This window comes from Oncorhynchus keta, chromosome 21 (genome assembly GCF_023373465.1).
Source record: "Oncorhynchus keta strain PuntledgeMale-10-30-2019 chromosome 21, Oket_V2, whole genome shotgun sequence".
In the NCBI taxonomy this organism is placed as follows: Eukaryota; Metazoa; Chordata; class Actinopteri; order Salmoniformes; family Salmonidae; genus Oncorhynchus; species Oncorhynchus keta.
In genome coordinates this window covers 38,763,834-38,976,205 of record NC_068441.1, presented here as the reverse complement: position 1 = coordinate 38,976,205, position 212,372 = coordinate 38,763,834, and the positions used below count along the sequence as shown (strand labels likewise).

The following is a 212,372-nucleotide window of genomic DNA, read 5'->3' as shown; positions in this document are numbered from 1 at the left end:
ACTGGACAGTATGAGTGATTATACTATACATGTTGATGAGAACTAGAACCCTCACAGTTCTGTACAGTATGAGTGATTATACTATACATGTTGATGAGAACTAGAACCCTCACGGTACTGGACAGTATGAGTGATTATACTATACATGTTGATGATTATTTTTTGTTGTTGTAATTATTACTGCAGCCCTGGAATTTCAGGAAATTGTTTTTGTTTCAACTTTTTATTTTTCACCAATAAATTACTATATGCAAAGATAGAGAAAACAATAAAGGCTTTTGAAGCAAATTGCTGCATTTCTGATTCATTATTGTTATATACTTTAGTACAGTCAATAAAGTGAAAAGAGGTTATTCTTATTTTTATAATGAACTACTGATTTATGTGAAATCATTCAAAATTCAAAGAGAAGTTCATAATGTATGTAATGCTCCCTGTTAGTGTTTTTTAGGTCAGTGTGTTATGAGTGACAATGTATGCTTTCTGAGTGAGAATTGTTGCCAGGAGGTGAGATTAACTGTTTGGCCAAGATGCATGTTGGTAATGCAGACTGAAGAGTTTTAAAAAAGTGGTTTCAGTATTGACCGATGCTTGTTAGCGATTGAAAAAAACTGTAATATGTTGTTTTTTTATCACGTTTTGGTCATTGTTGTGTGTCCTGTCCTTGTAAATCATTGATGCATGCTGTGATAAAACAATTTCCCAAATTGGGATTAATAAAGTAAAACTCTAATTTACTCTATTCAACTCGCTCTCTCTCTTATCCTACAACCACCTTGGCCATTGAAGCAGATGACCAGCTTGTCTCTGGAGGCCTTTTGGTTTATCATCAGTGGATCCTATTTTGACAAACTCGCACACACAGTCAGGGCCTACAGGGATAATGAGGGGGAACAGCATGTAAGTTGGTCTAACACTCTGAATCTGAAAGTGTAACCAGCCGCCCCAGTGATTTATTTTGACTGTGTGCGTCCGTGCGTGCATCATGCGTGTCGGTCTGGACTATAATTAACTTAACTATATTGACTGATTTGTGAGTATATGTGTTAAAGAGAGAGACAGCTAGCGAGAGAGACAGCTAATTGGATTTAGATACAGAGTGGAAGACCGAGACAACGTGTCTCGGGACTATCAAGCTGCTCAGGATCCAATTAGCAAACTAATTTGTGTATTTTAATTGGGTTCTGCAATAAATGAAGAAGGACGAATGCCAAAGCAGTCCTTTTGAGCTCAGAACCTGGAGTTATGAACAACTGCTCAGAATTCATGGGTGGCAGTATCCACTCACACTTGATGTGTTAAAATTCTGTAAAACATACAGGTTCATTTGGATTATTTCCAAATTAATTAGATTATGACTGTAAACCTTAGTTACCCTATTCTTGAACCCTCTATGATAAGGCCTACAGTGGCTTGCAAAAGTATTCACCCCTTTTGGCATTTTTCCTATTTTGTTGCCTTACAACCTGGAATTAAAATAGATTTTTGGGGGGGGTTTGTATCGTTTGATTTACACAACATGACTACCACTTTGAAGATGCAAAATATTTTTTCTTGTGAAACAAACAAGAAATAAGACCAACAAAAAAAAAACTTGAGCGTGCATAGCTATTTACCCCCCATAGTCAATACTTTGTAGAGCCACCTTTTGCAGCAATTACAGCTGCAAGTCTCGTGGGGTATGTCTCTATAAGCTTGACACATCTAGCCTCTGGGATTCTTGCCCATTCTTCAAGGCATAACTGATCCAGCTCCTTCAAGTTGGATGGGTTCCGCTGGTGTACAGCAATCTTTAAGTCATACCACAGATTCTCAATTGGATTAAAGTCTGGGCTTTGACTAGGCCATTCCAAGACATTTAAATGTTTCCCCTTAAACCACTCAAGTGTTGCTTTAGCAGTATGCTTAGGGTCATTGTCCTGCTGGAAGGTGAACCTCCGTCCCAGTCTCAAATCTCTGGAAGACTGAAACAGGTTTCCTTCAAGAATTTCCCTGTATTTAGAGCCATTCCTTCAATTCTGACCAGTTTCCCAGTCCCTGCCGATGAAAAACATCCCCACAGCATGATGCTGCCATGGGATAGTGTTCTCGGGGTGATGAGAGGTGTTGTGTTTGCGTCAGACATAGTGTTTTCCTTAAAGGCCAAAAAGTTCAATTGTAGTCTCATCTGACCAGAGTACCTTTATCTAATTGTTTGGGCAGGTCTCCCACCTGCCTTTTGGCGAACACCAAACGTGTTTGCTTTTTTGTTGTTGTTGAGCAATAGCTTTTTTCTGGCCACTCTTCCATAAAGCCCAGCTCTGTGGCGTGTATGGCTTAAACTGGTCATATGGACAGATACGCCAATCTTCGCTTTGTTGCCTCTCTGATTGATGCCCTCCTTGCCTGGTCTGTGAGTTTTGGTGGGCGGCATTCTCTTGACAGGTTTATTGTGATGCCATATTATTTTAATTTTTTCCATCTTCGGGATAGGTGTCCCTTCCACGGGACGGTTGAGCTAAGAACATTTCCGAGGACATAGACATATCTGATGTTGGCAGAAAGCCTAAATTCTTGTTAATCTAACTGCACTGTCCAATTTACAGTAGCTATTACAGTGAAATAATACCTTGTTTAAGGAGAGTGCACATTTTTGAACATGAAAAGTTATTAATGATCAAATTAGGAACATTTGGGCATTCTTAATACAACATTTTGAACAGAAATGGAATGGTTCACTGGATCTGTAAAACTTTGCACATACACTGATGACATCTAGTGGCCAAAATCTAAATTGCAACTGGGCTGTAATAATACATTATGGCCTTTCTCTTGCATTTCAAAGATGATGGTACAAAATAAATACAAAATAACATTTTTTTTCTTTTTACTATCTTTTAACAGATCTATTGTGTTATATTCTACTACATTCCTTTCACATTTCCATAAACATCAAAGTATTTCCTTTCAAATGGTACTGAGGATATGCATATCCTTGCTTCAGGGCCTGAGCTACAGGCAGTTAGATTTGGGTATGTCATTTTAGGCAAAAACTTTTTAAAAAGGGGGTGGAGGTTTTTAATAATTGGTTTAATCGTGCTCCGTGGGATGTTCAAAGTTTCAGATATTTTTTTATAACCCAACCCTGATCTGTACTTCTCCACAACTTTGTCCCTGACCTGTTTGGAGAGCTCCTTGGTCTTCATGGTGCCACTTGCTTGGTGGTGCCTCTTCCTTAGTGGTGCTCCAGACTCTGAGGACTTTCAGAACAGGTGCATACATACTGAGATCATGTGACAGATCATGTGACACTTTGATTGCACACAGGTGGACTTTATTTAACTAATTATGTGACTTCTGAAGGTAATTGGTTGCACCAGATCTTATTTAGGTGCTTCACAGCAAAGCGGGTGAATACATATGCACTCACCACTTTTCCATTTGTTTATTTTTATTTTTTATTTTTTGAAACATGTTATTATTATTTTTTCACTTCACCAATTTTGACTATTTTGTGTATGTTCAAATAAAAATCGATTTAAATTACAGGTTGTAATGTAACAAAATAGGAAAAAATGCCAAGGGGGATGAATACTTTTGGAAGGTACTGTATAGTACAGGACAGTCATTATAATGCTGCTATGATATTGACATAGTACTAGTAGGTCAGTGTCATAAGCCATACTGTATACAGCTGAAATTAGTTTTAGCGACTGATTTTACATTGTCAAGACACAAAAAGAGGGTGTGCTTACGACGTATTTGGTAGAGAGAAGGAAGTTAACAAAGCCAGACAACATAAAAAGTTCAGACTTTGCTTCTGCCATTTACTACTTTGTTGTGTATGTCATTTACTTCCCTCTATGATACAAGCCTGTAATCAAGGCTGACACTCTGATCTTTGGTTTTCTCAGCTTGTCCACAATAGGGCCAATTATCAGAGGAACCCCACTGTTCTGGGACAATCAGGAGGTGCCTCTTGGGCTTTCTTTCATACTCCAGTCTAATTACTCTATGATCTTTCCTGTTATCAAGGAAATCAAAAGGCATGTTTGCAACACTGTATCTAAATTAGCAGAGGGAAGCTGTTAAAAGTGGTAAACACAGCGAATTACATAATGGTCTTTACAAGTTCCTCTCTAGGTTTAGTCACTGGCCCTTTATTGTGAAACCAATTATAAGGGTATGTGAATCATTAGAAATTGCCTAGAAATAGGCCTGAGTGACACAGCAGTCTAACGCACTGAATCTCAGCGCTAGAGGCTTTCCTACAGACCCTGGTTCGATCCTGGGCTGTATCACAACCGGCCGTGATCGAGAGTCCCATAGGGTGGCACACAATTGGCCCAGTGTCGTCCGAGTTAGGAGAGGGTTTAGCCGGGGTAATCCATCATTTTAAAATAAGATATATATTATTATTATATATATTTTTTTTTTCATTGAATATCTGAAACATACAACATATTTGCAGTGAAGCTGCTCAACAACAACATTATACCAGTCATCCAACAGACTCCCATTCAGAACGACACACAGAAAGAAGCATGTCAATGCCCTGCTCAAGGGCATGTTGACAGATCTCCCACCAGGCCAAAAAATGTGAACCCAAACCCTCCAAGATCCCTCCACAGTTCCCTAATAGCTGTCCCTCAACCATTCGAGACCCCTCCCACACACACCCCCCTCCCAAGAAGAAAAATAAAAATACAATTCATTCCATTCCCCACCCACAAGAACCCCCAATGCACCAACAACCAAGACAATTAACGAAATAGAAAATAAAAGACAGAAGAAAACAGCAAACAATGCAATTGTTGTTATTTTCTAACCTAAATAAATAAATACAGTGGGGAGAACAAGTATTTGATACACTGCCAATTTTGCAGGTTTTCCTACTTACAAAGCATGTAGAGGTCTGTATTTTTTTAATCATAGGTACACTTCAACTGTGAGAGACGGAATCTAAAAAAAATAATCCTGAAAATCACATTGTATAATTTTTAAGTAATTAATTTGCATTTTATTGCATGACATAAGTATTTGATACATCAGAAAAGCAGAACCTAATATTTGGTACAGAAACCTTTGTTTTCAAAAACAGAGATCATACGTTTCTTGTAGTTCTTGACCAGGTTTGCACACACTGCAGCAGGGATTTTGGCCCACTCCTCCATACAGACCTTTTCCAGATCCTTCAGGTTTCGGGGCTGTCGCTGGGCAATACGGACTTTTGGCTGCCTCCAAAGATTTTCTATTGGGTTCAGGTCTGGAGACTGGCTAGGCCACTCCAGGACCTTGAGATGCTTCTTACGGAGCCACTCCTTAGTTGCCCTGGCTGTGTGTTTCGGGTCGTTGTCATTCGGGAAGACCCAGCCACGACCCATCTTCAATACTCTTACTGACGGAAGGAGGTTGTTGGCCAAGATCTCGCGATACATGACCCCATCTATCCTCCACTCAATACGGCGCAGTCGTCCTGTCCCCTTTGCAGAAAAGCATCCCCAAATAATGATGTTTCCAACTCCATGCTTTACGGTTGGGATGGTGTTCTTGGGGTTGTACTCATCCTTCTTCTTCCTCCAAACACGGCGAGTGGAGTTCAGACCAAAAAGCTCTATTTTTGTCTCGTCAGACCACATGACCTTCTCCCATTCCTCCTCTGGATCATCCAGATGGTCATTGGCAAATTTCAGACGGGCCTGGACATGCGCTGGCTTGAGCAGGGGGACTTTGCGTGAGCTGCAGGATTTTAATCCATTATGGAGTAGTGTGTTACTAATGGTTTTCTTTGAGACTGTGGTCCCAGATCTCTTCAGGTCATTGACCAGGTCCTGTCGTGTAGTTCTGGGCTGATCCCTAACCTTCCTCATGATCATTGATGCCCCACTGGGTGAGATCTTGCATGGAGCCCCAGACCGAGGTTGATTGACCGTCATCTTGAACTTCTTCCATTTTCCAATAATTGCGCCAACAATTGTTGCCTTCTCACCAAGCTGCTTGCCTATTGTCCTGTAGCCCATCACAGCCTTGTGCAGATCTACAATTTGATCCCTGATGTCCTTACACAGCTCTCTGGTCTTGACCATTGTGGAGTGGTTGGAGTCTGTTTGATTGAGTGTGTGGACAGGGGGCTTTTATACAGGTAACGAGTTCAAACAGGTGTAGTTAATATAGGTAATGAGTGGAGAACAGGAGGACTTCTTAAAGAAAAACTAACAGGTCTGTGAGAGTCGGAATTCTTACCGATTGGTAGGTGTTCAAATACTTATGTCATGCAATAAAATGCAAATTAATTACTTAAAAATCATACAATGTGATTTTCTGGATTTAGATTCCATCTCTCACAGTTGAAGTGGACCTATGATAAAAATTACAGACCTTTACATGCTTTGTAAGTAGGAAAACTTGCAACATCGGCAGTGTATTGTTCTCCCCACTGTATATACAGTGGGGCAAAAAAGTATTTAGTCAGCCACCAATTGTGCAAGTTCTCCCACTTAAAAAGATGAGAGAGGCCTGTAATTTTCATCATAGGTACACTTCAACTATGACAGACAAAATGAGAAGAAAAAATCCAGAAAATCACATTGTAGGATTTTTTATGAATTTATTTGCAAATTATGATGGAAAATAAGTATTTGGTCAATAACAAAAGTTTATCTCAGTACTTTGTTATATACCCTTAGTTGGCAATGACAGAGGTCAAACGTTTTCTGTAAGTCTTCACAAGGTTTTCACACACTGTTGCTGGTATTTTGGCCCATTCCTCCATGCAGATCTCCTCTAGAGCAGTGATGTTTTGGGGCTGTTGCTGGGCAACACGGACTTTCAACTCCCTCCAAAGATTTTCTATGGGGTTGAGATCTGGAGCCTGGCTAGGCCACTCCAGGAATTTGAAATGCTTCTTACGAACCACTCCTTCATTGCCCGGGCGGTGTGTTTGAGATCATTGTCATGCTGAAAGACCCAGCCACATTTCATCTTCAATGCCCTTGCTGATGGTAGGCTTTGTTACTTTGGTCCCAGCTCTCTGCAGGTCATTCACTAGGTCCCCCCGTGTGGTTCTGGGATTTTTGCTCTTGAGCACCGAGCCTACCCAACCTTACCTGGTTGAATGCTCCCCGTAGCCAGGCCAGTGCGGCGAGGTGGAATAGCCCACACTGGGCTGTGCTGGCGAACCGGGGACACCATGTACGCCGGCCCGAGGAGATGCACTGGAGACCAGATGCATAGAGCCGGCTTCATGGCACCTGGCTCGATGCCCACTCTAGCCCGGCCAATACGAGGAGCTGGAATGTACCACACCGGGCTATGCACACGCACCAGAGACACCTTGCGCTCCACCGCATAACGCGGTGCCTACCCGGTCCCTCTCGCTCTCCGGTAAGCACGGGGAGTTGGCTCAGGTCTCCTACCTGACTTAGCCACACTCCCTGGGTGCTCCCCCCAATACATTTTTGGGGCTGCCTCTCGGGCTTCAAGCCGCGCTGCCGTGCTGCCTCCTCATATTGGCGCCTCTCCGCTTTCGCTGCCTCCATCTCTGCTTTAGGGCGGCGATATTCCCCTGCTTGTGCCCAAGGTCCCTTGCCGTCCAAAATCTCCTCCCAAGTCCAGGAGTCTTGTGTTTTCGGTCGCTGCTGCTGCCCGTTACCACGCTGCTTGGTCCAGGCTACCTAAGTATGATTCTCAATCATAGACAACTAACGACACCTGCCTCTGATTGAGAACCATACTAGGCCAAACACAAAAACCAACATAGAAAAACAAACAGACTACCCACCCCAACTCACGCCCTGACCATACTAAAACAAAGAATAAAATAACAGAACTATGGCCAGAACGTGACAGAAAGTCTGTTTAAAGTAGCCTCACTTCCCAGCCTTATGTCAACACTATGAAACTATTTTTCTGTGGTTTGGTTCCATTTAGAATACATGGTTAAATCTCTGATACAGGCTGTCTTGGAGGAAAAGTGATGTTGCAGAACTATACCTTGGTGATGTAAAAAACTTAAACACAGTTAGGATAACTTCAACCCAAGCTAGGCTAGACAATAGATCATCTCAGTTAACTCAAAACAAAAATCTCACGTAATTTGGTCAGATGCTCAATTATGTTTTTTCTGTGGCTCAGTTGGTAGAGCATGGCGCTTGTAACGCCAGGGTAGTGGGTTCGATTCCCGGGACCACCCATACGTAGAATGTATGCACACATGACTGTAAGTCGCTTTGGATAAAAGCGTCAGCTAAATGGCATATATTATTATTATTATTTATTATTATAGGTTTATTAAAAAGCTGATGTGTTTCGAACTAATTCGGTCTTTGCCAAACTTGCCTTTTTCACTTGCTTCAGTCTGCTAAATTCTAACTATTTCTTAAACCTCAAAAGAGCTCCCAATGGACAGGGAGATTATTTTCTCAACTTTCCTTCTGTAGATTAGATTTCATTAGAAGAAATCAAGAAACGTGGAAGAAACCTTCCAAAGGAACATTTGTGGGAATCGTGAACATTAAAAACCCACATGAAAGGACATTACGTTCAACAATAAAGTGCATGTAGCTATTAGACACTATTAGCATTCATGAAAGGAAATGAAAGGAGCTCAAGAGGGGTGCCTAACAGGACAGGGGTAACAAATTGCCAATCCTCATTAATTACCACATCATATTAATGTGGGTACAAACCCAGAAGCCCACCGATAAGCCCATTTGGTTATCATGGACAGAGATTATATAATGCACGTTGATGGTATAAGGGTGGGTATATCATGAGTTGATTAATCGGGTGAGTGTCAAAAGATAAGATATTATCCTTGCCCTTTTTGTGGCCAAATAAAAAACTATGCATGGGGCTCATGGTTTATAGATTTTTGAAGAGTGCCAACAAGGTTTCACAGGTGATAAATCAATGTTAGATGGCACCTTTAGCTACAGGACTACATCCGAATTGATACAATAAATCTCACTGGTGCAGGAGCGTTGACAGCAGACAGGTTGTAACCATAGAGATAAGTGGTTTCCTTTTTGTTTCAATGGAACTGATTGTCAAGGAGTACAGCAATCCATTACCTTAGTGTGTGTGTGTGTGTGTGTGTGTGTGTGTGTGTGTGTGTGTGTGTGTGTGTGTGTGTGTGTGTGTGTGTGTGTGTGTGTGTGTGTGTGTGTGTGTGTGTGTGTGTGTGTGTGTGTGTGTGTGTGTGTGTGTACGTTTGGAGAGAAGTGGCAGCCCCAATAAACCAAAAAAATGTGATGATTACTGAGCTTTGTCCAATTACTTTTTTGAAGTGGATGGACAATCGAATCTGGTCTAATCCCAAATGGTGGGATTCCCTTTAGATTTCAGTGTAAAGCTGAAAGTTTTACACCTGTACAGTAATGGGCTAAAAGTTGAGCCATTAAAGTACAGCTTGTCTTCATGGTTTATAGGTTTTCGAAGAGTGCCAACAAGGTTTCACAAGGGAGTACATCCGAGGTGACACAATAAATTGACTCACCAGTGCAGGAGTGTTGACAAAAGACAGGTCGTAACGATAGAGATAAAATGAGCCAAGGGCACCGAAGAAGGCTACATTCACCAGACAGGCTGTGATGCGCTGTGGCTAAAAATAAAGACACACACAAACCACATGAAGCCACTTCAGAGGTCATGTCATTGCACAGTTACATTTCATGTGCATGTACAATCCAATCAAGGTCAGGGTGAGACGCAGGGTTATTCTGGCAATGACAATCCATGTATATATTTGGGCCACAAGTCCAGGGCCTCCCCCATATGTCCTAGAGCAGGGTTTCCAAAACTGTCCTGGGTGCATGTTTTCGTTTTTTTGCCATAGCACTACACAGATGATTCAAATAATCAAAGCTTGATGATGAGTTGGTTATTTGAATCAGCTGCATAGTGCTAGGGCAAAAACCAAAATGTGTGTGGGGGGGGGGGGGCAGCTTTTAAAAACTTAACCAGTTATAGCTAAATAGAGTACAGTTATAGCTATTCATTATTTTGTTTTCTCAATTTAATCAGTCAACCATTACATCACAACCTTTTGGTTGTGTCACGGTTTTCATGTGGTGAAGGAGAGTCGGACCAAACTGCAGCGTGTATATTGTGATCCATGTTTAATCACACAACGTAACACGAATCCAAAACACAAACTCTACAAAACAATAAATGTAGTGAAAACCGAAACAGCCTTAACTGGTGCACACTAACACAGACTAAGGACATCAAGACACTCAGGACAATCACCCACGACAAACTCAAAGAATATGGCTGCCTAAATATGGTTCCCAATCAGAGACAACGATAAGCACCTGCCTCTGATTGAGAACCACTCCAGACAGCCATAGACTTTGCTAGATAACCCCACTAGCTACAATCCCAAATACATACACACCAAAACCCCAAGACAAAACACACCACAATACAAAAACTCCATGCCACACCCTGGCCTGACCCAATACATGAAGAAAAACACAAAATACTTAGACCAGGGCGTGACAGGTTGCGTATTCATTTGGGTAATCCACTCCTCACAGCCATATTAGAAATCCCCATAGAGATTAAACAACTAAAAACTATACATAACAATGCATGTGGATAAATCACTCTTTTGATTATAGCACAGGTCAAACAAATTACAAGGTTCCTCACAGTTATCTGATCAAAAAGTGAAACCCCAGAGAAATCTTAACAGGAAAGCAAATCATTGCCCCTCTGTGTTTGGCTGAATGCATTTCCGACACCTTCTTCAACTCCAAGACCAACACCCATCTAGTGTATGTGCAGAAATGTATCTGAATCTCAGGGGGATGAAATGAGGAATTACATCCGAGGTAAAAATGCAATGTACTATTCCCCAGGCAACCGGCCTCTACTGTGGGTGACTCAACAAGACCGAGCCACAGTACAGTACAAAGAGCCTTTGTCAGCATCACACTACACCTGGGGAAAAAGGGAGGAAGCGAAGAAAAGGGAGAAGAGGGGTTGGCCATGAAGAGGGGATAAAGGAGGACCACAAACAAGTACGCTTGGGCTAATCTTTCAATTGGATCTGACAGAGACTTTGTAGGAGTGTATGGAATATGGAATCCAATTACATTCTAATAGTTGGTTTAGAATCTGTTCATGTGTTTTTCCACATTACAGTGAATTAATTTCTTGTGAAAATGTTGCTTAGTGTTTGTGGTTACAACTGAGTTAAGCTTAGGGAAATTGTTTCACTGCAACATGGGAATACATTTTTCAAATAAAAATAAATAAACTGCTTGCTGAGGGAGAGAAATTAAAATACACTATATATACAAAATATGTGGACATACCGTACCAGTCAAACGTTTGGACACACCTACTCATCCAAGGGTTTTTCTTTATTTTTACTATTTTCTACATTGTACAATAATAGTGAAGACATTGAAACTATGAAATAACACATATGGAATCATGTAGTAACCAAAAAAAGTGTTAAACAAATCAAAATAGATTTATATTTGAGATGTTTCAAAGTAGCCACCCTTAGCCTTGATGACAGCTTTGCCCACTCTTAGCATTCTCTCAACCAGCTTCATGATGTAGTCACCTGCAATGCATTTCAATTAACAGGCGTGCCTTGTTAAAAGTTAATTTGTGGACTTTTAATGTGATTGTGCCAATCAGTTGTGTTGTGACAAGGTAGGGGTGGTATACAGAAGATAGCCCTATTTGGTAAAAGACCAAGTCCATATTATGGCAAGAACAGCTCAAATAAGCAAAAAGTAATGACATTACATCATTACTTTATGAAAGGAAGGTCAGTCAATCCAGAAAATGTCAAGAACTTTAAAAGTGTCTTCAAGTACAGTCGCAAAAACCATCAAGCACTATGATGAAACTGGCTCTCATGAGTACCGCCACAGGAAATAATACCCAGAGTTACCTCTGCTGCAGAGGATAAGTTAATTAGATTAACCAGCCTCAGAAATTGTAGCCCAAATAAATGCTTCAGAGTTCAAGTAACAGATACATCTCAACATCAACTGTTCAGAGGATACTAAGTGAATCAGGCCTTCAGGGTCAAATTGCAGCAAAGAAACCACTACTAATAATAATAAATAATAATAATAATATGCCATTTAGCAGACGCTTTTATCCAAAGCGACTTACAGTCATGTGTGCATACATTCTATGTATGGGTGGTCGCGGGAATCGAACCCACTACCCTGGCGTTACAAGCGCCATGCTCTACCAACTGAGCTACAGAAGGACACCAAAGGACACCAATCAGAAAAAGAGACTTGTTTGGGCCAAAAAACATGATCAATGGACATTAGACCAGTGGAAATCTGTCCTTTGGTCTGATTTTTGGTTACAACTGCTGTGTCTTTGTAAGACGTGGAGTAGGTGAATGGATGATCTCCGCATGTATGGTTCCCAACGTGAAGCATGGAGGAGGAGGTGTGATGGTGTGATGGTGTGGGGGTAGTTTGCAGGTGACACTGTCAGTGATTTATTTAGAATTCAAGGCACACTTAACCAGCATGTCTACCCCAGAATTCTGCAGCAAAACGCCACCCCATCTGGTTTACGCTTAGTAGGACTATCATTTGTTTTTACCAGGATAATGACCCAACACACCTCCAGGCTGTGTAAGGGCTATTTGACCAAGAAGGAGAGTGATGGAGTGCTGCATCAGATGACCTCACAGCCAACAAGTGCTCAGCATATGTGGGAACTCCTTCAAGACTGTTGGAAAAGCATTCCAGATGAAGCTGGTTGAGAGAATTCTAAGAGTGTTCAAATCTGTCATCAGGGCAAAGGGTGGCTACTTTGTAGAATCTAATATATAAAATATATTTTTATTTGTTTAACACTTTTTTTGGTCACTTCATGATTCCATATGTTATTTCATAGTTTTAATGTCTTCACTTTTATAATACAATGTAGAAAATATTTTTTTTTAAATAAAGAATAACACTTGAATGAGTAGGTGTGTCCAATCTTTTGACTGGTGCTGTACCTTCAAATTAGTAGATTCGGCTATTTCAGCTACACCCGTTGATGACAGGTGTATAAAATTTCCCACACAGCCATGCAGTCTCCATAGACTCTGTGTTGTTGTTTTTGTCACACTGCTTTGCTTTATCTTGGCCAGGTCACAGTGATAAATGAGAACTTGTTCTCAACTAGCCTACCTGGTTAAATAAAGGTGAAATAAAACAATAAAAATAGACAAACATTGGCAGTAGAATGGCCTTACTGAAGAGCTCAGTGACTTTCAACATGGCACCGTAATAGGATGCCACCTTTCCAACAAGTCAGTTCATCAAATTTCTTCCCTGCTAAAGCATCCCTGGTCAACTGTAAGGGATGTTATTGTAAAGTGGAAACATCTAGGAGCAACAACGGTTCAGCCCGCAAATTGATAGGCCACACAAGAGAATAGGAACGCAGAGTGCTGAAGCAGGTAGCGCTTAAAAATCGTCTGTCCTTGGTTGCAACACTCACTACCCAATTCCAAACTGCCTCTGGAAGCAACGTCAGCACAATAACTGTTAATCACGAGCTTCGTATAGCTTCACCATCTGGGTTTGGCGGATGCCAGGAGAACTCTACCTGTCCCAATGCATAGTGCCTGCTAACTGTGAAGTTGGGGGGAGGAGGAATAATGGTCTGGGGCTGATTTTATGGTTTGGGCTAAACAGTAGCTACTACTAACAAAGGAGCTAAAGAATAATATAGTATAATGCTTCTAGAAAGAAATGGAAAAATGCATAATGGAAATAGGGCCTAATTAAGAGTGGGAATAAATCCACATCGTTACAGTCACAGATTAACATTTTTTATAGCCTTTGTTCTTAACTTTTTAGCCACAGATTATAGAAACAAACTGTTTTCACACATGTAGACACTGGTTTGGTGCTGGAGATAATGAATACATTTTGTTGTTTTACAGCCTGAATTCAAATATTTTTTCACCCATCTACACACAATACCTCATAATGACAAAGTGAAAACATGTTTTTACTTGAAAATGAAAATTAAAAGCTGAAATATCTCATTTACAAAAGTTATTCACACACACCTGAGTCAGTACAAGTTAGAATCACCTTTGGCAGCGATTACAGCTAAGTGTCTAAGAGCTTTGCACACCTGGAATGTAAAATATTTGCACATTATACTTTTTCAAATTCTTTAAGCTCTGTCAAGTTGGTTTTTGATCATTGCTAGACAGCCATTTTCATGTCTTGCCATAGATAATTCAAAACTGTAACTAGACCACTCTTGTCTTGTTAATCAACTCCAGTGTATATTTGGCCTTGTGTTTTAGGGTATCGTCGTGCTGAAAGGTGAATTTGTCTCAGTGTTTGTTGGAAAGCAGACTGAACCAAGTTTTTCTCTAGGATTTAGCCTGTGCTAAGCTTTATTATGTTTTTACTCTAAGAAACTCCCTAGTACTTGCCAATGACAAGCACACACATAACGTGACGCAGCCACCACCATGCTTGAAAATATGGAGAGTGGTACTCAGTGATGTGTCATGCTGTATTTTCCCAAACATAATGGTTTGTATTCAGTACATAAAGTTAATTTCTTTGCCACATTTTTTGCAATTTTACTTTAGTGCCTTATTGCAAACAGGATGTACGTTTTGGAATATTTTTTATTCTGTACAGGCTTCCTTCTTTTCACTCTGTCATTTAGATTAGTATTGTGAAGTAACTACTAGAGGTCGACCGATTAATCGGAATGGCCGATTAATTAGGGCCGATTTCAAGTTTTCATAACAATCGGAAATCTGTATTTTTGGGCGCCGATTTGCCGATCTTTTTTAAATATTTTTTTTAATTTAAATTATACCTTTATTTAACTAGGCAAGTCAGTTAAGAACACATTCTTATTTTCAATGACGGCCTAGGAACGGTGGGTTAACTGCCTCGTTCAGGGCAGAACGACAGATTTTCACCTTGTCCAATCTTGCAACCTTACAGTTAACTAGTCCAACGCAATAACGACCTGCCCCTCTCTCATTGCACTCCGCAAGGAGACTGCCTGTTACGTGAATGCAGTAATGCAAGGTAAGTTGCGAGCTAGCATTGAACTTGTCTTACAAAAAACAATCAATCATAATCACTAGTTAACTACACATGGTTGATGATATTACTAGATATTATCTAGCATGTCCTGCTTTGCATATAATCTGACTGAGCATACAAACATCCAAGTATCTAAGTATCTGACTGAACGGTGGTAGGCAGAAGCAGGCGCGTAAACATTCATTCAAACAGCACTTTCGTGCGTTTTGCCAGCAGCTCTTCGTTGTGCGTCAAGCACTGCACTGTTTATGACTTCAAGCCTATCAACTCCCGAGATGAGGCTGGTGTAACCGAAGTGAAATGGCTAGCTAGTTAGCTAATAGCATTTCAAACATCACTCGCTCTGAGCCTTCAAGTAGTTGTTCCCCTTGCTCTTCATGGGTAACGCTGCTTCGATGGTGGCTGTTGTCGTTATGTTGCTGGTTCGAGCCCATGGAGGAGCGAGGAGAGGGACGGAAGCTATACTGTTACACTGGCAATACTAAAGTGCCTATAAGAACATCTAATAGTCAAAGGTTAATGAAATACAAATGGTATAGAGGGAAATAGTCCTATAATTCCTATAATAACTACAACATAAAACTTCTTACCTGGGAATATTGAAGACTCATGTTAAAAGGAACCACCAGCTTTCATATGTTCTCATGTTCGGAGCAAGGAACTGAAACGTTAGCTTTCTTACTTAGCACATATTGCACTTTTACTTTCTTCTCCAACACTTTGTTTTAGCATTATTGAAACCAAATTGAACATGTTTCATTATTTACTTGAGGCTAAATTGATTTTATTGATGTATTATATTAAGTTAAAATAAGTGTTCATTCAGTATTGTTGTAGTTGTCATTATTACAAATAAATAAATACAAATCGGCCGATTAATCAGCTTTTTTGGTCCTCCAATAATCGGTATCGGTATCGGCGTTGAAAAATCATAATCAGTCGACCTCTAGTAACTACTATGTTGTTGATCCATCCTCCATTTTCTCCTATCACAGCTATTAAACTCTGTAACTGTTTTAAAGTCACCATTGACCTCATGGTGAAATCCCTGTGCGGTTTCCTTCCTCTCTGGCAACTGAGTTAAGAATGCCTGTATCTTTGTAGTGACTGGGTGCATTGATTACACCATCCAAAGTGTAATTAATAACTTCACCATGCCCAAAGGCATATTCAATGTCTGCTTCTTTTTTTTCCATCTACCAATAGGTGCCCTTCTTTGCGAGGCATTGGAAAACCGCCCTGGTCTTTGTGATTAAATCTGTGTTTGAAATTCACTGCTCGACTGAAGTACCTTACAGATAATTGTATGTGTGGGGTACAGAGATGAGGTAGTCAGTCAAACATGTTGAACACTATTATTGCACACAGAGTGAGTCCCTGCAACTTATTATGTGACTTGTTAAGAACATTTTTACTCCTGAATTTAGGCTTGCGATAACAAAGGGGTTGAATACTTACTGAGTCAAGACATTTCAGCTTTTTTTTTTTTTATTCATTTGTAAATATTTCAGAAAACATAATTGAGATGACATGTAAACATATGAAACCATGACCCACATTGGTGTCAGGATCACCCATAAACTCACACATGAATGATTGACAAAAATGTATTGTGATAAGCCACCATGTGACAAGCCATAAAAACATATATGACTTATGGGGCGGCAGCGTAGCCTAGTGGTTAGAGCGTTGGACTAGTAACCGGAAGGTTGCGAGCTGACAAGGTACAAATCTGTCGTTCTGCCCCTGAACAGGCAGTTAACCCACTGTTCCCAGGCCGTCATTGAAAATAAGAATATGTTCTTAACTGACTTGCCTGGTTAAATAAAGGTAAAAAAATTCTGAAAAGATCCTGAAATTACCCACTAACCTTTTCTGGGTGAGAGTCTAATGACTCTGCCATTTTGATCTTGTGGTTCAACATTTTCAATGTTAGGTTCCATTTCTTACTTATAAGACATTGTAATGAAAATGAAAAAGTCACATTACGGTACTCTCACAGTAGGACATCCATTCAGGTCCAAAATGATTAACATCCGTGATAAAGATCAGCAAAAATGACTGTATAAAATAGAGTTAATGAAATACAAATGGTATAGAGAGAAATAATCCTATAAATACTATATTAACTACAACCTAAAACCTCTTACCTTAGAATATTGAAGTCTCATGTTAAAAGGAACCACCAACTTTCATATGTTCTCATGTTCTGAGCAAGGAACTTAAACGTTAGCTTTTTTACATGGCACATATTTTACATGGCACATATTTTACATGGCACGCATTTTTACATGGCATATATTGCATATTGGCACATATTACTTTCTTCTCCAACACTTTGTTTTAGCATTATTGAAACCAAATTGAACATGTTTCATTATTTATTTGAGGCTAAATTGATTTTATTGATGTATTATATTAAGTTAAAATAAGTGTTAATTCAGTATTGTTGTAATTGTCATTATTACAAATAAATAAATACAAATCAGCCGATTAATCGGTATCGGCTTTTATGGTCCTCCAATAATCGGTATCGGCATTGAAAAATCATAATTGGTATAAAATAAATCATTAAAATACTGAGCTATAGTAATGTAATTGCTCAGGGGGAAAAAATGTGTGTTAACAAGGCTGTATCACATCCAGCCGTGATTGGGAGTCCCATAGGGCAGTGCACAATTGGCCCAGCGTCATCAGGGTTCGGCCAAGGGTTCAGCCGTCATTGTAAATAAGAATTTGTTCTTAGTTAAATTTGTTCTTAGTTAAATAAAGGTTCCATTTAAAAAAAAATAAAACAAGTAATAAACTCAGCAACAAACTTAACATGTGTAAATATTTGTATGAACATAATAAGATTCAACAACTGAGACATGAACACGTTCCACGGACATGTGACTAACAGAAATGTAATAATGTGTCCCTGAACAAATTGGGGGTCAGAATCAAAAGTAACAGTGGCCACCAGCTGCATTAAGTACTGCAGTGCATCTCTTCCTCATGGACTGCACCAGATTTGCCAGTTCTTGCTGTGAGATGTTACCCCACTCTTCCGCCAAGGCACCTGCCTTAGCCCTCACCCTCCGATCCAACAGGTCCCAGACGTGCTCAATGGGATTGAGATCTACCATGGCTTTTCGCTGGCCATGGCAGAACACTGGCTCATTCCTGTCCTGCAGGTGTAACAGTATAACTTTACGTCCGTCCCCTCGCCCATACCCGGGCGCGAACCAGGGACCTTCTGCACACATCAACAACAGTCACCCACGAAGCACCCATCGCTCCACAAAAGCCGCGGCCTTTGCAGAGCAAGGGGAACTACTACTTCAAGGTCTCAGAGCAAGTGACGTAACCGATTGAAACGCTATTTAGCGCGCACCGCTAACTAAGCTAGCCGTTTCACATCCGTTACACTCACCCCCCTTTTGACCTTCCTCCTTTTTCCGCAGCAACCAGTAATCCGGGTCAACAGCATCAATGTAACAGAATAATTTTAAACCGTCCCCTCGCCCATACCCGGGCGCGAACCAGGGACCTTCTGCACACATCAACAACAGTCACCCACGAAGCATCGTTACCCATCGCTCAACAAAAGCCGCGGCTCTTGCATAGCAAGGGGAACTACTACTTCAAGGTCTCAGAGCAAGTGACGTAACCGATTGAAACGCTATTTAGCGCGCACCGCTAACTAAGCTAGCCGTTTCACATCCGTTACACAGGAAATCACGGCCAGAACGAGCAGTATGGAGGCTGGTGGCATTGTTATGCTGGAGGGTCAGGATGAGCCTGCAGGAAGGGTACCACATTTTTTATTTATTTTTTACCTTTATTTAACTAGGCAAGTCAGTTAAGAACAAATTCTTATTCTCAATGACAGCCTAGGAACAGTGGGTTAACTGCCTGGTCAGGGGCAGAACGACATATTTGTACTTTGTCAGTTTGAACTTACAACATTCCGGTTACTAGTCCAACGCTCTAACCACTAGGCTACTCTGCCGCCCCATGAGGGAGGAGGGAGGAGGATGATGTCTTCCCTGTAACACACAGCATTGACATTGCCTGCAATGATAACAAGCTCAGTCAGATGATGCTGTGACACCGCCCCAGACCATGACAGACCCTCCACCTCCAAAATCAACGTTTAAACCCTTTACAATGCAGATCTGTGAAGTTATTTGGATTTTCTACAAATTATCTTAGAAAGACAAGAGTCGGTTTTTTTTGCTGCTGAGTTTACTTTTTTTCTCAAAAAGGTAGAGGTCAAAATTATTGGCACCCCTATTTTTAATACTTCACCTTGTGAGGATAACACCACTGAGCCTTTTTCTAAAATGTTTTATGAGTTGGAGAACACCTTGGGAGGGATCTTAGACAATTCCTCCAGACTTAATCCTTCCAGATCCTTGATATCCTTCGTCTGATATCTTTTGTTTTCATTTCATCTGACCAAAGCACCGGTTCCAATCCAAGTGCCAATGGCGTTTAGCAAACTCCAGACTTGTTGGATGAAATTAAAATAGAGCTCTTTGGCCACTCACACCAGTGGTGGGTTTGGTGTTGAAATGAGAATGCATGAGCAGAAAAGAACCCTACTGTAAAATATGGTGTTGGATATTTGATATTATAGGGCTATTTTGCTTCCCCTGGTCCTGGGGGCTCTTGTTAATTTCAACAGCATCATGAACTTTACCCAGTACAATGATATTTTAACCAAAAACCAGGTTGTCTCTGCCAGGAGGCTAAAACTTAGCCGCAAGTGGATCTTCCAGCAAGAAAATAACCCAAGCACACATCAAAATCCACAAAGAAAGGGTTAATTGGCCACCAAATCAACATTTTGCAATGGTCATCTCAGTCTCTGAACATTGAAAACCTGTGGTTTGAATTGAAGAGTGCAGTCTATAACCACATACAAAGGATATCAAGGATCTGGAAGGATTCTGTATGGAGGAATGGTATAGATCCCTCCCAATATGTTCTCCAACTCTTTTTTTAAAATCGTTTTTTAAAGGCTCAGTGCCGTAATTCTCGCAAGGTGGGGAATTGAAAGGTAATATATAAATATATATATTACATGTTAAACTAAATCTCTTTCTCTGAGCAATTGTGTTAGTTCACAATTTTATAATTTACCCCAAAACTGTTTTACATACAATATTGCTCAGTATTTAAATTGTTTATTTTACACAGTCAATTTTTGCTCATTTTTATCAATGCTGTCAATAATTTCAGACCCTACTGTATGTAATGGAGACAAGCAGTATGGTAAGGAAAATTATTTTAGGGAAACTAAACATGGGAGCTTAAATGTGGTGGATGAATGCAATATTAGGTGCAAAAATGTTCTATTCAATCAAAGCTGGAAGTTTCCAGGTGAAGATAAGCTCCAAGCATGCACAATTTAATCAATGGTCTTCTAAAATAAATTATTAGTATGTGCAAGAGGAACAAAAATAAACTCAACTGGATACTAACACAAACATGATCGATCACAGCATGGGCTGAATAGATAATATTTAGCTTCCCTCATCCTGGAAACGTCAAGAAGCCATTTTTGATTTAACATGATCTGTAGTAGTGGACTGATGATGATCCATATCATACTACCTAAACTGCATTACACAGTTCTAAAAATAGCCAACTGAACCACACTGTCCTCTGTTACTCAGTGGTTGACAAGGAAAGGATGAAGAAACAGAGGTAAAGTAAGTCTGCCATCTGGTGGTTGACATTATATTTCACTTCTCACAGTTCTTTACTTTCTGATAGACTATGGGTGGAATTTATTCATGATATTGGGAGGTATAATATGACACACCTCCAACCCTGCTTCCTATGAATTAATAATGGAAAAATTGATGTAATAAGTGTATCCCTAGCCACTTTAAACAATGCCACCTCATATAATGATTACATACCTACATGACTCATCTCATATGTATATACTGTACTCTATACCATCTACTGCATCTTGCCATCTTGATGTAATCTATCACTAGCCACTTTAAACAATGCCACTTTTATATGTTTACATACCCTACATTACTCATCTCATATGTATATACTGTACTTCTATACCATCTACTGCATCTTGCCTGTGCCGTTCTATACCATCACTCATTCATATATATTTTTATGTACATATTCTTATTCATTCCTTTACACTTGTGTGTATAAGGTAGTTGTGAAATTGTTAGGTTAGATTACTCGTTGAATACTACTGCATTGTCCATAGTTCCCAGACCTGAATCCAATTGAGCACATCTGGGACATCATGTCTCGCTCCAACTTCACGTTGCACCACAGACTGTCCAGGAGTTGGCGGATGCTTTAGTCCAGGTCTGGGAGGAGATCCCTCAGGAGACCTTCCCCCACCTCATCAAGAGCATGCCCACGTTGTAGGGAGGTCATACAGGCACGTGGAGGCCACACACACTACTGAGCCTCATTTTGACTTAAGGACATTACATAAAAGTTGGATCATCCTGTAGTGTGGTTTTCCACTTTAATTGTGAGTGTGACTCCAAATCCAGACCTCCATGGGTTGATGAATTTGATTTCCATTGATAATTGTGATTTTGTTGTCAGCACATTCAACTATGTAAAGAAAATAATATTTCATTCAGATCTAGGATGTGTTATTTTGGTGTTCCCGTTTCAGAGGATTATATATTTAAACTTTAACTATGCAAGTCAGTTAAGAACCAATTCTTATTTAAAATGGACAGCCTAGGAACAGTGGATTAACTGCCTTGTTCAGGGACAGATTTTTACCTCGTCAGCTCGGGCATTCGATCTAGCAACCTTTCGGTTACTGGCCCAATGCTCTAACCACTAGGCTACCTGCCACCCCAGGGATGCACGACTCGACCTTCGCCTCCATACGGGAGTTGCAGTGATAGGACCAGACAAACTACCAATTGGACACCACAAAATTGGGGAGGAAAATTAAATACAAATCCTAAATATTCAGTCAGCTGCAATAACGCACAAAAGTAAAAATATATATATTTTTAAATGTAGCAAAGAAAATGAAAACAAAGCCTTGTGTGGTGTTGGATTTGCCCGAAACGAGTTCAACTTCATATTGTGTCAGCTGCATCATGTAATGAGTATACTTGTCATCAGCAAGGACTAGGGAGTTATGTAGGATAAACTGAACTAAGCACAGGCGAAAATTCTAGAGGAAAACATGGTTAGTTTGTTTTCCAACCGACACTGGGAGAAAAATTCACATTTCAGCAGCAATAACCTAAAGCAAGGCCAAATCGTCAATGGAGTTGCTTACCAATACGTCATTGAATGTTGCAGAGTTGCCTAGTTACAGTTTGGGCTTTATTTATAAAAATTAAAAAGCCATGAAATTTTATGGCAAGAAAATAGTTGTCTAGCAATGATGAATATTCAACTTGACAGAGCTTGAATAATTTTAAGTATAATGCACAAATATTGTACAATCCAGGTGTGCAAAGTTCTTAGAGACTTACCCAGAAAGAGTCACAGCTGTAATTACTGCCAAAGATGCTAACATGTATTGACTCAGGGGGTTAAATACTTATCTAAATCAAGATAAATGGAGGTTCTTTTTTTAAACAAAACATTAAGGATTTTCCTTTACACTTTGACATGAGCATTGTGTGTAGATCATAAACAAAAATTGTAACCCATTTTTAGATTTACATTTTAAGGCAGCATAATGTGAGAAGTTCAAGGGGGTGTAGACTTTCTATAGGCATTGTATGTGAAAGTAATTGAGATATTTGAAATAGTATCTGAACCCAGGTCTGGGAATCAACAGGTACCAGTCATTCCACATAAGCTAGTTGGCATTAGCTAGCGAAACTAACTTCCTTCATACTGCACGCAGAGACATAGAAATGGTATGAACAATTGACAGAAACTTGCAGTATTAATTTAAACATTAGTAGCACGAAATGGACATGAGTTGCTAGAAATTAGTAACTTTTGTTTTATTGTCATTAATATCCACCCTTAGGAAAAAGTGGAAGCATCACAAAAAGAAAAAAATTATAATAAAGTAAAAAGTGTGAGACGGGAACATCGTGAGCCAAAAAGAAAAAAAATGGCAACAGTACAGGAGCTTCATTGAATAGACAGCATTTTGATTGTACACATGATTCATTTCTTTCTTGTTTTAAGTTCCTACTACTGCTCCCCCAATCACATGTGTTCCAACTACAAATCATTCTGAAAGACATTGACATTATAGAGTCAAAGAAGAGGCAAAAAAAGCTAAATACCCACTCCCATACAAATGGTAACATCAACCTCGGCTGAAAACATGAACTAACAGACAAGCACAATCGGAGGGCCATTCATTCGCAACTCAATCCCATTCAGGAATGTAACTGAAATATACCTCCATTGTCAATAAGGATCATTTTTCCCCCATAAATGTTGTCATTCCGAGTTAACAGAGTTCAGATGAAACAACTCTCCAACCACACAGGCATTTCAGTTTGAACCGACATAAGGCTGTTGCCTCTGGAATGTTGAGTTTACAATTTGTTTCCTTGACCAAAAAAGCTTGATATCAATGCACCTATTTGGGTTATTTTTCTTTGTTCGTGCATTAGTGAACCGTTTAAAAGAATCAAAGAAAAAGACTTCGTTGGGATTCTTGCTTTAGATAAGCTTTTCCCTGCAGTGACCGACACTTTCAGGGGTTGCTGACAAGAGACCAATTAGATAAATACAATATTATATGAGTAAGAGAGCGGTCTACAGTAGTCCTTGTCCCTAATGATCCGTTCTTGTACAGATCAGAATTTAAGAGTCCACTGCTTGATGCTGGCGTCATGAGAGGTGGTCACTAGCGTGTGTTCATCTATCCAGGCCAGGCCACTGACATGGTGCAACCTGTGGGCATCTGTGGAAAGGGATGCGAGAACATAAGTGATGTCATATGGCTAACATTTAAAACATTGGGAGTGAATATACAGTATGTGTTGCTGCTAAAAACTTGAGCATGTAGTTTTCCACTGGAAAGTGTGAGCATTTTAATGTATCCCTAGAACAGGGGTTCTTAACCCAAATTAGAAATTCTGTGTTTTCCTGGGACCCAAGATTAGGAAAATATGCAACTATAAATAAAAGTCTGTACATTTCATTGCCCTTATGCCTAAAACAAATGGAATATAGACAAAAATAACAATTAAATTAAACAAACAAACATGAATAGATATTTACATCGGTATTAAAAACACTCTTACACATTGTCTAGGTTGAAACTTTTGCTGTTAAAATACAATACATACTTCTATTCTGAACTGGAATAAACTGATTTATCACAGCACACAGATGTGGACAACAGAGTCCTAATAAGAGGTGTGGCTCGTTGAAGTTTTCAAAAAGCATGTATATTCTGGACTCTGTTTTTGCAAGTGCAACACTGAGGTCATACTCTTCCTGTACTGGTTTTTAAGTATGTCAGAGTTGTGAACCCTGACTCACATAGGTATGTGGTGCCAAACTGGACCAGAACATCTACTGCTTTCTCAGTCAGGCAGGCGACTGCTTCCTGCTGTAGATGAACAATCCACAATTGGGTGTTTGCCTCAAAAAGCATCTTGCCTCAGTTTATTCCAGTTAAGAATACAATTTATTGTATTGTAACAGCAACAATTACAACCCAGACAAGTTTAAAATCATTTCTACAGTAAGCTGTACAGTAGGCCTGATCATTTTCTTCCGTACTGTTACTAGGGTTGCACTATCAGTAACTAGCTTGCTTGGTGAATGTTAGCTACTACCTGTGTACAAGGCAAGGGGATTGTCTGAAAAGAGAAACGCACAGCTACGATGAGTTAGTACTGCCTTATTTCTGCTCATCATCACCTGTTATAAAATTACAACAATGCCTTGCTAGCAGACTTAAATATTCCACTGTCGAAGCACTGTTTCCTGAAGCATTCTGCCCTGTTCTCAAAGAACTCCCTGGGTTTATCATCATGCTGTGGATGTTTGGTCAGGACGTGTCATTTTATTAATTTGTTCGTTTTGAGAGCCATTACTAAGCACTTCACCGCTCAAAACACATTGTGGGCGCTCCTCGTTATAAGTTCGTATGAAAGGGAGAGAAACTCATCGCTGTATATCCGATTCATAACTATTGAGCTCAGTCAGAACTTGTGGCTAGCATGAGTCCATTTGATAACAGCGGAGAGTGATGGCGGGTGGGAATGACAAGTCATGGCTGACAGCGCTGCAGTGTGTGTCACGGAGTGATCAAGAAAACTGCAGGGAAAAAATGTGGTAAACTGCAAAGCACACGGGCATCCCCCTCTCACACAGCTGCCAAACTGACACAGTCATCCCCCTCTCACACTCGCACAGCTGCCACAGACATCCCCCTCTCACACTCGCACAGCTGCCAAACTGACGGGCATCCCCCTCTCACACTCTCACAGCTGCCAAACTGACACGGGCATCCCCCTCTCACAACTGCCAAACTGACACGGGCATCCCCCTCTCACAACTGCCAAACTGACACGGGCATCCCCCTCTCACAACTGCCAAACTGACACGGGCATCCCCCTCTCACAACTGCCAAACTGACACGGGCATCCCCCTCTCACAACTGCCAAACTGACACGGGCATCCCCCTCTCACAGCTGCCAAACTGACACGGGCATCCCCCTCTCACAGCTGCCAAACTGACACGGGCATCCCCTCTCACAGCACACACGGGCATCCCCCCTCTCACAGCTGCCAAACTGACACGGGCATCCCCTCTCACACTCACAGCTGCCAAACTGACACGGGCATCCCCCTCTCACAGCTCTGACACGGGCATCCCCCTCTCACAGCTGCCAAACTGACACGGGCATCCCCCTCTCACACTCACACAGCTGCCAAACTGACACGGGCATCCCCCGCTCACAGCTGCCAAACTGACACGGGCATCCCCCTCTCACACTCACACAGCTGCCAAACTGAGCAGAGACCGTAGATGCACTTGGCCAAATCAATTCCAATAATTAATTAAATAGTTATAAATTTACTCTGACACATCACGACCCACCATTAACAGGTACATACTTTAAGGCTGCCCTAGAATGATGGTGTCTAAGGAAGATACTACCATCTAGCGGTGGTGAAAATAATTACATTTGGGAACATTGGGGAAATTCTGCAGCAATGGTACTACAAGATACCTCCCTCGCCAGTTAGCACACACTGAAAATGTGATTTTTTTTTTCTATTATCCCAACACCCCCCCCGTACTTTTTGTAATGTTAACATTTGTTGTCCTGACAAATTAAACTACCAGCTCAAAATGGTTGCTACAGAAAGATCAGCAGTTTAAAACCCCAACCCTGTCGAGAGTGGCGACACATTATCCGAGCAACATCTTCAGTTTCCATGACTTCAAATATCTGAATACGATAACAAAGAGAGGATTTAAATAACTTCAGACACTTCTCTCTGTGGGTGTTTGCTCTCTGACAGCTATTTTGGCCCTCACCTGGGATCTTCAGCCTCTTGTCTGCATCATTCACTGTCCAAACGTAGACCATCATGTCCATTCCACCGCTGGCAAAGTGCTCATTGTCGGGGGACCAGGCCAAGGTAACTACTTTAGCGTGGTGTCCATAAAAATCATTTTTGACCTGTAGGAGGGGGATAAACAGAAATGGATACAGAATCCAACATTAAGTCTCCACTCATACTCAAATTGATGGGATGATTGTATGCATTACACTACCCCCGACTGATATTCACAAACCCAAATGGCATTTACTGTTCATTGGGCTTTAGGAATATATTTATTGTACATAATTTGAGCATTCAGGAAAATCAATATGGGACATGTTAATAGGTTATTTTTGCAAATTTTGATTGAGATGGATGCGTGGGAGACTGCATACCGAGTAATCATCCGCCACGGTGAAAACTGTGACGACCTTCTTCTCATCAGTGACGGCCAGGTAGGCTCCGTCTTTGGAGTAGGCCATGTCTGTGACTGGCCCTTTGGCCTCCATGCTCTTCCCCTCATCCTTCAGAGTGTTGCCTTGGACAGAATACAAGTGGACCTTCCCATCCTGCCGGGAGGAGGGAGAGAGGTGTCAAAGAAATACTATGGACAAGGGGAGGAATTTTGAGTAGTTAGATCCAACCCGCACCTAAATAAAATCAGCAATCAGTTGAACAACAGTGTCATTCCCTCAGAGTTTCATAGCACTGGTTAATAGTGCAGAGTGGCTGTGGATCCAACTTCTTGGGATCTTTAGTCAGCAGCACCAAAAGATCTGGAGCTTCTGCGTATCGCAAAGTGCATGTGTATAGTCAGGCTATTCAGGGAAACTGTCATTGATCCCACACTAAGATGGATCAGAAGTAGTATGATCTAACACTAAGCTATAATAGTTCCAGTTCAAATGAAGTTCCTATATGTAGACTTACTGCGCCGCCCACTGCCGCAGTGCTGCCTCCTGGGTGGATGGCTCCTGCTTCAGGCTCGTAGTCCAGACTGTCCAGCATAAACACCTTCTTCTGGTCCTTCAGCAACACCACCTGACAACCACACATTCAGTCAATATTAACACAATCCAGAACAGACAATTTAATGGTGTCACCCATATATGAATGACACAAAATACTTATTTGTGTTGACAACACTGTCTACCATACTATGATGCCGAAGTGAGATCAGTTGGCACACATTAGGAGAGGATTTTGTTACCTGTCCAATGCACACTGCCAATGTGAGCCCCCCCGTTGCTACGGAAACATGTTTAGGCTGGACGTCCATCTTTACCAGGTTGGAAGCACTGCAAAAACAAACTGTTAGTAACCACATTTCCAGCCACACCAATGGCTGGTTCTACCCTAAAAAAACAAAAAAGAGACATGAAGTTACGGTGCAATTTTATAAATGCCAACAATTTGTTAGTTCGACATGGTCAGAACTTTGTGTTGGCAATTACACGTGAAATGGCGGTGGACGCCGTTATGTGCAAACATTGATATAATAACCATTATATCAACGCTAACTTGGAGTCATACGATATGGTGTGGTCCTCCCACTACGACTCAGGAAACCAGTTTTAGGCTACAGCTGAAATAAGTTATGAACTTCACAGGGTGCTGAAAGTGAATGGTAATGAGCTTGATGCAGCTGTCCAAAAAATATCTAGGGTCTTATTTTGTTGCCATTATGATCAATGCTCGACTGACGTTGGACAAAATAAAATATTGAATTTATCCATAATCTCATGTAGACTAGCCCATCAGCAGTCTACCTGCAAACTGTTGGCTAGAGTGCACAATGCAAGAGCAGAGTGGGAACATTAGCTATTTAATGCAATAGTAGAGTTGAAAATTTGACAGAAACACACACTTCAGATTTTTATTCAGTACATGAAAACTTAAGGGAAAAAGTATATTGTGTGCACTACGTCATCACGCAGTTTTTTCTTTGCAACAACTCAGTTTGGTGGGGGGGGATCAACATGTCAATAGATTCACTATTAACTGAACATACCCTTTCCCAGAGGTGTTTTCTATTTTTTTTTACTAGGCAAGTCAGTTAAGAACAAATTCTTATTTTCAATGACGGCCTAGGAACAGTGGGCTTGAGTCACAAATATGTTGACTTGCAACTAGACTTTAACACCAATGACTTGGTCCCACCTCTGCCCTTTCCAATATCATTAATAGTGTTCAATCAAATAGATTTATGAAGCACTTTTTATATCAGCAGAAGTCAAAAAGTGCTATACAGCAACCCAGTCTAAAACCCCAAAGAGCAAGTAACGCAGCTGAAGCATTTATACCTAGAAAGGCAGGAACCTAGGAAGAAAACACACTCTTCTGGCTGTGCCAGGTAGAGATAAGAGTACATAACCATTAAGGCCAGATCGTTAAAGACATTCAAACGGTCATAGATGATCAGCAAGCTCAAATAATCAGTGTTTATAGAGCGTGCAACACGTCAGCACCTCCAGAGTAAATGTTAGTTGGCTTTTCATAGGCGAGCATTCAGAGGTCAGGTGAGAGCAGGAGGGTTGAAACAGCAGGTCCAGGACAAGGTAGCATGTCCAGTGAACAGGTGTCAAATATACATGTCACTATTGGTTTACGAATGAACACACCGAAAGTACGACATCACAACAGCTATCTTGTCCAATGACAAAAAGTGAATCTCATAAGGAAGCAGTATAATTACAAAGCTACCCTCACTAGAGATAAGAGAACTGATAAATATTTCAGTGATATCTGTATTTTAATCTCATCTACTACCTTCAGTATAGAACACTTCTGGACCCACCTGTATTCTTTCTTTGTCATGCTGGTGAAGCGGACAGTGTCATCCATGCTGCAAGTCACCAGCTGGTCGGCCTCGTCCACCGCCATCTTTGTGACAAGGTTGCTGTGGCCCTTCCCTGAGAAGCAGTTGTTCTCCCCGGTCTCGGCATCCCAGTAATGTGGAAGCCACAGTTAAGGATCGTCTGACTGACACCAGGAGAGGGCAGCAGAGCAGATCTTAACTAACACAAGGGACCATAACATTGGTGGTGTGGGCCTCTTGTTAGACTAACAGATGGATACAAGGACATCCGCAACAGTTATGTGCAGTACATTTATGTAATGGAATATAAGCAGACATGTCCATTACATTTTATGTGAGTCTTCATTAGGTGCCAATGTTGCTACTGGGTTATGAATACACAAGGCTTTGACTATTAACACTTGAGGGAATTTATTAGGCTCATTGTGTTCCAAATGCCAACTACCTAGATAAGCCCCATTCATTCAGGGGAATTGGACTGTGCAGAAAGCAGTTCATCATTAATATGCCTCAGTGTTGACACAGCATGCCTTCATTTTCCCAGTGAAAGGATATTGATGTGCCCGTCATGGCTGCCAGAGTAGATGTAAGCCCTTCCCTTGTTTTTGTGAACTGTCAAGGACTGAATGGATTTGCTGTGACCCTGTAAGGCACATAATGTGAGAGAATTGTTTAGCACAGTCAGTTAAGAACATTCATTCATTCTATTTGACTCAAGTGTCGCAGTTGTGATACTTTCAGTTTTGGCACCAATTCAGCATTTTCCATCATTGTGCAATTTCATGGGACTCTAGCAAACTGTCAAAATTAACCATTTCATTTTGAGGAATGCTGACAACCACTTGTATGCCATCTCCTTTCCTGTTACTGAACTATGTGCTTGTGTTTAGTAACGAGTGACTTGAAGACAACTTTAAAGGAAGATTATGTGATCAGGATAAAGATAATGTTTGTAGACAAGCTAAGTCAGCTAGGGACCGTTTCTGGGCAGAGCATCAATATCAGGAGATTAAGCCTGCCAGTTGTGTTCAAATTGTAAAAAATATTTAAATATTAAACACCCTCAAGCCCTGATCCTCATTCCCCAACTCTAAGATGTGTTCACACTACACCATATTGCATTCTGAAAACCCTGTCATGAGAAAGAAGGTTTAGGCTTACCTTGATGGTGCGGAGCGGCTTGTCGGGGTTGCTCTTATCCAGGTAGTTGATGTAGCCCGACAGGGATATGCTGAGCAGGTGGTCCTTCTGCCACAGGCAGCCCAGCTGCTGGTCCATGACGTCGGCGCCCATGTTGAAGGTGGTGAGGGCCATGCTGGTGCCCACATCCCACAGCTTCACAGTCTTGTCACCCGAGGCAGAGATGAGCTGGGAGCTGTCAGGGCTCCAGCTCACCTGAAGGAGAACAGGAGGAAGGAGTGGACCCAGGGTGACAAATAGGCATCACATCACTGTCGGTTATCACAATGCTTTCAGATTAAACCTGTGCCGCTATATAGTTTTTCTTTGGTAATGCAAAATGTACAGTCCCAAGCATTTTATTAAGCAGATGGCTAAGTTAATCACTACGGTCTTCCTGAGACCTGAAGTAGTCACACTGGAACTAGACATTCCAATGCTGCATTGCAGTGCATGTCCTGTTGTGGGTTAGAATCCCAGTTCAGATATGCCAGTGATGGAATACATTAGATACAGTCTAATTATCTTGTTACACTCAATCACCAATTCAAATTCCTAGAAATCAAATATTGTTGGGGGCATGCAAAGTGAAATAGTGTTTTAAAATGCAGTGGGTACAAGAAAGTTTGACTTTGTTTTCACAGGAACACATTGCACTTCTAATTTGAAAAGGAAAGCATTTAATTTAGTTTGTTTACGTTCAAGTCCCTCTAGCAACTGCATGGCAGCTTTAATCTTGACTGGGTGTTCACCCCTCAGCAGTGAAGCCTGACAAGTTATGCTGAAGAGGAAAAAGACTGATGTTTCCATTCTCAGCAGGCTAAAGTAAAAACCCAATGCCTACATATCTCAAACCACCAGGCAAAGTTGAACAATAAGAGAAACTCTGTCGAGATACTTACGGCATAGACTCCTCCTTCGTGGGCCTTTGCTCCGCCCAGAGCCCCAAGCTTCTCGCCAGTCTTTCCGTCGTATAGGAAGATCTAGGAAAACAGGGCAATTTGACAATTCTAGTAAGAACCAGTACTGTAGAGTAAAATTGAATTTCAACAGCCACGTAGAAACACCCATCTGTCTACTACTGCCCTCCAGTCAGCAATTCTTGTCAGTTCACTGGAAAGTATCTGACATAATGTGCTGAGTTACAGCTCTTTTCTACTGTACTTCTAATCCCCCGCCACCACACACATTCACTAAAATATACTGAACAAAAATATAAAACACAACATTCAACAATTTTGAGTTAGTTTATATAAGGAACTCAATTGAAATAAATTAATTAGGCCCTAATCTATGGATTTCATGACTGGACAGGGGCGCAGCCATGGGTGGGCATAGGCACACCCAATCAGAATTTGTTTTCCCCACAAAAGGGCTTAATTACAGACAAAAGTACTCCTCAGTTTCACCAGCTGTCCGGGTGGCTGTTCTCAGACGATCCCGCAGGTGAAGAAGACAGATGTGGAGGTCCCTGGGCTTGCGTGGTTACACGTGGTCTGCGGTTGAGGCCGGTCGGGTGTACTGCCATTATCTCTAAAATGACGTTGGAGACTGCTTATGGTAGAGAAATGAACATTAAATTCTGGCAACAGCTCTGGTGGACATTCCTGCAGTCAGCATGCCAAATTGCACACTCCCTCAACTTGAGACATCTGTGGCATTGTGTGACAACCTTGGAGTGGCCTTTTGTCCCCAGCACAAGGTGCACCTGTGTAATGATAATGCTTATTGATATGCCACACCTGTCAGGTGTATGGATTATCTTGGCAAAATAAGAAATGCGCACCAAATTTGATCGAATAAGCTTTTTGACCGTATGGAAAATGTCTGAAATCTTTTATTTCAGCTCATGAAACATGGGACCAACACTTTACATGTTGCGTGTATATTTTTGTTCAGTATAAAATACAATTCTCGGAGAATTAAGACAGGCTGTCAATGTTCTACCAACTGTGGTGGGTTCTGAGACCACCTTAGTGGTGCTGGGTCCCTGACCATGGAGCAGCTCTGGTAGCTAGCGGACTCACCTGACCGTCAGCGCCAGCAGTACAGAAGCGGTTCCCGTCTGGAGAGAAACGCACGCAGTTGACAAACCGGCTGTGGTCCTAGGATGGGGTAGGGGATTGTTAGAGACTTGAGCTTTTCCAAAACAAAGGACTATTATTGATTTTCTGGTTAATTTAAGAAAGCAACATTTGTATATTAGTTGTTGTCTATCAATTATACTGTCAAGTTTAAGTCTCTTAAATATTGCAAGTAATTTGACAGTTACCTGACTAACTCATTGTGCCAGCTTTCTAAAAAAAAAAAAAAAATAAAAAAAAAAAAAAGCAATAATATACAGAACTATGCCCCATTCAAAAGAAAATGAAGAACAGATATAACCCTTGGTTCACTCCAGACCAGACTGCCCTTGACCAGCACAAAAACTTGCTGTGGCGGACTGCAATAGCATCGAATAGTCCCCACGATATGCAACTGTTCAGGGAAGTCAGGAACCAATACACGCAGGTCAGTCAGGAAAGCAAAGGCCAGTATTTTCAAGCAGAAATTCGCATCTGGAAGCTATAACTCTAAAAGGTTTTGGGACACTAAAGTCCATGAAGAACAAGAGCACCTCCTCCCAGCTGCCCACTGCACTGAGTCTAGGTAACACGGTCACCACTGATAAATCCATGATAATCGAACATTTCAATAAGCATTTCTCAACAGCTGGCCATGCCTTCCTCCTGGCTACTCCAACCCCGGCCAACAGCTCCGCCTCACCCGCAGCTACTCGCCCAAGCCTCCCAGCTTCTCCTTCACCCAAATCCAGACAGCAGATGTCCTGAAAGAGCTGCAACCTGGACCCGTACAAATCAGCTGGGCAAGACAATCTGGACCCTCTCTTTCTAAAACTATCCACCGCCATTGTTCCAACCCCTATTACCAGCCTGTTGAACCTCTTTCATATCGTCCAAGATCCATAAAGATTGGAAAGCTGCTGTGGTCATCACTCTCTTCAAAGGGGGTGATACCCTAGACCCAAACTGTTACAGACCTATATCCATCATGCCCTGCCTATCCAAAGTCTTCGAAAGCCAAGTTAATAAAACAGATCACTGACCACTTCGAATCCCACCGTACCTTCTACGCTGTGCAATCCGGCTTCTGAGCCGGTCACGGATGCACCTCAACCCCGCTCAAGGTACTAAACGATATCATAACCGCCATCGATAAAGGACAGTACTGTACAGCAGTCTTCATCAACCTGGCCAAGGCTTTTGACTCTCAATCACCATATTCTTATCGGCAGACTCAATAGCCTTGGTTTTTCTAATGACTGCCTCGCCTGGTTCACCAACTACTTTGCAAACAGAGTTCAGGGAGTCAAGTCGGAGGGCATGTTGTCCAGACAACAAGTAGTAGCTCTACTTGCACATCATAATCTGCTCATTTATCACTCCAGTGTTAATCTGCTAAATTGTAGTTATTCCCTCCTACGGCCTATTTATTGCCTACCTTCTCGTGCCTTTTGGACACACTGTATATAGACTTTATTTTTTCTACTGTGTCATTGACTGGTTTATTGTTTACACCATGTGTAACTGTGTCACACTGCTTTGCTTTAACCTACCTTTAGATTTGAATTCTGTAATGTATTGATTGTTGTTTCTCCACCCCCACCCAATATTTCTTTGCTAAATTTGCCTAATGGGACTAAAATGTGGATTTATAAGCTCTAAATGTGTATGGACTTGGCCCAAGACCACAAACAGTGACTGGTGGCAGCCTGTAGCAAACCCTAATCCAGACACATCATCCCAAAACTGCAAAAAAGCTGACTGCTCCAAGGCAGGTAGTGTTTGCTAAGCATAATGCACCAAAAAAACTTTTTTAAAGGATACTTATTGAAAAAGTTGAGGTCAGTCTGTACGAACCTCAACTTGCAGTTGACACCATGTGAAAGTACATAAAACACTGATCCTGAGAAACACTCAAAAAAAGTAGTCAAGAATGTACCGTGCGTTTGGAAAGTATTCAAACCCCTCAACGCATTGTTACATTAGACTTACTAAAATAGATTGCAATCTACATACAATGACAAAGCAAAAACTGATTTATCAAATGTACGCAAATTTAAAAATGAACTGAAATATTACATTTACATAACTATTTAGACCTTTTACTCAGTACTTTGTTGAAGCACCTTGGCAGCGAGTCTTCTTTGGCATGACGCAACAAGCTTGGCAAACCTGTATTTGGAGAGTTCCTCCCATTCTTATCTGCAGATCCTCTCAAGCTGTGTCAGGTTGGATGGGGAGCGCCACTGCACAGCTATTTTCAGGTCTCTCAAGAGCTGTTCCATCAAGTTCAAGTCCGGGCTCTGGCTTGGCCACTCAAGGACATTCGAGACTTGGCCCGAAGCCACTCCTGCATTGTCTTGGCTGTGTGAGTAATTGTCCTGTTGGAAGGTGAACCTCACCCCAGTCTGATGTCCTGAGCATTCTGGAGCAGGTTCAGCAAGGATCTCCCTGAACTTTGCTCTGTTCATCTTACCCTCAATCCTGACTAGTCTCCCAGTCTCTGAAAAACATCCCCACAGCATGATGCTGCCACCACCATGCTTCACCACAGGGATGGTGCAAGGTTTCCTCCAGGCGTGATGGTTGGCATTCAGACCAAAGAGATCAATCTTGGTTTCATCAGACCAGAGAATCTTGTTTCTCATGGTCGGAGAGAACTTTAGGTGCTTTTTGGCAAAATCCAAGCGGGCTGCAATGTGCCTTTTACTGAAGAGTGGCTTCCGTCTAGCCACTACCATAAAGGCCTGATTGGTGGAGTGCGGCAGAGATGGTTGTCCTTCTGGACAGTTCTCCCATCTCCACAGAGGAACTCTGGAGCCCTGTCAAAGTGACCATCCGGTTCTTGGGCACCTCCCTCACCAAGGCCGTTCTCCCCTGAACTGCTCAGTTTAGCCGGGCAGCTAGCTCTAGGAAGAGTCTTGGTGGTTCCGAACTGCTCACATTTAAGAATGATGGAGGTCACAGTGTTCTTGACGACTGTCAATGCTGCACACATTTTTTGGTACCCTTCCCCAGATCTGTGCCTTGACACAATCCTGTCTCTGAGCTCTACCATGGCTTGTTTTTTTCTCTGACATGCACTGTCAACTGTGGAGCTTATATAGAGACTTACCAAACCATGTCCAATCAATTGAATTTACCAGAGGTGGACTCCAGTCAAGTTGTAGATGATCAATGGAAACAGGATGCACCAGAGCTCAATTTCAAGTGTCATAGCAAAGTGTCAGTTTTATTTATTTTTTGCAAAAAATGTATACAAATAAATTTAAAAAAAGTTGTCATTGTGTGTAGATTTATGAGGAAGAAATCCATTGAATCCTTTTTAGAATAAGGTTAGAAGATACAACATTGAAAAGGTCAAGTGGTCCAAATAAACTGTAAATGCATAGGCCCAAGAGCAGAGTGTAGTTCACCTTGACTACAATATTGTCAATATGTTCACTAGAGTGTTCTTTGCTGTTCTGGAACCCTCTTTAAATTAGAAATGGGGGATACAGTAGAATATTAATCGGATGTACCCGCACCAAAATTCCGACGCACACTGATACGTTCCATGGTCAACAAATGTATGGCTTCCCAGTGGTTTAAATTACTACTTAAGTCAATTTTGGGGGTCTGTACTTTACTATAAAAAAAATATATATATATTTTTACTACATACATTTACTTTTTACTACAGGTACTTTTTACTACATACATTTTCCATGACACTCTAAAGTACTCATTATATTTTGAAAGCTTAGCAAGACATGAAAATGGTCCAATTCAGACTCATCAAGACAACATCTTTGGTCATCCCTACTGCCTTTGATCTGGCGGACTCACTAAACAAAAATGCTTAATTTGTAAAGGTGTTGGGGTGTGCCCCTGGCTATCCGTAAATAGAAATGGTGCCGTATGGTTTGTTTATATAGTGAATTTGAAATGGTTTATATACTTAAGTATATTATAAACCAAATACCTTGACTTACCCAGTAAATAACTACTTGAGTGACTCACTTTTACTTTAGTAACCTTTTATTAAGTTCTCTTTCATCTTTTACTCAAGTATGACAATTGAGTATTTTTCCCACCGTGACTTCCGTCCGTGCTCACGACAGGGCTAACCGAGTGAAAAGGTCTGTAGTACCAAAAGGAAATATTATTTTTTTTTGTTGTAAAAATCAAGAATCAATTCCCAAATGTCTTCAGAAATGGCAGTCACATTGGCCTTTTCTAATTTGGGGGAAATTCTGTACTCTGACCTCTCTCTGTAACTCACAAACCGATAAGTGGTCAAGTGGAGTGTCAATTAGTTAGTAGGCAAATGGAAAACTGTCCTCCCCAATAGCCTCCTTTTGGCAAGGAACAAGTATATCCGACCAGAGTCCTTTTACCGAAGAGTTATGAAATCTCCCACCCCCCTTGAATCAGCTAATTGCTTTCTTGTAGGAGAAAAGCTTGCAAACATTTAAAAACGATATGCTATGTATCCTTTTATCTACAAAATGTCTTGCACAACTAGCAAAATTTGATATCACTTCATACATTTTGGGATTACACCCTGTAAACGTTATTTGCCTGATGCACAATTGGAGTAGTAATTTCATACAAGCACATTTGTCCACTTCCCCTCGCCACCTCTGCTCGATTACCTTTTTCTAAAAAAGGGAGGCCAGAGACGAGTTGAGACTCATTGAGAAAAGGTCACTCACTGTGCTTGAGAACTTGAACTTGAAAGGGGGTCCCTCAAAGAAGGCCCCACAGTTGTCATCACTACCGGTGATGAGGCGGTAGGGGCGAGTCTGCTTGATGTCCACGCTGTTGATGATTTTGGAGTGGCCCGAGATCTCACCCACTGAGGAGCCAGTGTCCCACAGGAACACAGCCCCAAACCTGTAAGGAAGAACACACACATTCAAAGTGGGACAGGACATGATGCAATGCAAAATGTGCAGCGATTCACTAGATAGAAGCAAATCATTCATAATTCATAAGTGCATAGATGAAAGAGACAACCTTATCTAAGTTTTAGGAGAGTTATGAAAGTCTTGGGTGAAGGGTGTTTTTGAATTAATCTTCTGACGTCCGGAAACTCATTTTAAAGGGGTTCAAGCAATGTCTAGTAATTGAATATTCAATTCATGTCAGATACTGGAATGTTTACAACAGGGTTAGTCACTAGAGTTGAGAGCTGCTGCCCCAACATACTGGGGACATGTTCAGAAGACAAAACGGGACGAAGCAATTGAACAAAAGGAGGCATCATCTGAACATACCCACTAAGGATGTTAATTTTAGTTTCAAAAGAGTTTGGCATATGCCTATTTGAACACAACCCTGATTCGGCTGATCATGATTCTATAATTCATGGACATGTTATTGCTGATGTGGAACAAAAACCTGCACACCCCATAACGCGTTGACAGCAGACATAAAGCTTATGCAATCCTCTAGGACGTACAACCATTGTTCACCAAAGTGTAAATGCTGCACTGTTAGCAGGACCCGAGCTCTTATTTGGAAGATAACGGTTCAGGCACCATGTCCCTGTCCTGCATTTGGTCTGAACTAGGCCCTACAGACTTACTTCTCACGTCCCTCTCCCACACAAGCAATCCTTTTGCTGTCCTCAGTCCAGGCGATGTCCTTGATTTTGCCCCCAAAAGGCTGGTACTCGTACTTCAGAAGGTGCTCTTTCTGGGTAGTGTCCCAGATACGGATCTTACCAGACACATCTGTAGGAAACATATTTGAACGTTGTAGATATGGCATCACTACCATAAAAATGATCTCTGCCCATTTGGCTTTGTGCAAATAAGATGTTCTCCACAGAAACCACATGCATGAGAAGACCAGGTACAGGTCTTGTCACTATTCACAATTAAGACAAATCCATTGACAGACGAGAGCCGAGTGAATTTGAAAAAGCATTCACGTTTCTTGGCATGTTTTATGATAAGACATGATTTATTAGGATCCCATTAGCCAACGCCAATAGCTAGTCTTACTGGAGTCCGACAACAAAAAAGTCAGGACAAAAAAACAAAAATACTACAATTAAAATACATTAACATGTAGTGTCTGTGTGTGTGCATCTATCAGTTACACATACATGTTAGTACATACACACAAGTAGGTCATAAATATCTAGCTACCTCCAGACGCAATGTAGAAGCCACTGGGAGCATACTTGGCAACAGTAACTTGATGAGGGTGCTCGGTGTAGATGTCAGCTATGGCAGGGTTCTGTCAGAAATGAAGGCAAAGCTTGAACATTAGTACAGGTTCTCACACACAATATAGACTCGGGAAGAGGTTAAATACTTTAATAAAATCTGACCAGCCCAGTTCACACGTTTTACTGTACATGAACACACCCAAATATAGGCCTGTGAGTTTCAGGTTATCAGATGCCAACAATGTCAAGTGATATGTCCATTAGATTTAAGGAATTACATCTATGTTCCTGATGATGACACTCTTCCCATTGGTGTAGAGGAAGTTGTTGCCTTTGGGATCTCCACCAAGGACTTTGGCAACTCCTCGTTCCATCTGCGGGAGGCTGGCAAATACATGCTCTGTGTGAACGGCAAGGAAATGTGTATTATTAATAATAACAACATCATCTAAGTTAGTCTAGGCATTGACCTATTTGGTTGGTTAAAAAAAACACACATTAAGATCAGCCTACAGCAGCTGTAAAAACTAACAAATCAAAACTACACTTCAATCAATTAATACAAACTAAATGACACTGCTTCTATTATGTATGATGCCAGGCCTCTGAAATGCATAGCAGACGACCTGTAATAGCAGTCTGTCACAAAGACAATAAATAGGTCTTCATGTACCTCTGCTTTTAGCTGATACATTAACTACACGTTAGCAGATAAGTGTAAAATATGCATACGACTGTGTAGTGTTACTAAAATCACCCACACTCAGTGACATGTCAACACTGCGTTGCATATTTCGTGCAGAAATCGAGTGCCATATTTCCTTCAAACAATTTCAAAACAGTGTAGGTTCCCTTTCAAGCTCCATCCAATGAGAGGAAACTCTTATGAATACGTGGCTATTTACCTAGTTACAGAAGAACTTTGGCAGGGGTGTGATGTCTCAAGACAAGAAATGTGATTGAAAATGCAGAAGAATGGGCGAGGTTAGTGCTTACACACGTAGTTACAGTAGCTAGCTAACGTTAGCTGTTTCTCTGTGGTGAAGCACTCATTGTACTAAGGGAACGATTAAAGGTCCATCTTTAATGTATATTATTTAAAAAATGAAACTAATAAAACTACTTACTCAAATCATAGGTCATATTCGCAGATTTTGTATTAATTCCTCCGATGAATGAAACGCCAAACCTCCCTTATCCACCGGCAGTTCTGGACTCTGCTAATCGCACAAACACGGAAGCTTACGGCACTCTCCGTATGCCTGGCTTTGCCCATATATAGTAAACTCAGCTTCGACGCGAGCAGCTGTCGCCCGCTAGACTTGCGCTTACTTGCCTGTCGAGGAAATGACGTTACCTTGAATAGTCAAGTAATTCAAGAAGATACCCAACAAGGTAAATAAATGACACTTTTCCCTAGAGGTTATGGAATCGATGTGATGACAAATAGGTAAAAATAACTATTTTAAGACCTAACACACTTATACAGCTATGCAAGCATCAGCACTGGGTGTGGGGATGGGGGATCCCCAGCACAGGCGGCTGGTGGCACCTTAATTGGGTAGGACAGGCTCATTGTAATGACTGGAACGGAATTCATGAAACGTATCAAACACATGGTTTCTATGTTTTACATTTGAACAATTTAGCACAGGGTTTCCCAAACTCAGTCCTGGGCCGCGAGTCCTGTTTCTAAATGTAACGGGTGTGAAACGGCTAGCATAGTTATCGGTGGTGCGCGCTGAATAGCGTTTCGATCGGTGACGTCACTTGCTCTGAGACCTTGAAGTAGTGGTTCCCCTTGCACCGCAAGAGCCGTGGCTTTTGTGGAGCGATGGGTAACGATGCTTCGTGGGTGACTGTTGTTGATGTGTGCAGAGGGTCCCTGGATCGCGCCCGGGTATGGGCGAGGGGACGGTCTAAAGTTATACTGTTACATAAACACTACCTCATTGTTGTGGATGCTACCATGATTACGGATAGTCCTGAATGAATCGTGAATAATGATGAGTGAGAAAGTTACAGACGCATACCCCAAAAAAATGCTAACCTTGCACCATTACAATAACACGGGAGTTTAGTTTGACGCAATCATTGCGTGTTAGGAATATTTTATTTTTAATTTATTTTTACTAGGCAAGTCAGTTAAGAACAAATTCTTATTTTCAACGACGGCCTAGGAACAGTGGGTTAACTGCCTGTTCAGGGGCAGAACGACAAATTTGTACCTTGTCAGCTCAGGGATTCGAACTTGCAACCTTTCGGTTACTAGTCCAACGCTCTAACCACTAGGCACCTATGGAACTAAATAATATGGAACTAAATACTAAACTTTTGACCTACTTCAAATACGTGAATTTGTCCCCCTAAAATGTGGGGGGTTATGTACAAAGCGTGCTTTAATTTCTAAACGGTTCACCTGATATGGACGAAAATACCCTCAAATTACAGCTTTAAACTCATAGTCATTGTATCATTTCAAATCCAAAGTGCTGGAGTGCAGAGCGGTCACGTGTGTTTGCAAGGCAGCTGTCCCGAGTTCGAGCCAGGTATGATGAGCCGGATTTGGGGGAAGTGGTACTCGCTAAGCAAGCAGTGTGATGTCCCTGGCAATTGTTCTGTGACCCGGATCTGCAGTTGCGTTCAGATCAACCGCGAGTTTGGGGGATGAATGTAGCCGATGGAGATTTTTTAAACTCATTCCTCAGCCTGAAATGTTGCCCCTTTGCACCTTTGACGAAGGCTTTGTTCGGTGGCGCAATGTGTTGTAATGCTTTAGGAGGGCGGTCACATGTGTTTGCCAGGCAGATGTCGGAAGTTCGAGCTAGGTATGAGATGGATTGGATCGGGGGGAAGTGGTTCTAGCCAAACAAGCAGCGTGACTTTCTTTACACGCATACCGATACAAACAGATTCCTGCTTGTTAGCTTTCTTGGAGTACATCAGGCTCTGTTGGACCCTAGCGTGGCAGGTTCAAATCACGCCTCCCGTCTCAGAATCTTACACGGGTACTACATCATGCATTATTGCAACCCTCCGGGATTAGTGACAGGGTTTCTGAAACTACATCCACCTTGGTCTCAAATTTCTGTGAAAAATGACAAATATTTGCCCCTTATAAAGAGGTCTCCTTGGCCCTACTAATTTGACTGAACTGTCTACTCTGCTGAAGTTGAAAATATTAGGACGAACTGCAACTCCAATCCACTAGGTGGCGTCTGTATCTCGCTCACATGGTTGCTCAGTCCAACTATTCCACCAAAGAATAATCAACGTTTCTAGCCTGTCAAGACAAAGCTAATTTCCTCCACATTCTCTTTGGTTTGGTGATGGCGATGGATGCTGCCTTAAGTCGGTAGATAATGTTTACAGCCATCAAGTTGTGGACAAATTGTTTCGTGTAAAACCCTTCGTTGTTGCTATTGGGGACAGCCGTTTTATTAGAAACTGCTTGACATAAATTCATTTAATCACCAATGCGATAGGAGGATGATGATAGCTGGTGTTAGCTAACTTGGCTAGCTAGTAGCTACTGATAGAACAATACCAATCTTTGACACTAACGTTATCTGTGATTGTGTGTTATCAGCTTCAGAAATACACAGTGTCAGCTAGCCTAAACCTAATTTTTGCAGCCTGATAAACCAATTGGGCTGTCTTCTGATACGAGAGTAAAGTTAGCTCAAATGGATTATTATAGCCTGTCGCTTCATAGTGTAAAACGTTCTGAATTATGTCCCCCTTATCCTATCATCAAGGTACATGACACTTATTCAGAATTGTCTTCATGCCTGAACACGGTCCAGTTTTATAGTGTAATTGGTGGGGGGACCATGCCTCTGGTCTAAGCAACCCCCATTGTCTTTAAGTTGTATTGACACGGTGATGCCATCAGATGAGACATTCAGATAATGCATACTTTCTATGGTAGGCCTAATTTACTATTGTGTCCTGTTCTAGGGCCTGACTGGCACTGGCCCGCGGTGGCAGCAGCTGGATGCCTGGCCCCACAGTATGACCGCCTGTCTGGGTGTGCCCAAGGTGCCGATGCCACCTTCACGGTCACCGTGGTGCCCAGGGATGGAGTGGGACCTGAGCTGATGACTGCTGTCAGGGAGGTTTTCAAGGTATGTATATTATGGTGGCTCCTTTTCTCAAGTCTGATCAGGAGAGGTGATGTGTTTTTCAAATATGAAATTTGGTTTCCTGCAGCATTAGTGACAATGCATATTCTACATGGCATTAGCAAGCTAGCTTGTTTTACAATGGGCAAAAAGTTTCCATGTGACTTGCGCTGCTGTGTCACAATACCTGGTACTCTGGTCCTGGACCTTGAACCCGCTACTCACCAGGTCAATTATTTGTTTCAGCCAGGGTTTGTTTGTGTTTCACACGTGCTTTATAGCATGTATTAAGGTACCAGAATCCAGATCACACAGAGATATGTGAAAGTGCCTTAAGAGTGCATTGGTGTGGGTGTCTGGTCCCTCTGTTGACATTTACCTAACTAACTCCTCTCCTTGGCACATTCCACTCCAAATATCCTATTACTTTGCTTTCACCACACCTACCCCCAAGCTCATGAACCTCTCTTGGTGCCCCCCACCCAAACACTCAAGACCGGATTGTCACTTTTCCGCACATGGTAAACACACACAGCATGTTGCCCATGTGGGAACGGAGCTCACTGTCTTGATATTGCCTGCACCGTGCTTCAAGCATGCTCTGAGCTCAATCCAATATTTTCTGTGTTCAATGATTCAATGATATTCAGTTATTTTAGCCCATTTGCTCACTCCTTTATTCATTCATCTGCAATATATCCATCCTGTTTCTCATCCCTGTCTTATCTCCTTGTTTCTAGCCTTAAACCTGCCTTTCCATCCCCCTCCAGGCGGCTGACCTCCCAGTGGAGTTTGAGGAGTTTCACCTGAGTGAGGAGCAGCACATGGACAGCAACGAGAAGCTGCAGCAGGTGTTAGCCTCCATGAAGACCAACAGGGTGGCCATGAAAGGTAACCGACTTGTCTCCTCTCATTTCCTATGCAGGAGATTTGCTTCCACTTGAATGCTTTTATCAGATCAGTGTGTTCTGACTGGGTTTTATTTTCTGTCTGTGTAGGAAAGATTAACACCCCCGTGGAGTTTAAAGGGGAGCTGGCTGGCTTTGAGATGAAAATCAGGTAAGGCAATATTAGATCTAACGCCACCACAATTCTTACTGGAGCAAGCCAACACAATCAATCAATGAATATTGTAAGGTTATGGGAACTAGTGCATGGGGTCCTCAACCACTATATGAGAAAGTCCAGTCACACAAATTTCCTCGGTGGCAAAGGTCCGGATTGATATTATCTTTATTGACAGAGCAACAAACCCCCCTTTCCCTACCCCAAATTGTTCACACACCCTTTTGTTGGAATGAAACATTTGCAGTTCAAAGCTAATTTCCTGCAATTCTACACATTTTGCCATGTCTTGTGTGTTATAAGATACCTGAGTACACAAAATCAATGTGGGCACATAATCTGGGTGTGATAACTACAAGATAGGCCACCTTGCATACCTAGGTAACATGGGATTCGTTTATCAACTGGGAGTTTCTGACAGGATATAGCTCTAAGGTCTGTCAGTTCAAATCAAAGTTTATTTGTCACGTGCACCGAATTCAACAGTGAAATGCTTACTTACAGGCTCTAATCAAGTGCAAAAAGGTGTTAGGTGAACAATAGGTAAGTAAAGAAATAAAAACAACAGTGAAAAACAGTTGCGAGGCTACATACTGACACCGGTTAGTCAGGCTGATTGAGGTAGTATGTAGATATGGTTAAATTGACTATGCATATATGATGAACAGAGAATAGCAGTAGTGTAAAAGAGGTGTTGGGGGGGGGGGCACACAATGCAAATAGCCCGGTTAGCCAATGTGCGGGAGCACTGGTTGGTCGGGCCAATTGAGGTAGTATGTACATGAATGTATAGTTAAAGGGACTATGCATATATGTTAAACAGAGTAGCAGCATAAGTGTAAAGGGGGGGGGGGCACACAATGCAAATAGTCCAGGTAGCCATTTGATTTACCTAGTCAGGAGTCTTATGGCTTGGGGGTAAAAACTGTTGATAAGCCTCTTTGTCCTAGACTTGGCACTCCGGTACCGCTTGCCAGTCTATGGCTGGGGTCTTTGACAATTTTTAGGGCCTTCCTCTGACACTTCCTGGTATAGAGGTTCTAGATGGCAGGCAGCTTAGCCCCAGTGATGTACTGGGCTGTACGCACTACCCTCTGTAGTGCCTTGCGGTCGGAGGCCGAGTAATTACCAGCCAGTGATGCAACCAGTCAGGCAGGATGCTCTCAATGTTGCAGCTGTAGAACCTTTTGAGGATCTGAGGACCCATGCCAAATATTTTTTGTTTCCTGAAGGGGAATAGGCTTTGTCGTGCCCTCTTCATGACTGTCTTGGTGTGTTTGGACCATTCTAGTTTGTTGGTGATGTGGACACCAAGGATCTTGAAGCTCTCAACCTGTTCCAATACAGCCCCGTTGATGAGAATGGGGGTGTGCTTGGTCCTCCTTTTCCTGTAGTCCACAATCATCTCCTTTAATCTTAGTTACGTTGAAGGACAGGTTATTATTCTGGCACCACCCGGCCAGGTCTCTGTTAATAACACGAGGAAAACTGCCCATGCACTAACCAATTTTGAAATTGCATCTTGTGCATTCTATTACAACTTTCAACCATATTCATTTGAAGCCTGACTTGAATTCCCTTAGATTTCTTTCTTGGTATTGACCCTGTTCTGGTTCTGGGCCATGGTTCACATGTTGTATGGCTGTTCTAGTGTGTGCGTGTGGCTGGCTGGTTGGCTGATCTCATTAATGAAGCTCTCCTCAGGCGTAGACTGGACCTGTTTGCCAACGTGGTCCATGTGAACAGCCTGCCTGGCTATAGCACCCGCCACAGCAACCTTGTCATTATCCGAGAGCAGACCGAGGGAGAGTACAGCTATCTGGATCACGAGATACATCACATTTTGCCATGCAACCAAACAATGGGTGTGTTTTTATTTTAGCTCACCTAGGGTGCCAGTTAGGTGGATTTTTTTTTTCTCTCCAATTTTAGGACATTTCATTGGTAGTGCTGAGCAATTAACTGAATTTAAAAAAAATATATATATAAATAAATAAATAAATAATAATTGTGAGCTCAATGTGCACATTGCACAGTTTCTTTAGAGATAAATCAGATCAAGCGCAAAACAGAGTTGTAGTTTCCAACAGGCCAATATTTGACATAGATTAGTACAGAAAACATGGTCATTAACTGCAATGACCATAATCCATTGCGCTCCTACTTGTCCAGTCTGTTTCTTTTACGCCTGCTATGTTAGGTTAGTGTGGGACAGATGCAGAGAGGAGACCGAAGAATGCACGATTAAGAGGGATGGAGAGCAGTTGCTTAGATCATGTATTTTCAGGTAGATACCTCCAAGTGATTTGATAGTCGGTATTCAGCAGTCATAAAAGTATGCCTTATTTACTTTGAAGAACTACTAAAATAGTGATTTTGTCAGACAGCATAGGCAGCAGCACTATAGAGGGGAGATGATGACATGGAATGAAATAAGTCATCAAATAAAACATGTAATAGACACAACTGATATTTTATTAAAGTTATGTGAGTAAATGGTTAATAAGTGATAAGCAGTAATGGGCAGTCACTACCATCATTGTACTTTTATTCATTGTTTTATTCAGCAGTCAACCAACATAATGCATACTGATATATATTTTTTAATTATTTAACCGAAACCAAACCGACTTCAAAAAGCATTAATTGGTCAGCACTTCGAGGGAAATCTCCACTCACCCTGTGGGGTCTGGCTAGCTAAAGTCGATTGACTCGGTCCTGATGGAAATCTTACCATGTTTTTGATTAGTTTGTTGTATGACTAATACACATTGAAATCATGCATGAGGCATTGTACACTGGAAAGAACACGATGACCACATATGTAAGCGCTTTAACAACATGGTCAAACCACGGTCTGATGGAAGTTTGTCCTGATCTGAACTTTGTGCTTTCTGTCTCTCAGAGTGTGCCTGGAGTGATCGAATGTCTGAAGATTATCACCAGGGAGTTTGCCTTCGACTATGCCACCAAGAAGGGTCACGGCAGTCCACAAGGCCAACATCATGTGAGTCTTGGTGCCAGAAACAACCTTTTTTTAAAGGCTTCTACACATCTATCCAACTACAGCCAAGGATTTAGTCTCCTTCTGCCTTTCTACAGAAATCGTGCAGATGGCCTGTTCCTACAGTGCTGTGCCGAGGTGGCAGAGCTGTATCCCAAGATCAAATACGACAACCTTATTATAGACAACTGTTGCATGCAGGTACGCCCCACCTCTCTCTCACACTCTTACTTACTGCTTCTCTCTCTCTCTAGCTGGTCCAGAACCCATACCAGTTTGACGTGCTGGTGATGCCCAACCTCTATGGCAACATCATTGACAACCTGGCAGCTGGGCTGGTCGACGGGGCAGGAGTGGTCCCAGGAGAGAGCTATAGTGCAGAGTACGCCTTGTTTGAGACTGTGAGTGTCCAGGAGTCTGCCTGAGATCCAACTTAACCAGTCCGCTGCAATCATACACTAGTTACATTGCAGACCCAAGCATAGATAAAATGGCCTGAGAAATGTAATGGCCTCCGTCTCAGGGAGCGTGACACCCCTTTGCCCTGGCTGTGGGCAGGAACATCGGCAACCCCACGGCCATGCTGCTCAGCACTGCCAACATGCTCCATCATCTCAAGTGAGTGGGCACTGCTTCCAATGGGATTTGTGCTCGGGTGTGTGTGGACTAACCTCAAATGACTGTTTTGTGATAGCTTGGAATACAAACTGCAACATGTTGTCAGACGCTGTCCGGAGGGTCATCAAACAGGGAAGGTAATTGTGTGTGACGATATTGTACAGTGCCTTGCGAAGGTATTCGGCCCCCTTGAACTTTGACCTTTTGCCACATTTCAGGCTTTAAACATAAAGATATAAAACTGTATTTTTTTGTGAAGAATCAACAACAACACAATCATGAAGTGGAACGACATTTATTGGATATTTCAAACTTTTTTAACAAATCAAAAACTGAAAAATTGGGCGTGCAAAATTATTCAGCCCCCTTAAGTTAATACTTTGTAGCGCCACCTTTTGCTGCGATTACAGCTGTAAGTCGCTTGGGGTATGTCTCTATCAGTTTTGCACATCGAGAGACTGAATTTTTTCCCCATTCCTCCTTGCAAAACAGCTCGAGCTCAGTGAGGTTTGGTGGAGAGCATTTGTGAACAGCAGTTTTCAGTTCTTTCCACAGATTCTCTATTGGATTCAGGTCTGGACTTTGACTTGGCCATTCTAACACCTGGATATGTTTATTTTTGAACCATTCCATTGTAGATTTTGCTTTATGTTTTGGATCATTGTCTTGTTGGAAGACAAAGCTCCTTCCCGGTCTCAGGTCTTTTGCAGACTCCATCAGGTTTTCTTCCAGAATGGTCCTGTATTTGGCTCCATCCATCTTCCCATCAATTTTAACCATCTCCCCTGTCCCTGCTGAAGAAAAGCAGGCCCAAACCATGATGCTGCCACCACCATGTTTGACAGTGGGGATGATGTGTTCAGGGTGATGAGCTGTGTTGCTTTTACGCCAAACATAACGTTTTGCATTGTTGCCAAAAAGTTCAATTTTGGTTTCATCTGACCAGAGCACCTTCTTCCACATGTTTGGTGTGTCTCCCAGGTGGCTTGTGGCAAACTTTAAACAACACTTTTTATGGATATCTTTAAGAAATGTCTTTCTTCTTGCCACTCTTCCATAAAGGCCAGATTTGTGCAATATACGACTGATTGTTGTCCTATGGACAAAGTCTCCCACCTCAGCTGTAGATCTCTGCAGTTCATCCAGAGTGATCATGGGCCTCTTGGCTGCATCTCTGATCATTCTTCTCCTTGTATGAGCTGAAAGTTTAGAGGGACGGCCAGGTCTTGGTAGATTTGCAGTGGTCTGATACTCCTTCCATTTCAATATTATCGCTTGCACAGTGCTCCTTGGGATGTTTAAAGCTTGGGAAATATTTTTGTATCCAAATCCGGCTTTAAACTTCTTCACAACAGTATATTGGACCTGCCTGGTGTGTTCCTTGTTCTTCATGATGCTCTCTGCGCTTTTAACGGACCTCTGAGACTATCACAGTGCAGGTGCGTTTATACGGAGACTTTATTACACACAGGTGGATTGTATTTATCATCATTAGTCATTTAGGTCAACATTGGATCATTCAGAGATCCTCACTGAACTTCTGGAGAGAGTTTGCTGCACTGAAAGTAAAGGGGCTGAATAATTTTGCACGCCCAATTTTTCAGTTTTTGATTTGTTAAAAAAGTTTGAAATATCCAATAAATGTCGTTCCACTTCAAGATTTTGTCCCACTTGTTGTTGATTCTTCACAAAAAAATACAGTTTTATATCTTTGTTTGAAGCCTGAACTGTGGCAAAAGGTCGCAAAGTTCAAGGGGGCCGAATACTTTCTCAAGGCACTGTATCAACACTATTAAATCCTGTTGGTTTGTGTGCATGTATTAATTCTACAGTTGGATGGGAGAGCACACGGTTGGGTCTTTGCAATATGTATATGCATTTTGTACGTCAAATCATGGATGAAAAGTGGAAAAACAAACACTCTGATCCAAACAATTTAATGACCCTCAAATTGCATTTGTCAATGAAAATACACTTAAAAAGCAAAACCCATATCCTGGTGTGTGAGAGAGCCTTTTGATTGTGCATGTTAACGTGGGTGGAATCCTGTACACCACTCTATGTCCTGCTGTACATTGTTCTTGTAACTGTAGAAACTGACTGGTAGCAAAGATGGACTAACTGTTGTCTGCGCTCCAGCCCGTATTAGGACTATTAGCAGCAGCTCTAACCCTAACTGATACCATGGTTCCTAGACAGGTGCATGGTCAACACAGAATCTATGTTTTTGCAGAGTGAATGTGGGAGAATGGTTTCTGTTCACTGAAATAGTGTAGGTATTATGGTCTGATAATTTAGAGAAATGGTGGTAGCTTGACTGAAAGTGGAAGGATGTGTGATCTGAATTTGAAGTATAGTGTTTGTCAATTCAATAGAGCAGGGGTGGGAAACTCCAGTCCTCAGCAGCCAAAGGGGTGTCATACTTTCCCCTGTCCCTAGCAAACGCATGTGATTTTAAACTAATTGCATTCTAAACTGAAGATCATGATTAGTCGATTATTAGAGTGCGGTGTCTTAGCTGGGGCCAAAGTGTTACACCAATCAGGCCTTGAGAACTGGAGTTTCCTATCCCTGCACCAGTCTGAAGTACCCTCCACTTTTTTCTCTCATCCTATTCCCTTGCACCGTGTGTGTGTGTGTGTGTGTGTGTGTGTGTGTGTGTGTGTGTGTGTGTGTGTGTGTGTGTGTGTGTGTGTGTCAGATGCGGACCTGGGTGGTTACAGCACAACCGGGGACTTTGTGCAAGCTGTTGTGGGGAACCTCCGCCACCGACCCGCGTACTAAAGAGGTGCTGGTCCCCTGAACAGCCTTTTGCCCTGAACTGGACGGCCAACCAAATATAATCTGGATATATTGAACCCCATAATCGCCATATATCTCCTAATAACTTAGCCACAACTGTTTTGCTCCCTGTCCCACTAAACTAATTCTCCTTACATCACTCTTGGCAGCTCTTGTTCCTCTTCTCCGCTTTTCACATTCCTCATAACACGCTCTGCATATCCTCTGAGGGTTTCTGTTTCTCGATTTGGACAAAGCAATTCATTTTCTGCATTAATCTTTTAAATGAATTGTTTTCGACCAAATTGTCCATTTATGCTGCTGTGACCTTCTATTTTCTCCCAGTCTTTTCCTCCCAGTCTTTTCCTTGCTGAACACTTTCTCCAACTCCATGTCAACCGGTTCTTTTTTACTTCCTCTGCTGTTGGATGCACTCTTCTATCAGCTCTACTACCTCTAGTGTTCTCTGTATCTGTCGGCTACCACCACCTCTCCTTCCCTTTACTCTCCTACTCTGCCTTCTCTCTACACTGTTTCCTTGTTTGTGCTGTGGACATGCGTGTGATTTTATATTAAATTGATCACTGCTAATCTAGCCTTGCAGTCCACACTGGTTGTGCTGGAGGTTGTTCAGCAGTATTGATCAAGCTGGTTTTTGTGCCACGATGACAATTTACCAACACCAAAGCAAGTGAAATCTTATCACTGCATAAGTGGACTTCGGGTCTTCCATTTCACAGCAATGAGTTGTGGCAGGCATTATAAAGTGCCTTGTGTCCATGGACAAAGGATAACTGGCCTTTTGCAATAACAGCCTTAGTCACGTCAAGAAAACCTGCTGTAGTTACTATATAAAAAAAACTAGACTGTTTCTCACAAACACCACTCGCCACTCGTAAAATCAGCGGGATGCGGAGGTCATTCCTGTGAAGGGAGACCTTTTTCAGTGTTTACAATCAATGTTGTCACATTGTTGCGTTAGCAGGGATGCTAACAAGCTGAACTGTGAAATGGGCTAGCTTCACTGAACCCTATTCAATCAATTCATAATCACGAGTTACTAAAAACTAAAATGTCTTAATATTCTGTCCACTGTGTATGCTGTAGTATGCTGTAAAATTCAGTGTATCGTAGAGGTCACTATCTTGGGAGCCCTTTGCTGGAGTTGTGACCTTGGGGATCCATTGTGTTTGTCTATTCAGTCAAAGCTAAGCTTTTTCATCCATTACATTTCACAAACGAACAAGCCATTGTTACCTGAGCCTATGACCAGCTTTGCCTGAGTTCACAAGGGAAATCATTTGATCATGTCAGACTAGTGACTTTTCTGTTTTTGTACTGTATGTGCTATGTGACCGTTCCATTATATATTGGTTATGATGATATCAGAGTGGTGGCATTGCTACTGGTGACTTCGACAGGCATATTGGTTTTTGGCAAGACACTACATGACCAAAAGTATATGTGGACATCTGCTTGTCGAACATCTCATTCCAAAATTGGGCATTAATATGGAGTTGGTCCCCCTTTGCTGGTATAACAGCCTCTACTCTGGATGTTGGAACATTTCTGCTGGGACTTTATTCCATTCAGCCACGAGCATGCTGAAACAGGAAAGGGATTTCCCCAAACTGTTGCCACAAAGTTGGAAGCACAGAATTGTCTAAATTGTATGCTGTAGCGTTTAATGCTGTAGCGTTTAGATTTCCCTTTACTGGAACTAAGGGGTCTAGCCCGAACCATGAAAAACAGCCCCAGACCATTACTCCTCCACCAAACTTTATGGTTGGTGCTATGCATTGGGGCAGGTAACATTTGCCGAACCCTGATTTGTCTGTCGGACTGCCAGATGTTGAAGCATGATTTATCACTCCTGAGAACACATTTCCGCTACTCCAGATTCCAATGGGGGCGAGCTTTACACCACTCCAACCAACGCTTGGCATTGCGCATGGTGACCGTAGGCCTGTGTGCGGCTGCTCGGCCATGGAAACCCATTTCATGGAGCTCCCAACTAAGTTTTTGTGCAGACGTTGCTTCCAGAGGCAGTCTTGGAACTCTGTGGTGAGTGTTACAACTGAGGACAGGCGATTTTTGCACGCTTTCAGCACTCGGCGGTCCCACTCTGTGAGCTTTTGTGGCCTACCACTTTGCGGCTGAGCTGTTTTTCCTCTTAGACGTTTCCACTTCACAATAACAGCACTTACAGTTGCCCGGGGCAGCTTTAGCAGGGCAGAAATTTGACGAACTGACTTGCTGGAAAGGTGGCATCCTATGATGGTGCCACATTGAAAGCCACTGAGCTCTTCAGTAAGGCTATTCTACTGTCAATGTTTGTCTATTGTGATTGCATGGCTGTGTGCTTGATTTTATAAACTTGCCAGCAACGGGTGTGGCTGAAATAGCCGAATCCACTAATTTGAAGGGGTGTCCACATACATACATACGTGTGTGTGTGTGTGTGTGTGTGTGTGTGTGTGTGTGTGTGTGTGTGTGTGTGTGTGTAAAAAAATATATATAATATATATATATATTATATATATATTATATATATATAATATATATATATATATATTATATATATATATGCGCTCTTCAAAGTGCTGTTTTGGGTACAGAAAAGTTTATGTATAACTTGTTATAATGGTTATGGCTACAGTACTGGCGTTATAATATTGGATCTTTGAACTAGCACTTGATAACACCAGGCTGTATCACTTCCGGCTGTGATTGGGAGTCCCATAGGGCGGCGCACAATTGGCCCAGCATTGGCCGGGATAGACAGTCATTGAAAATAATAATTTGTTCTTAACTTGCCATTGTTCCCTAACTGTTACAATGGCTGACGGACCTTTTGTTCTTTTTAAAGCGATCATCATGGTCAAATACTAAAGAAGAATAAAATATGGAAAAATTAATGTTGGCCTATGTTTCTCTAAAGGGTTAGACTGAATATGTATTTATGGCTTGATGAGTGGTGGCCCAGATGTAACGTTCTAAATCATACCGCAATTTCCTTATTTTAAAAGTTACATATCAAACTTGATTGTTGACAAGCAAAACATTTTTAGACTCAACAATGAATTTATGAAACAAGTACAAAAATATATTCTTGGTGTAATTTTCCTTTAAGTTGCTTCAAAATAACCTAATATTCACCGATATTGTGTTTGAGTTTGGTGAATAAGGCCCTCTTACACACTAGTCATGTTTGTATGTATTTGTGAGGACCATTTGCCTATGTGAATGGACCGTGTGTGTGTGACACTTCTTTTATTTGTGGCAGGTGCACACAGGAGACCTGGGAGGCTATGCTACAAGCGACGAGTTCACCAGAGCTGTCATTGCCAACCTAACCATCTGAGCTATCCTCATACTGGCTGCTTGTAAACACAGACTTTATTTAACTTCTGTCAAACTAATCTCACTGTATTGACTGACACCCACACTACAAATTACATTTTCCAGACCATGTGAAATGACAGCTTACACCCATGGGAGTTTACTCAAATATATGTAAAATACGCACAATTTAAATAGAGGAACTGCTACATAATTGAGAAACCAATATAGGGACTGCACATTCAGTCTTATAAGCAGTACCAAAATAAGAATGTTTTCCTATGTGATAGTAGTTCTATAACACTTGTAAATCACATTCCATAACACTTGTAAATCACATTCCATATTCTGTAGCAATGTTCTTTCTACTTAACTGTTCTTCAATGACTGGACCATGTACTTTATCAGTATTTATTTTTTAACGTATTCTCTACATGCATTATTGACTTGTTAATTCATTAACTGTAATAAACATATTACTATATCTGAAACTCTGCTGTATAGAAAATCGGTCTTAACATAAGTGTTGTATTTGAGTGATGTTAGTGTAGACAGTAATGTAATTTGTATTGCATAAATATTGAATTGCAACAGTGTGACGCTGGGTTTAAAATAGTTCTGAACCTCTAGTAAAATCAATATAAATCTTAAACATTTGAAGGTGATCTGGAAGTGAGTTCCAGAAATGACACCTTTTTAGAGAAAGGAAAAAAGCTGATTGGGACGTTGCTTTTTTTTAGATCTCAGAACTTGTAAATTTGGCAGATAAATATTTGTAACCTGGTGGCTTTGGTAAAGCCTCTTGCATCGTTTGGGCCTCCCGAGTCCTAGACCAGTGGTTCCTAACTCCAGTCCTCGAGTACCCCCAACAGCACAAGTGTTTTATTGTTGTAGCGCTGGACAAACAACTGACTCAACTCATTGAGGGCTGATGAGTAGGTGACAAGTTGAATCGGGTGTGCCTGTCTGGGACTGCAATAACAATGTGTAATGTGCCGGCTTTTGTTCTAGCACTATACCTGACCTGATTCAACTAATCAATAAAACATCAAGTCTCAACACTATCACAACCGGCGGTGATTTGGAGTCCAATAAGGCGGTGCGCAATTGGCCCAGCGTCGTCCGTGTTTGTCCGGTGTAGGCCATCGTTGTAAATAACAATTTGTTCTTAACTGACTTGACTCGTAAAATAAAAAATATATATACATTGATCAGTTGAATCAGGTTTGCTACTGCTGGGCTCAGTGGGCTGGAACAAAAGCCTGCAACCTTTAACCCAGGACCAGGGTTGGTGACCACCACTGGCCAATGTTGACAGAGGGCCAACTAAATGTGCCCCGGCAGCCTATGGGAAATTAATAAACCCGTCCAATATTCGACTTTGTGTATGTGACAGAAATGACCAGATGGTTGACTCGTGCTCTTCTGGATAGGGATGCTGTTTACTCGGTCTCGTGATGGTCCGCCAGATGTCGCAGTGGCACCGTGGAGGGAGGGGGAGGAGGGGCCTGGCTTGGCCTGGGAATTCTCTGCTTCCCATTCCTCCTATTGCAGACGCAACATGGCGGACTAGAAGAGGCGGCGACTCCCCTGGATGCAAGGAATAAACTGGGATTCACGTCCCCCTATGCCTCGAGTAAGACGGAGAGATACACATGTGTTATAGAGACCTTCGGTAACATTGAGGAATGTTTGGGACCGTTCTAGTCACTCGTTAGGATAAAACAGACTTGCGATCTTTTGCCTCCAAATTGTCTGTCCCAGATCGTTCCTATCACTGACACAGCCCCCACCCCCCACCCCCCTGCACACACTCTTGGTTACTGGAGTGTGGAGACGGGCCGGTGTTGAGAACGTGTGAAAAGGAAGAAAGGAATTTCACTACTGTAGATATTCAGGATTGTATTACACCAAACGGGAGTCGTGGTGAGTTTTGTTTTTATTCTGCTGTAAATTGTCACCAGGTACGGTGAAGCGTGTTTCATTAAGTTGTAATAATGTCTGGCTACTTATCACACAAATAAGCACTTTTGGATTGTCCCATATCATTATCACAGTTTAGTATTCCACGGCTAACATCGTTTCGGTGATGAGAGAGATACGGCGGAGAGGGAAGAGGTTGTTTTTGTATAACGTTGCATGGGTATCATGGGAGCGCACCCAATAATATGTTTGTAGCGACATGAACATTTACAGAATGAGCTTGTAAGGGAGGAAACATTTTGCGAAGGGGGAGAGAGAATATGCCACAACATACATTTTAGATTTCCAGAGTGTGAGCGTGTTCTGTGAACGCATAACGTTACATTGTTTCCATGTCGCATTGTTACAATCGGGGGGCCAGTGCGTTCTAACTGAAAAGTACATATTGATCAACGCTTTGTTGCTAAATGTTTAGAGATGGTGGGGGAGTAACCCGGGGCTGGGGTGGGGGGGATAGGGAGTTTAGTGGGAACACAGCCCAGGAATTAGGTCGCTTTATACAGACAGGCCTTCAAATCACAGCACACATTTACATTTTTGTATATCAAGTATACTGCTTTACTCTGCCTCGCTCTCCATTTCCTCTTCTGATACTAATTATTCTGGCTTGACTGGACCTTGAGGTTACTTAGTCTAGCCTAAATGTAGTTACGCAATATGAATCTTAACTAATTGTGCATTGGCGTCACAGCTGGTGACCCCCTTAACCCTGGTAATAACTATAATGTAATGTATAAACATGACTTGTGTCCCAGGCAGGCTGGTTTCAAAAAGTTTGTTTCAGTGCAAGCCCTTAGTGTTTACATGCCGCACACTGTATAGTTGGTGTGCTGTGACAACTCCCTCAATGATTCTAATCAATAAAAGTTCATGAGCATGAAAAATACATTTGGCAATGCAGGAGTCATCAAGGAATATGTTCCACGTTTTGTCTGCTGACCTTTTGAAACCATTGATTTCATGAAGGTGGAGGCCACTTTCATTTGATGCCGTTTTTGATGCATCATTAGGCATGACTGCAAAAAAGGCTTGAGGCCCTAGTGCAACTTGAGTGTATATTTAATTGTCTTGTCGTGCTGAGCGATGAGTGCTTTTTGAGCTCGGTTTTGGTTCCACATTTTTTATTACATTATTAAGTGCATTATGTGGGTTGAATGGTGTAACAACACAGAATAACACAATTAATTAAAGTCCCATGAGTTTTAATGGCATGTGTACAAGTACAGTGAATGCCTTTCTTGCAAGCTTTAAACCCAAGGATGCAGTAATCAATGTTTTACTAAAAATAACAAAAGGTAGAACAAAAACACAAGAAATAAGAACACGAGAAAGTAAGCTATGTACAGGGTCCGTTCCAATACCACTTTTACAATTTGCAGGGATACTGGAGTGATAGAGGTAGATATGAATTGGGGTAAGGTGACTAGGCATCATGATGTACGATAAACAGAGTAGCGTCAGCGCAAATGAAGATTGTGTGTGTAGAGTCAGTATAATTGTTTGTGTTGGGAGTGTGCGTGAGTTTGTAGAGTCCTGTGCGTGTGCATAGAGACCGTGCAAGGTCCTGGATGGCGAGGAGCTCGGCCCCAGTGATGTACTGGGCTGTCCGCACCCCCCTCTGTAGTGCCATGTGACGGTAGTGACTGCCCATTATGCTTATCACTTATTAACCATAATTTATTCACTTTAATATAATACACTGAGTGTATAAAACATTAAGGACACCTGCTCTTCCATGACAGACTGGCCAGGTGAAAGTGATGATCCCTTATTGATGTCACTTGTTAAATACACTTCAATCAGTGTAGATGAAGGGTATGAGACGTGTTAAAGAAGGATTTCTAAGCCTTGAGACAATTGAGACATGGATTGTGTATGTATGCCATACAAAAGGTGAATGGAAAAGACAAAAAATGCATGTGCCTTTAAACGTGTCACACCGGTTCATGTCAAGAACTGCAATGCAGCTGGGGTTTTATGCTCAACAGTTTCCCATGTGTATCAAGAATGGTCCACCACCCAAAGGACATTCAGCCAACTTGACACAACTGTGGGAAGCATTGGAGTTAACATGGACCAGCATCTTTGTGGAATGCTTTTGACACCTTATAGAGTCCTTGCCCCAACGAATTGAGGCTGTCCTGAGGGCAACTAAATATTAGGAAGGTTTTATTAATGTTTTGTTGTGTATATTACTTTTGTTGTATTTGTTAACTTTATTTAATTCCAAGTCATCATCTCATCCCTATAGAGCTGCTGCCTATGCTCTCTGACAAATCACTATTTTAGTAGTTCTTCAATGTAAATAAGGCATACTTTTATGACTGCTGAATACCAACTATCAGTCACTTAGATCATGTATTTTCAAGTAGAGGCACATTCTATGTATAGGCCTATGTCCGACACATAAAATATGGCCTGCTGCACATAGCCTAGCCTGGACCTTTTATTATCAAAGCTACATGTATGCTCGCTGTCAGCCTCAGCCGGGAACATGGATAACATTCTCAACAGCTTGCACAAGGGAAGAAACTAGTATTTGGGTCAAGATGGAAGTAGGCCTATGGCAGTGTTTGGCGTGCCTTCATAAGTGAACTGAGCTGTGTGCAGCTGTGTCCACCTGGAGCGTGACTCGTCATGTCTCTGGACTGCTTCAGGTTGCATTCCCCTGCTCAGAGGTTTCATCCATCAACCAATGGTTGCGTGCCACATCATCGACTGACAGTTTGCTATAACATGACGTGGTTAGCTGATCCTTAAAATACCTATCCAGACGTTGTAAGATCTGGCATGCATTATCAACACCTGGGCAGAGGAACGCACCCTCCAAAAACTATTTTCATCTACAAGGCCCATATTAGAAAAAATTCTCTGCACATTTATCCATATGCCAAATCAAACATTATTTGTCACATGTACTGAATACAACATGTGTAGACTACTGTAAAATGGTTACTTACTACAAGCCCTTAACCAACAGTGCAGTTCAAGAAGAGTTAAGAAAATATTTACCAAATAAACTAAAGTAAAAAATAATAAATTAACACAATAATGAGGCTATATACAGGGGGTGTGAAACAATGCCTAATTTATCTTAACCATTACAGATAACAAATCCAAATAGCTAAATTGCCCTTGTATATTCTGGCAATAAAAAAATAAGTTCAATTTTAAGATTTCATTTATTGAAATCGTAATATCAACTGGTTATATAATATTGTGGAACCTCAGCAGTGGTACTTTCTCGTAGAAGAAGCCTATGGCTCAGGGCTCTGCACTAACCTTTTCTACATGGAGCATGTGTGTGCCTAAGATAAACATTTTTCGTTGAACTCCTAGCTTTTTGAGGTGTTAGAGCCAGAATCCATCTTTTTCTAGGTGCCTCCCCCCCAAAAAATCCAGGTCGCACAGCTGAAAATATTTAGACACAAATTAGAGTAAAATGGTCGCACTGGAAAGCCCTACTATGGCTGTGCAATGGCATAGCCTTGTTTTGTTAATTTAATAGACAATATGCTGTTATTTACCGAGCCCTTATCACAGTCAAGACACCTATTTTAAAGTTTTAAAAAACATTCTATAATAGAACAGAATAAAATGTAACAGTGCGAAGTGAAGCGCATCTTGCGTCTGGAACAGTTATTCTCAGTGTTATCATTTGAAACTTGGGTCAATTTAGTGAGTTGAATTGCAATTTTTTTCAGGGTTATAAACCTATATCTGTCATGTTTTCAATATACAGATGTTTGATTTAGTTCATTCTGCCTGTTCTTTGGAATTTTCTAAATGGGTTAACAATTCCACATTGAACACATGCATGGGGATGAATTATATCCATGACACCCATTTGGTGAGTAGGACTAGGCTTAATGATTCTGAGGAAAATACGTTCTTTGTCTTTGTCAAAGTAATGTTTTTGTATATTTTCATTTTGAACTTGTCTGTTTCGGGGGTTATAACCAATGCTAACCAATTCTAAATGGCAGTTTGCAAAGTAGGGTCGTCACTAGTTTGCACAAAGTCATAAACCCTGCCTATTTCTACAATTTATCATCTTAAAATCTGATTTTAAACCTAACTCACACTAACCACACTGGCAATTTTGACTTTGTGCTTGTGGTAACTAGTTACAACAGTAAAGTAGCATAAGCTGAAAGTAAATGGACACAATTATTCCAAACGTGCAGCTCTTTGTTGGAATACATATTTCCCTACTTCAATCAACCAGTCCATTTTGAATTTGTGATAAAGCTGTCGTCATTTGGCAAAGAATGTCACTTATGTATCCGATCAGTTACAGTGCCTTCAGAAAGTATTCATACCCCTTGACTTATTCCACATTTTGTTGTTACAGCCTGAATTCAGAATTGATTAAAAAAAAAAATTCTCACCCATCTCCACACTATACCCCATAATGACAAAATGAAAACACATTTTTAGAAATGTTTGCAAACATAAAATATTTCATTTTCAATACAATCTCATTTACATAAGTATTCAAACCCCTGGGTCAATAAGGGTAAGTAACAACACATCCGTCACACTGATCATCAACATGGGGGCCCATCAGGGGTGTTTCCTCAGTCCCCTCCTGTACTGCCTGTTCACTCATGACTGCATGGCCAGGCACGAATCCAACACCATCATTAAGTTTGCCGATGACATAGCAGTGGTAGGCCTGATCACTGACAACAACGAGACAGTCTATAGGGAGCAGGTCAGAGACCCGGCCGGGCGGTGCAGGATAACAACCTCTCCATCAACGTGATGAAGACAAAGGTGATGATTGTGGACTACAGGAAAAGAGGACCGAGCACACCCCCATTCTCATCGACGGGGCTGTAGTGGAGCAGATCGAGAGCTTCAAGTTCCTTGGTGTCCACATCACCAACAAACTATCATGGTGAAGAGGCCACGACAAAGCCTATTCTCCCTCAGGAGACTGAAAAGATTTGGCATGGGTCCTCAGATCCTCAAAAAGTTCTAGAGCTGCACCATCGAGCATCCTAAATGCTTGCATCACTGCCTGGTATGGCAACTGCTGGGCCTCCGACCGCAAGGCACTACAGAGGGTAGTGTGTACGGCCCAGTACATCACTGGGGCCAAGCTTCCTGCCATCCATGACCTCTATACAAGGCGGTGTCAGAGGAAGGGCCTACAAATTGTCAGACTCCAGCCACCCTAGTCATAGACTGTTCTCTCTGCTACCGCACAGCAAGCGGTACTAGAGTGCCCAACCTAGGTCCATAAGACTTCTTAACAACTTCTACCCCCGAGCCATAAGACTCCTGAACAGCTAATCAAATGGCTACCCAGGCTATTTGCATTGCCCCACCCCTTTTTCTATGCTGCTGCTATTCTCTGTTTATTATCCATGCATAGTGACTTTAATAACTACCTACATATACATATTACCTAATTTACCTGGATTAGCCGTTGCCCCCAGACATTGACTCTGTACCGGTACCCCCTGTACATAGCCTTGCTATTGTTATTTTACTGCTGTTCTCAAATTATTTGTAACTTTTGAAGAAAATGTTACATGACTCTTATTTTAACTGCATTGTTGGTTAAGGGCTTGTAGGTAACCTGTTGTATTTGGCGCATGTGACAAATAAAATTTGATTTGAATTAATGTTAGAATCACCTTTGGCAGAGATTACAGATGTGAGTCTTTCTGACTAGGTCTCTAAGATCTTTCCACACCTGGATTGTACAATATTTGCACATTTATTCTTTTAAAAATTATTCAAGCTCTGTCAAGTTGGTTGTTGCTCACTGCTAGACAGCCATTTTCAAGGCAATTTAAATCTGCTATGTTGTTGTCTTTGTTCTCTCTTTATGTAGTTTTGTCTCTTGTCGTTATGTGTGTGTTGTCCTATATTTTTATTTAATTTATTTTTAATCCCAGCCCCCGTCCCCACATGAGGCCTTTTGGTAGGCCATCATTGTAAATAAATAAAAATTCCTTAACTGACTTGCCAAGATAAATAAAATTAAACTTTAACCAGACCACTCAGGAACATTTAATGTTGTCTTGGTAATCAACTCCAGTGTAGATTCGGCCTTGTGTTTTAGGGTATTGTCCTACTGAAAGGTGAATTTGTCTCAGTGTTTGTTGGAAAGCAGATTGAACCAAGTTTTTCTCTAGGATTTTGCCTGTGCTTAGCTCTATTCAGTTTCTTTTTATCAACAACAACAAAAAACTATTGCCGATGACAAGCATACCCATAACATGCAGCCACCACCATGCTTGAAAATATGAAGAGTGGTACTCAGTAATATGTTGTTGGATTTGCCCAAACATAACACTTTGTATTCAGAACAAAGTTAATTTCTCTGACACATTTTTTGCAGTTTGACTTTAGTGCCTTAATGAAACAATATTTTAATTATGTATGGGCTTCTTTCTTTTCACTCTGTCATTTAGGTAAGTATTGTGGAGTAACTACAATGTTGATTCATCCTTTGTTTTCTCCTATCAGAGCCATTGAACTCTTAACTGTTTTAAAGCCACATTTTACCTCATGGTGAAATCCCTGAGAGGTTTCCTTCCTCTCCGGTAACTGAATTAGGAAGGGGGCCTGTAGTGCCTGGTTGTATTGGTTCACCATCCAAAGTGTAATTCATAACGTCACCATGTTCAAAGGGATATTCAATATCTGTTTTAATTTTTTACCGCCCTTTGCGAGGCATTGGGAAATCTTTGTGGTTGAATCTGTGTTTTGAAATTCACTGCTCGACTGAGGGACCTTACAGATAATTTTATTTGTGAGATACAGAGATGAGGTAGTCATTCAAAACGTTAACGTTAACTTCTTATGGCTAGGGGGCAGCATTTTCACATTTGGATGAAAAGCGTGCCCAAAGTAAACTGCCTGCTACTCAGTCCCAGTTGCCAATATATGCATATCATTAGTAGATTTGGATAGAAAGCACTCTGAAATTTCTAAAACTATTTGAATTATGTCTGAGTATAACATAATTCATATGTCAGGCGAAAACCTGAGAAACATTCAACCAGGAAGTGGGAAATCTGAGGTTTGTAGTTTTTCAACTCTTGGCATATCGAATACACAGCGTCTATGGGGTCATTTTGCACTTCCTAAGGCTTACACTAGATGTCAACAGTCTTTAGAGCCTTGTTTGATGCGTCTACTATAAAGGAGGGGGGAATGAGAGGGGATTGAGTCAGAGGTCTGGCAGAGTGCCACGAGCTGGTCCTGCGCATTCACATGAGAGGTAGCTTGCGTTCCATTGCATTTCTGAAGACAAAGGAATTCTCCGGTTGGAACATTATTGAAGATTTATGTTAAAAACATCCTAAAGATTGATTGTATACTTCATTTGACATGTTTCTACGAACTGTAATATGACTTTTCGGCTGAACATTTGCCTGGACCTGCCCGCGCGTCGTGAGTTTAGATTGTGTACTGAACGCGCAAACCAAAAGGTGTTATTTGGACATAAATGATGGACTTTATGGAACAAATCAAACATTTATTGTGGAACTGGGATTCCTGGGAGTGTATTCGGATGAAGATCAAAGGTAAGTGAATATTTATAATGCTATTTCTGGCTTCTGTTGACTCCAACATGACGGATATCTTTTTGGGTTGTGTTGGTCTCTGAGCGCCGTACTCAGATTATTGCATGGTTTGCTTTTTCCGTAAATTGTTTTTGAGATGTGACACATCTGTTGCATTAAGGAGAAGTTTATGTTTTAATCTGTGAATAACACTTGTTTTATCAATGTTTATTATGAGTATTTCTGTAAATTGATGTGTCTCTGTGCAAATTCACGGGATGTTTTGGAGGCAAAGCCAAATGTAAACTGAGGTTTTTGGATATAAATATGAACTTGATCAAACAAAACATACATGTATTGTGTAACATGTTGTCCCGGGAGTGTCATCTGATGAAGAATATCAACGTTTAGTGATTAATTTTATCTCTTTCTGCTTTTTGTGACTCCTCTCTTTGGTTGGAAAATGGCTGTATGCTTTCTGTGACTAGTTGCTGACCTAACATAATGATATGTTCTGCTTTCCCCGAAAAGCTTTTTTGAAATCAGACACTGTGGTTGGATTAACAAGAATTTCATCTTTAAAATGGTGTCTAATACTTGTATGTTTGAGAAATTTGAATTGAGATTTCTGTTGATTGAATTTGGCGCCCTGTAATTTCATTGGCTGTTGGCGAGGGGTTCCGAGACAGGTTAAACACTTATTGCACACATTCAACTTATTATGAGACTTTTTACTCCGGAACTTATTTAGGCTTGCCATAACAAAGGGGTTGAATACTTTTTAACACAAGACATTTCAGCTTTTATTAATTAATTGGTAAAAATTTGGGAAAAATCATTCCACTTTGAATTTATGGGCTGTTGTGTGTAGGCCAGTGACACAAAATCAAAATTGAATCCATATTAAATGGCTGTAACACAATAAAATGTGGAAACGTCAAGGGGTGTGAATACTTTCTGAAGGCACTGTAGATACGTTTTTATAGGCGTTCATTTCTGTAGACTTTAACGGGAGCTCAGCAAGCATGTGTAGAGGAAGAAGTCGGAATGCAATTTGAGTGAGTGAGACATAGGGGAAAGGGAATTTATGGAGAAGAACTGTTTGATTGTTGGCTTGGTTTCCTTTTTGTTGTGCCCCACAAATACACATGTACAAATGGAACACTAGAATCAAAGCAAATTTGATTCTAGTGACCAAATAAAAAAAGATCTCTGGTTAAAGATTGAGTTTTGACGTCCGTTCGAGTACTTGATTACTCATGCCTATCCCTAGTGAGTGGTTGCACCGGTCTCACCTCTTCACCAAGTTCAGCTTGTCATGTTTTTGATTATTCAAGTGCAAAGCAGAAGCTGCTCTCTTCGCTCTGACATTGACTCGTCATACCTGGACTTCCCCTAGCGTGCCCTGACATCAGGTGGTCATGTCTGGGCTCGTCACTGCTCCTCACAAAGTGGTGTCTAGGTGTAAGAGCAACTGGGCCTCATCTAGCATCTTTGCAACAGTTGGGAGATTCATGTCAATATTTAGGGAAAGCAATTTGGTTCTACCATGTCTGAATATATTAGAGGTGGCTCTCGTAACTTTGTTAATTTAGCTTAGTATTTCCATGAGAACACTGAAGATGTAGGCTAGGCTACTTTAGAAAGGACAGCCTGTACAATGTTTTCTTTGGTGGGTGTTTGAAACTATCGGATATAGTATGCTGGGAAATTTCACAATCCTGACACAATACAGTAAAAAAAAAAGTACTTTAGGTTGGGGCGGGGTGGGAGGCAGACAGACCGATAATCTGTTTCCACCAATGTAACACATGGAATATAATTTCTCAGTGTTACTGCATTGCTGAATGCTGCAGCAAACGTGTTCAGAGATGTTTTAAAAAGTTGTGCTATACTGTCGATGTAGGCTAATGTATTATTTTTTAATGTTCTTTTGTCAGTGCAGTTGTGGCCTATATTTCAGTACTATAGTGATTGAAAGTGGTGGAAAGATGAAAACAATTGCCTACTTGGAGAAACAAGAGAATCTTTCTTGCCTCCCACTTTCCCCTAAATATGTGTAGGATAACACGGTATGCTGGCATAGGCCTAGCTAGGGAAGCAAATAATATCAGATCCTTCCGTAAATCTTTATCTAACAACTAGGGATTAGTGTTGTCTTTACAGTCCTAGGACTGTTTCTAGTGCCCCAGAGTGTAGACACAGGAGTAGGTTCATTTCCATGTGAAAGGACCCATGAGCACCAACACATGAAGAGGCTATATTTTGTAGAAACTCAATATTCGGAAAGTGTTCCTAATGTATACTCAGTGTATACATTATTCAACCATTTTCCATCCTAAGAATGAAGAATAAGCAAAGGCTTTGATTTAACGGATGGAGAAGGGGTCTTAGAAAACATCTAGCAGAAAAGTCTTGAAAGAAATGCATCAAAACACAATAATATGGAAATCTAAGACCTCTGCCGGCTAATACCAATACTTATATTTTGTTTGGAATAATGTTTTCTGCCTTCTGTAAGTTTAAGAAAACGTTGCCTTGAGCCTTGAAATTCCGTCACCAAAAATATTTAAGATATTTTCACATTTCTCTCCCTCATGAGGGAGGATAATACAAGTTCACAGAAGTAACAAGTAAAGGTAGACCTATCAATGAGTTTGTTTTTACTGATATACATTTTGTTTGAATTATTAATTGATTAAAGCCCAAAATTCTGTTTCCAAATCGGTAACAGAACTTCCCAAAAATCTGTAACTGAATTTCTGCAATTGAATTGGCTACAATGAGAAATCATAGTAGTCACAAACCACAGTTGGGTCACCAGCTACTGTCCTCCCTTCCACCTGCATACTGTTATGATCAGCTGATAACTGTTTTCTTTTTCTGTCATCTGGTGGTTTTAAGCGAGTGTGTAAAGTCTAGATACCCCCCCTCTCTCCAATTAATGTCACCTTTCCCAGCTCTAACTGACACCTACCAATGAACCACGTCTTTCCATTTACTGTAACCAGCATCCTCACCCACTAAGCACCGACCGACACCTGACAACCATGGACGTTGATAAAAAGTTTACATTTGGTCAGTCCTCCCTGGCCTAAATTTCAACGCCCATAGAGGTCGTTTTTTGTTCTGTCCGGACCAGCCGTGATTTCAACGACCACAGACGTCTGGCCTGACCTTCCTTTGGCCCAAACATAGACGTCCATGATTGGTTAAGATTTGTCCTGGAACGAACCAAATCTTAACCAGTCATAGACATCTATGTTTCACAAGTTTGGACAGCACAGTAGAGTACAGTAAATACAAGTAGAGTATAGTACATTGAGTTCAATACAATACACAGTAGAGCACATTAGAATACACTATAATGTACTGAACTATACTCTACTGTACTCTACTGTATTGAACTATACTCTACTGTTCTGTAATGTACTCTACTGTCATCCACTGAGCTCTACTGTGCTGTACGTTATGTTCAAACAACAGGGTTTGGCCGTGGGGGCTTTACTTTTCCTCATCGCGCTCTAGCGACTCCTTGTGGCGGGCCGGGAGCCTGCAGGCTGACTTCGGTCATCAGTTGAATAGTGTTTCCTCTGAAACGTTGGTGCAGCTGGCTTCCAGGTTAAGCGGGCGGGTGTTAAGAAGCACAGTTTGGCAGGTCATGTTTCGGAGTCATGACTCGACCTTCACCTCTCCGAGCCCGTTGGGGAGTTGCAGCAATGAGACGATCGTAATTGGATATCACGAAAAGGGGGGTAAAATAAAGTAAATTGTACCAGAATTTGCGAAGGAGCATATTGTATTTTCCTACCTTCTTGTGTACCTATTTAGGATACATAACCATGACGAGAATGACATTTATATCCATAATTATGCATTTCTGTGTAGTACAGATCAGGGACCCATGATGAAATTCCATTACAGCAATTCTGTTAGTGTGAATACAATTAACTTCATGTAGTTCAATAATCAAGCTCTTTTTTCCATGATTGAAACCTCATTCTTTCTGCAGACATCTTTTGAAGCAGATGTTCACACAAAAAAATGAGAGATTTTACAGAAATTCTATTACCATACTTTGCATCGACATAGTTCTTCCAGTAAATGTGTTTTTGTAAAATGTTCATTGTAAATTGTTAAAAGTAGTAATTGTGTATAGAGTGAGAAGTAGGGTTGGGCGATATCCAGATTTCCATACCTTCATACCGTGCCTGTGCCATCCCGGGTATATACGGTATTACTGGTAGTGCACAATTCTCATAGCGGCTATAGGTAAATGCTAACAAGTGCATGCTAACATTTACTACTAGGACAGACAACCCAGCTCATAAAGTTAGGCAACTATCTCAAAACGCAGTTTGCAGCACGCACAAAACAAATACTATCAAATACTATCCAGGAGGGAATTGTCTGCTGTTACCAATGAGTTTGATCTTGCAAGCTAAAGTTAGCAAAACATAGGTGGAAAGAGTCAGGGTAGACTTCTGCTGGGGTTGGAGTCATTCAAACTCGTTTTTCAACCACTCCACACATTTCTTGTTAAACCAACTATAGTTTTGGCAAGTCGGCTAGGTCATCTACTTTGTACATGACACAAGTATTTTTTCCGACAATTATTTACAGACAGATTATTTCACTTATAATTCACTGTATCACAATTCCAGTGGGTCAGAAGTGTACATACACTAAGTTGACTGTGCCTTTAACCAGCTTGGAAAAATCCAGAAAATTATGTTATGGCTTTAGGCTGTCAATGACAGCCTAGGAACAGTGGGTTAATTAACTGCCTGTTCAGAACAACAGATTTGTACCTTGTCAGCACAGGGGTTTGAACTTGCAACCTTGCGGTTGCTAGTCCAACGCTCTAACCACTAGGCTACCCTGACATCATTTGAGTCAATTGGAGGTGTACCTGTGGATGTATTTCAAGGCCTACCTTCAAACTCAGTGCCTCTGCTTGACATCATAGGAAAATCAAAAGAAATCAGCCATGACCTCAAAAAAAATGTAGGCCTCCACAAGTCTGGTTCATACTTGGGAGCAATTTCCAAACGTCTAAAGGTACCACGTTCATCTGTACAAACAATAGTACGCAGGTATAAATACTGACAAGGTACACATCTGTCGTTCTGCCCCTGAACAAGGCAGTTAACCCACTATTCCTAGGCCATCATTGTAAATAAGAATTTGTTCTTGACTGACTTGTTAAATAAAGATAAAACATATCTATTTTTTTAATACAGCCTCGCTACTATTATTTTACTGCTGCTCTTTAACTATTTGTTATTTAGATTTTTTACTTCTACTTTTTTCTTACCTGTGTTGTTGGTTAAGTAAACAAACATTTCACTGTAAGGTGTACCTGCTGCACGACAGTGAGTGAGTGATTCACAAGGCTCCTGTCATCTTTGTGTGCTTGTAAACAAACACCATGTGACTGGGGACCAACTTGTGCAATACATTAGGATATACATTTTCTTTATATCCTAATGTATTGCACAAGTTCACTGCAGGTATTTACTTAAATGTATAAATAAAACAAATGAAAATAAATTGTTTCAACGGTCCCATGGCTTTTTCCCAATACGGCAGTCTACGGTATACCTCCCAAGCCTAGTGAGAAGGAAATGCAAACCTTGCGAGGTGGAATTGAGGTACAGTATTGGTAGTACATGTGCAATGCTTAACTATGTGAAAGGGATGTACTATGACACCCAAACCGTTGCTTGCAGCGGCATTGTGAATTAATGTGGAATTTTATTAATTTCACTTGTCGTTTTAACGGACAACCAAAAAAAAAAATGTCCGTTTGTCAAATCCCTGTTCTTAGCAGAGTTCCGTTATCGTGGAATTGCCCGTAGCAGCTCATTAAAAAACTGCACCTTGAGTGACAGTTTGACACTACAGTGGAGCTATTTTCATTCATTAGGCCCATCTTCACTGCTCCAACATGCACTGTCAACTTGCATGTTTGCTCCAGAATTTAGGCCTATTTAAAGGTTATGAAATAGTGATGGTCTCATTGACAGTAGCACTTAGTAGACATGAACTCGCTTCTGGACTAAAGGTGTTCCCATGCTTCTCAGCCCAAACAGTTCGGAAGAGTTTGTGCATATATTATGATGACGTTTTTGTTTGTTTTGGACTTCGGTGAGGGTTTTTTTTCAACTGTTCGGGCACATAATTTGGTAAGCCGAAGTTCAGAGCCGAAGTCTACGCCCCTTTGTCGGTGATTGGTCAACAGTAGGTATTCTTCAATAAAGTCGTGTCATTCAACGAGAGATGACAATTTTTCATGCACATTTTTCGTAGAGAAACTGCCCCAAACATCTTAGTTACACAATTTTACATTTAACTAAGAACTCCTCTGCAAAAACACAAAAATTAATGACAGATTAATTCTGTCTGTTTTGAGGAAGTGTATACTGGCTATGGTGTCTCAAAATTGACAACTGATACTAATGATGTGAGCATGCTCGTTCGGCTAGCCGAGTTCAGCTAAGAGCAAGCCCGAACTGAAGCATGTTGAGTCTTAAGTCACACAACTGACTAGAGGGGGGGTTTCTAGTATGGTATGTAGGTTTATGTCTACAGTGTTCTTCAACCATTATTTATGGTGGGTCGCCCATCTCACCTAGGTCGGTTGACTGCCGCCAAATTAGACTAGGCCTCATGATTTCAGTGGAAATGTTATTTGGTGTCATCTCTTCAGTAAAAATACAAAAAACTGATGTCACAGAGAGGGTGTAGAGCAGCTCTGGTTCTTTAATGAGCCTGGGATGGGTTTCTTATCTTGCATAGCTAAGGGAGTGTCATGGTCTTAGCAGACGTTGGTCAGTTTTCCCAGTCACATAGGCCTGGAGCTTACGGTTGGGGCTAGTTCTTTGAAAATATAATGTATACTTGATTTGGCGCACTAGGTAGACAGGTGAAATATTTCAAAAATATTTCCAACTTGCTAACGGCACTCAGGTCGCTAATGCATTCAACTGAAATGTGTCTTCCGCATTTAACCCAACCCCTCTGAATCAGATGGGTGCGGAGGGCTGCCATAATCGACATCCACGTCTTCAGGGAACAGTGGATTTCTCATCTGAATGATGAGGATAACTGGGATATTTTTGAAATTGTTTTAAATGTCGGAAGTATCATACTTTTTAAAACTCACCGTTACATTGTTTTACGTCACTGTGATCAATCAATTTAAAGAAGTTCAACAACATGTTGACTATCAGGCTGTGCAGGCAGGCTGCTCCTTCTTTGTTGTGAGGCTTCTCACAGAGCTCACCAGGGGCCTCTAGTCTGCCCACATCACACAGGTTTAAACTGAGTGGAAAACATGGTTGTTGGAATCTTGTTTCAAAGCCAAACACAACAGCAGCCAAGTTCACTCTACTCTACTGAACCTTCTGTTATAGTTTTGTGTGCAGGGCAATGCATGGCAGCCCGCGGCCTCTACATTGGGCTGGTAGAGTGAGTGAGTGTGGGTTTTGCGGCCTTCAGCTCTCCTCTTGGCCCTACACAACGCTCACGGGTCACAGTGGCTTTGGAGGAAGGCCGCTGCCTAGTGCCACCACATCCTCTCCTCTGTGTGATGTGGGCAGACTGTGTTGGCCCCTGGTGAGCTCTGTGTGAAACCTCACAACAAAGAAGGAGCAGCCTGCCTACACAGCCTGACTGAGTCAACATGTTCATTCACTCACTGGGATGAGTTTGTGCTTGGTCCTTCGAACCGGACATGATCGAGCTCACGCAAGCTTCGGCTGACGGACACTAAGGTTGCTCTGCACATTTTGCCTTGGCGCTAGTCCTGGATCCTCCCCTCCATTTGGGCGATTTACTGTCTCATGTGAATGAGGTGAGTGAACACAGTCACAGAGCATACTAGGAGCCGTATTAGCCCTACAAAGGGAAATCCAGAGGATTGTGGGTGACGCATGTGGTGTTGAGGATGTATAATCCGTGGTCTGTGTTGGGGGTGAGGGAGAGTAGTCCTCTCAGCCCTTGGCATGGCCTACTTTAGCCACCATGAAGAGGGGCATTGAGTATTCTTGTCACAGCGGACTCCCTCAGGACACAGGCAGAGTATTAATATGCCATGAATGGGGACAGACAGACTGTCCTTATCTCTCCCCGCGATGACTCGTGAAGCAGTGCACCCTCAAGTGAGAGCGCAAACTTCTCCTTGCTCAATCTGTGGAATGGGAGAATACCCAGACATCCTCCTCACGTATTTGCTTGCCTTGCTGGTGTCATTCCATCAAGGACGTTGGGCTTCTTATCGCTGAGGCTCCTGGCAAGTTGTTCTGACAGTCTGAGCTACCCACCCTTGATGAAGTAGAGTTGATGGCATTTGGCGCGCATGTACCCTTATGAGCTGGTTTACTGGAGCTGTAGAGGGTGACTCAGTCAAATGTAATTGTAATTCGGTATCTTTTACAACTGCAGAGAATGAAACATGCCGTTAGAGAATTAGGTGAAATCCACTGAGAATGACAGCTCTGCTCAGATTGATGTTATAAGGTGCAAACGTAACAGGAAGAAGAGGATCGGCGATCAATGTGGGCCTGCTTGTTATGAGCATAGATTAAACCCAAAGCCGATGGGAACAAGTGGGAGGATCTAGCGTACCACTAAAATGTCTTGTGGTTTAGCTGTTTTAATTTTATGATGATATTTTGAGGGTGGATGGACAAATATGATACAAATTGTAAAATGGACTGTTGGCTAAAATTCGAATAGTTCAAAGAGTAAAAGACACAAAAACAAGACTTAATGTGAAGCGTAGAAATTACGCACATATAACAGATCTACCACTTTTTTTAAGGGGTGTGTCAGCTTTAATATTGCGGAAAGATTCTTGCTTCCATCAATGTAATTGTCTGCATCATTTCCAATCCCCTATATATTTTTGGGGTAAATATCTATATCCATATGCATACATTTCAAATATATATATATATATTTTACCTTTTATTTATACAGTTTTTTTCTCATTGAGATTTAATCTCTTTTCCAAGAGAGACCTGGTCCAATAGCCGCAAGGGGAACAACGTTTCAGACCAAACAACTTACATACATACACGCGTGTTAGTGTGTGTGTGTGTGTGTGTGTGTGTGTGTGTGTGTGTGTGTGTGTGTGTGTGTGTGTGTAAAAATAACTATTTTTTAATCTCTTAACACCATCCATTTTGGATTTCTAGATCTACCACTTCTTAGACTTGCTTTCAATGAGAATGACAGATCTATAACTCACATTTCTATAGGATTTTGTCAGGTCGTACCAAAAAGTTACATATTGCAGCTTTAAGTAGCCTAAATCTCTCACACTATGAATCAAATACCATGAGGAGGAACAGAGGCCGCTATAGAGGCCTGTGTGTGGGATATCCACCTAAAGAGACTACGTCGGAGAGTGGATAAATCTCTTTTACCCACCGTTCTATTGGCAAATGTACAATCACTGGAGAATAAACTGGATGAGTGCTGTTTGAGATTATCCTATCAAGCTTTTCTGAATAACTGTAATATCCTGTGTTATATTGGTAGATATAAATCTAGCTGGACTTTCTATACACCGACCGGCAGGACAAAACATCTGTGTCGTGGAAGCTGAGGGGGGGGTGGTTTCTCTTTGTTAACATCAACTGGTGAGTGATCTCTAATATTAAGGAAGTCTCAAGGTTCTGCTTGCCTGAGTTAGTGTGGTCTACAGTTTATCATGAGCTATTTTATTTACCAAGAGTTTTCATATTTTTCGTAGCTGTCTCTTTACCACCACAAACCACTGCTGGCTCTATCCAAGGCTCAGTCAGTCGTTCACAAAACAGAATGCAGCGCAGTACGCGACTGGGGAAAGAAGAGACAACCAATTTACTAGTTACAGCCTCAGCGCGTGCTCTGGAAAGGCAGCTTACCAGTTACAGCGGCACGTCCCTAAATGATAACGAAGATGTAACGTTAGGTGAGAAGCCTGACCATGGAGACAGGTGAGAAGGTGATGAACTGTACTTCATGAGTTGTAAACGAAAAACAACTGGCATTTGGAAAGTTTGAGGTGAGGGAGCAAGTGTGGTGGAACAAGAATTGTTAGCATTGTTAAGTATCTTGCTAGCTGGATAAAATTATCCGTTAGCTAGCTAGAGAAATGTTGAGCAACATTGACCAACTCATCTGATCAAATAATTGAGTTTATGGTGTGAAAATTAGCTTGCTAATAAAGTCAGACAGTCAATGTTAGCTAGCTAACGTTACAACATCAGATGAGCTGACATTAGCAACCTAACCAATTCACTATAATATTAACTGGTGTACAACTTGCCGTTCCTCAAGTTATAACTCGTTAGTTGCTTACTGGACCCTGGCAATCTGTGTGAAATGTTAACCTGTTACTCCTACCCCCTACTTTTTCGAACATTCTGTTAAAAATCGCGCAACATTTCAGCGCCCTGCTACTCATGCCAGGAATATAGTATATGCATATGATTAGTATGTGTGGATAGAAAACACTCAGACGTTGATAAAACTGGTTAAATCACGGCTGTGACTATAACAGAACGTGCGTTTCATCGAAAAGTGCAGGAAAATCTGATCACTGAAAATGGGAAAATATATCCATGCGCCACTTCAACCCATTGTTAAACGTGATCCACATTAAATGGGGCTGAGGTTGCAATACCTACAGCTTCCACACGATGTCAACAGTCTTGTCATTTGCCTACGATTTGTTTCTTGGTTAAACAGACACAAGGCAGCGCAGTTCTTCCGGTCTCCGACCGGATATTTTGGTTGAGATTTACCCGGACATTATTTCCAGACGTACAGCTATAGAATATACATCGCCTCGTGATCAATTTGATCGCTTATTAACGTTTACTAATACCTAAAGTTGCATTACAAAAGTATTTCGAAGTGTTTTGTGAAAGTTTATCGTCAACTTTTTTAATTAAAAAAAATGACGTTACGTTATAAAACGCTATTTTCTTCATAGATCGATATCTAGGCTATATATGGACCGATTTAATCGAGAAAAAAAAACAATAGTGATGTTCATGGGACATCTAGGAGTGCCAACAAAGAAGATGGTCAAAGGTAATGAATGTTTTATATTTTATTTGTGCGTTTTTTGTGTAGCGCCGACTATGCTAATTATTTTGTTTACGTCCCCTGCGGGTCTTTTGGGGTGTTACATGCTATCAGATAATAGCTTCTCATGCTTTTGCCGAAAAGCATTTTAAAAATCTGACTTGGTGCCTGGATTCACAACGAGTGTAGCTTTAATTCAGTACCCTGCATGTGTATTTTAATGAACGTTTGAGTTTTAACGAGTACTATTAGCATTTAGCGTAGTGCATTTGCATTTCCAGATGTCTAGATGGGACGCCTGCGTGTCAGGTAGGAGCAAGAGGTTAACTAGCTAACAAACTAACCACTATCTGTTAACTAATGTTATCCCTCTACAGTATGAGAATTAAGGGAAAATGAAACGTTGCTTCTTAAACAAGTGGATTCAGGGATCAAGTGTTGCTGGAGCTGGGCCTGCCTTAAGCTGGATGCCACTATAGAGGTGAAAGGAACACCACACGCTTTCCCTCTTTGTCACTTTTGCTGGCATATTGTAGAACAGATGTCCACAGGTAGAACATGTACAATGTAATAATGTGCAGTGTAGCCCAAATATTGTTTTTGTTTTTCATGTTTCGGTGCAACAAAAAAAAGTGTCACCTTTTTGGGCCCTCACCAGTTTGCATCCCTGTGCTAAAGCTGCAACAACATTTCAGCCATTTAGTTTCTTACTTTCTTCTGACTGAATAGTTCTGTTACCGAAATCCCTCATTTCTTAAGGAAAAAACATTCCCCTTTCCCTCAACCCTTGCTCTCTTTACGTGTAACACGTAAGCATAGCATGCATGTGACCAATAGGGCCTGATATACATCCCATCATAATCATATCAATAAATTGGTTATTGCAAACTCCGGACACAGTAACACGTGAAAGCAAAATGGATGCGGAGGATGTGAAAAAGAACCTTGAAACAGGCAAATGTTTACTGGTTGCTCAGGAGGGAAAGAGGGAAGTCAGATCTGTGGATAACATTTGACTTAGTTGTGGAAACTACTAAAGCTGAAGAAAAAAGAGGGTATAGGAGCAAGCATTGCGTAAGTATTATGTGTGTCAAACAGTTGCTGTTAGATTACAATATTTATTACTTTTTCTGACCATTTGGAACAGTGTAAACAACACTGAATAAATACGTTTACCAGACAGTCTGTTCTAACTATATACAGTACATGCATACATGCATGCATACATACATACATACATACATACATACATACATACATACATACATACATACATACATACATACATACATACATACATACATACATACAGTTGAAGTCGTAAGTTTTACATACACTTCGGTTGGAGTCATTCAAACTTGTTTTTCAACCACTCCACAAATGTCTTGTTAACAAACTATAATTTTGGCAAGTCTGTTGTGTCATGCACAAAGTAGATGTCCTAAGTAATTTTTCCAACAATTGTTTACAGACCGATTTTAATTAACTGTATCACAATTCCAGTGATTCAGAAGTTTACATACTCTAAGTTGACTGTGCCTTTAAACAGCTTGGAAAATTCCAGAAAGTGATGTTATGGCTTTAGAAGCTTCTTATAGGCTAATTGACGTATTTTTTGTCAAATGGAGGTGTACCTGTGAATGTATTTCAAGGCCTACCTTCAAACTCAGGGCCTCGTTGCTTGACATCATGGGAAAATCAAAAGGAATCAGTCATGACCCCAGAAAAGAAATTGTAGACCTCCACAAGTCTGGTTCATCCTTGGGAGCAATTTCCAAATGCCTGAAGGTAGCACGCTCATCTGTACAAACAATAGTACGCAAGTATAAATACCATAGGACCACGCTGCTGTCATACCGCGGCGCAGGTCCTAATCCAGGCACTTGTCATCTCCCGTCTTGATTACTGCAACTCGCTGTTGGCTGGGCTCCCTGCCTGTGCCATTAAACCCCTACAACTCATCCAGAACGCCGCAGCCCGTCTGGTGTTCAACCTTCCCAAGTTCTCTCACGTCACCCCGCTCCTCCGCTCTCTCCACTGGCTTCCAGTTGAAGCTCGCATCCGCTACAAGACCATGGTGCTTGCCTACGGCGCTGTGAGGGGAACGGCACCTCAGTACCTCCAGGCTCTGATCAGGCCCTACACCCAAACAAGGGCACTGCGTTCATCCACCTCTGGCCTGCTCGCCTCCCTACCACTGAGGAAGTACAGTTCCCGCTCAGCCCAGTCAAAACTGTTCGCTGCTCTGGCCCCCAATGGTGGAACAAACTCCTCACGACGCCAGGACAGCGGAGTCAATCACCACCTTCCGGAGACACCTGAAACCCCACCTCTTCAAGGAATACCTAGGACAGGGTAAGTAATCCTTCTCACCCCCCTAAAAGATTTAGATGCACTATTGTAAGTGGCTGTTCCACTGGATGTCATAAGGTGTCTGCACCAATTTGTAAGTCGCTCTGGATAAGAGCGTCTGCTAAATGACTTAAATGTAAATGTAATACCGCTCAGGAAAGAGACATGTTCTGTCTCCTAGAGATGAACATACTTTGGTGTGAAAAGTGCAAATCAATCCCAGAACAACAGCAAAGGACCTTGTGTAGTTGCTGGAGGAAACGGGTACAAAAGTAACTATATCCACAGTAAAACCAGTCCTATATCGACATAACCTGAAAGGCCGCTCAGCAAGGAAGAAGCCACTGCTTCAAAACCGCCATAAAAAAGCCAGACTATGGTTTGCAACTGCACATGGGGACAAAGATCGTACTTTTTGGAGACACGTCCTCTGGTCTGATGAAACAAAAATAGATCTGTTTGGCCAAAATGACCATTGTTATGTTTGTAGGGAAAAGGGGGAGGCTTGCAAGCCAAAGAACACCATCCCAACTGTGAAGAACGGGGGTGGCAGCATCATGTTGTGGGGGTGCTTTGCTGCATGAGAGACTGGTGCACTTCACAAATTAGATGGCATCATGAGGTGAGACAATTATGTGGATATGTTGAAGCAACATCTCAAGACATCAGTCAGGAAGTTAAAGCTTGGTCGCAAATAGGTCTTCCAAACGGACAACAACGTCAAGGTCTCGGAGTGGCCCTCACAAAGCCCTGACCTCAATCCTATAGAAAATGTGGGCAAAACTGAAAATGCATGTGTGAGCAAGGAGGCCTACAAACCTGACCCAGTTACACCAGCTCTGTCAGGAGGAATGGGCCAAAATTAACCCAACTTATTGTGGGAAGCATGTGGAAGGCTACCTGAAACATTTGACCCACGTTAAACTATATTAAATGCAATGCTACCAAATACTAATTGAGTATGTATTCTTCTGACCCACTGGGAATGTGATGAAAGAAATAAAAGCTGAAATAAATCATTCTCTCTACTATTAGTCTGGCATTTCACATCCTTACAATAAAGTGGTGATCCTAACTGACCTAAGACAGGGCATTTTTACTAGTATTAAATGTCAGGAATTATGAAAAACTGAGTTTAAATGTATTTGGCTAAGGTGTATGTAAACGTCTGACTTCAACTGTATATATATATATACACACTCAGTACCAGTCAAAAGTTTGGACACACCTACTCATTCAAGGGTTTTTTCTTTATTTTTACTATTAGAATAAGCGTGAAGTCATCAACTATGAAATTACACATATGGAATCATGTAGTAACCACAAAAGTGTTCAACACATCAAAATATATATTTGAGATTCTTCGACGTAGCCACCCTTTGCCTTAATGACAGTTTTGCACACTCTTGACATTCTCCCAACCAGCTTCATCAGGTAGTCACCTGGAATGCATTTCAAATAACAGGTGTGCCTTGTTAAAAGTGAATTTGTTTAACTGCTTTCCTTAATGTGTTTGAGCCAATCAGTTGTGTTGTGACAAGGTAGGGATGGTATCCAAAAGATAACCCTATTTGGTAAAAGAACAAGTCCATATAATGGCAAGAACAGCTCATATAAGCAAAGAGAAATGACATTACGTCATTACCTTAAGACATGAAGGTCAGTCAATGCGTAACATTTCAAGAACTTTGAAAGTTTCTTCAAGTGCAGTCACAAAAACCACCAAGCGCTATGATGAAACTGGCTCTCATGAAATCCGCCACCGGAAAGTAAGACCCAGAGTTACCTCTGCTGCAGAGGATAAGTTCATTAGAGTTACCAGCCTCAGAAATTGCAGCCCAAATAAATGCTTCGGAGTTCAAGTAACAGACACATCTCAATATCAGCAGACTGCGTGAATCAGTCCTTCATGGTCGAATTGCTGCAAAGAAACCACTACTAAATGACACCAATAAGAAGAAGAGACTTGCTTTGGCCAAGAAACACGAGCAATGGACATTAGACCAGTGAAATCTGTCCTTTGGTCTGATGAGTTCAAATTTGAGATTATTGGTTCCAACCGCCGAGTAGGTCAACGGCTGACCCCCGAATGTGTAGTTCCCATGTGAAGCATGGAGGAGGTGTGATGGTCTGTGATTTTTATTTTTAATTCAAGGCACACTTAACCAGCATGGCTACCACAGCATTCTGCAGTGATATGCCATCCCATCTGGTTTGCGCTTAGTCTGACTATAATTTGTTTTTCAACAGGACAATGACCCAAAACACACCTCCAGGCTGTGTAAGGGCTATTTGACGAAGAAGGAGAGTAATGGAGTGCTGCATCAGATGACCTGGCCTCCACAATCACCCGACCTAAACCCAATTGGGATGAGTTGGACCGCAGAGTGAAGGAAAAGCAGCCAACAAGTGCTCAGCATATCTGGCAACTCCTTCAAGATGGTTGGGAAAGCATTCCAGGTGACTACCTCATGAAGCTGGTTGAGAGAATGCCAAGAGTATGCAAAGCTGTCATCAAGGCAAAGGGTGGCTACTTTGAAGAATCTCAAATATATAGATATATTTTGATTTGTTTAACAAATTTGGTTACTACATGTCTTCATGTATATTACTACGTGTCTTCATGTAATATTGTACAAATATTATAAATATTTATTTATACAAATGGTAAAAAATAAAGGCAAAGCCTTGAATGAGTAGGTGTCCAAACTTTTGACTGGTTGTGTGTGTGTGTATAAGACTTAAGCAGTTGCATGCATTCGTGAATAGTGGTTTATTTATTTTTTGGGCCTAACTATTCAAAGCTCCCTTTTGTTATTTAATTTTAAAACTAAAATGCTTGTTTGCATTTCAGAGCATGCATGTCTCGTGTAATGGCATGAAGGAATGATGCAACTTAGCTCTATATTTCAATATACAGGCTAATGTAAGTTATGGTATTAAGACTAAACAGGATACACTCTTAGGCCTACAGCTCAATGGTGGTTATAGAAGGATACTATACAAAGCCTGATAATGATAATGACATTACTTTTTATAATGATCATAATAATAATTGTAATAACAATAAGAAGGAGATCAAGAAAAAAGGAGAGTATAGGAGCGAGACCTGAGGTCATATTATGTGTGACAAATTTGTTAAATTACCATTTTTTTCGGCCTGTTTGGAACAGTGTAAACTACACAAAAGACATTCTAAATGATTACCAGTCTGTTCTAGCGTTTATTAAAGCATTGCAAAGATTAAAAACAGCTGACTCTGTGAAATTGCTTTATCCAACATTTTTCTGTTGCATGAGGCTTGGTGCTCACGGAATCAGTATGCTGGTTAACTTTGCTATTATGCACATAGCAACGTAGGTAAAGTCACCAATTGACGGCGCACTGAAGATTGTTTCAGAACCATGGAGAGTGACCATATACAATGCGGGAGAAAGGGCCAGACTGATTACCGGAACGCGTACTCTGAGCATGCGCTGACCAGCTGACAAGTGTCTTTACAGAGGGTAGTGCGTACGGCCCAGTACATCACTGGGGCCGAGCTCCCTGCCATCCAGGACCTCTATACCAGGCGGTGTCAGAAAATTGTCAGACTCCAGCCACCCAAGTCATAGACTGTTCTCTCTGCTACCGCACGGCAAGCAGTACCAATGCACCAGGTCTAGAACAACAGGACCCTGGACATGTTCTTCCCCCAAGCTATAAGTTTGTCCAGGTAGCTATTTGTCAACTATATGCATTGACCCTTTTTGCACTAACTCTTTTGACTCATCACATACGCTGCTGTTATGATCTATCCCGTTGCCTAGTCACTGTATCCCTACTTATATGTACAGATCTACCTCAATTACCTCGTACTCCTGCACATCGAATCGGTACTGATACCCTGTGTATTTAGCCAAGTTATCGTTACTCATTGTGTATTTATTCCTCATATTTTTTAAATTGTTGGGAAGGGCCCAAAAGGAAGCAATTCACAGTTAGTCTACACCTGTTGTTTATGAAGCATGTTAATCGAGAGCTTGGGACTATAAGGTTCTATCTGATTCTGCATTTTTGTAAAAATTGAGTTATTGACATAGCCTTGTTCTGTTCAATGTTCTCTACCTAGCCTATATAGTACTCTAAATATCCCAATTCATGTTAAGTTCAAAAGAATACAATATCAAAATCGCTGACACCATTCAAACCAATGAGGGTTCTGAACTTTGAAGCCAATCATCTTTTTGCAGATAGAACCAAGTTTTAGTTCCAAGCTCTCGTACTGTCAGAGCATCTTACCGATCGATGGCTGTGTACAGGTACAGTGAATCTGTAAATGGCACACCCAACTACCTCATCCCTATATTGTTTTTTATCCTGTTGCTCTTTTGCACCCCAGTATCTCTACTTGCACATCATCTGCACATCTATCACTCCAGTGTTAATGCTAAATTTGAATTATTTTGCCTCTATGGCCTATTTATTGCCTTACCTCCCTACTCTTCTACATTTGCACACGCTGTACATAGATTTTTCTATTGTGTTATAGACTGCAAGTGTACAGTCAATCATAGTGCCATCCGTTTCGTCACCAAAGCCTCATATACCACTCACCACTGTGACATGTATGCTCTCGTTGGCTGGCCCTCGCTTCGTATTCGTCGCCAAACCCACTGGCTCGAGGTCATCTGTAAGTCTTTGCTTGGTAAATCCCCACCTTATCTCAGCTCTCTGGTCACCATAGCAGCACCGACTTGTAGCACGCGCTCCAGCAGGTATATTTCACTGGTCACCCCCAAAGCCAATTCCTCCTTTGGCCGCCTTTCCTTCCAGTTCTCTGCTGCTAGTAACTGCAACGAATTGCAAAAAATCACTGAAGCTGGAGAATCATATCTCCCTCACTAACTTTAAGCATCAGCTATAAGAGCAGCTTACAGATCATTGCACCTGTACATTGCCCATCTGTAAATAGCCCATCCAACTACCTCATCCCCATGTTATTTTTTTTATTTATTATCTTTCCTCTGAACCCCAGTATCTCTACTTGCACATTCATCTTCTGCACATCTATCACTCCAGTGTTAATGCTAAATTGTAATTATTTCGCCACTACAGCCTATTTATTGCCTTACCTCCCTAATCTTACTTCATTTGCACACACTGTATATAGACTTTTTCTATTGTGTTATTGACTGTACATTTTTTAATGCCATGTGTAACTCTGTGTTGTTGTTTTATAATAAGTATTAGCCTAGGCACAGTTGGTGCGAAAGAAAAGGATCAGAGGCTTGATAAACCACCAGCCACAGCTAAGGGGTCAGGTAGAAAACTCACTGTTTTGTGCAAAAAAAGCAGTGTAAGTGCAGTGGTTAACCTATGTTCTGTCACACTTCGTGCTTTTAAATATGAACGTTAACGCCACCACTGTTTTATATAGGTCTATGTGGTGCAGGGAATTATAAACCCAAAATGTAACGGATTATAAAATATCCATCACACACAATTACAATAGGCTAAACAACATGCAAAGGTAATCGTGTGTGAGGAATGTATCTTTTATAATGAACTGAACCACTGTCACACTTGGACAGGATCTTGTGTGCTTTTTGGGTCTTTGCTTATACGGTTAGGCCTAATGCACATTGGCATCTTTATCCTGCAGCGTCCTGATCTCAAGAAGCCTAAATCCAGCAAGACTTTTGCCGATTTGAGTTCAGGTTTGGAAGACATTTTCCCTGTAAGATTGAGCCTTGTTTTGGACAGGAGTGTATTGTTCATGAGGCAACAGTCAACACCAGTGACTCACATGCATGATGCTTTTGGAATATCTTGGCGATCAGATAGAATGCAGCGTTTGCACTGGATTCACTGTTCTGAATAGGTTGTGTATGTATGCACCACTGTTGCTGTTTATAAGGAGGCACATGAACATTATGACGTTTGGGCCCACGCCCTTCTGCACTTAAATACCTTACCTGTCTTACCGACAAATGCCGACGTTGAAATTAGGGGATTTCTTTTCAATTGTTCACCTATTTTGATCCATTTGAGATCAGATGGCAACTAAACAAAGCGTGAGGAAAAATACTGAAAAACAGGCCTTCGCAGTATCGAACTGAATGTGTGTTGTGGACTGCTGCATTATTCCAATTGTGAAGGGAAAAATGTAGGCGTACACAAAGAAATTTAGGAGCACAATGAGAAATATTTGAGATATTAAAGCTAGAATCCTTATTTATTTTTCTAGGGGCACTAGTGCTAAAAAAAGAGAACCCAGGTCACACAGCAAAATATTTGGGTGCATACGTGAGAATAATGGTCGCATGCAGAGCCCTGTGTGGCTATTAATGCAGTGACATGAAGGTTAGGCCAGTAATAAAACATTTCCTCCAATGTCGTCTGAGTCTACACTTATGTTTTATTTATTTCACCTTTATTTAACCAGGTAGGCTAGTTGAGAACAAGTTCTCATTCACAACTGCGACCTGGCCAAGATAAAGCATAGCAGTGTGAACAGACAACAACACAGAGTTACACATGGAGTAAACAATAAACAAGTCAATAACACACTAGAAAAAAGAGTGTATATACATTGTGTGTAAAAGGCATGAGGAGGTAGGTGAATAATTACAATTTAGCAGATTAACACTGGAGTGATAAATGATCAGATGGTCATGTGCATGTAGAGATACTGGTGTGCAAAAGAGCAGAAAAGTAAATAAATAAAAACAGTACTGGTGTGCAAAGAGCAGAAAAGTAAATAAATAAAAACAGTATGGGGATAAGGTAGGTAAATTGGGTGGGCTATTTACCGATGGACTATGTACAGCTGCAGCGATCGGTTAGCTGCTCAGATAGCAGATGTTTAAAGTTGGTGAGGGAGATAAAAGTCTCCAACTTCAGCGATTTTTGCAATTCGTTCCAGTCATGTTAGGGCCTGGATGATCCCAGTATCACTTTTATTTTCCCCCAAGGCAAAAATGAAAACACGATGTAGACTTGTCGGTCCGTTAACCTGATGTATGTCAAATATTGTGTGCTTGGAAAATAAATAGATGTGACTCGATGATAACATAATGATGTTTGTTTACGATATTAGGACTGTTATCCTAAAGAAGAGAAATCCTCTTTTATATTTTGTTTCCTTGCCACAATACTTACTATTACCGCGTTTGTGGTTCGTCCCTGATTTGTGGTTCGGAGTCAAAACAATAAAACAGTAACCCTGTTGAACACCTTATTAGTCAGTAGTAGACGAACAACATATCTCTGCCTGAATTGTTTATCTCCCTAGAAATAGGGCGTTTGATGAGACCGCTCATCTCAGGGGGTTGCTGTGATGAAAATGGAAGATAATGCAGCAAGATATCAAAACATAGGAAGTGAGAAATGGGTCACTTTTGGAAAAATTATGCACGTTCTGGGCCAAGCAGAACCAGGTGGACTAACATTGATAAAAACGTTTTTACTTCTGATGAGCTGGCTAGAACGTTATAGACATGGCCTTAATCAATTGGATTTGCCTGTTTGGAACTAAGCCTTAGATATCGGAAGATTGCGATCCGAAATGAAGCATTGATAGGAAGCCACTGTGGACCACGTCTTTCTTCTCTGGGGTAGCAGAATATCTTGATCGGGTATAGCTGTCAACAAAGCTTTCGCAACAGGGAACTGAGCAAGAGGAGAACATTGTACGATTGCTGTATAGTACAGAGTATCATGGCATACTAGGGTTAGAAGATGTTTGTGTTGTCAAACTTAGATTTTTTGGGGGTGCTAGGCTATATTTACCATAAGCTTTGAGTGATGAGGCTGAATATTCTCATATGGATGGATGTGCATGATTCCGAGTCCCTCACATTCTACTGCTACTACAACCAGAGATTGTTCAGTAAGCTTTCTCTACGGGCTCTGCTACAAATAGGCCTATAAGAGCCATCACTCCAAAGGGTGTTTTGTTCTCTTACTTGACTATAAAAGAGAGCAAAGAGAGCACTTTGTTGTTGTGTTGAGTGAGTGTAGCCTAGGTAGGCCTATGAAGTAGAAACACTTGACGAGTGCCTCTTGAATTAATAATTTCCTCTCTCCACTTAAGTCACTGGGACATGCCTCTCACAGCACCCACACCTCTCTGTGGACACACACACACACAGAGAAAGGGTTTGGGGACTGCTTAGGTGGGCAAACCACATCTATCTGGGTCCCCATAGACTAATGCACTCAGACCTATAGATAAGACTGGTAGGCTACACTTGTACTCTACACTCACTAACTTACTCAGTACTCTACACTCACTAACTTACTCAGTTACTATCAGTTACGGAGCTACTAGCTCCGGTTAGCATCGGAGGGCTTCACCTCACCACCATAAACACTCCGCCCAATCACATGGTGTCCAAAAAGGTCATTTAGGCTCTCAGTGTTGCAAGCGGATTTCAAGTGCAAAGGCTGATTCATACAAGACAGCTGATGCAACCATGCCAAATTTAAAGCGGATGCTGCTGTATCAATCGGTCTAACATTAATTTATAGTCGCTAATGTTAATGGGGATGGTGGTGTCATAGCTGAATCATTGGTTGTGAGGATGGTTGTTCTGTGGGTCAGGTGAGGGGAGGCTGGGGCATTCGACAGGAAGGGTTAAAGGGTCAGAGGCTGGTTTTGGATGAGCAAGGGGTTTAGGGGACTAGCAGGCAGACAGACTGCAGGGGAAGGAAGCAATGGTCTGGGCTCTTGCTGTTTTACGACTTTCCTGGAGTCTGAATCAGCAAGAGAGATGGTCTACCTGGGAGGGAGAAAAGCAGATAAAAGGCGATACATTTTGTCTGCTTTCCATGCTTTGTTTCTGCTCGTTAAGTTATTGTGGCAACTTTTAAATGAAGCGAAACGCCATTTTAAGAAGGAAGGAAATTTGCTCAATAAAATTTTAGTATGAAATGCATAATCTACTATATTAAGTGTGTTTAGTGTGTAGGCCTCTTTGTCGGTATGTTGGTTGTTTTCCTTTTAGTTCTATCCTGGATTCAGCTCTGCAGTGATTAGTCTGCTTTAAGAGCAAAGTCAAGTGAAACACTCGCAATGGACAAGGCCACTATTTAAATTTAGAAACACCTCTTCTAAATTTAGCACAGGGATGAACCCTCATTCTCTGTACTCGTTTAGGGATAGAAAACGGTAAAAGTCAAACATTTACGTTTACATTTTAGGAACGGTTAGGGTTAAGTGCCTTCCTTAAAACTTCTTAGGGCTGCAATCCCGTTAACGGGATTGATATGACAACAGCCAGTGAAAGTGCAGAGCGCCAAATTCAAACAACAGAAATCTCAGAATTAAGATTCCTCAAACATACATGTATCTTATACCATTTTAAAGGTAATATTGTTGTTAATCCCACCAAAGTGTCTGATTTCAAATAGGTTTTACAGCGAAAGTTCCACAAACGATTATGTTAGGTCAGAGCCAAGCCACAGGAAAAACTCTGCCAGTTTTCCAGCCAAAGAAAGGAGTCACAAAAAGCACAAATAGAGAAAATGAATCACTGACCTTTGTTGATCTTCATCAGATGACACTTGTAGGACTTCATGTTACACAATACAGTGGGGCAAAAAAATATTTAGTCAGCCACCAATTGTGCAAGTTCTCCCACTTAAAAGATGAGAGAGGCCTGTAATTTTCATCATAGGTACACTTCAACTATGACCTACAAAATGAGGAAAAAAATCCAGAAAATCACATTGTAGGATTTTTTATGAATTTATTTGCAAATTATGGTGGAAAATAAGTATTTGGTCAATAGCAAAAGTTTATCTCAACACTTTGTCATTGCCAACAAAGGGTATATAACAGAGGTCAAATGTTTTCTGTAAGTCTTCACAAGGTTTTCACACACTGTTGCTGGTATTTTGGTCCATTCCTCCATGCAGATCAGATCTCCTCTAGAGCAGTGATGTTTTGGGGCTGTTGCTGGGCAACACGGACTTTCAACTCCCACCAAAGATTTTCTATGGGGTTGAGATCTGGAGACTGGCTAGGCCACTCCAGGACCATGAAATGCTTCTTATGAAGCCACTCCTTTGTTGCCCGGGCGGTGTGTTTGGTATCAGTGTCATGCTGAAAGACCCAGTCACGTTTCATCTTCAATGCCCTTGCTGATGGAAGGAGGTTTTCACTCAAAATATCATGATACATGGCCCCATTCATTCTTTCCTTTACACGGATCAGTCGTCCTGGTCCCTTTGCAGAAAAACAGCCCCAAAGCATGATGTTTCCACCCCCATGCTTCACAGTAGGTATGGTGTTCTTTGGATGCAACTCAGCATTCTTTGTCCTCCAAACACGACAAGTTGAGTTTTTACCAAAAAGTTATATTTTGGTTTGATCTGACCATATGACATTCTCCCAATCTTCTTCTGGATCATCCAAATGCTCTCTAGCAAACTTCAGACGGGCCTGGACATGTACTGGCTTAAGCAGGGGGACACGTCTGGCACTGCAGGATTTGAGTCCCTGGCGGCGTAGTGTATTACTGATGGTAGGCTTTGTTACTTTGGTCCCAGCTCTCTGCAGGTCATTCACTAGGTGGTGTGGTTCTGGGATTTTTGCTCACCGTTCTTGTGATCATTTTGACCCCACGGGGTGAGATCTTGCGTGGAGCCCCAGATCGAGGGAGATTATCAGTGGTCTTGTATGTCTTCCATTTCCTAATAATTGCTCCCACAGTTGATTTCTTCAAACCAAGCTGCTTACCTATTGCAGATTCAGTCTTCCCAGCCTGGTGCAGGTCTAAAATGTTGTTTCTGGTGTCCTTTGACAGCTCTTTGGTCTTGGCCATAGTGGAGTTTGGAGTGTGACTGTTTGAGGTTGTGGACAGGTGTCTTTTATACTGATAACAAGTTCAAACAGGTGCCATTAATACAAGTAACGAGTGGAGGACAGAGGAACCTCTTAAAGGAGAAGTTACAGGTCTGTGAGAGCCAGAAATCTTGCTTGTTTGTAGGTGACCAAATACTTATTTTCCACCATAATTTGCAAATAAATTCCTTAAAAATCCTACCATGTGATTTTCTGGATTTTTTTTCTTCTCATTTTGTCTGTCATAGTTAAAGTGTACCTATGATGAAAATTACAGACCTCTCATCTTTTTAAGTCGGTAAGACAGTTGACATCTAGTGGAAGCCTTAGGAAGTGCAACATAACCAATATCACTGTGTATTCAATAGGGGCTGGGTTGAAAATCGACCAACCTCAGATTTCCCACTTCCTGTTTGGATTTCTTCTCAGGTTTTTGCCTGCCATATGAGTTCTGTTATATTTACAGCCATCATTCGAACAGTTTTAGAAACGTCAGAGTGTTTTCTATCCAATACTACTAATAATATGCATATATTAGCAACTGGGACTGAGGAGCAGGCAGTTTACTCTGGGCACCTTTCATCCAAGCTACTCAATACTGCCCCTGCAGCCATAAGAAGTTAAGGGCACATCCTCATATTATTCACCTAGTCGTCAGGGATTCGAACTAGCAACCTTTTGGTTACTGGCCCAACGCTCTTAACCGCTAGGCTACCTGCCGCCCAGGCGTGCCGCAAAGTCATAAAACCACCCATTCGAAAAAGATAGCAGTCAGAGTGCAGTATAACTACAGTATGCTGCAAATACTGAGTCCAAAATAGCAGTCGACTGCAGTTACTGCACATTTACTGCAGTTTCAAAACTGTCATATTTTTTGTAAGGGCAACTATTAATACATTTTCTCTTCTTAAGATCATATTTTAAACCTTATTGTCACCTTAACCTTAACCACACCGCTAGCCTTAGCCCTACCCTAACCTTTTAATTAAGACCAACAAGCTCATTTTTGTTCAATTTGTATGATATAGCCAATTTTGACTTTGTGGCTGTTTTTTATCTAGTGGAAATCCAAGTGTAGGCTACAGAGAAAAGCTGTTTGGCTCAGACGACTCACGAATAGGAAGACATTTGCAGCAGGTGTTTCTGATTAATAAACATCGCCTTGCTGGTGGCTGGTACCATTTTAAATAAAACCCACCCTGAAACAAAACGTAGGCTGAAATAAATGTGCTCGTCATCTCATAGGAAAAGACATTTAAGACTCATGGTTTCATCCAAAGTCACACATTCGGATTTGGCACTTCAAGCCCAAATATCATACTTTGACTTACTGATGATGACTTATTGACTTGTGTCGATGTGCAACATAATGGGTAAGCTCTGGCCGTCGTCTTTCAGCTCAAAAAAGTGCATTTCTACCAGTGTGGGCATTTAATATCATACATTTGATAGAGGATGAGTAGGCCAACAGGTCCCCATTTGGAAGTGTCCAACTGATTGAAGACCAGGGCTGGGAAATACTGGTCTAAACTGTAATAATCAAAGCCTTTCCCCCTAGATAGAAGTGGCACAGTAGCTGTTTTTTTGCACCCAATTTGGAGGTTCTAGCAGCAAATTCCTGATAACCAGGATTTGTGTGTCTGTCTGCAGTCATCCCTGTGCGTGTGTGTGTGTGTGTCTAGATTGCAATAAAGAGAGCCAGACGGACTGGATTATTCCTGGGTCAGAACCATGGGATTAGGCCAGGGATTATCACAGCTCAGTCAGTAAAACCGCACCCAGTGGACTGGTGGGATAACATCAGACAGTCAGCCCACCATGCCGGCGCTCTCTAGGCCCTTCCCTACACACACATTTCAACTGAATCCCCTTCATTGTTGTTTGAGGTGAGCCCCACTGCAGTCAATGCAGAAAGCTATTACACAATACAAGCAATTTTGCCATGTCCAAATTCAAAATCTGAAAAAATTGTCTCAATCCCAACTCGTGGGTCCTTCGCAGTCCCTAACTTCTCGATTTATTTCCAAAAGTAGGTTAACTTTGTCCCATCTTGCACATAGGGCTAGGCCCAAGCTGAAATGCATACATGCTTTTTCCCAGATTCCGTTTCCTTCACCGTGTCCCACTATGTGGTCGTTTATTATTCATGTTACGATGCACCACCTGGATACGAGACACATCCAGAACAAGAGGGAGAGAGTGATGGGGATTTAGCACACAGAATGGTGGGCTTCTACGTACATCTGATGGCTCAGTTGGTTGGAGCACGGAGCTGGCAAAAATGGGGTTGTGGGTTTGATGCCCGCATGGGTCATAGTAGGTTTGGGCGATATGGCCTAAAAAAAAAACATATTTTTAATGTGGTCCTTCTGTAGCTCAGTTGGTAGAGCATGGCGCTTGTAACGCCAGGGTAGTGGGTTCAATCCCCGGGACCACCCATACGTAGAATGTATGCACACATGACTGTAAGTCGCTTTGGATAAAAGCGTCTGCTAAATGGCATATATTATTATATTATATTATTAGTGTATTTATTTATTGATGGACTATTTACGATATATACACGACATGGCATAAGTTTGTGCTGCTCGTCGAACATCTCATTCCAAAATTAATATGGAGTTGGTCCCCCTTTTGCTGCTGTAACAGCCTCCACTCTCCTGGAAAAGGCTTTCCACTAGATGCTGGAACACAGCAGCGAGAACTTGCTTCCATTCAGCCACGAGCATTAGTGTTGTCGGGCACTGATGTTGGGCGATTAGGACTGGCTCGCAGTCGGCGTCCCTATTCATCCCAAAGGTGTTCCATAGGATTGAGGTCAGGGCTCTGCATGCCAGTCAACTTCTTCCACACCTATCCCAACAAACTATTTCTGTATGTACCTCACTTTGTGCACGGGGGCATTGTCATGCTGAAGCAGGGAAGGGGCTTCATCAAACTGTTGCCACAAAGTTGGAAGCACAGAATTGTCTAGAATGTCATTGTATGCTGTAGCATTAAGATTTCCCTTCACTGGAACTAAGGGGTCTAGCCCGAACAATGACAAACAGCCCCAGACCATTATTCCTCCTCCACCAAACTTCTCAGTTGGCACTATGCATTCAGGCAGGTAGCGTTCTCCTGACATCCGCCAAACCCAGATTCGTCCGTCGGACTGCCAGATGGTGAAGCATGATTTATCACTCCAGAAAACCCATTTCCACTGCTCCAGAGTCTAATGGCGGCGAGCTTTACGCCACTCGAGCCAACTCTTAGCATTGCGACTGGTGATCTCAGGCATGTGTGCGGCTGCGCGGCCATAGAAACACATTTCATGAAGCTCCCGACTAACAGTTCTTGTGCTGATGTTGCTTCCAGAGGCAGTTCGGAAGTCAGTAGTGAGTGTTGCAACCCAGGACAGACGATTTTTACATGCTTCAGCACTCGCCGGTCCCGTTCTGTGAGCTTGTATGTGTTAAACTAACTGTAAATCTCATTATTTAAAAGCTGCTGCTAAGTAAGCAGATTAAATAAATTATGCAGGCATTGTTTGATAACCTAACCGCAGAATATGTAGTACATTCAGTATTGGTTTTTTTTAAACTGAGGAGATGGTCAGATATTTTGGGGATAAATCACACCTAGCAAGTTTGGGATCAGTCAATCCTACTGGGAAAAATATTTGACCTTGACCATCCCTAATTCAAAAGGCAGAGGATGCGCACAGTGCAACAATGTGATGAAGTGTGAATATTTCTGCCACCCACATACAGGAAAACGGTTCCAAATAAATGACATTATTACGTGTTCCACCACCCATGTAATTTACATTATATCATGTCCATGTGGGCTGTGCTGTGTAGGTAAAACCTCTCGTTCTCTCAAACAGAGAATCAGGGAACATTAAAATTCATATCTGGAGAAATGACAGTGATTATCCAGTCACAGTACATTTTAATTACCTAAAGCATAACATTTCTACCTTTTTAGATTTTGTGGCATAGAGAAAGTTAAGATATCAGACATGCGAGGTGACATTAATAATACTCTGAGTAAAAGAGAATGTTTTGGGATTTTCACCCTCCAGACATTATTTCCTAAAGGTCTTAAGGTTGAAATGCCTATGTATGTTATGTTGTGAATTTGAACATGAATTATACCCCCATTTAAGATCACTCTGATGTTTTTCGAGCAATGTACCCGATGATTAATGATAACTTGCTCGGTAGGTCTATGTCCTCATTGTGGTTTTACAGGTGTGTTTAATATGTCTTATTTACACACTTTATTCTAATATTTATGAAATGCATATTGTTATATTTGGTAGCACTTATTTATTTTTCCTTTCCCTCCAACCCATTTCGATGCGTGGAACGGATGTGGGTGGGGCCAGGTCTACGTAAGGGTGCTAATTTTTTTAATTCATAAAAGCTCTGACGAAGGCCGCGAGGCCGATACGTATAAGCTTATTAAAGATCAGTGATACTATCGAGAGCCGTGTCGGTTCTAACAGTGTCTTCCTTTCTGTTTGGATCCAGGACCACACTGTGCGAATGAATGATTGATGCCAACTTCGCTTCTTAAGGTAAGAGGTCAACTCCTTGTTCCACTCAAATCATGATAATAAATGCATTTAAGAAGTTTTATATTCACTTGAAAATATATATATATATCACCCCCCATACCCCACCCCCCCAAAAAATGTTTATAAGTACCTACATTTAGTTGGATTATACTGTAAAAGTAATCACCCAGGATTAGCCTCCATTTACAACTACAACACATCTGGATTAATAATCCAATTATCTGTTTGCACTGTGAAAGGGTAATAAGGCATGTGCCCCGATTCTCCCAGGGCAGTATGGGTGTGTGTGTCCTGCTCCTGTTGCTCAGTGTGGCCCTCGGGGTCTCCATCTCGGCCCAGGTACCACCTCCCACCCCCACAGGTAAGAAGGACCCACATGACATCATCAGCTGAACAGCCGGATCCCACCGCTGACACCATTTGACATATTCAACGCTATTGTTTACTGCACCTCTCATGAAGCTGCAAATTGACTCAACAGAAATAGCCTAAATAAACTGAATATCTCGCTCTCTCTCGCTCCTCTCTGTCTTTCTTCTCTCTCCTCTCTCACACCTTACCTTTCATCCCTAGGAGGTCCAGACCCCACTGCCAAATCCAAGGACCCTCCCGCCACCACCCTCCCCAATGTTCCCTTGACAACAACCATCGCCCCACCTCCTCCCCCTCAAACAACCACAGCCCCGAAGGTTGCCGCGACAACAATGACAACTACCACAACCGTGGATGGTGTCATATTGACTGCAAGCCCCAGTGGTGCCACCCCTGCACCCGTCCCCCCTCCACCACCCCCTGGCCCAACTGAAGCGCCCAAAATCCCCACAGACGTGAACTCCACCCCGCAGCCACCCCCTGCTCCAACCACAATCAGTCAGGCTGAGAATGGGACCTCTTTTCCAGAGACTCAGTCACCAGACACAAAACCAACGGTGGAAGCCACGTCGGCCACTAGCAGTGCTACTGTTCCAGGTGTGTGTCTGTGTGTTAACTGTATGTTGGTTGCAGTACTTTGACATCTGCTGATGTAATAAGGGCTTTATAATTACATTTGATTGACATTTGATTGATAGTGGAGTGTGTGAGAGTGAAAGTCGAGAATTTAACTGCGGAGGGGGTTGTTGTATGTTTTTTTTAGGTTTGATAGTAATGACTCTTGTTTTATCCTCCTCAGGTGGTGGAGAAGAAGACACCGGTAAGACTGTGTGTGAGGTTTTGATGTCTCATTACAATGGCATGCCAAGCGGTCATGCAACCGCGCTGACAATTTATGACAGCATGACAGATGTCATAATTTAACTGGCCCGTCGAACACACGCAGTATTCAAGCCCTCCAGTATCTCTCCTCTGTCTGTGGTTTCTGTCCATCCTCTATGCCCATGGTATGAGACATTGAAATTAAATGGACCGAATAGTCCCTCTTCTCAGTTTCAATTATCTTCCTAACAACGTGGTGCAGCACCATTCAATGTGTACATTGTCCCTCAGAGAACACTGAAAATTCCACAGAATAATGAAAAATGAACAACAATTAGCTGAAATAGCCAAGATGGCAGTTTGAACCACATGAAATCAAATGTGGCTCAGTTGGTAAAAGTGGCTTCGTGCTAGCAATGCCAGGGTTTTGGGTTTGATTCCCACTGGGATCACTATCACTTACTGGTGATTTTATCCAACCTGCAAAACACCAGTCAACTTCAACAGTGAAGAGGTGACTCCGGGATGTTGGCCTTCTAGGCAGAATTGCAAAGAAAAAGCCATGTCTCAGACTGGCCAAAAAAAAAGATTAAGATGGGCAAAATAACACAGACACTGGACAGAGCCAGTTTGCGCTGTTCTGTGAAGGGAGTAGTCCAAAGCGTTGTACGAGATCTTCCATTTCTTGGCAATTTCTCACATGAAATAGCCTTAATTTCTCAGAACAGGAATAAACTGATGAGTTTCAGAAGAAAGTCCTTTGTTTCTGGCCATTTTGAGCCTGTAATCAAAGTCACAAATGCTGATGCTCCAGATACTCAACTAGTCTAAAGAAGGTCCGTTTTATTGCTTATTTAATCAGCACCACAGTTTTCAGCTGTGCTAACATAATTGCAAAAGGGTTTTCAAATGATCAATTAGCCTTTTTAAAATGATGAACTTGGATTAGCTAACACAACGTGCCATTGGAACACAGGACTGATGGTTGCTGATAATGGGCCTCTGTACGCTGATGTAGATATTCCATTAAAAATCAGCCGTTTCCAGCTACAATAGTCATTTACAACATTAGCAATATCTACACTGTATTTCTGATCAATTTGATGTTATTTTAATGGACAATAAAATGTAAATGTTGGTTGTTTTTTGCTCTAGGACACCCACAGACCTCACATGACTTGTCTTTTGGTAGTGAATCTGTTATTCTATGCGTTTGTATTGGCTAATAGCAGTAAGGCCAAAAATAATTTATTTAAATTATTATTTTAAAAATGTATCCTTCAAGGGGTCGTGAAATTCAAAATCAAATAGCTAAATGATCCTTAGTATGACCTTATTCATACAATTTAATATCTTAGTAGAACCCCCTTCCCCTGGCTTAGACTCTTAATAGTTAATAACGTCTCTATAACGACGGTTAATGACGTCTATATAACGACGGTTAATAACGTCTATATAACGACGGTTAATAACGTCTCTATAACGACGGTTAATAACGTCTCTATAACGACGGTTAATAACGTCTCTATAACGACGGTTAATAACGTCTCTATAACAACGGTTAATGACGTCTCTATAACAACGGTTAATGACGTCTCTATAACGACGGTTAATGACGTCTCTATAACGACGGTTAATGACGTCTCTATAACGACGGTTAATAACGTCTCTATAACGACGGTTAATGACGTCTCTATAACGACTGTTAATGACGTCTCTATAACGACGGTTAATGACGTGTCTGTAATGATGGTTAATAACGTCTCTATAACAACGGTTAATGACGTCTCTGTAATGACGGTTAATGACGTCTCTGTAATGACGGTTAATGACGTCTCTATAACGACGGTTAATGACGTCTCTATAACGACGGTTAATGACGTCTCTATAACGACGGTTAATGACGTCTCTGTAACGACGGTTAATGACGTCTCTGTAACGACGGTTAATGACGTCTCTGTAATGACGGTTAATGACGTCTCTGTAATGACGGTTAATGACGTCTCTGTAATGACGGTTAATGACGTCTCTGTAATGACGGTTAATGACGTCTCTGTAATGACGGTTAATGACGCCTCTGTAATGACGGTTAATGACGTCTCTGTAACCACGATTAATGACGTCTCTGTAAAGATGGTTAATGACGTCTCTGTAACGACGGTTAATGACGTCTCTGTAACGACGGTTAATGACGTTTCTGTAATGACGGTTAATGACGTCTCTATAACGACGGTTAATGACGTCTCTGTAACGACGGTTAATGACGTCTCTGTAACGACGGTTAATGACGTCTCTGTAACGACGGTTAATGACGTCTCTGTAACGACGGTTAATGACGTGTCTGTAACGACGGTTAATGACGTGTCTGTAACGACGGTTAGTGACGTGTCTGTAACGACGGTTAGTGACGTGTCTGTAACGACGGTTAGTGACGTGTCTGTAACGACGGTTAGTGACGTGTCTGTAACGACGGTTAGTGACGTGTCTGTAACGACGGTTAGTGACGTGTCTGTAACGACGGTTAGTGACGTGTCTGTAACGACGGTTAGTGACGTGTCTGTAACGACGGTTAGTGACGTGTCTGTAACGACGGTTAGTGACGTGTCTGTAACGACGGTTAGTGACGTGTCTGTAACGACGGTTAGTGACGTGTCTGTAACGACGGTTAGTGACGTGTCTGTAACGACGGTTAGTGACGTGTCTGTAACGACGGTTAGTGACGTGTCTGTAACGACGGTTAGTGACGTGTCTGTAACGACGGTTAGTGACGTGTCTGTAACGACGGTTATTGACGTGTCTGTAACGACGGTTATTGACGTCTCTGTAACGACGGTTATTGACGTCTCTGTAACAACGGTTAATGATGTCTCTGTAATGACGGTTAAGGACCTCTCATGTCACTGTGATGAAAATGTTATGTAAGACATAACGAAGCTGTCCAGTTTAACTGTCACCATGATTTTTACATTTACATTTAAGTCATTTAGCAGACGCTCTTATCCAGAGCGACTTACAAATTGGTGTCCTTAGTTAGGAGCTCCTGTAATCAGTGTAGAAGTCACAAAGCAGCCAGAGTTGCATATAGCCTGTCTAACATGTTTACCATTAACCATATTAAATATAATTGTTTTTATTTTCAAATACTTAATTTGTGCACTTGATCAAGCTGGCTTAGCGCAAAGTGCCAACCCAAACCCAATTTGTCACTCCAGACAGGCTCAATCAATTGTCAAATCAGTCAAATACAGTTTGAACACAAGCCTGACGCCAGCCTCCTGTTTTGTGTCATGTGAAAGGTTTACTCTGCCTGCCAATTAAATAGTGATGTATCTACACTCTCAAGGACAGTGTCCACGTGTACGCCGAGCACGGTTATTTTTCTTAGAGAGCAAACCAAATATTACCACACCAGCCACCTTCACCATCTTGCTTTTGTAGGTATTGGGAATGAAAGAAGTTGCCTTGCCAAAGGGAATCCCAGTGCTGACATGAAAATGTAGGCTAGTGAACCGGCAACCAGGGGGTTTCTGGTGTCTCTTGTGCCCAGCCGCCACCTACTACCGTTGTGTCTTTGTGCGAGGCCCTGTGCTGCTCCCAGCCTGTCGTGTGTTTGTGTGTTGAGTCTTGTAATGTGACCAACATAAGACAAGTAGTCATTGTACAATGGATAGATACACTTTTAAAATATGTTGTGAATTATCGCTCTCCTGTCTCTCTCAGATGACACACCCATCATTGCGGTGATGGTGGCTCTGTCGTCCCTGCTCGTCATTGTCTTCATCATCATCATCCTCTACATGCTCAGGTCAGTCACTCACTCAGGTAAAAACCACCCACGCCGCTAACCCTGACCCACACCGCTAACCCTGACCCACACCGCTAACTCGGACCCATACTGCTCACCTGGTTCCTGTTCATTAGAGCACACGGTAACAAAACAATTTTCAACAAAGTGAGTGAGAGTTCAGCTAGTACCTTGGCTGAGTTCAGCTAGTACCTTGGCTGAGTTCAGCTAGTACCTTGGCTGAGTTCAGCTAGTACCTTGGCTGAGTTCAGCTTGTACCTTGGCTGAGTTCAGCTTGTACCTGTCCTTTTCAAATGTTGTCTCCCTGATGGGTGTGAACACAACCATGGGGTGGGTTCCCTGAAAGCTTTGTGGCTAAAATGACGACCATGCCCCACAGCAGTGAGAGAGTCAGAATGGTTAAATCTTATGTTTGACAATCCATCTTCTTCGTTTGAAGCGAGCAAAGTTCTCAAAATTAAGCCTTTTGCTGTTCTGCAAGGGGCCTGGGTCTATACTCTACGTCAGGGTGAAAATAGTGCCACATTAGCTACGAAGCTTTAGGGGGACTCGCCCCTGGGTCCTGTTCATGAGGCACCAAAGAGAAAAAACGGACTGACACCAAGAGGGCTCCCTGAACTTGTCCAATAAAAAATGGTTGTTTTGTCCAAAAAGAAACAAGTACTATGTTTTGCTATGGTGCGTCATAATGAATACATCCCTGGTTTTCTGCCTGACAGAAGTGTCTTCAGCCTCATCTCAGCCTGGCATATTTAAACTGAAAAGAAAAGTGTGTAGAGCATTACAATATTGAGACATGTGACCCACGTAAAACGCTAACTGTCTTGTACACACAAACCTACTCACACAATTCATTACCGTTTTTAAAGGGCAGAGCAGGAAATGGCTTTCTTGTCACCTTTCATACACTCACTCACACCCTATTGAGGACTATTGATGAACTAAGTGTTACAGAAGTTACCATGGCAATGGCAGTGTGTGTCATTCTGGATATATCTATTCATGCATGTCGTGTGATTGACAGGTTTAAGAAGTACAAGCAGGCCGGCAGCCATTCCAACTCCTTCAGGCTGACCAACGGTAGATCAGACGATACAGGTAAAATCACTGTAGTTGTGTGAACACACGTTTTGCCTGTGGTAGCACACTTACAGGGACTTGTAATCTATATCATAGCCAACTTTCTGCATTGTTCTCTGTTTGGATAAGATCACATTGGTTTTGTAGTCATTTACAGGTTCTCGGCCTATGCTGTTGTTCCACTTGTGGTTCAGTAGCAGCGTTGGATTGGTTTACAGCGCCCCCTTGTGGGCTTTTGTTACAGAACAGACAGTCAGTTTGGAGACATTGCGTGTGCAGATTGGAATGTAATGTTTAGGACATGTAATATATAATATATTTTTCTACAGTGTATTGATTTAGTTTATAATCATTGTTTGGTGAATGTGTCACTATCTGGCTCTTACAACAGGTTTTTGTTATTGTATTTTACTGTAAAAATGATTGAAATAGTATGTATAGTGTATATAATTAATTGTATTTGTATAATTTATTGTTGGCAGTGTCACAACAAAGGGTTTATGTCTATCTTTCTGTCTCTGTCTATCTCCTGTGGAACTCTCTCAACCCATTTTTCTCCTCCCATTCCTTCCCTCCTCTCTTTCCTCTCCCTCTTCCCTCCCTTCCTGCTTCCTGCTCTCGCAGAGCTCCAGAGTGTGCCACTATTGGCCCGTTCACCCAGCACCAACAGGAAGTACCCTCCCCTTGTTGTCGACAAGCTGGAGGAGGAGATGAATCGTCGCATGGCTGACGACAACAAGCTCTTCCGGGAGGAGTTCAACGTATGAAGTCCTTATGCACGCACGCACATACATATATATATATATATGTTCTCATACTCTCACACGTACTCACACATTTACATTTATACACACACATTTTAGTCGTCTATGGGCCATATCAGGACAATGGGCAGATCGTACTTGCAACTAGAACCCTCTATGTTTGTGATTCTAGCTACTGACTCAGATTGGAGAGGTACTAACTTACACAGAGCCAATGGCTGTGTTCCAATACTTCCTAATTCCCTTTCCCGTTCTTCCCTTGTTTGCTTTATTTTCGTGTCCAGCAGGGCTGGTTTTGGGAATAAGAATATCACCCATAGAAACGCATCACTGGGAATTCAGCTAATATCACTGTTACCTGTCTGTGTGTCTAATGCGCTCTGTGTCCAGGCGCTGCCGGTGTGTCCCATTCAGGCGTCGTGCGACGCGGCCTCTAAAGAGGAGAACAAGGACAAAAACCGCTACGTCAACATCCTGCCATGTGAGTCCTCAACATGGCGCTAAAGCCTGATTCAACCTTTGGGAACGTACTGTGCTGGCTTGTATGTTTCCTTTACAGCACTGTTCCAGCATCTATGGCGGATGTGTAACTCCGCCAGTATAGCTTGGATCAGTTCGGCCCAATAGTCTGAATTGGGCACTAGTCTGTCATACTACTCTTCCTGGAACAGACTTTAAATGAGCTACATTTCATATTTTAGCCATAATTATTTTTTTAAGGACACTGCTTAATAATGCCTAACATCTCATGGTGGCTTCTTACCATTTGCAAAGACGTAATACTTTCAGAAGAAAGTTATTTGTTTCTGTCCATTTTGAGCCTGTAATCGAACCCACAAATGCTGATGCTCCAGATACTCAACTAGTCTAAAGAAGGCCAGTTTTATTTCTTCTTTAATCAGAACAACAGTTTTCAGCTAAGCTAACATAATTGCTAAAGGGTTTTCTAATGATCAATTAGCCTTTTTTTAAATTATAAACTTGGATTAGCTAACACAACGTGCCATTGGAACACAGGAGTGACGATTGCTGATAATGGGCTTCTAATGGACATTAGCAATGTCTACACTGTATTTCTGATCAATTTGATGTTATTTTAATGGACAAAAAATGTGCTTTTCTTTTTAAAAAACAAGGACATTTCTAAGTGACCCCAAACTTTTGAACGGTAGTGTAAATGTTACATGTAGCTCCTTTAAAACAGGCTGGCCATTCAGTTAATCAAGGTTCTGTTGTGTTTCAGATGATCACTCCAGGGTGCATTTGTCATCACTAGAGGGAGTTCCAGACTCCGACTTCATTAACGCATCCTTCATCAACGTGAGTGACGCCACAAGCCATTGGCATCAATGACAGGCTCTGAATTGGTTTTTTTTAGCTACTCCTTGGCCAGGTCTCCCTTCTGAAAGAGGTCTTTTGACCTTAATTGAACTTCCTGGTAAAATAAATAAATAAAAGGTTGCCTTAGAATAGTCTTTTTCATCACTCTCGCTCTCCGTCCCTCTCTCTCCTTTGTTCTTTCTCTCTTTTTTTACAAAATAAAATTATTCATTTGTAGAACGCAGGTCCCACGCTAAATGCACATCAAGTAGAAACAACATCAATACATCAAAAAGTAGAGTAACATCGATGATACAGCAGAACATTACCTAACAATGCAAGACCTGGTCATTAAACATCGATGATACATCAGAACATTACCTAACAATGCAAGACCTGGTCATTAAACATCGATGATACAGCAGAACATTACCTAACAATGCAAGACCTGGTCATTAAACATCGATGATACATCAGAACATTACCTAACAATGCAAGACCTGGTCATTAAACATCGATGATACAGCAGAACATTACCTAACAATGCAAGACCTGGTCATTAAACATCGATGATACAGCAGAACATTACCTAACAATGCAAGACCTGGTCATTAAACATCGATGATACATCAGAACATTACCTAACAATGCAAGACCTGGTCATTAAACATCGATGATACAGCAGAACATTACCTAACAATGCAAGACCTGGTCATTAAACATCGATGATACAGCAGAACATTACCTAACAATGCAAGACCTGGTCATTAAACATCGATGATACAGCAGAACATTACCTAACAATGCAAGACCTGGTCATTAAACATCGATGATACAGCAGAACATTACCTAACAATGCAAGACCTGGTCATTAAACATCGATGATACAGCAGAACATTACCTAACAATGCAAGACCTGGTCATTAAACATCGATGATACATCAGAACATTACCTAACAATGCAAGACCTGGTCATTAAACATCGATGATACAGCAGAACATTACCTAACAATGCAAGACCTGGTCATTAAACATCGATGATACAGCAGAACATTACCTAACAATGCAAGACCTGGTCATTAAACATCGATGATACAGCAGAACATTACCTAACAATGCAAGACCTGGTCATTAAACATCGATGATACAGCAGAACATTACCTAACAATGCAAGACCTGGTCATTAAACATCGATGATACAGCAGAACATTACCTAACAATGCAAGACCTGGTCATTAAACATCGATGATACATCAGAACATTACCTAACAATGCAAGACCTGGTCATTAAACATCGATGATACAGCAGAACATTACCTAACAATGCAAGACCTGGTCATTAAACATCGATGATACAGCAGAACATTACCTAACAATGCAAGACCTGGTCATTAAACATCGATGATACAGCAGAACATTACCTAACAATGCAAGACAAGGTCATTAAACATTGATGATACATCAGAACATTACCTAACAATGCAAGACAAGGTCATTAAACATCGATGATACATCAGAACATTACCTAACAATGCAAGACAAGGTCATTAAACATCGATGATACATCAGAACATTACCTAACAAAGCAAGACAAGGTCATTAAACATCGATGATACATCAGAACATTACCTAACAATGCAAGACAAGGTCATTAAACATCGATGATACAGCAGAACATTACCTAACAAAGCAAGACAAGGTCATTAAACATCGATGATACATCAGAACATTACCTAACAATGCAAGACAAGGTCATTAAACATTGATGATACAGCAGAACATTACCTAACAATGCAAGACCTGGTCATTAAACATCGATGATACAGCAGAACATTACCTAACAATGCAAGACAAGGTCATTAAACATCAATGATACATCAGAACATTACCTAACAATGCAAGACCTGGTCATTAAACATCGATGATACAGCAGAACATTACCTAACAATGCAAGACAAGGTCATTAAACATCGATGATACATCAGAACATTACCTAACAATGCAAGACCTGGTCATTAAACATCGATGATACAGCAGAACATTACCTAACAATGCAAGACAAGGTCATTAAACATCGATGATACATCAGAACATTACCTAACAATGCAAGACCTGGTCATTAAACATCGATGATACATCAGAACATTACCTAACAATGCAAGACCTGGTCATTAAACATCGATGATACAGCAGAACATTACCTAACAATGCAAGACCTGGTCATTAAACATCGATGATACAGCAGAACATTACCTAACAATGCAAGACAAGGTCATTAAACATCGATGATACATCAGAACATTACCTAACAATGCAAGACCTGGTCATTAAACATCGATGATACAGCAGAACATTACCTAACAATGCAAGACAAGGTCATTAAACATCGATGATACATCAGAACATTACCTAACAATGCAAGACCTGGTCATTAAACATCGATGATACAGCAGAACATTACCTAACAATGCAAGACAAGGTCATTAAACATCGATGATACATCAGAACATTACCTAACAATGCAAGACCTGGTCATTAAACATCGATGATACAGCAGAACATTACCTAACAATGCAAGACAAGGTCATTAAACATCGATGATACATCAGAACATTACCTAACAATGCAAGACCTGGTCATTAAACATCGATGATACATCAGAACATTACCTAACAATGCAAGACCTGGTCATTAAACATCGATGATACATCAGAACATTACCTAACAATGCAAGACCTGGTCATTAAACATCGATGATACAGCAGAACATTACCTAACAATGCAAGACAAGGTCATTAAACATCGATGATACATCAGAACATTACCTAACAATGCAAGACCTGGTCATTAAACATCGATGATACAGCAGAACATTACCTAACAATGCAAGACCTGGTCATTAAACATCGATGATACAGCAGAACATTACCTAACAATGCAAGACAAGGTCATTAAACATCGATGATACAGCAGAACATTACCTAACAATGCAAGACCTGGTCATTAAACATCGATGATACATCAGAACATTACCTAACAATGCAAGATCTGGTCATTAAACATCGATGATACAGCAGAACATTACCTAACAATGCAAGACAAGGTCATTAAACATTGATGATACAGCAGAACATTACCTAACAATGCAAGACCTGGTCATTAAACATTGATGATACATCAGAACATTACCTAACAATGCAAGACCTGGTCATTAAACATCGATGATACATCAGAACATTACCTAACAATGCAAGATCTGGTCATTAAACATCGATGATACAGCAGAACATTACCTAACAATGCAAGACAAGGTCATTAAACATCGATGATACAGCAGAACATTACCTAACAATGCAAGACCTGGTCATTAAACATCGATGATACATCAGAACATTACCTAACAATGCAAGATCTGGTCATTAAACATCGATGATACAGCAGAACATTACCTAACAATGCAAGACCTGGTCATTAAACATCAATGATACAGCAGAACATTACCTAACAATGCAAGACATGGTCATTAAACATCGATGATACAGCAGAACATTACCTAACAATGCAAGACCTGGTCATTAAACATTGATGATACATCAGAACATTACCTAACAATGCAAGACCTGGTCATTAAACATCAGAACATTACCTAACAATGCAAGACCTGGTCATTAAACATCGATGATACATCAGAACATTACCTAACAATGTAAGACAAGGTCATTAAACATCGATGATACAGCAGAACATTACCTAACAATGCAAGACCTGGTCATTAAACATCGATGATACAGCAGAACATTACCTAACAATGCAAGACAAGGTCATTAAACATCGATGATACAGCAGAACATTACCTAACAATGCAAGACCTGGTCATTAAACATCGATGATACAGCAGAACATTACCTAACAATGCAAGACCTGGTCATTAAACATCGATGATACAGCAGAACATTACCTAACAATGCAAGACCTGGTCATTAAACATCAGAACATTACCTAACAATGCAAGACAAGGTCATTAAACATCGATGATACATCAGAACATTACCTAACAATGCAAGACAAGGTCATTAAACATCGATGATACATCAGAACATTACCTAACAATGCAAGACCTGGTCATTAAACATCGATGATACAGCAGAACATTACCTAACAATGCAAGACAAGGTCATTAAACATCGATGATACATCAGAACATTACCTAACAATGCAAGACCTGGTCATTAAACATCGATGATACATCAGAACATTACCTAACAATGCAAGACCTGGTCATTAAACATCGATGATACAGCAGAACATTACCTAACAATGCAAGACCTGGTCATTAAACATCGATGATACAGCAGAACATTACCTAACAATGCAAGACAAGGTCATTAAACATCGATGATACATCAGAACATTACCTAACAATGCAAGACCTGGTCATTAAACATCGATGATACATCAGAACATTACCTAACAATGCAAGACCTGGTCATTAAACATCGATGATACAGCAGAACATTACCTAACAATGCAAGACCTGGTCATTAAACATCGATGATACAGCAGAACATTACCTAACAATGCAAGACCTGGTCATTAAACATCGATGATACATCAGAACATTACCTAACAATGCAAGATCTGGTCATTAAACATCGATGATACATCAGAACATTACCTAACAATGCAAGACAAGGTCATTAAACATCGATGATACAGCAGAACATTACCTAACAATGCAAGACCTGGTCATTAAACATTGATGATACATCAGAACATTACCTAACAATGCAAGACCTGGTCATTAAACATCGATGATACATCAGAACATTACCTAACAATGCAAGACCTGGTCATTAAACATCGATGATACAGCAGAACATTACCTAACAATGCAAGACAAGGTCATTAAACATCGATGATACAGCAGAACATTACCTAACAATGCAAGACCTGGTCATTAAACATCGATGATACATCAGAACATTACCTAACAATGCAAGATCTGGTCATTAAACATCGATGATACAGCAGAACATTACCTAACAATGCAAGACCTGGTCATTAAACATCAATGATACAGCAGAACATTACCTAACAATGCAAGACATGGTCATTAAACATCGATGATACAGCAGAACATTACCTAACAATGCAAGACCTGGTCATTAAACATTGATGATACATCAGAACATTACCTAACAATGCAAGACCTGGTCATTAAACATCAGAACATTACCTAACAATGCAAGACCTGGTCATTAAACATCGATGATACATCAGAACATTACCTAACAATGTAAGACAAGGTCATTAAACATCGATGATACAGCAGAACATTACCTAACAATGCAAGACCTGGTCATTAAACATCGATGATACAGCAGAACATTACCTAACAATGCAAGACAAGGTCATTAAACATCGATGATACAGCAGAACATTACCTAACAATGCAAGACCTGGTCATTAAACATCGATGATACAGCAGAACATTACCTAACAATGCAAGACCTGGTCATTAAACATCGATGATACAGCAGAACATTACCTAACAATGCAAGACCTGGTCATTAAACATCAGAACATTACCTAACAATGCAAGACAAGGTCATTAAACATCGATGATACATCAGAACATTACCTAACAATGCAAGACAAGGTCATTAAACATCGATGATACATCAGAACATTACCTAACAATGCAAGACCTGGTCATTAAACATCGATGATACAGCAGAACATTACCTAACAATGCAAGACAAGGTCATTAAACATCGATGATACATCAGAACATTACCTAACAATGTAAGACAAGGTCATTAAACATCGATGATACATCAGAACATTACCTAACAATGTAAGACAAGGTCATTAAACATCGATGATACATCAGAACATTACCTAACAATGCAAGACAAGGTCATTAAACATCGATGATACATCAGAACATTACCTAACAATGCAAGACCTGGTCATTAAACATCGATGATACATCAGAACATTACCTAACAATGCAAGACCTGGTCATTAAACATCGATGATGCATCAGAACATTACCTAACAATGCAAGACCTGGTCATTAAACATCGATGATACATCAGAACATTACCTAACAATGCAAGACCTGGTCATTAAACATCAATGATACATCAGAACATTACCTAACAATGCAAGACCTGGTCATTAAACATTGATGATACATCAGAACATTACCTAACAATGCAAGACAAGGTCATTAAACATCGATGATACAGCAGAACATTACCTAACAATGCAAGACCTGGTCATTAAACATCGATGATACATCAGAACATTACCTAACAATGCAAGACAAGGTCATTAAACATCGATGATACATCAGAACATTACCTAACAATGCAAGACCTGGTCATTAAACATCGATGATACATCAGAACATTACCTAACAATGCAAGACCTGGTCATTAAACATCGATGATACAGCAGAACATTACCTAACAATGCAAGACCTGGTCATTAAACATCGATGATACAGCAGAACATTACCTAACAATGCAAGACCTGGTCATTAAACATCAGAACATTACCTAACAATGCAAGACCTGGTCATTAAACATCGATGATACATCAGAACATTACCTAACAATGTAAGACAAGGTCATTAAACATCGATGATACATCAGAACATTACCTAACAATGCAAGACCTGGTCATTAAACATCGATGATACATCAGAACATTACCTAACAATGCAAGACCTGGTCATTAAACATCGATGATACAGCAGAACATTACCTAACAATGCAAGACCTGGTCATTAAACATCGATGATACATCAGAACATTACCTAACAATGCAAGACCTGGTCATTAAACATCGATGATACATCAGAACATTACCTAACAATGCAAGACCTGGTCATTAAACATCGATGATACAGCAGAACATTACCTAACAATGCAAGACCTGGTCATTAAACATCGATGATACAGCAGAACATTACCTAACAATGCAAGACCTGGTCATTAAACATTGATGATACATCAGAACATTACCTAACAATGCAAGACAAGGTCATTAAACATCGATGATACATCAGAACATTACCTAACAATGCAAGACAAGGTCATTAAACATCGATGATACATCAGAACATTACCTAACAATGCAAGACAAGGTCATTAAACATCGATGATACATCAGAACATTACCTAACAATGCAAGACAAGGTCATTAAACATCGATGATACAGCAGAACATTACCTAACAAAGCAAGACAAGGTCATTAAACATCGATGATACATCAGAACATTACCTAACAATGCAAGACAAGGTCATTAAACATCGATGATACAGCAGAACATTACCTAACAATGCAAGACCTGGTCATTAAACATCGATGATACAGCAGAACATTACCTAACAATGCAAGACAAGGTCATTAAACATCGATGATACATCAGAACATTACCTAACAATGCAAGACCTGGTCATTAAACATCGATGATACAGCAGAACATTACCTAACAATGCAAGACAAGGTCATTAAACATCGATGATACATCAGAACATTACCTAACAATGCAAGACCTGGTCATTAAACATCGATGATACAGCAGAACATTACCTAACAATGCAAGACAAGGTCATTAAACATCGATGATACATCAGAACATTACCTAACAATGCAAGACCTGGTCATTAAACATCGATGATACATCAGAACATTACCTAACAATGCAAGACCTGGTCATTAAACATCGATGATACAGCAGAACATTACCTAACAATGCAAGACCTGGTCATTAAACATCGATGATACATCAGAACATTACCTAACAATGCAAGACCTGGTCATTAAACATCGATGATACATCAGAACATTACCTAACAATGCAAGACCTGGTCATTAAACATCGATGATACAGCAGAACATTACCTAACAATGCAAGACAAGGTCATTAAACATCGATGATACATCAGAACATTACCTAACAATGCAAGACCTGGTCATTAAACATCGATGATACATCAGAACATTACCTAACAATGCAAGACAAGGTCATTAAACATCGATGATACATCAGAACATTACCTAACAATGCAAGACCTGGTCATTAAACATCGATGATACAGCAGAACATTACCTAACAATGCAAGACAAGGTCATTAAACATCGATGATACATCAGAACATTACCTAACAATGCAAGACCTGGTCATTAAACATCGATGATACATCAGAACATTACCTAACAATGCAAGACCTGGTCATTAAACATCGATGATACAGCAGAACATTACCTAACAATGCAAGACCTGGTCATTAAACATCGATGATACAGCAGAACATTACCTAACAATGCAAGACAAGGTCATTAAACATCGATGATACATCAGAACATTACCTAACAATGCAAGACCTGGTCATTAAACATCGATGATACATCAGAACATTACCTAACAATGCAAGACCTGGTCATTAAACATCGATGATACAGCAGAACATTACCTAACAATGCAAGACCTGGTCATTAAACATCGATGATACAGCAGAACATTACCTAACAATGCAAGACCTGGTCATTAAACATCGATGATACATCAGAACATTACCTAACAATGCAAGACCTGGTCATTAAACATCGATGATACAGCAGAACATTACCTAACAATGCAAGACAAGGTCATTAAACATCGATGATACAGCAGAACATTACCTAACAATGCAAGACCTGGTCATTAAACATTGATGATACATCAGAACATTACCTAACAATGCAAGACCTGGTCATTAAACATCGATGATACATCAGAACATTACCTAACAATGCAAGACCTGGTCATTAAACATCGATGATACAGCAGAACATTACCTAACAATGCAAGACAAGGTCATTAAACATCGATGATACAGCAGAACATTACCTAACAATGCAAGACCTGGTCATTAAACATCGATGATACATCAGAACATTACCTAACAATGCAAGATCTGGTCATTAAACATCGATGATACAGCAGAACATTACCTAACAATGCAAGACCTGGTCATTAAACATCAATGATACAGCAGAACATTACCTAACAATGCAAGACATGGTCATTAAACATCGATGATACAGCAGAACATTACCTAACAATGCAAGACCTGGTCATTAAACATTGATGATACATCAGAACATTACCTAACAATGCAAGACCTGGTCATTAAACATCAGAACATTACCTAACAATGCAAGACCTGGTCATTAAACATCGATGATACATCAGAACATTACCTAACAATGTAAGACAAGGTCATTAAACATCGATGATACAGCAGAACATTACCTAACAATGCAAGACCTGGTCATTAAACATCGATGATACAGCAGAACATTACCTAACAATGCAAGACAAGGTCATTAAACATCGATGATACAGCAGAACATTACCTAACAATGCAAGACCTGGTCATTAAACATCGATGATACAGCAGAACATTACCTAACAATGCAAGACCTGGTCATTAAACATCGATGATACAGCAGAACATTACCTAACAATGCAAGACCTGGTCATTAAACATCAGAACATTACCTAACAATGCAAGACAAGGTCATTAAACATCGATGATACATCAGAACATTACCTAACAATGCAAGACAAGGTCATTAAACATCGATGATACATCAGAACATTACCTAACAATGCAAGACCTGGTCATTAAACATCGATGATACAGCAGAACATTACCTAACAATGCAAGACAAGGTCATTAAACATCGATGATACATCAGAACATTACCTAACAATGCAAGACCTGGTCATTAAACATCGATGATACATCAGAACATTACCTAACAATGCAAGACAAGGTCATTAAACATCGATGATACATCAGAACATTACCTAACAATGCAAGACAAGGTCATTAAACATCGATGATACATCAGAACATTACCTAACAATGCAAGACCTGGTCATTAAACATCGATGATACATCAGAACATTACCTAACAATGCAAGACCTGGTCATTAAACATCGATGATGCATCAGAACATTACCTAACAATGCAAGACCTGGTCATTAAACATCGATGATACATCAGAACATTACCTAACAATGCAAGACCTGGTCATTAAACATCAATGATACATCAGAACATTACCTAACAATGCAAGACCTGGTCATTAAACATCGATGATACATCAGAACATTACCTAACAATGCAAGACAAGGTCATTAAACATCGATGATACAGCAGAACATTACCTAACAATGCAAGACCTGGTCATTAAACAATGATACAGCAGAACATTACCTAACAATGCAAGACCTGGTCATTAAACATCGATGATACATCAGAACATTACCTAACAATGCAAGACCTGGTCATTAAACATCGATGATACAGCAGAACATTACCTAACAATGCAAGACCTGGTCATTAAACATCGATGATACAGCAGAACATTACCTAACAATGCAAGACCTGGTCATTAAACATCGGATCATTAAACATGCAAGATACATTAAACATCAGAACATTACCTAACAATGCAAGACCTGGTCATTAAACATCGATGATACATCAGAACATTACCTAACAATGCAAGACCTGGTCATTAAACATCGATGATACATCAGAACATTACCTAACAATGCAAGACCTGGTCATTAAACATCGATGATACATCAGAACATTACCTAACAATGCAAGACCTGGTCATTAAACATCGATGATACAGCAGAACATTACCTAACAATGCAAGACAAGGTCATTAAACATCGATGATACATCAGAACATTACCTAACAATGCAAGACCTGGTCATTAAACATCGATGATACATCAGAACATTACCTAACAATGCAAGACCTGGTCATTAAACATCGATGATACAGCAGAACATTACCTAACAATGCAAGACCTGGTCATTAAACATCGATGATACAGCAGAACATTACCTAACAATGCAAGACCTGGTCATTAAACATCGATGATACATCAGAACATTACCTAACAATGCAAGACCTGATGTCATTACCTAACAATGCAAGACCTGGTCATTAAACATCAGAACATTACCTAACAATGCAAGACCTGGTCATTAAACATCGATGATACATCAGAACATTACCTAACAATGCAAGACAAGGTCATTAAACATCGATGATACAGCAGAACATTACCTAACAATGCAAGACCTGGTCATTAAACATCGATGATACAGCAGAACATTACCTAACAATGCAAGACTGGTCATTAAACATCGATGATACAGCAGAACATTACCTAACAATGCAAGACCTGGTCATTAAACATCGATGATACAGCAGAACATTACCTAACAATGCAAGACCTGGTCATTAAACATCGATGATACAGCAGAACATTACCTAACAATGCAAGACCTGGTCATTAAACATCGATGATACAGCAGAACATTACCTAACAATGCAAGACCTGGTCATTAAACATCAGAACATTACCTAACAATGCAAGACAGGTCATTAAACATCGATGATACATCAGAACATTACCTAACAATGCAAGACAAGGTCATTAAACATCGATGATACATCAGAACATTACCTAACAATGCAAGACCTGGTCATTAAACATCGATGATACAGCAGAACATTACCTAACAATGCAAGACAAGGTCATTAAACAATGATACATCAGAACATTACCTAACAATGCAAGACCTGGTCATTAAACATCGATGATACATCAGAACATTACCTAACAATGCAAGACAAGGTCATTAAACATCGATGATACATCAGAACATTACCTAACAATGCAAGACAAGGTCATTAAACATCGATGATACATCAGAACATTACCTAACAATGCAAGACCTGGTCATTAAACATCGATGATACATCAGAACATTACCTAACAATGCAAGACCTGGTCATTAAACATCGATGATACATCAGAACATTACCTAACAATGCAAGACCTGGTCATTAAACATCGATGATACATCAGAACATTACCTAACAATGCAAGACCTGGTCATTAAACATCGATGATACATCAGAACATTACCTAACAATGCAAGACCTGGTCATTAAACATCGATGATACATCAGAACATTACCTAACAATGCAAGACAAGGTCATTAAACATCGATGATACATCAGAACATTACCTAACAATGCAAGACCTGGTCATTAAACATCGATGATACAGCAGAACATTACCTAACAATGCAAGACAAGGTCATTAAACATCGATGATACATCAGAACATTACCTAACAATGCAAGACCTGGTCATTAAACATCGATGATACATCAGAACATTACCTAACAATGCAAGACAAGGTCATTAAACATCGATGATACATCAGAACATTACCTAACAATGCAAGACCTGGTCATTAAACATCGATGATACAGCAGAACATTACCTAACAATGCAAGACAAGGTCATTAAACATCGATGTCATTAAACATTAAACATTGATGATACATCAGAACATTACCTAACAATGCAAGACAAGGGTCATTAAACATCAAGACCTGATACATCAGAACATTACCTAACAATGCAAGACGAGGTCATTAAACATTGATGATACATCAGAACATTACCTAACAATGCAAGACAAGGTCATTAAACATCGATGATACATCAGAACATTACCTAACAATGCAAGACAAGGTCATTAAACATCGATGATACATCAGAACATTACCTAACAATGCAAGACAAGGTCATTAAACATCGATGATACAGCAGAACATTACCTAACAAAGCAAGACAAGGTCATTAAACATCGATGATACATCAGAACATTACCTAACAATGCAAGACAAGGTCATTAAACATTGATGATACAGCAGAACATTACCTAACAATGCAAGACCTGGTCATTAAACATCGATGATACAGCAGAACATTACCTAACAATGCAAGACAAGGTCATTAAACATCGATGATACATCAGAACATTACCTAACAATGCAAGACCTGGTCATTAAACATTGATGATACAGCAGAACATTACCTAACAATGCAAGACAAGGTCATTAAACATCGATGATACATCAGAACATTACCTAACAATGCAAGACCTGGTCATTAAACATCGATGATACAGCAGAACATTACCTAACAATGCAAGACAAGGTCATTAAACATCGATGATACATCAGAACATTACCTAACAATGCAAGACCTGGTCATTAAACATCGATGATACATCAGAACATTACCTAACAATGCAAGACCTGGTCATTAAACATCGATGATACAGCAGAACATTACCTAACAATGCAAGACCTGGTCATTAAACATCGATGATACAGCAGAACATTACCTAACAATGCAAGACAAGGTCATTAAACATCGATGATACATCAGAACATTACCTAACAATGCAAGACCTGGTCATTAAACATCGATGATACATCAGAACATTACCTAACAATGCAAGACCTGGTCATTAAACATCGATGATACAGCAGAACATTACCTAACAATGCAAGACCTGGTCATTAAACATCGATGATACAGCAGAACATTACCTAACAATGCAAGACAAGGTCATTAAACATCGATGATACAGCAGAACATTACCTAACAATGCAAGACCTGGTCATTAAACATCGATGATACATCAGAACATTACCTAACAATGCAAGATCTGGTCATTAAACATCGATGATACAGCAGAACATTACCTAACAATGCAAGACCTGGTCATTAAACATTGATGATACATCAGAACATTACCTAACAATGCAAGACCTGGTCATTAAACATCGATGATACATCAGAACATTACCTAACAATGCAAGATATGGTCATTAAACATCGATGATACAGCAGAACATTACCTAACAATGCAAGATAAGGTCATTAAACATCGATGATACAGCAGAACATTACCTAACAATGCAAGACCTGGTCAGTAAACATCGATGATACATCAGAACATTACCTAACAATGCAAGATCTGGTCATTAAACATCGATGATACAGCAGAACATTACCTAACAATGCAAGACCTGGTCATTAAACATCAATGATACAGCAGAACATTACCTAACAATGCAAGACATGGTCATTAAACATCGATGATACAGCAGAACATTACCTAACAATGCAAGACCTGGTCATTAAACATTGATGATACATCAGAACATTACCTAACAATGCAAGACCTGGTCATTAAACATCAGAACATTACCTAACAATGCAAGACCTGGTCATTAAACATCGATGATACATCAGAACATTACCTAACAATGTAAGACAAGGTCATTAAACATCGATGATACAGCAGAACATTACCTAACAATGCAAGACCTGGTCATTAAACATCGATGATACAGCAGAACATTACCTAACAATGCAAGACAAGGTCATTAAACATCGATGATACAGCAGAACATTACCTAACAATGCAAGACCTGGTCATTAAACATCGATGATACAGCAGAACATTACCTAACAATGCAAGACCTGGTCATTAAACATCGATGATACAGCAGAACATTACCTAACAATGCAAGACCTGGTCATTAAACATCAGAACATTACCTAACAATGCAAGACAAGGTCATTAAACATCGATGATACATCAGAACATTACCTAACAATGCAAGACAAGGTCATTAAACATCGATGATACATCAGAACATTACCTAACAATGCAAGACCTGGTCATTAAACATCGATGATACAGCAGAACATTACCTAACAATGCAAGACAAGGTCATTAAACATCGATGATACATCAGAACATTACCTAACAATGCAAGACCTGGTCATTAAACATCGATGATACATCAGAACATTACCTAACAATGTAAGACAAGGTCATTAAACATCGATGATACATCAGAACATTACCTAACAATGCAAGACAAGGTCATTAAACATCGATGATACATCAGAACATTACCTAACAATGCAAGACCTGGTCATTAAACATCGATGATACATCAGAACATTACCTAACAATGCAAGACCTGGTCATTAAACATCGATGATGCATCAGAACATTACCTAACAATGCAAGACCTGGTCATTGATGATACATCAGAACATTACCTAACAATGCAAGACCTGGTCATTAAACATCAATGATACATCAGAACATTACCTAACAATGCAAGACCTGGTCATTAAACATCGATGATACATCAGAACATTACCTAACAATGCAAGACAAGGTCATTAAACATGATACAGCAGAACATTACCTAACAATGCAAGACCTGGTCATTAAACATCGATGATACAGCAGAACATTACCTAACAATGCAAGACAAGGTCATTAAACATCGATGATACATCAGAACATTACCTAACAATGCAAGACCTGGTCATTAAACATGATGATACAGCAGAACATTACCTAACAATGCAAGACCTGGTCATTAAACATCGATGATACAGCAGAACATTACCTAACAATGCAAGACAAGGTCATTAAACATCGATGATACATCAGAACATTACCTAACAATGCAAGACCTGGTCATTAAACATCGATGATACATCAGAACATTACCTAACAATGCAAGACCTGGTCATTAAACATCAATGATACAGCAGAACATTACCTAACAATGCAAGACCTGGTCATTAAACATCGATGATACATCAGAACATTACCTAACAATGCAAGACCTGGTCATTAAACATCGATGATACAGCAGAACATTACCTAACAATGCAAGACAAGGTCATTAAACATCGATGATACATCAGAACATTACCTAACAATGCAAGACCTGGTCATTAAACATCGATGATACATCAGAACATTACCTAACAATGCAAGACCTGGTCATTAAACATCGATGATACAGCAGAACATTACCTAACAATGCAAGACCTGGTCATTAAACATCGATGATACATCAGAACATTACCTAACAATGCAAGACAAGGTCATTAAACATCGATGATACATCAGAACATTACCTAACAATGCAAGACCTGGTCATTAAACATCGATGATACAGCAGAACATTACCTAACAATGCAAGACCTGGTCATTAAACATCGATGATACATCAGAACATTACCTAACAATGCAAGACAAGGTCATTAAACATCGATGATACAGCAGAACATTACCTAACAATGCAAGACCTGGTCATTAAACATCGATGATACATCAGAACATTACCTAACAATGCAAGACCTGGTCATTAAACATCGATGATACAGCAGAACATTACCTAACAATGCAAGACAAGGTCATTAAACATCGATGATACAGCAGAACATTACCTAACAATGCAAGACCTGGTCATTAAACATCGATGATACATCAGAACATTACCTAACAATGCAAGACCTGGTCATTAAACATCGATGATACATCAGAACATTACCTAACAATGCAAGATCTGGTCATTAAATACGATGATACAGCAGAACATTACCTAACAATGCAAGACAAGGTCATTAAACATCGATGATACATCAGAACATTACCTAACAATGCAAGACCTGGTCATTAAACATCGATGATACATCAGAACATTACCTAACAATGCAAGATCTGGTCATTAAACATCGATGATACAGCAGAACATTACCTAACAATGCAAGACCTGGTCATTAAACATCGATGATACAGCAGAACATTACCTAACAATGCAAGACATGGTCATTAAACATCGATGATACAGCAGAACATTACCTAACAATGCAAGACCTGGTCATTAAACATTGATGATACATCAGAACATTACCTAACAATGCAAGACCTGGTCATTAAACATCAGAACATTTAAAACATCATTAAACATCGATGATACATCAGAACATTACCTAACAATGCAAGACAAGGTCATTAAACATCGATGATACAGCAGAACATTACCTAACAATGCAAGACCTGGTCATTAAACATCGATGATACATCAGAACATTACCTAACAATGCAAGACCTGGTCATTAAACATCGATGATACATCAGAACATTACCTAACAATGCAAGACAAGGTCATTAAACATCGATGATACATCAGAACATTACCTAACAATGCAAGACTGGTCATTAAACATCGATGATACATCAGAACATTACCTAACAATGCAAGACCTGGTCATTAAACATCGATGATACATCAGAACATTACCTAACAATGCAAGACCTGGTCATTAAACATCAATGATACAGCAGAACATTACCTAACAATGCAAGACCTGGTCATTAAACATCGATGATACATCAGAACATTACCTAACAATGCAATACCTGGTCATTAAACATCGATGATACAGCAGAACATTACCTAACAATGCAAGACAAGGTCATTAAACATCGATGATACATCAGAACATTACCTAACAATGCAAGACCTGGTCATTAAACATCGATGATACATCAGAACATTACCTAACAATGCAATACCTGGTCATTAAACATCGATGATACAGCAGAACATTACCTAACAATGCAAGACAAGGTCATTAAACATCGATGATACATCAGAACATTACCTAACAATGCAAGACCTGGTCATTAAACATCGATGATACATCAGAACATTACCTAACAATGTAAGACAAGGTCATTAAACATCGATGATACATCAGAACATTACCTAACAATGCAAGACCTGGTCATTAAACATCGATGATACATCAGAACATTACCTAACAATGCAAGACCTGGTCATTAAACATCGATGATACAGCAGAACATTACCTAACAATGCAAGACCTGGTCATTAAACATCGATGATACATCAGAACATTACCTAACAATGCAAGACAAGGTCATTAAACATCGATGATACAGCAGAACATTACCTAACAATGCAAGACCTGGTCATTAAACATCGATGATACAGCAGAACATTACCTAACAATGCAAGACAAGGTCATTAAACATCGATGATACATCAGAACATTACCTAACAATGCAAGACCTGGTCATTAAACATTGATGATACAGCAGAACATTACCTAACAATGCAAGACCTGGTCATTAAACATCGATGATACAGCAGAACATTACCTAACAATGCAAGACGAGGTCATTAAACATCGATGATACATCAGAACATTACCTAACAATGCAAGACCTGGTCATTAAACATCGATGATACATCAGAACATTACCTAACAATGCAAGACCTGGTCATTAAACATCAATGATACAGCAGAACATTACCTAACAATGCAAGACCTGGTCATTAAACATCGATGATACATCAGAACATTACCTAACAATGCAAGACCTGGTCATTAAACATCGATGATACAGCAGAACATTACCTAACAATGCAAGACAAGGTCATTAAACATCGATGATACATCAGAACATTACCTAACAATGCAAGACCTGGTCATTAAACATCGATGATACATCAGAACATTACCTAACAATGCAAGACCTGGTCATTAAACATCGATGATACAGCAGAACATTACCTAACAATGCAAGACCTGGTCATTAAACATCGATGATACATCAGAACATTACCTAACAATGCAAGACAAGGTCATTAAACATCGATGATACATCAGAACATTACCTAACAATGCAAGACCTGGTCATTAAACATCGATGATACAGCAGAACATTACCTAACAATGCAAGACCTGGTCATTAAACATCGATGATACATCAGAACATTACCTAACAATGCAAGACAAGGTCATTAAACATCGATGATACAGCAGAACATTACCTAACAATGCAAGACCTGGTCATTAAACATCGATGATACATCAGAACATTACCTAACAATGCAAGATCTGGTCATTAAACATCGATGATACAGCAGAACATTACCTAACAATGCAAGACAAGGTCATTAAACATCGATGATACAGCAGAACATTACCTAACAATGCAAGACCTGGTCATTAAACATCGATGATACATCAGAACATTACCTAACAATGCAAGACCTGGTCATTAAACATCGATGATACATCAGAACATTACCTAACAATGCAAGACCTGGTCATTAAACATCGATGATACAGCAGAACATTACCTAACAATGCAAGACAAGGTCATTAAACATCGTGATGATACAGCAGAACATTACCTAACAATGCAAGACCTGGTCATTAAACATCGATGATACATCAGAACATTACCTAACAATGCAAGATCTGGTCATTAAACATCGATGATACAGCAGAACATTACCTAACAATGCAAGACCTGGTCATTAAACATCGATGATACAGCAGAACATTACCTAACAATGCAAGACATGGTCATTAAACATCGATGATACAGCAGAACATTACCTAACAATGCAAGACCTGGTCATTAAACATTGATGATACATCAGAACATTACCTAACAATGCAAGACCTGGTCATTAAACATCAGAACATTACCTAACAATGCAAGACCTGGTCATTAAACATCGATGATACATCAGAACATTACCTAACAATGTAAGACAAGGTCATTAAACATCGATGATACAGCAGAACATTACCTAACAATGCAAGACCTGGTCATTAAACATCGATGATACAGCAGAACATTACCTAACAATGCAAGACAAGGTCATTAAACATCGATGATACAGCAGAACATTACCTAACAATGCAAGACCTGGTCATTAAACATCGATGATACAGCAGAACATTACCTAACAATGCAAGACCTGGTCATTAAACATCAGAACATTATAACATGCAAGACCTGGTCATTAAACACGATGATACATCAGAACATTACCTAACAATGCAAGACAAGGTCATTAAACATCGATGATACATCAGAACATTACCTAACAATGCAAGACAAGGTCATTAAACATCGATGATACATCAGAACATTACCTAACAATGCAAGACCTGGTCATTACGATGATCAGAACATTACCTAACAATGCAAGACCTGGTCATTAAACATCGATGATACATCAGAACATTACCTAACAATGCAAGACCTGGTCATTAAACATCGATGATACATCAGAACATTACCTAACAATGCAAGACAAGGTCATTAAACATCGATGATACATCAGAACATTACCTAACAATGCAAGACCTGGTCATTAAACATCGATGATACATCAGAACATTACCTAACAATGCAAGACCTGGTCATTAAACATCGATGATACAGCAGAACATTACCTAACAATGCAAGACCTGGTCATTAAACATCGATGATACATCAGAACATTACCTAACAATGCAAGACCTGGTCATTAAACATCGATGATACATCAGAACATTACCTAACAATGCAAGACAAGGTCATTAAACATCGATGATACATCAGAACATTACCTAACAATGCAAGACCTGGTCATTAAACATCGATGATACATCAGAACATTACCTAACAATGCAAGACCTGGTCATTAAACATCGATGATGCATCAGAACATTACCTAACAATGCAAGACCTGGTCATTAAACATCGATGATACATCAGAACATTACCTAACAATGCAAGACCTGGTCATTAAACATCAATGATACATCAGAACATTACCTAACAATGCAAGACCTGGTCATTAAACATCGATGATGCATCAGAACATTACCTAACAATGCAAGACAAGGTCATTAAACATCGATGATACAGCAGAACATTACCTAACAATGCAAGACCTGGTCATTAAACATCGATGATACAGCAGAACATTACCTAACAATGCAAGACAAGGTCATTAAACATCGATGATACATCAGAACATTACCTAACAATGCAAGACCTGGTCATTAAACATCGATGATACAGCAGAACATTACCTAACAATGCAAGACCTGGTCATTAAACATCGATGATACAGCAGAACATTACCTAACAATGCAAGACAAGGTCATTAAACATCGATGATACATCAGAACATTACCTAACAATGCAAGACCTGGTCATTAAACATCGATGATACAGCAGAACATTACCTAACAATGCAAGACCTGGTCATTAAACATCGATGATACAGCAGAACATTACCTAACAATGCAAGACCTGGTCATTAAACATCGATGATACATCAGAACATTACCTAACAATGCAAGACCTGGTCATTAAACATCAATGATACAGCAGAACATTACCTAACAATGCAAGACAAGGTCATTAAACATCGATGATACATCAGAACATTACCTAACAATGCAAGACCTGGTCATTAAACATCGATGATACATCAGAACATTACCTAACAATGCAAGACCTGGTCATTAAACATCGATGATACAGCAGAACATTACCTAACAATGCAAGACCTGGTCATTAAACATCGATGATACATCAGAACATTACCTAACAATGCAAGACAAGGTCATTAAACATCGATGATACATCAGAACATTACCTAACAATGCAAGACCTGGTCATTAAACATCGATGATACAGCAGAACATTACCTAACAATGCAAGACTGGTCATTAAACATCGATGATACATCAGAACATTACCTAACAATGCTGGTCATTAAACATCGATGATACAGCAGAACATTACCTAACAATGCAAGACCTGGTCATTAAACATCGATGATACATCAGAACATTACCTAACAATGCAAGACCTGGTCATTAAACATCGATGATACAGCAGAACATTACCTAACAATGCAAGACCTGGTCATTAAACATCGATGATACAGCAGAACATTACCTAACAATGCAAGACCTGGTCATTAAACATCGATGATACATCAGAACATTACCTAACAATGCAAGACCTGGTCATTAAACATGCAAGACCTCGATGATACATCAGAACATTACCTAACAATGCAAGACAAGGTCATTAAACATCGATGATACAGCAGAACATTACCTAACAATGCAAGACCTGGTCATTAAACATCGATGATACAGCAGAACATTACCTAACAATGCAAGACAAGGTCATTAAACATCGATGATACAGCAGAACATTACCTAACAATGCAAGACCTGGTCATTAAACATCGATGATACAGCAGAACATTACCTAACAATGCAAGACCTGGTCATTAAACATCAGAACATTACCTAACAATGCAAGACCTGGTCATTAAACATCGATGATACATCAGAACATTACCTTACAAGGTCATTAAACATCGATGATACATCAGAACATTACCTAACAATGCAAGACCTGGTCATTAAACATCGATGATACAGCAGAACATTACCTAACAATGCAAGACTGGTCATTAAACATCGATGATACATCAGAACATTACCTAACAATGCAAGACCTGGTCATTAAACATCGATGATACATCAGAACATTACCTAACAATGCAAGACCTGGTCATTAAACATCGATGATACATCAGAACATTACCTAACAATGCAAGACTGGTCATTAAACATCGATGATACAGCAGAACATTACCTAACAATGCAAGACCTGGTCATTAAACATCAAGACCTGGTCATTAAACATGATACATCAGAACATTACCTAACAATGCAAGATCTGGTCATTAAACATCGATGATACAGCAGAACATTACCTAACAATGCAAGACCTGGTCATTAAACATCGATGATACAGCAGAACAATACCTAACAATGCAAGACCTGGTCATTAAACATCGATGATACAGCAGAACATTACCTAACAATGCAAGACCTGGTCATTAAACATCGATGATACATCAGAACATTACCTAACAATGCAAGACCTGGTCATTAAACATCGATGATACATCAGAACATTACCTAACAATGCAAGACAAGGTCATTAAACATCGATGATACAGCAGAACATTACCTAACAATGCAAGACCTGGTCATTAAACATCGATGATACAGCAGAACATTACCTAACAATGCAAGACAAGGTCATTAAACATCGATGATACAGCAGAACATTACCTAACAATGCAAGACCTGGTCATTAAACATCGATGATACAGCAGAACATTACCTAACAATGCAAGACCTGGTCATTAAACATCAGAACATTACCTAACAATGCAAGACCTGGTCATTAAACATCGATGATACATCAGAACATTACCTAACAATGCAAGACAAGGTCATTAAACATCGATGATACATCAGAACATTACCTAACAATGCAAGACAAGGTCATTAAACTGATGATACATCAGAACATTACCTAACAATGCAAGACCTGGTCATTAAACATCGATGATACAGCAGAACATTACCTAACAATGCAAGAGGTCATTAAACATCGATGATACCTAACATTACCTAACAATGCAAGACCTGGTCATTAAACATCGATGATACATCAGAACATTACCTAACAATGCAAGACAAGGTCATTAAACATCGATGATACATCAGAACATTACCTAACAATGCAAGACCTGGTCATTAAACATCGATGATACATCAGAACATTACCTAACAATGCAAGACCTGGTCATTAAACATCGATGATACAGCAGAACATTACCTAACAATGCAAGACCTGGTCATTAAACATCGATGATACATCAGAACATTACCTAACAATGCAAGACCTGGTCATTAAACATCGATGATACAGCAGAACATTACCTAACAATGCAAGACAAGACATTAAACATCGGTCATTAAACATGCAAGACCTGGTCATTAAACATCATGATACATCAGAACATTACCTAACAATGCAATACCTGGTCATTAAACATCGATGATACAGCAGAACATTACCTAACAATGCAAGACAAGGTCATTAAACATCGATGATACATCAGAACATTACCTAACAATGCAAGACCTGGTCATTAAACATCGATGATACATCAGAACATTACCTAACAATGCAAGACAAGGTCATTAAACATCGATGATACATCAGAACATTACCTAACAATGCAAGACCTGGTCATTAAACATCGATGATACATCAGAACATTACCTAACAATGCAAGACCTGGTCATTAAACATCAATGATACAGCAGAACATTACCTAACAATGCAAGACCTGGTCATTAAACATCGATGATACATCAGAACATTACCTAACAATGCAAGACCTGGTCATTAAACATCGATGATACAGCAGAACATTACCTAACAATGCAAGAACATTAAACATCGATGATACATCAGAACATTACCTAACAATGCAAGACCTGGTCATTAAACATCGATGATACAGCAGAACATTACCTAACAATGCAAGACCTGGTCATTAAACATCGATGATACAGCAGAACATTACCTAACAATGCAAGACCTGGTCATTAAACATCGATGATACAGCAGAACATTACCTAACAATGCAAGACCTGGTCATTAAACATCGATGATACAGCAGAACATTACCTAACAATGCAAGACAAGGTCATTAAACAATGATACAGCAGAACATTACCTAACAATGCAAGACCTGGTCATTAAACATCGATGATACATCAGAACATTACCTAACAATGCAAGATCTGGTCATTAAACATCGATGATACAGCAGAACATTACCTAACAATGCAAGACAAGGTCATTAAACATCGATGATACAGCAGAACATTACCTAACAATGCAAGACCTGGTCATTAAACATCGATGATACATCAGAACATTACCTAACAATGCAAGACCTGGTCATTAAACATCGATGATACATCAGAACATTACCTAACAATGCAAGATCTGGTCATTAAACATCGATGATACAGCAGAACATTACCTAACAATGCAAGACAAGGTCATTAAACATCGATGATACAGCAGAACATTACCTAACAATGCAAGACCTGGTCATTAAACATCGATGATACATCAGAACATTACCTAACAATGCAAGATCTGGTCATTAAACATCGATGATACAGCAGAACATTACCTAACAATGCAAGACCTGGTCATTAAACATCGATGATACAGCAGAACATTACCTAACAATGCAAGACATGGTCATTAAACATCGATGATACAGCAGAACATTACCTAACAATGCAAGACCTGGTCATTAAACATTGATGATACATCAGAACATTAAACATGCAAGATGATACATCAGAACATTACCTAACAATGCAAGACCTGGTCATTAAACATCGATGATACATCAGAACATTACCTAACAATGCAAGACAAGGTCATTAAACATCGATGATACATCAGAACATTACCTAACAATGCAAGACCTGGTCATTAAACATCGATGATACATCAGAACATTACCTAACAATGCAAGATCTGGTCATTAAACATCGATGATACAGCAGAACATTACCTAACAATGCAAGACAAGGTCATTAAACATCGATGATACAAACATTACCTAACAATGACCTGGTCATTAAACATCGATGATACAGCAGAACATTACCTAACAATGCAAGACAAGGTCATTAAACATCGATGATACATCAGAACATTACCTAACAATGCAAGACCTGGTCATTAAACATCGATGATACATCAGAACATTACCTAACAATGTAAGACGAGGTCATTAAACATCGATGATACATCAGAACATTACCTAACAATGCAAGACCTGGTCATTAAACATCGATGATACATCAGAACATTACCTAACAATGCAAGACCTGGTCATTAAACATCAATGATACAGCAGAACATTACCTAACAATGCAAGACCTGGTCATTAAACATCGATGATACATCAGAACATTACCTAACAATGCAAGACCTGGTCATTAAACATCGATGATACAGCAGAACATTACCTAACAATGCAAGACAAGGTCATTAAACATCGATGATACATCAGAACATTACCTAACAATGCAAGACCTGGTCATTAAACATCGATGATACATCAGAACATTACCTAACAATGCAAGACCTGGTCATTAAACATCGATGATACAGCAGAACATTACCTAACAATGCAAGACCTGGTCATTAAACATCGATGATACATCAGAACATTACCTAACAATGCAAGACAAGGTCATTAAACATCGATGATACATCAGAACATTACCTAACAATGCAAGACCTGGTCATTAAACATCGATGATACATCAGAACATTACCTAACAATGCAAGACCTGGTCATTAAACATCGATGATACATCAGAACATTACCTAACAATGCAAGACAAGGTCATTAAACATCGATGATACAGCAGAACATTACCTAACAATGCAAGACCTGGTCATTAAACATCGATGATACATCAGAACATTACCTAACAATGCAAGACCTGGTCATTAAACATCGATGATACAGCAGAACATTACCTAACAATGCAAGACAAGGTCATTAAAACGATGATACAGCAGAACATTACCTAACAATGCAAGACCTGGTCATTAAACATCGATGATACAGCAGAACATTACCTAACAATGCAAGACCTGGTCATTAAACATCGATGATACATCAGAACATTACCTAACAATGCAAGACATTAAACATCAGAACATTACCTAACAATGCAAGACCTGGTCATTAAACATCGATGATACATCAGAACATTACCTAACAATGCAAGACAAGGTCATTAAACATCGATGATACAGCAGAACATTACCTAACAATGCAAGACCTGGTCATTAAACATCGATGATACAGCAGAACATTACCTAACAATGCAAGACAAGGTCATTAAACATCGATGATACAGCAGAACATTACCTAACAATGCAAGACCTGGTCATTAAACATCGATGATACATCAGAACATTACCTAACAATGCAAGACCTGGTCATTAAACATCGATGATACATCAGAACATTACTAACAATGCAAGACAAGGTCATTAAACAATGATACATCAGAACATTACCTAACAATGCAAGACAAGGTCATTAAACATCGATGATACAGCAGAACATTACCTAACAATGCAAGACAAGGTCATTAAACATCGATGATACATCAGAACATTACCTAACAATGCAAGACCTGGTCATTAAACATCGATGATACATCAGAACATTACCTAACAATGCAAGACAAGGTCATTAAACATCGATGATACATCAGAACATTACCTAACAATGCAAGACAAGGTCATTAAACATCGATGATACATCAGAACATTACCTAACAATGCAAGACCTGGTCATTAAACATCGATGATACATCAGAACATTACCTAACAATGCAAGACCTGGTCATTAAACATCGATGATACATCAGAACATTACCTAACAATGCAAGACCTGGTCATTAAACATCGATGATACATCAGAACATTACCTAACAATGCAAGACCTGGTCATTAAACATCGATGATACAGCAGAACATTACCTAACAATGCAAGACAAGGTCATTAAACATTGATGATACAGCAGAACATTACCTAACAATGCAAGACCTGGTCATTAAACATCGATGATACATCAGAACATTACCTAACAATGCAAGACCTGGTCATTAAACATCGATGATACAGCAGAACATTACCTAACAATGCAAGACCTGGTCATTAAACATCGATGATACAGCAGAACATTACCTAACAATGCAAGACCTGGTCATTAAACATCGATGATACATCAGAACATTACCTAACAATGCAAGACCTGGTCATTAAACATCGATGATACAGCAGAACATTACCTAACAATGCAAGACCTGGTCATTAAACATCGATGATACAGCAGAACATTACCTAACAATGCAAGACCTGGTCATTAAACATCGATGATACAGCAGAACATTACCTAACAATGCAAGACCTGGTCATTAAACATCGATGATACAGCAGAACATTACCTAACAATGCAAGACCTGGTCATTAAACATCGATGATACAGCAGAACATTACCTAACAATGCAAGACCTGGTCATTAAACATCGATGATACATCAGAACATTACCTAACAATGCAAGACCTGGTCATTAAACATCGATGATACAGCAGAACATTACCTAACAATGCAAGACCTGGTCATTAAACATCGATGATACAGCAGAACATTACCTAACAATGCAAGACCTGGTCATTAAACATCGATGATACAGCAGAACATTACCTAACAATGCAAGACCTGGTCATTAAACATCGATGATACATCAGAACATTACCTAACAATGCAAGACCTGGTCATTAAACATCGATGATACAGCAGAACATTACCTAACAATGCAAGACAAGGTCATTAAACATCGATGATACATCAGAACATTACCTAACAATGCAAGAAAGGTCATCGATGATACATCAGAACATTACCTAACAATGCAAGACCTGGTCATTAAACATCGATGATACATCAGAACATTACCTAACAATGCAAGACCTGGTCATTAAACATCGATGATACATCAGAACATTACCTAACAATGCAAGACAAGGTCATTAAACATCGATGATACATCAGAACATTACCTAACAATGCAAGACAAGGTCATTAAACATCGATGATACAGCAGAACATTACCTAACAATGCAAGACCTGGTCATTAAACATCGATGATACATCAGAACATTACCTAACAATGCAAGACCTGGTCATTAAACATCGATGATACAGCAGAACATTACCTAACAATGCAAGACCTGGTCATTAAACATCGATGATACAGCAGAACATTACCTAACAATGCAAGACCTGGTCATTAAACATCGATGATACATCAGAACATTACCTAACAATGCAAGACCTGGTCATTAAACATCGATGATACAGCAGAACATTACCTAACAATGCAAGACCTGGTCATTAAACATCGATGATACAGCAGAACATTACCTAACAATGCAAGACCTGGTCATTAAACATCGATGATACAGCAGAACATTACCTAACAATGCAAGACCTGGTCATTAAACATCGATGATACAGCAGAACATTACCTAACAATGCAAGACCTGGTCATTAAACATCGATGATACATCAGAACATTACCTAACAATGCAAGACCTGGTCATTAAACATCGATGATACAGCAGAACATTACCTAACAATGCAAGACAAGGTCATTAAACATCGATGATACATCAGAACATTACCTAACAATGCAAGACAAGGTCATTAAACATCGATGATACATCAGAACATTACCTAACAATGCAAGACAAGGTCATTAAACATCGATGATACATCAGAACATTACCTAACAATGCAAGACAAGGTCATTAAACATCGATGATACAGCAGAACATTACCTAACAAAGCAAGACAAGGTCATTAAACATCGATGATACATCAGAACATTACCTAACAATGCAAGACAAGGTCATTAAACATCGATGACACAGCAGAACATTACCTAACAATGCAAGACCTGGTCATTAAACATCAATGATACATCAGAACATTACCTAACAATACAAGACAAGGTCATTAAACATCGATGATACATCAGAACATTACCTAACAATGCAAGACCTGGTCATTAAACATCGATGATACATCAGAACATTACCTAACAATGCAAGACCTGGTCATTAAACATCGATGATACAGCAGAACAATACCTAACAATGCAAGACCTGGTCATTAAACATCGATGATACAGCAGAACATTACCTAACAATGCAAGACCTGGTCGATGATTCAGAACATTACCTAACAATGCAAGACCTGGTCATTAAACATCAATGATACATCAGAACATTACCTAACAATGCAAGACAAGGTCATTAAACATCGATGATACAGCAGAACATTACCTAACAATGCAAGACCTGGTCATTAAACATCGATGATACAGCAGAACACCTAAGACAAGGTCATTCGATGATACATCAGAACATTACCTAACAATGCAAGACCTGGTCATTAAACATCGATGATACAGCAGAACATTACCTAACAATGCAAGACAAGGTCATTAAACATCGATGATACATCAGAACATTACCTAACAATGCAAGACCTGGTCATTAAACATCGATGATACAGCAGAACATTACCTAACAATGCAAGACAAGGTCATTAAACATCGATGATACATCAGAACATTACCTAACAATGCAAGACCTGGTCATTAAACATATCGATGATACAGCAGAACATTACCTAACAATGCAAGACAATGTCATTAAACATCGATGATACATCAGAACATTACCTAACAATGCAAGACCTGGTCATTAAACATCGATGATACATCAGAACATTACCTAACAATGCAAGACCTGGTCATTAAACATCGATGATACAGCAGAACATTACCTAACAATGCAAGACCTGGTCATTAAACATCGATGATACATCAGAACATTACCTAACAATGCAAGACAAGGTCATTAAACATCGATGATACATCAGAACATTACCTAACAATGCAAGACCTGGTCATTAAACATCGATGATACAGCAGAACATTACCTAACAATGCAAGACAAGGTCATTAAACATCGATGATACAGCAGAACATTACCTAACAATGCAAGACCTGGTCATTAAACATCGATGATACATCAGAACATTACCTAACAATGCAAGACCTGGTCATTAAACATCGATGATACAGCAGAACATTACCTAACAATGCAAGACCTGGTCATTAAACATCGATGATACAGCAGAACATTACCTAACAATGCAAGACCTGGTCATTAAACATCGATGATACATCAGAACATTACCTAACAATGCAAGACCTGGTCATTAAACATCGATGATACAGCAGAACATTACCTAACAATGCAAGACCTGGTCATTAAACATCGATGATACAGCAGAACATTACCTAACAATGCAAGACCTGGTCATTAAACATCGATGATACAGCAGAACATTACCTAACAATGCAAGACCTGGTCATTAAACATCGATGATACAGCAGAACATTACCTAACAATGCAAGACCTGGTCATTAAACATCGATGATACAGCAGAACATTACCTAACAATGCAAGACCTGGTCATTAAACATCGATGATACATCAGAACATTACCTAACAATGCAAGACCTGGTCATTAAACATCGATGATACAGCAGAACATTACCTAACAATGCAAGACCTGGTCATTAAACATCGATGATACAGCAGAACATTACCTAACAATGCAAGACCTGGTCATTAAACATCGATGATACAGCAGAACATTACCTAACAATGCAAGACCTGGTCATTAAACATCGATGATACAGCAGAACATTACCTAACAATGCAAGACCTGGTCATTAAACATCGATGATACAGCAGAACATTACCTAACAATGCAAGACCTGGTCATTAAACATCGATGATACATCAGAACATTACCTAACAATGCAAGACCTGGTCATTAAACATCGATGATACAGCAGAACATTACCTAACAATGCAAGACCTGGTCATTAAACATCGATGATACAGCAGAACATTACCTAACAATGCAAGACCTGGTCATTAAACATCGATGATACAGCAGAACATTACCTAACAATGCAAGACCTGGTCATTAAACATCGATGATACAGCAGAACATTACCTAACAATGCAAGACCTGGTCATTAAACATCGATGATACAGCAGAACATTACCTAACAATGCAAGACAAGGTCATTAAACATCGATGATACATCAGAACATTACCTAACAATGCAAGACAAGGTCATTAAACATCGATGATACATCAGAACATTACCTAACAATGCAAGACCTGGTCATTAAACATCGATGATACATCAGAACATTACCTAACAATGCAAGACAAGGTCATTAAACATCGATGATACATCAGAACATTACCTAACAATGCAAGACAAGGTCATTAAACATCGATGATACAGCAGAACATTACCTAACAATGCAAGACCTGGTCATTAAACATCGATGATACATCAGAACATTACCTAACAATGCAAGACCTGGTCATTAAACATCGATGATACAGCAGAACATTACCTAACAATGCAAGACCTGGTCATTAAACATCGATGATACAGCAGAACATTACCTAACAATGCAAGACCTGGTCATTAAACATCGATGATACATCAGAACATTACCTAACAATGCAAGACCTGGTCATTAAACATCGATGATACAGCAGAACATTACCTAACAATGCAAGACCTGGTCATTAAACATCGATGATACAGCAGAACATTACCTAACAATGCAAGACCTGGTCATTAAACATCGATGATACAGCAGAACATTATAACATGCAAGACCTGGTCATTAAACATGATGATACCAGAACATTACCTAACAATGCAAGACCTGGTCATTAAACATCGATGATACAGCAGAACATTACCTAACAATGCAAGACCTGGTCATTAAACATCGATGATACATCAGAACATTACCTAACAATGCAAGACCTGGTCATTAAACATCGATGATACAGCAGAACATTACCTAACAATGCAAGACAAGGTCATTAAACATCGATGATACATCAGAACATTACCTAACAATGCAAGACAAGGTCATTAAACATCGATGATACATCAGAACATTACCTAACAATGCAAGACAAGGTCATTAAACATCGATGATACATCAGAACATTACCTAACAATGCAAGACAAGGTCATTAAACATCGATGATACATCAGAACATTACCTAACAATGCAAGACAAGGTCATTAAACATCGATGATACAGCAGAACATTACCTAACAAAGCAAGACAAGGTCATTAAACATCGATGATACATCAGAACATTACCTAACAATGCAAGACAAGGTCATTAAACATCGATGATACAGCAGAACATTACCTAACAATGCAAGACCTGGTCATTAAACATATGAACATCAGAACATTACCTAACAATACAAGACAAGGATTAAACACGATGATACAGAACATTACCTAACAATGCAAGACCTGGTCATTAAACATCGATGATACAGCAGAACATTACCTAACAATGCAAGACCTGGTCATTAAACATCGATGATACAGCAGAACATTACCTAACAATGCAAGACAAGGTCATTAAACATCGATGATACATCAGAACATTACCTAACAATGCAAGACAAGGTCATTAAACATCGATGATACATCAGAACATTACCTAACAATGCAAGACAAGGTCATTAAACATCGATGATACATCAGAACATTACCTAACAATGCAAGACCTGGTCATTAAACATCGATGATACATCAGAACATTACCTAACAATGCAAGACAAGGTCATTAAACAAGACATTACCTAACAAAGCAAGACAAGGTCATTAAACATCGATGATACATCAGAACATTACCTAACAATGCAAGACAAGGTCATTAAACATCGATGACACAGCAGAACATTACCTAACAATGCAAGACCTGGTCATTAAACATCAATGATACATCAGAACATTACCTAACAATACAAGACAAGGTCATTAAACATCGATGATACATCAGAACATTACCTAACAATGCAAGACCTGGTCATTAAACATCGATGATACAGCAGAACAATACCTAACAATGCAAGACCTGGTCATTAAACATCGATGATACAGCAGAACATTACCTAACAATGCAAGACCTGGTCATTAAACATCGATGATACATCAGAACATTACCTAACAATGCAAGACCTGGTCATTAATGATACATCAGAACATTACCTAACAATGCAAGACAAGGTCATTAAACATCGATGATACAGCAGAACATTACCTAACAATGCAAGACCTGGTCATTAAACATCGATGATACAGCAGAACATTACCTAACAATGCAATGACAAGGTCATTAAACATCGATGATACATCAGAACATTACCTAACAATGCAAGACCTGGTCATTAAACATCGATGATACATCAGAACATTACCTAACAATGCAAGACAAGGTCATTAAACATCGATGATACATCAGAACATTACCTAACAATGCAAGACCTGGTCATTAAACATCGATGATACAGCAGAACATTACCTAACAATGCAAGACAAGGTCATTAAACATCGATGATACATCAGAACATTACCTAACAATGCAAGACAAGGTCATTAAACATCGATGATACATCAGAACATTACCTAACAATGCAAGACCTGGTCATTAAACATCGATGATACAGCAGAACATTACCTAACAATGCAAGACAAGGTCATTAAACATCGATGATACAGCAGAACATTACCTAACAATGCAAGACCTGGTCATTAAACATCGATGATACATCAGAACATTACCTAACAATGCAAGATCTGGTCATTAAACATCGATGATACAGCAGAACATTACCTAACAATGCAAGACCTGGTCATTAAACATCGATGATACAGCAGAACATTACCTAACAATGCAAGACCTGGTCATTAAACATCAAGACCTGGTCATTAAACATCAGAACATTACCTAACAATGCAAGACCTGGTCATTAAACATCGATGATACATCAGAACATTACCTAACAATGCAAGACAAGGTCATTAAACATCGATGATACAGCAGAACATTACCTAACAATGCAAGACCTGGTCATTAAACATCGATGATACAGCAGAACATTACCTAACAATGCAAGACCTGGTCATTAAACATCAATGCAAGATGATACAGCAGAACATTACCTAACAATGCAAGACAAGGTCATTAAACATCGATGATACATCAGAACATTACCTAACAATGCAAGACAAGGTCATTAAACATCGATGATACATCAGAACATTACCTAACAATGCAAGACCTGGTCATTAAACATCGATGATACAGCAGAACATTACCTAACAATGCAAGACAAGGTCATTAAACATCGATGATACATCAGAACATTACCTAACAATGCAAGACAAGGTCATTAAACATCGATGATACATCAGAACATTACCTAACAATGCAAGACAAGGTCATTAAACATCGATGATACATCAGAACATTACCTAACAAAGCAAGACAAGGTCATTAAACATCGATGATACATCAGAACATTACCTAACAATGCAAGACCTGGTCATTAAACATCGATGATACATCAGAACATTACCTAACAATGCAAGACAAGGTCATTAAACATCGATGATGCAGCAGAACATTACCTAACAATGCAAGACCTGGTCATTAAACATTGATGATACATCAGAACATTACCTAACAATGCAAGAGACCTGGTCATTAAACATTGATGATACATCAGAACATTACCTAACAATGCAAGACAAGGTCATTAAACATCGATGATACATCAGAACATTACCTAACAATGCAAGACAAGGTCATTAAACATCGATGATACATCAGAACATTACCTAACAAAGCAAGACAAGGTCATTAAACATCGATGATACATCAGAACATTACCTAACAATGCAAGACAAGGTCATTAAACATCGATGATACATCAGAACATTACCTAACAAAGCAAGACAAGGTCATTAAACATCGATGATACATCAGAACATTACCTAACAATGCAAGACCTGGTCATTAAACATTGATGATACATCAGAACATTACCTAACAATGCAAGACAAGGTCATTAAACATCGATGATACAGCAGAACATTACCTAACAATGCAAGACCTGGTCATTAAACATTGATGATACATCAGAACATTACCTAACAATGCAAGACAAGGTCATTAAACATCGATGATACATCAGAACATTACCTAACAATGCAAGACCTGGTCATTAAACATCGATGATACATCAGAACATTACCTAACAATGCAAGACCTGGTCATTAAACATCGATGATACAGCAGAACATTACCTAACAATGCAAGACCTGGTCATTAAACATGATGATACATCAGAACATTACCTAACAATGCAAGACCTGGTCATTTAAAATGCAAGATCGATGATACATCAGAACATTACCTAACAATGCAAGACAAGGTCATTAAACATCGATGATACATCAGAACATTACCTAACAATGCAAGACAAGGTCATTAAACATCGATGATACAGCAGAACATTACCTAACAATGCAAGACCTGGTCATTAAACATCGATGATACAGCAGAACATTACCTAACAATGCAAGACCTGGTCATTAAACATCAGAACATTACCTAACAATGCAAGACCTGGTCATTAAACATCGATGATACATCAGAACATTACCTAACAATGCAAGACAAGGTCATTAAACATCGATGATACATCAGAACATTACCTAACAATGCAAGACAAGGTCATTAAACATCGATGATACATCAGAACATTACCTAACAAAGCAAGACAAGGTCATTAAACATCGATGATACATCAGAACATTACCTAACAATGCAAGACCTGGTCATTAAACATTGATGATACATCAGAACATTACCTAACAATGCAAGACAAGGTCATTAAACATCGATGATACAGCAGAACATTACCTAACAATGCAAGACCTGGTCATTAAACATTGATGATACATCAGAACATTACCTAACAATGCAAGACAAGGTCATTAAACATCGATGATACATCAGAACATTACCTAACAATGCAAGACCTGGTCATTAAACATCGATGATACATCAGAACATTACCTAACAATGCAAGACCTGGTCATTAAACATCGATGATACAGCAGAACATTACCTAACAATGCAAGACCTGGTCATTAAACATCGATGATACATCAGAACATTACCTAACAATGCAAGACCTGGTCATTAAACATTGATGATACATCAGAACATTACCTAACAATGCAAGACAAGGTCATTAAACATTGATGATACATCAGAACATTACCTAACAATGCAAGACCTGGTCATTAAACATCGATCATACATCAGAATATTACCTAACAATGCAAGACAAGGTCATTAAACATCGATGATACATCAGAACATTACCTAACAATGCAAGACAAGGTCATTAAACATCGATGATACAGCAGAACATTACCTAACAATGCAAGACCTGGTCATTAAACATCGATGATACAGCAGAACATTACCTAACAATGCAAGACCTGGTCATTAAACATCAGAACATTACCTAACAATGCAAGACCTGGTCATTAAACATCGATGATACATCAGAACATTACCTAACAATGCAAGACAAGGTCATTAAACATCGATGATACATCAGAACATTACCTAACAATGCAAGACAAGGTCATTAAACATCGATGATACATCAGAACATTACCTAACAATGCAAGACCTGGTCATTAAACATCGATGATACAGCAGAACATTACCTAACAATGCAAGACAAGGTCATTAAACATCGATGATACATCAGAACATTACCTAACAATGCAAGACCTGGTCATTAAACATCGATGATACATCAGAACATTACCTAACAATGTAAGACAAGGTCATTAAACATCGATGATACATCAGAACATTACCTAACAATGCAAGACAAGGTCATTAAACATCGATGATACATCAGAACATTACCTAACAATGCAAGACCTGGTCATTAAACATTGATGATACATCAGAACATTACCTAACAATGCAAGACCTGGTCATTAAACATCGATGATACAGCAGAACATTACCTAACAATGCAAGACAAGGTCATTAAACATTGATGATACATCAGAACATTACCTAACAATGCAAGACAAGGTCATTAAACATAGATGATACATCAGAACATTACCTAACAATGCAAGAGACCTGGTCATTAAACATTGATGATACATCAGAACATTACCTAACAATGCAAGACAAGGTCATTAAACATCGATGATACATCAGAACATTACCTAACAATGCAAGACCTGGTCATTAAACATCGATGATACATCAGAACATTACCTAACAATGCAAGACCTGGTCATTAAACATCGATGATACATCAGAACATTACCTAACAATGCAAGACCTGGTCATTAAACATCGATGATACATCAGAACATTACCTAACAATGCAAGACCTGGTCATTAAACATCGATGATACAGCAGAACATTACCTAACAATGCAAGACAAGGTCATTAAACATTGATGATACATCAGAACATTACCTAACAATGCAAGACCTGGTCATTAAACATCGATGATACAGCAGAACATTACCTAACAATGCAAGACCTGGTCATTAAACATCGATGATACAGCAGAACATTACCTAACAATGCAAGACCTGGTCATTAAACATCAGAACATTACCTAACAATGCAAGACCTGGTCATTAAACATCGATGATACATCAGAACATTACCTAACAATGCAAGACAAGGTCATTAAACATCGATGATACATCAGAACATTACCTAACAATGCAAGACAAGGTCATTAAACATCGATGATACATCAGAACATTACCTAACAATGCAAGACCTGGTCATTAAACATCGATGATACAGCAGAACATTACCTAACAATGCAAGACAAGGTCATTAAACATCGATGATACATCAGAACATTACCTAACAATGCAAGACCTGGTCATTAAACATCGATGATACATCAGAACATTACCTAACAATGCAAGACAAGGTCATTAAACATCGATGATACATCAGAACATTACCTAACAATGCAAGACAAGGTCATTAAACATCGATGATACATCAGAACATTACCTAACAATGCAAGACCTGGTCATTAACCATTGATGATACATCAGAACATTACCTAACAATGCAAGACAAGGTCATTAAACATCGATGATACATCAGAACATTACCTAACAATGCAAGACAAGGTCATTAAACATCGATGATACATCAGAACATTACCTAACAATGCAAGACAAGGTCATTAAACATAGATGATACATCAGAACATTACCTAACAATGCAAGAGACCTGGTCATTAAACATTGATGATACATCAGAACATTACCTAACAATGCAAGACAAGGTCATTAAACATCGATGATACATCAGAACATTACCTAACAATGCAAGACCTGGTCATTAAACATCGATGATACATCAGAACATTACCTAACAATGCAAGACCTGGTCATTAAACATCGATGATACAGCAGAACATTACCTAACAATGCAAGACAAGGTCATTAAACATCGATGATACATCAGAACATTACCTAACAATGCAAGACCTGGTCATTAAACATCGATGATACAGCAGAACATTACCTAACAATGCAAGACAAGGTCATTAAACATTGATGATACATCAGAACATTACCTAACAATGCAAGACCTGGTCATTAAACATCGATGATACAGCAGAACATTACCTAACAATGCAAGACGAGGTCATTAAACATTGATGATACATCAGAACATTACCTAACAATGCAAGACAAGGTCATTAAACATCGATGATACATCAGAACATTACCTAACAAAGCAAGACAAGGTCATTAAACATCGATGATACATCAGAACATTACCTAACAATGCAAGACCTGGTCATTAAACATCGATGATACAGCAGAACATTAAACAATGCAAGACAAGGTCATTAAACATTGATGATACATCAGAACATTACCTAACAATGCAAGACCTGGTCATTAAACATCGATGATACATCAGAACATTACCTAACAATGCAAGACAAGGTCATTAAACATCGATGATACAGCAGAACATTACCTAACAATGCAAGACAAGGTCATTAAACATCGATGATACATCAGAACATTACCTAACAATGCAAGACCTGGTCATTAAACATTGATGATACATCAGAACATTACCTAACAATGCAAGACAAGGTCATTAAACATCGATGATACATCAGAACATTACCTAACAATGCAAGACAAGGTCATTAAACATCGATGATACATCAGAACATTACCTAACAATGCAAGACAAGGTCATTAAACATAGATGATACATCAGAACATTACCTAACAATGCAAGAGACCTGGTCATTAAACATTGATGATACATCAGAACATTACCTAACAATGCAAGACAAGGTCATTAAACATCGATGATACATCAGAACATTACCTAACAATGCAAGACCTGGTCATTAAACATCGATGATACATCAGAACATTACCTAACAATGCAAGACCTGGTCATTAAACATCGATGATACATCAGAACATTACCTAACAATGCAAGACCTGGTCATTAAACATTGATGATACATCAGAACATTACCTAACAATGCAAGACCTGGTCATTAAACATCGATGATACAGCAGAACATTACCTAACAATGCAAGACAAGGTCATTAAACATTGATGATACATCAGAACATTACCTAACAATGCAAGACCTGGTCATTAAACATCGATGATACATCAGAACATTACCTAACAATGCAAGACAAGGTCATTAAACATCGATGATACAGCAGAACATTACCTAACAATGCAAGACCTGGTCATTAAACATCGATGATACATCAGAACATTACCTAACAATGCAAGACAAGGTCATTAAACATCGATGATACATCAGAACATTACCTAGCAATGCAAGACAAGGTCATTAAACATCGATGATACATCAGAACATTACCTAACAATGCAAGACAAGGTCATTAAACATTGATGATACATCAGAACATTACCTAACAAAGCAAGACAAGGTCATTAAACATCGATGATACATCAGAACATTACCTAACAATGCAAGACCTGGTCATTAAACATTGATGATACATCAGAACATTACCTAACAATGCAAGACAAGGTCATTAAACATCGATGATACAGCAGAACATTACCTAACAATGCAAGACCTGGTCATTAAACATCGATGATACATCAGAACATTACCTAACAATGCAAGACAAGGTCATTAAACATCGATGATACATCAGAACATTACCTAACAATGCAAGACCTGGTCATTAAACATCGATGATACATCAGAACATTACCTAACAATGCAAGACCTGGTCATTAAACATTGATGATACATCAGAACATTACCTAACAATGCAAGACCTGGTCATTAAACATCGATGATACATCAGAACATTACCTAACAATGCAAGACAAGGTCATTAAACATCGATGATACATCAGAACATTACCTAACAATGCAAGACAAGGTCATTAAACATTGATGATACATCAGAACATTACCTAACAATGCAAGACCTGGTCATTAAACATCGATCATACATCAGAATATTACCTAACAATGCAAGACAAGGTCATTAAACATCGATGATACATCAGAACATTACCTAACAATGCAAGACCTGGTCATTAAACATCGATGATACATCAGAACATTACCTAACAATGCAAGACCTGGTCATTAAACATTGATGATACATCAGAACATTACCTAACAATGCAAGACCTGGTCATTAAACATCGATGATACATCAGAACATTACTTAACAATGCAAGACCTGGTCATTAAACATTGATGATACATCAGAACATTACCTAACAATGCAAGACCTGGTCATTAAACATCGATGATACATCAGAACATTACCTAACAATGCAAGACCAGGTCATTAAACATCGATGATACATCAGAACATTACCTAACAATGCAAGACAAGGTCATTAAACATCGATGATACATCAGAACATTACCTAACAATGCAAGACAAGGTCATTAAACATTGATGATACATCAGAACATTACCTAACAATGCAAGACCTGGTCATTAAACATCGATCATACATCAGAATATTACCTAACAATGCAAGACAAGGTCATTAAACATCGATGATACATCAGAACATTACCTAACAATGCAAGACAAGGTCATTAAACATTGATGATACATCAGAACATTACCTAACAATGCAAGACCTGGTCATTAAACATCGATGATACATCAGAACATTACCTAACAATGCAAGACAAGGTCATTAAACATCGATGATACAGCAGAACATTACCTAACAATGCAAGACCTGGTCATTAAACATCGATGATACATCAGAACATTACCTAACAATGCAAGAGGTCATTAAACATCGATGATACATCAGAACATTACCTAGCAATGCAAGACAAGGTCATTAAACATCGATGATACATCAGAACATTACCTAACAATGCAAGACAAGGTCATTAAACATTGATGATACATCAGAACATTACCTAACAAAGCAAGACAAGGTCATTAAACATCGATGATACATCAGAACATTACCTAACAATGCAAGACCTGGTCATTAAACATGATGATACATCAGAACATTACCTAACAATGCAAGACAAGGTCATTAAACATCGATGATACAGCAGAACATTACCTAACAATGCAAGACCTGGTCATTAAACATCGATGATACATCAGAACATTACCTAACAATGCAAGACAAGGTCATTAAACATCGATGATACATCAGAACATTACCTAACAATGCAAGACCTGGTCATTAAACATCGATGATACATCAGAACATTACCTAACAATGCAAGACCTGGTCATTAAACATCGATGATACATCAGAACATTACCTAACAATGCAAGACCTGGTCATTAAACATCGATGATACATCAGAACATTACCTAACAATGCAAGACAAGGTCATTAAACATCGATGATACATCAGAACATTACCTAACAATGCAAGACAAGGTCATTAAACATTGATGATACATCAGAACATTACCTAACAATGCAAGACCTGGTCATTAAACATCGATCATACATCAGAATATTACCTAACAATGCAAGACAAGGTCATTAAACATCGATGATACATCAGAACATTACCTAACAATGCAAGACCTGGTCATTAAACATCGATGATACATCAGAACATTACCTAACAATGCAAGACCTGGTCATTAAACATTGATGATACATCAGAACATTACCTAACAATGCAAGACCTGGTCATTAAACATCGATGATACATCAGAACATTACTTAACAATGCAAGACCTGGTCATTAAACATTGATGATACATCAGAACATTACCTAACAATGCAAGACCTGGTCATTAAACATTGATGATACATCAGAACATTACCTAACAATGCAAGACCTGGTCATTAAACATCGATGATACATCAGAACATTACCTAACAATGCAAGACAAGGTCATTAAACATCGATGATACATCAGAACATTACCTAACAATGCAAGACAAGGTCATTAAACATTGATGATACATCAGAACATTACCTAACAATGCAAGACCTGGTCATTAAACATCGATCATACATCAGAATATTACCTAACAATGCAAGACAAGGTCATTAAACATCGATGATACATCAGAACATTACCTAACAATGCAAGACAAGGTCATTAAACATCGATGATACATCAGAACATTACCTAACAATGCAAGACCTGGTCATTAAACATTGATGATACATCAGAACATTACCTAACAATGCAAGACAAGGTCATTAAACATCGATGATACAGCAGAACATTACCTAACAATGCAAGACAAGGTCATTAAACATCGATGATCCATCAGAACATTACCTAACAATGCAAGACAAGGTCATTAAACATTGATGATACATCAGAACATTACCTAACAATGCAAGACCTGGTCATTAAACATCGATGATACATCAGAACATTACCTAACAATGCAAGACCTGGTCATTAAACATCGATGATACATCAGAACATTACCTAACAATGCAAGACCTGGTCATTAAACATCGATGATACATCAGAACATTACCTAACAATGCAAGACCTGGTCATTAAACATCGATGATACATCAGAACATTACCTAACAATGCAAGACCTGGTCATTAAACATTGATGATACATCAGAACATTACCTAACAATGCAAGACCTGGTCATTAAACATCGATGATACATCAGAACATTACCTAACATTACAGACACAGTCATTACACCTATTCAACGATCAAACATTTTTCTCACACTCTTCCTCTTCTGCCTTCCTGTTGTTCACAGGGTTACCAAGAGAAGAACAAGTTCATTGCAGCTCAAGGTAAAGAGGCTACTCTAGCCACTGGGATCGGCTAATGTGGTGATTGCCATGTTAATATTACCACATATATCATTGCCTGTGCAAACATATAGGAACTTATTAAATCAACGATGATAATAAACAGTGGATTATAATATCTTATGTCTCCCTCTCTCTCAGGGCCAAAGGAGGAGACTGTGAACGACTTCTGGAGAATGATCTGGGAACAGAACACAGCCACCATTGTCATGGTGACCAACCTGAAGGAAAGAAAAGAGGTAGGGGAGAAGGAGGGCAGAGCGGGGGAGGGGTGACAACAGGTGTGTTCAGGAAGGTGGAAGGTTCAGAATTTTGCAAATAGAAAGTTCATTAAAACCATTGACACAACTGCCTACTCAACATTAAATGCATTTAAAATATGTTCTTCACAGTACAAAATCTGTTGGAACTGTTGTGTAATGTTCCACCCTTCTGAACAGACCTTTACTAGGTCTTTCATAGTAGTTGCTATATGACGAAGATTGGGTATGTTAAGCATGTCAAATTTGCAATGTGAAAAGGCATATGAATGTACGACTATGAGTGTTTGTTTCTTTTCATTTGAAAGAAATCCATACAGCGGCAATCTCTCTGTGTGTCTCAGTGTAAGTGTGCCCAGTACTGGCCAGACCAGGGCTGCTGGACCTACGGCAACATCCGGGTCTCTGTGGAGGACATGATGGTGCTGGTGGACTACACCATCCGCAAGTTCTGCATCCAACAGGTACCATGCTCTTCCCTTTTCCTCTCTCCTTCTCCTGTCTTCCCTGGACTTGTCTTCTCACCTCTTTCTCCTCGGGGACTGTTCTCTTTCCCCTCTCTTTTTCTTGTTTTGTTTTCTCCTCTCACAACACCATCTATCAACCCCATGTGATATGGATGTACACCAAGCAGGTACACTGATGGCAAAGCTCATGTGAAAATGTAAAAAAAAAAAAAATTTGAAGATAACATTAGTCTTGAATAATGCTCCAAAACAGTTAAACTAATGGTGTCTCTGTCTCTACATCTACACCCCTCCTTCTCTACCTCTCGCTCTCTCTAGGTGGGGGATGTGGGGGGTAAGAAGCCTCAGCGGCTGGTGACCCAGTTCCACTTCACCAGCTGGCCAGACTTTGGCGTCCCCTTCACGCCCATCGGCATGCTCAAGTTCCTCAAGAAGGTCAAAACCTGCAACCCCCAGTACGCTGGCCCCATCGTGGTCCACTGCAGGTGAGTGTGTTATTGGTGTAGGTGGTTCTGTGACGCTTAGGATGCCAAGCTAATGCCTAGGCTTAAGCTTGGTGGGCTAACATGCCCTAGGTTCAGTCACATACCACATACTATCTTTATGTGCGTGCTCTTTTCTGACTCTCTCTCTCTCTCTCTCTCTCTCTCTCTCTCTCTCTCTCTCTCTCTCTCTCTCTCTCTCTCTCTCTCCGTCTGCCTGTCTGTCTCTCCCTCTCTGTCTGTGTGTCAGTGCGGGGGTGGGGAGGACAGGTACCTTCATAGTGATAGATGCCATGTTGGACATGATGAACACCGAGAGAAAGGTGGACGTCTTTGGCTTTGTCACACGTATCAGAGCCCAGCGCTGCCAAATGGTCCAGACAGACGTAAGTTGAACTGACTGCAACAAGCACTAACCACAACGTTACTCTGACCCAAACCAGTACTCATTATTACCCTGACCCAAACCAGTACTCATTATTACCCTGACCCAATTCAGTACTCATTATTACCCTGACCCAAACCAGTACTCATTATTACCCTGACCCAAACCAGTACTCATTATTACCTTGACCCAAACCAGTACTCATTATTACCCTGACCCACACCAGTACTCATTGTTACCCTGACCCAAACCAGTACTCATTATTACCCTGACCCAAACCAGCACTCATTATTACCCTGACCCACACCAGTACTCATTATTACCCTGACCCACACCAGTACTCATTATTAACCTGACCCACACCAGTACTCATTGTTACCCTGACCCAAACCAGTACTCATTATTATCATGACCCAAACCAGTACTCATTATTACCCTGACCCAAACCAGTACTCATTATTACCCTGACCAAAACCAGTACTCATTATTACCCTGACCCAAACCAGTACTCATTATTACCCTGACCCAAACCAGTACTCATTATTACCCTGACCCAAACCAGAACTCATTATGATCCTGACCCAAACCAGTACTCATTATTACCCTGACCCAAACCAGTACTCATTATTATCCTGACCCAAACCAGTACTCATTAGTACCCTGACTCAAACCTGTACTCATTAGTACCCTGACTCAAACCTGTACTCATTTTTACCCTTGACCCAAACCAGTACTCATTAGTACCCTGACCCAAACCAGTACTCATTAGTACCCTGACCCAAACCAGTACTCATTATTATCCTGACCCAAACCAGTACTCATTATTATCCTGACCCAAACCAGTACTCATTAGTACCCTGACTCAAACCTGTACTCATTAGTACCCTGACTCAAACCAGTACACATTTTTACCCTTGACCCAAACCATTACTCATTAGTACCCTGACCAACACAAGACCACAAAGTACTCAGACTGCAACAAAATCGCATAACATTATAACCCTGACTAACACAAGATCACAACAAGATCACATAACATTATTACCCTGACCTGACTAAGACCACATTACCTTGACCTGAGATAGATCACACACTCATATCAATATACTATATGAACAGGTTTCCATTCAAATCTCAATGCTGGCAGTGTTCAGGGTATGTGGTTATTTCCCATTTAGGTTGTGTTGTCATCTGACTCCTCTTCTGGATGTATGATATGGGCATCACAAGTGCACTAAAAGTCTTAGCGATTTCTCTTTCACCCACTCTCTATCCCCCCTACCCCCCCTCTTTCTCTCTCACCCCCTCTCTCTCCTACCCCTCTCTCTTCCCCCTCCCTCTCCACAGATGCAGTACGTGTTCATCTTCCAGGCCATGCTGGAGCACTATCTGTATGGGGACACCGAGCTGGAGGTGACCTCCCTGGAGTCCCACCTGGCCAAGCTCTACGCCCCCTCCGCCGCCGGCTGTGGGGGCATGGAAGCGGAGTTCAAGGTGATTTAGTTTGCCTGGTACAATGGAACTAATGGAATAGTCCCAAAAGTACAAAGCTTACGCAAGCTCACTTCAGCTACGCTTAAATGTTGGACAGCCTATCCGTTTGACTCTGGATCATATTTATTTAGCGGAAGAAATTGATACATTGAAATTTAAAAAGGGAGGGACTACCTGAAAATGTTTGTTTTTGTTTTCCTTGCAACATGTTTTGCTTTGGTGTTGACCAATGAATATGTCCCAGATCTAAACCATTGAAGTAGCACTCTGAGAGCTAAATTGTTAGTTGTGTTTTTTCCCCTGAGTGTGAGAGCCAAGCCAGTGGTTTTGTCTCCCCACACAGAAGCTGACTTCCATCAAGATCCAGAACGACAAGATGAGAACAGGCAACCTGCCAGCTAACATGAAGAAGAACCGAGTTCTCCAGATCATCCCATGTGAGTCACAGCTCCAAACCTCCCTGAGCTAATTCCTAGGCTTTAGCTCCACAGATTAATGCAGTCTGGTATTCAAACCTAGTCGGTCACATAACTCCATGTAATGTAACCTGTTTGTTGGTGTCTCGTAGATGAGTTCAACAGAGTGATCATCCCAGTCAAGAGAGGGGAGGAGAACACGGACTATGTCAACGCCTCCTTCATTGACGTGAGTAGACGAAACAACTGTGAAACCGACACCATATTATGGCTCACTTCACCTGTGATGAGTGTTTTTAAAATGAGACAAATGAACAAAACGTTAGCACATATACAAGTTCGTCTTCACATAAAAGGTGACAAGATGGTCCCGTGTGACTCAGTTGGTACAGCGTGGCGCTTGCAATGCCAGAGTTGTGGGTTTGATTCCCATGGGGGACCAGTACGAAGGTGTATGCACTCACTATTGTAAGTTTCTCTGGATAAGAGTGTCTGCTAAATGACTCAAATATGAATGTAAGGAGATGCCTATCAGGAGATATGATAGTGATGATACAGTAGAGACCTTTGGGAAGGGTAGACCCCTAGTGTACAGAAACATCCAAATACAGACATCTACACAACACAGGAGATGAGTCTAATACGGGCAGAAATGGATCCTATAGTGGTTGTTGTGTATGGCTAAGCTGGCGCGTGTGTGTGCCTATGTACAGTCCCAGTCAAAAGTTTGGACACACCTACTTATTCAAGGGTTTATCTTCATTTTACTATTTTCTACATTGTAGAATATGCTTGGCATTCTATCAACCAGCGTCACCTGGAATGCTTTCCCAACAGTCTTGAAGGAGTTCCCACATATGCTGAGCACTTGTTGGCTGCTTTTCCTTCACTCTTCCGTCCAACTCATCCCAAACCATCTCAATTGGGTTGATGTCGGGTGGTTGTGGAGGCCAGGTCATCTGATGCAGCACACCATCACTCTCCTTCTTGGTCAAATAGCCCTTACACAGCATGGAGGGGTTTCGGGGCATTGTCCTGTTGAAAAACAAATGATAGTCCCACTAAGCGCAAACCAGATGGGATGGCGTATTGCTGCAGAATGCTGTGGTAGCCATGCTGGTTAAGTATGCCTTGAATTCTAAATAAATCACTGACAGTGTCATCATCACACCTCCTCCACACTTCACGGTGGGAACCACACATGCAGAGATCATCCTTTCACCTACTATGCATCTCACAAAAACATGGCGGTGGGAACCAAAAATCTTTGGACTCCTCAGACCAAAGGTGAGATTTACACCGGTTTAATGTCCATTGCTCGTGTTTCTTGGCCCAAGCAAGTCTCTTCTTATTATTGGTGTCCTTTAGTAGTCATTTCTTTGCAGCAATTTGACTATGAAGGCCTGATTCACTCCTCTGAACAGTTGATGTTGAGGTGTGTATGTTACCTGAACTCTAAAGCATTTATTTGGGCTGCAATTTCTGAGGCTGGTAACTCTAATGAACTTATCCTCTTCAGCAGAGGTAACTCTGGGTCTTCCTTTCCTGTGGCGGTCCTCATGAGAGCCAGTTTCATCATAGCACTTGATGGTTTTTCAACTGCACTTGAAGAAACTTTCAAAGTTCTTAAATTAATGATAAACTGTTGTTTTTCTTTGCTTATTTGAGCTGTTCTTGCCATGATATGGACTTGGTATTTTACCAAATAGGGATATCTTCTGTATATCACCCCTACCATGTCACAACACAACAGATTGGCTCAAACGCATTGAGAAGAAAGAAAAATCCACAAATTAACTTTTAATTGTTAATTGAAATGCATTCCAGGTGACTAGCTCACGAAACTGTTTGAGAGAATGCCATGTGCAAAGCTGTCATCAAGGCAAAGGGTGGCTACTTTGAAGTATCTCAAATATAAAATACATTTTGATTTGTTTAAAGTTTTTTGGTAACTACAATATTCCATGGGTTATTTAATAGTTTTGATGTCTTCACTAGTATTCTACAATGTAGAAAATAATAGTACAAATGAAGACAAACCCGTGTGTGTGTGTGTGTGTGTGTGTGTGTGTGTGTGTGTGTGTGTGTGTGTGTGTGTGTGTGTGTGTGTGTGTGTGTGCGTACACATCTAACCTCTGCGTATCTCTACCTGTGTCTGGCCCAGGGGTACCGTCAGAAGGACTCGTACATGGCCAGCCAGGGCCCGCTGCAGCACACCATCGAAGACTTCTGGAGGATGATCTGGGAGTGGAAGAGCTGCTCCATAGTCATGCTCACTGAGCTGGAGGAGAGAGGACAGGTATGGAGGGAGGACACAACAGAGAGACAACATGTAGAGAGGGATAGAGCGGTGTGAGAGGGAGCATGGAGGCCATTGAAAGGAGGAGATGGGCAGAAAGGAGAGAGCACAGTGAAGGATGGGGGCCATTGAACTAATCTGACGACAGTGTGTTCGCTAAGCTCAGTTATGCCAGTAAAGTATGTTATTACTGAGAACAATGATTGGAAGAGAAATGTCTCCTTATTGGTCTGTTTCCTGGTTCTGTCTCGTGATTAGAGGATCATTCTCTGTTAGTTTAAATACTTCCTGGAGCTGATTGCAGAGTGCCATCAGATCTTTGTCTTGCCTCTCTCTCTCTTTGTTTATCTTTGGGAAAGGGGATACCTAGTCAGTTGTACAACTGAATGCATTCAACTGAAATATGTCTGCCGCATTTTACCCAATATCTCTGAATCAGAGAGGTGCGGTGGGCTGCCTTAATCGACATCCACGTCTTCGGCACCCAGGGAACAGTGGGTTAACTGCTTTGCTCAGGGGCAGAAGGACAGATATTTACCTTGTCAGCTCAGGGATTCGATCCAGCAGCCTTTGTTACTGGCCCAACACTCCAACCCGCCAGGCTACCTTTGTCTGTCTGTCTGTGAGTGTCTGTCTCTTGCTAATATCTCCCTCTATCAATTCAATTCAATTCAATTCAAGGGCTTTATTGGCATGGGAAACATGTGTTAACATTGCCAAAGCAAGTGAGGTAGACAACATACAAAGTGAATATATAAAGTGAAAAACAACAAAAATTAACAGTAAACATTACACATACAACAGTTTCAAAACAGTAAAGACATTACAAATGTCATATTATATATATATATATATATATATATATATATATATATATATATATATATATATATATATATATATACACACAATGTACAAATAATTAAAGGACACAAGATAAAATAAATAAGCATAAATATGGGTTGTATTTACAATGGTGTTTGTTCTTCACTGGTTGCCCTTTTCTCGTGGCAACAGGTCACAAATCTTGCTGCTGTGATGGCACACTGTGGAATTTCACCCAGTAGGTATGGGAGTTTTTCAAAATTGGATATGTTTTCGAATTCTTTGTGGATCTGTGTGATCTGGGGGAAATATGTCTCTCTAATATGGTCATACATTGGGCAGGAGGTTAGGAAGTGCAGCTCAGTTTCCACCTCATTTTGTGGGCAGTGAGCACATAGCCTGTCTTCTCTTGAGAGCCATGTCTGCCTACGGCGGCCTTTCTCAATAGCAAGGCTATGCTCACTGAGTCTGTACATAGTCAAAGCTTTCCTTAATTTTGGGTCAGTCACAGTGGTCAGGTATTCTGCCGCTGTGTACTCTCTGTGTAGGGCCAAATAGCATTCTAGTTTGCTCTGTTTTTTGTTAATTCTTTCCAATGTGTTAAGTAATTATCTTTGTTTTCTCATGATTTGGTTGGGTCTAGTTGTGCTGTTGTCCTGGGGCTCTGTAGGGTGTGTTTGTGTTTGTGAACAGAGCCCCAGGACCAGTTTGCTTAGGGACTCTTCTCCAGGTTCTCTCTGTTTGTGATGGCTTTGTTATGGAAGGTTTGTGAATCGCTTCCTTTAGGTGGTTGTAGAATTTAATGGCTCTATCTACCTCTCTCTCGCTTTCTTCCCCCCTCTCTCTGTAGGAGAAGTGTGCCCAGTACTGGCCCAGTGATGGGGTGATGGTGTGTGGGGACATCTCCATCGAGCTGAAGAAGGAGGAGGAGAGTGAGAGCTACACTGTTAGAGACCTCCTGGTCACCAACAACAGGGTGAGGACAGAGGCCGCCTCGAAAAACACTAGCAGTCAACATAACCCATTCAAAACTCTACACGCACACACACACCCCAAGCAAATGTCAACAAGATTTGATTAGTCAAGTCTTTGGTTCTTCAGTGTGTGTTTGTATGTGTGGGCAGTGTTTACCCCTTCACCCATAAATCATAATTTTACATCATCTTTGAGAACCAATAACTGCCTAAATAAAAACTAGACAGACGGGGAGAATCAAAAAATGTTCAGCATGGCATGGGGCCGTCATAGATTTCTAATAATATTTGAGTCACTCAGATAGCATAAGACTGCCACTACCCCGCTAGGCTAACTTTGCCACCGCTGCTGAAAATATCCCTTTGGGAAACACTGGTGTTGGGCGTGTCTCTTCCTGTCTTACTCTTTCCTTTCTCACTCTTTAGGAGAACAAGGCTCGTACGGTGAGACAGTTTCATTTCCATGGCTGGCCAGAAGTGGGCATTCCCAGTGACGGGAAGGGCATGATCAACATCATTGCTGCTGTGCAGAAGCAGCAGCAACAATCTGGCAACCACCCAATCACTGTCCACTGCAGGTAACCTACACCTTGTGTTTTAACCTTTTATCATATCTTGTGTGTGTGCCTAACCACAGCTAACCTGTGTGTGTGTGTGTGTGTGTGACAGTGCGGGCGCGGGGCGGACGGGGACTTTCTGTGCCCTGAGCACGGTCCTGGAGCGGGTGAAAGCTGAGGCCATCCTTGACGTCTTCCAGACCGTCAAGAGCCTCCGGCTGCAGAGACCCCACATGGTGCAGACACTGGTGAGGACATGCTATGTTACATGACACGACAGTTACACTATCTCAAATGGATGTTGCAGTTTCACCATTTAAGGATTCCAGCTTTAATGATATGCATTATAATAATGCAATTATTCAACCTGAGTTTAGCCAACTGTACAATGCATGTGATGCAATTGCGAGTTTAAGCTTAAGAACTTGCATTGAATAAATATGCCTTCCTGTATTTTGGAAATTTGGTAACCATGAAGTGCTTTGAAAGGCTGTTCATGGCTCACATCAACACCATCATCCTGGAAACCCTAGACCCACTCCAATTCGCATAGCACCCCAATAGATTTATTTTTATTTTACCTTTATTTAACTAGGCAAGTCAGTTAAGAACAAATTCTTATTTTCGATGACGGCCTAGGAACAGTGGGTTAACTGCCTGTTCAGGGGCAGAACGACAGATTTGTACCTTGTCAGCTCAGGGATTTGAACTTGCAACCTTCCAATTACTAGCCCAATGCTCTAACCACTAGGCTACCCTGCCACCCCGGATCCACAATGACTCAATCACCTTCCCACCTGGACAAAAGGAGTGTGAGAATGCTGTTCATTGACTACAGCTCAGCGTTCAGCACCATCGTGCCCAAAAAGCTCATCACTAAGCTAAGGACCTTGGGACTTAACACCTCCCTCTGCAACTGGATCCTGGACTTCCTGACAGGCCAACTCCAGGTGGTAAGGGTAGGCTACAACACATCTGCTATGCTGATCCTCAAGACAGGGGCCCCTCAGGGGTGTGTTCGTAGTCCCCTCCTGTACTCGCTGTTCACCCATGACTGGCAGTGTGGTGCCAGGACAACAACCTCTCGCTCAACGTGAGCAAGACAAAGGAGCTGATCATGCCCTAGAGGAAAAAGAGGGCCGAACACACCCCCATTCACATCGACGGGGCTGTAGTGGAGCGGGTCTAGAGTTCAAGATCCTTGGTGTCCACATCACCAACAAACTATCATTGTTCAAACACACCAAGACAGTCGTGAAGAGGGCACAACAACATATTTTCCCCCTCAGGAGACGGAAAAGATTTGGCATGGGTCCCCAGACCCTCAAGTTCTACAGCTGCACCATCGAGAGCATCCTAACTGGTTGCATCACCACCTGGTATGGCAACTCCTCGGCATCCGACCGTAAGGCGCTACAGAGGGCAGTGCATATGGCCTAGTACATCACTGGGGCCAAGCTACCTGCCATCCAGGACCTATATACTAGGCGGTGTCAGAGGAAGGCCCCAAAAAATGTCAGACATCTCTCTGCTACCGCACAGCAAGCGGTACTAGACTGCCAAGTCTAGGTCCAAAAGGCTCCTTAACAGCTTCTACCCCCAAGTCATAAGACTGCAGAACAATTAATCAAATGGCGACCTGGACTATTTAAATTGCCCCTCCCCTTTGTTTTTGGACTCGCTGTTTATTATCTATGCACAATCAATGTTAACCCTACCTACATGTACATATTATCTCGACTAACCTCTACCCCCACACATTGACTTGGTACCGGTACCCCCTGTATATAGCCTTATTTTATTGTTACTTTTTATTGCATTTTTTACTTTAGTTTATTTAGTTAATATTTTCACTTTCTTGAACTGCATTGTTGGTTAAAGGATTGTAAGTATGCATTTAACGGTAAGGTTGTATTCGGCACATGTAACAAATAACATTTGATTTGAAAAGAGCAATTTTCCAATAACTATGCTTCAAATGTTGATTTCATACATTGTGATGTTTATAAAAAAAAATTGTCAGACACTCTTAACCAGAGCGATATCGACAGTTTTTTCACCTAGTCGCCTTGGGGATTCGAACCAGCGGCCGTTCGGTTACTGGCCCAACGCTCATAAGTGCTAGGCTACCTGCAATATTTTTTATTTAACCTTTTATTTAACTAGGCAATTCTTAATTAAAATGATGGCCTACCCCCGGCCAAACCCGGATGACACTGGGCCAATTGTGCGCCGCCCTATGAGACTCCAAATCACGGCTGGTTGTGATACAGCCTGGAATCGAACCAGGATCTGTAGTGACGCCACTAGCACTCTAGTGCCACCTCTAGCACACCTCTAGCACTTGGGAGCCCAATAATGACACGTCATGAATGTCGCAAATGTCCAGATAAGCATGAGATTCCCTTTATTCATCCTATTCATTGAATATCGGTTGAATTATGGGCCGATACCGATATAGCGGTAAACGGCCAATATCGACCAACAATATAGGTTTGACTCCATTTCTACCATACCAGCTTTGTTGTCAACAACAAATGTAAACACAAACAAGATTATATGAGCTCATCAACGAGCTCTTGACTCACCTTGTCAGAAACTCACCTCTGTCCACGTTTTCTTTTTCCCCCATATTTCTTCCCTCTTTATGTGATCGCCGCCATATAAGATACTTCACATACACAATTTTCTCTACTGTCTTTTTGGACAGCATTTAAAACACAACTTTTTCAGTGACTTAGAATAGTTTTGCAATTCCATTTGTGTGCAAATGAATTGATCTTGGTTGTGTATTTAGTAGTATCCTTTTGAATCATTATTGTGATGTTCTCCTCTCTGTTTTAGGAGCAGTACGAGTTCTGCTACAAAGTGGTCCAGGAGTATATTGATGCCTTTTCTGACTATGCCAACTTCAAGTAGGGACAGACCCACACAGGGGACGGACATCCATATACAGTCATAAAAACAAAGCAAACACACGTGTACCCGACGGAAGCAAAGAAACTGGTCACGGCTTAGATGACTGGACAGCCTGTGTGCAAGAAGGAAAATGGAAGGGAAGTCTTGTGACAGAGCAAAGTGCAGTGCTGCAGTGTACCGGAGGGAGGGAGGGAATATCAGAGATGCCTTCTTGAATATTTTGTAATATTGATCTTGTTAATACGGCCCCCTTGTCCCAATCTTGCCCCATCCAGACATCCCCCAATCATGTACATATACTTAGCCTGTCACATTTTGTTTTTTTGTTTTTAAGACCTTTTTTGCTGCAATTTTAGGGTGACATTTATAATGTATTTTATTGGTTTGTATAAATATATATGAATATAAATCGGACACTTCAGAGGCTTATGTCAAAAGTTGAGAATTGAGGGAATGATGTTGGTGTTTTTTTATTTCTCTTGTCTTATGTTTTTTACGGTTCAGTGACTGAGACCTACGTGGTTGATGGCTTCATCTGATTCAGGCTGCAGCTTAAAGCTGATAGGTCGACCTCAGAGGAATAGATTTACACAGCTAATCAGAATTATTCTGTTCACACGAACGCACACACACTACAGCTGGCCAGGAGTACATCCAGAATTGGCCACGATGGCTTTGCTAATCACATGGTCCAAACTCTTTTGACTAGTTTCCCATTGAGTTCACAGTTCACACAGAGGTCAATTAATCATGGCAGGACTAAGGGCGTAGCTAGCCACATATCTCCAACATATTGTGGCTTTGCTGTGTTTGTGTTTAAGGACCTAGGAAACGCTGTAATTTTGGTGGTCTTGCACATGCTGGGTGTCACAGTGGATTATATGTGTGTAGAACGTTTAGGGAAGTTGAAGTTTCCCATACTGAAAATAAATCAAATATCAAACGTCAAATATATTGAAATGTAAGGAGCGTGTTGAAGATGTGGCCAGCAATGTATTCAAAATAGCCTTTGCATAATAATGATGAGTATGAGGTCGATATGTTGCCACAATATAATGATTATTTCAGAATTACCCTGTATAAAACTGTTGATTTTGGGTGTATGGCCATATATCTCAACATATAGTAACCATGCAATTACTGTTTCATTTCCTATCCTTTGTTGCATCATGGAAATGAACCAATTCTTATGTATGTTTTCATATTTAATTGCTTACAGTTGGAATGGGGGAAAACATTTCCTATCTATTATTTACGTGTCATTCCATTTACTTGTTTGTAATCTATTGGGTATATTTTTTTTCGGTATAAATTGGTTGAGAAGATGGTGTCAATGTGAAGATCCCTCTCTGTTTTTCAACTGGGGCCTGTTCAGGGTGATGAAACATTACAGAATGTTCAGATAGAAATGTATTGTGTAGAACATATATGGTTGTCATATAGAATAGAAATTGTTAGCTCTTCATTATATTTCTATCTGCAACATTTAGAACATCTTTCTGTTTTATTGAAATAGAATTCAACTCCGATGTCACATACTGAGAATTTGTTATACTTTAATGCTGTTGCTTTGATACTCCCACCCTCAAATGGATAAATTGTTCATTTTAATGTTGAAATGTGTGACATGATGGAATGTTTGCAGTGATTTTTTTTCTCTCTTCAGAATGGCTGCCTATAAGGGCAGTTTGGCTAGAAACACACGCTATGGGTTTGTGGATGAGGCCACCCTCGGGCGTACCTCAGTCTTCAGTTGAGATTGTAATGCAAGATAAATGATGTCAGTTAGCTAGCAACAAGGTTGAGGTCAATTCCATCTCTGCTTGGTCAACTCAGGAAATTACTTAAAGTTATCGGGGGGGGGGGACCCTGTACGGGTTCTTTCAATGTATATACAGTTAATTTCAGTTTGTCTACTTAGTTGGTTGAGTGCAAATGGAATTGACCCCGCCCCTGGTCCGATAGCCAATCACAGATACTAATTGCCCTCAAAGGATTGTAATAAACAGTGTGTGCGTAAGAGATTCTCACCCACTTCGCCACAAACCCAACCACCCCACTCACTTGATATCTGCAAGGTTTGAGTGTATGAGGGGTAACTGACATGAGGTTTTAGCTGTCAATTGTGATCGGGATTATTGGTCAATTATAAGAGCTGCCATTTTGATCCCAGTTTCTTCATTGGTCTGTGGAGTTGACAGCACAGGAGGCTGCTGATGGGAGGATGGCTCATAATAATGGCCGGAATGGAGCAAATGGAATGGCATCAAACACCTGGAAACCATGTATTAAATAACATTCCCCCAATTCCACTCCAGCCATTCCCACGAGCCCGTCCTCCCCAATTTAGGTGCCACCAACCTCCTGTGGTTGATGGGTATGCTAGACAGCCATGAAGATCTGCCAAGCCTAGTTGATGCCAAACGCATTCTCTTATACACAGATGGCCCTATTTGTCCGGTCATAAAGGTGAACCGTTGTTTTGTCATTAGGATATAAGGAAAGCCCACAGTCTGTAGAAAAATACCTGCACAACCTATACTGTTCAGGAGTTAGAATGGATTGCTTTAGCTTCTCCCTTTTCTATATTTTTATAGGTCGAAAGGAAGGAGCACAATTCAACTCCGTCTTGATTGAATCATATGGGATCAGGAAATTAGAAATAGTATCTGAAACTCTACCAAAAAAAGCACCAGTATTGACAAATTGTTGCTATTGTTGATTGTTCGAATGCTTGTACTATTTGCGCCAAAATAAAAATCCGAACCGGTGATGCAAAGGCCAGATGGGTAACATGACCCTGAGATAGTAAATGTGAGGATTCCCTCACAGCTTATTCCCTTCTGATTACAGGATTTCTGGGGGGGGGGGGACAGATTTTAGTCTTTAAAAAAAATTGTAACCCTGATGTCAGCATTGAAGAGGCCTTTTTAAAGACTGGTTATGGCCTCTAGTTCTGACTAGTTCTATTAGGTTAAACCACAGGACATAGATAGCTAGGTAGAGATCTTCAAACCGGATGTCTCACTTAGACCAGTCACTTTAAAAAATACTGTCAATGTCATTTCAGACCGTGTTCCATTCCAAAGCATCTAAAAGGCCCGTGTGTTACAATTGGTGCCATTTTATTTTCCTTACGGATGTTTGGTTGTGTTGGATCTTAGTAATCGTCAGGGTGGGCGTTGGGGAGTAGAGCCTTTAAGTCTTCTTTTGAGCCAGAAGGTTTGCTGAATGTAATCACCTGTCCCCAACAACACTGTGCCAACCCCCAACCCTAGTGACTTAAGGCTTTACTCTAGAAAGTGCCTCACAGGTTGATATATAAAGAAAATATGTTCACTGCACCTCTCCCTCAGTGAGTTGATTGAGTGTAGGTGTATAGACTCTTGGTAAACCAGTATCATCCTACAGATTAGTACATCTATTTGGCCCCTTCCCACTACTATTTTTGAGCCATTGTAGATAACTTTATCGACAGCACCTCTGTACAAAGCCCCAAAGCTGAAGCTGACCCTTGGCTTTGTAACACTGAGACCAAGATCAGGGCCTTTTATTATCCTGTTCAAGTTCATAATCCACCAGCCTCCTTTCCATTTCATGCTGTAACGCCGGGTTCCATTCCAATCAAACTCCATGCTTTGTTTTGAACCAGCTTTGTCTTGGCTCCATGTCTTCATTCCATTCCACTGAAGTGCTGGACCCTTGACTATTCCTTCATTATGTCCCCTAGGCAGGTCCTCTACCTAACCTTCACCTACTATAGTGGGTCAAATACATTGCCCTGAGTTATTCCAACCACAAATCACAATGACATTGTTTACTGGTTATTACAGAGGACAGCCAGGTGCATCCGAGCCCTTGTTCCACACCCCTGCTGGCTGCCGACAGAAATGTGATGCAACATCCCAGTAATGTAATGTCCCTGTCTGAGCAACAGGGCACACCTTCCTTCAGAGATGGAGAAAGAGAGCTGGACAGAGTGGGGCTTCTTAGGGTTCAACCAGTCTCTCTGTCTCTCCCACCTCTAAACCTGTTTCTCCCGGCCTTAAACCAGTCTCTCTTGCCCGCCCCTAAAACTCTCTCACCCCTAAACCTCTCTCTCTGGCGACCCCACCTCTTAAACCTGCCTCTCTGGCGACCCCACCTCTTAAACCTCTCTCTCTCTGGCGACCCCACCTCTTAAACCTCTCTCTCTCTGGCGACCCCACCTCTTTAACCTGTCTCTCTCTGGCGACCCCACCTCTTTAACCTGTCTCTCTCTAGCGACCTCACCTCTTAAAACTGTCTCTCTCTGGCGACCCCACCTCTTTAACCTGTCTCTCTCTAGCGACCCCACCTCTTTAACCTGTCTCTCTCCTCCTGATCCTGTTTGGCTGTCCCTTGGATGTCTGTCTCTCTCTCTGTCTATTTCACTCTGTAGGTCTGTCTCTTTCTCTCTCCTCTCTCTCCTTTCTTTCTTTCTTTCTTTTTTTCTTTCCTTCCTTCCCTTAATTAAATAATATTTCCTTCCTCTCTTGTTCAATTTGCCCCTTGGGCTGGATTTGTCTCATCGATAACCGGTCACTGCCCCATTCCCTTCTGTACATAATGTAGGGTTATTTATATTTAATTCCTGTCTGCTGCCTTGATTTTTTTTCTTTGCCTTTTTTAAGAAAATGTACATGAGCTGTACTGGGACAATTTAGAAATGTATTAGATATTTTGTTTTTCTTGCTATTGTTTTTATTTGTTATTATTATTGTCTTAAGAAAATCCTATTTTTTATTTGCATCTGTTTTGTTTTCTAGTGTTGTATTAAAATGTTGAATATATGTATATATAATTATATATATGATAAAATGATATATAATTATATAATGCCAAATGGCCTTTCTAAGCAAGATATTGTTTAAACCTAATAAAATGCTTGAGATTTTGTTGTTATTTGTTTGTTAGCTCCAGCATTATCTGAGGAAATTTGCAATAGTTACAAATGTTCAATGTTAACACCAATCCCAACATCAATACTATAATCTTCAATCCTGGAATTGAACCAAGTTCTCTAACCTGCATTCTGTTCAGTAGGGCAATCCACAGCTAAAATGTTATAATGGAAAATGGAAATCTGTGTTTTGATAAGTAACGTTACAGGCCTCTCCTTTTTAATTCCATTTCGAAACGTTTTCTCCCCACTGAATACAACCCTCTTCTGATACTATTTACACTGCATGATGATGATTATGTGCTCCAATGCACATCCATCCGTTATTGAGTTTGTCTGGACTGGCTTTTCAGTTAAGAGTTTAACCCTTACCCTCAATCAAATGTTTATTTTTTTATATATTTTTTTATTTAACCTTTATTTAACTAGGCAAGTCAGTTAAGAACAAATTCTTATTCACAATGACAGCCTACCAAAAGGCAAAAGGCCTCCTGCAGGGACGGGGGCTGGGATTAAAAATATAGGACAAAACACACATTACATTACACACTGCAGTAGGGGTTGTGGTGAAATGTGTGTGAAGCAATATGTTTATTTGTATTTGAACATTATAGTAGTCCATAATAGTTGAGGCTGCTGAGGGGAAGACTTCACCTAATAATGGCTGGAACAGTGTGAATGGAATGGCATCAAACACATGGAAACCATGTGTTTTATGTATTTGATACCATTCCACTAATTCCGCTCAAGCCATTACCACGAGCCCATCCTCCCAAATGAAGATTCCACCAACCTCCTGTGGTCCATAACCAGATAATACATTATCTAGAATCTACAGCTTGGAGTAAACACTTGATTGAAGCTACTCCTGCAGGAATGGGAGGATTCTGGACCTGGAAGCAGAGTGTCATGCCCACAGGGGCAGGTGCCCCATCAGTTTTTTAAACAGGACAAATCTATGTTTTGATTTTGTTTCTCGCTAATACTACTAGCCACCTAACATCATAAAATTGCTGGCTTTAGCGAGCCCAGATAGGTTCCCAATCTCCTAACCTCATAACTAGCTACCAAGCAGCCATTTCATGCTATCAAGTTAGAGTAGCTAGCTTGTCTATTTTAGCTGGCATGCCTGCTGGCAAGCAATTGCTACATGTATTGAATAAGACTTGCATTCCTTTCCATCTCTTACCCAAATTTTAGCAGAGATGCAAAGAATCATATTTATTTTCTTAAAAAAAATAACCAGTCAGTAAGATAGACAGCTCGAGGTATGCTTAGATATGCAGAAAAATAAACATATAAGCATAATGATTATGGCTCTAGGTTGCAGGAAGAAAAACATTTCAGCTGTTAGAAAATTTCCAAAGTGACTCATGCAGCGTTCCGTCATGTCCTCCTGCTTCCTGCGACCTCCTCGCGCTGGTAGCCCCATGTCAGTCAGCAGATGAACTAAGTCAACAGCGAGAAGACATGCTGTCAATCAACCGCCAGATAGGAACTCCCCCTATGCATTTTAAACATGAAAATGTGCCAGTCCCCAATTAATACCCCCTCACCCAAGCCAAAAGGCCTGTCAGACTGGAATTAAGAGAGATGGTGGCAGCTGGTGTGTTTGCCCGTGCTCGTGTTTGCTTGTCATCCAGTGTCCCCATGGTCAAAGTGTTCTGGCGGTCACTCGGGTGTGATGGAGGGTTTGAGACAGGCCACTGCACCACTTTAAGCAGGGGAAAATACAGAGAAAATTAGATTTTGCCTAGGTCCGTGATCCTCAACCCTGGTCAGCAGACCAACACAGGATCCTGGAATGTTGTTGACCCACAGACTGTTAGCGAAATTACAGCTCTCAAGTGCTAGTTGTAGGTGTCCCTCTAAGCGGGAAGGACAACCGGTTGCCGGTCCTTGGTAAAGTAAGGACCGTAGCATGCCGGTCCCTGATATAACAAGGTTGAGAAACATTGAAGATTCAATGTGTTCAATCTTTGTTAGTTTCAGGTTTTGTCAGGTTGTCTATGTGTCCTCCACAGTTCTGAAATCTCAACGCAACTGACAAAATCTGAACCAGTCCAGTTGAAATTTGTCTTCCAATACATTTTTACATGGAATGTGATGTGTGAAGAAATGTAAGAACAGTGACAGAACTGGATTCATCCAGCCACAGGATGTTTATAGTAAACCATGTCAACCTATTGATTTTGGTGGCTGGGAGCAGGGTGGTTGGGGAGTGTAATGGAAGGGGGTGGGTATTAGGTACAGACAGGATGAACATCCCAGGGGAGGTCAGGACTATTTAGAGATGATAATTGGAATTGAGTGGATCTTACGCACACCCCGCGTCCCTAAACACCTCTGAGCTGACCGCTGGGAGGGAAAGGAGCAATGAGGACGAGGTGGGGTAGGGTGAGGGAGGGAGGTGGCGGGGGGCATTTGAGGTGGGGACATAAATAGAGGAGGCTTCAGAGATATCATCAGAAAGCAGCTCTAGAACACTCATCGTCGCCTTGGGAAAGTGATTTGACACTGAGTTGCTGTATACCAACAGGTTTGAAAGTAATAGATGTGAGCAGCGCACATAGACTGACTTGGTGGACATCAACAGTGATAACCGATTCCATACAACAAGTATTATCAGACTGAGGATCTAAGGTAAGAATTGCTATGATTTTTGCTATTGGATATCAATGGGTTAAAAAGTGAGGGCTGAGAGAATTTTTGCATTTGCTTTAGGTTTTATGCTTTCCTATGAAGTATACATTTAACCCATAGATAGCTACATTTTTTTGGTTCCATTGTATGGTGAATGAATGGTGGCAGTACCAGTATATATTTTGGAATTAACAACCTAAAATTACGCTTAATATGCTCTTTATTTTCAATCCGCCCTTTCTAAGTGGAATCTTGAGAAGAAATTACCACAACAATTGCCTATGAGAAACGGATCTTTGAAACCCACTGTAAATGTACTGTCAGATTTTTCCCTGTGTATAAATAGTATTAATATATTGTATTAAATATTGATCCTGCATAAAATTAAGTTATGAGCTGAACACAAAAAAAAACTTTAAGGCTTATTGCTTTTTGATTCTCCAATTGTGCCTCTTCACCAATATTTGAATAATTACCCTCATTTGCCTGGCAGATCAGACGCCGCCATCACACTTCTAACACCAATGTAGCGACCATGTAGCAGTAGGTATGGCCACATGGGGATGTTCAACCCCAGTTGTCTAACCCCAAGGCAAGCATAGTCTCCCTAGGCAGTCGGTTGCCTCCCACAATGTATCCAATGCTACTGTTGCCTAGGGTCAGGTTTACGAGACTAAGGCAAGCATGCAATCCCAAGAGAATGAACTCCCTTGAGAGCTCTAGGGTCAGCACAGTATTCTCCCCCTTCTCGTACTTTCTCTCGTTCCCGTGGCGTGAATTGTATAACGATCCCCCATCCCACCCTTTCTTTCCTTGTGAAAGGTGTGCAAGCCTGACAGGTGTCTCATGCTCTCTTACCCACACCCTCCCTCTCCTTACATCTCTCCAGCTCCAGTGATGGTGAGTGTGGCTAGGCTGGTGTTGATGCTGGGGCTGCTGCTGTGTCTGGGAGCCCAGCTGTCCTCCTCCCAACACTGGTCCCATGGCTGGTACCCAGGAGGCAAGCGGGAACTGGACTCATTTACCACCTCTGAGGTGGGTCACAGTACTACAATCACAATAACTCAAATGGATATTATGCATGTGTAAAATACACAGTAGCTATTTGTGTCACCATCATTCTATTATCTATATCTCTCTCTCTCTCTCTCTCTCTCTCTCTCTCTCTCTCTCTCTCTCTCTCTCTCTCTCTCTCTCTCTCTCTCTCTCTCTCTCTCTCTCAGATTTCAGAGGAGATTAAACTCTGTGAGGCAGGAGAATGCAGCTACCTGAGACCACAGCGAAGGAACATCCTTAGGAACATTCTTGTGAGTGCAGGGGCGCCCTTATGAAAAATATTGCAGTCAGAGTGCAGTATAACTGCAGTATGCAGCAAATACTACATCCAAAATAATACAGTTTTTTTTACTGCAGTAATTTTGCAGTGTAACTGCAGTTAGAGTGCAATATAATACTGCAGTTATGCTGCATCCAAAATAACACAGTCGATGTATCAGGTGGCATTCACATAGGCCAGGGATACAGTACCTCAAATCTGAGCCTGGGAGGCCGGAATACTGCTAGTTTAATTTTCACTGAGCGGCCACTCAGAGCCTGAGAGCCATGTTCCGTAGCCAACCGTTGTGGAACATTGCAGATTCTAATCCTTATTCAATGTGTCAGAGAGGCATGTTTGTTGTACATAATATATTTTTATATGAACGTTCCATAATAATGTTTCATTGTCACATACACCGGATAGGTGCAGTTAAATGTGTTGTTTTCAAGGGCATATGGACATGTTTTTCACCTTAACTGCTCAGGTATTTTAACCAGTGACCTTACAGTTACTGGTCCAATGCTCTAACTAACCGCTAGGCTACCTGCCACCCTTTAATGTTGTGCCCTGCTGAATGCAGCACTGGTGTCCCAGGTCTAAATCAGTCCCTGATTAAAGGAGAAGAATAAAAGCGCATAGGAGTGTATTGTATCTACATGTGTTACAAGCATTCTACATAGAGGTGGAAGTGGGGGGGGTATATTGCACCTGTAATTCATATGGTGTTACTCTCTTTGCAGTTGGATGCCCTGGCCAGAGAATTCGAGAAGATTAAGTAACCTTAAAACTGAAGCTGACTTAAATCCTTCCCTGTCTATCTGTTTATTTCAAATTACCGCTATTCTAATCTTATGTCCTTTGATCCAATTTGATTGTTTATCAATTTTGATAATATGTCACATCCCTCCTTTACCCTTGCACCCCCTGTATTGTCCCTTTAGACTCAATTACAGATGTAGCATCATGCACATGCCATTTCCTGTAATAAAGTATCTATTTTGTTATTAATGTCTTCATCTTTGTCCTCTTCATTTAATTTGATCCAAAGAAAGAATAGGTATAGAAAAATACTGAACAAAAATATAAACGTATAATGCAAAGTGTTGGTCCCATGTTTCATGAGCTGAAATACCATACATTTTCCACACGCACAAAAATGTTATTTCTCTAAAATGTTGTGCACAAATTTGTTTACATCCCTGTTAGTGAGAGTTTCTCCTTTGCCAACATAATCCATCCACCAGACAGGTGTGGCATATCATGAAGCTGATTAAACAGCGTTACACAGGTGCACCTTGTGTTTGGAAAAATAAAAGTCCACTCCAAAATGTGCCGTTTTGTTACACAACACAATGCTAGACATGTAATTGGCATGCTGAAGGTCCACCAGAGCTGTTCCCAGTAAATGTAATGTTCATATCTCCACTATTTTGAGGTGCTGAGGAGTATTTCTGTCTGAAATAAAGCCCTTTTGTGGGGAAAAACTCATCCTGATTGGCTGGGCCTAGCTCCCCGTGGATCGACCTGGCTGCCAAGTGGGTGGGCCTATGCCCTCCCAGGCCCATCCGTGGCTGCGCCATCCCCCAGTCATGTGAAATCCATAGACTAGGCCTTAATACATTTATTTAAATTGACCGATTTCCTTATATGAACTATAACTCAGTAAACATTTGGAAATTGTTGCATGTTGCCTTTACATTTTTGTTCAGATTTGAAAATACAATTGAGCAGAAAAACAAACAATACAGTAAAAGGTTCTCAGTTATTATGGGCAAGTTGAGCACACATAATTCCAAACCAAGTCAAAACAAAACTTTAACTTTACAGAGAGTAAATCATGTTATGTTTCACTATATTTGATTGGAGTGATCCATATAGCTCACATAACCGTGGTTAAATACGTAATCTTAGTTATCATGTTCTGCTAACATGTATCGACACATTGCGCCTGCGTTGCTCAGATAGGAAGAAAGATGGAGAAGGGAAGTATCTGTGCTCCGCTGCTAGCGGAGTCAGATACTGAAAATAACATTATTTCTACTCATAACGTGGCTTCTGTATCAGATGCTGACACAGTAATAAACACTAATAATACCAATAGTTCACAGATTGAAGGTGAGTTCATTAAGAACGCGAAATTACAGCGTCTGGTGAATGGATGCCCAGTTCGTAGCAAGCTAGCTAGCAATGCTGACGTTAGCCGAGGGCGTTCTCAAAGTTAGCAAGTTAGCTAACTGTTAAATGTCGAATTAGGCACTTTTGCCTATGATAGGATCAACTTTAGCGAGCTAGTTATCCGATATGACCACTTTCTGTTGGTTAACAATCGTGTCTTTCCCATGTGAACGTCGTTTTACGCATATCCTTGTAATCACTGCCAGCTAGCTAACTAGTAGCTATACGTTAGCTAATACGTATAAACACTTGACTGGGAGGCCCTAAAGTAGCTGCCATTGCATTGAAGCCAATTTGCTAGCACAATCCCCCCACTACAGTTGCTGTCACATTGGATGGGTTAGCACGAAATTATTGACTAGTTATTCAACTCCTATTCAATCAGAACCGGTGCCTGGGTTAAGAAACTAGCTATACAAGCAAGGCACATTGTTTTTGTCTTACCTGGGTCACCAGTCTTGAAATAGGGTCTTGGCTAATTTATTCAAAACTGCTGCCTAACTAGCTAAACATTGTTACAGTGTATTACCTCTTGTGAAATTTTTTTGACTTGTCTAGTATTACATTCAATTCCATTATTAGGCATAAGCTATCTCTTTACACAGTGCTCAACATGACTGTCTTGAGAGAGTATGCAATACCAATAGGTTGTCAACATCAACAAACAGTTGTTTTCAGTTCATTGCTCTACTTAATATAACTATAACTTGTGCAGTAGTAAGGGACTTGTATGCCAATTCTGTCAATTCACATCAGCCATATTGAAAATGCCCACACTCTGGTGTTCAAACCTTCTAAACATCAAGTTCAGTTCTATTTCTGCTATCTTGTTTACCATCACTAAAGGGTGCGGTTAACATTTGGTAAGTACTGTACTTTAAAGTAGTATATGTGTGTAGAAATCCAGTTTCTTTATGGGACATTTTGAACGTAAAGGTTGTGGAAGCAATAGCCATTTTGAGTTCTAGCAATAGCACAAAGTGCATTCTCAATTGTAGATGGTTTGAAACGATGATTTATAACTCCCAAGATTCAAGCATGGGCATGCGTCAATGAACCTAGTATATAGCCTGCCGGTGAATTATTCTCCATGGAGTCCTCTCAAAATCAGGAGAGCAAACAAGTGGGAAAGGAAACATAGTTGATTTCTAAATTAATATTACAGGGTGTAGTCATGGCAAAATATGGGCACTTTATAATCAAGACAGATAAGTTATCAGTAACATTGAGTAGTGTTTTTAAGGCCTACTTTACGGTTTATGATTGGGGTACAGTTAAAATGATGTGTGATTAGGCAGAGGAACAGTGCATTGTCCTCACCCAAAGTTTCAGCCACATCTGAATTCAATTTTAGTCCTTCTACAGAAAGATGGTAGTGTACATGATACACCGTCTACATGCAAGAGATTACAGTATGTGTTGCTTTCTGTTATTATATTTCAGAATAAGCCTTGACAGCATTTGGAATGATCAATTCAGTAAAAGTGATAGTAAGTGTTATGGCTTCAGACATCTGATACTTGGAATACATTATGTAGTGAAGTAGATAGTGTACATGTAATGAACTGAGCTTTCACCCTACACAATCGACACAGTAGGTTAGAATCAGTGATTTTCATACCAGTTTATCACATTAAAGGGGCACTTTCTAACCTCACATTCTTGATCTCCAGCATCATATCAGTGTCTACATTATGTGCGAACAGTGATTTGTCTACGTTCTGTTGTCAAAAGGATCAGTAGAAAAGGTCCTAATGACCCCCAAATTAGATTACATCTTATCAATCTAATATGAATCAAAATAGTGCATTAGTGTTACTGTAGATAACATACAAACATTTAAACATCAGTGGGGAAATTCACTTGCAACAAAGACTGATATTGATTTATTGCAAGACTCAGGTTTGGCAGTCATTGGGTCGAGAAAATTGAATCTGAGTAGTGAGGTTGGTTCTTTATAGTTGTACTTCATATTGTTTTTTCCAACGAAATGGTCACATTTCCTTACTCTTACAACTTGCCCTCTCCATTTTGTCAAATGTCCAAACATTTTCTCATTCATCTGCACACGTGGACTAAGATGTTGACTTGAGGTGAAGACCTATGGTCGCTCTTAACTCAGATGCTGCTTTCAATAAGCTCAATGTTTCATAGTTATTTTATTTTTGTTTTGGTTATGTACAGTACACATGTGGGTCGATGTCCCAGGTTTTCTCTTTCTTTTCATGCAATCACAACAACAACAGATGTACTCTATTTTTCACAGCATGGTGCAAGTATTTATCTTCTGTTTTGAGGATTTCATTTGTATTGTGTATTTTGTCTTTCATCCAGTCAGTCTTTTGTTCACAGCGTTCCCTGAACATTCAAAAATGTTAAAGGAGCGTTCCCTGTTCCCAGCAGACTTGGGAGAAAGTGACCTGAAGAGTCTCTTCACGGACAGCCACTGCCATGTGTGTGAGGCTTCTCTGCTGTTCGAGTCCCAGAGGATCGCACACTACGAGGTATGTGAGTGTGTGTCCGTCTTCCACGACTCAACACTTGTGTTGTAATTATGATAACCAATAACATTTAAACAGTACATTCCTTTAGGTCTCAACGCTCGCTCCACCCACCACCAATGTGTCTGTCTACCCACCAACCCAAGTTTAATTCAACAGATACCATCTTCTTCATCATATTTTAGTGTGTTCATTTTACGAGCTGAATGTCTTAATGTTAGCCAACTGTACAGTTTGAGCTCTGCAAAGAAGCTAGAGAAAAAAACTGATAATGCCCTCTGACTGCAGGGAAAGAAGCATGCTCAGAAAGTGAGACTCTACGTGCAGACCAAGAAAGATGAGAAACGAAGTAAAGACTTCCAGGTAAGACTTCGATGGAACAGATGCCTGGACAAAATGTTATTTGCATTTTTTAATTTTTTTTATTTAACTAGGTGTGTGTGTGTGTGTGTGTGTGTGTGTGTGTGTGTGTGTGTGTGTGTGTGTGTGTGTGTGTGTGTGTGTGTGTGTGTGTGTGTGTGTGTGTGTATATATAAAAATCCAGCTTCTGTAGCAATTGTATGATCCCGATGAGATCAAAATTAGACACTGTGTTGACGTTCCAACCATCAGAAGGGGAAAGGGGGGATACCTAGTCTGTTGTTCAACTGAAATGTGTCTTCCGCATTTAACCCAACCCCTCTGAGTCAGAGAGGTGCGGAGGGCTGTCTTAATCAACATCCGTCAGAAGGGGCGTCTTTGGCGCCCGGGGAACAGTGGGTTAACTGGCTTGCTCAAGGGCAGAACGACAGATTTTTACCTTGTCAACTCGGGGATTTGATCCAGCAACCTTTCGGTTACTTGCCCAACGCTCTAAACACTAGGCTACCTGCAGTGAATGCCATGATCACATCCCTAAAGTGTTGTTTTAATGGGTCCGACATGGTCCAATGCATTCCAACCCGATCCAGGTGAAATCAATAAGCTTCTAGAGAGCATCAACCTCAAAGGTTGTAGACTATCATGTTATTGTTACCGTTATGAGTGTGGGTGTCTGATGTTGTGTTGAGCAGAGAGGAATCACTATGGACAAGGACCGCTTCTGTGAGCTGTGCAGCATGGTGTTCAGTTCTCCGGTGGTGGCCCGCTCCCACTACGATGGCAAGGTCCATGCCAAGAACCTGAGAAAACAGGCCCTCTATCCCACCACCCAGCCAGCAGGTTAGTACGGTCTATATCACACTGTCTAATAGATAGGTTAGTACAGCCTATATCACACTGTAATATACAGGTTAGTACAGCCTATATCACACTGTCTAATAGACAGGTTACTATAGCCTATATCACACTGTCTAATAGACATGTTAGTATAGCCTATATCACTCTGTCTAATAGACAGGTTAGTACAGCCAATATCACACTGTAATAGACAGGTTAGTACTGCCTATTTCCCTCTGTCTAATAGACAGGTACTAACCTAGCCTATATCACACTGTCTAATACACAGGTTAGTACTGCCTATATCACACTGTCTAATAGACAGGTTAGTACAGCCTATCACACTGTCTAATACACAGGTTAGTACAGCCTATATCACACTGTCTAATAGACAGGTTAGTACTGCCTATATCACACTGTCTAATACACAGGTTAGTACAGCCTATATCACACTGTCTAATAGACAGGTTAGTACTGCCTATATCACACTGTCTAATACACAGGTTAGTACAGCCTATATCACACTGTAATAGACAGGTTAGTACAGCCTATATCACACTGTCTAATAGACATGTTAGTACTGCCTATTTCACACTGTCTAATAGACAGGTTAGCACAGACTATATCACACTGTCTAATAGACAGGTTAGTACTGCCTGTATCACACTGTCTAATAGAAATGCTAGTACTGCCTATATCACACTGTCTAATAGACAGGTTAGTACAGCCTATATCACTCTGTCTAATAGACAGGTTAGTACAGCCTATATCACTTTGTATAATAGACAGGTTAGTACAGCCTATATTACACTTTCTAATAGACAGGTTAGTACAGCCTATATCACTCTGTCTAATAGACACTCTAGTACTGCCTATTTCACACTGTCTAATAGACAGGTTAGCACAGACTATATCACTCTGTCTAATAGACAGGTTAGTACAGCCTATATCACACTTTATAATAGACAGGTTAGTACAGCCTATATCGCACTGTAATATATAGATTAGTACAGCCTAATCACACTGTCTAATAGGCAAGTTAGCACAGCCTATATCACACTGTCTAATAGACAGGTTAGTACAGGCTATATCATTCTGTCTAATAGACAGGTTAGTTCTGTCTAATAGACAGGTTAGTACAGCCTATATCACTCTGTCTAATAGACAGGTTAGTACAGCCTATATCACTCTGTCTAATAGGCAAGTTAGTACAGCCTATATCACACTGTAATAGCCAGGTTAGTACAGCTAATATCACACTGTCTAATAGACAGGTTAGTACTACCTATATCACACTGTCTAATAGACAGGTTAGTAAATCAAATCAAATCAAATTGTATTTGTCACATACACATGGTTAGCAGATGTTAATGCGAGTGTAGCGAAATGCTTGTTATTCTAGTTCTGACAATGCAGTGATAACCAACAAGTAATCTAACTAACAATTCCAAAACTACTGTCTTATACACAGTGTAAGGGGATAAAGAATATGTACATAAGGATATATGAATGAGTGATGGTACAGAGCAGCATACAGTAGATGGTATCGAGTACAGTATATACATATGAGATGAGTATGTAGACAAAGTAAACAAAGTGGCATAGTTAAAGTGGCTAGTGATACATGTATTACATAAGGATGCAGTCGATGATGTAGAGTACAGTATATACGTATGCATATGAGATGAATAATGTAGGGTAAGTAACATTATATAAGGTAGCATTGTTTAAAGTGGCTAGTGATATATTTACATAATTTCCCATCAATTCCCATTATTAAAGTGGCTGGAGTTGGGTCAGTGTCAATAACAGTGTGTTGGCAGCAGCCACTCAATGTTAGTGGTGGCTGTTTAACAGTCTGATGGCCTTGAGATAGAAGCTGTTTTTCAGTCTCTCGGTCCCAGCTTTGATGCACCTGTACTGACCTCGCCTTCTGGATAATAGCGGGGTGAACAGGCAGTGGTTCGGGTGATTGATGTCCTTGATGATCTTTATGGCCTTCCTGTAACATCGGGTGGTGTAGGTGTCCTGGAGGGCAGGTAGTTTGCCCCTGGTGATGCGTTGTGCAGACCTCACTACCCTCTGGAGAGCCTTACGGTTGAGGGCGGAGCAGTTGCCGTACCAGGCGGTGATACAGCCCGCCAGGATGCTCTCGATTGTGCATCTGTAGAAGTTTGTGAGTGCTTTTGGTGACAAGCCGAATTTCTTCAGCCTCCTGAGGTTAAAGAGGCGCTGCTGCGCCTTCTTAACGACGCTGTCAGTGTGAGTGGACCAATTCAGTTTGTCTGTGATGTGTATGCCGAGGAACTTAAAACTTGCTACCCTCTACACTACTGTTCCATCGATGTGGATAGGGGGGTGTTCCCTCTGCTGTTTCCTGAAGTCCACAATCATCTCCTTAGTTTTGTTGACGTTGAGTGTGAGGTTATTTTCCTGACACCACACTCCGAGGGCCATCACCTCCTCCCTGTAGGCCGTCTCGTCGTTGTTGGTAATCAAGCCTACCACTGTTGTGTCGTCCTCAAACTTGATGATTGAGTTGGAGGCGTGCGTGGCCACGCAGTCGTGGGTGAACAGGGAGTACAGGAGAGGGCTCAGAACGCACCCTTGTGGGGCCCCCGTGTTGAGGATCAGCGGGGAGGAGATGTTGTTGCCTACCCTCACCACCTGGGGGCGGCCCGTCAGGAAGTCCAGTACCCAGTTGCACAGGGCGGGGTCGAGACCCAGGGCCTCGAGCTTGATGACGAGCTTGGAGGGTACTATGGTGTTGAATGCCGAGCTGTAGTCGATGAACAGCATTCTCACATAGGTATTCCTCTTGTCCAGGTGGGTTAGGGCATTGTGCAGTGTGGTTGAGATTGCATCGTCTGTGGACCTATTTGGGCGGTAAGCAAATTGGAGTGGGTCTAGGGTGTCAGGTAGGGTGGAGGTGATATGGTCCTTGACTAGTCTCTCAAAGCACTTCATGATGACGGAAGTGAGTGCTACGGGGCGGTAGTCGTTTAGCTCAGTTACCTTAGCTTTCTTGGGAACAGGAACAATGGTGGCCCTCTTGAAGCATGTGGGAACAGCAGACTGGTATAGGGATTGATTGAATATGTCCGTAAACACACCGGCCAGCTGGTCTGCGCATGCTCTGAGGGCGCGGCTGGGGATGCCGTCTGGGCCTGCAGCCTTGCGAGGGTTAACACGTTTAAATGTCTTACTCACCTCGGCTGCAGTGAAGGAGAGACCGCATGTTTTCGTTGCAGGCCGTGTCAGTGGCACTGTATTGTCCTCAAAGCGGGCAAAAAGTTATTTAGTCTGCCTGGGAGCAAGACATCCTGGTCCGTGACTGGGCTGGGTTTCTTCTTGTAGTCCGTGATTGACTGTAGACCCTGCCACATGCCTCTTGTGTCTGAGCCATTGAATTGAGATTCCACTTTGTCTCTGTACTGACGCTTAGCTTGTTTAATAGCCTTGCGGAGGGAATAGCTGCACTGTTTGTATTCGGTCATGTTGCCAGACACCTTGCCCTGATTAAAATCAGTGGTTCGCGCTTTCAGTTTCACGCGAATGCTGCCATCAATCCACGGTTTCTGGTTAGGGAATGTTTTTATCGTTGCTATGGGAACGACATCTTCGACGCACGTTCTAATGAACTCGCACACCGAATCAGCGTATTCGTCAATATTTTTATCTGACACAATACGAAACATGTCCCAGTCCACGTGATGATGGAAGCAGTCTTGGAGTGTGGAGTCAGCTTGGTCTGACCAGCGTTGGACAGACCTCAGCGTGGGAGCCTCTTGTTTGAGTTTCTGCCTGTAGGCAGGGATCAGCAAAATGGAGTCGTGGTCAGCTTTTCCGAAAGGGGGGCGGGGCAGGGCCTTATATGCGTCGCGGAAGTTAGAGTAACAATGATCCAAGGTTTTACCACCCCTGGTTGCGCAATCGATATGCTGATAAAATTTAGGGAGTCTTGTTTTCAGATTAGCTTTGTTAGTACTGCCTATATCACACTGTCTGATATACAGGTTAGTACTGCCTATATCACACTGTCTGATATACAGGTTAGGACTGCCTATATCACACTGTCTGATATACAGGTTAGTACTGCCTATATCACACTGTCTGATATACAGGTTAGTACTGCCTATATCACACTGTCTGATATACAGGTTAGGACTGTCTATATCACGCTGTAATTGACAGGTTAGTAATGCCTATATCACACTGTCTAATAGACTGGTATGCACTGCCTCTATCACACTGTTTAATAGACTGGTAAGTTATGTCTAATAGACAGGTAAATACTGCATATATGACTGTAGTTTGTTCATTGTGTTAAAGTTTATTTCACTCTGCCTAATAGGCAGGTTAGTACAATTAATCTAATACTATTATCGTCAGTGGTTAAAACTGAACCCACACATCTCTCTTTCGCTATCAGACACTCTCCCTCAAAGGGGCCTCGGGTTGGCCATACCAGGCCCACTCCAGGCCTCTGGCATTGACCAGGGAATGGTCGAGGAGGGGGGGAAGGGACCCCAGAACACCTCAGAGACTGTGGACCTGAGTGACCCTAACAAGCACTGCCGCCTGTGTCCCGCCTCCTTCAACAACCCCCACATGGCCCAGCAGCACTACGCCGGCCGCAAGCACCAGAGGAACCACTCCCGCCAGCAGCTGCTCAAAGACCTGGGAGAGGACCCTGCACAAGGTACCCATGCCTTACGCTGTCTGTCTCTCTGTCTGTCTGTGGTAATAGACTGGTCAGTGAAATGGGTGGAAAGGAAAGCATGGCTGGAGAGGAAAGGAAGTAATTGGCCAAGGTTTTTAATCCCTCAAATAGCTCCATCTTCTCCCAAAATGCAAAAACAAGGTTTCTGTCTCCTCTGAGGAGTAATTATAATATTCTGTCCACTATTCCTGTTTGCAGCCAACTCGTTCACATGTCCGGTGTGTAACATTAAGCTTGACTCTGTGGAGATGTACCACGCTCACATGCAAGGAAACAAGCACCAGATCAAGTAAGAGGACAGCCACATTCATTTTGACCTCATACATTTCATGAAGAACACACTTTGTTTCCCCAAAACAGATCATTTTCACTAAGTTCCCAGCTCTGCACTATGTCAAAGTATGTAACCCTTTGGCTCTCACCCTGTGTCCCATCAGAGAGAAGAAGGTTGTTGACCTATGCAAGTCTCAGAAGAAGGTGTATGATTCGTTCGCAGATGAATTGGCCGACTACATCCACGTGCAGAAGGCCCGTGGTATAGCCCCAAAAACCAGCTTCGGGGCTACCGGGGAAGAGGAGGAGGAAGAGGGAGAAGGAGAAGCGAACCTCAGCAAGGTTGACGGCCAAAATAAAACCAACTCGGGCCTTCCTCTTTCTTCCCGCCCTCCTCTTCCTCTCACCTCTCTTCCTCTGCATCCTGCTTCTGCCTTTTATCCTCCTCCACTTTGGTGCCCGCCCTATCAGGCTCCTCCCACTCACTTTGGGTTCAAGGGAGGCACCTATGAGCAAACGGCCTGGGGCCACACTTTCCCTCAGCGCTTCCCCCCAGGATCTGCTCCGGCAGGCTTTATTGGCTGGCCTAAAGCCAGGGGGAGGGACAATGAATGTTCAAGCTCGTCCTCTTCCTACACAAGCTCCTCCTCTTCCTACAGCAGCAGCAGTGACAGCAGTGACAGCAGTGACTACAGGCACAGAGAGAGGAAGAGGAGGAAGAGGAAGATGAGGAAGGAGAGAGGGAGGAGGGCGAGAGAGGAGGACTCAGAGGAGAGGAAGAGGAGGAGGAGAGGGAAGAGTCTAAGAGATGATGACACAGAAGGGAGAAGAGGAAGAGAGCATGACGAAGAAGCGGAGGAAGAGAGTAAGAGGAAGAGAAAAAGACTGCACTATAGTAGCAGGAGTCACAGGGAGGGACACAGGGCAAAGAAACGCCAGGAAGAGGATGAAGAAAAAGAAGGAAGGAAGGAGGAGAAAGAAGAGAGTACAGAGGAAAGGGTGGGAAGAGGAGAGGAGAAGGAGGTGCATATTCAGGCTGAGATTCAGGAAGAGATAGAAGAGAGGGAGCAGGCCAAGGAGACCAAGGCCAAACACAGGAAAGACAAGAAGAAGACCAAGGAGAAAGTGGACACCAGGACAGAGGAGGAAAAGCTATGGGATGAGTCCATCATAGGCTTGTGATGCAGAGAACCTCCTGGAACCCACCATCTGAAGGCTAAAGCCAGGAACATACTCAATGCAAATATGTCTAGTGACATGATAAAAAGTATACAGTTGGTGAACATGAACAAAAGCAACCAAGTTCTACGTGCTTCCCGAACTTTGTTAAGCAAAGTAGGCTCACGTGAAGACGTGTTACCGACCCATTTGGCATCACAATTTGCAGCAAACAAGCTCCCATGTTCTTGTTTTTTTTATATTCACCAACTGTCAGCTCTTGATGACGTCTTAACGCGTTAAGTATGTTCCAAGTTTTACAGCTGTCAAGCCGGACATTACAGACGTCAACAACGACAACAACATTGGCTTACGACGACTGACGTTACACAGTCATGACACAAGCAGTAGTGTAGTAATGCTAGCTGGCTAGCCATATGCTTAGTGTAAAATAAGGGTTTGTGTCATGAATGTAATATAGTTTATTCACATCAGCTGCCATGACTGTTTATTACGTCTGCTATAACGTGCTTCTGGCAGCGAGATGATGGGTGTACAAGAAATATGTCATGTTGTCGGCAACCTCGACACGCAACTCTATTGCACATCCATTTTGAAGTAACAGCACACTTCACGGCGCAAAATAATATAATGTTGCAATGACATTAAAGGCCCAGTGCAGTCAAAAATGTGATTTCCTGTGTTTTATATAAGGTTACAAAGGGAGGGTATATTACTAGAAACTTTTTAAGTTTACTTTTTAAATACCATAGTTTTGGTACTGTATCTTTCAAGGGTTTTATGTAACCTGTCACAAAACATCTAGTGGCCCATTTTGGAACTTCAGATTATCACAGGTGTCTGTAATCATCTCTGGCCCTCTGTGTGGCCTCAACACATGTCAAATATATTAAATAATTAAATACGATTTAAAAATAGACTGACAAACCATTAAAACATTATCCTACATATAAACATATAAACCAATTTAGTTAAAACTGTTGAGTTTTTACTCTGAGAATTAGAACCATCTTGGTGATGGGGCAGTATTTTCACGTCCGGATGAAATACATGCCCAAATTCAACTGCCTGCTACTCATCCCTAGAAGATAAGATATACATATTATTAGTAGATTTGGATTTGGACTGTTTGAATCGTGTCTGTGAGTATAACAGAATTTATGTAGCAGGCGAAACCCCAAGGAAAAAACATTCCGATTTTTTTGTTTTTTTGAGGTCACTATTCAATGGGTTTTCATTGGGAATCCAGATTTCTAAGGGACCTTCTTGCAGTTCCTACAGCTTCCACTGGATGTCACCAGTCTTTAGAAATTGGTTGAGGTTGTTCCTTTGTGTAATGAAGAAGTAGCCCTGTTCAAAACGAGGGTTACTTCAAGTGTACTGTTAGATAGAGGCACGTGACCAGAAAGGTAGCGTCAGTTTGTTTTCTTCCTGTATTGAACACAGATCATTCCGTCTTCAATTTTATCGATTATTTACTTTAAAAAATACCTAAAGTTGTATTACAAAAGTAGTTTGACATGACGCATACCTCAAACTCCCTCATTTGTGCCGTAGTCCAATTCCATGCTGTTACCATAGCCTCCTTTAATTACTGTCCCTACAGCGACTGCCGTGACTAACTACTGTATGGAATCTGTCAAAGGGTTCACTGGCTGTTTGAAATTGGGAAAGATTAATGACATTGAAATAATATCCAACCTAACAAAACTCTGAGTCACAGGTTTCTTGAAAGTTGACAATAGTGTCTGACATGCCAACACTCTCTGCTACTTTCACCATGATCGGTGTATGTGTAACGTTCAATTTAATATCATAATTGTCCCTATATTGTGCACAGTTAGCTGTCCTCCTTCTCCTACTCCTGTACCAATATACATAGTCTCTGGGAATGATACCACACATTCACCACAACCTTAATTTATGAGCCCCCACAGATCTCCACCCCAGTCACATGCCATACCACTTAACAGCCTTATCTAAACATTCTGTCTCAACCACAGGCCTTGTGTACCTCGCCTCCTGCTACAGGTACATTTACACATATATCATTCCATCTAACCCATCACGGAACAAACGGGTTACAAAATGTTTCGATTTAGGCTATAAAAAATTATTTTATCAAAGAAAACCACACTTCATTTGATCACTGGGACCCTCAGGAAGATAAATAAGAGCAAGATATCAGAATGTAAGTCATAATTTTACCTTCAGATGTGAATGTGTAAAAAATGTCATGGCGGAAAATGTTTTTGTTGTTGATTGCTCTTCTCAAGCAAAAGCATGGGATTTGTTCTCTGTAATAGCTATTTTAAATCGGAAAATGTAGTTTGATTACCAAGATCCTAATCTTTTGAAGGATGTAAGACACTTGCATTTTCAAGAATGTTTAATGTTACGACGTTGTATTTTTAGTTGTCACAATGACATTTCCCCTGATGTTGATCCCTGTACGGGGATCGCAGCCATAAGAGGTTCAAACAAAACCCTTCAAAGAGCTACAGCACCCCTAATGATGTTCTAGCAACCCCTCCCCCCTTTGAAAGGACTGATGATAACTCATTTATGGATGAGTCCTCACCCCTGAACGTCTCCGGACCTTTTCCTGATCTCTCAGGGTGGTTAGACTTTTGAATGACTTTTGATAAAATTCAATACATTTTATTTGACAAAATGATACAATTTAACATCTGTGACATTCTTGAAACATTTGACGTGAACATACGCCTTGACTACAGGGTCTTAGGACACATTAACACATTTGATATTTTCTAACAAAACAATCTACGACGCTATCATTACTTCATAAATCATCATTATAAAGAGACATATCATCTTCAAAAGAAACTCCACAATGGCATAGGAAGAAAACACAGTGTTGACCACATGTAGTGGAAAGGTTATCTTGTACTTGTTTGATGCTGTAGTAGATCTTTGATCCAGTTTTGGTCAAAAACTGTTTAATAGATGGGGGAAATGTGAAAATCCGGGGGGAAAGCCGTAGGAATCAAAAAAAGTTTAGATTTTTCTTCCTCCTCCAATGTCACAGCTAGCCAATTTATATATAATACTAATAATATATTAGATATGTAGAGAGGTTTTGGTGGGTCTAAAGTGGAGTTTTACAATCGTGTTTAGGATGGGTACTGACAATAAACATGGCCGGGTCGCTCCTTCCATTTCTCAATAGGTAGTTCATCACAAGCCCATACTCCACAAAATTGTTTTCCAATCAAGCGGCTCATTAGATCTTCTAACTCTTGGGTATTCATGTTTTTGCTCAACAATCCTTAATATCGTAATAATAATCCACTAAGACTTGTATTCGGGCATTCACTTCCAAGATTGAATCAGAGCATGCATAAACAATCATACTAACTGTACAGGCTAAAGGTGTACGGAAACTTATGTGTAACAATGTGTAACCCTCTGCAAAATCATTTCTGTCAATAGGTAAAGAGAGATCTTTTAGATGCCTCCTGGTAGCCAGGAATAGATTGTAAAATTCTCACACGATATGTTATTAAATTGTGGTTGGAAAGCCTTAGCAGAGACCTGCCGACCGTCCTGACAGAGAGCTACATACTCTGCATTGAAATGTTGAAAATTAAACGTTTTTTTAATGTAAGCTGCCCGTATTAGAGGCATGATCAACCAAGCCTATAACGATGTAGTGGGGTAAAGGGCCTAGAAACAGATTCTACTTCCCACTGGTATGCTAAATGTTTTCATGGTAATTCTCTGGAGAGGGGAAAGGGAATTTCCTTTCATCAAAGCCTGTGAGTGACCCAGACGAACGGCCAGAGATACAGACACTTTTTTAATAAAAAGCGTAGCCCCCAACACTTTTAAACTAAAGTTACCGTCTTGGTCAGACATCAGACAAAACTCATCTTTGGCCCTGGTTAATTTTAGCCTTAAATCAACCGAATTTAAGAGTAAACGTTCAGATGAAACTCTCGAGATTCAGCACAGTAGCGAGCACATGCCTCCAGTCCTTTGTTTTCACCTGTGCTGGGGTCTATGTCTTCCATAGATGCTCCTGCAGTATCCTTGCTAAACAGCCCGGGGCTGAACTGTGTCTTCAGAGTGTCTTCAGAGTAGTTGAGTAAACACTCCATGATGGCCCTATATGGGTATGTGGCACTGCTTTGACTGATTAGACGTTCACCCAAAGTCACATCCACTTGGGAGAAGATGGTGGCCACTGGGTAATTAATGAGGCTCACTTTGGCATCGTTTGCAATATTAGTACCATCTCTTTTGGTGACTGAGACGTAAATGCACCAAGGTGTTGTTGAGGTCCAGGTAGTTGTCACCGTGGCCTGGTATGAAAAACTCTATGAGACCGTTGTCTGTAATGGCAGAGAGTGGGGCTATCTCCACATAACTGGACCTCTCCATTGAATGTTGGGTTAAGGGGGCCGTGAAAAGATTGAGCTCTGTCTTTATAGCTTCAGAGGACATGCGGTGCAAAAGAGACATGTTGCTTGTTCTTTTAGAAAATACATCTGAGTATTCTTTTTGCCGTTCTTGGTCCAGACCTACTCACTTTACGTTGTTTCTTTTAACAGTTAATCTGCACTTTTTAAGGGCTGGCCTGCATCTTGGAGGTCTCTTTTTTGGTCTTCGTGACAACAGCATAAGACCCAAGCCTTTTTTATGCTCGGGATCTGATGAAGCCCGTCTGGTCATAGCATTGGATCCAACCTCACAATTTTGGCCACTGATTTTAAACGTGGTTTGGCTGTGCTGAGGCCTCTCTTCATAAATGGTAAAACCATCCTAAAGAGGTTACGAGATATACTTTCTAAACCCCCGAACCGTACATGGTACGGAATCCATGATAGCTGGGTAATCCATTACCCGCTTGATCAACATAGAGACATATTGGTTAGGGTCGAGATGGTGGTTGTGTTCCATAACCATTTTAATTTATTTGTATTATGTTTATAAAATATATATATTTATATATAATACTAATAATATATTAGATATGTAGAGAGGTTTTGGTGGGTCTAAAGTGGAGTTTTACAATCGTTTTACCATAAGTAAATTCGATATTTTCGTTCTGATCCGTTTTAAGCTCAACCAGAATGTTTTCAATATATTTCTTGCTTACAGGTACATAGTGCAGCTTGTCATTGTTAATAACAGTGACTACATCACCATCCTTTCCCTGTATATGCACTGTTCTCAGGAGGGGCACATATAGTGGGGAGAACAAGTATTTGATACACTGCCTTACACAGCTCTCTGGTCTTGGCCATTGTGGAGAGGTTGGAGTCTGTTTGATTGAGTGTGTGGACAGGTGTCTTTTATACAGGTAACGAGTTCAAACAGGTGCAGTTAATACAGGAGGGCAGTGCAGTGGAGAACAGGAGGGCTTCTTAAAGAAAAACTAACAGGTCTGTGAGAGTCAGAATTCTTACTGGTTGGTAAGTGATCAAATACTTATGTCATGCAATAAAATGCTAATTAATTACTTAAAAATCATACAATGTGATTTTCTGGATTTTTGTTTTAGATTCCGTCTCTCACAGTTGAGGTGTACCTATGATAAAAAATTACACACCTCTACATGCTTTGTAAGTAGGAAAACCTGCAAAATCGGCAGTGTATCAAATACTTGTTCTCCCCACTGTAACTGTCTCTGTAACGGCGTTCTTCGTTTGTCGAAAGAGAGTCGGACCGAAATGCAGCGTGGTGGTTACTCATGACTTCAATGGAAAAAGTGACACATGAAATAACTATACAAAATACAAAACAACAAACGGAACGTGAAACCTAAATTACAGCCTATCTGGTGAAACTACACAGAGACAGGAACAATCACCCACGAAATACACAGTGAAACCCAGGCTACCTAAATACGGTTCCCCATCAGAGACAACAAGAATCACCTGACTCTGATTGAGAACCGCCTCAGGCAGCCAAGCCTACACTAGACACACCCCTAATCAACCACAATCCCAATGCCTACAAAAACCCCAATACGACAATACAATAAACCCATGTCACACCCTGACCTGAACAAATTAATTAAAGAAAACACAAAATACTAAGACCAAGGTGTGACAGACCCCCCCTCCCCTAAGGTGCGGACGCCCGGACGTACCTCAAAACCATAGGGAGGGTCCGGGTGGGCGTCTGTCCACGGTGGCGGTTCCGGCTCGGGACGTGGACCCCACTCCATTAATGTCCTAGTTCCCCCCCTTCGCGTCCTGGGATAATCCACCCTCGCCGCCGACCATGGCCTAATAGTCCTCACCCAGAACCCCACAGAACTGGGGAGCAGCTCGTGACTGAGGGGCATCTCGTGACTGAGGGGCATCTCGGGACTGAGGGGCAGCTCGGGACTGAGGGGCAGCTCGGGACTGAGGCAGCTCGGGACTGAGGGGAAGCTCGGGACTGAGGGGCAGCTCGGGACTGAGGGGCAGCTCGGGACTGAGGGGCAGCTCGAGACTGAGGGGCAGCTCAGGAATGAGGGGCAGCTCGGGACTGAGGGGCAGCTTGAGACTTAGGGGCAGCCCGGAACTGAGGGGCAGCCCGGAACTGAGGGGCAGCCAGGAACTGAGGGGAAGCCAGGAACTGAGGGGAAGCCCAGTACTGAGGGGAAGCTGGCAGATCTGGAAGAATCTGGTTGACTGGCAGATCTAGAAGATCATGGCTGACTGGCGGATCTAGCTGCTCTATGCAGACTGACAGCTCCTTGCAGACTGACAGCTCTGGCTGCTCCATGCAGGCTGACAGCTCCTTGCAGACTGACAGCTCCTTGCAGACTGGCAGCTCTTTGCAGACTGACAGCTTTGGCTGCTTCATGCAGACTGACAGCTCTGGCTGCTTCGAACAGACTGACAGCTTTGACTGCTCCATGCAGGCTGACAGCTCTGACTGCTTCATACAGACTGACAGCTCTGTCTGCTTTATGCAGACTGACAGCTCTGACTGCTCCATGCGGCTGACAGCACCCTGCAGACTGGCAGCTCCTTGCAGACTGGCAGCTCTTTGCAGACTGACAGCTCTGGCTGCTTTATGCAGACTGACAGCTCTGACTGCTCCATGCAGGCTGACAGCACCCTGCAGACTGGCAGCTCCTTGCAGACTGACAGCTCTGGCTACGTCATGCAGACTGACAGCTCTGAATGCTCCATGCAGGCTGACAGCACCCTGCAGACTGGCAGCTCCTTGCAGACTGACAGCTCCTTGCAGACTGGCAGCTCTTTGCAGACTGACAGCTCTGGCTGCTTCATGCAGACTGACAGCTCAGGCTGCTCCATACAGACTGACAGCTCATGCTGCTCCGAACAGGCAGGAGGCTAAGGCAGCTCTGTAGAGGAGGAAGGCTCTGATAGCGCTGAACAGGCGGGAGACTCCGACAGCGCAGGAGGGAAGGAAGGCTCTGATAGCGCTGAGCAGACAGGAGACTCCGGTAGCGCAGGAGAGGAGAAAGGCTCCGACAGCGCTGGAGAGGCGGGAGACTCCGACAGCACAGGAGAGGCGAGGCGCACTGTAGGCCTGATGCGTGGTGCTGGCACTGGTGATACTGGAGCGAGGACATGCACAGGAAGCATGGTGCGGGGAGTTGCTACCGGAGGACTGGTGTGTGGAGGTGGCTCTGGATAGACCGGACCGTGCAGGCGCACTGGAGCTCTTGAGCACCGAGCCTGCCCAACCTTACCTGGCTCGATGCCCACTCTAGCCCGGCCAATACGAAGGGCTGGTATGAACCGCACCGGGCTATGCACCCGCACTGGAAACACAGTGCGCTCCATAGCATAACACGGTGTCTGCCCGGTCTCTCTAGCCCACCGGTAAGCACATGGAGTTTGCGCAGGTCTCCTACCTGGCATAGCCATACTCCCTTTAAGCCCCCCAATAATTTTTTGGGGCTGCTTTTCGGGCTTCCATCCGCGTCGCCGTGCTGCCTCCTCATACCAGCGCCTCTCCGCTTTAGCCGCCTCTAGTTCTTCCTTGGGAAGGCATTATTCTCCAGGCTGAGCCCAGGGTCCTCTTCCGTCTAATATCATCTCCCAAGACCAGAAGTCCTTATATCGCTGCTCCTCACGATTAACAGGGAGAGTAGGCTCAGGTCTGACTCCTGACTCTGCTACTCTCTCCCTGAGCCCTCCTCCAATAAATATTTGGGGGTGACTTTCGGGTTTAGCTCTGCGCCGCCGTGTCTTTCTTTTCGACTCCATTCGCCTATAGCCCTCTTCGCACTGCTCCAGCGAATCCCAGGCGGGCTCCGGCATTCTCTATGGGTCGGCCGCCCACCTGTCTATTTCTTCCCACGTCGTATACTCCATGCCTTTGCTGTCCATAACGTCCTCCCTTCGCTGCTGCCTGTTAACACGCTGCTCGGTCCGAGTATGGTGGGTGATTCTGTAACAGCGTTCTTCGTTTGTCGAAAGAGAGTCGGACCGAAATGCAGCGTGGTGGTTACTCATGACATTAATGGAAAAAGTGACACATGAAATAACTATACAAAATACAAAACAACAAATGGAACGTGAAACCTAAATTACAGCCTATCTGGTGAAACTACACAGAGACAGGAACAATCACCCACGAAATACACAGTGAAACCCAGGCTACCTAAATACGGTTCCCCATCAGAGACAACAAGAATCACCTGACTCTGATTGAGAACCGCCTCAGGCAGCCAAGCCTATACTAGACACACCCCTAATCAACCACAATCCCAATGCCTATAAAAACCCCAATACGACAATACAATAAACCCATGTCACACCCTGGCCTGAACAAATAATTAAAGAAAACACAAAATGCTAAGACCAAGGCGTGACAGTCTCCTACCCTTTGATAGGATATGATGTCAGTATACACAAATATGTTGTAAAACCCTGCATGTATATACACAAGGAATGGGAATAATTTATCTCTCACATATGTCCATTTGTTGGAACTCATCAGCATTCCCTGAGATTTGTACACGTTTATGAATAGGGTTGCAGTTCAAGAGTATTTCCATATTGTTCGGGGTTACGAGGTCATTCAACTCAGAGATGATCCTCTCTACAGTTCTATCGAACCCTTTTTTAAGCTTTATTACCTTTGGGGATTCCGATATCCTTTTGCAATAAAAATCATGGTTCTTATCCTTGATATTATACCAACTATGGGGGTATGTAATCTCGCTGAGGCCTACTTCCCAGGCCTCTGATAACTCTTTAGGCTTTGTAAAATCGGTTTATAATTCAAACTTTGATTGTTCATATATATATGTGCAGACGCATTACTGGGGAGAGTCAGGTGAAATCCATTGTGCTCCATATGCACTCCTGTGTACACGCGAATGATGGTGTTTTAATCATGCATGAGGGTTTAAGTTTACCCCCACTGCCTCCACCACCGTGTCCTCTAATACCCAACTGGTGAACTTTTGGAGCCAGTTTTTCCAACGGACCAACACCCATTTTTTACACTTTTCTCTCTTTCGATCCAGAATCTCCTCCACATAAAAGACTTTGTCTTTACCAAGCTGTACCTTCTGGAGTTCCTTCTCATAAAAGAAACCCTTAATAAGCTGCCTGTCATAATATTTTAACTTGTAGACAGGGTGTGTACGTGGTAGACATTCGGCAACTGTGAACAACTCATCGCTGTAACCTTGCTCATATATACTATGAATTTAAAATCAATTTTATTTCTTACGGCGAAGGGGGAACAGAAGAGACCTCAGAGGGCTTCATCCGTATACTCTTATGGTAGCTGTAGTTATAACCCTGTACTAAATCTTGAACTATATCCACATACTGTATCTATGGGTGTTGTGAGCCGTAAAGTATTTCCACATCCTCTCCTTCATAGTTCTGTTAAAGCGTTCAACAACTGAAGCTTTCAAATCCAAAATTTACGATATTTTGCTTCTTCAAGAGTTTCTGAAAAGTATTATTAAAAAATTATTTACCGCCATCCGTCTGCACTTTCTTGGTGCGTCTCCTTCCTTCAAGATAGAGTCAAAGGTCCGGGGGACCTCTGCCCCACTCTTATTTTTTAAGACCCTTACAAATGCTATTTTAAAGAAAATATCTATATCCGTTAGCATGTAGTGATTTCCATCATGTTTATCTGCAAGGGCCTGCATGTCACATAGATCCGCCTGAAACCGGGACAAGGGATGAGTAGAAAAAACTCTGTTTCATGGAAAAAAATTCGCACAGATTTATGCAGAGTGTAAGCAACCTGCTCTGCAAACCATTCATTCACTTGAGCAGCGCCTAACCTGCTACCTGTTTCTTCAGCTATAACTCTCTGGAACCTGTCCTTCCCCCCATAAGACCCTGGGTTAGAGGGGGTATAATAAATGTTTTTCAACATCTGCTCCAGAGTCCTTCTTGCCTCTCTGATTTTCAATAACATTATTGAGCCCCTTTCAAATAACGAGAAAATTTCATTTTCATTTTGCATTTTATTTTTGCAAACATTTTTTAAAAGTATTACGCATCCATACAATTCAGGATACATAGCAAGATACTAGTCCCCATTTTCTCAATGACCCATGCAACACCTTGTATACTTAGTTTACATTTACAGGCTTAAATCGCTGAATTTTTAAAACACATACATCCGTTATATAAGTATATAAACAACAGATATCATACATGTTACAATTAAATTATGTTTCAAACAAATCAACTAAAATCTTAGACAAGGATGTTTCTAGTTCTTCAGAATCATCCACAAGATGGGATACCAGTTGTGTCCATTGTAGTCTCCCCCGTATGTCTTACCTGACTCGTGATTTGCTCCATTTTTAGCACACGCTCTGCATTAACCCCTGTATTGTGGGTTGTGTAGAGAAATATATTGTTCACTTTATTTTCAATAATTTGCTGCATAACATTTGTAAATGTATGAATTAAAAATGTATTTATTCTCTCTGGCATCGTATGCATATAATTACCCATTGCTTTACATCTAAATAAAAAATATATATTGTTCCTCATTCTCTTGGTTTATTGAGCCAGAAATTCACCACATCAGCCACCAAAGCCTGATTTCTTTGAGTTTCTCATGGATGTAGATCACCTCCTTCAGTTCATTTAGGAAAGCCTCGGTTACACCATAAAACCTTGGAATAGATGGCTCAAGACCCATAGACTCCAGGGCTCTGACTATCAATGGTATAAATACTCTTAAATAATCTCCAATCACCACGTCTAGAAGTGTGGCTACAGAGGCCTTGATGGTGCCCATAAAAATAGTACTGACCACCCCATCAAACACATCCTCAGGATGTGTACATGTAGGGGATGTCAGGAGGCTTGCCTGGAGGGAGTAGAAAGGAGGTCTGTGAGGCATAGAGTCCTTAGGGTCTGGTACCCATGACGTATCGGAGTCCTGATATGGTATATGTATATCCATGGTATATGCTGAAATGAAGAACCAGATGCTTTATGGTCACCCCTTTTATTGTTGAACCATTCTTTTGGTATCGGGGCGTGGTTAACGTAACAGCCACGTACTTAGTTCTTTTCAGGGGATGACCCCTGAATAGGATTCGTACATATCATGCGCTTCCTTAGTTGAACAATACTCTGCCGTTGTTGGCTCTGAACAAAAAGATCATCCACTAGCTCTAGCATTTTCAATTCCATTATATCCCAACTTTTAAAAGGAATAAGCATATGCAACGTCAAATCCCCAGTGAGGCCACCTTCACTGATGTTATCGTTGTGGGTTTTCTCGTTGCTGATATAGAACTCCACACACCCACATGGAAGTCCATTCTTTCTTTGTATTTTCACCCTATGAAATATTCTTCCTGAGGGGTCAGGGGCACCTTCCCAATGGGTCTCATAGCCCGTGAACAAGCTATACCCCTTTGTGATATCTCTCAGTTCGGGACACACCACCTTGCGAAAACACATGCCAGTCTTCAAGCCTGTAGTCCACTCCTAAAGTCTAGTCTGTATATTCTTCTCCTTCGGCTACAGTATAGAGTTTCACTCTACAAGCAGGGTAATCAAACAGATAACCCCATAGCTGTCCATTAGACATCAACACTTGATCTTTCAACACAGTTGGGGGCAGTATTTGGGGTATATACATATTTAGAAAATGCTTTTTTGGCGCATCATATATTGATGCTTTATACTCTTCCCTTTCTCTATGTTTTAACCGGGGTCCTGCTTCCGTTGTTACGGTCATCACGTGTGTCAGTGATCACAAAATCCATGTTTAATTTCTTCTGTGGTTTATCGAGGTCGCTCGTAGTGTTCACAGATCTTACTTATCTTATCTTACAGATCTTACCTATACTACGGCTGTCCAATACCCCTGGACATTACTGTTTCATATACAACAAGCCCAAATCAAATCAAATCAAATTTTATTTGTCACATACACATGGTTAGCAGATGTTAATGCAAGTGTAGCGAAATGCTTGTGCTTCTAGTTCCGACAATGCAGTGATAACCAACAAGTAATCTAACTAACAATTCCAAAACTACTGTCTTATACACAGTGTAAGGGGATAAAGAATATGTACATAAGGATATATGAATGAGTGATGGTACAGGGCAGCATACAGTAGATGGTATCGAGTACAGTATATACATATGAGATGAGTATGTAGACAAAGTAAACAAAGTGGCATAGTTAAAGTGGCTAGTGATATATGTATTACATAAGGATGCAGTCGATGATATAGAGTACAGTATATACGTATGCATATGAGATTAATAATGTAGGGTAAGTAACATTATATAAGGTAGCATTGTTTAAAGTGGCTAGTGATATATTTATCATTTCATTTCCCATTATTAAAGTGGCTGGAGTTGGGTCAGTGTCAATGACAGTGTGTTGGCAGCAGCCACTCAATGTTAGTGGTGGCTGTTTAACAGTCTGATGGCCTTGAGATAGAAGCTGTTTTTCAGTCTCTCGGTCCCAGCTTTGATGCACCTGTACTGACCTCGCCTTCTGGATGATAGCGGGGTGAACAGGCAGTGGCTCGGGTGGTTGATGTCCTTGATGATCTTTATGGCCTTCCTGTAACATCGGGTGGTGTAGGTGTCCTGGAGGGCAGGTAGTTTGCCCCCGGTGATGCGTTGTGCAGACCTCACTACCCTCTGGAGAGCCTTACGGTTGAGGGCGGAGCAGTTGCCGTACCAGTCGGTGATACAGCCCGCCAGGATGCTCTCGATTGTGCATCTGTAGAAGTTTGTGAGTGCTTTTGGTGACAAGCCAAATTTCTTCAGCCTCCTGAGGTTGAAGAGGCACTGCTGCGCCTTCTTCACGACGCTGTCAGTGTGAGTGGACCAATTCAGTTTGTCTGTGATGTGTATACCGAGGAACTTAAAACTTGCTACCCTCTCCACTACTGTTCCATCGATGTGGATAGGGGGGTGTTCCCTCTGCTGTTTCCTGAAGTCCACAATCATCTCCTTAGTTTTGTTGACGTTGAGTGTGAGGTTATTTTCCTGACACCACACTCCGAGGGCCCTCACCTCCTCCCTGTAGGCCGTCTCGTCGTTGTTGGTAATCAAGCCTACCACTGTTGTGTCATCCGCAAACTTGATGATTGAGTTGGAGGCGTGCGTGGCCACACAGTCGTGGGTGAACAGGGAGTACAGGAGAGGGCTCAGAACGCACCCTTGTGGGGCCCCCGTGTTGAGGATCAGCGGGGAGGAGATGTTGTTGCCTACCCTCACCACCTGGGGGCGGCCCGTCAGGAAGTCCAGTACCCAGTTGCACAGGGCGGGGTCGAGACCCAGGGTCTCGAGCTTGATGACGAGCTTGGAGGGTACTATGGTGTTGAATGCCGAGCTGCAGTCGATGAACAGCATTCTCACATAGGTATTCCTCTTGTCCAGGTGGGTTAGGGCAGTGTGCAGTGTGGTTGAGATTGCGTCGTCTGTGGACCTATTTGGGCGGTAAGCAAATTGGAGTGGGTCTAGGGTGTCAGGTAGGGTGGAGGTGATATGGTCCTTGACTAGTCTCTCAAAGCACTTCATGATGACGGAAGTGAGTGCTACGGGGCAGTAGTCGTTTAGCTCAGTTACCTTAGCTTTCTTGGGAACAGGAACAATGGTGGCCCTCTTGAAGCATGTGGGAACAGCAGACTGGTATAGGGATTGATTGAATATGTCCGTAAACACACCGGCCAGCTGGTCTGCGCATGCTCTGAGGGCGCGGCTGGAGATGCCGTCTGGGCCTGCAGCCTTGCGAGGGTTAACACGTTTAAATGTCTTACTCACCTCAGCTGCAGTGAAGGAGAGACCGCATGTTTTCGTTGCAGGCCGTGTCAGTGGCACTGTATTGTCCTCAAAGCGAGCAAAAATTTATTTAGTCTGCCTGGGAGCAAGACATCCTGGTCCGTGACTGGGCTGGGTTTCTTCTTGTAGTCCGTGATTGACTGTAGACCCTGCCACATGCCTCTTGTGTCTGAGCCATTGAATTGAGATTCTACTTTGTCTCTGTACTGACGCTTAGCTTGTTTAATAGCCTTGCGGAGGGAATAGCTGCATTGTTTATATTCGGTCATGTTACCAGACACCTTGCCCTGATTAAAAGCAGTGGTTCGCGCTTTCAGTTTCACGCGAATGCTGCCATCAATCCACGGTTTCTGGTTAGGGAATGTTTTTATCGTTGCTATGGGAACGACATCTTCAACGCACGTTCTAATGAACTCGCACACCGAATCAGCATATTCGTCAATATTTTTATCTGACGGAATACGAAACATGTCCCAGTCCACGTGATGGAAGCAGTCTTGGAGTGTGGAGTCAGCTTGGTCGGACCAGTGTTGGACAGACCTCAGCGTGGGAGCCTCTTGTTTAAGTTTCTGTCTGTAGGCAGGGATCAACAAAATGGAGTCGTGGTCAGCTTTTCCGAAAGGGGGGCGGGGCAGGGCCTTATATGCGTCGCGGAAGTTAGAGTAACAATGATCCAAGGTTTTACCACCCCTGGTTGTGCAATCGATATGCTGATAAGATTTAGGGAGTCTTGTTTTCAGATTAGCTTTGTTAAAATCCCAGCTACAATGAATGCAGCCTCCGGATAAATGGTTTCCAGTTTGCAAAGAGTTAAATAAAGTTCGTTCAGAGCCATCGATGTGTCTGCTTGGGGGGGGATATATACGGCTGTGATTATAATCGAAGAGAATTCTCTTGGTAGATAATGCGGTCTACATTTGATTGTGAAAAATTCTAAATCAGGTGAACAGAAGGATTTGAGTTCCTGTATGTTTCTTTCATCACACCATGTCTCGTTAGTTATGAGGCATACGCCCCCGCCACTCTTCTTACCAGAAAGATGTTTGTTTCTGTCGGCGCGATGCGTGGAGAAACCCGTTGGCTGCACCGCCCCGGATAGCGTCTTCCCAGTGAGCCATGTTTCCGTGAAGCAGAGGACGTTACAGTCTCTGATGTCCCTCTGGAATGCTACCCTTGCTCGGATTTCATCAACCTTGTTGTCAAGAGACTGGACATTGGCAAGAAGAATGCTAGGGAGTGGTGCGCGATGTGCCCGTGTCCTGAGTCTGACCAGAAGACCGCTACGTTTCCCTCTTTTACGAAGTCGTTTTTTGGGGGGGTCGCTGCATGGAATCAATTCCGTTGACCTGTTTGTAAGGCAGAACACAGGATCCGCGTCGCGGAAAACATATTCTTGGTCGTACTGATGGTGAGTTGACGCTGATCTTATATTCAGTAGTTCTTCTCGACTGTATGTAATGAAACCTAAGATGACCTGGGGTACTAATGTAAGAAATAACACGTAAAAAAAAACAAAAAACTGCATAGTTTCCTAGGAACGCGAAGCGAGGCGGCCATCTCTGTCGGCGCCGGAAGCCCTCTCCTGTACTCCCTGTTCGCCCGGGCCTAAGTTCACTACAACAGGGGGGGCCATACTCTTTGAAATGTTCAAACACATTCCACAGTTCAACGAGGTCACTACACATCAATCATCATGATAGTGCATCTGTTTATGTTAAAGCTTAAAGCTATCTGGTTAAATAAACACTCACTCGAGAGCGTGAGAACGGAAGGACAGGATGTACATATATGGGCATAAGCACTCACTCATACTGTGAGAATGGATGGACAGGATGTACATATATGGGCGTAACCACGTGACCCATAAAATAGGTCATAAATCAATGCTTTGACGGATGCCGTCAAATTTATTGAGGAGTCATTGATGGACAACTATATTCAAACATTGTCTCTGATTGTCAATCAATTTCAAGTCAGGACTGAGGCTGGACCACTCAGGAACACTCCACACCTCTTGGAAGAGCCATCCTGGTGTGTTTTTGCCATACAAAATTGTCATTGTCCCACTGAAAAATGTACCGCTATCCCAGGATTAGGTTTTCAGAAGACTGAGGTAGGTTTTCTTCAAATGTTTTACCTGGGCTTTGCACCTTTAATATTTATTTTGATCCTGACAAACTCACTAGTACCGGCCGGTGATAAGCATACCCATAACATCATGCTGCTACCACAATAAAAACAATGGATATATTCTGTACATAACATGTGTTTCTCTAAGAATTTGGTAGAATTTTATTCAAAATGTTTCACCCCTCTGTAATGGCTGCCAAAGTTGCTTCCACACAGATTTAACTTTGGGGTGTAAAAGCATACGGAATCAAGACATCTTTGTTTTGTATTTTTTATTTATTTGGAACATTTTCTCTCATTTTTCTTTCAGTTTGGAAATGTGGAGTAGATTGTGTACATTGGTCGGAATAAAATCTAATTAAATCCATTTTTTTATTTAATTTGAAGGCAGCAAAATGTTAAGACTGTGCAAAGGGTGTGTAGACTTTCACCAGGCACTTTATATCCTTAATTCTTGTCACACCACTGTTATTGAAAAAGTGATCATTGTCATATCATTGATGTAAAGTGTTATATTTTGTATTACAGAACTATCCTCCTCCATCATCACCACCATCTCCCTTTATCACACCACGGTGGCAAGGGAATCTCTATGGTCCTCCAATACCTGCCCCAACTTGTTATATATACAAAGAGAAAAGGTGAGTGAAAAATATAATCTTTCAACAGTGAGCCTAGAGGTCTGTGTGACGTTTGAGTAAAAGTGAGAGTAACTAACAGGAATAGTGTCATTTTATTGAGGCTGATGCTTTCATCATACTAGTGGCCTGTACTTAGCAGAGAGGAGGTTTTGTCCTACTTGTCACTGACCCACAGAGAGATATGTGTCGTGGACATCCTAGGCCAGCGATAGTCCTGCAGTCCACAAAGGCCCAGTTCAACACTCCACGCAGATTGAACCAGCCTCTTAGCTTCTCCATGTGAAGCTCAACAAGGGCTGCGTCAGCTAGCTCTTCAGGCAGAAGGAGGCCAAAAAATCTTTATGAAACCTACAAATCATATCCTGTCCAGAAACATCAGTGGATTAGTACACAGAATATTTGTCCACATTGGTTATACATGTTTTCCCTACTCTTCTGTTGACATAATGGGTTGCTGGGCTAAGAAAAGCTATTTTTTGTTGGTCGTTACTAGACTCCCATTAGTGCTTTTTCGTTGGGCCACTCTTAGTCAGTTTAAGCCAATTAAACTCAACTCCATGGTGGAGTTGACCGGCAACTGATGTGGGCGGACTGGATGTCCAACGTCACATAAAATTAAATAAATGTAATGGTAAGGCAGGTTTGGAAAGGAGAGCTCACCTCTTTGCTGTGCTATGGCCAATATGTACCATAGGGGGGCAGCAGCTGGTCAATCCAACTCTGTAATCTCAGGGCCTCTTTCACTACCATGAAAAATACTTCAAGAAGAGCAAACACATGCATGTTGTCTTCACGAAAAGTCCTATTCTAGTTTGTAAATTACAATGTAAATCTGTTATGTTGGCTAAAAAATACATCAGATCCTTCTCAGGTATCAGGGCTACAAATAGCGTACTATTACCGGTAGTTACCGTAGCTACAATACTGTAGGACTGTTAATCTCAGTGTAATAAAAACCAGTTGAAGGAGGTAATACAACTAGTGAATCTGGTTCAATGTAGAGGAGGCCTGATACCTCTATCTATATGGATCTAATTTTGAGTGTCTAGACTCTAGAGAGAGAGAGCGACGTCTGCAGAAAATGTGTCTGTGCGTGCATGTGTGTGAGCTTGCATTTGTGTCGGGTCAAACAGGTGCATGAGGTAAAATGAGGACACTTGGCATACTACGGTTTATTGTAGAATGAATGAAAGTTCATATACAGCAGTTACATCTGGTGTATATTTGATCAATGTCTATTGGATCATTGTTATCAAGTAAACATATTGACTTTTAACCTTTCATTCAGAATTGTTTTGCAAACAGCAATACAAATCATACAGATGGAAGACTTGAACATTCTTAGGTCTCCTTGTCCTGGGATTTACTATGATCTTCTATGTTGTGTCATAGAGCAAAACAGAAAACATTTGCGTGTTTGTGAAAGTCTCAGCTCAAACCTTTCAGATGTTACAGAAGTTTTTGTAAGAATAGCCATTTTTGGGATTCGCCCTTGTCTCACAAACACTGTTCTAGTTCAGCCCTGTCAATCGCACATGCTAATGGTTGGTATTGGTGGATGCAAAATATTTTTTTTATTTTTTATTTGTTCTTTTTTTTATTTCACCTTTATTTAACCAGGTAGGCTAGTTGAGAACAAGTTCTCATTTGCAACTGCGACCTGGCCAAGATAAAGCATAGCAGTGTGAGCAGACAACACAGAGTTACACATGGAGTAAACAATTAACAAGTCAATAAGACAGTAGAAAAAAAAGGGGGAGTCTATATACAATGTGTGCAAAAGGCATGAGGAGGTAGGCGAATAATTACAATTTTGCAGATTAACACTGGAGTGATAAATGATCAGATGGTCATGGACAGGTAGAGATATTGGTGTGCAAAAGAGCAGAAAAGTAAATAAATAAAAACAGTATAGGGATGAGGTAGGTGAAAATGGGTGGGCTATTTACCAATAGACTATGTACAGCTGCAGCGATCGTTTATCTGCTCAGATAGTTGATGTTTGAAGTTGGTGAGGGAGATAAAAGTCTCCAGCTTCAGCGATTTTTGCAGTTCGTTCCAGTCACAGGCAGCAGAGTACTGGAATGAAAGGCGGCCAAATGAGGTGTTGGCTTTAGGGATGATCAGTGAGATACACCTGCTGGAGCGCGTGCTATGGATGGGTGTTGCCATCGTGACCAGTGAACTGAGATAAGGCGGAGCTTTACCTAGCATGGACTTGTAGATGACCTGGAGCCAGTGGGTCTGGCGACGAATATGTAGCGAGGGCCAGCCGACTAGAGCATACAAGTCGCAGTGGTGGGTGGTATAAGGTGCTTTAGTGACAAAACGGAGGGCACTGTGATAGACTGCATCCAGTTTGCTGAGTAGAGTGTTGGAAGCCATTTTGTAGATGACATCGCCGAAGTCGAGGATCGGTAGGATAGTCAGTTTTACTGGGGTAAGCTTGGCGGCGTGAGTGAAGGAGGCTTTGTTGCGGAATAGAAAGCCGACTCTTGATTTGATTTTCGATTGGAGATGTTTGATATGAGTCTGGAAGGAGAGTTTGCAGTCTAGCCAGACACCTAGGTACTTATAGATGTCCACATATTCAAGGTCGGAACCATCCAGGGTGGTGATGCTAGTCGGGCATGCGGGTGCAGGCAGCGATCGGTTGAAAAGCATGCATTTGGTTTTACTAGCGTTTAAGAGCAGTTGGAGGCCACGGAAGGAGTGTTGTATGGCATTGAAGCTCGTTTGGAGGTTAGATAGCACAGTGTTCAATGACGGGCCGAAAGTATATAGAATGGTGTCGTCTGCGTAGAGGTGGATCAGGGAATCGCCCGCAGCAAGAGCAACATCATTGATATATACAGAGAAAAGAGTCGGCCCGAGAATTGAACCCTGTGGCACCCCCATAGAGACTGCCAGAGGACCGGACAGCATGCCCTCCGATTTGACACACTGAACTCTGTCTGCAAAGTAATTGGTGAACCAGGCAAGGCAGTCATCCGAAAAACCGAGGCTACTGAGTCTGCCGATAAGAATATGGTGATTGACAAGTCGAAAGCCTTGGCAAGGTCGATGAAGACGGCTGCACAGTACTGTCTTTTATCGATGGCGGTTATGATATCGTTTAGTACCTTGAGTGTGGCTGAGGTGCACCCGTGACCGGCTCGGAAACCAGATTGCACAGCGGAGAAGGTACGGTGGGATTCGAGATGGTCAGTGACCTGTTTGTTGACTTGGCTTTCGAAGACCTTAGATAGGCAGGGCAGGATGGATATAGGTCTGTAACAGTTTGGGTCCAGGGTGTCTCCCCCTTTGAAGAGGGGATGACTGCGGCAGCTTTACAATCCTTGGGGATCTGAGACGATATGAAAGAGAGGTTGAACAGGCTGGTAAATAGGGGTTGCGACAATGGCGGCGGATAGTTTCAGAAATAGAGGGTCCAGATTGTCAAGTCCAGCTGATTTGGACAAATCCAATGTAAAAACAGGAGTCTGTAGCTCAAACACACAATATTTAAGAGGGGTTAGAAGCACTAAATCACACCTGCGTGACCGTGAGACTCAAAAAAGCTTTCCCACAATACTCTGAAAATGTTGCTATAAGGTTGTGAACACAAATGTGAACTACTATATTTTCTATCAAACAGCAATATTGGTCATTAATTTTAATATCACTTTATTGTAGGAACAGTGACCTAAAAAGCTGCTTCATTACATCGTACGGTAAAGTTCATGTTCTGATGAAATGGTCAAGCCTTAGTACTTTATTGACAGAGTCAATTCATTTAGATTTTCTCAGATATCTTTATCTGTTTTAGCAATGCCAGAAGTACTCATTAAGCATCGTTGTTGGTTGGCTGTATATTGCTTTAACATGAACTGGAGTTAAGGTAGCTGGATCTGCAGCTGTGCTCCAGTACTCAGTGCTGCTGCAGCTGGTCTAGGTCACACACCTGGGCAGAGCGGTTCGGGTTAGGAGAGGTGATCCACACTTGGCAATTGTGCAAAAATGAGGTCTTGATTTTAAATGTGTTGGTATAAAACAATACAATATAGTGCTAAAATAGTGTTGACAAGTACTATTCATACGGACTCTAAATACTTTTGACCTTGATGGAAATTTCTATGCCGGTGGTTCTAGAAGTCCAGAGGTTGGTTGAGACATAAAGTCATTGTTGATATTATGAAATTGTTCACTTTCTGTTGGTCCATGAGTTTTACCTTAGTCAGAATAGATACATATTTGTGTAGCATCCAGTATATTGCAAAGCATTAGCACTAGGCTATATCCCTGATGAGGGCTATCGCTGGTAGAGTAAGTTTCTCAAAACCAAGTGAAATGTAAAGAAAAAAGTGTCTCAACATTTCTACAGCATGCCTTTTACGTCAACAGTAGAGATTTGGTTAAAGAGAAATAGAGGAATATAGAAGAATAGTTAGACATACCGCAATAGTAGTAGTTAGATACAGGTTGGGTTTTGAAAAGAAGGTCGACGACATCCGATCCTCGTTTGCTAAGTCAAACGGCACCGCTGGTTCTGCTCACACTGCCCTACCCTGTGCTCTGACCTCTTTCTCCCCTCTCTCTCCAAATGAAATCTCGTGTCTTGTGACGGCCGGCCGCCCAACAACCTGCCCGCTTGACCCTATCCCCTCCTCTCTTCTCCAGACCATTTCCGGAGACCTTCTCCCTTACCTCACCTCCCTCATCAACTCATCCCTGACCGCTGGCTACGTCCCTTCCGTCCTCAAGAGAGCGAGAGTTGCACCCCTTCTGAAAAAACCTACACTCAATCCCTCCGATGTCAACAACTACAGACCAGTATCCCTTCTTTCTTTTCTCTCCAACTCTTGAACGTGCCGTCCTTGGCCAGCTCTCCCGCTATCTCTCTCTGAATGACCTTCTTGATCCAAATCAGTCAGGTTTCAAGACTAGTCATTCAACTGAGACTGCTCTTCTCTGTATCACGGAGGCGCTCCGCACCGCTAAAGCTAACTCTCTCTCCTCTGCTCTCATCCTTCTAGACCTATCGGCTGCCTTCGATACTGTGAACCATCAGATCCTCCTGTCCACCCTCTCCGAGTTGGGCATCTCCGGCGCGGCCCACGCTTGGATTGCGTCCTACCTGACAGGTCGCTCCTACCAGGTGGCGTGGCGAGAATCTGTCTCCTCACCATGCGCTCTCACCACTGGTGTCCCCCAGGGCTCTGTTCTAGGCCCTCTCCTATTCTCGCTATACACCAAGTCACTTGGCTCTGTCATAACCTCACATGGTCTCTCCTATCATTGCTATGCAGACAACACACAATTAATCTTCTCCTTTCCCCCTTCTGATGACCAGGTGGCGAATCGCATCTCTGCATGTCTGGCAGACATATCAGTGTGGATGACGGATCACCACCTCAAGCTGAACCTCGGCAAGACGGAGCTGCTCTTCCTCCCGGGGAAGGACTGCTCGTTCCATGATCTCGCCATCACGGTTGACAACTCCATTGTGTCCTCCTCCCAGAGCGCTAAGAACCTTGGTGTGATCCTGGACAACACCCTGTCGTTCTCAACTAACATCAAGGCGGTGGCCCGTTCCTGTAGGTTCATGCTCTACAACATCCGCAGAGTACGACCCTGCCTCACACAGGAAGCGGCGCAGGTCCTAATCCAGGCACTTGTCATCTCCCGTTTGGACTACTGCAACTCGCTGTTGGCTGGGCTCCCTGCCTGTGCCATTAAACCCCTACAACTCATCCAGAACGCCGCAGCCCGTCTGGTGTTCAAGTTCTCTCACGTCACCCCGCTCCTCCGCTCTCTCCACTGGCTTCCAGTTGAAGCTCTCATCCGCTACAAGACCATGGTGCTTGCCTACGGAGCTGTGAGGGGAACGGCACCTCAGTACCTCCAGGCTCTGATCAGGCCCTACACCCAAACAAGGGCACTGCGTTCATCCACCTCTGGCCTGCTCGCCTCCCTACCACTGAGGAAGTACAGTTCCCGCTCAGCCCAGTCAAAACTGTTCGCTGCTCTGGCCCCCCAATGGTGGAACAAACTCCCTCACGACGCCAGGACAGCGGAGTCAATCACCACCTTCCGGAGACTCCTGAAACCCCACCTCTTTAAGGAATACCTAGGATAGGATAATTAATCCTTCTCACCCCCCTTTAAGATTTAGATGCACTATTGTAAAGTGACTATTCTACTGGATGTCATAAGGTGAATGCACCAATTTGTAAGTCGCTCTGGATAAGAGCGTCTGCTAAATCACTTAAATGTAAATGTAATGTAAATGTGAGTTAGGAGTATAAAGTTACCGTATACAAGTGACAAATACAGACAACTTCCAAACAATCAACAAGAGGATATAAAGATTATTTCTTATTTGGGGAAAAACTACATATACATTGAATATCATCTCTACATTACAAGTGTGTGTGTGTGTGGCTCACTCTCTAATAGGCCTGATGTGTGGCTGTGTGTTGTCACATAGGGGTGTTGATCAGGCAACACATGGCCATGTTACTTCAGTTCCTCCCCTGTTCTCTGGCAGATGCTTGAAAATAAATCACTTTTGCCGACCCTCAGCTAACACTCGGCATACAACACAAGTCCACAGCCACTCAAGATGACCCCATTGGGACTGGTATGGATAATGGTGTGTTTGATGACAACAGGTAGGACCACAATATTCTGTCTACCCACTGTCATCAAGTTCTTCTCTGTTGAGTCCTCAGGAACAGCGTTAGACCCACCTTGACAACTAGTGCAAGTCAGAATATTAAATGTGTGTGTTATTTATTTGCTTAATGTAGTGTTGAAGAGGCCCCTGTGTTTTCTTTAAGTTTCTTTATATAAAGTTCTTTAAAATATTTAAGTGATATGTTTTAGTCTGCGATGATTAAATAACAGTAAATAAAACAGTATGCTGGAGCCAAAATGCACAGACCCTCAATATTGTCTTCAAGACATGACGGAAATTCAAAGACGACCAAGAGCTATTCTTAAATCCAGAGAGCTCTGCAGTTAAGATATTTATACATATTTCTGCGATTCATTACATATGGAGAAGCCAAGTGAAACAGTTCAGCTGTCACGAACGTCATCAGGGAATTGACCGGACCAAGGTGCAGCGTGGTGAGCGTACATTTTTATTTTATTTTGAGTGTAGCCAACGAGAACCAACGAACATGCCACTTACCAGTGCTATGCAGATCACTAACAAAGACAACTTCCCACACCTAACGTGGAAAAACAGGCTGCCTAAGTATGATTCCCAATCAGAGACAACCATAGACAGTGGTCCCTGATTGAGAACCATACCAGGCCAAAACATAGAAATAGAAAACATAGAAATAAAGATACTAGAATGCACACCCTAGTCACACCCTGGCCTGACCAAAACAGAGAATAAAAGCCTCTCTATGGCCAGGGCGTGACATCAGCAGTGTCTTGCACAATGTTTGCTTCATAAGTCGCCTTTATAGATAAGTCTCTCCACTAACCTTTCATTTGTGTTTCTTCATGGTTCCAAGGCGCAGTCATTTAACATTTCCACTATTGCAAAACTACTTGTTTGATGATAGTGTTGGTTTGTGCCTGTTCAGGTTATTTGCTTCACAACACTGGTGAAAGCATATTTATTTCATTACATTATAAGCAGATAATGTTTCAATCTTTTACGGATCTTTGTCAGGTGAAAATATTGTAGGACAGCGTATGTGTTATGGACATCCATCATGTCTTATTATTTTGATCTCTGTCCAGCATACACTTTTATTTTTATTTTATTTCACCTTTATTTCACCAGGTAGGCTAGTTGAGAACAAGTTCTCACACAAATGGCAATAGGACCTCATTCCATCAGTATTGTTTATATACTGTATGTCTCCTTTGATGTGGTGGCAGTTTGTTTAGCCGAACTAAACCTCCATTCACTTCTCCTATCCCAGTGTCCCGCCAGACACTTTCAGAGTCCGACTTTGTCCGCTACCCCAGGATCAACGACACAGAGGTCCTCACCTGTGAGTGTTCCAGCCGCTCCTGCCAGACGGTCTTCTGGTTCCGCACTCTCCACAACAACCTTGACATCCAGTTCCTCCTTCTCAGCCTCAACAATGCTGGCCGGACCAACCACGAAGCCAGTGTGGACAAACACCGGTTCCAGGCCAGTAAGCGGGATGGGGGAAGCAAGATGACTTTCACACTGCACATCATCAACATAAGTTCAGAGGACGCAGGGCTGTACACCTGTGTGCTCCAGAACCAGAAAGAGAACGAGCTGTGGAGGCCAGGAGTTCTTCTCAGACCTGGAGGTGAGAGGAACCCATTTCCCTGCATGGCACTGACGCTTCCCATTCTTCTTATGGCTGATTAGAGATGAGAAGATGAGATGAATCCAGAATTCCTACATTTCTGACCTAGAACTAGTTACACAACAATGGAATGCACTCTCTTACACTATACTACTTTATTATTATTTTAATGGCCCGAGAACAGACCAATTTCTTGATTTTCAATATTCTCCCGACAACAGTTTAATTCAGATTTCGCTTTGTATCTCTTCACAGAATTGGGTTGGAATTCATTTAATTTCTAGTGAAGTCAGGACATCAGTGGGCAATTCAGCCTTGTTATCGAAAAGAAAAAGCAAATAGAAGTTCATATTCCTCTGTGCCAGTTGAGTTAACGTCTAAGTTTCTTCATCTGTCCAAATCTCTCTCCATGATATTTTGTGCATTTTGTCTCTCTCACAGTGTTTCTTATATCCATCACATTTTGTATTTTTGTGACCCACCAGAAACTCGGCCAACATTACCCCCCGTCACAAAGCCTCAGCCCCAAGGCATCTGTCACGTCCTGACCTTAGTTCCTTTGTTTTGTCTTTTGTTTTAGTATGGTCAGGGCGTGAGTTGGGTGGGTTGTCTATGTTAGTTTGTCTATGATTTTCTATTTCTGTGTTTTGGCCCGGTATGGTTCTCAGAGGCAGCTGTCAATTATTGTCCCTGATTGAGAACCATATTTAGGTAGCTTGTTTTCCATTGTGTTTTGTGGGTGGTTGTTTTCAGTCTTTGTGTTTGCACCAGACAGAACTGTTTTGGTTGTTTCTTTGTTGTTCAGTGTTCTGTTTTGATTATTATTAAAAATCATAAGCACTTACCACGCTGCACCTTGGTCCTCACCTTCTTCCACCGACGACAGCCGTTACAGCATCCCAAACAGCATCCCGAACGGCCGCTGCACCAAAAGCAACTATCAAACCCCAAAAGGTAAGATTCATAAGTTTAACAAGTCTGTCCAATAAGTTGTTTTATTGTAACAGGTTGAATGTTTTAAGCTAAATCCACAAATATTGTCCCATTAATTAGTGGTCTCGCTCTCTCTTTTGAAGAACCAGGGCTATGTTTGTAACCCCAATGTTATGTAACTAGTTACGTTGACACAATACACGTCCCAGCAGTTTAAACATTATTTAACAGGTTTTCTGTTGTGTTTCAGGCTGTGGCTCCAAGGTCCTCTGGCCGTTGGTTGGAGTGCTGCTGGCCCTGGCTGTGGCTCCAAGGTTCTATGACCGTTGGTTGGAGTGCTGCTGGCCCTGGCTGTGGCTCCAAGGTTCTATGACCGTTGGTTGGAGTGCTGCTGGCCCTGGCTGTGGCTCCAAGGTTCTATGACCGTTGGTTGGAGTGCTGCTGGCCCTGGCTGTGGCTCCAAGGTTCTATGACCGTTGGTTGGAGTGCTGCTGGCCCTGGCTGTGGCTCCAAGGTTCTCTGGCCGTTGGTTGGAGTGCTGCTGGACCTGGCTGTGGCTCCAAGGTTCTATGACCGTTGGTTGGAGTGCTGCTGGCCCTGGCTGTGGCTCCAAGGTTCTCTGGCCGTTGGTTGGAGTGCTGCTGGCCCTGGCTGTGGCTCCAAGGTTCTATGACCGTTGGTTGGAGTGCTGCTGGCCCTGGCTGTGGCTCCAAGGTTCTATGACCGTTGGTTGGAGTGCTGCTGGCCCTGGCTGTGGCTCCAAGGTTCTCTGGCCATTGGTTGGAGTGCTGCTGGACCTGACTGTGGCTCCAAGGTTCTCTGGCCGTTGGTTGGAGTGCTGCTGGATCTGGCTGTGGCTCCAAGGTTCTATGACCGTTGGTTGGAGTGCTGCTGGCCCTGGCTGTGGCTCCAAGGTTCTCTGGCCGTTGGTTGGAGTGCTGCTGGCCCTGGCTGTGGCTCCAAGGTTCTATGACCGTTGGTTGGAGTGCTGCTGGACCTGGCTGTGGCTCCAAGGTTCTATGACCGTTGGTTGGAGTGCTGCTGGCCCTGGCTGTGGCTTTGATCTCCACACTGTACTACTTCAGCCGTGAGTCTCTTCTCTCCTTCCTTACCTGCCGATAAAGTAATATAGAATAACCAACAAGGAATGAGCTCCAGTGCTGTTTGTAATTAGCATAGTCAATTATCAAAGATGCTGGTCATACAGGGCCAAAGACATTCTTGTGATGCGGATGCTTAACTTGGACTTTTGTATAAAATGTGCATTGTTGTCAAAGGAATATTGTTGTGAAAATTTGAGTTACAAGTATGGATAACAAATTAGGAACCCAGGCTCAGAGGCCTTAACAGACACAAACAACATTTCACATGTTTGACAAAGCAAAGGCAATAAAGTTCACTTGGGCGTAAACAACAATATCCAAATGTATGCATTCTGTATGGGATATCGATATACATGGAGGCAGTAATGTATTCTTGTTTAATGCAGTTTTTGTATGTAGCACATAAAAAATAAAATATATTATAGTTACTCTGCTGTTCTGAATTCGTTTTTTGCATATGCTACCGGACTACCCAAAAAGTGTCGACATCAGTTTGCCAAATAAGTTCTTGTGTAAACTTCACAAATCTGTGACGACATCTTCCACTTCTCCTCTCCCCTTTTCTCACAACACAATAAAAGCTATCTTCCTGCTGCTGTATCCATCTCAGGGACTTACTCTTTTTCTAAGAAGTAGATCTGAGCCTGTATTCATAAAGTGTCTCAGAATAGGATCAGTTTGGCCTTTTAGATCACAATGAATACGATTACATGTGATTGATCACTTTCTCTATTTGACAGTGTCTTTGTCCCTGTATTCATCTCTGTGTATTTGACTTTCTTTGACTGTTTATGTGCCTCACAGGAAAGGACTATTGGAGTAATTCAGAGCGCCCACACTGCAGACTCAGAGACAGTGCTGTATTTACTGTATGTGTCCTTACAGGGATCTCCTTCCACTTTATGAATCTGAAGACTGTTTTATTAGCATCTTACTTTTCTATTCTTTGTTCATTACAACGAAGAAACAGCCTGAAGTTCCAACTGTCTAAAAGAAAACATTTAGGATTCTGTTCACAATGTTAATGTCTCTGGCTATGGATTTGTAATTAAGGGAATGTATCATATATAAAACCTTTATACTGAGCAGGTATTACTCTCATATGTGCTAGTGTTGCACCAATGCTATGCATTCTGCTGTGGTAGCCTAATGTTATGATTATTGGATGTGTGCAACATGTATTGATGATAAATAAAAGCTGTAAAAAAAAAATGTATTACTTAATGTCTACATACTGTCATCTTATCACAGGGACCAGAGAAAAGTGTGTCTACAGCATAGTGTGTGTGGTATTTCCTCGTTTAGCTGTTGAGTTGGAGACTTAATCTCACTGTGTGTTTAAACACAAACATAATCAAGCCTGCTCTCCACTATTTCACTTCACATTGCGGAGAGCAGGGACATTCTGTAACACTGTATATAAAAAGTATTTATTGATGTCAACCACAATATTAGTCTACACGATAAACACACAAAGACAACTACTGTATAAGACAGCATGCACACCTTTATCATTTGAATGGGGTGATAAAAACATATCTTTGGTTCTTCGGGTCTCAACGAGTGAACAAGACCATTTCCTATGTGACAGAGAGCGCGCGCTGCGCACATTGAGATGCTATTGCTATCTCTCTCGTTGTTCTTTAAACTTTGAGTCCCTCATCTTGACGCTGAAATAAAACACCCGCAGCGCGACCACAGACCACGCCACAGGCAGAGAGAGCGAGAGGGAGAGGAAAATAAAGTGAAAAAGCATGTGTACATTTGTCAGACATTACAAAACCATCAACTTTATTTAAACTCCTGGCATTGCATTGAATGTCTGTCACATTGTTTATTTTTTATGTGTCCTAACAAAATAAATTGACAAAGTTGACTGCAGTCGTTGATGGTGGAATTGGGCATCAGAAAAGTGTACTTGTGTCACCACGTTCGCTGGAATAATTACCGGACCAAGCTGCAGCGCGATATGGTTTCCACAAACGCACAAAACAACAAACCGTAACTAAGAGTTGGACCATACACTAACTCAAAACAATATCCCATAAAACACAGGTGGGAAAAAATGCTCCTTAAATATGATCCCCAATTAGAGACAACGATAGACAGCTGCCTCTAATTGGGAATCATACCAAACACCAACATAGAAAATAATAACTAGAAAACCCACCAGTCACGCCCTGACCTACTCTACCATAGAAAATAAGGGCTCTATATGGTCAGGACGTGACAACATGTAATTTTTGTTCATAGTTAGACTTTATTTTACAGTGGTTATTACCTAATCACTTTGTAATAATTACAATTTGGTTTCTTTGGGATTAATTGAAAAAAATCATCACTACGTATTTGATATAGTAGCTGACAAACTGTTTCTTTGGTATTGCTATTATATTATTTCCTATTAAATAAATAGGAAACACTTTAATTTACACTCTTGGGTAACACTTTATTTTACAGTCCCCTAAACACCAGTAGAAACAGGACTGTCAAATAAATAATTACTCAGTTCACTTAAATCAAGCATTCTATGTACTCTTTTTATCAACATGTTCTGGTTTTAGAGCACACGTTCACAACAGTCCTAAGACATTGCATCTATCTGGAATGGTAAGTGGTTATCCTGAAGAGAGATGTGCTGAACATTTCATAGAATCTGAAGATATTGTAAAAATAGTAATAAATGTACAAGAAATATGAATGCTTGTTGCGGAGCATAATAAAACTTGACATTGAAAACTATAACTGAAAAGTAATCCTGTCATTTAATCTATGATTTCTGTTTGAGCATAGTACAAATAATATATATCACTCATAAATATACACTTGAACAAACAATGTAATATCTATCAATGTAATATTAGGATTACATGAAACACAACAGCGCTCCTAAAACTTTTCTCTTTTATTTGCTTTGAAAGATATTTGAAAAGAGAATGAAACAATGATATTGTGATCAGAACAATAGTAGTATATTTAGTTAAACACATATATAATATATAGTTAATCCTGTGTACAAAATGTAATGTAACTATGGTTGAAGATATTATTTTTTATATTTCCTTTATTCTCATCATTTGTAGTATTTGTAATCTCATGACTGTATTTATTTATATTTCCCTTCTGACAATATAATTGTTAACTTGGGCTCATCCATTTCTGTTACTATTGTTACACCAAAAGGCAATCAACAGCAGTGGCAAGAACCACTTTTATTTACATTTGTCATTCTTTCATTTTCCACAAGCTTAAAATCCATAGCTTTTTTAAAAATAACAATTATTAAAAGCCAATCATATACTGTACACAAAAGTCCCCTATATCAAACATTTAGTTAAATACTTTACCAACATTTTATTTTTATTTTTTACATTTAGCAGACACTCTAATACAAAGTGACTTACAGGAGCAAGTTGCTTAAGGGCACATCGGCAGATTTTTCACGTAGTCGGCTCAGGGATTCAAACCAGTGGCATTTCGGTTAATGGCCCAACACTATTTTATTTTAGGGGGTGGATCAGCTTTAATATTGCAGATAGATTGTTGCTTCCATCAATGTAATTGTCTACATCATTTCCAATCCCCCATATATTTTTGGGGTAAATATATATATATAAATATTCATACATATAGATACATACATACATACATACATACATACATACATACATACATACATACATACATACATACATACATACATACATACATACATACATACATACATACATACATACATACATACATACATACATACATACATACATACATACATATACACACTTTTTTTGTTGAATATACCTATTCCCAGCAAACCCTACCACCTCTCCCCAATTGGAGTAAACTAATAAACAATAACACTTAGGCTTCTACCTTCAGCTCATACATATTATATACACTTTACAGACAAAATCCATTTTACAATAGTTATATTTTGTTTGTTTTTAGTCCTTCCTCTATTTCTGATGTACATCATGTTTGATTTCTATTTTTAACTGTGCTATTTCACCAAAGTTCTGAACCTATATACATTTTACAGTCCCCGTATGCTTTACATTGGTTATATTGTTGTTGTTCGTCCCACCCTTCAGCTCCATCTATCTCAACACCATCCATTTTGGACTTCTATTTGCTATATATTTTTCAACTGTGCTGTGATGGTTCACAAAAGTACTGAACCTTTCTATTCTCATAGCTACTACAGATTGTAAATTAAAGAAACATTTTTGCTAAAATAATGATTATATTATTGATCGATTGACTGTGACTTTTCAAATCACCTTGTATTGTTATCTGCAGCTTTAGTTCTAGGTAAATGTTGCAATTGATCAGCCATTCCTGGACCTGTGACAAAAAACGAGCTACATATGGACAATACCGAAATAAAGTATCTAATGACTGCGTCCTCGCAGCAGAATCTGCAGAGCTGGGAAGAGTGTATCCCCCATATATATAACATTATATTTGTTGCAAGAATTTTGTATAATCATTTAAATAAAAAAAATTAGACGTTTTGAATCCGGCGTCGTTTTGCGTGTCAATTCATAAACCATGGTCGGTTCATCGAAAATCTCTTCCCAACTATTTAGCAATTTATATGGCACATCTGTAAATGTTTTGGTCATAAAATTAAATTGGTATATATTTTTATTCATCACAATTTTCTTTAACAATTTTAAATATTTAATGCAGGGCCGACAGACAAGTTGCTTTTCCTCACTTCCACTTGCATATTCCATTTTTATGGTAATGCTGCAATTAGTTGGTTTTGGGTATAGCATACATTTACATATGTCGCATGTGTGACATAACTCCACCAGTCCAACTTATGGGGCGGCAGGGTAGCCTAGTTGTTAGAACGTGGACTAGTAACCGAAAGGTTGCAAGTTCGAATCCCCGAGCTGACAAAGTACAAATCTGTCGTTCTGCCCCTGAACAGGCAGTTAACCCACTGTTCCTAGGCCTTCATTGAAAATAAGAATTTGTTCTTAACTGACTTGCCTAGTAAAATACAAATTATGATATCATTTACAAAAATGATACCTTTTTAAACATTTTAGCAATTAGCATATTTGAGTCTTTTCAGGTTGATTAAACTGAGATTGCAACAAACTTTCTAAGGCTTGTTTTAAAAAAAACTATATATTGTTTTCAAATAACCAAATGTTAAGGCCCAACACTCTTAACCACTAGGCTACTTGCTATGATTGGTACTGTAAGAAACATTGAAATATAGTTCACCTTGCACAAGCAATTCATTAAACAATGCTAGATGGAACATGTGTGTGTGTGTGTGTGTGTGTGTGTGTGTGTGTGTGTGTGTGTGTGTGTGTGTGTGTGTGTGTGTGTGTGTGTGTGTGTGTGTGTGTGTGTGTGTGTGTGTGTGTGTGTTCTGTGTCTGTCTGTGTCTGTCTGTCTGTGTTGATTATCTAGCTCTAATGATGACAGACAAGGCAAGCTATATCACAGCTTGTCAGCCATTGCTACTTAATGTATGCTTATTTTTTTATATATTTTTATTTCACCTTTATTTAACCAGGTAGGCTAGTTGAGAACAAGTTCACCCAACTGTAGCTTCTGTCTCTTTCCTTCCCACAATGCATAGAGCCCCTATAAGGGCAGGGGAAATGATCCTGCTGCTGTTCCATCTCAAATGAGAGGAGCCTTCTTCTAACTACATTTGAATGGAAAGTTACTCACACACTCTGTCTAATGTAGTGCTAAATGTTCAAGGAACTCTCTCTCACAGGCATTCCCCGGTCATCCCTCCAGACACAAACAACACACGCATGCACGCACACACACACACTGTTTGGGGTCGGAGAGCCCTCGTTGTGAGTAAGACAAGGAAGCCCAGGTAGGGTTAGAGAGAAAGTACTATGGATGGTTAGGTGAGTCAACACAGATACAAAGGAATAGAAACTGTCTGACTGGTTCTTCCTAGACACCCACCTTCTAACTACATGACCCACCAACACAATGCACAATCCCCTTGTGGTTATGAGTTATTGTGTCACTTATAGTCCTACAGTATTAGGCAATGACATTCAACATGACATTCAGATCTTTTGTTACTTTAGGCTAAATTAAAGCAAGTAAAAGTGTTCTATCCTTTTCCCATGTCAAGGAAGAGCATGAGGTGACACAAGACATTATTGCAACATGAACAAGGTGAGAGGAGCACTTAATTACATCTCTCAAATGGAACAGTTATGCCCACAGCCACCCCAGCTAGCAAATTTGGTTCCTTGGAAGTTGTGGGAACATATGTTCTTGGTTTCACATTGGTTGAGGGAACAAAGCCTCAGTGGTGTAAAAAATACCCAATTGTCATACTTGAGTAAAAGTAAAGATACCTTCATAGAAAATTACTAAAGTGAAAGTCACCTAGTAAACACTACTTGAGTAAAAGTCTGAAAGTATTTGGATTTAAATATAATTAAGTATCAAAAATAAATGTAATTGCTAAAATATACTTAAGTATCAATTGTAAAAGTATAAATAATTTCAAATTCCTTATCTTAAGCAAACCAGACGGAAACATTTTCTTGTTTTTTTTATTTACAGATAGCTAGGGGAACACTCCAACACTCAGACGTAATTTACAGATAGCTAGGGGAACACTCCAACACTCAGACGTAATTTACAGATAGCTAGGGGAACACTCCAACACTCAGACGTAATTTACAGATAGCTAGGGGAACACTCCAACACTCAGATGTAATTTACAGATAGCTAGGGGAACACTCCAACACTCAGACGTAATTTACAGATAGCTAGGGGAACACTCCAACACTCAGACATAATTTACAGATAGCTAGGGGAACACTCCAACACTCAGACGTAATTTACAGATAGCTAAGGGAACACTCCAACACTCAGACGTAATTTACAGATAGCTATGGGAACACTCCAACACTCAGACGTAATTTACAGATAGCTAGGGGAACACTCCAACACTCAGACGTAATTTACAGATAGCTAGGGGAACACTCCAACACTCAGACGTAATTTGCAAATGAAGCATTTGTGTTTAGTGAGTCCACCAGATCGTAGGCAGTAGGGATGACCAGGGATGTTCTCTTGATAAGTGAGTGAATTGGACCATTTTCCTGTCTTGCTACGCATTCAAAATGTAACAAGTACTTTTTGGGTGTCAGAGAAAATGTATGGAGCTAAAAGTACATAATTTACTTCAGGAATGTAGTGAAGTAAAAGTTGTCAAGAATATAAATAGTCAAGTACAGATACCCCAAAAACTACTTAAGTAGTACTTTAAAGTATTTTTACTTAAGTACCGGTAAAACGGAGCGTTTTTTAAAAGTCCTGAGAAAATACAATTTCGCCTGTTGTGGTAATGCTTATTTTTAGGTTGCAGGTAGGTTCTGAGACCGTTTTACTCTGGTTCCTTGAAAGTATTATTATTATTTATTATTAATATAAGTTTAAGTTAAGTTAAGTTATAAGTTTTCCTGTGAGGTTTTATGCTCTGAGAACAGAAACTATATGTTATTTTGAGGTTTTTCAATAACTTCCTTAAAACTTTCACTGAATGTTTCAATAAGTATTTTAATAACACTGCTAGCTTATTTGGGCTAAAAAAATAAAAATAAAAGTTTACTCCAAGCACAGACAGGACACACAGAAATGCACTTCCTTAGGCATTAATCATATAAACGCATATTTAAAAAAAAAATTGTGACATGGCATCAGTGAGATTGGAACTTGTCATTTTCGGTTCTTTATCCATGGAATTAGTCCACTGCACTACCAGGATGGAGCTAGCATGCCATTTTTTTTACGCTTGCGAAGCTGATAATTTTAGTCTATTTTAACAGAGCCCAGTTCAAAGGGAACAAGCACTCATGAAGATCAGGTATGGCAAATTAGTGGGCGCGGCCAATACACTGAACAAGATAAAGGATAGAGAGTTTTGTTGACGCTGAAGGGAATTTTTTTAATAACATTCTTAGAATGTCCTCTGAACATTAATAAAGTTTTCTTGTATTTTTTGGGGGAAAGTTTTCATAACGTTCTCTGAACAATTTGAGAACATGACTTTAAATATAACCATCACAAAACCGGTAAAAAAAAGTTGAAGTACTGAAATTCCCACAGAAGAATGTTGTTTCTTAACATTCTCTGAATTATTTGAGAAAAGTCCCAATGTCAAACCAGTTGTATAACATTCCTAGAACAATACCAAACATTTAAATGAAATGTAACCATGTTTGAACCTTTAGGAAAATGTTTTGTTCTAGTAATGAAATACCAAGAAATTGTATTTTTGTTGTCAAGTTCTTAAATGTGCTGAAAATGTTCCAACGCAACTATCCTGCACGGAAAGGTTGCATGCAAAATAAATTTAGGACAACAACGCTCTCACCAATCTCTAAGAAACATGGTTTTCAGAATGTTATGTGCTAGTGTAATGTCCTTGCTTACATTTGGAGATGTTGGCCAAACTGCTAATATAATGCGGCCGACAAATTCGACTATGCCAACAAATTGGCAAAAGACAGGTCATAACTATAGCCTGTAGGCCAGTAAGACTGGCGTAATATCTATGTTGATAGGCATCTAGTCGCATGCGTATAAGGTGGTCAATGTGTCTACAATGAGTCTAGGCTACAATTTAGTTGTTTTTTGAAAAATGTAAATGCCTCAAAACAAAATATTGGTTTCTGCAGGCGAGTTTCCTTATTTTGACTCGCTTCCTCGTCGAAACCTACGTCCCCACTGAGTCATTGACAAGATGCGCAGCCATTTTAATTTCTCGATTTGAATCATAAATGGAAGTAGACTGTTGGCTATTTTCGCAAAATTAGATTAGACTATTTCTTACATTTAGGGGGCAATATAACAAAACATGTATTCACATCATTCAATATCTCCTCGTTATTTTTTAGCCTTTATAGTTTTTGATTGAAATGTTATCAAAATGAATTTTTATTATATTTTATTTGCACAAGGGAGGAACCCTAAATAATCTTATGAGCAGAGCCTCACCCTTTAAAACAAACTCAAACGTGTATTTGCATGTTGTCTCAAATCATGTGATAATATTCAATATATTATTTATTGACCATCTGCTCAGCAAAATTCTTGAGAATCCTCGACTAATACAAAGCCTACTCAAAAATGTTGATAAAGAATATGGTGCTGCTGTTTTTTCTATTGTAAAAAAAAACATGAAATAGATTTGTTTCAAACCAGCCATACCTGTCTCTTTTTCAAACACCCAGGTTCAAGTCAATATTTAAACCTTGATTGGGAACAACTATGGCTGTGTTAAACGATTCCAGGGATATTTCTAATCTGCTATAGCCTATCT

General features: G+C 40.9%; 4 protein-coding genes, 2 long non-coding RNA genes and 1 pseudogene across 16 annotated transcripts; 5 read left to right on the top strand and 2 right to left on the bottom strand.

Moving 5' to 3' along the window:
- Positions 1–22,998: 22,998 nt before the first annotated feature.
- Positions 22,999–40,043, bottom strand: LOC118376201 (WD repeat-containing protein 1-like). The gene is made up of 15 exons (XM_035762884.2): positions 39,894–40,043; positions 39,045–39,166; positions 38,744–38,834; positions 38,176–38,323; positions 37,301–37,481; positions 32,568–32,645; positions 31,443–31,523; positions 30,523–30,756; positions 29,917–30,004; positions 29,341–29,497; positions 27,754–27,841; positions 27,474–27,584; positions 26,939–27,112; positions 26,536–26,680; positions 22,999–23,937 (listed from the first exon to the last, which is right to left on the bottom strand). The coding sequence occupies exons 1-15, from the start codon at positions 39,907–39,909 to the stop codon at positions 23,831–23,833; spliced, it is 1,821 nt and encodes a 606-aa protein (XP_035618777.1). The 5' UTR covers positions 39,910–40,043; the 3' UTR covers positions 22,999–23,830.
- LOC118376203 (isocitrate dehydrogenase [NAD] subunit beta, mitochondrial-like) lies at positions 39,942–47,718 on the top strand (annotated as a pseudogene).
- Positions 47,719–55,235: 7,517 nt separating this feature from the next.
- LOC118376202 (receptor-type tyrosine-protein phosphatase alpha-like) lies at positions 55,236–159,696 on the top strand. Of its 5 annotated transcripts, XM_052473923.1 has the most exons (24): positions 55,237–55,626; positions 78,900–79,109; positions 91,998–92,044; positions 92,315–92,405; positions 92,618–93,013; positions 93,216–93,236; positions 96,959–97,043; positions 98,068–98,141; positions 98,748–98,884; positions 99,278–99,368; positions 100,131–100,207; positions 143,635–143,671; positions 143,831–143,928; positions 144,258–144,413; positions 144,735–144,901; positions 145,149–145,284; positions 146,631–146,777; positions 147,121–147,214; positions 147,346–147,422; positions 149,358–149,492; positions 151,168–151,293; positions 151,718–151,869; positions 151,961–152,096; positions 154,693–159,696. In XM_052473923.1, the coding sequence occupies exons 3-24, from the start codon at positions 92,024–92,026 to the stop codon at positions 154,765–154,767; spliced, it is 2,529 nt and encodes an 842-aa protein (XP_052329883.1). In that variant the 5' UTR covers positions 55,237–55,626; positions 78,900–79,109; positions 91,998–92,023; the 3' UTR covers positions 154,768–159,696. The 5 variants fall into 5 exon arrangements, with proteins under 5 accessions (XP_052329884.1, XP_052329883.1, XP_052329885.1 ...); XM_052473924.1 differs by lacking the exon at positions 78,900–79,109 and having other exon boundaries at positions 55,236–55,626; positions 147,124–147,214; XM_052473925.1 differs by lacking the exon at positions 78,900–79,109 and having other exon boundaries at positions 92,320–92,405.
- On the top strand, positions 101,613–123,162 carry LOC127910371 (uncharacterized). Of its 2 annotated transcripts, none has more exons than XR_008074559.1 (3): positions 101,613–101,698; positions 106,439–106,843; positions 122,840–123,162. It is a non-coding gene; the product is annotated as an uncharacterized LOC127910371 (long non-coding RNA). The 2 variants fall into 2 exon arrangements; XR_008074560.1 differs by lacking the exon at positions 122,840–123,162 and adding an exon at positions 121,910–122,187.
- On the bottom strand, positions 135,771–143,627 carry LOC127910370 (uncharacterized). 5 transcript variants are annotated; one of them, XR_008074557.1, is made up of 5 exons: positions 142,626–142,760; positions 142,262–142,469; positions 140,758–141,069; positions 140,639–140,705; positions 135,771–136,705 (listed from the first exon to the last, which is right to left on the bottom strand). It is a non-coding gene; the product is annotated as an uncharacterized LOC127910370 (long non-coding RNA). The 5 variants fall into 5 exon arrangements; XR_008074558.1 differs by lacking the exon at positions 140,639–140,705 and adding an exon at positions 139,859–139,925; XR_008074556.1 differs by lacking the exons at positions 135,771–136,705; positions 140,639–140,705 and adding an exon at positions 139,267–139,925.
- Positions 159,697–162,169: 2,473 nt separating the features above from the next.
- LOC118376207 (progonadoliberin-2) lies at positions 162,170–164,637 on the top strand. The gene is made up of 4 exons (XM_035762892.1): positions 162,170–162,331; positions 163,221–163,366; positions 163,555–163,638; positions 164,390–164,637. The coding sequence occupies exons 2-4, from the start codon at positions 163,229–163,231 to the stop codon at positions 164,426–164,428; spliced, it is 261 nt and encodes an 86-aa protein (XP_035618785.1). The 5' UTR covers positions 162,170–162,331; positions 163,221–163,228; the 3' UTR covers positions 164,429–164,637.
- Positions 164,638–165,590: 953 nt separating this feature from the next.
- zmat1 (zinc finger matrin-type 1) lies at positions 165,591–176,365 on the top strand. Of its 2 annotated transcripts, none has more exons than XM_035762887.2 (7): positions 165,591–165,764; positions 168,228–168,328; positions 168,614–168,688; positions 169,378–169,525; positions 173,955–174,224; positions 174,444–174,534; positions 174,683–176,365. In XM_035762887.2, exons 1-7 carry the CDS (start codon positions 165,623–165,625, stop codon positions 175,698–175,700), a joined length of 1,845 nt encoding a protein of 614 aa, XP_035618780.1. In that variant the 5' UTR covers positions 165,591–165,622; the 3' UTR covers positions 175,701–176,365. The 2 variants fall into 2 exon arrangements, with proteins under 2 accessions (XP_035618780.1, XP_035618779.1); XM_035762886.2 differs by having other exon boundaries at positions 168,225–168,328.
- The last annotated feature ends 36,007 nt before the right edge of the window (positions 176,366–212,372 follow it).

Coding starts and splice junctions, on each gene's coding strand:
- LOC118376201 (XM_035762884.2), bottom strand. Junction 37,482..38,175: donor GTGGGAGAGGGACGTGAGAA/GTAAGTCTGTAG, acceptor TCTTCCTTACAG/GTTTGGGGCTGTGTTCCTGT. Junction 27,585..27,753: donor TGGCAGTGTGCATTGGACAG/GTAACAAAATCC, acceptor TGTGGTTGTCAG/GTGGTGTTGCTGAAGGACCA.
- LOC118376207 (XM_035762892.1), top strand. CDS start 163,229: ATGGTGAGTGTGGCTAGGCTGGTGTTGATGCTGGGGCTGCTGCTGTGT. Junction 163,367..163,554: donor ACTCATTTACCACCTCTGAG/GTGGGTCACAGT, acceptor TCTCTCTCTCAG/ATTTCAGAGGAGATTAAACT. Junction 163,639..164,389: donor ACATCCTTAGGAACATTCTT/GTGAGTGCAGGG, acceptor CTCTCTTTGCAG/TTGGATGCCCTGGCCAGAGA.
- LOC118376202 (XM_052473922.1), top strand. CDS start 92,024: ATGCCAACTTCGCTTCTTAAG. Junction 93,014..93,215: donor TAGCAGTGCTACTGTTCCAG/GTGTGTGTCTGT, acceptor TATCCTCCTCAG/GTGGTGGAGAAGAAGACACC. Junction 143,672..143,830: donor CAAGTTCATTGCAGCTCAAG/GTAAAGAGGCTA, acceptor CCTCTCTCTCAG/GGCCAAAGGAGGAGACTGTG.
- zmat1 (XM_035762886.2), top strand. CDS start 165,623: ATGGAGAAGGGAAGTATCTGTGCTCCGCTGCTAGCGGAGTCAGATACT. Junction 168,329..168,613: donor AGAGGATCGCACACTACGAG/GTATGTGAGTGT, acceptor CTCTGACTGCAG/GGAAAGAAGCATGCTCAGAA. Junction 174,225..174,443: donor GGGAGAGGACCCTGCACAAG/GTACCCATGCCT, acceptor TCCTGTTTGCAG/CCAACTCGTTCACATGTCCG.